The sequence below is a fragment of the Gasterosteus aculeatus genome, chromosome 2 (assembly GCF_964276395.1).
Source record: "Gasterosteus aculeatus chromosome 2, fGasAcu3.hap1.1, whole genome shotgun sequence".
NCBI lineage: Eukaryota > Metazoa > Chordata > Actinopteri > Perciformes > Gasterosteidae > Gasterosteus > Gasterosteus aculeatus.
The window spans coordinates 8945755-9233418 of NC_135689.1; the positions used below are offsets into that span (position 1 = coordinate 8945755).

The window sequence follows — 287664 nt, forward strand, 5'->3', positions numbered from 1 at the left end:
AGGGGAATTTGCTCAAAATATACATTTGCGCAACCCCCCCAAAAAAAGGTCAACGCTTACCTTCCTTGTCCCGTGACTAGACCAAAACTAACTTGCACCAATGATTCCAAATCATTCCACGGCTTGGTCATTTCCCTTACGTAGGTTTCCACACAAAAAAACACATCACTTAACCTCTGCTAATAGTACAATTTCCAAGTTTGACGAGCCCCCAATTTGTTATGATCCGGCTCCAAGGCCACAACAAATACGAGAAACCACGCTACAGGGATTTGTCAGCCAACAATTTTATTTCTCCAATTTAACCGATTCGACCACCGAAACCACCATTGCGCTGGGGAACCGGAGAAAACCAGAAGTCGCCCAAACACTCCGAAAGGGGCAGGTTTTAATGCACTCAGGACAGTGGCCAGCTGCGTCTGATCTGCCTGATGGCCTCCACTCCACCAGGAAGTTCACCCTGTAACACACACACCCACACAGACAGAGACACACCCACATATACCCTGGCAGTGGCCCTGGGGCCGTCACAGCAGGCACACAACAAAGATAATAGATAAGAAAAACAGACACATTTCTCAACAAGTTCAAATATTTTATTCTTTGCACCACTGGCGTTTGATGCACTCAGCCTAAAAAAATCCACTCAATCTTGTGATTTGATGATTATACCTAAAGTTTCCTGAACTCGGCTTTGTTGGCTATATTTGGTCATGCATAAGAAACAAAAGTTGCATTGTTGTAAAATTGCATTGCAGCAATGTTTGTGGTGGACGAACCCCTCATGCCCCAAAGAGGGCCTTTTTGTTCCTGGCTGACTGTGCATGTCTTTTTGCCTTGTTCCCTTGTTCTACAGTCTGTGGCGTAAACAGAGTCACTCTAGTTGTAACCTCTAGACAAGTTTGAATAACTTAAATACTATACATGGCTCAATGACACGCTGGCTTTTCAAGCAATGAAAGCTGTGAAGGTGAAGACGAGCTCCATACGGTTTTGTATTCTGATTCAGACTTCCTTGTTAATGAAAATACTGACAGTGAATAGCCTTGCTAGAGGCCTGACGAGGCCGTAAAAAACTGGTGGATATGAAAAGTTGAGGAAAAAAAAAAAAGACTTTTGTTGTATGGTGCTTGAAGCAATAACTTTGTCCTTATCCATTTTATCACATAAATCGAATGCGCATTCCTGACATGCTTAACGTGCCATTGAATGGCCATGCTTTTGTGTAGTATGTTACGCGTTACTAAATCTACATTTATGTTAATTGTCGAGCTAACATGCGAACATGAGTTACTATGCATCTTTGAGTTACTATGCATCTTTGCTTTCTCAGACTGCTGGAGGAAGGAAACATTTGATTTTAGGGTGAGCTGGAAGTTATAATCTGGGTAAATTTGTTCCATCAAAAAAAGGTCAATGGCATAATTGCATTAGATTTTTAATTAATGAAGAAATTTAGCTCTATGGCTAACAGTTTTAATACTCATTTTATCAGCAAGTTAACCTCCACAAATTGATACCACTTTTATGATTTTTGAAGCAAAGATGCAATCCCCAGAATTGAAATTTACCACGGGGGAGGGGGGGGGGGGGGGGGGGTTGTAGTCACCTTAACTTAAGACAGGAAGTGAAAAATTCAGGAGAGGCGCATATGAACGAAACATTAAAATTTTGATCACAAACCTTATTTCATGCTTCGAACCAAAACCCATAAAAAAAACGATGCTAGAAACACAGAAACAAAGTGCAAAAATGTTAACTCATTTTCAAGTTTCAACTCCTTCCTACAGGACTAAATATATCAAACCTTTGGAGTCCTTTAGGACTCAGATAAAAAGATCAAGACCACTGTATTTGGATTTTTACCCTCATGTCATATGCACAACGAGTCATTCGTTGCTGTAAATCATCCTTTAATCCCAGCTGGCGTTGGGTGAGAGACGGGGGACAGGGTCCACCCTGGACTGGTCACCTGTCAATCACAGACTCCCACTCACTCTCCCAGTGGGTTTGAACCCTGGACCTTCTGGCTGTGAGGAGACACTGCGGATTGGAGTTTAATAATTTGTTTAGAATAAGATAAAATGTTGAAATTGTGACTTGACTGGCGCTTAATCAAAAAGTGTAACGTGATCAACGACATTGTTCATTGTTTGGGACAAGTTTGAATCAAGTATCATTGCAAGAAGTGAGTTAGTCCAACACTTTTGTCTAAAATTACCTAACACAGCGACCCCCAGCATTCACGCCCGTTGCATAGCTAAAACCAAGCCAGCTGTTATTATTATTGCACATAACGCCCCATTTTTAGCACTGGTTTGCCGTTAAAATACCCTGATTTCATAGCATTTTAAAGTGTGTTTACACAGACATGGCACAGAGGTCATAAAATAGTATTTATAAAACACAAAAGGGTATAAATTTAAAAACAGTTAGTTCCATGAATGTGCTGAATTTCAGCGTTGGTTTTTATTTTTAAGTAGGTGTGTATTTACACATTTCCGAGGCTATTTTAAATATTTAGTTTGTGCACCTTGATTTTTTTTTTTAGCCTAAAAAGTGTTCGGAATTTGTCTTTTGTGATCTGGCGAGCATCTTCTCTAACTGGAGGAGTTGTTTGCCCGCTTTGGATGTTCTTCCCCGTGTCTGAGCGTGTTCTTAAAGTATATATGTCCTGTTGTGGGCTGCATGGGGGAGGAGAACACCCTCCACTCCTCTCTTCCTACATTCGATGTACATCCTGCTGTCGATGATCAGTCGCAGATCCTTTGTTCTCACCGTCGTCTTCTCCGCCCAGGACTTGCTCCTTCTACACCTCTACAGTCTTGAAATATATCCTGGTATATATGGAATCCAGCTGGCTGTGCAGGGCGTGGAAGGACGGTCTCTTGGAGGGCTCAGCGGCCCAGCAGTCCATCATGATGCGATAAATATTCTGTGGACAGCGAGTTGGACAGGGCAGCCGAAACCCGGATGACAGCAAATCCAACACTTCCTTGTTGTTTTTTCCTAACAGGGAGTGACGTCAAAGCATTAGATTTGAAAGGTATTTACTCATTCCTCAATGTTTTCTTTAGCGGGCAAAGATATTCTACAGTGCTGACATCAGGTAAAGCTCAACTTTAAAATGTAAAGTGACCACAGCTCGACATACTGAAACATCAGTTATCTTGTAAGTTGTGATCAAATGGTTTTAGTATTTAAATAATAAGTGTTCCTCAAAACAAAAAAGAGAAAATACTTTCTGGCCGTAAATCCACCCGGTTACTGGGAGAGCAAACATGAAACACTGATAACTAATAGTTATCAGTTATCACTGATAGTTAAAATACTGAAATCAATTTGCTAAAAATCCCTGTGATTAATAAACGCTCTAATTCTCAATTAAAAAAGTAGAAAGAGGTCATCACGATACCTTCATAAGGCATCTTGCCACGTGACATCATCTCATACAGTAGGACCCCGAATGACCAGACATCTGATTTCACAGAGAACTTTTGGTGAATCGCTGCTTCTGGAGCCGTCCATCTCACTGGAATCTTTGTGTTTCGACTGGCTGTATACACACTGTCCTGCGGGGCATAATGGCAAAGAGTTAACAAAATATTAATACACACACTTTTAGTTGGAACAGTATTCTCTCCCTCAGAGTTTTTTCTTTAAATTCACAAGTGTCTTATTTTTAAATGATCATCTCTACATCGAGACCGTAAGAAAAGCACCCGGTTGTCTGTCAATCAAGGCTGCTGCCTGATGCAGAATATTATTTATTTATTTGCAGTAAATGTAATCTCTCAAGTAATGTGGTAATGATGTATTACAGTTTAAATATCACACTCTTGAAGCGATAACTTTCTGAGCTGATATAAAATCTTTCCATGTCCTGGAAGCTCTGTATGAATAAAACATCCTTATTACAAGACACAAAGTAAATTATTACACTCCAGTGCAGACAGATGGTTGGACGGAGGAGGTCCACATTAAGTCAACATGAGTTTACGATGGAACAAAGCACACTATACATACTCAAGAGAGAAAGAAGAAAATGGTTCTTGACTGACGCTCAGGAGACAACAAACCCTCGCAGCGCCGCTCTCTCTCGAACAGGCGACATGCAGCTCACCTTGATGATGCGAGCCAGTCCAAAGTCGGCCACTTTGCAGACCAGGTCGTCTCCCACCAGGATGTTTCTGGCAGCCAGGTCCCTGTGGACGATGTTTCTGTCCTCCAGGTAGGCCATGCCCTCTGCGATCTGACTGCCCATGTAGATCAGATGGGCTGATGTCAGCATCAGGCCTTCAGCAGCTGACCACACACACACACACACACACACACACACACACACACACACACGGTCAGCTAAACATGAATGTGTTTCCAATGACATAAAAAATCCCTGAGTTCTGACAGAGGCACTAAAGTAGTATTTAAAGAAAGCTTTAATACAAAAGCAAATTCAACAAGTAAAGTAAATTCTATGTGTTTTATTTATTTTTATATCGGCAATAGTTGTCTTTTTTGCAGAAGATATATTTGCGTTGTTAATCCAAGGCAACGTCCCCAAACAAAACTAAAAAAAAATGTCATCCATGGGGGGGGTGTTGTTTATTAGATTAAATCCAAAGTAATAATAAAATAGTAATTCTGCCACGAATGATTTAGATTCTATTGACCAAGTGGTCAGAGGTCAAATGATGACCCCTATTTTTTCGGAGTGTGGGGCCAGTTCTGACACAATGCACCTTTTAAGGTGCGACCCGCCTGGTGAGCAAAAATATCAAAAGAATCGAGTGCGGCAAGAAAGATGCATTTGCATCATTTCATGATGTTACTAACTTGGAAGTACAGGAGCTAGGTGGAACAATCTTACATTAAATTATAAACCCTTCATTCAGCTCGCTAATACTCGCTGTGATTAAAGCCTTTTGTAAAACGTCTTTTTGCTGCTGAGTAGAGCGCTGCCTGGATTTAAGGGGAAGAGATTTAGCCGTGACTTGGCCTAAACTGCTCCAGAAGAGAAAATGTAAGTTCCTGTTTTGAAACTCTTGGCATATTAAAGCAGTAGTGGAGTCTCCCGTCTGGGGAAGCAGCCGTGTTGCGTTTAGAAACAATAAGAATAAACCACTTTGTTGGGGAATCGATTACCTGACTCCCCATTATTTTATTTACGTGTGTGTGTGTGTGTGTGTGTGTGTCAGCACTCACAGGCCAGGTAGGACTTGAGGCTTCCTTTCCTCATGAGTTCGGTCACGATGTAGACCGGCTCTCCTCTGGAGCACATCGCCAGCAGCTGGATCAGCTTAGGATGATGGAGGCTCTTCAAGGCCTGAACCTCCTTCACAAACTCGTCCTGCTTGGTGTCCGCTGGAGGAGTAGAGACAGAATCATTGAGAAATGTTGACTTGTTTTGATTATCTTAGTGTTTGTTTCTCTCTTTCTCTGTGCTTTATGGATCACTTAATCCAGCCTTCATTTGACCTGTCACGGTTTTCATCCTTCATATTTTATCTTTCATATTTTATCCTATTTAAACCAAAACCTTCTTTACCTTCCTCCACCAGGGTTGTTGGTACCTTTGCTGCGATGGCAAACCAAAAACAAGCAGGCAAATATTAAAGATTGAATACTTTCTATCCTGTCTGTTTTATATTGGGTTACATCTTCCACTGCAAGTGTCATGACAGATAAGTTCAATATTGCTGCCATGAAACCCTCACCATGTGCTGTGAAAACCTACTTCCTTAAAATAGAAACTTCAGTGAAGTGGTTTAAAAGGTTTAAATTGAACATACTGGTCCTTGCCCGAACTTTGTGTTTAAAAAAATAAAAAAAATAAAAAATGTATATAGCCCTGGTATCAGTCTGCACACTTCAGGCTGTCACTGCCCTCTCTGGTACATAAGGGCACTTTATTTTGAAGAAATTACAGAATGGAAAGAAAAGTTCATCTCTTTCAGTATTGGATCTCTGTGGAAAGGTAGGTCTGATAAGAAGTACTTATAATTGGAGCCCAGCAGGAAAACATTTTGTTAAAGCTTAGATTTTACTGAACGACGTTTGTTGTTTTACTGTTTCTTTTGCACGTTGATGACATAAAACACATTCCTGCCAATGGTTTCATACCTTTACTACAATCTAGCAATTTAATTTAAAAGGATGAATGAAGTTGTTTTTTTATCCCAGAGAATTACTCTCATTTTGTACCTTGTTTCAACGTCTTAATGGCCACTTTCTTGTTCTCTGTGGTCCACAGAGCCTCCCACACCTCTCCAAAGTGTCCCTCTCCCAGTTTCTTGTGCAGTCTGAACTCCTCTCGAGGCCTCTCCCACGGCTCCATGTCAAACAGCTCCCGCTGCACAGACACAACAGGGCGAGTGGAGACGACTTTCAAATCAAAACGGTTTCAAATGTGTGTGCAGATGAAGAAGCGGCAGGGGAACAATTAATGGCAAACAAAATGTGCAACTCTGTGGTTACACATTTTTCAAAACAGACAGATTATGCATTTTAAATGCCTATTCTGCACAATGCAAGGTGCTGACGCGCAGGACCATGCAGGACGTGCCTGTAAGATTGATCACACATTACTTGATTTATTCATCATCTTGTCATTACAATATTATTTGTATTATCCCAGATAAGTGTTATCTTTGAGTTTTAATGGAGTTGGAGACAGATTTCCCTTTTGATGATGTATTGACCGATCTACAACATAGTGTAAGGGAAGTAAAATTAATCTAAGAATAAAAATGGATGAACAACAGGCAAGTGATGAAGATTATATTGTTGGAATGATCCAGTGCTTTGTTGAACATAAAATATAAAAATAAAAAAAATCAATGAAATAATCGGTTGAAAAATATGACATAAAAAAAGAGTCATTGTTCACATAAAAAAACACTACAAGCCAACTTAATTTTATATTCAAATAAATTCAAGTTAAGATCAGGTGATACAGCTCGTCGCTTCAGCATTCTGGCTTTTATTTGCCTATGTTGACACATTTAATTTAGTTGCCTTGTGCAAAAGAAAAAAAATGCCTGGTCTAGAGGGAAGCAAATGGAAATGAAGAACAATTCACTTGAAATCATCATTTGGGTTCAGCCAGCTGTTACTTGTACTTTCCACAAGAATGGAAATTTTAGCTTATTAAATCGGTAATTTGTTTGAATGTCATAAATGATTATGCTAAAAAAAAAAAAAAATAGGTTAGACAGATTGTTTTGTTAATCTTTTGAAAATGTCTCCCTTTTATTTCTAATTATGCATGACATTATCTCACTAATGGTTTTAAAATTGAATAATGTAACCGTGTAAACTATGCTTGAACAGTTTTTACTGATGTTCCTTAGCTACATAATTAAAAAAAATAAGATCTTGATCAAGTGAATACAGTGATTAAAAGCACTGCGTGAGTTTTCTTACTGGTAAAACATTTAACTGATGGAGCATTCCATTTAAATCTGTTTTTTTTAAGCAGATTAATTTTAGTTTGATTGAGTTTACTGATTGTAATCATTGTTGACTGAGTTTAAATCCAGTGATGATGCCCGAGAGCAGCTGATTTCAAAAGGTCGATCATAAACACAATATTGTGAATGTTTCATTGCAAATAGCTGCCTTAATCTTCGCATTTCAGGGTGATGCAAAGAAATTCATCAAGTAGAACATTAAAAGGTTTAAACATCTTTCTTAAATCACATCGCCGGGTTTGAGAGTCAGGAAATGATGACAGCTCACCACTCAATAATTATGTCTCCTGCTATTACAATCTATGAAAGATAATCAAATACTGGAGTGAAAATGATCAATGAACATAATAAAGTGGTGTGTAAATCTTGTCTTATCTTTACCATCACTTCCTGTTTGTTTGATATGTACGGTAAAATATCAACATGCAGTCATGTTTTATGTAGCTTTTGTATGCTGTTGATGTAGAACACAAAAGCATTTGTGTTGATTATGTGTATTCGCATGTGTTCATTCATGCATATATGAGGTGTGTGTCCGTGGCCTCAGACTCACAGCCTCCTCTGGAAAGGAGGAGTCACTGAGCGGGTTCTCATCCTGTGGGCAAATTTATGTTCTAAAACACAATTTTTTGTCCATTTAGGAAAACTACACCATTTGTGTCTTTGATAAATATTATACAATATTGCTTTATTGCCCCACAAAAACAACATTTTTTATCTTTTCCTCTTTCTAAAATGTAAAGAGTGATGGTTTTAAATCGGTGGTTTCAAGCTGGACTCAAACGGATGAGTCATGAATAAAGAACGCGACTCGCTGGGATTTCATGTAAGCTGCAGTGCAGAGATAGCTTGAGTAATTACACCAATGCCCCACCATCTTATTGTCTGGTTAATTACACTCCAAAATGTTTGCCTCTTATTAAGTTATGCATATCACGCCCAAGACAGCATTGGTTAAATTCCACCGGCAGAGCGACAGACAGTCAGGGTCTTTGTTATAGATTCTTGCTGCAGAGACAAAAGATACAAAAAAACTGTACCTACTTGTATTGGTGAGTTACAGAAATGAAAGGGTAGTAGTACTATGCTTTTGGTAATTCATTTCCATGTTATCCTATAAATAGATATTTAAAGCAGAAAAGCGGAAACAATTGTCTGATTACATCCGAGGCGCTAAGAATGGGGCAAGAATGGTGCCATTCATGAGAAGTTAATGTTGTGTTTTGTCATATTCAATTAATGACAAGTCTAAACTTCGACCCAAATATTGATGCTTCAGCTCAAATGACTTAGAGTTGAGTAAAGATTGTCAGTCCATGGAGTCAATGGTGGATGATACGGTTTAGGGAGCGCTGCACGAACATTGACGTATCGCCAACTTTAAAGTCAGTGATGGTTGACATGCTTGTTCAAACATGAAGCACAAAACAGGTTCAGTTATTAGCCATAAAACAACAAGACATGGAGTCTTGGGATAATAGCCTAAGTAGTCGAATAGTCACGAGAATATGACTAATAAGTGTGTTTCTTTGTGTCCTACCTGCTGTGCGCAGGGCTCCTCCAGCAGCACGCCCAGGCTACGATGGTTTTTCTGGTAGTAGGAGATTAGTTCTCCCAGCGTAGAAAAGGAGATCTTATCGGAGACGAAGTAGGCCCCGATAGTTGACCTTTGAACCCTGAAGTGGTAAACCTTTCCCTCACTTCGGGCTGTAAGAAGGAAAAAGGAAATACTGTGGTCACATGTTGCATAACACAAATAGTCTGATCCCAACTAAAGAGACTCAAGTTATCAAGTTCTTTAAAGTCAAAATCGGAATATTCCATAATTCCAGTGCTTAGTCATAAGTTATGTTTGCTTGAAAGATACAACTTAGTAAGTCGGAGGGGCTTTTAGAGTGTTTTCAGTTTGAGGCAATGATCATTACTCATCATCATCATTATTCAAATTCTCATAGGTAAACAAAATAAAAGGATTACATTGTGATTTAGTACCAAACCAATATGCTCTCATATGTACAATATGACATAAGGAATAAATCTCCTACAAAACAATATTACATTTTTAAAATATATATATTTTTTTTAAACCCATTTCAGTCCACAAATGCGACAAATCTTGCAATAAAAAAAACACAGCAGTAGTGCGCTAAATGCACTGAAACCAACACATCAATAGCTCCAATGAAAAAAAAAAAATCAAAACAACTTGACAGAAGCTGTAATCACAACAATTGTGCACATACCTCCTTTCAATATCAAAGGAATTTGACTAAATCTAAAAATGATAATGACTGACACTGCCAGATACGCCAACGTGTAGAAGCACTATTTTCAGAGATGGATACCATACGTTTACTCACAGAAAAACACAAACTATATTATTATACGCTTGACGTGATCGAGTTTACATGGAACCACCGTCGATCTGACATGAATGTGTGCAGTTGTGCAATAAAACCAGTAATTTAATGTGCCCTCTGTTCTGCTTTCGCTCTCCGGCACACAGAGTACTGATTAGAGTACTTCTTCATATTTCAAGAAGCGCAGTTGAAAATCCAACATCAACATTTTCCCCCTGGGAAATAAAGGACATTGAGGAGGGAAGGCGATCGAGAGAGGGAGTCTGTGCGGAGGGTGTGGAAACAGAATCTGGTGAAGCCGGTGGGCGAAAAGAAAAAATTGGAGCAGAGCGAGAAAATGAGCTGGAGGTGATGGAGGAAGAACTGACGGAGGCTTTAATTAAAGTCACACACTTGAGGGGGGCGTTAGAGAATTGGCTGTGGGATCATTCATGAAAGTCTAGCATGATGACACCATAGAGAAGTGGGTTACTGTGACAAAAGGCAAGGCATTAAACCCGCTCGCCTCCACGAGCACTTTGGTCGGATTTATGGAGTCCTTCGGTTTTGGGCTTTACTACAATTTGAATATCAAGAAACTTTTATAACAAGACACTGTCACGTTTTGGTAGTGACTTGGTCAATGTGACGTCCCTACAAAAACACCCCAAAACCTCAACCACAAAGTTAAATAAGTGAGAGTTAAATGTTGCTGCTCCATCTTAATGAACAAAATCAATACAAAACATCACATTATATTTTTTCAATCAAGATGATATGAAGGAATAAAGTGCAACGCCAAAAGTCTAAAGCAGTGAACTCACAAGATACTGTTAATAACATAACTGGTCAGTCTGTCTCTCCAAATCGCAAATTTAAGAGCGAGATTAGTTATTCAACACCAAGCAAAGTTGTGCCGGTTTAAAAAGTGGAATCAGACGGCAGCCCGAGGTCACGTTGTGTCACCTCCTGCCCTCTACAGCGGGAGGCAGAGAAAATCGAAGGCTGGGAGATTAAGGCTGACAGTGGATGGAGGGGGAGATGGATGGAGGACAGGATGGATGGAGATAAACAAAACTAGAGGGGAAATGCAATAACGTCACGCCAACATTATGTTGAAGAAGGATGTGTTTTTAATATAAAGAAGACAGGAATAGAGAAGACAAGAAAGAGGTAAACTGTTGTGAATCAGTGGGTAGATGAACGAATGTGTGGATGGATGGATGTGTGGATGGATGGATGTGTGGATGGATGAATGTGTGGATGGATGGATGGATGGTGCCACCTACCAGAGACTGTGTACTCATCACTGTGACTCTCACTGATGCGAACCAGAAAGGAGCCATCTTTATTTTGGGAAGCCAGCAGCAGCTTCTCAGCTTTCACACGGTTTATATTCCCATAGTACCATCTGCAGAGGGGTAATACACATGGAAAGAACAAAACAATCATGACAAAAGAGAAAGACGGAAGTAAATTAATTCATTATTTTAAAAAGGTGGTTAAAGTACAAAAGTATGGGGAAACTTCTTCCAATGCTGATACGCATCAACACATTCTCGAGCGAATACTGGTACTCAAAAGCTTTCAGAGCAGAAGTGTTGTTGAGGCCTGCCTGCTTGTTCAGATACAGAAAAGGGCCTTTGTTTACTTTAAGTTATCAGGGAGGGCGTGTCGGCCTTCCGGTTTCACTACAGTAGCATCAGGCTGACACAGAAACAACTGAGATCTCTAATAACATAACCAAGAAATATTGTGCTGTAGTGACACATTAGAGATTCAATTAAAAAACACCAAATGATTTATTGACCAACTATATCAGTAAACAGGTTTATTATGAAAATAAATAGTTATGTGCAGCACTAAAAACCCTACTAAGTTACTCTGTATTCATTAAAGTAGGTCCTAATATATTGTGTATCACAGTAATATCAAAGGTTCAGCTGTCAGGTCTTTAAACAGGTACCTGACCCCCTCACTCACACACACACCTCTGAAACCATTAACTAATTGTGAGGCGCAACTTGACTCATACTGTAAACCCCGCCGATAAAAAATGATTACATCAAACCACTGCCTGGTTTGCGTGTACACACATGTATATGTACATATATACATCTGGGGGGTGATGCTTAAAGCACGGTCAGCTCAGCGGTGCTTTGATCGCTTTGGTTTCTTATTCCGAGGCTTAAAATAGTTTTGTGGATTGATGTTCAGAATTGGAACGAAGGATAAAGCTTTGACTTTATCAAAAAGGAATCTGTGATATTAGTATGTTTTAAATGTCCTTATCTTCAGTTTCAGCGGAGCGTTTGAGGACAGTGGGACATGAGGAATTGTCTTCCACAGAAGTCTACTGAAGAGGCAGAGCTCAGTGCTGAAACATGAGGACTCCTGCATGCTGAATGAATAATGGAAGACCTGCAGCTTCTGGGATACTTTTAGCTTCAGTCTGGCTCAACAGAAGCAGAGGCTGTCGTTTCTGCCCCAAACATTTGTGTTTAACTTTGCTTTGGATGCCAGGACGATGCCATTAGACTTCGTTTTCAGTTTTTAAAAATGACTAAACAACAGACTTAATCACAGACAACATGGTAAATATTCCGCTTGTTCAACGTTCTGCAATGTGAATATTCTTTGTTCTTACTCTCCTGTGATAGCAAATTGAATATCTGGGTTTTGGGGAAAAACACTTCCCATTGCATCTTTTATTCCGTCAATTTGGGATTTGGAAATGTTTGATTGATTTATATTTTTTCCATAATGAAAAAACTCAAAAAGCTTAATCGGATGTCTGTTTCAATGAGAATTAATTTGAGGTGACTGGCCTATGTTTATATACTACATACATACTGGAATTAATCTCTCTCTCCTGACTTTACAATGTTGCAAATAAATACATAGATATAATAATTATCAAAATTGTTAAAGACCATTTTGTTTACTCAATTTACTGTTTCAAACATACATACATTACATACATACATATATATAGGGATTACGGTATGTTTTGACATATTCTTACTGACTCACAGCAAGTGAAACAGCAGAATGAAAACTATTCTACCAGTAGTATAGTATCAAGGAATAGAGAAGAAGAATACCAGTAGTATAGTATGAAGGAATAGAGAAGAAGAATACCAGTAGTATAGTATGAAGGAATAGAGAAGAAGAATACCAGTAGTATAGTATGAAGGAATAGAGAAGAAGACCACCAGTAGTATAGTATGAAGGAATAGAGAAGAAGACCACCAGTAATATAGTATGAAGGAACAGAGAAGAAGACCACCAGTAGTATAGTATGAAGGAATAGAGAAGAAGACCACCAGTAATATAGTATGAAGGAACAGAGAAGAAGACCACCAGTAGTATAGTGTGAAGGAACAGAGAAGAAGAAGAATGCCAGTAGTATAGTATGAAGGAACAGAGAAGAAGAAGAATGCCAGTAGTATAGTATGAAGGAACAGAGAAGAAGAAGAATACCAGTAATATAGTATGAGGGAACAGAAGAAGAAGAAGAATACCAGTAATATAGTATGAAGGAACAGAGAAGAAGAATACCACCAGTAATATAGTATGAAGGAACAGAGAAGAAGAAGAAGAATACCAGTAGTATAGTTTGAAGGAACAGAGAAGAAGAAGAAGAAGAAGACCAGTAGTTTGAAGGAACAGTGGAGAAGAAGAAGGTTTGCATCTTTGCACACTGACTTGTGTTTGGCGAACTCGTCCTGCAGCAGAGCCACGTAGTTCGCCGGGATGAGTCCGGACTGCAGGGACCCGGTCAGCTTCTTGGCCAGCACATACTCCCCCCGCTTCTCGATCACCGACAGTTTGTCCCCCTCCCTCACCGTCAGCTCGTCGTCGCTGCGGGCCTCGAAGTCGAAGAGCGCGGCGTAGAGCTGCACCGGCCGCTTCTTGGGCGAAGGGACGCGGATGTCGCCGGACACGGTGCGGATCTCCGACGCCTGCGCGCCCGGGTTGGCTATGACATGGTGGTGGTGGTGGTTGTTGTTGTTGACGACGTTCGGGTAGCTGAGGTCCGGCCATATGCAGTCCCAGAGCCGGCTCAGACACGGCATACAGGAGCGACAGCAACTCTCCATCGTGGGACATGAAGGAGCGCGGCCGCGCGGTTGTTCCAGGTTCGATCCGATCGATGCGACGCGGGTTCTCGGACTTGACTCAGTCCGCTGAAAACGGCCTGTTACAGCCCGCAGCCACCAGCCGTTCAGTTCTCCGGTTCCCTTCTATTCCCCTGGCTGGAAACATACTGCAACGACAGCAACTGCTGGGGTAGATTAGCCGGAGGAACCGGTTTCTTTTTGTTCCCTTCTGTTGAGATCACGGATCTGAGACGCGCGTCTGCAGCGTCCACCGCGGCGGCGGGAATGCGGAAACGGCAGCGGAGGGCGTCCGAGACCGATCGGTTCCCCGCGAGGACTCGGCGGTGCAACGCAAGACTAATCGGGAATGAGAGCGTGGCACCCGGGGACGTTTAGATCCATAGTGGTGCAAACGGGAATCCGCAGCAGGGGGGAGGGGGATGCTGAGGGGGGAGAAAGGAGGTTGAAGGTGAAGCGGCCGCACGGTGCGTAAAAAGTTTGGGTTTGGCGCTTTGCGCCGCTCCTGCTGACACACCTGCCTATTGACAAGGAGGAGTGCGCGCGCGCAGGTGTGTGCGTGTGTGTGCGCGCGCGTGTGTGTGCTCGGCTCGTACGGTTCTCCCTGAAGGTCGTCGTGTTTGAATCAACGACGAAGTGTTTGCTAAACAGTAGTTTCCACCATCGAAGCACGTCACGTTCTCCTGTTGAATTGTGTATCTTTATTACGTCGTGGCAACAAGCCACTCTGTATCTAAAGCTTCATAATGACCTGTAATGAAGTTATGCTTAAAAAGGTTTTTTTATCAAGAATTTGACCTTATCACGGTTGAAAAATAGCTCTGGCTAAATGTTCTCCAGCTGTCTTCATAAAAAAAAAAGCAAAAAAGCTTCGTAGCAAAAAAGAGCAAAAAAGATCGTAGCCGACCCCTGTCACCCCGAAAAAACCTGTTTGTGCCCCTTCCATCTGGCGGGAGGCTGAGGTCCATCAGGACTACGACCTCCCGCCACACGAACAGTTTCTTCCCGTCGGCAGTCGGGCTCATCAACAGAGCCGGTCCCCCACCGCCTGACTATAACACTCCACCGGTCACTCCCCTTCACACTGCACATGTCACTTTAACTGCAATTTTTCACTTTGTCGTCACTCGTCACTTTGTCACTTGTTCGCTAGTGCACTTTATGTTTAATTTTTTTTAATTTTTTTAATTTTTTTTAACTTTAACTTTATTCTCTTGTTTTATACTAACCACTAGCCTTATTCTAACCCATTGCATTAGCATTTCATTTTATTTTATTAAATTACTTACTTGTCTAACACTGTCTACTGTCACGCACCAACCGCCAAGACAAATTCCTTGTATGTTTGACACATTTTGGCAATAAATGTTTCCTGATTCCTAATTTAAAACGGCACAATGCTGCTGCCTTAAATGAGCCTAAGTAATCTAAGTATGTTTTTCACAATGTAGTGTAGTTTAGTTAACAGCATTACCACCCACCTTAAAAAACTATTCTGTTTCAAACTTCTTGAAAGAGCAGTTTAGTTGCGTTTCTCTAAATCTTAAACATTGTTCAAATGTATTGTGTGTGTATTAAAGTCTAGATTATATTGTTCCTTTGGGTCAAGGAGCTCCATTAAAACATATCAGTGATGACTTGTTCCTTCATTGCCATGAACGAACACCGTCAAATGACAAAACAACAATTCCTACCATTTCATTGTTTGATACAAAAACTACTGTGCGGTTTCAATTCTTTAAGGGACGTTATAAAGTAAAAATACTTCCTTTTACCATCTTCAGGTAGCTGAAAAGTTTAAAGACTAAAACTGGTTCTAATCCAACATGAAAGCTTTTCAGTTTGAGCTCTAATCTTAATCTTTCACTTGGAGCAGCTGCTTTGCATTCGTTTAAAGGTTCAGTTTCTCAGCGAACACAAGGATTCTAGAAGTTACATCAGAGGAGTTCACGAAGTCAGAAGCTCAAAGAATCAGGATTCCGGACAAATCTGTGGAATAATGTAGTTTAAAAGTAAAAAGGGCAGGAGGAAGGAGAAAAAAAACCTTTGAACTCTTGTGTGAGCCTTCGGATGGTGACGTAAGCTGTGTAAGATTGTTTACCTTCATAAAAGTACTGATAGAACAGTGTTCCAATCCTCCATAACAAGTCCTGCATTCCAAACCGTGAAAGTAAAACAATTCTATCACCAAACTGTACTTTACATCAAAGGCAAACGTATTTGCTGATACGGCTCCATCAATATTAGAGCAGCATGTTACTGTGGTTGCTGGTTTTAAACACTTTATACAACGTAAGATATAGTTGTATGTCAACACAAAATGTTGGATTTGTATGTATTTTCTTTTATCTCCTTTTTTCTGGAAATTCGAGATAGATTCACTTCTTTGGTCTACATTTTTATTTTAGCATGTATGTTTGTCTCATTGACTAATGATGCAATATATTTATTCTGGAATAAAGTAGAAAGTACAAATATTAAAGTAAATAAACATGTACGTGTTCTGCCTTTCTATTCATCAAGGACAAAGTGATCCATGCACCTCGAGTCTGTAACGCAAAAGAAAAGGCGTGAGATAGATAGCACACCGTTTTATTAGTATATTTAGCTTTGTGACATACAGCTCGGGAGGAAAAACAAAAACAAAAAATAAACGGTCACAATTTTTTTGAAGTCCAGAAACATTTCAGCCTTAGCAGGGACATCACACAAAAGAAAGCTCAGTTCTTGGATCATTGATTTCTTTGTCATGGACCAGAGTGATATGTTCTCGTTGTTGTGCTAAACAAAAATGCCTGTACCGCTCCAACAGTCAACAAATAAAAATAAAAACCCTACATTTCTTTTTATCTATTTATTCTGCCATCGTTTAAGTTGCTTCACATATATTATCAACACTTTTCTAAAAAATCAAAATATTTAGCCACAGGTACTGGAAAAAAAGTATCCACTGTTATATATAATAATAAACACAATAAATATAAAAAGAACTTTTGATATAATTTATATGGTATCAAAGAGAGAGAGGGAAATGGGCCTTCAGTCGGACGAGTTTTTACAAAAGCAATGTCCTTTTTTAAAATTCTTCCTGAGGTTGAGTCTTGTCTTCTGCAGTTTAAAGTTTTGCTAAATACACTAATAGACTAAGAGACCCGACACACCGGGTCTGTAATGGCTTATCATTCACTGAGGAATCATCCCCTGCGGATCCTGGTCACACCAGTGGAGGCTCGACTTGCCCCCCTCGGCCCCCCGCCGCCCCAAACAATCAGTTTCTCGCTGAAGCTTATGTTCCAATTTCAGTGGTGTGACATTTCTTCACCATAACACAGAAAATATTCTCCACTGTTGTCACTCAGTGAACTGATCACACAAAAACTAGCGTTGCATTTGTAAATGAAACATATGTGCAACTTTAGCACAAATGCTAAGAGAATGCTGACAAGGCATTTCTAAAAGGACGCCAAAAAACAAAAGATGAAAGCAGGGGACTGGTGAAGAAAGGTGATGACTGAAATCCAAAATGTCTACGTTTCCTCACATGAGATTGGCTTGTGTGTTAAATGGTGATAATTGAGTTTAGACGCAGTCCCATTTCCCTTCAGCGTGTAAGGAAGGAGTCAGATTAACTGAAAACAGGGATGAGGGGGGGGGGGGGGGGCGGGGGGATTAATAGTAGAGACATGAGAGGAAACAAAACTAGAAAGATTCACAAAAATCTGTACATGTAAACATCACACTTCCACTGAGTCAAATCATGAGGAAAATACAGGTTTCACATTGGTATTATTGGAGGTACAAAGCCCCGGCAGAGGAAATCAAGACAATCAAGAGTCCAGTACAAAGTCAGGTAGAAGACAGAAAGACAAAAGAAAAGAATCAAATATCATTTCAAAATTAGAAAATTAAGAAGTCTAAAGCACCACTGAAAAGAAACTGAGAAAAAACAGTGAAACACAACATGTTTTTTTTAATTTGACAGGTGCTGTACTACCTGCCCTGATAGAAAAATAAAAAATTAGGTCCATTAGTTTTCCTCCTTTCATCTGGAGGACTGTCTTTTAAACATGTGTGTGTTGAGCTATTCGTGTGACCCGACCGGCTCAAGACCTGCGTGACCTTTAGGGACCTGACCGGCATCACAGCTCTTAGGATCCACGTTTGAATCGTGAACCTTGGCTGCAGCACTTTCAGTCTCGTAATGGCTTTAAAAAGTCTGCTGCATCAGAATTTGTCTGAAATTATGATCCACAAATAGTTAATCGGAAACTTGATAAAATATGTTGCTACCCTAGAGAATACTGAGGGTATATTTGTTTTAAGAGAAAAGCTTGACGTTCTCATTAAATGAGCTCATTTGCTTTCTTCGAAAAAGGAAATTAAGACTCCAAAATTCAGTTACTGCTCACTCAATATTGATAGGGAGCCTTTAAATTACCTACAACAAAAAAAACTTTGAGTTCAATTGTGTCAGTTGTGGAGGTCATTTGGATTTGAGGTCAAGGGAATGGGGGGGGGGGTTGGGGGCTTACACATCGGCGTGCACTGTTCTCCTGAAGCGTAACAGATCACAGCAACCTGGGCCTTAAATTCAGTGCCGTTGTAAGAGAGGCGACGCGCCTCCTCAGCTCACGTGAGCGCCTCCTGCTCCTGCTTGAGCCTACTAACATCCGACCGGTGTGTAAACATAATCCTCCAGGGACAGTAAAGGTCAAAGGGTTGCTGATATGATTGTGGTGATGGCGATCAGGTCCTGCGTGGGTTGACATCCATGTTTGGAATGTGCAGTATAGGCAGAGGGGAAGTTGTTGGAATAGTGTACACCATCTCTTAGTAGAAGACCACGTTACTTGCACTACAAATTATATGTTTAAAATAATATTGAGAAGAATCAGAACATTGATAATAATAATAATATGAATAATTGTGTAATACTGTAAAATAGACAGCGAGAGGAGGTCTGGAGGATGAATGCTCTGATTACGGTTAGCGGTGAATCCACCGGTCTGACCCGCTGGACTCAGCAGACTGACGGAGGGAATGGAAGTCACGCAGTGAGCAAATTACACCTTTCTAAAGATTGTCATTTGCCTTTTTTGAACATTTTGTACAGTTTGTTTGTGGCGCCGTTCTGCAGCGGTCTGGCTTTGAAGTAAACTGGTAGAAAACCCTAAGAATGTAGTTTCTGAGGCTGATGGAGAACTTTGACACTCAAGAGCCAACTAGGTAAACGTCCCAAGTGCACGATTATCACTCCAAATACGCAGTCAGTGAAGCAGCGCTCGCTGCAACCTGACCCAGATTTCAACTCGGACAATTTGCCTTTTTTTATTTTTTTGGGACAATCTCAGAGGTCCAGTTGTGTTTGGTAGAAAAGTCCGGGTTGCTTTTGACTTCTTCGTTGATACACAGCATTCAGTACTCGTATTATTCACGAAAGAGAGACGACACCGAATCAAATGACCTTTCCTCCAACAATGAAGACCATCTAGTTGTTTGCAAGCAGAATCAATTGGCACATTTGTTTGCGATATTGACGGGTAAGTCAAACCGTTCACCCGCAGTCAAACAGCCTGCTTGGCTTTCGTCTCTCAAACAGATGCCTCCGTGCACGCGAGTTAACGTAAGCACGGTCAGCGTTATATGCAACTAGTACAAATTTATTTTGGGGTGCACATTTTGCCGTTTGTCGCCCTTTTTTGAATACACGTGAAAAAGTAGTCATCACTGAAGGCAACTTTAGGAATCTGTGGCCTGTTCATACATTTGCAACCTATTGGTTATGGTAACTTATGGCTGTTGTTCTGACGGAAGGATTTGCTTTTTCTTCCAAAGAACACATTTTTTGAGCATCAAGGTTTTCAGAATCAAGAGGCTGTTGGCATTAAAACTTGCTGACAGAGCTTTGACAAAACAACTGATGATTATTCAACGCTTCCAAACCAAGAAGATTTATTCACTGGTTGAGAAGCTCCAGGACACTTCACTTCAGATGAGAGCAAATTAAAACAGACCAAAAGATAAATAAGTATTGAATAAAATATATTTTGTGTAAGGGTTTAAGAATTGTTTTTGTGCAGCTGCTATCAGCCTCCATCTTAAAAGATGAACGATACTGGGCAATAACATGTGACGCAATCAGAATGATGCAATGACAGTTTACTGTATGCGATGTGGATCAACTTCTCTTTGCAAAGTTATTTCTGAGTCCAACTGCGCACGTCTGGAGAATCCAACTACCCCAAAGAATCACCACGATGAGAAACGAGACCCAAAACACTTTGGGTATCGGAGAGAACCAAAAGGATGAATCAGGATGAATCAGGAAGGACGGGACGCTGGCGTCAACAACACGGTGTCGTGTTGGGGGTTGACTCAAACTACATGCTCAACCTACTGCTTAACCTACCCTCCACTAATCATGTAAATAAAGAAACAAAGAAATTGATCTGAGGAAAAAAATTGATCCAAATTGTACCACAGTGAATCCTCTATTTTGAAAGGCAAACACATTTTGGATCTCTTGTTAAATGTGACTTCGGGGACATGATTTCCTTCTCTCCTCCTTTAGTTGAGTCTTATTTTTGCATATCTCTCTCATGTCATTTGGCGATCAGTAGTACACTTTAAACAAAAAATACTGGTTTTGTGGCCAAAAAAACACTGCTTTAAATTCAAATCCAATCATTAATATTTTCAAACTAATGTGAAATTTACAGCGTGGTTCCGACATTGTAAGCAAGCAAACGTTAATCATTTAATGTTTGGGTGGAGGTCTCGCGTGAGTGAAAGGCTTTCAGGGGTTTTACTCTCTGTAGCCAACGGCGCCCGTCATCCAGCGCACAGGATTCAGATTTGATCATCTGACCGTCACCGTGGGCAGAGCCAGTGAACGCTACGATTATCAACTGCATTGCAACATAACAGACACCACATCGCTGTCACGGCTCTCGTCTGACTCGGGGGGTAGGAGGCGAACATGCACAGAGCACCGCCACCCGCTTCACATCAAGACGACTTTACTCAGTGTGCAAAACACACGAGCAAATCTCGGGGACACGACAGTTGAAGCGAGAAGAAACCGCAGTAGAAGCACAATTCACAAGGTGATTCTTTCCAAGTCACGTTTGTCTCTTTGTTAATTTTCTCATCTGGTTCTGTCCAATAAGGGAAACATATGAGAGGCGTTTTGTTAGCAACTGTACCAAGACAAAGCAAAACAAAAAGAAACTGCTTTTTTTTGCAGAGAGAAGACTGTTTTCTTTGTTTGTGTGGCTGGAGCCAGGAGACGATTAGCATAGCTTAGCATACAGACAGGAAACATGGAGAAACCGCTTGGCTGGCCGTGTACCAATGCAACAAAATCATTAAACATGAACTTTAAAGTGAAAAATTACGGGAGGTCATGAGCTTTAACAACCTCCAAGTCAGAGCTAAAGAATTGTCCTGCAAAAAACTGTAAATTGTGTTCTTTGTTTGAATTATAGAGCTATGGAAATAAGGTGTTCATCATTAAGCTTAAGGGCGCAAGTAGTTGGAATTTCAAAATACTTGTGCAGAGACAGGGCAGCCGTTTCTCTCCCATTTCCACTTGTTATAATAAGCTAAATGAATCCACTCCTGCCTCAAGCTTAACAGGTTGCATTCACGTTGGACGGGTGGTATCATTGTCTCGTCTAACTCTCGGACAAGTCGGCTAATAAGAGGGTTTTTCCAAAAATGTAAACTATTTCTTTAACACAGGTCAACAGATTTACTGGAATATCATAGAATATAATGTTCAGCAATGTTCAACAAAAACAACCGTAATAAGGCTCTTCAACAGAGCTGAAAGCCATTAGATGAAGGATTTCATTTGTCTTTTAAAAGGTATATGAAGAAATTCAGTGTCATCTCTCTTTCCATCAGAATCAAATAATGATTCATCATAAAACAAGCCGGTTTTACCAACTGGACCAGTTTGTCCGTTGAGTGGTGTGTAATTGTGGGCCGAGTATAGAGTACCAGAGTGGAGGTGCAAGGCTCCACTAATAAATCCCTCCCTGTTTCCTCCACAGGGAAAAAATATGGGGAGGAAAAAAAGTAACTAAACTAAACTAAAAACTTTTCACAGTTAGAAAGTCACAAAACAAGACAAATCAAGCCCTAGGAAGCAAAAGCAAAGAAACCAACCAGTCTGAGAGACACAGGACGATGAGCGGATGCCGGTGGGAGGGTTTTCACAAAGTCCACCTAAAGTCTTTGTATGGTTTTTGCTTTGTTGTGATGGAGTTGCAGTCAAGGTCGCCGGAGGTCGGTCGGGTTCCCGTGGGGCACTGCGGCTAGCTAACGCCCGGCTTTGTTGAGGTTTCAGGTCTATGGCAGAAGGTCCGGTTTTTGTATAGCAGCAGCAACATGAAAGTTCATCTTTATAATCATAATAACAATAATAATAATAATAACAATGGCCATTTCCAAGTTTAACAAACAAACACAGTAAGACAGAGCAATTCTCCTCTCCCTCTGAAGCCTGGAGCAGACCAGGGAGGGGAGTGATAGGTCCACGAAGGAGAGGTGAAGAGTAGGTCCAATGGAGAGAAGAAGAAGAGGGGGAGATGAGGGTTTTTAACAGAATGATGCTGAGGTTTCATCGGCGTTCTACATTTGTAAGAAAAAAAAAAGAAAAAAAAAGTAGAAGCAGGAGGTCAAACTGCCACCAGTGGTCAACGTTTAACCCACTTTACATTTAAGAAAACCCCTCCCCTTTAAGGACAAAGTCACCTCCTGGAGTAACACACTCCTGTCCACTCTGACTCTTCTCAAGTCTTCAAGATGAACTGATTATTTACAGCAGCACACGAATGAACCTGCACGGATGAAAATAATAAGATTTCAGTGTTTCTTTACATCAGTTCTCGAGTCCCATCGTTTTTTGATATCGCGGGTCTTTGAGCAATATAGTTTGATTCTCGCCCCAAAAGATAGAATCCTTGAAGACATCAAGTGGTAAAGTAGAAGTATACTGGCTTCTGGTGGGAATGTTATTTCATTTGGAGAGTGTGTGTGTGTGAGGAAGTGAAAATGGAATTGGCAGGTCTGATCTGAGGTATTTCCTGGTCCACGTGGCGTCTTGGATGCATAAGTAGCAAGTTGCTCCCTGGGTGAAAGGGGTGAGGAGGATGGGGGATTTAGGGTGAGGTTTCAGGTGAGGAAAAAGTGCTATAGGACAAAGGGAGCTTATATACAAGCGAACACAAAAGGTTTCTCTCCTTTTTTTTTTTTAAACAGAGAATCAACTTTTTTTTTTTTTTCCATCCTGTCGCCCCGCTGCTCTTATGCTCTGTATTTAGTGCTATCTGTTAAGATAAGTCAAACCACTTTGCTTTCTTTCAGCCACTTGGGAAGAGTAAAAAAACAACAAACTTAAAAATGCTCACTGGACTCCAAAAAAAAGATAAAGAAAACTTCAATAAAATCAAAAACACTTGTGATATAACAATAAGCGTCAGTAGTACTAATTCAGGGAGTCAATATTTATTATCCTTTAAATTGTTATGATCGACGCGACAAAATGACATCGCTCCTTCCACGAGACAAACTTCTCAAACCACAGCAGCAGAATCAACAACCTCGCAGCTTTGTTCAAGCTACACTCGTCTTTTCTCCTCCTCCTCTCTTGTTCTTCTCCACACTCTTTTGCTCACAGTGCTGATTGTGACGCGCTTTCAGAGAGGAGGGGGAAGAGATTCCTTCACAGACCATATGCTCCTTTTTATCCAAATAGTTTTCCTTCCTCAGGCAGAATGAATGGAACCAGCGGACTGAGGTTGTGGGAGATTGACCTCCCTCCTTCTATTCCAGTTTCCCACTTTATTCCTCTAGAAAATAAAAAATTGTGGCCACAGTTTCCGAAGGAGGGAACAGCAAAAACTAGAGGTCTGGTGTTACGCTTCCTTAAGAAGAGACGAGGACGCAACACAAAACAAACCAAATGGGAAATGTGTGTGTGTGTGTGTGTGTTCCCCCACGTTTCCCCTGAATCAGTTCTGCTGCAGGATGAGGTTCTCCAACTCGTCTGCAGAGCGTAATAGGAAGGCGGCCGACTCCCTGTAGCCAGCAATCAGCTGACGCACGGCCGTGATCTCCGGTTGGCTCAGCTGGGTTGACGCCCCGCCCCCTCCACCGCCCCCGCTGCCCCGCCCGCCCAGGCTGTTGTTGGTGGAGGCTGAGGAGGTGGAGTTACTGATGTTGGCAGAGGGCACAGATTTCATGCTGAGGTCTGTTGGGCCTAAAGGTTGAGGCAGAGAGGAAGGGGGAAACGGTGAGGGAGGAGGATTGATGAATCGAGAAAAAGGACAGCGGAGAGGAAGGATATTTAAGTAAAACGTGAAATGAAGAGAAGGAGACGGGGAGAGGAGGTGGAAGAACGAAAGATCAGTCAGTTCAAAATGATAAAAGGCCACTGGCATATTAAGCCTTTTATCACTTGTGGTATCATTAAACCTTTAAGCTCAGAGGTGTTGAGAGGAAATGGAAACACTCTATTTAGCTCTAATCAGTTAACACACATGGAGCAAAGCTACGCCACCGCTAACCTGATCAGCGCTCTCTCCCACGTTGATAGAAGGGCAGCAACGCAGCAAGTGCGTAGCAGTAACCTCAGCATCACTGCTGGGTGTTGTACAGGTGTAATAAAACACCCAGCAGTGATACTGGGTGTAGTCTTTAAACTAAAAAATGTATTTCACCAAGACCTACAACTCATTAAGTAGCAGGAACAAACCGATATTTAATGAGACACCAGTTGTTTTTTTGTTATATTAACGCATATTGGCTGCTTTTGTTATTGATCTTGATCTCGTTGGCCAAAGAAGTGTTGTCCCACGTGATTAAATTACAATTTGCTCAAAGGTTATTATGTAATTGTTGCCCAATTTGTCAAAAATAAATACCCTACCTCAGCGCTTGCAAGGCTGTCATACATTATTATCGCTCATGTGAGTTAGCTGCTGCACTGCTATCTGACTGCTCCTTTCCTCCTAATTCATCCCCTAATTACCTGTTCATGATGTTTCTTTCATCACTTTCTGATCTCTTTTTCCTCATCACTGCCTTTTCCTGTTTTGATGCTTCTATCTATGACGTCTTGTCCATCTCCTCTCTCCCATCTCCTCATAAAGATGCTTTTCTTCTGAAACCTACTCCCATCCTCACCGTTGCTCTGACCAGCGGCGCCGGTCGTCAGGGAAACGGGATGTTGCATGGTAGCGCCCAGGCCTGGGAATCCACGGTAACCGTAGCTAAGGCCAGCTCCGTTGATGTAGAGCTGGGAGTCCTGGGAGGCGAAGGCAGATGCAGCCAAGGAGTATGCAGAGTGAGCCAAGGATGCCGGCTCCCTCAGGCCCCCTCCGCCACTAGACGGCTTGTCCAGAGAGATCTGCTCATCCTGAAAGACGCAATTAGAGGGTTTTCTTTTCAAAACGCTGTACAGGAAGCTGTGTGGATTCAAACACAACAGGTATCTAGAACGTAGGACAAATATAATATGCACACATTTGCATATTTTAAGTTTTCAACCAGATTTTAACTACTTCTAACACATACTGTCAATAGAAACATTGTAATTTAGCTGCGTTGTCTCTTGTAAAACAAACCCTCTTTTCCCTTTGGTGCACAAATATAGTGTTTCTTCTGTGAATGATAACTTACTGGATCAGAAAATGTGTCGCTGTGGCTTGATTGTGTTTTGCATTTTTTTGCAATAATTTACTATGCTCAGTGCACCAGATTAACTGTAATTGTTTGGCTGTGTCCATTGCTCATTAACTCTTTGTTTGTTTAACTACAACGCAGGCCTGCAGGTAAGTAACAATTCAGCTATTTCTATCAGTATTTCAGTGATTCTCAATCAACAGGTAATTTGGGACCCCGGACCGACAGAGGGCAGCCTGCTAGCTTCTTAGTTAGTCAACCACTAAACATCAAGTCATTGTATTTCCTTTCACGTATGAATTAGGCTATAAGCACGCATGCACGCACGCACGCATGCATGCACGCACGCACGCACACTCTTACATGATAGACATCAAGGCGCATCCTCTTTGCGGCGTTGCGTGATTCGCTCTCACAGGCGGCGGCCAGGATGTTCTCAGCCATGGCTGAGGTTAAGTGAGGTGGAGTAGGACGGGTCTGTAGAGAACACAATGACATTGAGAAACTAAAGGATTGATTGAATTAGTGTGACAGCGTTATGCCGCCGCACCTAGAAAGGGAATTTACATACAGTAAGAGACTGACTGTGCTATTTACGTTGTAGTTAAATAATGATTTCACTAGACTGAAAGACATGGGATTTACTGAACTGTATTGGGAATGGCAGGATAACTACATAAAGAACATAACTGTTGAAAGACTTTTACTTCTCAACTCTACTTTCATCCATGCAATGAATTCTGGCTTCTGAAATGATAATGGAGGTATGAGAGACTGTTTTGTGCTCTTATGCATGAAAACTGTGATTATAGCAGATAATGCAAAATCGTATCTAAAGGCACATTTTGTCTTTACAGTTTACAGTGAAGGACCCTCACTGATGGCTGTGTATAAATACATGTGTGGTATGACGCTTCACCACTGGGGGGCAGCAGAGACATTTCGATAACTGGCTAATCTTTACAGTTGGTGGGAAGCAGCCTGTCGGCCTGTCACACAATTTCAGTAAAGGTGGGAGGATGGAGGTTCGTTGACAAGATAGCTGCATCCGCTCCAGAAATGTCCCCCACAGGCCGTCTCCGCCATACGGTAATGACTCACTGCCAAAAGTTCCACACACCAGCTTTACAAAGTGTATTGTTCCGAGCTGAAGAAGAAGCAGTGATGACCTTTGACCTCTACATGAGCTATATTGGATGATTCAGATATTCAGCATTTAACGGAAGGGTCAAGCTTTTCTACAGACAGTCAAACAACTTAGTTTTCTTCACCAAGCGAATTTGAACGGCCTTTCATTTATTTTTATAATTCAAAACTGAAATTTATTCTGACATTTCATGGAAAACGGTTGTGAAAATATTCTGACGCTACCCAGCTATTGGTTATTAACAGAAAATATTTCTGTTAAAACACTCTGCTAACAGACTAACAGGCATATTACCTCCATGCCGCTCTTTTTCATGCGTCGGCAGGATTTGAGGTAGGTGCGGATGCGCTTGCGGGCGCGTTCCTGGAATTCTGGGAACTGTCTGCTGCAGGACTCGATGATGGCCTGGATCTTTTCCTTGGGCTGTTTAGATATGGGAACCATCCGATCCAAGTTCTCATCCACAAACAGACGCACAAACATCTGCAGGGAGACAGTGCGGATGTTAAAGAAAACGCAGCTACGGATTTATGCAATGGTAGATTTACTCAAGTACAACTTTGAAGTACCTCTATTCTATCTGAATATTTCAATTTCATATTAGTGTCTAGAACACTTATTTTGACATGATGGTGTAGTATTATTATGCCTTATTAAGGGAAAAAAAAGTTAAAGGGGGAATTTACATTGCAGCAGTATATAAAATAATCAAAATTAGCTCAGACTGTGTCAGCTGCAAGATTAGAGTGATACATGTATTAAATAAATACAGTTATATCCATCCATCCATTGTCTAACCGCTTATCCTGCACACAGGGTCGCGGGGGGGCTGGAGTCCATCCCAGCCAACTTCGGGCGATAGACAGGGTACACCCTGGATTGGTCGCCAGCCAATCGCAGGGCTACACAGAGACGCACAACCATTCACACTCACATTCACACAACTACGGACAATTTAGATTCACCAATTAACCTGATCCCCAGAGCATGTCTTTGGACTGTGGGAGGAAGCCGGAGAACCCGGAGAGAACCCACGCAGACACGGGGAGAACATGCAGACTCCACACAGAAAGGCCACTGGGTGGAATCGAACCCAGGACCTTCTTGCTGTGAGGCAACGGTGCTAACCACCACGCCACCGTGCCGCCCCAAATACAGTTATATAATATATATTATTCAGATTAAATCCTTGTAAAGTTTGTATATGGTTATTAGCGTGATATCTGACAGCAGATGTGTGGATGCCATCATGCCTGCTGCTGGAAACCAACTTCATGAGCGTAGAGAGACTGAACCAAAGAGTGGAAAACAATTAGCTGAAATGCACTAAAGGGCTTTTTAACTGGAGAGTTGGTAGGAAATGGGGAGCTACCCTGCCCCATCACATCAAGTCATTCGATTAATGATAATAAAAAAGCCTTTTTGAGCCCTTTGAGAGTCTTTTGTCTCTATGTGCTTGATGACACTGTTATTAGAAATAGACAGGTCAGGTCTCGAATTGTTGCTCGTTCTGCATATAATGAGACAACTAATGGATCCCAGTGGGACATCATGCACCAACACATTGTATCTGACTCACGTTAAAGGCCTTTAGTCTCTCCGGGTCGACTCCCTCTGTGTCGTTGATCTTGTCGTTGTCGTCGTGGTCATCGTGGTCATCGTCATCATCATCAGGGGCCCCTTGGCGCCCTGTGGTCAGGTCCTCGGCACCCAAGTCCATCTTTACGCTGTCATAACTGCCGCCCGAACTATATTGGGGGGACTAAACACACACATCAGCCAGATTGGTCAGGTAAGTCTTTGCAACCCTTTATATATTTTGAGGTTTATGAAACAGCTTCAGTGCAAACTGCTTTTTACCACAGTACAAGTTTTTCAGAACGCCGACTGATTGACGCAGAATGTTTTTGTTTTGTTATAATTATGGGAAATGATAACATCTGTAATGCCGTTTTTCCATTACAGTCTATTTAAAAAATATGCCTTCATATATATATATATATATATATATACATATATATATATATATATATTCCTTCATATTGTCCATTGTGTGGTCTCACCTTGCCCCCGTAGTCCCTGGCCTCTCTGTCCAATCGCAGCTCGACAGCGTGCGTGTGGGACTGGGAGTGTGTGATGGGAGTGTGTGCGTTGTGTGTGTGCGGCAGGGGCAGAGGCAGGGCAGGGTGCGGAGCCAGGGGAGGTTTGGCGGCCAGCGGGTACTTCCTGCGGAGCTCCTCGGGCGCGCTGGGATGCAGAGCTCCGAGCAGCGCCGCGGCCGCGGCCGACACAGTGACAGGCAGATGTGATGTGGACAGGGGTAGGCGCTGAGGGGGAGGGTCGCTAAGGTTCATTGGCTGCTGGTCCTCGGAAGAGGAGGAGGAGGAAGTGGGCGTGCTGAAGTCCAGCGGGGCTGGGCCGCCGTTCCCGTTGATGACCTCTGCTTCCCCTGCCATGGGGCCATCCGTTACAGCGGAAGAGGGAGGAGTCAGGGTGGGCAGGCCATTTCCACTGCCGCTCTCTGACGAGGAATCCTCTGGAAGGAAAAGGACAGGTTCAATTTCGCAGGTTAAAAAACACTGTGCTGCTGCTGAGCTGTTGGTGCTTATTTCCGGCAGCTGATGAGCACACAGCTGGAGCGATGTGCTTAGAGGGATGTGAGAATGATGGAGGTGTTCTCACATTGACAACAAGCGGGGACAAATATGCATCGCATATTTATAACATCGGTGTGCTATAGGTCATAGAGAAATCTACACATGGAAGTCATTCTGTCAACATGGAAATTCAGGGCCTGAGGTTCAGTCTGCCAAAATCACATATTTCCCCCAATAACCCCAGGTGGTGTTTAGCCAAGCAGACGGGTGAGATGCTACTCTGCCCATGTTTACACATATCCTGCGCCATCATGTGTGACATCAAACACCTCAAATGTCTTTGTTTGTGGTGCACTTTGTATTAGCAAGAATTTAATTCGAATAACTGTTTACTCGGACTGGACCAAGTATTCCACATCTTCACAGCTTTACTTACAACAATTCTAAATCAACATGGGAATACTGTGAAGCTTTTGTTGCAGATAAAGACATGGCCACTCTAATGTAGTTTGTATTATATAGATCGCAGTGGTCTCCAACGTCTGTGAACTGCAAAGATCACAAATCAATCTGTAACCGTTTCCAAAGTTCACAACATGTTTTATCTATTGAAATGATCTGCTTCAATCCATAAGTGTTCAATGCAATCAATTTCTCTGCGATCAAAAACCAATGAGCACATGAGGCCAAATCAATCTGCATGGCTTCAAATGGGTACTATTTTTAGGGGTAATTAAAATGCATCCTTATGTTCTCTATGATTTTGTTGCGTCTTCCATTTTTTTGCTAATTTTTATTTTGCCATATGAACAAAGCCAATAATAAGCAAATCCATATCTTCATCTTTTCCATTGGCCTATAGACCTCAAATGATTCGACATTGTAGATGTAAGATGATGCTTGTGCCTTCAATAGACACATTCCTTTTATAATTGCATGGCTAAAACGGAGTACCCAGCAGATGGCAGGCTTCCTTCATGAGAAAAGCCACATTGGCTTATGGCATTCTTAAAAAAAATGCCTCTGTGTGATGTTTATGAGAGAATTATTTTACCATGCTTTACTGTTAGATTCCATTATGCTGCATTTGTATGGAGCAGAGACACAAAACATAATTAACTAGGAGTCCAATGCAATGCAAGTTGACAGCATCACAAAAGAGAGGCTCAGAAATCCTCATGCACTGACTACACAGTGATATTACCTGTACAAAACCCTCTATTCAACATTGCTTAAGTGGTCGTGTCATTGTGAACATCTCTGTAAGGGAATAATGCAAAGAATAATTCATCAGTACGACAGGAAATGTTTTCATAATAGACAACTCTCACAGCTGGAATGAAATTGGGTGACCGTTATTGTCTTCCTGTAACCAGCAGGACTGTGACAGCGACGACACTGATATGAAATTATTAATAATAATTTCCAAACTGTCTGCTGGTAGGTGAAAAATAATGTGTCCTCAAGTATTCTGAAACCAAGGACTGCTTTCGCCTTCATGGCTACCAGAAACTGTAATGAGAGTGTCCAAGGTAACAATATTGGAGCCTCCAACGCACCGGAGATATATGATTTGTATTATGAGGGAAACGCAGTGAGAGAGAGACGGCATTCGTCAACTATGGAGGCAATAGCTACGGGTTGCGAGGGGCAGTGTCTGTTTATTTGATTTAACTCATCCAGTCTGCAGCCCGACCAGACAATAACACAGTCGACACCCTGCAATATGACAGACGCCCATCCCCCATCACAATATACCATATATATATATATATATATATATATATATATATATATCGCCTCATCATCATCAGTACCAAGCCAGTCTTCCTCCCACTTTATCTGAAAGACAGCAACATTCTAATCATTTGTTTAACCAGGGACGATGGGAGAGCATGAATTTTGTTTATAAGCCACAACCAGCAGAACCAAAACTTTTGCCATTCTCCTACATATTTTGTTCGTAGAGTTACTCCTCCAATATGTTTATTCTAGACCAGTTGTTCCCTATCTGGCGAGTTGGCAAGAAAGTGCCAGTTGAGGGGAAAGAAGTATTCAGGTCAATTACTCAATTACTCAAAAGTATGAATATAAACACTTTTAATCATGTTCTTTACTATTAGAAGTATAAGTACTTATATAGAACATTGGTCATTGACTATATCATGAATTATCACATCAATAAATTGTTGATACTGCTTACACAAAAGTCAGTAGTAAGGTTGTATATTTGCAAGAATATGGGAAACTGCATTTACAACATGTAACATCCAATACCACATGCAATGTGATCCACTGTCTGCCAAAAACCTTTGCATGTAAACTATTGAAACCAAGAATTGCTTGAGTATCTTTGAGAATCGATGATCCATCGAACACATGAAGCCAGGGGTTCACTAGCAAAATGTGTCCGTATTTATTGCTGGAGCAGGTTCATTATCCCTTTGCTCTCTGTCTCTCTCTCTGTATCTCTATTAAGACAGACAGGCTACTAAATGAGTAATCATGGAATAATGGTCTGTGCCAAGCTAGCTGGAAGGCAGGATTGATGCCTGTCCAAATGAATGTTAGGCTTTGTGATCTGAATAGACTTCAGGACTTCAGGAATCCTAGAAAGCTTGACATTTTCCTTTCTTCACAAAGCCACAGAGAGGAAGGATGGGGCCTGCGTGTGACTTCCAATTTTACTCGATTTGTGGTCCACAACATTTGTATGCACTACAATATTTCCTGCATCACAAACACACCAACACATGGGACAGGGTGAGTGGGGAGCTTTTGACGGATGAAGATAGAGAGAAGCTAAATGACACAGAAACATTAAACACGAAAGAGTGAAGGAGAAAGAAGAGAGCACCTCCAGTTGAGGATGATTGGAGGATAGAGAAGGGAAATAAAAGGCCACAGAGGAAGACGAGGTCATTTGAATGAGTCAACAGCACAAGAAACATGCAGAAGAGATGGAGAAAGGGAGTGGGGGCTGTGGATGGTATCGACTGTATCATTCGTTCGGCGGGGGAGGGAGGGGGTGGAGGGAGGGTGGAGCCCAAATTGCTGCATGGAGAGAGAGGGAGAGATGGGTAGAGAGGCACCAGGGTGGGGAAAGGAAGAGAGGGTGATACACTATTGAGGGAGGCACAGCCAGCCAGAAGGAAAGAGGTCAGGAGGGGGGTGGTAGGAGGATGTGGAGGAGAGGCGAGGGAGAGGGTCATGGTTAGGGGGTGGGGGCGGAGGAGAGAGGGGAAAGGATGAGGGAGGATTGAGATGGGGGATGGGACGGTGAAGGGTGAAGAGAGATTAAGTCAAAGGGATGGGCACATGGGAGAGATTTTTAGATGTGCATTATATTTTTTCTCTTTTCGGCTCTCAGTGATATTGTTAGAATATATCCGAATGTATCATACATCTATTTGTATTAGTATATGGTACTATGTTATTAAAGACTACTTCCATGTTGTACTGTGCAGACCATTTGCGGTCATATATTCTTTATTATTACACTTTTGGCCTAGTCATGGTTGTGCCAATAAAGCATGATTTTGAAATAGAGCGATACGGAGTGGAGCATGAGTAAAAAGGGCAATAAGAGGAAGTGAGCCATAGGACCTGGGGCTAAAAAAGCATGGCTTGTATTTATGGGTGTGTAAGAGCTATTCATGCGTAGTGGTGAAGGCCAATCTAATTCCTGCGCCTTGACACAAATCCCCCCCTCAGCAGAGAGACTGCAGCCCCAGCTTCTGCACCCCTGCATGACAGAACCGTGAGGGAACCCGCCTCCCCTCCTCAGATCGCCGTCTCGTCACTCTACCACTAAATCTTTGTTTGTCGACGTATCTTCGGTTTATGTCCACTGAAGCCCTGAAAGACAACTGAAAGAAAACATTATGGAAATAAAATCTCAAAGCTGGCCTAATTTTGGTTCCTCTCTCAAGTGACTCTTTGCCAGGGATATTCTTTCTAAGTTGTTATACTAATATAATTGACTAGTCACACACGTTATGAAGTCAAGAAAGAAGATTTCTTCGGGGGGTTTCGTAATTTATGAAAGCAAGATTGAACTATTGATTTAACATGTTTATCTTAGTTGAGGTTTTTGATTGAATAAAACACCAACATTGCTGCCATGTTGATGACGAATGGGACAGAGGACCTGGATTAGTATTTCGGTTATTGCACGATCTTGACCTATGAACGAAATATCTGTCCAATCAGCATTTTCGCTGAGCATTAGTGAATTTCTAAAAGGAGGTCGGTTAATTGGTTGGTTGCAGGTCCATGGTAGTTTTTGTTAAAATGGAAAATGATACTGCGTAAAAAGAGGTCAAGAAGGAGCATGTAAATGAAAAGAACTGGCCCCAGCACCGGTCCTTGGGGGACCTCACAGTGAACACCTGTTGGAGCAAACCTGGCATCAGCAATACGGACGCAGAAGCGACTGTCTTTCTGGGAGGAGCTTAAACGTCGCATAGCAGTGCCCCTGGTACTAAGCAAGACACCTAATTGCTTCCCGGGCAAAAATGTAAACGCCATGGGTTAAAAATGCAATGTAAGTCGCTTTGGATAAAAGCGTCAGCTAAATGACATGTAATGTAATGTAAAGACTATATTTTGATACTTCAACTTGTTTCTCCGCAAGACACCAGAGATTAAGAGACAAGAAATAAACAACGACAAGCGCTGCACAATGCACCAATTCAAGCATATGACTACAGTGTCTACTGTGTTACACATAACTACATACTCACATTTAGAGTTTGACTGAAGTGATTACATGCTAATTAGTACTGGGAGCAATTAGCTTTGGGATATACTTTAAACAGGTCTCCATAAACACATCCTGCATTTGAATGAAACAATGTTTTGTCAGAGTGATATTGACCAATCCCGTTGGGTGGGCTTTGGTTGCATGCAAGTAAACAGTCAGTGCAGAGAGCCGAAGCCCCAGAACACATTGACTAACTGCCAAAACATCTGACAGCCCATCGGCTTCTTCAGAACACAATTAGCTCCTTATAAGTTAAAAAATAAACTGGACTACTTGTGAAAAATGCAGTCTCGAAATCTATATCCTTTCTTGCATCTCAAGTAGAAGTCAAACTAAAAACAACAAGCATTGTAGGGAAGAGGAATTCTTGGCACTGATATTCTGCACTGTTAAAGGTAAATTGTTGCCTATCATCTGTTGTAATTTTCCTTTAATTGACTCCTCGCTACTGTCCTCTTTAAAAGGAACAAACTACAGCAGCCGACTAAGCCTTCAGAGTGTTTGATGAAACTTGGTGAAGTGTTCCCTTCAGGCTTTCATGACTCAGCACTCGATGACAAGGGTCATTTCTCAAGGCCACAGCAGAGCAAAAGCTAAAATGGGACCTTTCCCTCTCGCTCTACATGACCATCTTCACCCTCGTCCTCTTCCCTTCTCCATCCCTCCCTCCGCTAATTTTTCCAGCACATCTACACCCTTCTCCCCTTCCTCGTCCCACCCCTCTTTCCTTCACCCACTCTTCTCTCACCAATCCCTCTTGTTCAGTCTCTGGGTAGGAATGTTGTGACTGTGATGCATGGCGGTCTTTAGTGTTTTCCCTGCAGCCTGGACAGGTACCAGGTGTGTTAAAGGGGTCAAATGTCTCCCCGCGTCAAGGACAACCACAGCGCATGTTTGTAGGGCTAAAAGAAAGTGTGTCCCCCAAGAGACGCAGAACAAGTGCATCACGACTTTGACAGTCAGTAATTGCTCAATCCGTAATTGACGTGTCATCGAGGGTGCTGCATCAGCTAAAATGGCAGGACACATCTCTATCAATGTGTGTGTGTAAGGCATTGAACGTGGAATGGGAGTGTGTCCAAGAGCAGGTGTCACGTTGCATGTTGTGTGTTTCCGTGTTCATGGTGTGCAAACTGTTGTAATAACCGCCGAGCTGTGAGCTCAGCGCCGGGTGTGTAAATGTGCGCGACCCTTCACTTCACTCTTGCCAATATTGTCACTGAAATGAATGTGAGGATGAGAAACAACACATCGGGGTGAAAAGGCACAAAGGTCATCAGCCTGCTGGCACCAAGTTAATTATGTGAACATGAGGACGAAGACTAGGCTGTGACCTAAGTACCCAGCTGCACCGTGTCTGGTCAGTGCGCTTAATTGTAATCCCATTATTTCACAATTCTGGGATTTTGAAGGTTTATCTATGGTCCCAGTCATATTTGTTATTTAATTGTTTAACTGGCTATGCTTCATTTGAGTCAAAAAGTGGAAGACTGCTTGAGTTCATAACCTAAACCAAGTCCCATGAGGAAAAGGGTGGTGAAGCCCAGTTAGAAACTGGATCAAACGTGTCAAAACTGCCCAAATATGAGATTGAAACACATTTGGAAAAACATTTGCAGTCAATAACCATGTTTGTATTGAGGAATCCAATAAGATGATTTATTATGTAGGCGCACACTTATTTAGAGGCTTCTACACAATCTAATGCTACAGTTCAGTTAGTCCGTCCCATGATGTTATACAGCATGAGTAATTGTTTCACAATTTTTATTTTGTAGGGGAGGTATGGTTTGATGCCCAAAACCAAATGGGTTGTAAATAAATCAAGATAATCATTAGTATGAAAGTATTTCTTTTAGATTTTTGAAACAAATGTTGAGTATAAGAAATTAAAAAAAAATAGTTTAGAGCAGGAAAAAGCCAATATACGATTAATCTACTGATGGACCTTGTTATTTGTGTGGAGCATTTATGTAGAATGTCGATGTACATTCCTGTGTGACTGATGGTGGTTACGCATCCAACGGACACTATTGGATTCCGGTTCCACCGCTAACAAACGTCCCATCTACAGCCTAAATATCAAACACGCACTGACAATACTGTGAGGCTCTGTGGAGCAAAGCAGCCACCGAACGGTACACATTAAGTCCAACCACCGTCATATCTAATCAGACAGAAGATCCACGTCCCTGTGAGCTTGAGAGCCGGGGCCCTTTAATTAAAGAAGGAGACATATATCACCTGAGTGTAGCTCTGAATGGGAGCAAAGCAGCCCATTTCAATCGATGTGATTTAATAATAGTCACAAGATATTTTACAATTCAGCCATACACAGGAGCGAAAGCAACAAATCAATGTCCCTATTGTAGTGATGGGGGCATTTGTGCATTGATTTACATAGGGCATATCAAAAACTGTGGCATTAATTAAGCAGATTGTTTTTTTAATGCGCAGCTGATCTAAACAGAAGGGGGAGGTTGGGGGAGGGTGTGTGTGTGTGTGTGTGTGTGTGTGTGTGGGGGGGGGTCATCTCCATTTATTTCTACTCGTCTGTTTCTCGTCTGCTTTTTCATTTTTTCCCCCCGCTCCGACTTTTCTTTTTCACCCGGAAGCTTTCTTTATCGACTCTGTAATTCAACCCAAGAAATCATATGAGAGCAAAAATGTTTTAAATGTCGTAAGTAATAACTTACAGATCCTCCTTGACTCAATAGACAGCAGGTTGCCTGATGCCAAGATTGAACAAACTAGCTTTGTGTGCACTCCATTTACTATAACAAATGTAAAAAAAAAGAGAGGGTTGCCCTCAACATGCAGCATGACTGTGTGTGTGTGTGTGTGTGTGTGTGTGTGTGTGTTTGCTCCCATTGTGCATGTGAATAGAAAGGTTTGTCCGATTCTGGGTCCGTCCCACTGCCCACATTTTATGACCTTTTTCTGCCTTTTGCTGTGCGCGTATGTGTGGGTGTCTGTATGCAGTTTGTGCGTCACTCAGTCACATGAACAAATGGTAGAGGATGAAGCAACAACCTCGGGGAGAGCAGAGCACCCCGACCTTTGTCTGTTTCAAACAAATTGCTCTTTTTTTTTTACCATTACCGGAGAACAACCGGTTTCAAGTTTTATGATGTTTGATGATAAGTGTAACAATAACTATTCACCTCCTATCGAGGCTGAAAGTTATTCATTTTGCTGCGTATTGGTGAGGTCACACAGGGCCTCTACAGCTCTCAGCTCAAATTCAAGAGTTTACGATATCTGTTACAGCATCTTCAATTGAACCTGTGACGAGGGAAAAGCATCAACGCTTTGAAGAGATTCAGTGGGGAGAGTCTGTTTGATTGCGGTTGTGGACAGGTGTCTTTTATAAAGGTGCAGTTAATACAGGTAATGAGTGGAGAACAGGAGGGCTTCCTAAAGACAAACTAACAGGTCTGTGAGAGCTGGAATTCTTACTGGTTGGTAAGCGATCAAATACTTACGGTCACGCAATAAACTGCAACATAATCTTTTAAAAGTCATACAACAAGGTTTTCTGGAATTTTGTTTTAGATTCTGTCACTCTGAGTTACCTATGATAAAAATGAATCTAAATGCTTGTGGGCAAGTGGGAAAACCTGAAAAATCGGCAGTGTATCAAATACTTGTTCCCCCCACTGTAGTGGTGCTTGAGTTGTTGTTCTTTTTTTCCCACATTCGTGGTGTTGAGTTCTATGATGTGAAAATTCAGACACCAAACTCTTGCAGAAAAGACGATCATGTTAAGGAGGACTATGTTGAGCATTGATATTTGGCGTATAGGCCTCATCAATAACGCATAAAGGTGGATGGATTCTATGGCATTTAAAACGCTCTATGAGCAAATGGCCGCACAGGTCTCAGATGAGCAGACCGCACACTATAATTCAATCATTTTCATATCTTTACATATAAATATCCAAAATAAATATTTAGCAGTTTGGAGTTCTTTTAGTTGGGCTTCTAGGACCAGGTTGGCTACTTTTGATTTATTTTCCAAAGTTAAGTGCCACTACTTGGGTCTGTAGCAACTAACTGATATTGAAAACAACAACAGACATTTGGTGCTTTTCACATTTCTAAAATTAACTGTCAGCTATTAAGAGCACTGAATCGATTTCAGTGTCATTAGCAGGCTCGGCAATGCTGAGTAGACTACAGAGGAAGAAGGAGGAGGGGGGGAGGGGGAGGAGAGACAGAGGGTAGGTGTGGGGGTGAGATCCATTAATGAGAGAAAGAGGAGAAAGGCAAGAAAAACTGAGAGGGTGAGTAGAGGAAGGCTGCGGGAAAGAAGCGCATGAATATGGGACTAAAGATACAGTTAACCTAAGGGTGGACAAAAAAAGAGAGAAGACGAGGAATCCAAATAAATGAGATGAGATGCTAAGGTGGAGGGGACAGAAGGGAAAAATAAAAGTATCAACAGAGATAAAGAAGCGAGAGGAACATTGATCGAGAGAGAAAAATGAGTCTGGGTCAGAGGGATGAACAAAGGAGCAGGCGGGAGGGGACAAGCGGGACGGGTGGAAGACTGGATGGAGGGTTATAAGGGTGTTTGTGGGTCTAATGGGGCATTCCCTGTCGGCTTTTTTATTTGTGGCTTCACTGCGCAGTGACAGCAAGAGTCCCCCCCCCCCCCCCCCCCCCACCCCTTTTCTCCTCAAAGGAGCTAACCTGAGTAAGAGCGGTAACAGATGCTAATTCCTTCACTCCCCCTCCTTCTCCGACCTCCCCCCTTACCTCCTATCCCAAGGGATGGAGAGCCAAGGGGAGGTTGTGGCAGAGGAGGAGGGAAGAAGGAAGGGACGGGGTGGCGGTGATGGTGGAGGGGAGCAGAAACAAGCCGGCGACTCCCCCATGTGGGATTAGAATGGATTATCCCGGTAAGACGCAGCACGAGCTGCTTGGTAGCGCTCAGTGCCTGCATGTCACACCGCACCGTATGGCCCTGCCCGCCATGGCAACAACCCACCTCTGACACACACCCACACCCCCACACACACTCACACACACACACACACACACACACACACACAAAGATGCTGGTGTTATCCTGAGCTTGCTGCTGAGGATCTCTATAGACGAAACCAGCTATTCAAGGACATCCCTTTGGCTCTGGGAGAGTGTGACGGTTGTATGTTGTTCTGTATTCAAATGGTGAGATTTCTGGATGATATATGCAATATTATTGTGAAAAAAAGATGGGACATGAAGAGCAGGAGGAAGAGGTGTTATGTTGGACTGTAAACAGTACATGCACATTCCTACAGGAGCCTTATATGGTACAGTATGCAGACACATTCTTTGCACAGAAGGGGGTGGGGGGGGCCGATGAGAGAGAAGACTAGCGGGAGGTAAAGCTGCCTCCTGCAGTGTGCGTGTCCTCTACTGTCTTTTAGGTGTCCTCCCATCACCAGCGAGTCTCTGTGTTGATTGTTCACCAGCATGGAGCCTACAGAGGGCCATCTGGACGCCGCACACATACACACACGCTCATTATGCATGTATGCAAAAGCACGTGCATCTATTTATTGTGAAACCTACACACACCCTAACCACCCAGATTTCCCTGGACACACGCTTCAAGCGACAGATAATCGCTCCTTGGTATAAAGTCAAGTTGTGAAGAACGGACACAACCAAGCCCTGTGCAGTAGAAACTGTGACTCTGTGGCAGATCGATGATATCTCTGCAGAGAGGGCAAGTTTGTAAAGTGATAGCTAAAAGTCTGATCAATTTGAGAGAGCAAGATGGATAGTGAGAGATAAAGTCAGAGGCCTGCTCTGATCGCTGCTTTCAAAGCAGCTGTAAACTGCAGCTGCAGAAGAGAACCAGTGGTGACCACATTTCCTAAAGTGAGGGCAGTAAGTCAGCCAGTGATGCGCCTCATGTAGCTCATGTGATGAATAACAGGAGGTGACACTGTCCCCTTTGCCCCTGGGGCATAGATTTATGCATTCGAAAAGTCGCAGCGGGGGAGACAGCAGTGGAAAATGCAAAAAACACTCACAAGTTTACAAATTGTAATATATAACCAAACTTAACATAGAGAAATACATTCCGTCTGATAACAATCATAATAAAAAAACAACTTGTATAGTTGCTTAACAAAAGTGGCAACACATTCCAACAAGGTCAATTAAATGTGAGAGAAACAGAGAAAAGATCCACAAAAATGACTTTTGTCCAGGAAGGAGGCAAACACTGCCAATGTACATCCATTGCAGGGGCCTGGTAGAGCCTGGTACTGTGTGTGTGTGTGTGTGTGTGTGTGTGTGTGTGTGTGTGTGTGTGTGTGTGTGTGTGTGTTACAGCTGGCTAGACGCTGGAGCGAACACTGGTCAGGAGGAGGGACAGAGAGGTTCCCACCTGGTTGTTACTGGCAGAAACAAAAAGCTGTGCCTCTCCATCGTTTTGTGGGCCAACAGCTCTATTTTCCTGAGGTCATTCTGCTTGTCATTTGCACTAAAACATGGCAGTGTTATTGTAGCTAAACGATGCTGTGGCCGTATTAGTTTTATTTAACCAGGCTCCCCAAAGTTTTGCTCTGCCATAAAAGTTTATACAGCATCAAACACCAATCCGTCCAAAAGCAATATTATAGGAGAATACATATACCAATTTCATTGTGGGTATTTCTGCATAAAGAGTCAACACTTTCCAATAGTTTTTAGTGATGTAAACATTGGCTTGTGTGTGTGTGTAAGACGGCTCCTCAGTATAAAGGTCAGGAGGGCAGAATACGAGGCTGGTACAGTCAGCAGAGAAGAAACAAAGACCCAGCTGTCACAGCCTGGCACTGCTTACACACACACACACACACACACACACACACACACACACACACCCCTAAACCTAACTCCTTCTCCTCCTTTAATTACATAGAAATCAAGTCAGTGTTTGCCCTAGGTTTACAACCTCTGTGTGTGAAGGGGGGGTGTCTGTATTGGAGTAGCTGATGTATGTCTAGTGTTAATTTCAATTAGGCAAACGTTGAGATTTCGGGGTAGAACATGTTTTTTGCTGTACACATACTGTATTTGGCCTGGCCATTGACCAGATATTAGCATTAATTGTCTTTCAGTGGGAAAATGCTTGGTGATGTTATCAATTTAAATTCTTGGCAGGTCTCCAAAGTGACACTAAAAACATGTGGATGTGCGATTACTGCAATGAGTCAATTACAAAAGCGAAATGAGCCGAATGCTGCGCGGCTTGCAAGGGAAGCCGGCATCAGTTCTTAAAGCGAGGATGGAATTCATCATCTCAGGTGAGGAGGATAATGAGGTGAGATAATAGCTGTCATGCTGTAATCCAGAATCAGCCCTCTGCAGCAGAGTAATGCAGGATCCGGGCACTCAGTCAAACAGCTATTGGGACGGGATGAGCACAGCGCCAGCTAGCCACGATGCCAGCGTGACACAATGCAGCGCACACAGGCTGCCCACAAGGCACATAAACACTCACAAACACTTCTTGTTTTCTCCTCCGTCATCCCTCTCTCTCTCTCTCTCTCCATCCCTGTGACCTTTCACCCACTTCTCTCTCTAATTCACTGCTGTCCAACATCCTTGGTGGCTCTGGGCGAGCGGGCTGATGCAACCGTCGGAGGCCTGCAGGGGAGGATGCCTCTCTGCCGGGACAGAGGGGACAGTGTCTCCCTGCAATCTGAAATGTATTTTCCCTGACACACCCCGTGGACAGCTGACGTCACCTTCAGGCTGGGAAAGTACCACAAGTCATGCGATGGGAAAGTACTGCCAGCGACTTTTCAGCTCTACTGAACCTTCTCGCCAAAACACATTCTCAGTTTCAACGGTTTCGTCAATGGCCCCCCCGCTCCAAACTATGGCGCTGTAGGTAAAATTCTAGTCAGTTTCAGATGTTTCCGGGATGGTGTGTCACTCTCAGCTGGATCTTTTCAAATTAAAGTTCCGTGTTCACTGTACAATTTCTGGTGGATACAGGCAGTCAGCTGGTAGTGTGGTCGCCTCACAGCAAGCAGGTCCTGGCATTCGGAGTTTGCATGTTCTCCCCATGTCAGTACTCCGGTGCTCCGGCTTCCTCGCACAATCCAAAGCTGTTGCTCTGGGGGGGGGTAATTGGTCACTCTAAAAATCGGCATAGAAGATGACTGACCGACGGGCTGTCAGGGTCTTCTAAAAATAAACTACCAACATAAGTTTGCCTGGATTTTAGATTCATGTATGCAAAAAAAGATTTAGTGAGGCATAAGAAAAGCTTGTGATTTGGGTCAAAATAAGTGCGTTTGTTATATGAAAAAGCTAAAATCAGGTTGTATAGGTCAACATTGACCTGATTTGACATGGGACATGAACGCAGCAGTGTTAATTTTGGCAGCTATTTTTGATTTAGTCTTAGTCTTTCAATGAAAATGCACATTAGTTTCATAACATTTTAGTCTTGTTTTAGTCGACAAAAATGAATTACATGTTAGTCCAGTTTTAGTCACATTTAATAGCCATATTGTAGCAGGTGTATCAAAAGCCTCCACCGGTCATGTGTGTTCGCGCATCTATGTTGCTTAGTAACGAGCGTACGGTGGCGGAGGCGCTTTAACACCGTCTTCTCACGATGTGGCGTGTGAACTATAGTTGAAATCCGTGTGCATGTCAAGCCCTGACTAGAAGTAAGTTTCCATTTAAGTGCTAATAAAATTGAAATTAAAAAAAGTATTGTGACTTCGTCAATCACAAACATTTCCGTCTCGTCTCGTCAGTGAAAGTTAGAATAGATTTAGTCGTAGTTTTTATTTTCAAAGATCCGCTTCAGTCTCGTCTTAGTCTCATGGGAAAAAAAAGGTCCTTAACGAACATTTTGCGGCATAGTTTTTGTCGACAAAATTAACACTGGAACGGGTGAAAGTCAGTGGTTGTTGAAGCATACGTCTACTCTGACCACTACTAATGAATTACTTTTGTGCATATTTATATTTATTAATGTATTATCATCATTTGTAATAGATCAGAAGGAAATAACGGGGGTTGGATGAGAACGAACAACAGAAAACAGTTTTACTCTTCTTAAATGAAATGATGGGCAGATACAGAATCCTATTGAATGGTCTGATGAGAGGCCTTGAACATAACTTCCTCACACACACCGCAGGTGAACGGACGACAGCAGCGGGAGAAAGAAAAGGAACGAAGAAAGGCGAGAGAGACAAAATTAACTGAACCGACTATAATTTCTTTTTCTCCAAAATCATTCCATTGAATTCAGCTTTGTCAACAAAACATGAGTGAGAAAAACTCATTTTCTATATCCACTCAGATCATGATTAGCATAAACATTCCTAGCTCCTTTTGTTACTTAAATGTTAATCCAAGGCGCTGTTTTATATTTCACTGCTAAGGAGTCACGATGGAAAACATCAGCATTCAAATAAGCACAAAACAGGAACATTTCATTGGACATAACAATGAGTTATGTGTACAAGTAAACTCCATCCCGTATGGGTGCAATTAGCTTTAATTTAGTGTTCAAGTATAAAAATGAAACTGACTTCATTATAAGACTATGACAATGCGATAATATGAGACGTGTCTCCGGTAGAGATGAACCTCCAGAGAATTATCAGCTTCATGCAGCTTGTCTTCTCAGAGATCTATGGTGAGTTTCTGCTCATTGTTTAGCGGCCACAGTCGTGGGCAGAATTATTCTAATGTTTTTTGTTCAAACAAGGTAATTTCCTTGCATTATAAAGTATTTCAGCGAAAAATTGTAACCTAACATGAATTCAGGTATTTCAAAAGGCTTTCTAGAAGGAAAAAAACATATTTGAACATCTAATTAGAACGGCAATTATCGCGTCTCCATTAGTATTAGAACCACTTAATTCATGTTAACACCTCACTAGAGGATCGAAGCCAATTCTAGAACGTGGAGGTAAGACACAGCAGACCACTGATGCCTCAGCCATCACCAGAGCGGCATGAGACACAAATCCGCCATTTTTAAATAGCCACGGCACTGTTAATAGCGGCAACAATTTTTCAAATGGCAGTACGCCAAACTAAAGCACACATTACTTCTACTGTGGCATATAATGGACGAGATGCAAACTTTCCTCTGTTTTGTTGCCAATTTAAGGGTTCAACAAGTGTCCGGTTGAAGATAGTGTTTTACGGGCCGTTGCTGTGGCATCCAGCTGAGAAACACGCCTACAACTAAGGGGGCGGGTCTCCATATATGAAACACCGTATAGAGAAAAGAACCCGTTACCAAGTATGAGCCCAGTTGAGCCGCAGGGGCGGATTCATTGTCACGCATCATATGCAGCAGATTCCTCCTGCTGATGGGCATCCCAGGCTGAGCAGATCAATCTCATTGCTTAATGATACGTCATCCTCCGTAGCAACTCCCTCCTGCCACTCAGAGAAACTGAGAGCGAGACCACACACACAAAAATCATGTAACACGCACACACACATGTGAACCAAACAAGGACAGAATCTGCATAGTTTGGACTTAATAAATAAGACAGATTTGAATAATCATAAAGGTTCAAGATATTGTTACGGCACGCAATCCTGGTGAGATGTGAAATGTTGCTCAGTCATACAGAGCTACCGACAGCAGACGGGTACTCTTTTATTTGGATTCCACAATTTACTGTTAAATTACTTTTTGTTAAATTACTTTAATTTCCACAACAAGATGGTTGAGATGTCAAAGGATTATATAAGGTAAGGTAGTTGTATTAGTGTTTATCTGGGACCTTTGTGAATAGGAACTAACCCTTTAAACTTAAAATAACATAACAAACCAATTTATACTAATATTAATGAAGAGGATCAAATTAAATAGATTACATGGATACAGATTAAAACATACAAAATAGCATCATTCTGTCTCCCAGGGCAAGCGGAAGAATAAATAAAGAATAAATTGTAAATACAAAGTCTCCGTCTTTATCACACACACACACACACACACACACAGAAACTTTACCCCCTTAATTGATATTGCATCCTGTGGGCAGGAGAGGGAGGAGATAGTGTGGGAGATAATCTCAGCCTGTCCAGCAGCCAGTGTTTCACCTGAAGACTCTCATCACTGTGTACTTAATATACTGTAAATCCCCAGCTTTGGTTCCTTCAGCTGTCACACATGTTTGTGTTAGAAATGTGACATTATGGCAGAAAAATAAAATTCAGAAGTAGCCTGAAGAGATAGGAGATGTTAAGGATATGACTACAGGAAATTGACTTCCAGCTCTCCCCATCAATTGGACCGTTTCCTGTCCCGATCTATAGAAGAAAGAAGGACACTACAAAATACTCATGGGATTTGTTGATACAAATAAAGAACTTATCACTCATCCTTCAACCGACACTACTTTGTACCTCAGATTCTGCAGGAGATATTGCCACAAGTTAAGTGGTAACGTGTTAATCTACTCCAGCACAGACAGAAATACACTTTTAGAGAGACAAGTAGTTAACAATGCTTATGATAGGAGGAGAATAATTACGTGCCACTCGCCTGGTCTGCCTCTCTGACAGAGACAGGGACACAGAGACGGCTATCATCTCGGATTCCTTCGTTGCAAAAGTGAAAGAACAGCAGACAGAGAAGAAGAAACAAGACGCGAGAGAGAGAAGCGGGAGGAAGAGCGAGAGGATGAAGGGTGAAAGACAGAGGCTGACTAAATGTAAGCGTGCAGGACAGAGAGGGGGGGGGATAGTTGGTGGGGATGAAGTGAGATGTGTGTCTCAGCGTGTCTGGAGGTGCAATATGTTTTCAGCTAAAAGCCTTGACTGGTGGTTGTGCACATGGTAACATGCTGTCTATTCGCCACACACACACACACACACACACACACACACACACACCCATTATGTCTGAGTGGGAAGGACACAAACACATTTACTGTGCACATTTTAGTGACCACAAGATCTGTACATGCACACCCACAACTGCTTGTATTATAGATGAATGCACATAATATTACACTGCAAATACAGGCGCAAACAGCGTACATGAGAAATATGACAAACTGATTAGTTGTGGACGGAGTCATTGCTGCTGCTAGTTTCTATTTTAGTTGGATCAGCGACGGCAAAAGAGAAAACGGTTGTGAAAGACAATCATTGCAGTGGATGCATATAAATAATTCTTTATTTTGTTATTAAAACCCTGCTACACTAATGTTTAACCATTAGTGTGAGGGGAAACGAAGTCAGGGTCTTCCCTGATTTATTTAGGGCAGGAGCAACATTCCAATTTGTTATGCTTTTGGTGCTGGTGTTCCCTCTGGCCGCGCTTCATTTTCTTCCTCTCTTTCACTCGCACTCTCCCTCTGCTTTGCTCTTCCTTTCTTCATCCCCAGCTTTTTTTTTTTATTCCCTCTCCCTCTTTTTGACTCCAGCTCCACACCATCTGTTCCATTGCCATTACCCTCATCTCCTCTTCCCACTCCACCTCTCTCATCATTTTTATTTGGGCCGACCTTCAGTTCTGCTCTTTTATCTCCCAATTTCCTCTCTCCTCTCCCTCCACCCTTCTTCTGCGACGGTACAACCTTGAAGAAAAATGGATTATAGATGGAGAGGGAGGGATGAATGAAGTTGAATGCCTTTGTGTTGAAAAGCTCTTGAACTCTTGAGTGAAATGCAAACACGTGCACTCCCTTCCATCCACTAACTCTCTTTCTGACCTACGCTTCTTTTCTCTTTTTGATCTAGTTGTTAAGCTGCGAGTTGTGAGACCGAAAGGATCCTCCAAGGGTGGAAGTACTTCCCTGGTGTGGTTACCAAGCGTTGAATACGTTGATATTGGGACGGTCAAATGATGATTTTCAAACGCCATTTTTATACCTCTGCCAGATTGTAAAAGCCCAACTCATAAGAAAGTAATGGTATCGAATTAGAAAATGAACTGTTATGTGTATATTGTCAACTACTATTTTGCCTTTACAGTCCGATTCTCCTTTTTTGTTTTTAGATAAACGTTTCAGTATTATTCCAACGTGCAGATCCACTCACCCAGGAATGGATCCAATTCTAGCTGACAGACGGCTTCACTGGCAGCAGTTCCCCGACGGGTTTCTAGTGACACATTACAAAACCACGAGGTCCATGTCACCCAGAAGGCGCAGTGATAGTTTTTAAAACATCTTGTAATCCAAACTAAACTACATAGTTCTGTGACACGCTTTGCTGGCTGTTCTCCCCAATTATTGTATCACCAGCTACCGGTGATGCACACATATAGTAAATATATATAACCAGCAGTAATGTTGTGTTATGCATCCATTATCATCTCCTGTCTGCTTGACACATGTATATGCATGTGTGTACGTTTGAGTCTCAGTATGTGTGTGTGTGTGTCTATTAATAGGGAGTGAGGTAAGCTGCTTGTCAGAGTCAGAGGCTGTAATGGTCAACGCTGCCCTCATGACCTACTTTGAACAAACCAGCACCCCACACACAAGGCCCCATCATGTGTGCGTGTGTGTGCCCATGTGTTAGTGTGTGTGTGTGTGTGTGTGTGTGTGTGTGTGTGTGTGTGTGTGTGAGAGAGAGAGAGTGATATTCAGATAAAGTACCATCTGCTGCACACATATCAGGTGTCCAGGCTTTGTAAACATCATGGTATAACAACACAGACCACGTGAGGACAGTCTCGTCACAGTGTGGCAGACACACGTCGTGTTGCACACCAAGGCCGCTCCTCCTCTCGCAATTTGACTTCATAGTATGAAACCTGAAGGCTTTAACTGGATGATAAACACATGGTACGCTGCTCGACTACAACAGGCATGAACGCCAGTTTATATGTTGTTGATCAGAGAAAGTAATTACAAAATTATCCTGGCTCTAAATAGTGATACTGAACACAGTTAACCCTCACACACACAGAACAATGTTCTTCCCCTGTAGGCATTTGCACACTTTAATATACTTAATGTGTCCTCATGTTGGATGCAACACATGACAGTGGTGTGTTTTTTTCCTCATCTTTCGTGCTATTATCTGATCAGCAACATGAACATGAACAAATGCAGCGCCAGTACGAACAGGAAGTAGTTTTACATTACAAGATCTCACTTGTTAAAAGGTTCAGAGAGGTCAAAAAGAAATCTCAGTAAACAAATTGGGAAAACAACACATTTAGAAATGTTGTAATTGTGTGTCATTGATGTTGTCACATTGGGTTGATAGAAGTCCTCTGTGATAACCTTTTCTAAAGCTATCAAATAAAGTGGAGTAAACAACACGATATTTCACAAAGAAATGTAGTGCAGTAGAAGTATTATGTAAAGAAAGTGCCTCAAACATGTACCTAAGTACTGTATATGAGTCAATGTAACTGGTTATAGTGCACCCATCTAAGAAAAACACTGACTGCTAAACTACACTAAATATATTTGTATCTAGTTTGTATCTTGGGAGAGAAATGCAAAAACAGAGCAGGTCTAAATTACCTTGCAAGCTTCTGTTTTGCAGAAACATTCACAGAAACATGGAACACACACCGTCTCACTTCTTTACCCAGAGAGAGTGTGTGTGTGTGGGTTAACTCACGTTAAATTAGGTTTGCTCTATATTTTAGGGGGTTAGCCTTGAAATATTGATGGGGAGGTGAAGTGTATGTGGGCCAGAGAGAAGGAGTTGCAGTTTTAATGTACTGTACTCTTTGCTGGGGGACAGAAGAGATCCAAACAGGGGCGAAAGATTGTGACAAGGCTTCAGTCTCTGTTTTCTCTCTTACTTCCTCTCTAATTGTCTTTCTTGTACGCACTGTTTTGGAGACAGAGGCACACCTCCACTCCAAAGTTTTCTCTTTGATCCTCCACACGGTCATCCGCCCTCTCCCTTGGAATTCAATACAGGAGGCAGTGAAGGGAGTTCATCTCAATGCTTTATACAACTTGTGTGATGCCAGGTAATTACGTTTTTTTCTCATAAGGACTCAACAGTGAGGCCTTTATCATCACGAGTCTCATTGTCATTGAGGGGAGTCGTAACTTTGGCACGTTGGAGATGGATTTCTTTTGCGAAGCAGCAGGAAATACATCGGACTACGGGAAATGGAAGCAAATGAGAAAATGGTTTTATTCATAATTTTTGACATTGTGATAAGACACACGAAAAGACACGTACAGCTTGCGCAACTTAAAAATGTCTTTTGACGCCATGGGGCCAAAATACCCATTTCGAATCAAGGCTTATAAACCAAAGATATTCAATTCATATCCAACTGAGGAATTCAGCAAATATTTTTGTCAACAAATCTGTTAACTGGCCGACACTGAATACCGTCCGCTGCTGTGGAAATACGCATGCTGAATCTATAAGAGAGCCAACATCTCAAACACCGGCTGGAATCACAAAACGGACCTGCTGAAATAAAGACATAGCCGTTCCAGAGGTCAGCCAAGAAGCGTCACATTACATGATGCTGCAGATACGGCATGAATCCGGCTTGTATTCATGTCACTACACGCCGACGACTTGCCATTTGATGCGGCTTTGGTGTGAAGTAACGTCTTTCTCCGCATCCTTAGTGGAAACATGCCTCGATGCACATTAAGTCATAAAAAAAAGAACTGTCAATGACAAATCACATCAGTCAATGGTTAAATCGATGATAGACCCAGGGGTGGGTGTATTCCTTTGAGAGCTCTCCCCCTTTCCTCCCCCATTCATCTTCTCTCAGCATCATTCTGTTGTTTCTATTCCTCTTCTTTCTTTCTTCTTGTTTCTATTCTTCACCCTTGCTGCTTTCAGCCTTCCACAATCACTTCAACAAGAGGTCTGTTTTTCTATAATTTACAGAAGAATACAGGCGACAGACAAGTCGTGGAGTTTATCAGCATTTCATCTGAATTTGGAACAACTAGGATTGAAGTACTGCCGTGGATTTGAACTTTCGGTCTCTTTCACCCACAATTCTCTGATCTGCATATTTCTTCAAAAAAAAACAGGAGGAGCACCGGGCATCGAAACAATTTCTTCCTGGCAGACAAGCACTTTTATGGGTCCACTACAACTCATTTTTCCACCATAGATTAACATCGGGTTAGAGATGCCGGCAAACCTTATGATAAACATATTTTAAAATTCTTCCCAGTATGAACCCATGAATCAATCTCATTTAAATCATTAAGTCCTAAAAGCTGTGAAATGTACTTATTTTTCTTTGTCCATTCATGTGGAGACAGGTTCAAAGGAGGAGCTGGCGGGGTTGCTCTATTTATCTAACTTTTTGGCTTCACGCGCTGCTGAGCAACTTTCATTATTGAAGAACAGAACCTCACCATCACTGTTTAAACATCCATGATTTCTTTATCTATAAATGATTTGTAATCCTCCTTGTTTCTTTTCTCTCATTCAACCATGCTTCTTTGTGCACCATCTAATCTTTCTCCAACTCCTCCGCATCCATGCTACTCTCTTTACTCTCTAAATCCCCGTTTTAAAATGTCCTCTTTCCTTCGGTCTCATCACTCAATCTCACAGCGACTCTCCATCCTTTATGTCTCTCACTTGTCTCTTTTCAGTCACTTGCTGCAGTCTGTGTGTGTGTGCATCCTGCAGCTCTGTCTGTGGCCTTGAGAGGTGAAAGACAATACTAGGAGCCCCTCCCTTGCTGTACTACCCCCCCCCCCACACACACACACACACATGCAGTACATGTGGAAGACCAAAACCCAGACGATAAAGCTACTCTCCTCCTGGACTTCGCTCTCTGCACCACTCGTACACTCACGGATACCGCAGAGATGCCTAACCCCCCCGCCCCCCACACCCCCCACCGGAAAGGCTCTAAATCAACTCATGTTTCCTCTAGGGTGCCGTATTCACCACTTACTATCACCCAGAGCCCAATATCGGGCACCGCCCACTCCCTTATCTTGAGATTAGCTGATGTATTTATTCCCAAAACCACATTTCTTTGTTGATTTCAATCAGGTAAAAATAGTTAGTTTTAACTTTTAAATGTATCAAGTCCCACATATTCATCCTTTGCGAGTTGAACTTTTTAATTGTGATCACTGTTTGTCTCTCTATTTTAATCTCAGTGTCAAACAGTGATCACAATTTGCTTAAATTATCCAAATAGTTACTGCAACTCTAACTTGCTTGTGTCTTATTAAGAAAATTGATACGGTATCTGTGACAGATGATGTACTGTTAATACAAATCGGCTATGGTTGAGTCAGTGGTGTCCATTAAAATGATTTTGATACGTTACCTACTTACAATTTAGCGGATCAATAATAGCAGAAATGTGAACACTTTTGATCTCGTAAAATTTGATACATGAATATTTTATTATAATTGTAATATATTAGTGTAAATGCTGCATCAAAAGTATTCACATGATGTAGAAGATATGGACAACACAAAACATCAATCTTCAGTGTGCATTATACGAATCTGAAAACCTACACATGGTCACAGCGTTCTCACCTAAAGGAGTCGCTCAGTGGACTGAGGGAGAGTTTCCTTGACAACCATGTGGAGGTTATAGAGTACATTGTATAGAGTATAAGACATTATGTGCTGTTTATTTTCTGCCTGGGGAAAATATATAGACCTGGTTTATTAAAATGTAGTGGTACAGGAACGGTTCCGTCAATGCTGAAGTAAAGGGATTCATCAGAAATCCTAGACAGACTTACCCTACCTATGTGTGCAAAATTCTACATAACTAATCCATATACAAATGCAAGGCAGATGAGAGATGCATTCAGAAGGATCTCACCAAACAAAGTTTGACTTGAGCCATAAAAACATTAAAAAACAGTTAAGAGATATGCAGTTAACACGACTGCCTGTTTCTAAAGGGGTCGCCAATGGGGAAGTGCTTTAAAAGTGCTTTCTAATATTCAGCAGAGGACGACTCCTCTGATTACAAAGATAAATCAAATATGATAAAAGTCTATGAGAAAATGCCGCTATTTAAAACTTGATTTCCAAGTTATATTATAAACATATGGTAAACATGAATTATATTTCAATTGGTAGTTTCACATCTTAAAAAAGAAGCAGTTAGACGGGAAGAGAAGGAATATTTGTGTCTGTGGGTCTCAGTCCCATGACGTTTTCTTATTCACTGGGGTGTGAATCTTTTAGTATCCCAAGATTTGTTTCACAATCGATTGTCCATTCAACACATTTCCTTATTGAAAATCAATTCTTGACTTGGAACAAACAGCGGCTGATGTCAGGATCTACTGCAGCCTGTGTTCTTATAGTGGCATTGTAGCACATTATGGCAGGAAAGGTACGCAAAATGTGTATAATGTAAAGTTTAATATTTCAAAACATTATATCAACCGATATACAAAACATTGACTGTAACTGACGAGGACCGAGGAAAGAAGAATAAACAAATGCACAAATAAGAGAAAGCCGAGTAAGTAAGAATCCCCACAGCACTGATTTAATCGGGGCGAAGACCCACCACATGAGGCCCATTAAGAGAATCATGTTTACAATATTTATTATTAATAATAAGATTTTATTTAGTTTTTTAATTTGCAGTTAGTCCTTCAAACTGGATCTCTGTGTTCTGATGCTGAACTACTGCATTATTCCCCTCTATAGAAATGCACAACTAAATACAATTTTGAATTATTTCTACTTTTATGTGATTTCTCAGGTTGCTCTTTGCTACTGGTAATCCTAATAAATCCTTGAAATGGAAACAACAAAGTTAAATCTGCTGATATGATTGATTCATTTGTTGATTATCTTCATAATCTGTTGTCTTTTATGGTTACTTTCATATGCATCACTTCTCAGAACAGGATTGCCACCTAGAGACAAAAACGCACACGCCCATGATGTCTGACACCGGGGTGATTCTGATTGCACACGCCTGCTATCCTCTAATGTCCACTGATTTTCCTCCCAGTGATTGACAGCTGACTTTCTCTGCGTCACGTAGCAAGTGTTTTATTGCCCAGCGGCCTGGCTTTCAGGCGGCTGAACATACTGTAAATTGCAACATGCAAGGGATGGTCTGGATTTCAAAGTCGAGCTTCACCAGGTACCAATTCATAGGCAAGTGTATTGCTACCTATAGGATACATGCATGGGAGCAAATCAATGCACAGCTATGACCGGGGACAACGGCAAAGGATCTGAAAAATGTTACCTCGCCGCCGGAAAGCCAGTTAACAACAACACAAACAAACCAATCAAGGAAGCGCTATACCAGCAAACTCCTAGTTAAAATGACTGCTTCTGCAAATCCAGATGCCTTATGGTGTCGACAACAACATGGATAACAGCTTCGGTTCCCTGAGAGAAGAAGAAAAGATGTAACACTTAAACTGACTAAAATAGGTTTTGCCGCTGCCGTACAGTTATGCACTATGGAGAAATAATTCATACAAAGCACAATAAAAAATGAACACATTGCATAACACAGTTTACACATGTGTAAGTCTGGATGAAGCTCATATCGTTAGACAAGGGTTTGTCTACTGATGATGTGAGAACGGAACAACAGATGATGACTGTGTAGGAGGTCTGTGTGTGTGTGTCTGTGTGTGTGAGATGCAGGGGTAGCTACAGTATCTAAAATGCAGCATGTGCATAATCCATCAATCTGCATGTGAGTGTGTGTGTGTAAATGTCTGTGTGTGTATTGTACTTGAACATGTGTAAAAATTGAGGCTCTTAAATCTGCCTTTAAATCTGTGTGTGTGTGTAGAATAGCAATGAAGAATATGATTGTATTCAGGGCTGGAGGGGTTTAGGGTTTTGTACACATGCATAGATGTGTGTGTGTGTTTAACCCTTTCGGCTAAATTGGAGGATTGGCTCTGATGGATGGATGAATCGAGGGAAAGATGTGAATGTTCAGCGGGCCACAGTAATTTGTAGCTTAAACATCTGGGTGGTTTGGATCGGAGGGTTAAAGCCCTGTTAGCCCCCTCTTCTCTGGAACATCTGTCTCATGTTGTCCACCTGGAGGCCAAGCCTCCGCTGTCAACCTCCACCCTGTCTCCTCTCTTCCTCACCAGGGCCCCTCTCATTCTCTCAGTCTTTAGGTACAATACTTTTTCTCTGTCGGCATTATCTCCGTCAGTGTCTCATCCCGTCTCTGGTGGATTCAGCGGATATGTCGTGTGACATGCTAAATGACAGCAACCATCAGTGAACGCACAAGAGTTATCCACGAACTGTTGTCTTTTCATCCAACATTATAAGTTCTTTGTATTACACTGAACTTTATGAGTGAACATGCGTGAACATTCATTATCATAAATGATGAAAAAAACAAAACATGATTTTAATCAATATGATCAATCAATATTGTTCAAAAGTAAGAACAAAAGATTCCCTTCCATCACATTAGAAAGCCTAGTTAACCTAGTTAATTGTCCAAAGCTTCTTCATCTGCTGCTAAGTTAATACACTGAACAAGTTGTGCATATGTAGAAATGTGTGCTTGTTGGAGTCCTCGAAGGCCTCGATTTGTTCTTATATTAAGTTATTCTTCATGATGACAACAAAACTATTGATCCGTCTCTGTTCCTCATGTTACCAGCTCTGGTGAGGTCCGACTATAAGCATGTCTTGAGAGTGAGGAAGTCACTCAAGTGCATTTCTCTCTCTTTATGTTACACAGGCACTGCTCCGGTGTGTGTGTGTCTCTCAGAGTGTGTGCTTGGTGCTTTATGTTCCTGGGGAAGGGGCAAGCTGATAACCACAGGTACAAGTTTCCTATTTTATTGAGCCAACCTTTGGTCATGCTTAACCCCGTACACCATAAAACAATAAGAAAACGCACACTGATACTCCCAAGGTCTTAAAAACAGCCCCAACACACACACGGACACCTTGAACTTTACGGGGTTTGTTAATCTGGGTGAGGGGGTAGTGGGAGGGGCCAATTGGGCGTGTGACCCTCGGACAGTAATCACCTGGTCTTTTACAGTCTGATTTACTTTTCATTTTTTACTTTCTATTTGCATCCAATAAACTTCAATTGAATCATGTAATATTCATGCTCTGAAATGTTTATCTGTCTACATCACATTACAGGTCATTTAGCACACAATTTTATCCAAAGCGACTTACATTACACTTTAAACCCATGGCTTTTCACATTTTGCCCGGGGAGCAATTAGGGGTTAGGTGTCTTGCTCAGGGACACTTCTACTTGAGATATGGGGCAGGCGGGACTCTAACCACCAACCTTGCGGTTCCCAGCACACCCGCTCTACCCCCTGCGCCACGACGACCCCAACTCTAGTCTACAAGTCTATTATAACAGTCCTTGAAAGGCTCCTAACTGATCCTGCGAAGAATGTCTGAATCAAGTTGTAGTTCAATGTATATTATTGCCGATACGTTTCATTCAAAAGTCCCCATCACATGAATACATTTTCTGGCTAACATGGATGTTTCATGGCTATCCATCCAATCGTTGTGGAGAAACTTCAGTTTGGAGACCACATAACATTGCTATCCTTAAATAAAAAGTAGTAAAGGTATAACTCACTAACTTTCTGCCATTTTAGTTTAATGTCAGTTGATCATATTTAACGGTTGACTAAACAATTGTCCAACCTGCTTTGCTTACATCTTTTATTCCACAAATGTCAGTCCACAAATAAGTGGCCTGAGCTGGTTGCTCTTGGCTGTGACCAGTATTCGGACATTAGGGAGTCAACGTTAAAGAAAGAGGTTCAACATTTCAGCTGCTGCTGCAAATTGGCATCAGGTCATTTCCACAAAATACAGAAAATAGATACAGTTACATGGCAGCCCATTAGCCGGTGACCAAAAGGTCTGGTGCTCCTCTTTCTATATACTTACACTGCACCGGTGAGCATCTGATATGCAGTAAAGGGCAGCTTTCGTGTTGATTTGAGAGCTTATCGAGTTTAGTCAGACGCACGTGCAAAAGGCTGTGGAGGTTTCAGTCTCTCACAGCTCCAGATCTCATTAAAGCCGGGCGGGAGGCTACTGCACTCGGCCCCGAATGGACGGGCTAATTGCACTTACCAGAGGGAAAAAACACGCTCTCACACACACATAAACACACACACACACATACACACGCACACGGGATAGATGCACTGCATATTATGGTGTTTGGACAAACAAATACACAAGAGAACCAACACGCATGCACACTGCACAAACATACGGGGATATAAGAGCAGAGGTGTGTGTGCGCTCAGACTCAGACACTATAAATATGTCAACAGGTTGTGCTCAATCTCAGCTGGTGCTCACTCCTGTAAGCAAAAATAATTGTTAGGCCGTTACCAGCCTCACTGTGTGTGTGTGTGTGTGTGTGTGTGTGTGTGTGTGTGTGTGTGTGAGGAACAGCATAGTTGGTTTGTAATATTAATTGTATAGATTCTTATTTGAGTTAGAGTCCTGGAGGGGGGTTGTAAATAATGAATTAGCTACTGTACCCCAGAGAAGAACCCTCGCCAACACACACACACACACACACACACACACACACACACACACACACACACACACACACACACACACACACACACACACACACACACACACACACACACACACACACACAGTTGCATATGTTTGATGAGATACTTAAGAGTATATATAAACAAACAATGGACATTTGTATGCAGCTGGATGACATGTTGCCTTGTGAGAGAACATAAAGCTACACATGCAAAGATACAAATAATGAATGTGCATAATACCAAACGGAGAAATAACAACCTCCAGAAGCATTTGGAACAAACAAGCTCCCAGCCAGAGCCTTGAGCTAACTGGTGATGTTGAAGCCCAAGAGGGCGGCTTGTAACTAGCAGAACAAACTACGGCCAACCCGCTGACGGAGATAATTGTGTTTAACTGAAGGGGAACTGGAGGTTCGGTGCAACACTTCCAAGACCTCGTCGGTCAGCGAGGTGTTCTCCGCTCTAACCGCCGTATGAGAGGCGGGCAGAGAGGCGGCCGCGAGTTAGCCAGCGGGGAGTGCTCACATGCACAAACACACAATAAAAGCACACTTGGGCGGTCAGGCTGTGTTAACAAGGCAAACTAACTTAGATAACACCCCACAAAAAGGGGAAGCCATTGGAGCACTCCAAAAGCAGAATCAGCTTTTCTAATTATATTTTATTTTGTCTTTGTTAACCATGAAACACAAAAATAATGTCAACCCTTACTTAGGCCTGTAAAAAAAGCTATTTTATTAGCTATCAATTTATCTCAGCACAGAATCTTTAACAGGCGTTAAGAGGTTGTGACAAGAGTTTATGATCAAAATCAAAGATTAGCATTTTTCTGTCTAAATTAAGTGTGACTTTTAATTAAACACCTCCGTATGGACTCCTCGTAAGGAGTCATTCAATTCAACGCTGCCTCTTTTCTATATTTCAGCCTGGCCTCTCTTCCTCCACCCATCCAGCAGTTCATACCCTTTCCCTCCTTTCTGCAGTTCTTCCTCCCCTCACCACACACACACACACACACACACACACACACACACACACACACACACACACTTTGCGTAGCAGAGGTGACAGGACAGGGTTTGGTGGAGGAGGAGGATCAAAGTCATCCTGTCGGTTTCCCATTGCCCTACTTCCCTCTACTGCACCGCTTCAACACATTACACCATGTGGGCCTTGTCCTGCATGTGTAGACACACAGTATATACATGCATGTGTCTATACGTAGCTGAAGAGCTATTGTGCGTGTGCTTGTGTGTGCGCGTGGCAGTTGTTCTGTCCCTAAGGGGAGCGTGCAGGGGGGTAAACAGCATGTCTGCATCAGGCTGCGGCCCCCATGACTGGAGTGGCAACTGGTGACTTTCAACTGAACGTGGCTGTGGTTTTTCACATAAATGGTACCAAGCAGTAAACATGAATGGTTATGCGTTTAAATTTAAATAAAGTTGAATTAAAGGCTTTTAGGATGACCCTGTCACTGCGAGTAATCACATCACATTCAGCTGAGGGGAACCTGTTAAACGTGCGTGGATCATCAATGTTGTCTGTGTGTTATCTGCACTGTGATGAAAATGAATAGCGGATTTGTACAAGAAGCCAAAGCTGAGCCCTGAGAAACAGCTAACATTGAATCTGCCTTCATAAAAGACCTGCTGGACTTTCTTTAGATTGAGTCCTGAAAAAAAAACACTGGAGATAAAACATAAAGCCACAGTTCATTTCTTGTGCCGACTGAATTTATTTATAAAGTGTCGATATCCAGAATCCTGGTTACAGTCTTAGATGTTCGCATGTCTCAATATTCCAGAATACACCTCTAAATCCAACATATCTTATTCATCATTTTTGCAATAGAGATGATCCGGCTTATCGTATTCTAAATGGGACACAATTTAGACATATTATAATTACATAATATGCCACTAGAACAATTCTGAATAAAACCAAGACAACGATGTGCATCTAAAAGAGGAGAGATGGCGACATGGATGAAAGGATGCAATATGTATCCAAACCATAAGACAAGTACATTTCTGAGCAAGTTTGTACAAACTGTATCTGATCTGTTCCCATATTCAGGATACAGAGAGATGTGTTGGAAGCTAGCTTGTTAAATGATGAATGCAGTGAGGGGAATATAGAAGACAAGGGGCATGCAAAGATACCAGCAAGAGTCCATTGATATGTTTGACCCACTGTGTCTTTCTCCTGGAACAATCAGTATTATCAGTAGTTGCAGAAAAGAATCAGTACGTCAGCTGATTAATGTATCGGCTTATCTATCATATACCTTCTCGTTTCCATGCACTCCTCTCCTCTGTCAACTGATGACATCATCCTTCCTCTCTCTAGTCCTCCTTCTTGTCCTTTTCTTAATTTCCCCTCTCCAGTCTAGTTTTGGCCTGCCTCTCTTCAGTTTATCCCCCATGGAGACGACCTGTAATGTCAGCTACAACTTCTGACAAGCCCTCTGCATCACTTCCCATTTTCCTCAGAACAAGGGGCACTCAGAGCTGCTGTACAGCAGGCAGGAGCCTCTCAGGCGGGTGGTTCAGGAGCACATTGAGGGTCTGTGGTGGATGTCTCCCTGGAGCCTCGGGGTCGGTGGGTGTGCTACACTCTCTCTCTCTCACACACACACACACACACACACACACACACACACACACACACACAGACACACACACACAGACACACACACACATCTCTCCGAAAGCTCAAGAACATATGTGTCATGAAATGAGTCTATTGCGAGTGCAAGCAGATCTAGAGGCCCGGCTCACCTGCCGGCCGGTGTGAGCGAGTGTCCAAGGTTGGAACCTATAGCATTTGTGAAATAAATTCAGAGTGACAGCCAGAGTCAAGGTTAGTCTCCCTGCAGTGCACTGGCTTTAAACTAGCACATCATTTTGTGGCCGTCAGATGGCAACCACATATCTTGCAGAGGCCAGGCTTTTAGTCAGAAATGGGGCACGGATCATTTTGCCGGCAACGCTTAAAAATCTGGGTGTCACAAAACTGACTCGTCAAACACAATGCAAGAAGAAGACGCTGAATCGTCTCTCCCTGGTTCTTGTTAGGGATTTAGGCAGAAGAGCACGCCAAGCAGTAGAAATGATAATATGTGTGATCATGACTAGTGTAGTTTGTGTGCTATTATATATTAGTTATTCTATTGCTTTTTGTATATATAAAAAATGTGTTAGATTCATATTGCAGATTTTAATCTAACATACATAATGTAATCATTGTACACATGACATCCAGCCACAATGTAAAGTGTAAAGTTAAAGCCTGGGGCAAGGATGCTTAAATGTTTGATGATGGATTTCTTTCATATTTTCTCCCCAATTAAGTTTTTTTTGCACGTATTTTCTCCTGTTAAGCCATTCATGAGCAGAGGATGTAAGAAAGCCTTGAGAGGCAACGGTCTTGATTTTGGTCCATTTAAACTGAGTTAAACATAATGGTTAAAATGTTATGAACTGTGATGATTTAAGATGTGTTAATTTTAAAGTGTATTCATTGGATGATTCCAATATCATACATGTTATATTATATTTACATAAAGAAGCTTTAGGTCAAAGGTGTATCATTGAATGTATTGTAATATTAAGTGAAAAGGGATTGATCAGGACAGTGACGGATTTCCGATTTGACCTTGAAGCCAAGGGAGAGAGTCGTAAAATCACGGTGACCAGCGTGGGAGGAGCTACGTTTGAATGTGCAGCCAATCACATGCCGCTGAAAAACAAGGACACAACCAGCGAGATCGGAAAAGACTCTGTACAAGAGGCAGGCAGACGCCGCCTGAGAACCGTAGTTGATGTTAATAATAGGCTGGTCCAGAGAGATTCTCAATTACGCAAAATATTATACCATTTCACTTTGTAATTGTATTGCTTCTGTTATTTATTAAATTATTTTTTTATTTTTAAACTCGAGCCAGTTGACTCTTTTTGATTTCTCGTCTCCTGGCGGGGACGGGGAAGAGAGCATTTCCTTTATTTGGAGGTTAGATCCCACATTCTGCGACATATTTTTATTTTGGTTTATTTCCTACTGAAAATCCTGTTATGCTCTGCTCTTCAGACGCTCAGGCTTTTTTTTATGCAACGAGCTCTTCAAAGTGCCAGTTCACTTGGACAACCACTGCTAAGTAGAGTGGAGCGGAGAAGAAGAAAAGCAAGGTGGCAGTTAGGAGCTCATAGATGTGATGTGCTACAGTAGCTGCTCCTGAACTGGACAGACCATGTGTATGTGGACCATCCGCTCTGTTGAAATTAGCTGCATACTCTAGTTGGATGCCTCGACAGCTTGCTGGTTGGGAAACCACCCACCTGACATTGACTCTCAGAGTCATATTCTGCCACAAGCTGTTTGGCTGAACCGAAGCAGCTCCTCGCTAATTGAGGAATAAGGCTGCAAGTTCTCTGCAATGGTTTAGTGGGCTTCCGGCAGTGGGAGAACAGTCAGAGAAGTTTTTTAAAGTTTCAAGAGCGCTTCAAACAGGTTTTCTAAAGTGCCATAGCAACAGAAAAAAGGTGTGAGTAGTTTTAACCGTGAAGGAATATCCCCCGTGGGGATAATGATTAACTCAAAAGCATGATGATATGCATTGTAATCGACTACTTTTTTCTTGTTAAATACAGAACAAATTTATTTACGATGAGATGCTTTGGATGCATCTGGCTGCAGAAGTGAAAATGTGGGCACACATTTTCCGCCTTCATCGTTGTTGTTGTTGTTGTGTTCCACACATATATGATGTGACGGTTTAGCTTTTGTCCCGAAAAAATACAAAATGTGAAGCACTCTGAGCCAAACAGAGGTCCGTTACACTCCTAAATAAAGAAGATATGTGGAAAAAAAATCTGGTTTTGTACAAGGAAAGGGATCATTTTCAAACCCAAAACGTTTCCCTCTTCCCTGATAGATCCATCTGGCCAGGCAACCCAATCATTACATACATTACTAACACCGCTTTACATTAGAGAATAAGTGTGGGCTACGCTGGCAGCCTGTTTCTTTGGATTGGAGTCTAATTGATCAGGAAGGCCCTTCACCTCTCAGCTGCTCTTAGTGTTGGCATTTGGACGCCTACAACCTTCTTTTGGGCTTCCATACGAGGTGTAGGGAACAGAGTGACCTTTTAATGCCAAGGCCTTATACACTGCCACCTGCTGTAGCCTCACACACACACACACACACACACACACACACACACACACACACACACACACACACACTGAGATCTGTTCCTCCACTTTCCCATGATGAAATCCTCAACAGCTCATATCATGCCACTTGATTTCCATTGATATATTTCAGAAGATTTGCTTTTGCCCCCAGCAATCCTCGAAGATCAACGTCAATTGTTGTGGCGTAACACCGGTATGAACGGTACGGGAGAAATTCATACCGTACGGAAAGCTTATACAAAGCATTAAAGCATCATGATTCATGATGCGCAGTTCGGTGGGTGACACAGTGATTTGTGACTAAAGGACTGCTCTCTGGATAGCCCGGCCGTTCCCAAACCCACATTCATGACACCGGCTATAGTCAGCGTGTGATGTCTCTTACTACCCGAATGCAACGAGGAAGCTAATCCAGTGTGACGGGTCCAGGGAAACTGCGTACACCGCCCAGCCCTACCCTGGATGTTCAAATAAATCCACTAGAAGGAACAAAAAGTATCAACATGTGCAGGGAGGGAGGCCGAACACACGGCCAGTCCGGCTTATAGGCCTTTACCAGCATTACAATCACAGTACAGCACCAGCCTTTGCTCTCTTTGAGACTTGAGAATCAGCACATTACAAAATCTGACAAATCAGGAATAATGCTTCATCCGAACACTGTTCTTGACACAGTAAAGTACACCGCTATTGTCCTCCAATCATTGAGTTTGTTGTGACTTATTCAGCAGCTGGCTAGTTGGCTGTCTAGCAAGCTAATTCCGTCATGCATGTCACGGACTGCAGTGTTTGCTGGTGGCGAACGCCGCCGCCATTTACGTCACCCGGAGCCAGAGTCCGCTAATGGCCGAACTCACTTGCTATCGCAATATAGACGGCAGACACGTCACAACACAGTATGCACTAAATTATTACAAACTGGACCCGAAATCCATCAACAACATGACTAGGTATGCAGGGACGTTAACTTCCACCGGGAACTTACCGTCGTCCTCCTTGCTGTGTGTGTTCTGGGGACTGTGGCGCATCCTCTCTCCTCGGCTCGGCGGGCTCAGGTCGGACGCTGCTCCCAAATCAGCTGCTAGCCATGTGGGCTCGCTCATCTCTGCCTCCTCCTCGCTGCTCAGTGAACCGTCATCCTGGCCGGGAAGGGAAGAGACAGGAACATTAGGTACACACTTCTCAATACTTATGTCCAGCATAACACTACCACAGTCATGCTTTTTCAATCCAACCATTGCAAATCATACTGACTCCGAAATGCCAAAAGTCCAATTGTCATTTTGCCCAAGGAACTTTTGAACTATTGAAAGAGGCTCATGAGAAAGGCATACAAGCACACTTGTGGATGAGTGTGTAAATGATAACGGACAAATTGTTTAAAAAAAACAAATTCACTATTCCTCACTAGTGGCCAAAATTATACAACATAGTCACCCACTACAAATAAATCTACATTGATGGAAGATACCCAAAGAAGGATTCCTAAATTACCATTTTTTTTCCTTTTCTAGGAGCTGATTTCTTCCTTAAAGCCATCTAAACTCAGATTACCCGCATTTTCCAGGAATGAAGCTGTTCTGAGCCACATTTAATCTTTCTTTTCCCTGCTTTGTCAGAGTCAGCATCCATGGGAGCTGGCATGACAGCTGCTTCGCTGGTTTAACCCCAAACATCAGAGGAAACAAGACACACGAGGCAGAGAACCAGCGGGCAGGCAAATCAAACATAACATGCAGCTCAGTGTGCAGCACCTGTGGGCCCCGCTGGTAGCAGGAACATCACAATGAGACGCTTTCCGCTCTGAGTGGTCATCCTTTACTGTCACTCACTTTTTTTATTTGAAAAAAAAAAAAAAATGAATAAATGCACCACTGTCTTTAGGAACTAGGATTTGTTTTGACAGTCTCGAGCTACCAAAAGCTGAGCAAAGCACTTAGTAAAGGTTGTGATCGGGATTGGGGGATTTTAGTAGTCATGAAATAGATTTAAAATAGAGTGTTAAGATCAGCTGGTGACTGACTGAAGGAAAGCAGAGTATATCTATATGTGAAGAAGTGGTAGAACTTCAGTACACAACTCTTATTTGGTGTTTAAACTGTACATTAAGTACAGTACATTTTTCGGGGGATTGACATGAGTTCAAGATCTGAATTAATTTCAGGTCTTCTCCAATACAGCATGTTCATTTTGTAAATTAAAGTCCCATTAAGAGCAGAACGGAGGAGAAAACAGGTTATTCTTTAGGGTGAGCCACATGTGACTGACAGGTTGCTGCCACAGCGGTTTGACTTTTGTCGGTAACTCTTTCAAAGTACTTTCTGGGTCATAAAAGTTCACCATTTTTACTAATAAAAAACAAAATGGAGAGAAAAGTTCTTTGAAAGGTATGACATTGTTGAACTGACATACAATAATTGCTTTTGGAAAATAAACAGAGGGATAAAAACACTACACTATGGTTCATTATGTTTAATTTGTATTTTAGTTATGTTTTAATCTCTCCTCTCTTATTTGTGCATTTGTGTAGAGTATGATCATAACTACCGCAAATAAGCTAGTCCCATGATTTTTTATGTTTTAACTAGACAAGAAAAAGTTCTTATCATTGTCCCTGAACACACCTCAAAACAAATAGACACTCCGTAACCTCCTTGTTCACAACATGAATCAACTACAAGAAAGCAGCGCGTTATCTTGAACTGTGACTTGAACCTGGAGCAGGAGTATATGGAAAGCACACACACACACACAGATACATAGACACACACACACACACACACACACACACACACGGAGACATACACACACCTCTAAAGCTGTTATCAGCATCTAAGGAGACTTGCACATTCAGTAATGAGGTCCTGAGTGCTTCAACCGCCTTTTATCACACACACACACACACACACACACACACACACACACACTCTTAAAGATTAACGAATGAGCAAACACCTTCATGACACTGGAGCTGCGGTAAAATGCTTTTCAGGATTGTTGCTTCTCTACAAATTCTCAAAATAAAAACACATAGTACAAGACCAGCTTACCACTTATTTGCAACATTTCTCCTGTAAAGAGACTAACGAGGTGGCACCTCCTTCAGATTTCGTTTCGCTTTCAGTGCGCGCCGAATCTCCGATGTGTACTTTTTTCTAGCAAACTGGCGCTGTATCGCAATCAGCACAGAGCATCGAGAAAGTTGCCAAAGAGAAAGAAAAGACCACTCTGTTTTTGACTGAACCCCAACACAGCGACAGCCATCAGCAATCAAAAGTCTATTGCTGACAGAGACTAACTGGGTGATGAGGTTGCACCATTGCTATTTGAGGTTTGAAGGGAAACGCAGTGTTTCCGATGGTAACGTCTCTGCCACCACTACAATAGATCACTAAAGTAAATTGTATCTTCTGCAATCTCAATGTACTTGTTGGCGTGAAAAAAGGAAATAAAGTAACCACACAGACCAGACACACACACACACACACATAAAAAAATGCAATATCTAAAAGAAAATTAGGAAATAAGTTATAATACAAAATCCATATATATATCTCGGAGAAGGCGAATGCAACAGTACTAGATCAATTCAATTTTTTAATAATCTTAAAAAAATATGCTATGTTTCATGAAAATGTATGAGAAGGGATTATTTTTTAAATAATAAAAGAATAAAAATAAAATATCTCAAAAACCAAATGAGATCTTTACCTTTTTGCCCGTGGAATTCAATAGATTAGCTTCATATTTAGTGGATGAGTTACAACAAACAGCTTAACCAGGTCATGTGATATGCTACTTCAGTACACCTTTCGAATAACATGACATTAAACATGCATGTGTGTGAATCACCCACGCAACATTTTGAGCCATAGAAAACACTTATATGTCAACACTAACCGCACCAATGAAGGCAATTAGCAATAAGAGTATCTCTGCTAATGTAGCACTGTGGATCATGGGAGCAGAGGTGTGCAGAGGCATCTGGAGGAGGGGGGGGGGGCATTAGGTTCATGGAGAGGTTAGGGGGTGGGTTGCTTATAATCTTTTCTCCTTAATAAGGCCAGCTTAAAAATAAGAACCTTTTTTTGGAGTTGCATGATTTTATCACATACTGTACATTGTTACCTTTTAAATGTTGCTGAGGTGGAAATGACGAGTAACTTTGATGATATGTCATGTACTTTCCCTTTTCACCTAATTAATAAAACAACAGAAAACCTTCATCCGTGCTTTTATTATTGTAACTGAACACAAAATAAAAAAAGGAACTACTGCCGGGGATTCCCTAACTTCTAAAGAGAAAATGACAGTTGTGTACATACAACTCTCCCTCCCTCCCTCTCTCTCCTGTAGTGAGTTCATGAGGCAGCACTGACCCATATCTTTCCATTAAAGAGGGTTGTCAGAGGAGGAGTTTCCCTGGATCCGTCACACTGGATTAGCTTCCTCGTTGCATTCGGGTAGTAAGAGACATCACACGCTGACAATAGCCGGTGTCATGAATGTGGGTTTGGGAACAGCCGAGTTATCCAGAGAGCAGTCCTTTAGTCACAAATCACTGTGTCACCCACCGAACTGCGCATCATGAATCATGATGCTTTAATGTTAACGTCAGCTGCAACTTCTAATGTGTTATTAGAATTCCTCAATTCAATTATTATATTCGCAGGAGGCAGAAAAAACTTCAACAGCTCCCAGTATGTGCACAAGAAACAAAGCTGCTGCAGGCAGTACGACTTCTAATACTCCCTCGCAGCTAAATGTAATTCCTGGACGCAAAAGTTTTGCAGAGGTCACATTGCTGGGCGTCTTACAAATATGTACGTTTGTGAGCGAGCTTGTGAAGTTACAGCTCGGCATGTTAATCAGCTTGGAGACTGTTCCGAGGCTGTTCATTCACCACACCCGAGCACATGAATCAACTCTGACAAATGATCAAATGAGACCTCATTTTAATTTAATTTTGCTTATTTTAATTATTTTTCTATTACTATCACCATCAGCTCACATTCAAGCAGGTAATTTTCAATTACCATATGATCTTGATGCCATAATCACTGGTAAGCCCTCATCTCTCATTCGTGTTACTGGAGGACCGAAGAACAGAAGATTCGTATTAGACGCGTGGGTGCTTTTTAATGGTAAATCTGTCTGACTTTCATAGACTCGTTGAAAACTAACTCTGAGAACTTATTCTCAGATAATTTGGTGTGGCCATAATCCAGCAGGATGCTTCATTTAAGCATAGTCTCTGGAAGTTGTTCTCTTTTAGGAAGGTCTTTGCAGATTTAAATTAAATTATAACACTCTGTTGGCAACATCTTGAATCTACCAGAAAATTGTGACAATAACTCAAGTGTAATATAACAATTATCAATAGCGAGAAAAATGTGCTCTATTAATCTACTTCTATAATCTATTTACCAGTGAAAGATAATATGTGTATTCCCCCCTGTGATTCAGAACCTTTCCGAAATCTAATGGGTACTTCCTCGGACCACGCTACACGGTGGGTTCACTCAGTGATTCTTCAGTTATCCTGCTGACACAAACACAAAACTGAATTTGCCAGTTGATTAAGATTGGCAGAAAATGTAATGGGATCTTCCTTCGGCTCGTGCTAAACCTTCCCATTAAGTGGTGTGTAAATCAGACCGGAGGTTAAGAATAATAGTAAAGTAAAAATCAGGAGGAAAGAACTTGCTTATTTCATCATCATTATGTTACAAGGCAGGGGGTTATGGTTAAAAATCACAAATAACCCCAAACCCTAAAAATCACAAATATAATATCTCTATAATCAATTAAACGCATAGACGCATAGGTTATGATAAATGGACTTCTGATCACTCAGAGTGCTTCAACCTCATACCCATTCTCCACTGGACAGATTAAGGTGTCTTCCCCAAAGACACATCGACATTGACTAGCCGGGGATCAAACAGTCAGTCCTTTACCTGAAGGACAACCCGCTCTAGCACTGAGGAATAGCCCCCCCCCACAGATTTAATCAACACGACCATACGGCTCATATTACTGTGAATTCCTTATTCCTTACGGTTTATGGGAACAAATTGCAATCCCCAATCCCGATCACAAGCGCTGTCTGTGATCACGGCCCACTCAGCCGAGGGTAGACACACGCTGATCCACTCGGTGTGTCATTACACTGTCCAATCAACAGTCACCATGAATATACTGTATAGTATAACAAGAAAAAAAGTTGTGGCCCGTGTAATTCTATAATTGCCATGTGACAATTGTAGAAGTGCACATATCCCTAATTGGAAATCATTGCTCTACATTATTCAGAACGAGAAGGCAGTTCAGCAGAGCAATACAAGTCTACACATCACTGTAAGGCAGCGCGTGTGTTTTGTGTCTGTAACGGAGTATAGAAGTACATTGATTGTTGTTTATGTTCCCGGAGCAGCCGGATCTGGTCCGATAGCCCTGCTAAGCTAATCCGATTAGCCACCGGACGGACGGAAGCAATCAGCTCTTTCCTTCTGTGCTCATCTTCGTTTTTTCCCCATTGACACCTGTACTTCTCCTCATTTCATCTGGAGTCACATCCTTCCTCCTTGTCTCCAAACTCCATTATTCCCTTTGTTCGACTACTACTTTTATCCTCTCCTCCCTTTTGCCAATTCATCCTCCCTCTGATGTCATCAACACATTGCCAGGAGGATTATTAGGAGAAGAGTAAAGAAGACACAAAACCTTTTGGTCAAACACACATTAAATAGAAGACTTTTCCAGACTTTCATTTTTATTTTACATGTTAGTCCGGCACCAAGGCATTATGTTTAAGTAACCGTTTTAAACACATGATACACTTTTTTTTCCTTCCTATTTACTCTCAAAAGTAATAAGCTCTCCACCTTGTTCCACCCTCTCTTTCAACTCCTGCCTCCCCACAGACGGAGCCACTGGAGAGCCATGAAGCCTCTTTGCCAATACAAATTACACACCGAGAGATGATGTTTTAATAGAGAAGCTGGGAGCAGCGGAGAATCACTGTAACGTAACAAATCAGCCAACCGTGATTATTGGGAATGCAGGGAAAATAAATTATGGAACAAAAGGTACAGAACTGATGATTCAATACAGAACAGGCTGTTTTCAGTTATCACTTAAATTAACTTAAAACTCAAGGGACTAAAAAAGTATTTTTTTAATATATTTTTTGGATTGATAATAAATGCTATAAAATGTAAGGAAAAATCACAATTCCTAAGAGCCTAGTGTGACTTTTTTTAACACACCACCAAAAATGTAATGTATTCAAATTGCAATTGAAAACAAACCGACAAACCGTTACTTTTCTCGCAATTCTTGTTGACTGAAGAAATCCATTCATTGGTTGGAGAAATAAATGGCGGATCACCTTGGACTCTTTGAGCTGCATTCATTTTTTGAAGAAAACATAGAAAATGAAAAATCATTTCATGCTAAATTTTTTCGACGCGACCGTGTAATTTCTACCAACACGCAACCTCACAAATAGGCTTTGGTGCTACTTTAGGAATCAAACTCTCATCTCAGTGCAGCAGTGCAAAACGAACATCATTAAATGAAAAAAATCAATTAAGGTGGGCGCACCCCCCCAAAATGAAGGAGATGGGGGTTGGTGTGGTTCTTACGCAGCTCAGCCTCTTTGTTCCCTTTGTTTTACAGGCAGTGGTGGTGCAGAGCCGGACCCCGAAGCCTCCCTATAGCAGTCACATTGGCATCCTCCGTCCTACCTACCTCCCCCCACCCATCACTCTCCCACACCACCCCACCTCCATATTTATCCCTTTTATTTCTGCCTCCCCCACCCCCCATGCCTTTACCCTGCCAACTACATCCCCGTCTTCTGCTGCCCTCTCCTCGCTCCATCATCAGCCTGCCACCTCTCCCCCCCACCCCCAAGTGCTCCCTCCTCTCAGCTCCTCCCCCACCAACGCCTTCTCCCCGCTCCACCCTGCCAGCTCCCTTGCTGCGGCAACTGTTAGATGTTTTTATTCTACGCCCCAAAGAAATGAGACCTGCTCCCTCCATCCGCCTTTCCTTGGCTCGCTCTCCCAGCTTTGCGATCATGTTTGTTGGTTTCCAGGGAAACGGATCTTGGTTGGATGTTCCTTATAATGATGTTGTTTGAATGAAATTCTGATTTCTTCAATAGATGGATAAAAATAAGACTGGGACCAAGGGTCACCATCATCGAGATCATCATCGCATTCTTTGTCATTACCACCATCAAACCAGGTCTACCCGCTTCCCCCTCTGAGGTGCTGGAATTGACAAAAACAAAGTTTTGACTTGTGAATGTAATTACATATTTACAACTACAGAAATGTATAGAAGGATGGCCTTGAGAGTGGACAGTAATATATATATATCTATATATATATATATATATATATATATATTTTTTTTTATATTTATCAGATTTATCTTCTATCTGAAGTGATAAATGAATCATCAGATATTTATTCAATTCAGTTATTCATGATATTTCACACTTATATCTCTCAATGTTGTAGACAATTGTGAACATTATTGCACATCAATGAGCAAAGATGCTTTAAGCAAACCGTATGAGTTACTGAAAGCATTGCATTTATTCCATCAACTCAATAAACATAAAGCGGGAAGGTGGATGTTTTCCAACACACCCACTCCATACAGACAAACAGTCACACTCACACCTATGTGATGCCCAATTAGCCAAACCCACATGTCTATGGTCTGTAGGAGGAATCTGAAACCCACACATGCACAAGTAGCACACGCAAAACCCCATCGCGTTGACAAGTCTGGTCAAATACAGCACAAAGTGAATTCCTTGCACGTGTCACTTGTCACTGTAAAAATCAGTTTACCGCGACGACACCATCGCTGTTTGGCCACAATTACCACGGGTCAGTACTGTTATCTCCGGCTCTGAGGCAGCAATGAAAATGAAATTGAGCGTGCCACAACATAAAGAGGCTAAAGTAGGCTGTACTGCACTATGACGTACAAGGCATTTTTGAAACACACATCAATCTGACCTGCCCTTGTTATCCCTGCAGGAAAATGTAAGACGCTAACTGACAGTCTGTCCACATGACGAGCCACTCGGCATTCAGTCCGACCCCAACGTCCTATATCGGATTGCATCCATCTCTCACAGAAATCAATGAGGGCTGGAAGGAAGAAACAGGAAAAGATCATTTCTGAAGGGAGAGAGTGGTGAAGATATTGATAAGAAGAAAGCGGGCCGGGCCAGGCACACTCTCACACACACACACACACTCTCACATACTGCAAGGATTAACAGGGTGCAGGCTAAGGAGCTCCACTGCAGAATATTGATCGCTGAGACAACAAGCCATGAGGAGGGTGCCTGTGTCTGTAAAAAAAAAAGGGGGGGGTATGACCATTGAAACACACGTATACTAATAATAATTGATGCTGCATCTTCGGTGGGGTAGAGAACAAAGGCTATGAATTGGAGGGTGAATCGACAGGAAGATTTAGTTGAGCGACGGATACCACGGGAGTACAGAATGGTGAACGAATACAAAGAAAGAAAAACGTTTGCAGGTGGGCGGCTGGAAAGGCCGTTCGTCAGTGTCAGCAGACCGTGGTCCTGTCTGTTGGGTTATAAAAAGCCTCGTACAGTATGCAAAGAAGAGACGGCTGGCCACAATCAATAAGCTGCCACTGACCTTCATTGATCAGAGACACGAAGGGAATAACGTCCTGGAGGAGAGCCATGACGAGTCACATGACTGGACGAGTTTTATACACAGCGACCGTCTCGCTGCTCCACTTCCTGTCTTCTGTGTTTCCATTGTGGAAAAGAGACACGTCACGACAGTCGGGCTGGCCAACTAGGTGGCTTGTCCTCCTCCGGAGCGCTGGGGACTGAAAACCGCTAGCTAACCAACTGACCAGCTGCTCGCTAGCTAGCCTGCTAATTCCACCAAACGTCGACACCACACTGGTTGCAGACAACCGGCGGAACAAATTGAGCACTCTTCTGCCCGGTTGACATTTTCAGATGAACATGTAAATCGTAAAATTTGACTGATTTAATCTTTCCCTTACTGTGATGTATCCACTGCTCATCTGAGTCGTTAAAGCAAAACTTCACTTTTGTGAGTCTGCGACGTGCCGTCAGTCAATAAATGTAGTTTATGGCCTCAGGAAGAAACAATGTGAACTAAATGAACAAAAGTTACAGTAACTACATTGTGAACTGTTCTCCACCTATTTTGTGTGAACTCTACAGAAGAAGAGGACCGGGAGGCCCAGGGTAGGATTCTAATTGTCTCGATTCACCAAAATCAAATGGAGCAAAAACTGTCCGTTTACAAGCAAAGTCACGGGGACTGAAAAAACAAATTCAGTTAAAATATAGATGTACACTCTGGAACAGATTAAACTAAAGGAAAATCAAAACATTCAGATAATCCATCATTTCGTGCATTAAATAATAAATGTCTCATTGTAAGTTAAATCTTTACTCCAAAGCCAGCGAACATCTGTGAACATCTGTCCAGACGACAAAGAAGGGCTGGCCAGAAACACAACCACAGACAGCAGGGCACCACCACAGCAACACACAAACATGCACACACAACAGGCCTCTTCTTCTTGTGGTATAGAGTAATCTGAATACGTTCAACCCACTGCGTGCGTGTGTGTGTGTGTGTGTGTGTGTGTGTTTTTGGTCAGTGCTGAGCTGCTAGAAACCAAATGACCAGGAGGGAAGAAAACTGATCAATAAATATTGTGGCACCATGTGCATAATCCTAAAAAGAGAGAGAAAGATGGCTTCTCTTTACTATGTCTGACGTCACAAATGTTATTTCATATATATTTTTTTATTTACTTTGCAAGACAGAGGAAATAAATTGTGTTTCAAGATGAGCAGAATGGCAGGCTGAAAGAAGTGATAAAGTCGGCCATCTTGAGTGGGACCACACAGACTCGTCCCAAAACCACCCATTCCACACAATGCGCTGCAAAGGAGGCACATATTTGCGTGTTCAACCTGGGGTCAAGTTTCCCTCCCTGCCGAAAGGGGCTGGAGCTGATAAGAAATCTATCACAGGAACAAAGGCTGGTTGTGACCTTCCCCACTGAGGACAAAAAACAGATTTTAGTTGTTTTTTGTCCAGTGTGAGACGGGATTTAGAGAGCGTCATATAGAGGGAAGGATCACTGTTCTATTCATCTGTACGTGGACAGATCCTGACCTTGTCTTGATATAAGATAAGCACTCTGTATTCTTGTGTGTGAGTGCATGTGTGTAGCTGTGACATCCTAACAATGTACACGTTGATACACAAACTGTGTGTATCGTGATATCTGCAATATGAATCGATATTCACTGAAGGTTGAAGGGGAGACAGTAAATGGTCTTAAATGTTTATTTTAAAACATCTAACAACTCCCTTTAATCATGCTCATCATGTTGTTCTATTCTAGAAAATATATTGATAGATGGTAATAATAATCCCAATGAATTATTGAATTAAGTTGATCTGCCGCTCTGCCTGAATAGACATTTGAAGAGAATCGCTACAACGATTCGTTGATACATGTTGATATCTTGTTGATGGCAATCTGAGTTCACTGATAATCAGAACATGAGTTTAACAAGGGTCTGTTTACATGATTTAATATATTGAGATCCATATGATCACCGGTAGAAAAGTCCGAGACCCGAAGACATGGAGTTATAAATATCTTTCTCTGCTCTTGCCTTCCTTTGTACTGCTTATTAGCGTCAAATATAATATCCACCTGAAGTAACCAAATTCTAGTTTACACGGTGAAATAGTTTTTCGGAGGTTGTGAAGGAGGAGCCCAAATTCTATTCGGCCGCGTTAATGTTACAATGCAGCCAAAGCCACGTTCTTTGCTCCCAATACGCATCAATTAATTTACTACTATATCTGAAGCTTATACACATTGCTAAAATGCACTTTTGCAGCAGTTGAAAGTTGACCTAGTATCTCGTTAAGTAACGCAAGTATGAAAAACTAAACTCCTAACTGCAAACTAAAATGAAAAATGTCACTATTTTGGCGGTAACAGCATCCCTGTGTCCCTGCCTAAGACGATGAACGTCTTCCTGCCATACAGTTGAGAGCTCGGTTATCATAGCCTGTGGGTTTTTGTGAATCCAATTGTGTATACATGCATCCTGCTCTCTGCCCGTGTGTGTGTTTGTGTTTGTTGCTGCGGGCTATGAGCATACCATCTTTCCTCAGAGCTCATTTGTTCAGATCCCGGAAGCTCTGTGAGTGAACGATAGTTTTAGATATCTGATGTTTTTCACAGGTTTAACATCCAGCAGCACAAAGACACACACACACACACACACACACACACACACACACACAGACACACTTTCTCCAAGGTTGGTTGTAGTGCGTTTGTGTCCGATACAGCATTGCAAGCCAGGTGCTTTTCTTCAGGTCAGTTTGTTTTGTAACATCAACAACAGGATAGAAGAGCTTGTAAGTAGCAGAGGGAGAGACGGCTGAACACCCGACCCAAAGATGCTGCCGTTCACTTCCACGGAGAAATCAGGTGTTGGTGAGAAGCAGGAGAACAGATCTGGCTTGTGAGACTGATCACTGTAGGAAGTGAAGCCAGGCGTGGCAGCACATGTGTGCATGCGCACGCGTTCGTGCGTATCTACCTGGATAGACAACATAGTCTGAATTATCACCATGGAAACTGAACTTTCACAGACCAGACATTGTACAGCATATTCCATAGAGTGGCGGAGGTCATACCATTGTGTTACTTTTCAATGCTGTGAAGAGAAACTGCTCTGGGAAATTGTTGATGGAAACCAACAGTTACGTGATTCAACTTAAATCAAACAAGGTCCCCTTTTCAAACCCTTGGGGTTTTCTGAACACTGGATTATTCTACATATCAGGGAAAAATCCTAAATTGTTCACTTATTCAGTATGAACAATTTAAATGAAAAAAAAAGTGTGAGTCTGTGAGTTCAGAGGAGCAGCTCGAGGTCGGCGTTATCACGCGGGGGGAGTTGGTAGCCAGTCATCAACAGCAACAAATCATTCAAATCAAAAGAGGTAACTAAAGATGTCATATCCAAAACATGATGCATTATGCTGCAGCAGGGTGACAAAGAGGCGCACCCTCAGCCACGGATACAGGCATGGACACAAGAACACACGCGTGTGATCGCATGATTCTGCCGACTAGGGGTGTGTAGTATTGTCTGTATCTGCAGTAGACCACTATAATGAATGCCATATTATAACTTGCCACTGAAGAATATTTATAAAACTAACGCCACATTACTCCAATAAAAAGGTTGCTAGTACTGCCGATACCACGGAGAACTTATCATAACTGAGCAGGTTCCGGTCGCTTTTAGCTCAAGCATTAATTAGGAATTGCAGAAAGAGAAGCGTCTGAGACCACGAGGAATTTAGATGGCAGATGACAGAAATAAGGAGTTGGAACCTTTCGCTGCACGGCCACAAAGACGGGTGAGCTCATTCCAACGCTGTTGGCTTAAAACTACCGAGCGGTCTCAGCTAATCATTGACCTACAGGGTGGGACAAGGGAGTGGGAACTGCTGCAAAGCATTAAATCAACACTAAATCAACAGTTTCTTCATAAAAGGCAAGTGTGGAGAAGAGAGTGTGACTCCATGTTTTGTCAATTGACAGAGCGGGGCACCTGCCCGGCAGCTGGAAACGCCACCACCCCATCATCATTGGATCAGTGGTTTTCTTGGGCAATCGGAAAATAAGTCAGTCAGCCGGGCAACTCATCAGTCAGCCACGGAATAAGTCAGCCAGTCACTCTGCCCTTCCCAAGAAGCCGGCAGGGGCATGGATACCAGAGATTAGTGCAGTGTCCAACACTCTGAGCCCCACTTAATCCAGTCAGTCACAAATCTGCCCCGAGCATGACGATTAACCCCTTTCTCCCCCTCCGCAGAAAGCAATCCTAGGGATACACATCCTGGATTAGCGCAGGCAAAGGTCACTGTCGGACCTGGCTAGTTTCACCCTGAGAACCGATACGCAACGCTGCTGAGCTGCTGTCTGTCACCACAGCCACAATTACTTTGAATCATGCACAAGCGAAGACAACACGTGCACCAATGAACTGGCAAGAATTCATATTCAAACCCACATCAATCGGTGTCCTCCTTTACAACGTGTTACTGCAGTTGATTTAAAAAAAAGAATATTGGCAGTTGAAAACATGAGGATACGTGGCGAGAGAGAAGGATATGACATACGTCAATAGATGCATGGATATGCACAGTGGATTTTTGTTGAAATGAATCAGTCTGAAACTAGTCCAGAAGGCAGAACTAAAACTGGCCTAACGCCAGTCCAAAACATCTTTGTGAAACCGAGCCCAGGACTCTAAGGAGAGAGGAATTGGACATTCAGACATTAGACATTGGACATTCATCAGAGGAACCCAAACCTCAAATGAATTCTGATGTTGCTACAGTGAATGTGTGAGTAAATAGGCAACTGCACCATTTGCTAACACGTTAGCTGTAACAACTTATGGAATGGATGCACACCTAAAGTTAATTACCTTGAAACTATGGGGGGGGGGGGGGGGGGTTCTGTGGCTTTTATAACTTGTCAAGGCGGCTTTCCCCAGCAGAACCATACCTGCAGTCCAAGAGCTCAAGAGGCCAAAACCTAAGGTCATTAAAATGTTGCTCCTCTATCAACATTTTACAAATCAAGTGGTTGAGCTTTTGCAGGAAAATGTTAATATCAAATATAAATATCATATATAAAATATCCAAAAATATTCATTCAGTATCCATCTCTCTCTGTTGCAGGAGCACTTATCACTAACTTCCATGGATCGTTTATTTTCCATACTGCCAGACTGCTTCCGGCCTTCCAGATTGGCAATAATCAGCACTCACCAGATTGAGTTGTCCATCTCTACTACAACAAAGGTCCCTAGTGACCAAGACGGGCTATCGCTTCATTCCATTACAGGTCGGAGGAAGAGGAAGAGAGCCGGAGGGGGAGTGAGGGCTTTAGGGGAGGAGCAGTAGTTTGGAGTTCAGATCCAGCTGTATTATATAGCTGATCTCTGCAGGGACTCTCTGGTTCCAGTGGTTGAGCAGTGAGCACGAACAGCAGCATGGCTGCCGGGCAGCACTAGTCCACCACAGACAGCCGGGGTAATCACATTAAAATGCTGCTGGTGTCACTCACTATGAAATAAAACACCGCTCTATGATCGTTGAATGTTGGGAGGATGTTACAATGTTTTTTTTACCAAAGTTAGAAGTTTTAATTAGTGCACTTGATAGGTCTTAGTGTCTAGTTTGAGATGGGTGGGGTTTAGCCAGATGATGCCACCATTCTGAAAACACAGCAGTAGAATAGGAACCGGGGTTGCGATTCTTTCCTAAAAGTGCTCTAGTCAGTCATTAAATGACTACGGTCAAAGGAGAAGGCCTACCAGCACAGAGGAACAACAACAAAAACAACAACAAAAAAGGGTGCGAACTGCAGCTCTTCCTTATCTTATTAAAAATAAACTATAAAGTTCTGAATGGAAGTACAGAATCAGAAACTGTGATCCACTGCAGTGACTCGAGCAGGAAATATTCTTTACAGGTTCTTCACACAGAGCTGCTGAATGGATTTTATCCTCAGAGTTTGCTGTGAACTCTTAAAAGAATGTAACCCTTTCAACAGTTAAACACAATGCCACGTCTTTCAAACCCAACCACACACATCTATCAGAAGGTTTAGGTTTTGTTGAGCTTATGTTAAACGAATATGATGAAACCTAGAGTGGAAGCAAGGAATGAAAACCATGCGTGATGTAAAGAAACCACAGGGCGCCTTAGAAACCTGGACTTCCTTTGATCCATAACATTTTATACACAATACATCAGTCTTTAAACAGGTTACTTTAAAAAGACTCTTGCAGAACGATGTGCAATAGATAAGATCCAAATGTCATGAGAACTTTCAGGGACAGTCAACCGTTCCCTTAACTGGAATGCTTTACAACACGGCATGTGAGTGATCGCACACTAAATACATTAAATCTGTTCATCTGCAATACAACCTGGAAGAAGGCTTCCTATTCGCAAGGGTTTGTCTTGAACTCTCATGGTTTTATGGTTCCAACCTAAGGAACAGCGAGCTACACAACGCCACGGGCCGTACTAGTCACACACTGGGTTTCCACGGGCCGAGCTCATCAAGCACTGAGGACACGGAAACCACCCGCCAGGCAAAGGCAGACAAGAATCAGAGACTTTCACAGCAGAATGGTGTCAAATGCGGTGACATTCTCACGCTGACTTATGAAACACGGACTAATAATAATTATTATAGCAGTGTCTTCATTAAAAGGGCATGATTGTAAAAAGAAAAAAAAGAAAAGATTTATGCCGACAATAAGCATTAGACTGCAAATGCAGGATGTGTTATTATTGTGGACTAACAGGACGCACACTCCCAGATGACTGGCGACAACGTCAAAGAGCGCAGGGACACGCATGAGGCTTATTGTACGGTGATGATTTGGGACTTATTACGGTTTGATCGCCATCAAAAACCATTTTATGAAATTACAAAACTGAGAAAGTAAACCGAGCTGGACATGAGCAGAGGACTTTTACTGACTTTTGAAGTATTAATTAGGGAAAATACCTGTGCAGACATGTTGGTGTGTGAATTTGCATAGATAGTTTGCATACACGGCTCAAATCAAGAATCTGCGATCATAAAAACCCACGGCTGGTGTATTTGCTTTCCAACCACAAACAAACCGCACCACTGTTTGTTGGTCTCTTTGGTCCACAGCGGGGTTCAAATGACACTTGTCACACCTAAACAAACAGGTTAAGAGTGAAAGCGCCCTGAAGAGTGATCAGTATGCCTCAAATGGGACTCCAGACACAGAAGTTAAACTTAAATCATCACTAGGGGCGTCAATACATAATCCTCGCACGGTTGACAGCACCGGTCTACAACCAAAGCAATAAACAACAGCAACATTTTATGGTGTGTTAGACCAAGATAAAGATGAACTGAGCGCTCTGCTCCTGCTTCGTGTTCTGCCATCAGCTCCTGTATAATTACCACCTAAGGACAGCTCAGGTAAAGTCTGTCCTTCCGCTGGTGACTCATCTGCAGGGGAGGAAAAATACCAACTTTTGATCTTGAGACTGTATTTGTTTCTTGCAAAGAGATTTTGTTTTATAAATATGCAAAGGATATAAAGTGGCGGGGGATTGAAATAAATCATGGCCTTTTTTTAGTGTTGCATCTATGATTTATATTGTTTATTCTTTCAGAGTCAAACACACCTGGTTAATGTGAAAGCAGATCAGATGTGGTGGTAAATGTGAATGTATGTGCAGAGTCATATGTAGAGTTGACCGTCTTGCTGTCTGACAGAAACACTTATTTATCCCCCTATAATGTGCGTCAGCAGGTACTCATGCCAGCATATTAGTCATAAATGTCCCTTGGACAAGCTCACTGAGAAGAATTCCTTTGCATTCAAAAGGTCTGGGAAAGTGTCTGAGCCTTTGATCCATTCATCGCATGGGTGTGTTGACAGCGTGACTTAAGGATGAACATCATACAAATGTCACGTAGTTCAAATGCAACGACACAGCAGCCGTTGGCTCTCTGGAAAGGCATTTTCACAAAGGCTAACATCTACATCGACACGTAGGGACATAGAGAACTATTTAATCGACAGAACAATGTTACATTCAGGTAGAACCTATAAAACAATCAACTTTTTTGTGGCCATAGTTGAGTTGCACAATTTCTATGGTTTACATTACCATGTAAATTAAATCTTTTTTGATGTCGGACCTTGGGTCTTTCAAAACAAGGAATTTGGAGACGGAGCTGGTGAAACATGTGATTAGTATTCATTATTTTTATCAATTTCACAGACTAAATGATTAATCCATTATTCATTATCCATTAGCCGAAGAAATAATGAGTTCTAGTAAACAATGAGTCTTTAGCATTTTTTATACAAAAAAAACATAATTTTCTTCAGCTTCTCGCTGTCAATGACTCCTTCCGTAATTTGATTATTATTTTTGACTGTTTTGACAAAACAACATGTTTTGTCGAACACACCTCAAACTGCTGCAGGTGTGCAGAGCTGAACATATGTGATAATTAAAAACGTGTTAATTGCAGCTATAGATTCAAGGCAGGTGTTTGACACACAAATAAAATGGCATTAACCGAATGGAAATACACAATACAGGGGAAAGAACAAAACGCTACAAAGAGCCTTCCCAACATCCGGCAGAAAGAGGCTCTAGGAATAGGAGGGACTCACCCCCCCCTCCCCAGAAGGGAGATGAAGAGGATGAGGAGAGAAAGGGGATTAGAAGGCAGACTATCCTTCCCCCTCTGCCCGGTCACGGCCAGGTCAGGGTGGGAAACTGGGGCTATTTCGGAGCACGGAGGAACAGGCCCTCCCAGCAGGATTTGTCCTGGGAGACGCTCCTCTAGTCCCACTGTCCTCGCGCAGAAGGCTAAGAGGGGAAATCTGTGAATGTGAGACAGCAGACCATAACAGCACATTCCTATCAATGCGAGGCAGTTGAAGCTTCCAATTCCTGTGGTACAAATAGAACGGCCGCTACTAACAAATAGCCATTTGTTTTCTCACAAAAAGAAAAAAAACAACACTCATAGATCTCTACGGTACCCAGCAGGAAGACGAGACGTTTCAATTGGATATTAAAATCCTTTCAATACGGACTGCACATAAAACTTATTCCATTACAAGTCAACTTTTAACACAACTATATTCTTGTTCTGACAGCGGCTGATTCCCAGGCAAGAAACTTGCCAAAGAGCCGTTGAGCAAGGCCCTGCAATCTCAGACCCTCATAGGCTGCGGTTCTGAATCCAGATTCCATTTCTGACTGCTGACCTCCCTGGGGAGGGTCTCTCACTCACATCAGCAGACTATAGTGAAGCATCAGCCAGGTGGCGCTGTGCTACAAAATCAACCTTACTCATCACACAGTGAGAGAAATCTTAACATGTCCACGAGGACGAGTCCCACGTTGTCATCGAACCCATTCTGATGCTTTCAGCAGCTGGCAGCCATGAAAATATTCAATATAAAACAAACAACAAAACAAAGCGCAACAAACGCATGTGTGTTTAGCAGCAGCGTGTCAGAATGCGTTCAATTAATACTACTAGATATATAATTTAACTAGTTTCACAATCCCCTATTGAAACACAGTTTGAGAAATGATCATGTAATCGTATTAACATGCTTATAGTCTTTAAGTAAGTAGTTGGGTTAATTAAAAAAAATATTCTCTCTTTATGGGCTATTATTAAATCCTTGCCTGGCAATAAAAAATATGCTTTATCCACATGAGCACAATGTTAGGAGAACCTGAGACAGAATGCATTCATGGAAGGATAAAAACAGAAAATTGGATTAAACTCGAAAAGATATATTTATATAAAATAAATGAAATGATGTACTACCGGTCAATAGGTATTGGCAGATATGCACGTCAAACATCTCGTGTTTTTGTGCCTGATGCTCCATACGCTCATAATGGTCCATTCAAAGAAAAGGTTTCAATGCTTGGCACGCGTTACCGATTGTTCCTCACTGCGGGCGGGTGCTTGGTCATCGCGCATCAAACACCCACCCACTAACTCCTCTGTCCACACACACACACACACACTCGGGCATTAACGGAACAATGTGCGTCTGTCAGGAGCACGCCGGCCCGCTGCACTCGTTGCGTTACACCAGAAACACGGCCATGAATGACAATGAAGACCGCATGCGCGTCGCAGCGCGTGCGTTTCGGCGCTATAACGAGCTGCATGCGGTGCGGCTCGCAGCCCGCTGCGCTCCGCTCACCGCCGGCACAGCAGAGAAGGACCACAACGCGATGCAACTTACGCAGGCGCTCCACCCGGCGAGCGGCCCAGTGCAAGCGGTGTTAACCGGGCAAAACAAAAACAAAAACAAAAAACAGATCAATGTTGTTGGTATTTCGCTCGCATCGACAGCTGACGCGCGCGCGCCTGTCAATAGAGCATCCAGCAGCGCGAGTGGGGGTTTGACCGCAGAGCTGCTGCGGGCAGCCGCTCGCCAGCATACGCGAACCAAGCAAATAAATAATAAAAACACGCGGAAAACGCCTTCTTACCTTCACTTCTGTGAGATTACAAACATGAAAGTCGACCCACGTTTTTCCCCAAGTCGTGTTTTCTGGTTTTTGCGGTCTGGTTTAATTGTTCATTCACTCGCCTCCCGTTGTTGTTTTTTTTACTCTTTAGTGTTTATGTGACAAGCACAATATAACCTGCTATTCGTAGCGAAGGGAGGGAGTGAAGCCAGAGCACACAACAGGACCCTCAAGACTCGACCGGAGGGGGGCGGGGCCACGGCTGCTTACATCACAGAGAGAGAGAGAGAGAGAGAGAGAGAGAGAGAGAGAGAGAGAGAGAGAGAGAGAGAGAGAGAGAGAGAGAGAGAGAGAGAGAGAGAGAGAGAGAGAGAGAGAGAGAGAGAGAGAGAGAGAGAGAGAGAGAATACTACACACCCAGATGCCAGATTATTTGGCATGCCTAGTAAGAACGGATGCAGTGAATACGCATTAGATGTTAGAATAGAATACTGATGGTCCATGTAAATTTGAGTCTCATTGTATTCTAGTTTTAAAAAAAAATGTATTTACCAGTTATACGTATTACTGACGATTTAAAGGGGACACGTTATGCATATTTAAAAATATACACCTGTATGTTACTTGCGTTTGGGAGGTTCATCTTGATGCTTTAACATGCAACAGGCACTTTATTTTTTCTCATACTGGCTTTCTGAATATACCTGTAGTCGCTGTCAGATATGGATGCAAGCTCCCTGACCTCACCCGGAGGTTTCTGACGAGCACTTGAGAAGCACAAAGTGGGCGAATACACCCGTCGCCGTCTCGGCAGGGATGACGCATTCGTATCCTGACTGATTCAAAAATGGGCAAAGAGGTGGAGCGGTGGCAGAAAGGTGGTGGAGCAGAGGCAGGGTGACGAAGCGGAGAAGCGGCTTGTGGCAAGCGACCTGCGGCGACTCCCATTCGGATTGACTTGCGAGAAAATGGTATTCTTAAAGGGTATTTGCATTGTACGTTGTCACTCAGCAGAGAAACACTGAACTGCAAAGCACTGGCCGTGGACATTGTGTGAGAATGAAGTAGTCAGAGTCATTTTGCATTGCACGACGTCTGGAAAGGTTCCATCACCCGTTGGTAAATCCTGGGCACTGAACTGCCACATCCATCACGTGCCGGCAGGAATGATGATCACACAAAGAGGCTCTATGGTTGTGATTTTGGCCGCATCATTCCAAGAGGCCAAGAGGTCAAATTCGCAAACATGTTTTGCCCGTGGTTGGTCAGGGCAACACAAAGAGACCACAGGAGCCCACAGGAGTCCGGCCCATAGACTGTATACCTGTAAGTGGATGTAATCACCATGAAATCAGCCATTGGTTTGTGGGTTAATGCTTTTGAGACACTAGTTCAGCATTACGGCTGTAGCCATCTCGGCTTTTGTCCGTTGGCATCTTGGTTTTCTGAAACCTGAAGTCTCATGAGAGGGTGGAGCTAAGTTACAACTGAACAAGAAGATTTTTTTGTTCACCGAAAGGTTACAACCAACTGAAAACTCTGAAATGGTTAACATTCTAAATGGAAAATTTGGACTACTCCCAGATTGCTGCCACAGCGTTGTGCAGCCTGCACAAGGTCGCCGCACCATGACATGTATCCGACTTTCTATATTCTACTCTAGATCGGGCCATAATCTCCAAAATGCTAACCATGCTGTAATGAAGATTTGAAACTACAGATCATGACTCAAGTTCACAATTTCCTAATAAATCAAGCGAGAAGCATTACCTTAAATGACTGAATTCTTATTGCAAAAAAGGATTTAATTACCCTAAGCCGACCCAAAAAGCACTAGACGCTGTGACTTCTAATTTAAGTAATACCTTCAGTGCATCTCAAATATAAATGCAATATATTGAAAAGCGCCTTCTGCTGCTGGAGATGTTTTAATATGTTTCTTAAACAAACACAACGCAGTCAGACACTTCAGGAACAGACAGGGTATTACATTTCTTTTGCACACTGACCTTTACTCTGGATTACTCATATAAAAAGTGTTTAACCACTATCCATACTCATGAAGCTGTTGCGTGTATGTGTGTGTGTGTGTGTGTGTGTGTGTGTGTGTGTGTGTGTGTGTGTGCGCGCTCGTGTGAGCAGCATGTGTCCTCTCATACATTTCCATGACAAACCTGCCCCCTGTAGGCACAGGGTGGAACTGCTGTCGATTAGTCATTCATGGCCTCGCTCAGGGCCGAGTGCTGAGGGGATTGCAGCTTTGAGTATGTGTCGATAAGGATGTGTAAGACCTGCTTAACAGAAAAACGGTGCGTGGCGCGAAAGAGAATTCAAACTCTATAAAAAGAGCTGAATTTGAAGATGTTGAAACTTTCAATGGAAAGATCAAGCTTTCAGACCGCAAGTGTGATTAGTTTGTTTGGTAATGCCATTATTTACAGATTAGATTAAAAAATTAAAACATTTGACACTATTTATACATTTTTATTCAAAGATTTGTGAAATTGGATAATAATTGAAATATATAGTAAATTCATAACCGTATCTTTATGGGGACCTTTTCATTTTATCAAGGTAACAAGTGGTATTTTTTTGCGAGAATATATTTAGTGTAGGGGAAATAATTCTTTACTTCATGGTTGAAAAATGAAATAAGAACAATTGCATAGTGGGAAGAAACAGGCATTTAAAGGGATATGAAAAAATAAAATGAAGGCCATTTGGTCAGTTGGTAAGTTATAATTAAGTGGATGATAATATATAATTTTATTACTTTTATTTTTACAAGGTCATTTTTTTTATGTCTAAGGACATCAGGGCAACTTTTTTTTAAGTGAGGGACGTTTTGGTGACGTTTCAGTTCCCACCAGAGATTCACAGCGTTGCTTTGAGATTTTGTCGCAGCAGTGTTGTTTTGAGTGTTTGTGTCATGTTGTACAACTTTCAAGGGGCGTTCCACCCCTCTGTACTGTTGGCTTTGTGTTGGTTTCCGTGCACCTTCGCTCTCATCGTACAGTTTTGGCGGGCGAGTTAAGTCTTATGTAGTCTCACCTGTCAGACTGAGCATGAAAAGGGACACATGAGACATGAAGCGATCCCCATACTTCATATTCAATGTGCTGTGCACTTGCAAACCATCAAGGGGATTTTCTTTCAGGCCGGTTTCCATGGCATTGCTACTTTATTGGACAGTATACACTGGAGAGAGTCGGGCAGCTGGTGAGAGGATAAGACCTGATAAAGGTCATGCCCCTGGTGAGAACCCAATCCGAAGGGCTGCAAGACTGACCAGCACTTTGTGTCTGAGTCTGATTGCAGCAGATGCATTTAGGGTTTTTAGAATGTGTTCATCACCACGACAAACCAACAAGACAGACAATCTAACGAGAAGAACTGTCGTCTGCAAATTGTGCTCTATAACTCTCACCTGCGTGAAATCCATGTATCTTAATGAGAAAGTTCAGAGCAGTGTCTATAATGTACTTTCAGTTAATCATTTACACCCACATCCAAACATAATGTTAATAAGCATATTGTTAGAAAGGTGCATTGTCTAACATCTGGCCAGAGATTTAGTTTAAAAGAAGAGGTAATGCTGGCGTTACATTTATTTTGTTCCACCTAAAGAAACAAAAGGGCAAACAGTGATGTTTTGGGGATTCAGGGGAGTCGGCCAGCCTCAGACCCCTGACACTGGGGTTTGTAATGGGTGCTCATTAAATAAGTAAGGGAAGGAGGGAGGAATGTTTCAAGAGAAAGCTGTACTGTACTCATGAACTTAATTGCCATGAATTTGTTTACTTGTTCTAGGAAAAAGTCTCAGATATAGAAACAAAAATAATTGGAACTAATGGATGCGTCAACGCTTAAATCATCATACTACCGGTGGCACGATGAATATTCCTTCACCTTCACCCGTAATGATCTGAAAGAGTCCTCCATTTGCTCACCTTAAATTCATACACTCTTATTTAAATGTGACTTTATACAGTCTGTCATGTATTGGACACTGTAAACACTTATGCTCTATGTATGATCACAACCAACTTTAAAAAGTGTTTTAAACTGACAATTACTGTAGTGTCCCACAAGGCTGAGTTCAAGGCCCTTTACAGTTCAACAGATATACGTTTCCACTTGGTTCCACCATACAGACACACAGCATTTCTTCTACCATTCCTGTGTTGATGATTCCCCATCATACACATCAGTTTCACATGAGGAACGTTGCCCTATAAATTACATTGTCTTCTGTAACATGACTCCAGACACTGGACCCAAACTTTCTGCAGGGCGCAACAAAGACATCACTGAGATCCTGGTGGTAGACTAGAGATCCACTCCAAAATGATCTTGGAAAAAAATTATTCTCTTCTGCGGTCTTTTTGTAATTATAATAGACCAACCCCCATCCTATCTCTCCTCTACGCGCGCGCACGCGCACACACACACACACACACACACCCCTCCTCCAAAAAATAATGAAATGTCTTTCCTCCGGAGGTAGCTGAAATAATGGGCAGGGTGAGGGAGAGCGGGAGACCATAAACGATAATGAACCACCTCATTCTCCTTTTTTTAATTCCTTCTCTGAATCATCCTCCAACCTCCTCCCCCTTGCCTCCCGCCTTCCCCTACAAATGTTCTCATTTTTTAATTTTCACCCCGTCCGAAAACATCCATCCGCTAGAATGCTGATTTTCACTCCTCCTCCTCCCCATCTTCCTCCTTCCATCAGCCAGATCGGGCCGCCGCCCAGCCACCTCGCTCTCCTCCTCCCCCTCTCTCCTGCTCTCCTCTCACTCTTTACCCATTTCTACATTGTCGGCAGTAGCCCCCCCCCTCCCCCTGCCCCTCCAATCCCACGACCCCACCACCTCCACCCACCTGCCAAGCATCCTGGGTAATTTCCTCCCCTTATTGAATTGGGACGGGGGGCGGATGGAGGCAAAGATAAAGGGATGGGCAGATGAACACAGGCTTGGGATGTGCTAATGGAGCCAGTGGAGGATTCACAAATATGCCGTACTTCCTCTTCTTCCCTTTGGCTCATGTTCTCTCTTGAGAAATTCTACAGATGTCCTTCGCTGCCTATTTCCCTTCTTTTCTCCCTCAGATTCAGACCTTCTGTTCAAAGAATGCTATACTATTGAACTATCTTGCACACACACACACACACACACACACACACACACACACACACACACACACACACACACACACACACACACACACACACACACACACACACACACACAGAACCTAAAGCTCCCCCGTGTCTGTTATTTCTATAGGTGAGTGAGTCATTGTTACTCTATTCCTGTCTTTACATTTGCGCCTCTGGGCTGAACGCTATAATAATTATGCTGCACAGTCTCATCCACACACACACACACACACACACACACATTCTCTGCTAAAGATCACCTGAAATCAGAGTGACAGGATTGAAAGACGGTCCACTCAAACAAATACATGGTACATGAGTATTTAGCTGGAGGTGTACGAGGTTGGAGGTCGAATGAACGGCAGAAACGATGCAGCTTCTCTAAAGTTTACTTTAGAAATCATCCCTTTCAGCACAGTGAGACAAATAGAAAATAAAATGTATGGTAGTGATACTAAAATAAAAATTAAGTACATTCATATCATTGCACTGCAGTTATTGGCCTCGACAACGAAGATGAAGTATAATATGAAAGATGTGTCTTTATTTGACTGAAAGAACAAAGATTTAAATAAAAGCATATCGTCTCAAAAGTTTCACCATGACTGACGTGAAATCCTCCAAACGATTTGACAAGCTGAGAGATTCTGAAGATTGTGAATATTGACAGCTGCGGCCATTGGAGGAGAAGTATTGATCAATTATCAGTCATCACTCGACTGCATACAGCACCAACATATTATATTTATCATTTGCAGGCTGCTTTTGATGCAAATCAATTCAACAACACTGACATATACTTGAACTTGTGTTACAACATTTAAATGAGTTTTACTTCCTCAAACTAAAAGCAACCATTATGGGGTAAGTTAAAGGGTCAAACTCACAGTGACTTGATGGTAAAAACCTTTTGCCTTTTACTTTTTTATAAGTGAAAGCGCATGTTGGTTTTATTCATTGCTAAAATTCTAACAAGGATGATAATGAGAACCTCGTCAATATGTCATCGCAAACGAACTGGAATGGCTTTGACGTGGTGTCTCCAAACAAACCGGCACAACTGCAGGTGTGATGCTGTGTGTGTGTGTGTGTGTGTGTGTGTGTGTGTGTGTGTGTGTGTGTCTTAGAGAAACGGACAGAAAGAAAGACTGACACGCTGATAGACAGAAAGACAGATTGGCTTTCCAGTGTAAATTGGTACTTCAGTGTCTCTCTCTCCGTAACTAATTAACTCGACGCTCAGGGGCCTGGCTTAATTGGAATGAGCTCAACCCTCTGCTCGCCCACCCGTTATCTAGACACACACATATACACACACACACACACACACACACACACACACATACAAACAGGGAATATGACTGACAGCTAGTGTGGGGCACTGATAGTCACAATGGTACAGGATAACTATCACACACACACGCACACTGAACTGCTTAAGCACCAATCCAAGTCAAGAGGAACAACCAATCGTCCTTCTTTTCTTTCTAAACCATTTTTGAATGTAATTTGTTCACATCTTCAAATCGATCACAAGCAGAATATACACAAACAACACTCTTTCATACGGTTTTACTCTACTGACCTTCAAGACTCGGAGACAGAAAACCTCACATTCTTCTCATTAGTGTTTTAATTGCGAGCTGTGTGTGTGTGGGAGTTTTCTTTCCAGAAAGGCATTAGTGGGCCTCGTGGTTTACTCCCACACGCATGTACGCCATACTGAAGTGTGAAAAAAAAAAACACCTGCTGGTTTGTCGAGATTTACTGTAGGAGCTCACAGGGAAAGTCCTGGGTTGTCAGGGTGCACAGGCTCACGCACACACACAGCCTAGATTCTGTCCGACCGCACGGACAAGAAACATGAATTCATCCTCACACCGGAGCCGGAATCAGATCCAGAAAGTCTGTTGTTTAGGTGGCAGCAGCCGCACGTACCTTGTTGTTGCCCATGCACTGCAGCTTCATGTGCTTCATGTAGGTGGTGGTGAGGGGCATGTTGTAGTCGATCACCTCCAACACCAGAGAGCTCGGCCTGTCGTTCTCTGGAGAGACAGGGAGAAATCACAGAGGGGAAACAATCATTGACCGCTGACAACAATCTCTCCCCCCTTTTTCTACCTGTGATAATATATGATACAGTAACATTACGGATATATATGATGTGATTTCATTTACTAATTTACCTTTGTGTATTCATTACATGAATAAGAAGTTATGAGACAGCGCTGCGTCGTTCACTGAATGGTATTAACAACAGGCAAATGTTTTTCTTTGAGACAATTTCTTCCCTTTTCCCATCCTGAGTCTGTCACACCAGCAGCAAAGTATCACGTTGAAGTTTTAAAAAAGGGAATTTCCGTAATTTGTTAGTTATTTTTTCATATGTTGTGATGTGTGGAAAGACCCCAAATGAACACTGTGAGTGGACTATTTGAGTACAAGTGAATGAATCAAACAGGATTTGTACAAGAATAATTCTGTCCCAAGCTTTTTATCCATAAAGCAGTTAATAATGCTAACGCTAGTGTCTATTATCATGCCCTGTCGGTAAGCCAACACTAGAGGACCCTCTAGAGCTGGAGGAGGAGCAGCACCGACTAACAGAGGCAGTCCTACTGTGTGAAAGTCACTCAATCCAAACTAAACTTCTCAGTTATTTATTCTTTGATTTTTTTCAAAGAACAAAAAAAAACTAACCGCCTGTATACCAGATGTTTGACTGTGATCTATAATTGGATCTGATTCACCATACTGGAAATTCATCATGTTGGTTATTCTCTACACATGTTGTTCTACTATGAGAGGCATCCATCCTCAGTTGCACTTCTTCCCCCACAGAAAATAAAAGCACATGAAAAATGGCAATATCTCCACCCACACGTTCCTCCTCTGCCTCCGCTCGCAGTTATTTATCTACCGACCTTGTAAATGACGGGTCTAACGTCTGGGATGCCTACAGAACAGGCGTGAATACTGGGATCAATATGGCTTACGGAATAGACAGGGCCGTCACCACTGATTGGTGATTGAAAGACTTGTTGGAGGACGGGAGAAATATAGAGTATCTGTTCTCCAGAGACGGAGATAAACCGACACAATGTACAAGCACCAGAACACTGACCAGTTCAATGGATTCAAGATTCTAAAATGTGTCAAACTAAATTTAAAAAGTGTCAACCACGACTGATTGTTGGTTAGGAGTTGCCAGCAGCCCATGAGTACTGAAAGTTGAGGAGAATACAATAAGACATACATGGCGTCAAGACAAATAAAACGTCAAGTCAAAATGATCTGCATAACACAAGACACATAGCAACTTTAGCACGTAGATGCATAAACATGAACCTGATGACTTCCTAGTGTTATTTTTGTTAAGTCGTAGATAAATTGACTGTTGGCTTCCAGCTAAAGTATTTTTATCTTTCTTCTGCATTACTCACGTTAACTGGATTTTATCTATAAAGGCCAGAAATGTGGAATTCAGCTTAGAACACTGTCCATCCTCTTTTGTTTTAACACTACGAGCGATACAGGTCGGTCTCTTGCTGTGTGATGCGCTTCAAATAAGAGTCAAGCTCATCTCAACCTGAGCTACAATGACAGCGTGCTTGATAAACGCCTCCCCCAAGCAGTCCAAATGTCAGTTACATCTGTTTATCCAAAATGTCATCGGACTATACATTTGTATGAAATGTCATTATTAGCATATTATTATATCTTGAGTTATGGTCAAAAAGGGTGTTTTGTGTGGTCGCAGTGCCCCTCGACCACAAGCTTGTAATTAGTTCACCTTTGAATGGTGTTGTGCCAAATTTGAAGACATTCCCTTCGGCACTCGCAAGAATGTAATGGACGCACAAATGGCCAGACAACCCAACCAGGGAACCTAATGACTAAGGATACGGACGCATAGAAAAAGAAGCAACCTTTCCCTAACACACACACACACACACACACACACACACACACACACACACACACACACACACACACACACACACACACACACACACACACACACACACACACACACACACACACACACACACACACACACACTGTCAGCCAGCTGCCTGTGTCAATTAAACATGGACCTGGTCTACGCTGATTAATTGCATTTAATAATTCACAGCTGAACTTTAGTGGGAGTCACTTCACGATAGCGATAAAGAGGGCCGAGGCTGTATGTCTATGCGTGTGTGTGTGTGTGTGTGTGTGTGTGTGTCGGGGGTGAGGCAGAAGCCCCGCAGGGAATGAAGGCAATTAGATGCTCTCTCTGAGTGGCATACAGTGATGTGGCACAACACACACATTGAGTATTACAGCTGTTGTAATTAGTCTGTGAGTGTGTACGTTTTTGATTGTTTACTCAGATTTATTCATCTTGTAATGTAATAATTAATATTAAGTCCTGTTAGGAAAAGATATACGATTTTACAACTAGCCTCTTGTTTAAACAAATGAGCAGCTGGTCCAAGCAAACAATTTGGATCACATGGAGGACATTTTTCGTCCTCTGTGCAGACTGACATTTCTTCTTCTAAATTCCAAAGTCTCTTCTTACTACAGACCCCCACCCACCACCCGGCACTGCATCTTTCTCTACCCCGTATCTGTGGGAAATTATCTCGTTTCCTGGGCCATTTTCTTTGCTAAAAGCCATTAATTAGGCTAATTGAGGAGAGGGACAGGACACTCCAATGACTCCTCTGTTTAATGAGGGACGAGGCAGAAAAAAGAGGGAAGATGGGGATGTGGTGGGTGGAGGGGGGGTTGGGTGTTGGAGTGCGTGAGGGAAGGACGGAGGGATGGATTGAGGGTATAGAAACGGGCAGACGGAGAAGATAAACAGGGGAAAGGGGGATGGGGGCACTGAGGGATGCAGGGACGGGACAGGAAGCTTGGAGCAGTGTAGGGGGGATAGTGGGAGGGAGAAGAAGAGCTGGAAGCAGGGATGGTGGGTGGCAAGCTTGGAGGAAAGGATAAAGGAGGAGAGAAAACAATAGACAAGCTGAAGGGGGGTGTAGCAAAGGGCAGCAGGAGGAGGAATGCGAGTGTGCAAGGCCTTCAGGGTAAAAGAAGAAAATATATAATGGGCGAGAGGAAGAGAAGAAGATGGGGAGGAATGTAAAATGGATGGCAGTTTGTTGTTTTCCAGCATATACAAATGAGGTACTGGTTGTTGAATGATTGAGGACATCATTTAACCTCAAACGGATACACGTTTCATATTCCCATCGTTGCAAAGACATTTGTAACAAAACTAGTTTGGTAGATGTCCATAAAACAATACTACACTGGTAACGCTTTTAATGTTAATGTTTTTGCTCTTTTGAAATCTACGAGCCAATAATACCTTGGTCTAAATCATTTTTTTAAATGTATAAGCAGTTATCAAACGACAAAGATTGTCAAAGTTAAAGAGTGAGTGCAGTCAGGTAAGAAGGCAGACAGTAAGCTCTTAAATTCGTTGGGAAAAATGATATGATTGGACAAAATTATGACTGCCCTGCCACAGCATCATTTTATTTCTTTCCTTACGGATTTCTACATTTACTAGTGCGATTGTGACCTTTGACTTCATGTAGGCCCATTATCCTTATTATTGATCTCCCAGTCTGACTGTCCGAAAGTGTGCACTTGATCAAGAAAAAACAAAGTGGAAGCTTTTATAAAGAGGTTTAGCTGGCAAGCATTTACAGTTTTGGCTTTGGCCTTTGTTGACATGCACAGATTAAAATGAGTGGGAGAGGACTGACTAGAACCGCAGAAGTCAGATGTTTAGTTGAACATGCTGGATAAACATTGATCCATACTCGACAAACTGATATATTTATGTTTCATTTGGTCTGCTTTAAATTCATGTACTTTGGTAAACGGTTTACAATCTCCATCTGGGAAAGTTTAATTAGAATATTTTGTACATCAGCTGCTACTAGAAGACATATCCAACCCGGACAGAACGGTCAGAGGTTGCGTTGAATTGTGGGAAATGTAGGCAACAAATTTCACAAAGCAGAAACATTTGGCAGGCACCGGGAGAAAACTAGGTATTTAATTTGAAGGATACTTGAAATCATGGCCAACAGTATATTTATTCATAGGTTTTTATAGACCTACATTTGGAAAGTTGTTTTTACAGGATTTTTTACTCTGTTTTTTGTTGATTAGTGCAAGTTCATGTCAAGTCATGACGTGATAATAGCAAAGTCAAGTATATAAGATATTAGAGGAACGTTGTACAGCTGGTGAGGTTGTTGTGCCTGCTTCCCACAGCTGTTGTAATACATAGGCGTGCCGCGGTTCAAGCCGATGCTCACAACAGGATGCTCCAGGTGTATAGACACAACAGCTGCACACGTTTTGTACTATGACACAAACTGCCATGGGAGGAAAAAACAAGCAGCTGTATATCTGACTGACATCGGTCTCTCCGACCGACGCTTGAGAGGCAACTGATGCTTTCTCTCTCTCTCTCGCTCGCTCTTCCTCTGTGCGAGTTAGAGAAACTGAGACAGTTGGTCTTCAATGAACCGGCCTGTACCTTTCAGTGCCAAATCGCCTATAGATTTTGTGCTGCATGAAGAAAAGGTTGCTCCGACTCAAACGGAGATGAGAGGAGTCACCGACTTGGACGTCTGCTGCAGTGTTGTGTTTGTACCTTTGTAGTCCTGTCCTGTGGTGCTAATGTGCATCCTCTTCTGACACTCTCCACAGCTCATCAGGAAACGAGTCACTGCCTCCCTGGGCAGGAAGGCGTACGTCTCGGCTATCTGAGAGAGACGCAGCAACAGAGGTAGAATTACAAACTGTTTCACTACTTTTTAAAGCCTTAATGACAAAAACATTATTGAACATTGGTATCTGGACAGAGGCGGAGTGCAGACATGCGGTATTGAAATCTTTTTTGTTGATTCCTAATCTTTGAAATTGAATTTCATATTAAAACATATTCCACTAGCATGCATGTTTTGATGATGTGTAAAAGAATGAAAAGAATGAATGAGCATCATATAAATGACATCTGATCTATTAAATCCCTCTAAATAAAAACATTACAACAATTCAAGGGATTGACACTAAAACAGAAGTTTTACACTTTTTTCTGTTATTTCTGTTGGTAACTATTTATCATCCAAATCATGTGGTTTTCATCTCACCAAATAATAAAAATGGCAAAACTGGGGTGTGCTCAAAAGAGCCGTAAACATCCAAGGTCTTAATGTTAGTGTGTGTTTGAATGTATGTATTCACAAAGGCATAAAACAAAATAGGAGGAGGGATGGAAAATGTTCAGCGTGGGTGGATGGGGGTTGCTGTGCAGCATATGTATCTATGTGTGCGTGTGCGTGTGCACGTGTGTGTGTGTGTGTGTGTGTCGGAAGGAGGGAGGGAGTAAAGGAAAGCAAAGGCAAATGTCACTCAATGCCTTTGGAGGTACTAAGACCGGAAAGCCACGTGGGATGGTGCACTAACTATGTGTACTTTACTAGTAGCAAAACCAATCCGTGCAAGAAAATCGATAGCTCGGAAACAAGTCAAAAAAAGAAAATATATATATACAAAATATTAAAAGGAGACTAAATAGAAAAAAGGAATGTTAATTATTTTTTAGAAAAAGAATTCGAACGAAGATGTCAGTTTCATGCCTCTGCAGACGAAAACGTCCGTGACGGGTGCACGTCCTCCATTTCACCAAAAGATGGCAGTGTCACCAGCTGAGAAATCCCAGCAGAAAGGTATCAACTACAGAAGTCTAAATTACACAATATAATTAAACATCTACTTCAACATCCTCAATTAAAAGGAAAAGTTTTCAAAAATAGAACTGTTTGAAACATAAAATAATAAATATTTTCTGTTGTGTTTCAGTGAAGTCAGCATCATTAGCTGCCGAATAAATGTACTCCCATGATAGTGAGACGAATAAAAGGAAATGACAGGACAACAAAAATAAAGTTTTAATTAATAAAAAGACCAGAGAATAAATTGTTGAATAACTGATGCCGATGAGGAGAGGAGTCAGACCGTTTGCGTCTGCGACCGATTCAGTTCAATTGTTTTGGTGAGGATGTTTTCCATTACCTCTCTGTAGTGTTCAAAATATAACTGCTGGGTTACACTTTCAGCTTTCAACCCCTTCAGCGGACGTTATGGTCTTTCAGAGGCTGTAGCAAGCAAGGTTTTTAGAGCTTGATATCATTCTCCAAACCGTCAAAGTATTTTAAGCAAAACCATTAATTGATTGAATTGTTTCCAGCCTTCTAAAACTAAACGTTCTGGAATGTATTATTGCATAAAAGCACTATTTGGCAATAGTGTTAAATGACTTAAAATGCTTGCCAGTTATTCTTCTGTTGTTCAACTAATTAACGAATTAACAAATCCAACTCTTTGGGGAAAAAAGGACATGTAAACAAAATGGCAATGAACCCATAAAGTAAAAGTAGAAATTGACTTGACGTGTCTGCCAGTTTAATTTCAGACCGAATCAAACTGAAATCCTGCTGATCAGAAACTGAAACTATGCTTCCTGTTAGTTTCCTCCTGTTTTTGCCTGAGAGTAAAAGAGGAATGAGACCCAAGAAGAGGAAGAGAGACACAGAGAGAGACAGAGAGAGAAGGGGGTGGGGGAAGAAGCAGTGAGTTAAGCAACAGAAAACAAAAGGTATGACAGAGAGAATCCACTCTGTAGGGGAGGTCGGAGTCTGGCGTGAGACAGAGGAGACGTGAAAACGAGACAAAAAAGAGACAAAAAGGTGAAAGAAAAAAAAAAACAGACTAAACTCACAATGGCCTGATATTTCATTTCATAAACGGAAACACAATAGGATCCTTACAGCTTTGTAGGTCTTCTTCTGGCCGGCGTGTTTGGGGGCTTTGCTGGGGTCGGTGCTGATCTCCACATGCATGGCATAGATGATGTCGAAGAAATCCTCCACCACCGCCACGCGCTTCAGGGACGTGTCCACCCCTGAGACTCCATCCACACACTGGAAACACAGGGCAGAAGTTTTTCATTTTTCAGATGTTTTTTTTCTTAATGTTCATTCAAAGGTTTGAGTCAGAGACGGATAGAAGACACAAAAAACGATTGGCATGCAACAAAGATTTCCAATAAGGTTGGGTGGTGACGAACAGATGCGCTCTTTTCGATTTGATATGTCTGCTGTAAAGGGGTTGTCGGAACCTTGTCAGTCTCCTTAACAGACAAAAAAACAAAAGCACTATTTAAGAGAAAAGGTGCTTTTTAAAACCGGACATGGTACATGGTACATGGTTCATGTTCTTAAGCTTAAGAAAAAACATTTCCATGCCGATGTTTATGGTGTAAAAAAAAAATTCTGATGTATAATTATACTTAAAAAACTTCTACACCTGCTTCATGTTAAGCAAACCTCCCAGAGGACAGTTCTATCTCTCTGGAATAGCCCCTCCCTCAAAGCTGTGTCAGTGTGTACCTCGAAGGAAAGATGACTCAAAAGGTGGTAGAATTTAATGTGTATTTGATTTGTAACAGAAAGACATAAAAGATAGAGCGGGATAAAGACAGAGAGATAAGAGGGAGGAAGAGGGTTTTTCTACCTGCTCAGAAGACTCAATAAGTGCCAGTGGACAACAACAGGTGGTTTGTTGCACGCGCGCGCACACGCACGCGCGCGCGCACACACCCCTCCCCAGCTGCAAACTGGTAGCACATGGTAAAGCCTGCTATTGCCATGGTAACCAATGAGAGCCGTGCCTCACGGGGCAGGTGAGTGTGTGATTGAATGTTTCTACGAGTGTGATTATGGTGAGTTGATTTGTGCGTGTGTGCCCACTAAGGTGTTGTGGACTGATGAGAGTAAAGACAGAAAAACACACACACCAGAGATCACGGCCACACAAGAAAATATTTTCTTTGTGCAATTAGGAGTTGGAAACGTCCATGGACAGTCTCTGGGGTCACACATGCACGCAGACCGCCCAGAAGAACCTACAGTGAGTATAGTAGTTGCATACCTAAACAATGATCAGTGATCAGAAGGTCTCCACACACTCCTTAGAAAAAGATTCACATGTTCTTCACTAATTTGTCCGTCTGAGCCCACCGAACAAAGATTCATTGGATTATTAATAAATCGCTCCTGCTGTCTGAAACGAGGTTGAACTGTGCAGTAAATGTTCAATCTCATACAATTAACTAAAAGTGGTTTAAAAAAAAGCTCTACAGAGCGACAGAGTTGATCATCATTATCTCACATTCGATCAAAAGTTAATCTAAAAATAATCATTAGAGGAGCCGTATTCTGCAGACACAAAAGAATCCATCCAGGCACACGTGGAGACATACAGCTGATGCTAGAAAGCGTGGAGACACCAGGAGCCCAAAAGACCACGGCTGCCAAACAGAATATTTCATTTCCACCTCAAGTGACACAACTTATTGTGTGGGCAAAGTGTTACATTTCCAGTCGACAGGAAGCGGGACACCTGTCTATCTGTGTGTGGGAGAGTGTGTGTGTGTGTGTGTGTGTGTGTGTGTCATTATTCTTAAACAGGGTTTCCTTTGAGGCCTTTGCCAGATGTAAAGCATGTAATGAAGAACCAATGAACTGAATTGTCGCACACAAACACACATTAATTCATACACACAATCAGGACACTGCCTTTTGACCCACTACCCGACTCTGGCTCGGTCTCTCTCTCTCTCTCTCTCTCTCTCGCTCTCTCCCCATCATCCCTCCCCCTCCTCCTCCCCCTTCTCTTGATCTCTGGGTGCAGGTATTGTAATAAGGGTTGCTATGGTTACCAGCTGCATCTTATCACAGAAGGGATGTTTCTAATGACACCCACCCCGCCCTCACATCCCCAATGCCATTACAATTACACGGCTGAAGAGGAGGAGGAGGGGGAAAAGGAAGAGAGTGTGAAAGAGGAAAAAGACCAGGAGGACAGTAGTAGTGTTACTGACAGCTGTGGTTTGTAGGACAGAGAGATGGCCCCCACAATTTTAACCCATATTCACTGTTTTTGCACCAATAATGTGGAGCAAATTATCCTCATTGTTGTGATGCGCATCCTTTAGTGTTCACGATTTTCTGTGGGTAGTTTGCCATTTCATCTGCTCAGCCATAACTAATATATTTTTACTTAATGATTTGCATTTTAAATTTTAATTACCGTATTGCTACTGGTCCACATAAATTACCCCGTGGGGATTTATAAAGTCTATACTGATCTATCGATCTATCTATCTATCTAATTCTGTGAAAAAAACAGCCATCCTTTTCAAAGATGTTTGAAGGAACAAAAGAGGTGAGCTGTGTGTTTGCACAGTCCAAAAACTCCACAGCTTCAACTCTGCATGAATCAGAAAAACAACCGGCATCATTTAAGTGTGGGTAATGTTAGAATATCCTTTTTTCCTTTAATTCTTTTTCGCAATGAGGGAAAAAAATATTTTCATAATTTCAACGTAAGCAACAAAACATACAAGATTGAGGTTGCAAAACCACGTTAGATTCAACGATTTACAACTGCCTTGAAATTCATACACTCTATTTAAGAGTTGATAGGAATCACACCCTGAACCCAGCTATCTGTCTCAACAGAAATTATGCATTTGCATAACAATTGTTTCTGCCATGAATCATTTCAGGTAATGTCATGGTCTGTGGGACAAAAAACAAAACCACTGGGTGTAAAAACTGTACATCTCGTTTGAATGCACTGCCTGAATGAACTACAGTACCATTTCATCACTCATTTTTACAAACTTAAAAATGTAAATATAAGCGACAGCATTATCTTAAGTACACTCCCGAGCATGGGTTTCACGTTTTTATTTCTCCCACTGTGACCCAGGACCTCCAATGTGATTCAGTTGGTTTGTGTTCCCTGACGTGTGTTTACAGCGAACCAGCAGTGGCCTTTCCCTCTCATTGGCACAGCACAAGAGGGCCGGGCCACCGTACAACAGAGATCTAGCACGTGCACGTGAGCGTGCACACACACACACACACACACACACACACACACAAAGAGAACAGAAAGGACATGTTTGTCCTCAGCTGTCTGCTCCCATGCTTGTTGTCTCTGATACCAGGACGCAATGTTACGTGAAACCACCAAACAAAGTCTTTCAAGCAATAACACTGAAGGAAGGAAAAACGTGTGAAATAATACATCGATTTATTACAAACGTGCACACAAAAACAGCATGACACACACACACACACACACACACACACACACACACACACACACACACACAGGACCGGAGGTTGTAGGGCACATCACCAACCCGGGACTGTAGCTTATGTGACAGCGTGTGCGCACACACACACACACACACTACATGTGGGCTACTGGATGTGTGTGTGTGTGTGTGTGTGTTTTGAGGGAACACCTTAAGGCACAGCACACAGGACAGCACAGCATGCAACCGACCGACCGACACAAACAGCAACCCCCCACTTTCTGCTGGCCGAGCAGAAGGGTCAAAGTCAGAGAGGAGAGGGAGGGGTGCAAGGGTAGAGATGCCTGAATGCAGCACGTACTTGACAGAACAGAAAAATAAGCATGGTAAACAAACAGGACTGCATGCGAATGCGTGTGTAATCTCTCTTTTGCAGCAGCCATGACAAAGTATTGCCGACTGAAATGCTGAAACGCAAACTATCTAATCTCCCTTTCTCCACAGGGCACAGACCCATTGACTTACTTTACTGGACTTGTGAGGTGGTTTACATACTGACCTGCGTATGGTTCTCTCTTGTTGGTCGATGTAGTATTGATTCATAAAGATCGGCGAATCATGCATCATTATTTAATTGAATCTTGTGGTATTTCAAAGGCTGAGGTCAAATGTGCTTGCTATTTCTTCATACTTACCTCACCTATTTCTTCGTACTTACCTCACCTATTTCTTCGTACTTACCTCACCTTTCTATGTGCCCCCCCCCACAGTCTCTCCCCTCTGATCTCCTGCACCTCCACAGCCTCCATCCACATTAGCATCTCTCTCTCTCTCTCTTTCTCTCATTTCCTTGGTTTTATTTTTGTGGGCACTCTCCATCCCATTTCCAAACCCGCCTGTTGCTAGGATACATGTGGGGTCCTTTGAGTGAAAGCTAACTGCCCCCTCCACATCTCCTCTCCACCATCAGCACCCTCTTCTTTTTCCTTCTCCCCTCTTCATCGAAAATACTTGGGCACACAAACACACACACACACACACTCAAAACACACATACTGAGCAGCCAACCTGCATCACAACAAACACGCACAGATACCCTGACACACTTACAGTGCAAGGCATTTTTGATCGGACCCTCTGTGACACGAGCATTCAGACCGTACATACTACACACAAATGCTGACTAACACAAACACACACACACACACACACACAGTGAAGTGTCATAATGCAATGCAGTAAAAAAAAAACTCCAGTCCCAACTTCAACAACACAATCAGCCCAGAAGGCAGTCAGTCGGTCCGATGTGCGTTCACGTTCACAGATTTCGAAGGTGTGTCATATCAGGAACAATTTAAGCAACATCACATGATGAAACAACTCCAGAATATCCAAGTATTCCCCAGTTTTACTGTTTACAGACAGAGAATAATACAGTGGAAAATTACTGTACAACGTAGACGAAAACATCAACCTTCTCGTTTACCTCAGCGCTGGCTGAGGTCAATTATTGCATGATGTAGCTACAATGAGCTAAAGCAAAATAGTTACTGTCAAAGTAGAGAAAGAATTCAAGACATTAGAAGAGAAAATATATACTGAATGTTTAAATAGCTGTTATGATCTGCTGACTAATATCTCACTAATTGGATACAGATCTGGTTGTTAATAAGGTGCAATCTGAGGTTGGTTAATAAGCATTCCCAGCTTGTTATTGCACTCCAATGTACTGCCTAAGCCAAACCACATGTGCACACTGTAGAAATGTTAAAGGGTATATTCCACTAGGAATGTGTGCTTGCATGCATTTGATTGGCTAAAGCAGCGATTGTAATTGCTAGATGCATTTTTGATGCAGGGTTGGGGGACTCCGCCGCGTCAAGACCGTGTTGAAATGACTGGTGGTCTTAATACATTGCCAGAGCTTTGTGAGCAGGGAATAACGGCTGCTGCAACAAGCTGTAGAAAATATTTTTCAAGGTAGTAACTGCGTGACTGTCTGTGATAATCCTGTTTACAGCCTTCAAATTCAGTAGCAGGCAGGAGAGGCAGCAGCTAAATGGGCCATGACACTAACCACCCCTCCTCTCACCTCTCCACTCTGCGCTCTATCCATCCATCCTGCTCACTGTGACCTGCTTCTATCCATCCCTCTACATACAGCTGCATCCCTTTGCAGTGTCTTACTCCGTCCAGCTATCCATCATCACCATCTCTCTCTGGAGGATTTGATACTACAGGCAAAACACACCTTTCCACATGTTGCACATCTTCTCTACTTTATTACCTCCTGCCTTGCTTCCATTTCTCATCCACTTATCTCACCCACTTGGTTCTGACAGATGGAATATCTGGCCAAAGAAACTGCCCTTTCCACGTGATATTGACTATGTTCGCTTGGAGCAAATTGCCAACTAAAGAGCCTTTCTGATTATCTTAATTGAGGACCTTAGGGCCACGTGTCACCATTGATATGGTATGTTTGTCTGGTATAACTGCCGAATCAATCTTTTCCCTGATTGAGCTTTGTACAAGTTAGAATCCATTGCCCAAACCATGGCTCTGCAATAGTCTATTGCTGTGTGTGAAAGGACAGGCCCGTGCTGCTGTCCGTGGTGCTGAAGTAGCAGAGGATTTGAATTAAAGAAAAATATGAATAGTGTATAAAAAAAATAAATCGATATAACATTTTAGTGACAAATTTGTCCTCAAAGCAGACATGAGGACATGCGCTGCTCAGATCAGAAATATAACCGGTACAAAGATACTATTGATTACCATTATTGTGATGAAACGAATGATAGAGATAATGATGTTTGCAAAAGGGTGATATTGACAATGGGGTTCATTTTAATGACACACATCCACCCACACACACGCATGTATAAAAAGAGCTGAACTAATTATCCAGCAGTGTTGGCAGCAGGGCCGAGAAAGGGGCGTTGTGGGAAGAGAGGAAAGGTTGGAGGGGGCTGTACAGGAGGGATGGAGGAGACAAGGAGAACAGGCGGAGAGGCCAGGGTGTCTGCATGGAGACGATGAGAATCGAAGAGGAGGGATGCTGCAGGGAGGGGAAATGTGTGTTTTAGAGCGGGGGGGGTCTTCCTCCTCCCTGGAGACACCATGTCTGGACTAGACTAGTGTGTAAACCAGTAGAGTGTATTCGTTCTTCTACAAAACTGAACAGGTGAAGATATTTTCCATTTCACACCTCGACTCCTTCTGCAGGAAAGGAAATACTTTCCATCAATGCCTTATTTGTAACCTCGCATCTGCTTAAGAGGGTTGCGGCACGCTGATCCTGGCTGACATTGGGCGAGCGTACTCCCTGGAAGGGCTGCCTGTCAATCACACAGCTCACACTGACATTCACACCTACAGGCCATTTCTAGAGTCACCGCCTAACCTGCTTGTATCTGGACTGGGGGGGGAGGAAATTGGGAGGACCGTTCATCTGCCTGGGACGGGGAGGACGTGCAAACAAGCCAGCCGCTGATAATATGTATCAGGTGCAACTCAATATTAATAAGGTTTTTTTATTAGTGTTACACTGGTGTGGAAAAAAACACTATTAGCACTCGATGTCCTCTTTTACAAGGTAAAGTGTCTGTTGTTGTCAATGGAGTTGTATGGCTTTGATTAGAGCACAGATACAGCCTACTTTCCCAATTACCAAGGTCTGTCTGAAGGTAGAAATAGTTTAAATATATAAACACATTTAAAGATGTGTTAGAATGTTTTAGCTGCTGCCCTCGTCCACAGCAGTTCAGTGCTTTTGTGGGTTTTAAAATGAAAGGTAAACACCAAAAATGTGACAAATATGATTTTGAATAAATGAAAGTAACTGGAAGTATGGTCGATTAAGTGCCTGGGCTGACGACTTTGGTTCACTAGAGCAGCATGAATGGTGGTCTAAATCAGTGGTCAGGAAACTTTGAGCATCTCACTGATCCTTCACCGGCCCTTCTGTTCACAGGGGTCGCTCCTACTTTAATTCATCACGCATGGCTTCGCCTCAGCTGCTGCTCCTATTTGTTCTCGTTCCAATCCTCCACTTGTCACTATTTGCAACTTAAACCCAAAACATCTGGGAGTCTGTCACACTGAGAGCTGACATGCAGCTAAAAGCACAGAAGAGAACAAGGATAAGTGTTTATTAGTTTAGAGAAATATTTTCCTTTTTTAAGCTACTCGGACAATTGATGTTTTGTTTGAGTTTGTATCTTAGCACTGAAAGTGGTTGAAGACTAAACAAATGTCAGACGAAAGCAACTAACTGACATTGAGAGTTTATTTTATCTAGTTTCTGAGAAAGAAAAAAATAAAGGGAGTTTATGGAGAAATACATCGTCCATGGTCAGGAGTTGGACGGATGGTGACCAACCACTTGTTGCTTTTTATCAATTTATTCTATTAATTAAAGAGGAGTTATATTTGTTAATATGCTGGATATTTAAAAAAATCATCTAAAAAGTGTAATCTAATTCTTAGAAAAATGATATTAAACTGACATTCAGACTAGGCCCAATAGAACTTTATATAATGTTTCCTAAAGCTGAAAACTGTTCATAATCTCAAAGGGGCAACTGTGACTGACTAGTCTCATTTACTATGCCTGGTGGCTGGTGTTAATATGCCAGTCTGGCTTTCAGGTGAGAGAGGGGAGTGACGAGAATGATGAGAAGGTCAGGAGGAGGAGGAGGAGGAGGGACTAAAGTGGAAATAGAAGCCTTGCAGTCTAATTAAGACTGGTGTTAATTTCTTTTTACCATGACAGCAATCAAAATGAGCTGTTCACCATGGCAACAGGAGAATATCAAGGGGGAGGGGAGCCTGGTTTAAAGAAATACCAGCACTGTTAACAACCCAACATCCATTTGTCCATTTTTAAAGCAGCACTCCAAAAGCAATGCATGGCTTTACATCGTTGACCCAAATAAAACGTACCACCAGGTCCCTTCTACTGCCACAACTCTTTGCCAGCTTTTATGACCCTGTTCACTGAAAAATCTTAATTCTCCACTTGGGCCTTTTACTACAAAAACCAAAAGATTACATTACATTTTACCAGAAGAATTATACAGAATAAAAGCCTTTTAGGTACGACTAACGTAAAAACAACCCAACAAGATATGAAGATGAAAAAGAACCTGAATGTGTAGTTGAACAAACACCAATCATAATAATGTAAATTTCATTTTCTAAAAAACCAACAGGCATCAAATTTAGCAACTTTCATTTAGATTCAAATTTGGTCGTGGCAATAATTCAATATGCTAATTTTGTGGTAGTGTTTCAATTTCCTTTTTTTATCTATTTTATCAGTTGATAATCTACCATTCAACTTGAGCATCTTCCTGCCACTTGACTTCTCCAGATAAACATGAAATAAACATGATACTCCAGATAAACATAAAAAATTGCAACACTAGAGCTTTAACCGAACAAAGTAAAAGTAATGAAAAATATGTATTTATATAGAAATGTCAAAGTGTATTACTTTTAATTAGTTATAAGGAGAGCTGTGTTTGTTACGGACAACTCTTTCATGGCGTCATGGCAACCGTCTAAATTCAGCGGAACCAATTAAGGTTTCAAGCACAACCTGCAGAAGTAATCAAGCTTTTTTTATCCTTTTCAACCAATTAAAAAGAGGAAACTTTTTTCTGTTTTTACATATTTTGTTAGCTGGAGTTCGAGAAAGAAAGAGGCGTTTGTGAGCAGGTGTCACAGGCTCAGTTCTTAACTTAAATGTCACAGAAAAAATAGAAATGTGTTTAATTAAATGGCGGGGATGGTGAAGATAGAAACAGGTAGCGCTCATTATATGTCTTATATGTCTTTCCGGGATTTAAAGTAGATATGAATAAGAACTTACTCACACAGACAGATAAAGAAAGAAGGAAGAAGATTTGAAAAAGTAACAAGAAACTATATATTTTGAAATTTGATCATGGGGAGGGGGGGTCGGCTAAATTGATCTGAATCAGATCATTTATATCATATAAAATATATAATTTATATATTTCATGACAGATTGGCTTGCGGCGTGGAGAAAATAGACCAGACGTCACCATTATTGCTAAAGCTTGCAAGCCGGGCGTGGAGCTCCAAGGTTCGCTACTTGCTGTGTGAAAAGCCTGATTAGTTACAATTACACGTGGGCATCGCGACACTTCTGCTTCCTGTGGGAAACAGGACACACAATACAAGGTCCTGTATGTACCTGGTTTTGGGGTCAGAGCTCAGTAAAATCATCACGCAGGGGTGGGAGGGAACCTAATGGACACGACACAATTATCAGCGCAGAAATAGACAAAGAGTCTTTTTGCATGTAAATGAGATTTAATATCCACTGAGGGATAAATGCGGGAATCACCTGTGACATCTGGATGTCACTTCTCACTTCGTACTCAACCACCGTTTCAAATATCATTATTTAGCGGCATGACCTTTTATTGGAGCCTCTTGCTTTACAACAATCACACACACTCTCTCTCTCTCTTTCTCTAGTCTAGTAACATAATTGAACCACCAGTACAGCATACAGCTGCTCAGAAAGAGTTTAGCTGTGCACAACACAAACACACACACACACACACACACGCACGCACACACACCACAAACCCAGACGCACACTACATCCCCCCTTCTGTCTTTGAGCAGCAACACACACTCTCAGCGGGGTTTGGCCCCATTGTGCTCCAAGACATCTGACACTTTCACTGATCCACCATACAAAGACAAAGGCCGTGGGTGTCAGTGTGTGTGTGTGTGTGTGTCACTTTTAGTTGGATACACACACTTAGAAGTGCAAATAAATCAACAGCAGTCGCTTTCCAGGAACTTACTGCTCCTGACACGAAGAGGGACCTCTATGCGACCACTGAATGTCAGGGTACGTGCATCAGTTAATTATCTCCACTTCATGTTTTGTGTGTTTATTTTTTCCTAACTGCATAGTTATTTACTCGTCTTCTTTAAAGACAGAAGTGTATTTTGAGGAGAAAAAATAAGTTGTTGTTGTTGGCTGTTGTAGGAAAAGGCCAAATAAATTAGGAGCAGCTTTTTGTAAGATTTATTAGTATGAATAACTTATTATAAGACATCATAGAGTATAATTTCGGGTCTCCATTGCTTTCCAGTGTGCCCGCTGCTTCACCCTCCACATAGCCCTCACATAACCTCTGGCACAGATGAACAGTTGCTTACTCACTTACACACGCACGCACCCGCACACACACGCACATGCATATATGTGTGTACGATAGTTTAGGGTCAAAGGGAGGGTAAAACATACAGACAGACACACATACATACAGAGCAACCAATCCATGTCAATTTGGGGGTTTTATAATGACAGAATAAGGGTCTCTTTGAGATAGCAGAGATCACGAAGGCCTGATAAAGGAGGCCACCCCAATTAGGGTGCCCCTCCTTCAACAGACGCACACAGATTGTCAGACCCCCAGATGCACAGGACACCACTCTTATAGAAACTCCCTCCGCGGTTCTACATTGGGACAAATTGTCTCTGTTGCCGCTAATAGGAGGACAGAGGGCGGGCGGACACACAAACACGTACACACACACACACACACAGAGGTTTTATTCATCCATCTGTTTACCTAAACATACCATTTCCCATCCCACCACGGTGCTGATAAGAGTGCAGGCAGGCCTGGTTTATCGGAGTCATATCCAAGTCAGGGCAGCGCTGAGTATCTGATTCACCCGGAATGAGCCAGCAGCCGTTTGGGTATTGATACGGGACAATTGATGACCCCATTCATAATAATACATTACAAACAAAACAGACCTATTTGAATCACTGCAAAACCAGATGGAATTGTGGATCAGGAGATGTGATCCAGAATAAACGGAATCCAAAGGATGTGGATTTGTCCTGTCGTCTAGCTTCAAACCAAAAGTTCCCCACAAAATTGATGAATCAACACAAAGGGCAGTACATCAAAATGTTAAGCAGTGTCTTCTCACTGGAAGAATTGTATTTAGTGTGTGCTGATTGACACAGTAAACAAAAACACGCAAATGATCCACGGAACAGCTGTTTGCACGTACAGCTCTGTTCAAACCGTCAAAGCCTCCGTCTACGACTAGATGAGGCCAGTGAAGGAAAAGGGAAGCTGCCATCACATGTACTCGACACCGCTGTCTAGATAGCAACTATTATTAGACACAACAAACCACCCGGTGCTTCCTTCTTTAGCTGGAGTTTCACACTCCATTGGCCTCTGATGCCTCTTCCCCTGGATCCTACAGAAACTTTTACATCTTCAGCCATAACAGCAGTAACCATAACAACCATTGCATAAAGTTACCGTTACGATGCCCTTTACGCCATTATGTCAGATTTAGATGAAGTTCTTCACATCACACATGAAGACCAGTTTACTGTCCTCAGAGTGGACAACGGAAACACTAAAAAGCCGCAGACCGATGAATAACAACAGGACAAATTGTAACATCCTCTTGTAAAGCACACGGGGGGCTTTAGGAACCTGAACCAAACATTAACTGGATCACTTCATGCTCATTAACAAACAGTTGCAATCTGGTCATTAATAAAATACCTATCACTCCCGCTATGCAGCACATTTATACAATTATGCTTTGACAATGACCTTACTTGGCTATGGAATTGAACCTGCTGTCAAACCAGATGGTAGAAACTTGTTCTTTGATAGCTATTTATTGCAAGGGACATTCAGAATAAAGGTTTAATATCACTGATAGTATCCAAATACCAGGGACACTACTTACAATAGATAGGTAGCACTTATGTGCACGTGGATAGTCCCAAACTTGCGCGCGCGCACACACACATACAAAGTTCTGATGTGTCTCAGCATGTTACGTTAATGAGGACTGTTCATGTACCTCATGGCCATATTCTATCCCTGTTTTAAACAAAAGACCCCTGCAAGCAAAATGGGCGGTTTCACTACTAATTAAACTAATTAAAAAGTGTCCTCTTAAATTGACTGAAGGATAGTTTTCCTCCACCAGCCGGTTGGGTGAGCATTACACACCCTCATTTGTATTAACTTACACATTGTCGTAGTGACAAAAAGGACAGAACTGCACTGGCAAAGACGATGAAATGTAGCACAAGTCCCCTGCTGGATTTGAAAAACAACAATCCTGTTCTCCGAGGTGGACTCCAAAACGCGTCTGATCTCCTGAAAAAAACCGCATCAACGCAACTGGGCAGCCCTGACTGACTGAAGCGTCCATTATAAAGAGTTCAAAACGTACAGCCTGAGAAGCACTCATGGGCACAATATGTAGATTCCATTTATTTCCCAAATTTTGGTAAAATAAAATCATTCAAGAATTTCCAAAAATTCCAAATCTTTTTGGATTTATGAAATTATACCCGTGTTATAACGCACAAAATACTTGTTGTGTTCTCCCCACTTCTAGCTATGATTGGGCCATTTAGATGAAGGCAGCAGACTTATATACTGCAGTGAAACCTAAGCCACAGGAAGTCAAATGTGACAGAAGCAAGATACGGCCTAAAACTGCTTTGGGTGCAGAAGATTCATATCTTATGTATGACTCTAAAAAGAAAATGGAGTAATGAATACAAAAACAAATAGAAAGGAACTCGTGTCAGTTCTTTGTCACTAAGTAATATTCCACATGAGTCTTCAAATAAAGCTCCTTTACTAGTTTGGATTACTTGCATTTTCTCAAGTGTCCCTGTGAGTCTTTACAACGTATGTGATGGCGCCAAAATAAACCAAAGAGCACCCAGGAGAGAAATAATCCCTACATGCAATACGACCTCAACCTTTGTATCGTAAATTCTTCCATTCAACATAGTTTCATAGCTCCGAGATCAACTGAGCAAGATTGTCTCTCACACACACACACACACACACACACACACAAACACATTACCTGTGTATAGGTGTCGTGTATAAACACAGTTTCTGTCTGATCAGCAGGAGAGGAGCAGGATGCTGTTTTGAGCAGTAAACACAGCATTTGGATGCCAGACAGAACGAACAGAGTGTTAAAGTTGTGGTGTAACTTTTGCGCTGTGCAGTGCTGCAATTTGGATCAGCTACCATTCAGTATCATCACTATGACTTCTAAAAAGTTACTGGTACGGGAATCCGAATGTTTCTGAACATTACCCGGCCTAACAAAGACTAGAGGTTTGATCAAGGGAAATAGTTACAAACTAACAGTTCTGAAAAGTTATTATTTCATGGTCTTGCTATCATTTAATCTGTTACTATCAAACTAGCCTAAACCGCTGTGTTGTGCTGCATAGTCAAATAAGTCAAAATTGGACCAAGATATTTCCTAAACATTATTTTTCAGACGGACAAATCCTGAGAAAATGTTCTTAGTTGGAGACTATGAACGATAGATTAACAATATTCAAATATAAATGCATGTATCGCATAGGTTTAAACATTCCCATTAGGGGTGTAACGATTCATTCCCTGAATCGATTAATCGATTTATATTCCTGCGATCCAACTGAATCGATCTGTGCTCTGCAAATTGACATTCCGGACGACATATATCAATTACAAATCGATTAAAATGGTACATAATCGATTGTATCGATACTTGGAAACTGCACATTGGATTTAAGTACAAAAACGGCATGGATGTGTGTTTGTTTGTTTTTTAGCACTTGATGTCTGCCTGTCTGTAACGTCATCAGTACGCAGCGGCAGCCTCGCTTGACTCGGAACAACAACAAAACACAGAGTGGAGGAGACGACTGCGAGCAAGACATTTACAAACCAACTTATCGTTTGGCTTTTGTAAACATGGAGGTGTTCTAAATAAGTCGGCCGCTGTTTGTAGAATATGTAGAAGCCAAATAAAAACCACGGAAACACAACGAATCTTTCCGGCCATCTACTAAGGCGCCGTGCGATTAAACAACGCCGACAGTCAGGCGCCTCTAGCAGCGTTACCGCTGCAGCAGCAGCAGCAGGTAACTCCAGCTCTGCAGACACCTCAGGCCTCGCCAGCACCAAACCCAACATCACAGTAACAATTGCCAAGTTTATCTGTAAAGACATGCGACCCTACAATGTGGTTGAAAATCCGGGGTTCTGTGAATTGATCCAAACATTGTGTAATTATTGTGTAATGTTTATATTGAAAATGGCACTTGATTCAAATAAAAGGTTAATACATTTGCCATTAATTGTTGTTTGCTTGTTTATAATATCCATAATTAATTGAAACCTGATTTCCAACAACAGGGATCTCAGAAACTTTGCCTGCACTGTCCAGTAAAGTTACTGAATCGATTTCAAGTCACTGAATCGAATCGTTCTAAATTAACCCAGATCGTCCATGAATCGAATCGGCAACCATGGATCGCGATTCGAATCAAACAAATCGTTGTTAAAATGAATCGTTACACCCCTAATTCCCATGCATTATTATCGTATGATGGAAACCGTAGTGTTTTTCAGCAAAAGGTTTAAATGATCTCCTCAATCGTCCCTGTATGACACGACACGCAGCTGGCCTCCACCCAAACCTCCCACGATCACATTGTTAAAAAGGAGAAATTAGGAGAAAGGAATGAATTAGAACATGACCCTGCACTTTTGAGAAAATAGTAAACAAATCTGTTGCCAACTGAGATCCAAACACACACCTCGATTACAACAGTCACGTGTGGCTTCATGACAATGTTTGCTTGTCCCTCTAAATCACACCTCCAAGTTCAAACATATTAAATAATTTAGCAGTAAATTGTATATTAAGTAAATCTTAAACCAAAAGACTGTCAATTGAAACTGGAACAGCAGAATAAAGGCGAGGGCCAAACAAAGCATTACAAATGACTTCAAACAAATGTTGCCTCAGTAAAGACAATTCCCAGACCTCCGAGACAATCACTAGACCGTGCTTTAAAAAAAAAAATAGACCGACCAGAGCGTGTTTTCCCTCCTCTCCAGCTGCCAACTGTGGGATGGATGGAAGACCGTTTTATTCCCAACGCTTATCAAAAGTGTTGTGTCTCAACAATATATAACATCATTCAAAACATCGCTTGCCCCTTTTTTGACCATCCGAAAAATACCTGGGAAGAGGAGTTCAACTACCATACGAGACCTACGAAACACACAAATCCTTAATCTGTGTAAGACCCAAGAGCACTGCGGCAGAAAGGTTTCATCGCTAGCATCTAGACACCGTGACTTCGCCGCATTGAACCCCGACGTTGCTCCGACCGTCCTTGTGTGTCACGATGGCCCCACTGCTCTCTATCAGAAGGCTTTTTTTTTTTCCTGTCGTTCAATTGGCCCATTTTGGTCCTCTCAGTTTGGAACATTTGCACAGATGTACAATAGCACCAAACCAGGCAGCAAGTCTGGATTTGAAAATTGAAGGCAATGCAGAAGTGCCTGACATGTGCATTGTTTCTAATCCGATTGTATAGAAGTCGATTACAAAATGACCCTACTTGATTGTTACCACAATAGCGATTGCAAACATGAGTTTCCAAACAGCATGATAATCATTCAGTGGATGATGGTTAAATTTATATTAAAAATAGAGGGCAATGTAAGGTATGCTTTAGGACGAGGCTGCCCTCCGTGATTGACAACTTGCTACCATGGTGTTGTGTGTCTACACAAGGTGTAGACACACACATACATGTATAAACATTTACACACAGCCATGTTTAGAAATCTCACACAGAGACGCACATGGAGCGGATCTTTGTCTCTCTCTCTGCAGTCTAAACAGCCCATTCTGCAGATACTAAACAGACTCAACAGACCTGCTGCTGCTGCTAAGAGGGAGACACGTAGAGATGGATTTACAGAAGAAGATCTCAAAGGGAGGATTCCCAGTCCTGACTGCAATCCTCCTGATGTTAATCTGAATATGAAGTGATACCGGACGGGGCTAAATCAGCAGTAACGGTAACCATGCCAACCAGCATCTCAAACCCTTCTCATCTCCACAGCACTCTTACATTATATTGACTGGTCTGCTCAGCCATTTGAATAACCTGTGATTTGAGTCTAAAAAGGAAATAATCATTCTGACGTGGTTTTCCCAAAATGACTAAGATTAATAATCTGTTCTAAACCATTATGTAGAGTTCTGCACATCCCTTGGTGTGCGCAATTGAGGAATTGCAATCTCGTTTAGTGTTGTTCGGAGAAGGCCATTCATTCAATGCTTAAATCAGCCATTGACTATAGTGACATTATATACATTCACCCAAGCTGCCAGCCCCTCACACGCAACCAAAACTAAGGCAACAGGAAAATCAAGAGTTACAAAGTGTTTCAACCCCTCACTGCAAAATCTTTTGTATCATAACCAAACAAATTGTACAACTCCTATCTGGAAAACACACACGTCTAAACGTGATGTCGATCTGCTAGCTATTACAACAAAGTATGATAAGTGAAAAAAAATTTACAGCTTCAATCTGGAAAACACAGATGATTCTGCTGAGAAACACATCAAAATATATGATGTGGAAACAGTCAGCTGACTAGGCCAAAATGAGGACATACTGAACAACTGAATGACCAGAAAACCATATCACACGTTGCTTATTTTTTTCAGCAGACAGTCAGAAAAACTCAAGATCTTCGATTTAAAAGATATATAAAAAACACGAGGAAGAGAATCCCTCATTTGCATATTTAAACAAATTTGTCTTTTTAGTAATATCCCATATCTAGCTGTATTCTTTGTTTACCTTATTCACCTGGGCTGTGCTTTTGAAATATGAAATGAAGTATTAAATAAATAAAGCATTTAAAATGCTGGAATCACGGGTAACAAAAGAAACATTTGAAACGTACTACATCCCTTGTACACAAAAAAATGTGTGACTATAGTCTCATTGACATTGTCTCTGAAAGCGCACTCGAGCTTAATGAAAAGAAAATAGTTGGAGTAAAAATAGAGTGTTTTGAATAATTCAAATTGGGGACATTTGGGAAAAAAAGAAAACACCAAAAGGTCATTGCCGTTCTGACAGCAGGGGGAAAGTTAACGTGAAGCAGATAAACTGGACATTGTCATTCAGTGATGTAGCTTAAATATTGTAAGAAGAACTGTCCCTTAGCAATTTGACAGAACAAGTAAACTCCAGCAGTGCTCAGTGCAACTATCCCACAGCTTTTGACTTGTTGCTGTCATTCACATCCAGCAGTAATAGTAAAACCTCCTTTTGAATCATTTGTTGATGGGAAATTCCAATAGTTGTTTACTTCGCTTTCATCTCATTACTAATAAAATATCTTAGTTACAGAAAATAATTTATAATATACATGCATCATTTCAGGCTTCAGTCATTACCCAACTGAAGCATGAATCTGTGATGAAAATTATGTATTTTTGTCAGCTTAACTTTTGTGAGTGCAGCCTACATCTATGTGTGCAGCTTTATCAGTATATCGACTGACAGTCAATAGGGACAAGCTGGTAAAATAAAAAAAGAAGAACGAAAAGCACCAGTTCAAACCCAGTGAGCTCATTATTGGAACAGGTGTTGGCTGTAACCATGGCACCGAGCCAGGGAAAGTTACGCCGTACAGGGTAACCCCCCCCCCACACACACACACACACACACCGTATTTCTTCAGACAAATGTGCGTAGCCCAAAAAGTGACGGACACCATGCAAACGGGACAGACGCGCACGCGCCGCACAGTCTAGCGCGAAAGAGGAACGTGCACTAACCGTCGCCTTGATGGGCACGTACAGCACCGGCCTGTCCGACGGCCCGTTCCTGCTGTCCTGCAGCGTCCCGACCTGGAAGCCCTTGGACTTGACCCAGAATTTGAATTTGGCGTTGATGTGGTTGTTGCTTTTCTCGTGCGCGAACCCCCCGTTGTTGATGCTGTTGTTGCCGCTGCCGTTCTCCTCGTCCCCCTGGATCAGGGTCTGGAGGATTTTGTGGTATTTACGCCGGGTGACGGTCTTGGTCTTGCCGGAGTCCCCGTAAGTCCGCAGGCACCAGTCCTGAAATTCCCCGAACATCTCCGCCCCTCCGCCCGCCGCCTCGGACGCATGGACGCCGCCGGTGGGACTCCCGCTCCTCGACTGGTGGGTGGAGGTGGTGGTGGTGTTGTTGGAGGTGGACGTGGTCACCGTGTCCGACGCGCTGCCGGCTTTTCTCGTTGTCATGATCAAACAAGAGAGTCCCTTTTTTCTCTTCAAAGACACTATTTGGTTGTCCCGTAAAAGGCGGCTCTCTGCCTTCTCCCCGGGGGGGCGAAATCAGCCCAACGCCGCCAAGCCGGTGGAGGAAGAAAAAAAAATGGAAAACAAACAAAATTTTCAAATCTTCTCTTCAGCTTTCAAAATAACCATTTCAACCCCGTAAACTGTCTCCATACCTACAAAAAAAACATGGACAACGCTACAAAGTCCCACACGGTTGTTTTTTGTGTTGTATTAAATTAACGTCTGAAAATCAGACGTTTGGACCCCCCTCACCTCACCGACTCCCCCCCCAGTCTCCTGCGCCTCCTCGCCCCCTCCGCCGCTTCGCACTAACGGCCAGTTGCGGAGAGACCGAGATGAGGAAAAGAAGACCAAAACAATTTAAAAAAGGGAATGTCAAAAACCAAATTTAACTCCAAACACCAGCCCCCCCTTACTTGGATGCAATTTACCCAGGAACAATGAGACACGAGAGGGGACGCGGAGAGGCGAGGAAAGGAAGGAAGGGACGAAGAGAAGGAGAGGGCGCAACGACCGACCCGGATGATTGGCGCGTGGTGCCCTCTTCAGACACACCTGTTAGATGCGTGGCTCGGTCGGCCCGTCCCGTGGGGGCAGTAGTCACCGCCTCCTCTCTCTCTCTCTCTCTCTCTCTCTCTCTCCCCGGAGGACCCGCAGGGGCACGGCCGGTTATCTCTCCCCCTCTCTCCTTTAAAAAAAAAAGCAGTATGTGTCGGGATGCGTTTCTCCTGGTTTGAGGACGTCGGGTCTCCGGGGCCGTTGAGCCGAGGACGCGTAGACTGAGGTTCAGAGAAAGAGGCGAGGGGTCCTCAAATTAGCGGATTGATTTTGCCCCCTTTTTTTTCGTCCTCCATAAATAAAAATAGTACCCCCGCGCACACACTCCGTTTCGTCACCTTTTCCCTCCCTCTTCCTCGGGCTGGTGGAAGGCAGCCTTGGGGGGACACCTGTTTGAATGCGGGGTTTTTCTTCGCTCTCTCTTCGCCCCCCGTTTTAAAGCGCAACACAACGCCTCGTTTCCTCCTTCCTCGAATAGACGAGACGGTGCAGCAGCGACGGGTGGAGGCAACAGCACGCGACTCTTGCTCCTTCTCAAAAAGGCGGCGTTAGTCCTGGACGTGTCCCGTTGCGCTTGCTGCGTGTCCACCCGGGTCCTGGGTCCACGGGACGTGCGCGTTGCAGGTCGAGATCAACAACAATTAAAAAAAAAAAATTAAAAACAGGAAGTGTCCACAAAAAAAAAAAAACGACCGAAACCCTCAGCGCGCTCAACCAGACGGTCCCGAGATGTCAAAGGGGGAGTAACAGTGAGTGAAGTGAGGACGAGAGGACAACCCCCAAAGAGAAAAAACAACTACTTCTGTTTTGAGATCTTCTTGTGAAAAATGAAAAAAAAAAAAAATCACATCAAACATAAAAGAGTTCACGTGAAACTGACTTTTATTTGTTTGATAGCATTTTTCGGAAAGTTGTGTTTGATGCCCAAGTGGACTCGACATATTCTACTTCTTTCAGGGGAGAAACAAATATGTGTTTGCATTTGAAGTGTTTTTACAATGTGTGAACATGAAAAAAAAGAAAGAACATTAATATGTTCACATATGTCCAGAACTGAAATCTGAGCATTGGATGAAGCATGGTTGGAAATGCTGGTTTTAATTGAGTTGACATGAGTCCAAGGTCTTTACCGAGAGGATGTTGGACATCTTTTTGTATCACATACATCTGCCAACAGCCATAGAAAACATACATTTTCACCACGTTTTAAGACGTAACATGTTCTATAAATCAGGCTCAAACCACTTTGTAAAAGCCAAAAGCCATTTGTTAAAAAAAAATACAGATGGATGTTTTTCTGGCTCAGGTAAACCGATCAAAATGAAGACTACGGAGAAGTTGAGGCTATACACTCAGACAACCGTTTGGCCAATTCTAATTTGGCTTTGGCAACTGAAAGGCTGACGGTGGGAAATTCAGAAGGTGAAAACTAATATCTAATCCGACCAAACAACCGGCTGGATGCCCCATAGCGACTCGGCAGGTCACTGACCTCCGAGGCTGTGACCTGTACCTGTCAGGTGTGCTGGGAAAATCCTGCTTGAAACTGAAGCATTCTCTAAATTCTTATCTGTATGTATCTTTTGTCATTTTTCTTACGCAGCTCTTTGAACAACGTGATGTTTTTGTTAAAGAGGTTTTTATTGAATTAACCTGTGGTGCTTATCATTTTTAAAACAAACACAATCGAGACAAAACCTACGCAGCCCATGATGTAAGACGAGTAACACACATTTCAGTACTTTAATGGGAGTTTGTTTCCTAAAGTGCCTCAAAGCATTTTTAGAATTAGACTTTCAATATTTGTGTCTAATTTCTGTGTGCAGCTCAACACAAATCGTTATGCGGAAAACCAAACAAAATGTGATCCCACCATTCAGACAGACATAACATGTTGCACACCTCTTGGATCAAACGGCGACCAACAACTCCAGTTTGTACGTCTTCCCCCGTTTGGTCTCGATCACTTTTCGGGTTTTTAGCCACAACAGCGCCCCTCCCCCAAAAAAAGCAACTTGGACAAACCAGCTGAGTTGTCCAACCGTCACATTGCCTCCAACAGTCAGATGCAACCTTGAAATCGCTGGAGCGAGCAGTAGAACAGGACAATCTGTAGAAACAGATACAGTGCTCACATCAAAATACGCAAGCTGGCGCTAAAGCAGGCTTCTCTAAACACTCCACCGGCACACAGCATCCTCCACCAGCCTGGGAGAGGAACACCACTCTGTTGGACTGAGTTATTAATGGGAGGGAAAAAGTTTATTCAATTCACTGTGTATATCCCAGAATGCATTGGAAGATGAATGGAAGTTTAAGTGAAGCTCGGCACATTTTATTGCTTGTCTTGCTCAGAGTGTCTTCATGGGCGCTGACAGTCATATTCTCATGGCAGATACTCATAACCGTCCAGATGTGAAATCTCTAGCTGTTATTACCAGGAGAGTATGAGATCACGTGAGGAACCACAGTATTCATCAGACATTATAATGTGAAAGGTTGGTGCTGCGTTGAATACATCTTAAGGAGCCCATAATGGGTAGACCATGGAGGAGCAACCTTTTTATACACAGCAAATTGAGCAGAGTTAAATTTCTGGTGTTGATAAAGATAGAGTCAATCGAACTCTATTTGGAATTGATCTAAATCTCTATGTTGTTAAATCTGTTTGATTTCACACTGCACCACAAAAGAGTTGGTGTCAAAATGGAGTGTTATTACTGTTATTGTGAAACCAACTCTATGGGTCGTCAGTCTCTCAGCTCGGGTGTAAGGAGTGACTACTCTCTGGCATCGCGCGAACAATAATCTCGTGAGAGCAACAATCTGGCGGGATTCAAGTAATTTACCTGCACAACTCAACTGGAGCAACGAGCAGCACAACGTTTTCGAGGACAGTTTGTTCAAAATTGAAGAAAACGTGTTGCATTGTGTCGGTAAGTAACAGTTAATTAGATAACCTAATGAGTGCTATTATTATATACAGATGGACATATATTTAGACATTAGTAATATATTTATAGCCGCTCTAATGTAGGTTAACTGTTATGCTGCCACCTTTACTGCAGCCAGGCTAATGTCAGCTAGCTAGCAACCGTAACCTACGCCCAGAGCGGACAAACTACTGTAGACTACGGTAACTGGCAAGCTAACGTTGGCAAGCTAATTTTGCCAAGCTAACGTTAGCAAGAGTTTGTTTCTTCTACTTTCACACGTTTTCTGTTTACTGGTCTATTGAGTCTGACTGTGAGCAAAATAGAATTCCTGTTGAGTGTTTCAAGTTTGTTAATGTAACGTTAAGTTACGTGACGGTACTTTAGTAATGCCAACATTCTTTCAAATAAATAAATGCTAGTTAGCTGGCTAGCTAAGAGCCAGAACCGGTTCCCACGTCTTAGCTGCATGGAAGCAAATATTCTCATACGAGGACTGGGTATATGTATATCTAAATTACATTTTGATTATCAGAAGTGTCGGTAGTTAATATGAAGTTACTATCGGAAAGTTAATCGGAAGGACTCCTTTCTCAAATACGTTTTACTGTGCTTATAGTTACTCAACGCCGCAGGGCTCAAGTTTTGAAGAATGGGGGGCTGAACGCTACGGCTGACCGGGCGTGGACACTACGTGCAGCGGTTACGGTTACAGACACCGTCTGGAAGGTTGGAGGGGAGCCAGCGCGGACTTTTTTTTCAGCGTGAGAAATACGATGTGTGGCGTAACACTTGACAATCATTGTCTTAAATACATATGATCTATCACTGGGTAGTAATTAAGGAAGAATATAATATGCTTAGTACTTTTTAAATGCTTTATTTAAGATTGAGATTGTTTTGTTACTGATAGGTACATTTAAATTGTCTTTGTTCTGTCTGCCATTTTGTAGATCTGGATGTTGAGCTGGTTGCAGATCAAGCATCCTCCTCTGTATTGACATCGCTGTCCCCAACTTCATCCCATTCATCCTTGGTAGTGGCACAGACTGCACTATCCCCAGCTTTATCCCATTCATCTGATTCCACCGTTATTCTGGAGTCCACAAGAAAAAGGAAAAAAAAGAAAGAACCCAACAGGGTTAATGGACCAGAATGAAGCAAAACAGGTAGAGCTTTGAATAAATACATTTGAAATCCAAAATTAATTATTTTTTGTAAATGTATTCGCAGTATAAAGTAATGTCATTAGAAAAGTTAAATTCTTTAAAAAAAAAACTAATTTTTACCGTAAGCATGCCATAACAATGTAATATTTCTTGGCAGATGGTTGAGGGTGTTCTGAGGGCCAATCCAAAGGGTGAAGAAGTCTTCAATGAGTATGATAAGACTAAAACACTAATAAACACTAGTAAACAAATGGTGAACATCCTGGTTGCAGATATGATAGAGCTACATGGGTAAGAATTGCAGGTCACTTGGTTATGTCATGTGTTGTAGCTAAATAATGCTGTTCTGTATAAGTGGTAAGGGTGTATTTATTCTTACAAAACATACATGCTTAAAAGTAAACTATGACTTATTTTTAAAGGAGGGTTCCACCGTCAAGTGTAAGGACCAATTATGCACTGGGAATTGTGACTCTTTTTCCATACCTCCGTGATCCATTCTCCAAACTTGGATATGTAAGTTCTATCTGAAAACCAAATCAGTGTGATTTCAATATCTTCTTCACTTTTCTAGTTTGTACTCATCTTGTTTCAGATGAGTTTTTGTAGGTTGCTCACCCTTGCATTTTCAACCTGTTTTTTAAAATGTTTTGCAGTCTATTCACTGTCTACAATTTTTGTGTTGAGTAACTTATTCTTAAATTGAAGCATGAGATGCCTCTGTTTGGGTCTTTCTTTAAAAAGGAACACTACTATGATCCTGAGGGTAATACTGGCTTCATTTCACGGAGGATCAAGACGGTTCAACGCAACACCTTTGCTGGCTTGCGGGGTCGTTCCAAGACCGTTCTTCAGGATGGTCCAAAAACCAGGCGAGAATCTCTATCAACCTGCCAACAGCTATTTGGTGAGGAGTGCAAGGAGGCGATATCTACAATAAGACATTCCAGCGATGAATCTGTGGTCAAAGAGAAGATGAGAGCGACTTTCCAGTATCGACAGAAGATGGTTGGGGATGATGCATCATCTTCATTCCTGGATGTGTTCCCTCGTTTTCTTGATGTACCTGGATTGGTAAGAAAACTCTTTTGCTTTGGTTGTAGTTGTCCAGTGTAGAACAGTAATATAGTCCAGTGCAGAACAATATAATATTTTTCGGCACTATACTATAATCTCTTTAATCTTCTTTTCAATCTTCCATTTCAGTATTTGACCTTTCATTCATTTTGTGATGTATGCTTGAACCTGTATATTAAAATATTGTTTTCCTTGTTTATAGATCGACCAGGATTTCTCAATGATGTTTGGTGACGAAGTGTCTCAGAAGTTCCTGTCCAAGTGGTCAACTTTCTTCAAGCCAAACATCACAGACTGCAAGACTGCAAAGAATATGGATGAGTTGCTGTCAGCAACTGAATCTGAGTCTGAAGATAACAATGGTCAGTATAAAACGTTTTCTTGAAATATATATTTCAGTGTTGTACTAAATAAATACATTTTTTATGCCTTTAGGATGGGACAGTGATCTGTCTTCAATCCTTTTGCTGCTGCATCTACTCCCTCCAACTTCAAGGGGCCAGAAAAAAACTACCAAGATCAGTTCAGCTCAAGCAACCAGCCGTCTTGTTAGATATCTTACGGTATGCAAAAGTTCCTACACCAAGAATCCCTTAATAGATGTTGGGATTCTGAGACAGTTTTGCTCTGTATATCTGCAGAAATGTGATCAAGATGTTATAGTAATTTATGTCTCTTAACTGACCTACAGGAAGGAGCCAGTATTCCTACCTTCCTTGAGAGTGTCGACGCAAACAACCGTTCCTCCTTTGCATCGGTGAGCAAAAGAAGAATATCCAAAGGTTCTACCTTATTATCGACCGAAAACCACTCCCGTGCAAGGCACACACATCAGTGGCAGCTTTAGACATTACATTTGGACGCCTGTTCAAATGTTACAAGTACAAGGTGGGTCAGATATTACGGTACTGAGTACCAGGTTGGGTTGTACTTATGCACTGGATGTACCGATGATCTTCCTGTGTTCAAAAAGATCTGTGATATTATAATACATGAACAGCACGCTTTCATAATATCCTGTAATGTACAAACAATGTACTATGATGACCACTTTAGTGCATACTGTATAGAAGACCAAATGAATGTGTTTTCTGTCATATCTGTGAAGGCACTGACTTATTTTAGACCATTTGACAAGCAATGCTCTAATGACAATAGTCAAAGATACATAGTGCCTTATTGTTACATTTAGATAAATGTACAGCAATGAAAAAAGATTTGGTAATGTTGATGCATTTGAAGAAATAAAAATGTTAAAGTAGTGAACTTGTCATTCGTATTTCTAATTATTGACATTTCATTTAAAGATTTTTTTTTTGTGTGGGGGGGCGGGGCAGCAATAACACTTTATAGTGTTAATGGGGCAACTCCTTTTATAGTATGCACATCACACTATAAGAGTTAATTAATGACTCCGATGAGTATTAATTTCTAACACTACCCACTGGTGTTGAGAAACTAACGCTTGAGTATTGTTAAATTTCAACTATATAAGTGTTAAAATTAACTCTATAACAGTGTTAAAATGGCAACACTTTAAAAAGTGTTACATTGACACTGCGTAGTGTGGACCCCATGGGACACTTTAAAAGTGTTGAAATTAACTCCAATAGTGTTAATTTGAGTCTGTCCATTTTGCTGTGTAGGCATTACCATTTTCTTGAAAATTAAGTTGCCATGTTGACATTGAGGTTGACAAAGCTTAATTCTGACACCATATCAGAAATGTAAATTTCCAATGAATCCATAATTGTATTAGAACCACATCTACTGGTTTAAAACCTCAATACATTTATGATCTGCTTCTAAGTTATGAACACCCAGACCACATCTGGAATCGACTCCGGCGAGAAGCGGACGTCCGCTCCAACTCACTTCTTCTTTTAAATTAGGACCTAAGTGTTTGCAACTGCATCCAAATTAGCTCCACTAATCATTAATGCATTAAGTAGTGAGTAGTAGTGAGAATAGCCATGAGCACAAATGAGATTCTATTATTGATTGTGCTTCTTTTCTTCATGCCTTTCATCTCTCTCATAAAGCACCTTAAATTGTCGTGGTGAAAGGTACGACACAAACCGAATGGGAAATGACAACCCTCACAACAAATTCATAGCACTCTGGCCTGCGGCGTTACCTTCTGCACTTCTCTTCCAAAATGACTCACATTTCATAGAACACAATACATTTGGGAGCAAACCAGTGTCATGCTCTGAAACACTTATCCAATATGTAGATAGAAGGACCCACTAACCCTCTGATTACTGGCTCTTGGAGTTGCAGTTATACTGTGTTTGTGCTCATGAATACATCAGCGTACATCTCTGTGTCAGTGTGTGAGTGTAAACATTTTCACTAACCTGGAGTACAGCAGCTTCTAGCAATCTTCTTCCAGAGCAGACCGGAAATCCTGGAGGGTATGAAATAATACCAATGGTTATTATAGCCAAGTGCTGTAGCTTTACTCAACAGTGTTCAGTCAGAACTATGGAAGGAGGAGGATGAATGGCAATAATGCCTTTAAGAAAAAGGCTCTGAATGAATTTGGATTCCCTCTGGAAAACAGTTAAGCAGTGTATATGTCAGGAGCTTTTATTATGAAAGGTAGCCTAAAACTAAAATTAGTATCATTCTATGTGTCAACATGATCAGGAATTTAAATATATAAACATTACTTACTTCCAAGTGATGATATTGATGATATTCACACTCCATAGGGGAGAAACTGAAATCATTGTTACATTGAAGAACAAATCTGTTTGCACGACTTGTTCTCGCATGACGTCACTGTCCTAAACACAGTGGGATTAAACAAAAAAAACAAAAAAGTTACGTATTTAGTACTTCGATACATGGAGACCAACCACAGACCAGCCAGCTTCAAACCGACAAACTTGGGTCTCAGCACCATGACAACGCACAGGGAAAAGCACCTGAAGCAGCCTACCGTTCCGTTTGTCTCCTCTGATCAGCGTGAGCCTTCAGCTGTGGAACAATGGCCGTCTTTGCTCATCCAGCAGCCTTGAACGTCAGTTACAGTTTAAGAAGGAGACACGTGTAAGGATATTGGTAGCTCAACATAAACCAGCCTGTTTTATCTTCATCCTTTGGTTCATTAGAATCATGCAGCAGGAAGATCAACTTATTCTGATGCTAAAATTTAGTGAAAAGGTGACGTTTTTGGGTATACATTGCTTTTCAAGTGTATCCTTTCTTAATTAAAGCACTGAGGTGTTTTATGCACCATTATTGGCATGCTATCGAATTTGAAAAATGGAGGTTTCAACAATAAAAAAGTAAAGAACTATAAACGAGCTGAGATCAAGAGATATGCAGATTTTCAAACATGCATTATTATGGGACTCATAACCTCCATTTTACCTGAAATACCAGCAGTTCTGACCTAAGCTCCATAATACATGTGTGGCAATTTGCAAAGCATTCGTCTCTCACCTGCTGACCAGCCTTGGAAATTTATTGTCATCACAACATTCTCTAACACGCCACAAAAGAGAAATAGCCAATAAATATCTTCCTAGATATTGTCATCAAAATTTGGAGAATAAAATACAGAATTTATAAAAATGGAAATGTGTGTGTGTGTGTGTGTGTGTGTGTGTGTGTGCTTTAAAGGTGGTTTCAGATGCTTTGTTCTTACATTGTCCCGTCTTTTATGGGTTCTTCTGTGTTCACAGTGTTGGTGCCTTCATTAGGACTGTTTTAGCGCCTCCTTTGAGGAAATGTGGTGCCACGCACACGTACACACACACACACACACACACACAAAATATCTGCTGTGAAAAAGGCCAATGGCAGGATACTTCAGGACCTTTACATTACTTGTTTTAATTTTAAACTATCGGTTTTTAAAAATAGATTATTGAAATTATTGATCACAATGTTCTATCTTTTAGCTTAGATTTTATTCTGAAATACACACAGGTCTGGATATAAGTTAGCAGATACTTCCTAAGCTCATCTAGGGCGGAAACATCAGTTTTTTAAATGAGACTGGAGTTCATTGGAGTCCAAAATGGGCCGTTATGTTTGTGTCTGTGTGTCTTATCTGAACGCCCCGGCTTTTCCCCGTAGGAATTAAGAAAAAAAAGTGAGACTCAACCAAGAGGATGAAAATAACCTTCCACCATGGGAAGTGAAAGTGTTTCAAAACACAGTTTCTCCTCCCGTTGTGCCATCGCCCGGGAAACCAACGTTTGGTGCTGGTGGAAAACCAACTGTTGACTGGGAGCTATCAGATCAAATACAACTATCCAAGAAGTAAAGACGTTTGTACAAAACAGGAGTAACTAACTTTAAAGTCTTGGGAAATAAATAGGAGACCGCCACAGCTAAACAGAAAAATGTCAAAAATGTTCCCATGCAACAGCATCCATAAATCAAGTGTCCTTCACTCTGGGTTTGATACAATATAGTGAACCCGTTGGTTAGTAGTTCAACAGCTAATCTCTACAGTATGTTAGGTAATATAAAAATATCAATGTAATAGAAAATCGTTTTTACTGTTACACAATGTTTATGTATTTATATAATGCATTGTTTATGTATTTGAGTTTCCGTGGAATGAGGGGAAAGGAAGTCCTAATGAATCCTCACAAAAAAGTTTAGTCTTCAGGTGGAAGAATGTAGACCAGGGGTCACAAACTCTTTCAGGTGCCGAACGTGGGCCAGACAATTACGGTCAAGGGAGGGGAGGGTCGAGTCTGTTTGTTATATGTCGCAAATGTTACTGTGTCCCCGTTGGTTCTGTCCATCCAGTAGTTTTTATTCCCTCTTTTTTTGCCATGTCTGAGGCCATCCTGGGTTGGGCCGTTTGGATTTCCTTCTCTGTGAAACTGCCCTTTTCTCCTTTTACTTCCTCTTTCTCCTTTACTGTTTGACACACACACACACACACACACACACACACACACACACACGCGCGCACACAACCTATAAGTGTTGAAATCTCCACTGTCAGTTTGCTGAGGCGTGCCGTCCCAAACCAGGATGACACTGACCAGTGGTGGGAAACCTGCAGTCTTCTTCTTTCATCCATCGAGTGGTTTCACAGCAGCTGGGGTGCAAAGATTTGGGCCTGCGCATCATATTCAAAACTTTTTAGTTATTTTTTAATACCAGATGAAATTCAAGGCATTCAACGTACTGGACATCTAGTTGGGTCAATAGACTGAATATCTCAGACGGCGAGGATACTCGCTAATCACTTATATAGAGTGATATACAGATATACACACATTTTCATGTGGTGGAAGGAGGAAGGGATGAGAGCTATGAGATGGGGGGGATGTAGGGACAGGTGGACTTTTGGTGAGTAAACTTTTTTGGGGTTCGTTGAAGATGGTAGAATGCAACAATCTTTTTGGACAATTCTTGCCCTGAAATAATGACCGATACGACTACGTGCCACATTTCACAGATTGTGGAAGAAGGAGTGACCGATGAGTATTCGAACCTGGTGGTTGCGATTTTGGAAAGGAGGCGACATCTGCGAAGAGGTTTGACAACATGGAACGACCTTAGAGGATGACACAGGTGACGAGTTTTACGCCAAGCGATCTGAAGAGTTGCTGTTTGGTGCATTTAAGGGCACGCAGGAAATTTGAGAGGAGTGACGAGATACAAATGATTTTCTTGGAATGCTTGGAATGAGACGGAGTGAAGGATGATGCCAAGGACCCTTTTCTTTTTTTTATGAAAGGGGTATGCCGAGTTCCTGGAATGCTTCAGATAAGCAATCAACATGTTTGGGGCAGTTCTTGCACCTGTAAGTCGGACACTTAGCGAAGAGTCTGACAGTTAGAGGCCCAAAAATACTGAAAACAGAGTTTCTGCAAATCCTCAATCAAGCAACAGTTTTAGAAAAGCTATTTTGGTTGCCTAGAATGTTGTTTGGGTTGGAGTTCTGTTTCTTTTTTACCTCGATTGGTAACATAGTTGCTTTTTAGTACAGTCAGAGGTACTTGTGTTGCACCTCTACCATTAAAGAGTTGACAAAATTCAAGGGTGAGGAGAGTCCCTCGCAGCCCTGATCCCTTTCCAGCTGCATCCATGGAAAATGAAACTCGTAATTCTGAGTGCGGCCAAACAACACTACCCTTCCACACACACATGCCTCCAGACAAACACACACACAGCGCTATGCAGCAATATGCCTGCATGCCTAAATGAACATTCAGCATGCATACAAATGCGTATGTGCTCACTCTCATTTAAATCAATGCATGTATGTATGCATGAGCTAACATATGTACAAGATGGCTGGGAATGAACGCACACATACGTAAATGCCCCCTGTGCACACACAAAATACACAAACGAGAACTGAAGAGACAAATAAGTAAGACACACAGAGAAATGGTCAGAAGAGCGCACACACACACACACACCAAGGCCCTGGCCCGCTCGGCTGGCTGGATCACTCGGTTGCCATGGTGCCAGTCAGCTGGAGGGGGTGTGAGTGGGCGTTGAGGACGAGGTCTGTTGCTGACTCCTGACGCGGACACATACACACGCCCGCACACACACACACACACACACACACGCGCACACACACACACAGGATGGCACAGTAATGTATGCAGATATAGGAACAAACATTAATGTGCAAGCATTCATACACATAGGAGCTGCCACATACGAACACACACAAATATAGCGCACACACATATATACACAAAAGGAAACAGAAGCTTTTGCAACTAAGCTGCACAAATACACATTTATGTGCACACATGCTCAATTTCACCCAAACCATACACACGAGGTGACAAAAGCAGGCATTTACCAATACACACACAAACACACGCACACATACATATTTCCAAGAAATAAGAAAAAACAGAAATAATGGAAACAAAATTTGGCAACCAAAGCTGCCGCCCTGCTGCGCGTCACAGCTAATGTACCAGTGAGAACTTTTACTGTAAACTGAACCAATAGTCCCTTGTTCTATCACTGGTTTCGGCAGTGGGATGGATTTAGAGATAAACATATGATCTATCTGTGATATCAATCTATATCTATCTGATATATCAGTAATATAATAATCTGATATTGGTGTAAAGACTCTCTTACACCTGCAGATACCCAACCCAGTATTTAAGGCTGCCTCAGAGGCATATTAGATACTGATACAAGTATCAGAACAACCTTACTCCAGATTCAATTTTTAAAAATGCACTACAGGCATGCACTGCTGTTTTGATTTATCATAGTTTTAATGTGTCGCATAAATACTGTAGCATTTCTCTGTCTGAATTACAATAAATTGTCCTTAATCCCTCCCCTAACTGAGTTATTGTGGCACTCCCCAACACACATAGAGAAGAGGGTCGCATTGAATGGTGATATATACAAGAGTCTAACAATGCAATAGTATTAACGCAGCACACTTCAACATGCAAGCAGGAGCAATGCTAAATATTCAATTAAATATCACTTAACTGCTCAACTCAAAAAGATGATGCATATATAAAACCGATTACTGTATTATTAACTAAACATTGTTTAATCCATAAAATGTGACGAAATCTGATTACAATTTTTTAGAAGTCAAGAAGATTTACAAAGAAAAGAGAAATGTGGACAACCGGAGAGTTTTAAAAGATGTTTCTGCCAATCAGCAGCTTAGATTTCATCTTAATCAATTTAAGAACTACAATCAATTTCTCTTCAACGTGCTGTTGCACAACTTGCTCATCAAGTGCTGAAAAAGTGCTCAATATTCAGTCACTGTAACATTCACTTTGTTCCTAATCAGCCATTTATGTCACTTCCTCCTCACTTCCACTTCCGTATGTCTCCTTCCTCCTCTACGTAGCAACGTCAGACAAACCACAAGCGCCTGGTTATGTTCAGATAAGAGTTGTGATCCCCAGCTTGAAGTACAAATTCAGTACACTTGCACAGCCTATATATCATCTTTTCAGAGAAGACATTGGCCTCTGATGAGTTAGGAGGAGACGTGTTTTGTTTTTCATGTCATACTTTATTTTTATTTTTCCCAATGAATCATGGCGAAACATCATACAGAAAACGTGTAGTAATGTTTGCACACAAAAAACAGCCATCAAATACTTTTGGATTTCGGAAAAGGGTAAATTTTGTTTGTCACAAATGCCTAACATATATTTATAAACTAAATAATCAATCAATTACAGAAAGTGTCTGTTAAATGTACAGTGAAAGTGTTTGTTAGTTGCAGCCTTTAGACTATTACAAAATCAACGGACTCATTCTTGTGATGGGAGTAAATTGTTTTGTTGGATTTAAATTCCAATGCTGCATTACGGGGAAGTTAGTCTTTGTTTTGTTAGAAAGAAAGATAATTCTGACCTACAAAATGGACAATACAATAATAGTGAGTGTAGTTTAAAACCCTTTAACCTGACAACACTGTACCTCTATTAGATTTTAATCAGCTGGACCCGTTAATGTTTTTCTTTACATTTGTGAGTTAATGTGTCATTTCTCCTTTCTAGTTACTTTCAGTGTCCCTTCCACAATTGAATGCTTCTCACTAATCAACACCACCACCTAGTGGCAAGAGGCACTATTGCATCCTTATTTATTCATCTCAGTTTGTGAGTGACAATCATTTTATTTCTGTAAGAGCCTGTTTTGTTATTGTATGATTGTTAGCTCCACCCCCTAGGTGGTGGGACGTTGTGTTTCAATTAGGCCGCAAGGTCAATATAATCAGGTGGATTACCTGGCACAGGTGTTGGTGTTTGTGGAAAGCTAAATATTTTTTTGACCGTGGAACGTGAGCGAGGAGCGTGACAGAGTGAACGTGACAGAGTGAAAGAGGCATGTATTAAGATAATTTGATGGTATCACTAATGAACAAGATAAAGGAAAATTAAAGAGGAAATGTCTCAAGGGGTATTTAAATGCGTCAAAACGCGTCTAAACACCAACCAAGGGGACCTCACTTTGATAGGTAAAAAGGGTCTCTACAATCTGGGATGATTTAGTTAATATCCTGTAAATTGTGTATTTCCCTTGGTTCTATCTCTTCAAGAACCTTTTTTTTCTTCTTTTTTTAAGGATCAATGCTTGAATGAATTATAGCCCTCCACTGTTTGATGACGTGTCTGATCCCGCCCTGTTTACCTGCAGCAGAATGGGGAGCAGCCAGTGTTTACATTCAGATGAAAATCAACAGGTCCTTTTCTGATTATTCATTCTGAGTTTGTATAAAACAGTATGTGGTTCTGACTGAAAGAGTGTCATTGTTTATGTTAGCGGGTTGTCTGTGAATACATTATCATATTGGGAGGGGGGGCATGACACACAGACAAGACACACAGTTATTCACACACACACACACACACACACTAGTGCAAGCAGCCGTTCACACACACAAACACAAATATCCTCAATCATTACGGTATTTTTTTCAGCTACTGATTTTATTATTATTTGTCTTTTGTTTTTTACAAATGAGTTGCAGAATCTGGGCGGATGAGAAAGACGGAGAGGCGGGAGGGAAAGACAGATTGAAACAAGCGTTGCGGGTGGGTTAGAAACAGGTTTCATTATTAATGAGAGACTAATCCCTCTCACTCTCACACACAAACACACCCAGAGCAGTGTTTTCCACAGGTGAAAGAAAGCCCGGAGCGTTTAGTGTGTGTGTGTGTGTGTGTGTGTGTGTGTGTGTGTGTATGTGTGTATTGGAGAGGACACTGGAGAGGGGAGGGCGCTGTATTGAGAGAACGTTAACTATTTGCATGTGTGTTTGGGTGTGTTTATGCCTATGTGTGTGTGTTTGTATCTTTGGGACAGGCCCACTGTGACTGGGATGCAACACAATGGGATAGGTATGGTTGCCAAGGTAACCCCGTCAGCCCAAGCATCAGTCGCAACTGGTAACTTAAGCACCGCAAGACAATGGAGGAGGGTGAGACATAGGTACATTTGAAGGGGTATAATAATGTATGCATGGTGTGTGTGTTTGAGTGGGACGGGGTTATTACACTTACACTTACATTACGTTCATAACCGGGATGCCGTATTTGTTATTAGTAATAGGCGTCAGACTACAGAATTTACAGCTCATTTCAATCTGTGTTTTAGGAGCGAAACCATCCAACACTGACATCGGGGATCTGCCAAGACGGGCCTACTGAGGTAGGATCTGGTTGACAGTGAGGTGAATACATATTCCATTCGTTCTCTGTTTAACTCTTATTACTTATAATTGTTCTTTATTTTGTAGGCTTTTTAGGAAGTTAGTTGTGCTCAATTTATTATTTGGTCATAATGAAGAACAATAAGGTGAATTTATATCTATGTTCAAGTCTGCTGTGATGTTGCCTTAGACGTAAAAGTATGATCCTAGTCACTTCCACACAGTGAGACCTTATGGATGTGCTCCACTCTTTATTGATTTCTACTTGACTAAATTGTTCCTGTGTGAAGTGAAAACTGAATGAGCTCGTTTGACGAGTAGATCTTTTTTTCAAGAACTCCTCCCTAAACACCTTCCAACCCTGCACACATGTAGACAAGGTCAGTTGTGTAACGGGTAACTGTAAACACGTAAGTAAAGTAAAATCACGGCAACATTGTGTAATCGCAAACAGATCAGAAGTTAACACCCCGTAAGCAAGCAAGACCACCGCTAAAGACCAGTAAGATATAACTAGAACCCACACCCCCTGCAACAAAAAGCACAATACTGTTATCGTACCCCAAAGGTATCCTTTTAGACACATCAACATTGTTGAGGAATAATGCAAAAGGAAATTCTTGAAATGTCATTTCGTTTAATGGCAATAACAATTTCATATTTGACAAAGTTACATTTATTTCTGTTGTACTTATATACATGAATAAATAATACAATAAATAATTCATATAATGGTATTTCAAATGGGTGTCTAATTTCTACATTTCTGCATCATGGATCGGCATCTTTATCCACAAATATTCAGGGGTCAGATGGGCGGGGTCCCTTCCTTTAGGGTCAAGTTTGTGTGTGCTCGCCCAACAAATTCTGGATTCTGTCTGGCTGACAGCTTTAGGGCCCATTGCCCCCCCCCCCCTCCTCCCCCCCACGTTTTCTCATTCTTTGGAAGGGGGAAGGAAGACATGAATTACCACCAACAGAGGGAAAAAAACAACATTTTTCTCTGTAAATCCACATGACATAGAATTGTATCAGTTGAGACAAAGGGCCTCATATCAACCAATTGCACACATAGACACACACACACTTGACAATGCCATTTCCTGCTTTTGGGACTTCCAACTGATTGGTTCACACTGTTTATTCAAAGCCGGAGCCGTTTAATTAGAGTGACGTAATTTCCGCTCATTCCTATCAAGCTTTTGAATTTTTTTTACATAAATGGCGGCTCATGGAGCCTCTCTAGCAGGGTGTGTTCAGCACCCTCCATAGAGGTGCAGCAGAATGGCCCATCCGGGATGGACTAATCTACTAATATCGACAGATAAGAGATGCAGCTAAAGAACCATACTGGATAAAGTTTGAATATAATGGATACCACGGCAAAAACAGCCATTGAATTCAAAATAGATTTTCCTGAAAGGTATTTTATAAGTTGTTTTGTAGTTAGAGGGATAAGGTTTTTTTTGGGGGGGGGGTCGTCGAGTTTAACAGCATAGCATATCATGTTTGGAGTATGCTCAATATAAAGTCAATGCTAAACATGTAGGTTGAAGACTTTTAAAGAAAACATTATTTTTCCTCCACTTAACTTCAGTTACCAGCTACAGGGTTCTTCTTTGTGATGCCCACAACGATTAGAGTCTTCTTCCTGTGGTTTCTAGCTGTGGGAAAGAGCTGGTCAGATACATAGATAAAACAAGCGTTATGTCTACCTGGATGTGGGTCAACCACTGGTGCATGTCAATACAAGACAGGTATAACCAGTCCAAGTATATACACAGGCCGCTTAAAACAGTCCAACCGCCTCAAAGGACTCCATCAGATACTCCCACCGTACTGAGGAAGACTGTCATTCTCAGAACTCACTTTTTTTCACAGAGAGTCTGACATACAGGAATGTTTCCTTTCATGCACACTCTGCCACAGAGTTAAATGTTCACGGGTGATAAAGAACATTTAGAGGGTTTTAACGCCAATTTAAGGGATGCTCTTACTACTTCAATAGTAAATCCTTCCACTTCTATACATGATCTTGTAAAACAAGCCCGGGCACAGTCCTCTATTTACTTTACGGCTGAAATGTAGACCTTTGACCTTAAAGCCTCTGATGAGCTCCATCTCTCTGTTGTTCTCTTCCCTCTCCGGGTTTTCTCATTCTGCACCTGGACTGAGTGTACACACACACACACACACACACACACACACACACACACACACACGCACACGCACACGCACACAATTACACTTCCATTAGACAGCTGTGCGCTATTGAAGTGAGATCACGTGAACTTCCTCTTCCCACTGGTCTAACGGTAACTTCAAGTTCTCTTTTTCCAAACTCTTTCTATGGAAAAGCCTTTTGGTTATTCCCCACCTGAGAAATACTAGCAAACCACTTATTTCAGCTGAAAACGAACGTATTTTGGTGTTCAGTTGTTGGTCCATTCAAATCCAAATCCTGACATTTAAGTGCATAAAATTGGAATTCTGCACGGCGACAACTGTTCCAACGTTCAAAACCTGTATACGGTTTTATTGGTGGTTAGTTGATGCAGTAACGAAGCTTTGCATGCGTTTGTGATGTGTTTCCTATTTAGAATGTAATGGTTATGAAATAATTTGTGCAGATTATTACTGAATTAGGCAGACTTCAAATTGCGATGAGGCTATTAGCAATCGGTCAATTGGTCAATTTATAGACACAGTTTAAAGGGTAACAACTATTACTAATACATTAAAAATAGTTCATTTCCAGCTATTTGTTATGTAACAGACCAGCACATGCAGTTGATGTGGTGCTTTTTATGTCTTGTAGCCGTAGCATGAAGGTACGAGGGGGTTCGCTAGCTAAATAAAACCAAAAAATGTCCACGTATGATAGCATGTTGCTGTGACCAGATAATCAGTGACCAGATTTATTCTGGCATTCATGGCTCGGGGGGATAATTCGAGGTCCACCTTCTAGCAGCACAACGTGGCACTCTGTTTGTGCGACGCAAAGCGTAAAGAAACAAACAAAAGCTTTTGAAGAACGACAGCAATCTCTCTTTACATGAACAATGGTCTGTTTATTACTCTTGAGTCATGTTTTCATGTTGTAACATGTTGGGCAACACGATGGGAGGAAGGAGAGGCACGGTGAGCGCAGGGAGAGAGAGAGGGGAGAGAGAGAAGGAGGGAGAACTTGGACTCCAGAAGAAAGTGAAAGAATGTGTGAAGGTTAGATAAGGCCGAGTCCACAAGGGTGGCAGGTGGTGGTGGGGGGGTGAGGGGGGTTGTGCGTGAGAGAGCAGAGTCAGGGAGAGTCCAGGTGTTCAGTTATTTGTAATAAGTGGTTTCAGTATATTAGGGAACAGTGGACAGGTCCTTACAAACGTCTTGTGGCATCTAATAATCTAATGATTTCCTGGAAATGTTATAAAATGTGCACGGAACCTAATCGAAAATGCAATTTGAACCACGGGAGAGACTTTAACGGCAATTTATTATGCATAAAATTGGAATGGTGCAAGCGTCTTTGGCAATTGGACTCTGTGCTGAAGTAGGATACCAGAGGGCTGTGGATGCTGTGGTCAGATGAGGCTTGATCTCCATGGAGTCCAGATGCTGGTGGAGATGAAGGGAGTTTCTGCGATCCGCTGATGAATAAGGTGTATAAATGTGGTGCCGACTGGAAGTCGAAATGACAACAGACAGAAGCAGAGAGGAGAACAATTTTACCGTTATCCTTTTTTTTAGCTCTTCAAAAAAATAACAAGTTTTTAATGGGAGCAAACGTATCAGTCCGTCTGGATACTAAAAACGTGATGGATGTGTTAAATAGGGTCTGTTGGTTATTTACGGCACAGTGATTACCACAACGTCACCTCAGGGGAGGAGCGGTCGGTGAAGTGAAGCCTGGAGACACGGCGCGTGAAAGAGCAATCTTGCTCCTCAATAATTATGATGAAATGTTTCTGCCAACAGCAGAAACGCAATGACAGGGTGGATCAGTTAGACCAAAGAGACAGTTTTTCTTTTTTTATTCATGTTCATTTGAGTAGAAATGTCTGACAGTAAATAAAATGTGTTGAGCTTCAGTCAGGGCCACACACAGGGAACACACACACACACACATACGCATGCACTCACACACGCACACACGCACTCAGCTGAAACACTCCATGCTGGCCTTGGCTCTCTCCATCTCGTGTAGGAAGTTGTAAAACTGTGGGAGCGTCAATTCTGGAAAGATGAGTAAAGAAAAACAACAAACAGTTAGTGGATAACACAGAGCGGAAAAAATGGATAGTTGTACAACTCCCTTTCACACTTTGTGTCAACAACAGGATTTCATATAATCATCTTAATCCTGCTCCAAGAGTTTTTTTTTTAATTTGCTGTTGTAGAAGCTGGCCTGGTATTTCTTCAAAAGAAAGAGAACTCTGGACGTACAAATGTTCGCATTGTTTAAAACATGAGAAATGCTTGATAATTAGTATCAGCACTCCCCATAATAGATTCAAATATATGCATTTGAATAGCACCATTCTTGGAAGAAATATAGCAAAAAAAATAAACAGCGATAGATACTGGAAGGAATGGAAAATCCGATGGAAAAGGTTTTTACAGGAGAACTCATATTGACAGACATATGTTGGCTTTATGAAACAGCTCATTGCCCAGACTACTCAATCTAAACATTAAAGACAAAAACTATGCACAAGTTATGATCACAGAGGCAGTTCTAACATGCATGAAATTCCAACTGTTCACCATCAAAATCTACCAGACACAAGGAAGCAGCTGCCGTTGATGCATCTGCTGGTTGTCTTAATTCAAATGTTCATTCATTCTGCTTCACTCTGACACTTTGATATTTGGAGATCTAGTTAGGAAGCTTTTTGCCAAAATGATGTAACAGTTTGTAACTCGCTCACCCATGTAGACGTTTTCAGTGGAATTCCCCTTTCTGACCACAAGCTTTAACTGCAAGAGGACAAAAACACTGTGTTCAACAAATCTGAACAAAATGCTGTGTGTGTGTGTGTGTGTGTGTGTGTGTGTGTGTGTGTGTGTGTGTGTGTGTGTGTGTGTGTGTGTGTGTGTGTGTGCACTGAGCTGTCAAACCTGCAGAAAAATATTGCCCACTTTCTGTATTTCACTGGTGCCCACAGTCACTGTAAGGGGCAGAAACACAAATAAGATCACCTTTTTGGGGAAAATGTAACGTTGATTTTTTTTTTAAACGCCTTCTTAAAATGTGCTTAAAAATTGCATGTTGTACAGCTTACAAAAACAAGAAATATCAATGTTTTTACATGAAATGTGACAAACTCCCAGATACTACCATCACGCTTGCTATCACATTGAGTAACAACATGGTGTGATAACATGTCAGCATGGTTTTGAGTAGATCTTCCCCATAGTGGCCAAACATTGTTTAATGAAGCCCCAAAACTCTCTCGTAATGTGTAAAGAACCTTTGAATGCCACAACTATCATCAAAAGTCAGCTCGTCTTGGTAAGCTATTTTTCTAATAAACTTTATATGCATTCTGCATTGTGCAAGATTATTGGTTTGAGTAGCAGCCGGTGTGAGAAGCAGCATACATATCAGCTATCCAGACTGTTGGCCACACGCGGAGAACACAGTCGACTGAAAGCTTTGCATGTCAATAAATAACGGCACAATTAAGCAAACTGCAGATGAGTGCAGCCCCCCCTCCCCTCCCCCCCGTTCCACTCTCTCAAACGGGAGCACTGTGTCTTTTAACATGAAGATCAGCTGATTGTAATGTTAATGCCTCTCTCCGGCTCAGCGTCTCTACTACCTTCCGAGTCTTAAGAAGTCAATACGTCGTATGCCTACAGAACCACGCCTGATTGAGAGCCATCCGTTGTACACATCTGATTGGTTTGAATAAGGGATGAGCTATGCTAACAGCTAATGCAGCCTCTGTGCTCATGAAGATCTGCTGAACAACATCGGGGCTCAGATACGGGGTCGAAGGGGAAACTAGGTTTTTGTCATGGGCTAAATATCGTGCCATGTTCAGTTTTTCTGTGTTTTACCTCCAAACTTCCAGTCCATGTCAACGAGCTGGTTGACCATCAGAGTCTGTCCCACGGCGAGCCTGGACAGCGCCGCATAGTGCTCCCCCCACTGCAAAATGCACAGGACAAACAAACTTCTGCGATCATACGATTGAAAAAAAAAAAGGATAGAAGGCAATACAACGAATGTGATTGATGTACTATCATCTTCAGATTATGAATACTGAAAAACTAAACTATCTAATTAACCCTTTTATTATGCCTTTAAACGGACAGGAAAGTTACCTGCTGTGAAAATTGAGCCGACTTTTCTTCGCTAAGCCCTGAGGAATAAACATAACAGATTTGGTTTCCCGTGTAAAATGTTCACAACATTGAGTAGAAATGCCGTGAGAGCTAATTGCCATCGGCACGACACTCCCTCAAACGGCTGTACCCGACCTCTGTTTAAAATGAACCCTCTTCGTGAGCAACTCCTGTGATAACAGTTATGGATGCATACCTAATGCCAACAGGTCTTCTTTCATCTGCTCAGCTGTCAGGTTTTTCTTCATGGCGCCTGAGGGGAGAGCAGACAGAACCACCGCCAACATGAGAAAGAAACATGCACGCAGCGGAAGCTTTTCTGTAACTTTATGACAAAACAGTATTAAAACCAGAAGCTTTGTAAAGGCTGTATTACATCGTACTACAAGTACAAGCATGTTGTTTTACAAGGGTTTATGTGCTGAAACTTACTGTACTTGCTTTTATACAGATTATAAGAGATTTAGGTGTCAAAGGTAAATTCGAGGCTCAAGTTCCACTTTCTTGTCGGTTTCAGCAAAGAGACAAGAAAGTTGTATTGGTCTACTCATCTAACTTTAAGAGATGGTTTGCACTTTCTTAAAGTTGATAATTATCCTCAGTCTATGTGTGACCCACCAGACTTAAATATGCTTCAAAAAACACTGGAGTTGCTGCTACATCGCCGCCTAATGGGTTAGTTTATGTGCGTTATTTAAGTCACACAATAACACAAACAAACCAACCGATCGAGGCACTAGTTGACCGGCAACTCGCGCGTTGTGTTTTCCGTCAGAACACACAAGTCTGGTGACTTTGAAGAGAGAATAGACGAGTTGTAAATGGTCTGTACTTGTGAAGCGCTGTTTTCCAGCTACACAAAGCACTTTAACACTTCACCATTAATCACCCATTCACATGCATTTATACACTCAACTCAAGTTGCCACCTAACCATCAGGACAAACATTCATCGATACTGACGGGGGTCTATCTACTGTCATTGATGGACGGCCCCTGCTTGGTAAACTAAGTCATCAGTGGGAGCAGCATGCAGTCAAAGTATAAGGCAGATCGAGGCAAAGTGTTCCCACCCTGCGGCACCAGGAGGACGCTTTTCATCAGGTTCTTCAGAGGGCCGGCACTCATCCCGTGTTCCCCTGCAAACTCGCCCAGCAGTTGCATGAACCTCTCCGTCTGCTCACACAAGCATGCACACAGAGATGCATGCAATCATTTGCACACACACACACACAAAAAAACAGGAGAGGCAATGATTTTTTACTTGGTTCAGTGACCGTGGCTCATCACTGAGTCCAAAGTTGACAACAACATTGGCTGAGTGTGCGTGCTCACCTCTTTAGGCTCAAGCAGGAACTGGAACAGAATCTCAATCAGACGATGAAATTGCTGCAAAATATTCAAACATGAAAGTTTTTAATGTCTAAATCTGTGTTTGGTTTGTTAGGGAAAATATACTTTGATCGGTGCTTCATTTAAAAACATCCAGAGTTGAATCAACAGGAATCTCACGTGGGGAAATTCTGTTGATAGCTGCAAAGGGAATTGTTGAGTATTTAAGTATTTATTTCAGCTAAATACTATACTCAGCTAAATACTATACTCGGCTAATACTAATACTCGGCTTCTTAGAATTAAGATGCATGCCAACTAACGAAGCTGTATGTGCGTTTAGAAAATAGTTCCAAATCGCTCTGAAAATTGAGTCTGAAGGTCCCTTTACATATTTGTACACATACACTCATTTTCTTTCCGGATTATTCCCACCGTGAGTAACGTTAAGTAAGTAAATAATCTGAAATACTTCTTCCACCAGTGATATAGCCTGTCACGTGATTCCACAACAGATGGCGTTTATTGATAGCTATGGATAACGAGACGAATCCCGAAAATTAACAACCATGGATCGCTTTTCACTCATCTTTGAAAAATCAGAAACCACGACAGCTGTTCACAGATGCGGTCTAAAGAGCATTAGAGCTCAGAAACGAGCTGAGCCCAGAGATACAGCTCAGTGAAGCTAACATTAGCGACCACTGCAATGGAGTTATTTAGTATTATTCATGTTGGTTTGGTTAAAAAATAAACACTAATTTATTCACCCGCTCGTTGAGTTTGTTGAGGTTCTGAAAGTCAGTGCTGACAGAATCCGGTAGAACGTCTTTAGTGAAATGAAGCAGCATCTTTCTGTCCTGTGTTTCTCTCCTTTTCCTGGTTCGTTTGTGCGCATGCGCGGCACAGTGCTCTTTGTTTACTACACCCAACTGGACACAAACTGAAGTAAAATATATTTAATTCCTCATAAAAGTTCCGTATAAACGATAGTGAATCATTTAAAACCCGTGAATGCAAGATGATGAGATTTGTATTTATTATTTAAAAAAATACTATCGTAGTTTTAGAAGGGAGAGAATAATAAAACGATCCAGTCAGTCAATGAAGGTATTACACATAATGTATAATTTAAGGGATTTTACACTACTTCTCTGAGGCCAATATTGTACTTTTCCCAAGTTACTTTTAGACTGATTTATTGCTACTCTTTGTAATTGATTACTTCTTCCCTCTCTGGTTGTAGCTCAGTAGAAGTATTAAGAAGTAGTATAAAATGTATGAAATGAAAATATTCAAGCAAACTACTGAGATCTGCTGATGAAGAGTGCGTTATAAATAAAATGTGCTATTATATAATAATAATAATAATGTACACAAGTACAATTCTTAGTTGCTTGTACTTGAGTGGTTTTGTGTATACGTTACACACAGATTTAGATCATTAGTACAAAGTAAAACAATACATCATATACAATTATGGATTAAACTACCCAGCAGCATAGAAAGTAATGATAGTAATGGTTTCTGACCTTACCAACTGAAATATTAAAATAATGAACTAGTTAACTCCTCTATCATTTTGATTCCAGTTATTTTATGTTTGGGTTTTATTTTTCTGGAATGGATAATTTGCATAGTGATCACTTTTTCCGTTGTTATCTTAAGGAATATTCATCTGTTCTTTACTTGACTTTATTGAAAGAATATTTTAAATGCATTCTTTCAATAGTATTTATGTAAACTATTTCAGGACTAGAAAGTGGGCGTGGACGTTGTCACCTGGAGCTCTCGGCAGCCAATCAGCTGTCATCTTGAATATAACGACAGGACTCAGCCTACATGAAGGGTCAGTCCGAAACACGAGAGAGAGAGAGAGAGAGAGAGAGAGAGGGCGCGCGTGAGAGAGAGAGAGAGAGAGAGAGAGAGAGAGAGAGAGAGCGCTTGAGAGAGAGAGAGAGAGAGAGAGCGCTTGAGAGAGAGAGAGAGAGAGAGAGAGAGGGAGCGCGCGCATGAGAGAGGGAACAGCAGCATGCTTCAACAGAGTGAGCAACACATGCAAGAGGACTGGACCGACTCCTGATCTGAGTGCTTCAAGTTCAACGTGGTTGTTTCTAAAAAACAACCTCGAGTCCGCAGACAGCGACACATCTCCCGTGTCATTTTCCCAGCCGTGGATGCGTGTAAGAAGCGTGGACGGTTATGTAAGTGTCTCACCGGGGAGGGCGTTTTATTTTTATTTTTTTTGCATGATTTCACCGAGCAAGTCATTAGAACTTATTTTTTAAAACGAAAAAACACTTCTTCTTATTTTTTTTTTACAATTGATACGTCTATATGACACCGTTCTGGCGCTGCTTCGCCTCTTCCTCCCCTCGTGCACTTGTAAAAGTTTGTCAGTTCGCTGCCCATGTGCGCGGCCGGCAGCGCTGCACACATGTCGGACCCGAGGCTGTGCGACCGCCTTCCAAACAACGACGTCGACGACGCTCGTGGTGCCTTTGCGTTGCGCTTGTAACGCCTTTATTACAACATGTACTAACGTTGCACTGCAGTGCACGTTACATTATCGCCTAGTGGCTCGTTATCGACTCTTGTCGACTGTTTTTATTTGTGCAAGTTTGAAGCGAGTTGGCGTTGTGTTGTCCCTGCAGGGTTAAACAGGGAACGTGATGAACCTGATGTGTAGTCGCATGCGTTGTATGGATCGCACTGTGGGAATGGCACTGAGTTGTGTTTCCTGTTTTTGTGCACCGCTCGAACATGTTCTGACGGTTCGGTTTCACCGGATGAACTTCCTCCGTCTTGGATTGCTGCTCTCCGGTCCCTCGGTTATTGTTATTATTATTATTATTTAGACTATTGACGGGCAGGTGTAGATATATGCTTCGAAAAGTTAAACAAAAGTATTGTCATTCATTGTCGAAGTCTAAAAGGCAGACAGAAGCCACGTGGTGGGAAGTGAATGGGAGGAGTCACTCAGTTCATCATGGGAAATATATACATAGCTTAAATACATATATACTATAAATAATAATAATACATACATATATATATATATATTAGTGCATTTATTCCAGCATGCATTTACCACTTTTAAACTAACACTATTTGTTCAGTCTCCCAAGAAAAATCCCACAAGCTCAACTTGCCTCAGATTTAGCATTTAAGACATTTCTGATATTCAAAGAATATTTTAATGGCAAACTAGACACATATTTACTAGATCTGTTCTGTATCTCTTAACACTTAAATGAATGAAGTAAGCAATTGTTATAATTAACCTTGATATTCAACCGAATAAGAGCAAAAAAACAGGACATGAAATGTTTATCTTCATTGTCGATAGTGAGTTAGACACCTATTACAACTCACTAGAGTCCCACATATTTTACATGGGTCGTTGAAATAGCAATTTTTGCATTCCTGTAACATGAATAATATAATAATATTCTAAAAGGCTTCCTTCAGTTTATAATGTACCTTTAACTGATTAATTTGGACGTAATCTTTAGCAGATGAGGGCTGACACGCTCTGATGATATCGTCTAAATTTTACTGGAAAATAGGATTATTGTAATGTGATTATCTTAAATCTGTTGAAATAAAAATCCTGAAGAGTGGTTCAATCCACTTAGTTTGCTGCAGGAGTTCCGTCTGTATTACCGTCATGTTTTATAGGTGAGCGGTGTTTCATGCTAAACATCAGGAGAAACGAGGCGGACATTTACAGCTCGTATGAGAGGACAGTTGAGGAACAATATACTGCAGGGACCATAACAGGAGTGAACATGGAGGGCTGGTGAGTGGTGCATGACTTTCAGCGGGCCTGTGAATGACTGATGCAAGCTTAATAAATGCAAGATAGGGGAGCTCTTCTTTGCACACATGTTGTCTGTCAGCTATAGAAAGAAACACACTAAACTGGATTTTAGAATGGGATCTCTTCAGGACCAGTATGCCCACTGGGAGCACTTTCAGCAACCAGTAAGTCTTTAAATGTATGCAGGCAGCTCAGCATTGAAAGCAAATGTGGACATCTGTCCCACACTGGTTTATGGACAAAGGTTATTCAAGTCATTTTGAGGTGAAAATGTTGACTTAAAACATAAGCAAAAGCAAAAAATACACAGACAACTCCCAGATTGATCAACAATTGGTAACAATCAATTGAACCATGTCTCTATATCATTCTGCCAAAACGTATAGCCATTAAACTCAAAAGGGGGTATATATCCACTGCAAATACCCTTAAATACGGTCTCTTCGCTATATTCTATCCCTCTAGTTGTGGTCACTTGTCTTCGGCTGTAGTGCAGTGAAGGAGACAAGTCTGTTAACAAAAAGGAATGAATAGCATGGTAATAAAATGCATACGAATAATCTTTCACTAGTAATCTAGTCATGTTTATGGTTCTGGGGTTTCAAAATGGGTGCTTCTGATCCAGGCTGGCGAATAAATGAACGATATACTGTATGAATGAAGTCAGTTCAATAGGCAACAAAGTAGACAATGTGTAAACTGTAGGACTGGATCGGAACCTGAAGGGGCCATAAAGTACATGACAGACAAGGAATGCAGCCCCCCAGCGAGGGACCCTAAGGAGAATTCCCTTTGGGGAGTGAACAATCCCCTCTTGCAATGCGGTCCCTAATCTCTCGCCACCAGACACAACTTTGATGTGAAGCCCCCCGACAGTCCCCCCCACCACACTCCATTTTACTTTTTGTCCCCTTTTCCCGGGCCCCTCACTCCACCCTGCCTTCACTCCTTCCTCGGTTCTTGTAAGTCATTTTCACTTCTCTTACTAAAAAGCGGAAACATTTTCCAGCACAGATACAGTAATGAACGCTTGGATATAAACATTCAGAGCATTGTTACTTAATCCCTTCATCATTCATTCATACATACGGTTGGGAGGGTTTTATTGGCTTTTTGTATTTGATTTGGGTTTTAGCAATAGCTGTGTTTTCATTCAAACCCCAGCAGTCTAATGACTACAATTTACATAAATCCCCAATCCCAGTATCTTGTCATTCTTAGACTCACTCTATTATGCCAGACTTCACTAGGTTGGTTGTCCCACATGAGGTTTTCAAATGTCACCTGCAGAAAAAAAAAAATCCCGACCTGAATAATAGTTTGCAGCAGGGACCTGTTTGGTCTGTTTGCTGTGTGCCGGTGAAAGGTCGAAGGTGGGGGGAGACGGAGTGGGAGTGGATGATGAACTCCGTCACCTCTCTGCAGACCCGGTGAAGGGGAAAGTCACTGATCTCAGATCATTAAAATGTGGCCGACTGCCTTCACGTACGGTTTGTTTCGGTCAGAGGGCACCGACCCGTCCGCGCAGAACAACGAGACGTCCGCTTCTCGGCCGCAGCACACCGCGTGTTGATTTCACGCATGTCATTTTTGAGGAAGTATACTGCAAAAGATTGGATTAACTTGTGCTGACTTCACAGGAATAAGTTAAACGAGCAGGTGTTTCTACTGACTTTCCCCCCACAATCACTTTTCTCTTGTTTTATACTTTTATTTTGTACTTATGGGATTTGTTTCTGTGGATTTACAGGTAGATAGTTTGAATGAGTCTGCAAGTTTCTCTGTCTGGGCTTGTTTGACGAAGCTACCTATCACCTCCTTAAACTTAAACTAAAACATGCACACACAGTGTGTGTCTGCACACACGCACGCTTAAATCCAAATCCAGAGAGTGTGCACTCACACTCTGAAAAGGAGAATGCAGAAGTACTGCATACGTAATGCATGTACAAACGCACAAAGTGGCACTTATTACGTTCACTCCTGCACACAGACACACACACACACACACAGATGGGCCTTTGTATCTGTTTACCTCAGGATTGTATGGGCATGTCAAATATGCTCCTACCCATTTATGGAGAACAGGAGAGGACCGCGTCATGCTCTCCTTGTCTTTTTCTTTTTCTGGTTGAGCCTCGACCTCCCCACTGCTTTTACGGTCACAGAGCTGTATTTCTGATGAGTTATTAACAGATCATTTGAGGCAAATGTTCAGATCATTATGTTGTGAAACATTCAGGAGGTTTTAGGTTTTTATTGAATTGGCTTCATTGAAAAGAAAAATGAAAAGAAAATGTATATATATGAATGGATTTCTAAGAAAGCTCTCAGATTTTGAATGCAAGCAGAGAAACCGAGAGAGGATTTTTTTTTTACCAATAGAGCAACACAACAATTTCAAGACAATGCTGTGATCACTGTTAATAATCCACTGCACCAGGTCATGAGACCGGGTTTTACTTTATGACTGTTTGCTTGTTTTGTGTCTCGTCCAGGTTTGAAAAGGAGTCAACAGAGCCTCTGGACCAGTCAACTGCAACAGCCATGTCTTCCAACAAATACTCTGCTGCTATCATGGATGATAGCAACAACATGACCGCCACCGTGAGTCTGACGCACGCACACATTCACACACACACACACACACACACACACACACACACACACACACACACACACACAAGTTCACTTTGAGCTCTCAGGGCCATGAGGGCATAGCCCTGAGCGGTCACGTGTACTCGTCCCTTTGTTTCTATGAAAAATGAACATAACATTGACATCCACAAAACACACTCACACAAACACCACACCTTTCTCAGAACCGCCTGTTGTTTCAAAAGACAAGAGTGCAGGCATGTGTTACATGGCCCTAATTGAGAATGCACATGGGCTGTGATTGTGTGTGCACGTGCCACACGTAGCTCTTAGTGATCCGTAATCAGTTTGCTTATATGAATTACTGACCAATGGTGGTGCATTGGCAGGTACGGATCCCTGTCTCTGTTTGATTATTACAGGGTCTGAAAGGCCCTGGAATGTTTATTTATGGCCATCGTCACAAAAATAATTCCTAGTGTCCTGAAGTCAGTGTAAATCATCAAGAATTCCAAATGTTTGCCATGGTAAATTATAGGGTTTTTGAACAGGTCTTAGTTCATCTCTGATATATATTTTATATATATATGGAAACACCTTTTTCCATTTGACTAGTTGTTAAAATTTCAAAAGGCCTACATGTTTTATTGTATTCATCTTTTCTTTATTGTAATTTATCAAGTTTGTTTAATTTGATCTCATTTATTTTTCTTATCTTATTTTTTCTTTGGCGACCTGTTGTGAATTACTGTTCACGCTTTGTTACAACAGTCACCTGCTGCGACTTCCTTACGGCGACAGCGAGTTCCGCAGCTTCCATGTTGTCGTTGACTAGCAGCGGCGTTATCGCGGCTGAACCACTTGAACTAAAAGAACGTGTGGTACACAACTTCCCATTTTGTGAGCACGACCTCATAAGTTGTGACAGGCGGCAACGCACAAACCTTCCCAATCTGCTCACACACTTTTACTCTCTGTTTCACATGCACCCACCCACGCACGCACACTCACACATGTTCACTCTCCCACTTGCAACCACAGACACACACACACACTCATTAATGAGGCTCCTGTCGCACGTTACTGCTGGTTCCTCTTTTTCCGTCTTAAATGTCACTCCGTGCGAGAGGGACACTTCCTTCTCTCCGCCATCTGCCTTCCTTCGCTGTCCTTCTCTCCTTTCTCTCCATCTCTGTCATCACAAGAAGAAACCGTACAATCACAACTTAAATCTCTTCTCTGTATTGTGTTCACGGGCGTAGGTGCAGATCTTCCCATGAGTGATATGAGGACAGGAGGTATTCATTTCAAGTTTAGACAGCGTGGCTCATTTTTGTCTAAACCTCCAAAGATGACAAACCATACATCCATCTGTACATTTAACTGCCACGTTTATGAATTCAGGTATTAAAATATGTATAGTCGCTGCCCTCTGATGGTTGAAACCTGCCTATTGCTATTTATTTTTGTTATTTGCTGAGGCAGGTGAAAAGTATGGAGGCATCTTCCTCTGCTAACAACCCCCCTTACCTCCTCGCTCCAATAAAAACCTTTATCTCCTAGTCTCAAGGAAGGAGGCGTGCAACTCGACGCTGCCTGGCACCACGTAGCAAGCAAACGTCACAGCTCAGCCGGGCGCACGAGCCCCTCGTCTACGAGGAGATGCAAGCTGTCCGACAGAAATCAGTTCCTACATGAAACTGTCTTGGGCTGTCACGATATTCACAGAGATTGTCCATTTGGACTAGTTTATCCTGACTGTCTGTAGATGTCGCGAAAAAATAACACTCTGCCCCTTTCTCCGTCGGTGTCCGCGTGCGGAGGCGCCGCCTAAGCCCCGCCTCCAGCCATGAAAGCAGACAAGAGGGAAGCGCGATCGACTCAAATGTTGGTGGCGTGTAAAATGAATATCGCATCTCACTTTCTCACTTTCGCGATAAGTCAATATATTGCGTATCGCGACAGGCCTAAACGTGTCTGTGCATTTCCACATTGCTGTGGAATATATTTCAAGACATTTTACAGCCACACACTCAGCAACTCACAAATGAACATTGTAGATTCATAAAAAGTCCAGGTGACGAATATGGATTTTTGATTTGGGGTTTAATTTTCCCCTTTAAGGAAGCGTACCACGGAGGAAGGGATCGGCTGAAGTTCATTCCCATCTCTACCTGCTGTACATTTTGCGAGCATCACAGACAAAAACAAGTTCTTTTCTTTGCCAACAAAGGATTGCACTCTCTGAGCACTAACAGTTTACTTTATGCAGAGCGTTTTTTGGGGGGAAGTCTAGTCCAAGTGTTGGCTGTTTCTCACTTCTAATCGTTTAGGCTTAAGATCTTTTGACAGCCCGTTCGGGGGTGACTGTTGCTCGTTGTGGAATGTGTGTGTCTGACGCAGGTTGGCGAAAGCCGCACAATGCAAGACCTAACAGACTTCTTAAGCAAACACACACTGAGTCATGGAGACTGCAGGATGCATAAGACCTGTGTTCCACACACAGCGAAATAGTTGTAGTCGCAGTATTTGCACAGTGAAAGAAAGAATAATAGTGAGGCAGAGTTGGGGGGGAGGGCGGGTAATTTGTGTTACTTTAATGCTTCATTTGGTAAGTTCCTGTCTGCCAGCAGCTACGAGGAGGAGGAGGGATGGATCTACCCAGAAAGGCAGGTTAATGGAGGATGATAATTATAATAGTAACTCAGCCACTTTGCTCATTATTATTGTTAAATTACAAGATTTGGAATAAAAAATGAACAATTTCTCACAACTCTGATTTAACTAACCCTAAAGGAGAGGAACCATTCTCTTATGATAGGGGTTGTAAAGACTTGTTTGACAGACAGATGTCGTGAAACAAACTTATCTTGCCATGTTTCTGTCATTTGTTTTTTACTTTTACCCTGAGAATCTGTAGCTGCAAATTTGTTGTCTCTTCTTCTTTTCTGAAGGTTTTTCCCCCCCAACTTTAACTAAAGCAGATTTTGTCTGGTTTATTCTGGAGAGTGAGAGAGACAGAGAGAGCTTCCTTGCAGAGTTAGATGTTCCGTGATGGTGCTGAAAAAAAGTAAATCCATAGACTTGCTGCAAATTATAGTTCTTATTAAAAAAATCGGAATCACCTTTTGAATCAACGACTTACAGCCTATAAAATAATGTCTGACATCTTGATTGGCGAGCACGATGGCTCGAAGCACTTTTTCTACCTGCAGCCGACCATGCATCTTTATCATCTTTCGATGACGTCACAGCTCTTGTTGATTGTTTTCAAGATGGATGGGAAAGTTACAAATGAAGGTAGACACACGCACAAGACCCAGAGGTTTCCGTGGATGTTTTATGTCCCAATTGTCTTGCAAAGTCATGTCTCTGTCAGCACTGGAAGTCCTTACTGGGCTCCTTATCAGGTGTAAATAAATAAATGACAAACAGGAAGCCGCTGAGTTCAGGCCCAAGGCCAGTCTGTCCCTTGCTGCAATCGCGTTGTGTTTTATGCGTCAATGTGTTTTTCAATATTAGAGGAGGGTGCATGTTGCAGCCCAGGCCATTATCGTACAGCGGTGCTGCAGGGATTCAGATTTCCTCCAGCTGTGATCTTTCATCCACGGCTGTTAGATGTCAGAGAAGCCACGGGGGTCAGTTTACTTCATGAACTTCTCTGTTCTCCAAGTATAGACAGTGAACAATTATTTTGGATTTAAGATACTTACAACTTGTAAACAGTTTTTCTCGTTAGGATTTAATGCATTTCTTTCTCTGCTTCTTCTTTTCTCTGCATCTGATGGACATAGCAATCTCAATCAGTCATTTTGTTTCAAACTTTTTTTTTCTCGACCAATGCTTGTGTCTGGAACAAGGCGCTGCATTTATTTTCTGTTCAAGTCGGTAAAGAACTATTCAGAATGTTTTTGACGACGCTGCTGACCTTTTCCCTCTCTCTTTTTGTCAGTCTCTCCCTCCTCTCGTTCCTGCCAGCCGTTCGTTCTCACATCCAACCATCTGGAGCACACACTTTATGCAGGGTTCAGCGGGTTCATTCATTATTGGGGAGACTTAGCATTGCGGCCACGCTCACACACCACATGCATTCCCGGTTTTACAACATTCGACAATTACAAACGGTCTCAGATACGCATAGCTGGGATTTTCCCTAAAAAGTCACCACAATCTTCACATTTGTTGAACAGCTGCACCATAACCTCCTTGCCGTCTGCTTCGTTCCATCTTCGGCTCTTTTGCAGTAAATGAAAGACTCATTGTGTATGAAACTAAAATCTTTCATTTCTTACAGTTTACAATAGTTGTTACAGTTTACATTCAGTTCATCGCTGTCGACGTGAGAGATAAAGCGAATAAAAGGCTTTTCTGCTCACCTTCAGGCCACCCGTGCTGATCTCTCTCTAAATAAGTGACTCACCGTCACCGGTAGCGGATGCCTCTCACAGATTCATCGTGTGCCGCGTTAATCTTCTACCATCTCTGCAGTGTTGGTGTTGAGTCAGGTGCTTAAACTCTGGTTGACACGCAGACACGCCTGACAGTCTCCCGACATTTCAATTTTCAAAGCTTCTGCAGGGTCCGTGTTTGATCCTCACACCGTTTTTCTCTCCGGGTTTTGTAATAAACGAAAAAACGAAAACACCCCAAGGGAAAGGAAGGGTGTGGCTCTGTGTTGCAAAAGACATTCATGCCCAAGAGCTATAGGGTTTAAATACTTAAGCTTATAAGCAGCTGCTTTGTTTGAATATCTTTTGTTTGAACAACAATGGACAGTGAGTGCTCGTGACGTTGTCCACAAGTAGTAGCTTGAACAAAAATGTTGATGACAGATACCATTTCACGTGCTGAAAACCTTCAAATATCAGTGGATATCTCAAATGGCAGACCACATACAATACAAGCTGGTACAGTAATGCGGTATGTGGCGGGTAGGAACGCTCCTCGGGGTTGTTCTTCCTTGGAAACTAGTGACAGTTGGAAAACCATCAAAAGTGTCTGAGAATTAGGATTAAAAGATTTGCGATGTTCAGCACTCATGTCTGTAGAACTACAGGTCGGCTGAGTAATGTGACGGTTTGACAGCATGAATCACTTGTGCAGCCAGAGGCTCACGTTCTTACTTGTATGCGCTATTGTGTAATACATCCGTCTTGCGGGGAGGTTGAGCGTTCATATCAGCCTCCATCATCCTCAGCGGTGGATGTGTTGGCAGATGATCAGTTTTTCTTAATTACTTTGTTAACATCTTCTCATATAAGATAAAAGAAAGACCGTGGAAATTGCTGATAGTCATCACGTCTGTCTGGGCCAAGCTTGTGACTATTACAACCATCTTATTGACATAGCATATGAATATAAAATTATGGAACAGACAGCTTCCCTTTTGGGTCACTGCCACTTCTTTGGATGAGGCTTCTCCATTCATTGGCCGGCTCTTAGTTCCTGCAGCACGCCGCATGCAGGTCAACTGCCAGTTAGGGAATTGGCCGAGTTTCCTTATTTGATCAGGAATTTTCAACCCTCTGGGCAACGTTGGCCTCAACCACAGGTGGTTTCCCACCATGTATTTATTCATCAGAGTGAATTACTCCATTTCCCCCCTTGTGATTTCGATGTGCACGAAGCTCCAGCTTCAGCCATAAAATAGTTACCATGTGGAAAAGTATCATGGGAGTCGGAAATAAAAATTGAATGGCGAGGACAACACTTCACATCTCAAAACCTAAACCGAGCTTTGAGTGTGAAAAAATTGATATTTGGTAGAGCCGTAATTTAGAGTATGTTTTTGTTGCCAAATCAAAAGGTTTTTGGTCAGTTTAAATATTGAAATACTTATGAGCCTCGAGAAGTTTCTATTTAAATAGATGCATTTTAAACTTAGATCATGTAAGTTTTCCCAGGAGCAGATTCTTAGTCTTTGTAGCAAAAGCATGCTGACTCGATGTTTCCTTCTGAAATGTGCCGTGCGAGAAGGAGTCATTTTTCTCCTCATATCACTTTTCATCTTATACTGTTTTCGCTTCACATCTTTGCCTTTATTGAACGTCTTTCATTAATCACTTCTATCAGCCAACAGATAAATATAATGAGTAGGTTTTCAGTAAAAGTCAATAAGTCACCTTCACTCCGCCTCTGTCCTCAGGCGCCGGTCAATGGAGACGTGCCTCCAGCTAAAGGGCTCGCAGAGAGCGACAGCGGCGTGGAGCTGACTAATGACAACAGCCCTCTGACCGCAGCTGAGCCGCCCTCCCCCTTCAGCCCCAAGCAGAACGGAGACGCCGCCTCGCCTCAAGGTCACACACACACACGCAAACACACAACAGTGACACATTTTTTGCGCAGCTGCTTTATTAGGAAACTAAAATGTTGGATCTTTTCATCCATAGTTGGTCAAACTTTAATATAACAGTCCCATACTTTCCTGTAATTTTCTTGAAAGGAGCATTTGTTGACCCAAGGTTTAGATGTTGAAAATAGAAATATAACACTTCACTGCTCTCATAAAGCTAGAAACGAATTCCTGGCGAATTCTGCACATGATCTTTTTTTAAATACTGAGTTACTTTCTGAGGCATCTGTCAAACCTTCTGTTGCTCCCCTGCTGTTGCTGTTCTCAGATGGTAACCAAGGTTCAGGGGGAAGTAGGAAGAGGAGCAGGAAGAAGTCAGAGGAGGAGGAAACTACCTGGGACTCGGACAGCGAGGTATGACCACATGCATACAAACTATCATTTATTAAAGCTCTGCTTGGGAGACACAATATTTTAATTGTGTTTATGTATGTCTGTTTGCAGGACAAGACTTCAGGAGCGAGTCAGCTGGGTTTGAGACAGACGCCTCGGCCCAGAACCATCTTTCAGGCCGGTCTGGCGCCGCACACGCACAACAAACCTCGGAGACAGAACCGCAAACAGGAGCCCAGCATGTCGCTGGTAAACATACACACATCCCTAGTTCTTCTTACCCTTTGTTAAACCGCATCATATTTTCCATTTACAAATGATGTGGTGTTTTCTGCTATTTTTATTAGGTTGTTGCACTGTATGGAATGGAGTGCGTTTCTTTTAACTTAAAACCGCTGGGTTCAAACATTCTTTTTTTCTAACATTTGCTCCATCCATCAGGCAAAGACTCACTTGACCGATGTCCTGGTTAGATAACAGAGTACAGAGTCGAAAGTAGGAAACAAAAATTACCCATTGTAGACGGCGGTGAGAACGCCCACATTCTGGATAAACAGACACGAGTACAGCGCAATATTTTCAGCTTTGCCGTCATACAGCCATAACCAACCGTAATCGATTCTCTCTTCAAAGCCACCGCTGACATGTCTGATAAACTTCCATCTTTATCTCTATTTCTGATTCTCTCTCAGTGTGGTGGTGGTGCTGCTGCTGGTGGTCCTCGTGTGGCTGTGGTTACATCCGGCGGGGTCCCAGAGGCCACCAGGCCCGAGCTGATGGAACAAGACTCCAAGGACTCTGCCCAGAGCGTCAGCACCTCATCGAGCCAAGAGATCCAGCCAGAGTACAAAGTGAGACACAAAGTGTGTTAGGAGGAGGAAGGATTGCTCGTGGACCAATTTGAGTATTCACAAACTTAACTTTGTCCGATCTCGTACGCATAACCTTAAAGCGCTGCTGGAAGCGGGTCATGGATGTGCAAAGGGAAGATCAAGAGAGAGAGAGAGACGGCTGTGTTGACGCAGGAGAGGCAACGTATTTTAAAAAGGGGAAGTGAAGGGTTGGCAGTGATAGAAAGACAAGGAGGGCAACTGCCTTCCCAGACCCACAGAACCTCCCCCACATGGCCTTGTGTTAGTGCAGGTGGCCACAAAAACACACACACACACACACTCCGTAGGTCTGCTCCTTATCAATAGTTTAATTCAAGTCATGACGACCACCAGTCTGCACCACAAGGCGCGTTTGTGTGTCTGTGTGTGTGTGGTGCATACTCATAACGATCTGCACGTTTCAGGTCTGCGTGCACAGAATGCTTTTTTTTTATACTTTTATTCGGAGGGGGGGGTTATCAAGGGAAAACAATCATAAAAAGGTAAGAAGCTACTTTCTTCTTACCTTTTTTTCCTTTTTGTGCACGGAATCTTATAGTACACTTATAGTATAGTAGTGTACTTATAGTATAGTACACTATAGTACACGTATTGTTTTGTGCGTGCTGATGCGGCGTTTCAAAACTACTGGGTTTCCTCGCTTAAGGTGGATTGAAGGACGACGTAGGGTGGGCTCTAAAGGAGGAGATTATCATTTAATGGGGGATGTTTAATGTGTTCTTTTAATTGTAAAGCTAACAGCAGAAATAAAGCAGACACTTGAATGACAGGTGCCGAGTGATGGCGAGGTGGACAAACACTATTCATGTCAATGATATGGCCATTTATTAAAAGTTATTTAGAAATAAATACATTTCCGTTTTATTGATCTTTTTTGAAACGGTCAAACTTTTGGACACTTTTGAGTAGAGGATTTGTTTCTTTATTCACACGTCAGCTAAACCGTCTCCTCTACACTTATCTGTCTGTCCTCTCTACAAAACTCTACAAAAAAACATTTGGTATTGCAAGCTCGTTCAGGGAAGAGAAGGATTGTATCTCAATCTTTCATTGGGCTTTCACAACTATTTTCTCATCTGGAAAAAGGAAAAACGTTTGTTTCTCTCGTGTCCTCCTGAAACCTGAAAACCTTCCAGCTGTTTTTATAAAATCTTTTCTCTAACGCCGTCTCTTTCCATTATCCTCATTCTGCCACCCACTTACTTCAAAGTGGTACAAAGTTCAATATGGCAACCGTGTCCATCTACACTCTGCCTCCTCCATCCAGGACAGCAAGGGCTTTGGGATTGGCGAGCTGGTGTGGGGAAAGATCAAGGGCTTTTCCTGGTGGCCCGGCATGGTGGTGACGTGGCGCGCTACTGGCAAGCGGCAGGCCAGCAACGGCATGAGGTGGCTGCAGTGGTTTGGAGATGGAAAGTTCTCTGAGGTGAGGAGGACAGACCTAAGGGGAAGGGAGAGAGAGAGAGAGAAGTCATAGTCAACTTGCTGACGCTGTACTCTGTTTGATGCCACTCTTTCTTTTCCTTCCAGGTTTCAGCAGACAAACTGGACTCCATCACGGCCTTCGCCAAGTTCTTCAGCCAGGCTTCCTACACCAAACTGGCCTCATACCGCAGGGCTATCTTCCAAGCACTGGAGGTGAGCGTAGATGTGGATTAGGTGCAACTTTTTTTAAATCACCCGACTTTGTTCTTAGTTGCTGGGCAGAGTGAAGCTGCCATCTTCCGATTCTTCATTTTCAGAGCAGGTGTCTCCAATTATATTTGCTCTGTGGAGGAGTGTGTGTGTTTTTTGGGACAGTTTTTCAGACTAGAGGTCTGCTGGAAAATATCACACGCCAGTGTGGTTTACCTTGGCGGTTCACTAGAAGTGAATTGCGTGAAAGAGCAATGTTGCACTTCAACCGAACCAAAATACAATATTTAATTGAATTGCATTACAGACAGTAAACAATTGTATTTTAAATATCACTTTACCATGATTAATATAGTTAGTTCATCATTAAGGTCAGGGCTATTTAATGAACGTTCAACAAGGTCCAGTTAGAGAGAAGTTCCTCATGCAACTTTATAATATCTAAAGATAAATTATCGTCAGTTTTTGAATTGAACTAGATGAATCATACAAATATATACAGAAATGTTCTCAAAATATGAAAAGGCCTGGAGCAGAATTCTATATATGCAGTTATTATGTCTGCATTTATTTTTGTTTAGATCCCTTTACGAGAAAAGGTTGAAATCTCTTTGTCACAGATGGCGAGTATCCGGGCGGAGAAGAAGTTTCCTCCCTGCGAGTCGGACTCTCCAGACGACCAGGTGAAACCTATGCTGGACTGGGCTAACGGCGGCTTCCTGCCCAAAGGAGAGGAGGGACTCAAACCTACACACACTGCCGGTGAGCAAGGCCGCAGCTCTAGTCACCAGCCGCATACCGTTCACCACACAACAGACTGCCTGCAAAATGTGCCATTGGGTGAGGAGACGATAGTAGGGTGTGACCGTGGTTGTTTCTCCCTGCAGACAGCAACCCTCTGCACCACCAGGTCCCCGATGTTTCCCTGCCGGAGTATTTCCCCAGCGCCAAGCGGCCCAGAGTCAGCCTCCAAAAGAGCAAGGCCGCTCCAGAGGAGTCTTACAGCAGAGGTACTTTTCTGCAATGCTGCATGTAGATTATGGAACTTGAACTTTTAGTTTTCCTGCATTTTGTCTTTTTGAAATTTAAAAGGGAATGAAGATGGATACTGATAAATTGCGCAGGAAACTAAACCAAGAGTCCTGTTGTCACTGGGAGGATGGTAAATGTGTTTGAAACATCCCTTGATGAAAATATGTTACTTGATGACATTTTTCTTCTTCTCTCAGAACAAATGGTGAATGAAGTTCTGAAGAATAAAAGAAGTATAGAAGGTAAAGACTCACACCCTCACATTGTGTGTTTCGATGTGAATTCTTTTGTGATTTGTTAATCGTGTCACTCATTTTTGTAGATTTCTGTCTCTCTTGTGGAAAGATGAGAGCAGCAACCTTCCACCCGCTGTTTGAAGGAGGCCTCTGCCAAACATGCAAGGTATGCAAACGTTACCAATGCATGGCATGCAGCTCATGTTTGTGTTGCATTCGGGGTCCCTCGTCAAAATCCTTTTTCCATGGCAAACGTCTTCTACTTCTACAAAAAATCTTCAGAAAGTGCACAAACAACCAATTAAGCTCACAAAAAGATGTATATTTTTGTTTAAAAGCACCTAAACTGAAATAATTTATAAAAAATAGAGAAAACTAGGAAGGATTTGTTTGAACGTCAGAACCTTTTACTCGTTACTTGTTGCCGTCTCTTTTAATAATCACTAAAGCCAGACGTATTCCTGTGATTTCTTTTCTGCGTGTTCAGGACGTGTACTTGGAGATGTCCTACATGTACGACGACGATGGTTACCAGTCCTACTGCACCGTTTGCTGTGGAGGTCGAGAAGTTCTTCTCTGCGGCAACGCCAACTGCTGCAGGTCCGACACACACACAGACACACACACACGCACAAAGTAACAGTACACACAATACTTTAGCTAGTACCTTCTGCACCCCCAGGTGTTTCTGTGTGGACTGTCTGGACATCCTGGTGGATCCCGGAGCGTCTAACAATGCTCGCTACTTGGACCCGTGGCGATGCTACATGTGCCAGCCGACGCTGCAGTACGGCGCCCTGAAGCGGCGGCACGACTGGAGCATCAAACTGCAGATTTTCTTCACCAGCGACAATGGACAGGAGTTTGTGAGTCGCATTTTTTTTCTCTAAAGTTTGGTAGGAGCGTTGTCTTTTGACACATCCAGCTGCCTAAATAAGAATTAGCTTCCAATCTGATTTGTTTCTCTTCCAGGAGAAACCAAAGATTTTCCCGGCAGTCCCTGCAGAGCAGAGACGACCAATTAGAGTCCTTTCCCTGTTTGACGGCATCGCTACTGGTGAGGACAAGGGTTTGGATGCCGAGAGACGGCCAGTGAATGAATGTGTTAATGTCGTCGTAAGGTCGAGATGCAAACTGTCTCTGTGCTTCCAGGCTACCTGGTTTTAAGGGACCTAGGTTTCAAGGTGGACCAGTATGTGGCTTCAGAGGTGTGCGAGGACTCCATCTCAGTGGGTGTTGTCAGGCATGAAGGAAAGATCCAGTACGTCCATGATGTCAGGAACATCACCAAGAAAAATGTAGGAAAGAAGTTCAGGAACATACTTGTTGAAAATGATGATGTGCATCTACAGTTTTCTCCTCCCCACAAGATATTTTGTTTGGAAATATGGCCGAGACCCTTTATTGGAAACACACCGTTTGCCTCCGGTACTTGAAGAATGATCCGTAATTCATGTGGCGGCATCGCTTGCATTCCTCTCTTGTACCGCAGGTTTTTTTAGAAGCATTTTCAAAACTCCTTCTCCCAACGTGTTTAAACTCGGTGGTCGGCGTAACCTTAACAAAAGATATGTGTTTTAAAATGGAAATATAGTAGTCTGGATGTGGCCAAAGTTCAAACACCAATACAGAACCAAACAGAATCTGGCAGCTGCAGTGACGTAGTTCAGAACGTGGGACAAGCAGCTTCAACCTCCTGAAATCTACTTGGGGAGCCTTTCATTTGTTAATCACACTGAGATGTGTGTGTGTGATTGTGTGTTCCTCCTCATCTCTTTCTGTAGTTTATTTTTTCATTCTGCTCCTAAAAGGAGGCATTTGTGTGAGACCATAAAAGAGGACTAATTGTGTCCAGATTCGTTTGGATTAGTTTGATTGTTAAATGAATAATATTAGTTGTATTTGCGTCAGGTAATTGATTGTCAATCAGCAACAGAAAAATGAGCAACTATTACTATTTTATTTATTCATGAAATTATTGTTAAAGCGACCAATATCAGTCTGGTTTAAGATTCTTACATATGCTGTATATAGATTATTTAATGCTAATTGTTAATGTTAAAATGTTGCACTAAACATCAGGATTTTATGACCTAAATCCAGCAATACATAATTCCATCAACAACATCTTTCTTAGCCTAAAAGGGTAGACTGAGGTTTGAAGCGAGAGTATTTATTTTATTTGTAAAAATTGTGAGTATTTTACACAGTGAGTTCTTTGTTTTATTCATGCAGTAGCTGCCACTTCCTCAGTCTAACACTCGGTGGTGCTGTTGTATCTCTCAGCTTCTCGAGTGGGGTCCATTTGACCTGGTAATAGGAGGAAGTCCCTGCAACGACCTGTCAATCGTCAATCCTGCCAGGAAAGGGCTCTATGGTAGGTGCCTGCCAGAGGAACTTGGAGTGTGACCTGCTTGTATCACTAAATCTCATGAGAGAGCAGTTCAGTCTAAATCGATGCTCCTCTGTTTCAACAGAAGGCACTGGGAGGCTGTTCTTTGAGTTTTACCGTCTGCTGAGCGAGGCTAAACCCAAAGAAGGAGAGGACAGGCCGTTCTTCTGGATGTTTGAGAACGTGGTCGCCATGGGCGTCAATGACAAGAGGGACATCTCACGATTCCTGGAGGTGAGTAAATAGAAGCCAAAAAAAAAACAAGAACATGGATTAAAGACGTTCCTTGAACAAAATATGATTAAATAATAAAACAAAACAAAAGAGCTCATTTCAGGTGGGGGATATAATTAAATTAAATCGTATTCAATCTAATTTGTTTTAGGCCAAAACACAATCCACGATCTTATAACTTTTTTGCAAGTTGCCGAAAAGTTTAAGTTTAAAAAGAAATGATCTACAACAAAGTATTTATTTTAGAAGAAAATGTCACCTTTGAAACAACCAAGGTAACAAGTTTATTTCGATAGTTGGGAGAGCTGATCCTGTAGCAGCAAAACACAAAACACTGAAGCCATGGCACCCAAACACAACCACACTCTGGCATGACACTGCTGATGTAAAGGCAACTTATATTGTCACATCGCACAACCCTCTCCGGCTTAGTTGTGTGTTTGTCAGCCAGAGGGATTTCCTCTTTGATACCCTAAATTCAAAAACAAGAATGTTTCTGTGAATCCCTTGCTGTATATTTATGATTGAGTAGTACCAGTATGTTTAATTGAGTACCCATTGTGTGTCTTTGTGTTGTTTTGTTTTTCGAAGTGTAACCCTGTGATGATGGATGCCATTGAAGTTTCCGCTGCTCACCGTGCCCGATACTTCTGGGGAAACATGCCGGGCATGAACAGGTAGGAAAAAGAATGCGTTAACGTCATCTCAGAAACACATTTCCAATCTCTCAAAGAAAAAACATTGTTAACTTGATACTGGGGTACAATGTGTTGCCAGATTTGTGAATATTTTGACACCATCTATATGTGTGTGATGTCTCAGGCCTCTGTGTGCCTCTGGGATGGACAAGCTGGAGCTGCAGGACTGTCTGGATCACGGCAGAGTTGCAAAGGTTTGATATAGCTACAGAACACAGAGCAACGTCACTCTTCACAGTTTGCACTTTAAAAAACGACTTAACGAAAGCTCTATTTGATCGTGTGCTCGTTATGTTGTAGTTTGGGAAGGTGCGCACCATCACTACCCGCTCCAACTCCATCAAGCAAGGGAAGGATCAACACTTCCCTGTCCTGATGAATGGGAAAGAGGACATACTGTGGTGCACTGAGCTGGAGAGGTTAGCAGAAAATACACACACACACACAAATCGATTTTTGGATTTCTCTCGATTCTCTCTAGAACGATTCGGTCTTGATTCAGAAAAGTTAATAATCGGAATTTTTTTTTAAAAGTCCGTCTCGCGTGAGATATTTGCTCGCTCGCGGAGCGTGAACTTCCTCGCTCGCGAGGTTAGTCTCTGCTCGCGCTCGAAGGTGTTTTCTACACGCTCGCTGTTTTTCTTTCTGACAGTAAGGGGGCGGAGCCAGTCACCATGGTCTCTACACCTGATTGGTTACAAACCCTGTCTTTGGATTGGCTGGAGTGATGCATTCACACAACTATAGAAGCCCATTTCCGCACTAAAGAAAGGGGATAAAAAGTCTAAATGATGAGATAAAACGTTGTCAAAAAACAAACGCCCCCCTTCTGTAATTGTAGTGGACCGTAGGTGACAACCAGCTACAACCATCATTTACCATCATTACCGGCACATTAAGAGCAATGCGTCCAGCTCGCAGACCGGTCAGTCTGAATCTGTGAATATCCAATAACTTTACCGAACTATGAAGGAGCCTGCGCATATCTTACCTCATTATTTCGATTTTCCAAAAAGTCGATCTTGTGTTGAAAGTTGGCAAGATATTCACAGATTTGGACTTTTTTCCGGTATTTTACAAATACGGACCGGTCTGAGACTAAGAGCAGCTTTTTCTTCATTTAAAAGAAAAATTATTGTTGATAGAAAATCATATTTGTGACAAAGATTTTTTTTTCTCTTATAAAGAATTAGAGAAGGTAATTCATCTGTTGATTTTATTTAATTATCAAATAAAGTAGGAAGTGATTAGCAACCTCTGAGTAGCAAACTCAGATTTGAGAAAATTTAGAAAATCGAGATGCATCGATAATCGTTTTATCAGTTTAGAATCGATAATCGGTTTAGAATCGAATTGTTGACCTCTGAATCGGAATCGAATCGTGAGATCGTGAGTGCCAAGAGATTCCCACCCCTAATATATATATATATATATATATATATATAGAGAAGGTATATATATATATATATGTGTGTGTGTGTATACCAGTAGAACAGACACTGAACGGTTGTCCATGGCCTTGCAATAGCACCAATGATAATAGCGATTGTTGTCGGTTGCTATGGCGACGTGCGCACTGTTAGCTACGTAGCTCGTCCCTCTTAGTATAGTGGGGAGTGAGGCCACCTATGATTATGTTACGTATCAAAACATATTAGTTTATTTGAAAACTCTGTAACGTTACTACGCCAGTGCTTGTTTTAGTGTTTTTCATTTAGGCCTCTACGGAAGTTAGTCCGCTACAATGGTCGCAATGGCATTGTTATACATAAAAATAGCCGCCGCTGTGACCATCATTTTCTATAGCTACGCTGCTTAATTAAGCACCATTGTGACATTGATTGTAATGGTGGTTGCGTGTTTGTTACCCTTCAGGATCTTCGGCTTCCCCGTCCACTACACAGACGTCTCCAACATGGGCCGCGGTGCCAGGCAGAAGCTCCTGGGCCGGTCCTGGAGCGTCCCTGTCATCAGGCATCTGTTCGCACCACTGAAAGACTACTTTGCCTGCGAATAGACGCCAGCCATCACCAGCAAAGAGATGCCGCTTATATTTACACACCAGCGCTTCCATTGTGATCAGGCGTCAAGGAGCACCGACCACATTGTGCAAAGTGCTGAAGGTTTCCCTCAACTCTTAAAGGAGAAGAACCAGTTTCATTTCAAATCAGTAAACCAGGAAAATAGTGAAAGTAGCTGTTGTGGTGTGCAGCCCTTTTGGGATCCTGGTGGTTATGCACTGAAGCCTTAAACATACATAACACACAATGACACTGAGATAAACAAACAAACAAACCATATGCTGTTATCTAGCACGTAGGGTCACTGATTATAACATTCATAATCATGCTTTGCCTCTCTGAAGGTTCAGCTGAGTTAAAAGGGAAAGACAAGAAAATCCAACTCACTTGTTTTTTATCAAGATTACAGTGACCTTAAAAATATTGTGTTTCTTTTAAATAGCCTTAGATGGTATTGTTTTTAAGTTGGCAACACATAGTATGTGTAGAAAATAGAACAACATGGGACCAAAGGTACAGCTTTTTATGGAACCGTATCAAACTTTTATTTTAGGATGTTTAAAACGTTCTGAGGATGTTTCTGCCTCCATGTAGCTGATGATTCAAATGTGTGACAACAGACTTTTAATCTTTAAAAGAAAAACACTTGAACCAAAGTCGTTAGATGGACCATTTAGGGCCTACATGCTCTTCCACTAGAATCAGATCTGAATGTATTTTGTCTAAGAAATATACACAGTTGAACTAAATTATCAAAAATGTATTGATACACAAACACAAACCACATTCAGCAAAAACCCATCCGGCAAGTCCAAGCCACACAAGTACTGTGTATATTCAATACTAACAGTATACGCTTTTAGAACACATTTAGATTTAAATATGGAAAGAAAGACAGGAGGGGCTACATAGGAGCTTGTATTCAGCAATGGAAGCAAGTCCACAGATGAAGCAGGGTTTGTTTTGTTGATAATTGTTGTAAAAGAGAAACAGACAATCATTTGCCTTTTGTCTGTTGCATTGATAAGTCCCTATGAGAAAAGTAGCTTCCAAAAGTAGTCTTTTTCTGTTAAAAAAGTGTTGTATAGATAGTGTGAAACTTTGGTTATAATGTCTCATATACATCTCCCTGATAGTTATATACAAATACTTGAAACAAGCCAAAGCAAAAACGCTGCGTGTAGAGGCCTATTGCAGACAGAATGACGAGTGATGGCATTCATACTGCTGTTGAAGTTTGGATTGTAACCCCCAAAACAAAGCAAAAGGTGGTAAACACTGATAAAACATGCACTATTTTTTGAAAACTATTCCTGACTTCTCTTGGTTCAAAGACGCCATAAAGTTTCCAAAACATTAAACAAGAGGAATTCCATTTAGATCATCTCCGCTGCTGGCCGATAAGCTATTTCGTTCTGTTTGATGCACATGCTTTGGGATACAGTATGTATTGGTAATTACTAGTAGCCTAACAGTCTGATCGGACAAATATTTGTTGCCGGGATTTTAAGTAACTCCCGGAAGGTATTGCAAAACAGTAGTTTTTTAACACTCCTTAATAGTTATACAATTCTATGTCACTCTGTACGCCTACGCTTTAGCATGTTCACCACACAGAGGGATCTACTGGACAGTTTATTCTGCTACCAATTTCTTGATGTGAACAAGCAAAGAAATTGGTATTTCTTTTGTTTGTTCACATCAACAATTGGTATATTCCTCTGAAAAATCTTGTTTTGTTTCTATAACTGGAGGAATATTTCATCGCATTAGATTGTCACCACATCCTACTAAATGGACATTACCTCAGAAAAAGGGGCAACTGAACATCACTGCTCCTGTAGTAGCTCTATTCTGTGAATACATGTACTGTAGCTTTATTCCCATATGTCCTCTGTATGTATGTATATATCTATATATACATATAGATATATACATATATATATGTAACTTGGATATAATCACTGGAACTTTTTTACTCAATGTTTTGCGTACTGTATTGATAGAAAGGTTTGGTTGTTTGACCAAGAACTACATTATTTTTTGTAACACAAAATGCACAAGCCTTATTTTTTTCTTACATGTTTAGATAACCAGTTAAATGTATAACATCTCGATGGTGCTAAAATTACGCTTAAAGAGCCACCAGGAGCCTATATAGTCTGTTGTTAATTGTTGTTAAAAGTAATTGTTTACATTCTTTATTAATACTGCTGAGCTTGTTGAATGTTTTGCTTGAGACAGTAAGCCAAAAAAAATCGATAGATTTGTTGTTGTTGTTGAAATTGTCACATACACGACACATACAGTATATGTTAACATTACAAGCTTTCTTTAAATGTGTAATGTCATAGCACAGATAGAGCATTTTAATCCATAGCTGTTAGATATCTTGTGTTATGATGTGAAAAACATAGTTATATCAGAAGTTCTTACTTTTTATACTACAGCATTTTAGTGTGATATGTTGTATCCAGATCCATTCGAAGATTTCTTTTTTTATTTTGCTAAAAGCATTTCAAAAGAAAGGATTCTGTGCTATTTTTATACTTCTTTTGTTTGTGGAAAAGCGTTCATATCTTTTGTTTATGTACTTTCCATAGCAACCCATATATAACTTCTATTCAATAAAAGCAAAAAACACTTCCATGGGCCCTGTGTGAAAATGTCTTAAGCCGTTTATCTTTTTTCCTAATATTAACTTTCAGGGCAGATAAGTCTTTAAATGTCATTAGCTCATGAAGGTTATTTTAGTTATTGTTTAATCCACTAGGATTTTTCTGTGACTCCATTAATTATTCAGGGTATAAAATCCACAACAAATGCATTCAACATTTTTGAATAGCAAAGAATATGATGAAAAAATAAACAGAACATACAGCCCGTTTTACAGTGAACATAGAGAAGTTTTACTCCGTAAAATCCCCAAATCTGCATGTTTAATCTTTAAGATTGACAGGTTTTGCCAGATAGAAAGGTACTTACACATAACTAACTTTCATGTAAGCAACAATTTTACTGTCTGTCCTGAGTCAAACAGGGAACCTTATGGTTGGAACAGAATCTGTGTCATGTGCTCAAATGTTTGAGTTCAGTTTTTTAAATTCTGGAGATTGTTTCAAAAACAGAAATGTCCTAGTTGTCCAAAAAAGATCTGATACAGAATCCTGTTGTACCCCACAGGAACAGAAAGTGACAATCAGAGACCTGTGCATTGACAAACATTTATGAGTAGAATGTTTGAAACCAACACATTGCCCAACAGTGTTGTTGTGGTCAGTAGTATCAATAAAGATTATCAAGCGGTACAAGAACGGAGCGTAACGAAACTGAACTTAACCTTCTAAACAAAGGATGAACAAAGTGTACAAATTAATGATAAATTACCAAAAAAGTCTTGGAAAAAAAGCCAGTTTAAAGTTAGCGCCTAATGCTAATGCTGAGTTTGTGGTAAACACACTGACGTTACATATGCTAGCTGTCACCAGTGGTTGTTATTGTAGGACCCTTGTGTAATAACAAACGTTTACTCGCAATCGTTTTTATTATATCGTGTTGATACCAAAAATTATTAAAATGCTTTGATTAACATGCTTAGTCACCCATTTCGAGAGCGTTCAACCGGCAGCACGTGACTGCGAGGGGCGGGGTTACGGGCGGAGTTAGGGGCGGGGTACCTACGGCTAAACTGGTAGTTTAAACTCCTACCAAGGACGACGCAGAGAGGGTGAGTGAACAACGTTTAATAGCACGTAACGTTGCATATTAAAGTCGTAGTTATTTCTAGAAAACAAATTTAGGTAAATGCGGCCGTGCGTCAAAACAAGTCACGCGCTACATAACGTTACGTGTCCGCTTCACGGCTGTAAAGGCAGTTTAGCTAACGTTAGCTTTTGTTGTCAACGCAACGCCTGTGCTTGTCTCACTACAAGCACGCTTAACGGTAGCTAACGTTATATTCGTTCACAAAACAAACTCCAAGTTAAATAATGTGGATATAAAGTAAATTATAATCTCCGTTTGATTCGTTTTAGACTGACTAAGCTAATAATGGTTAACACGATCGAAGTTGGAACACGGATTTAGGTATTTGCTAGGTAGCTAACGTTAGCTAGCGTTAACGGTCTTCTCAATAAATTGTCATATGGCCAACGTTTAGTTTAGAACATTAAAAACAAAAATGATTTGCATGAATGATATGACTGGTACCGTAACAGACTAAAATCACATATTTAAGGAATTTACCTCCCTTAAACTTCGTACTTCCTACCTATAGACTAGTAAACTCTTCCGCCGGCCAGTGCACTGGCGCTTGTAGAACTTGTAAATAGCTGACAAGAACTCCGATGTATTATTCTACACATTACTGTAAAAACAGTTTAGAATCCAAACCTGTGTCAGTTGTTGGTTTCATTGATTCTATTGGTCATAATTGAAACCCCCTCTCATCCGATTGGCGTGGAGACTTCAACGTCATGCTAAATGGGTACTCTTACGTATTGATTGGGTCACACACACGGTTGCATTCATGTTCACACAGTAAACCAGTTAATTTAACAACATGCGTTGTGGTTATTATCAAAGGGCTGGGGGCGGAAATTAATTGGCTGTTTTATATCGAATTCTCAGCCATAAAACACGAAGGTGTAAAATGAGTGAAATACATGTCACCGCTACTTGGCATTCAGGCAGGGGAACACATTGTGTACTTTCCCGGATTACTTTCCCAATCTAGTACCTAAAGGCAACAGGAATATGAGATAATTTAGTTCTTAAATTAATAAATATCGTATGATTTCAAGTGTGTTTACCACCTTTAATCCTCGACGTTTAGATGTATTTATTATGTATGTATTTTACTATGACAGTCCGAACACACGTGTGCCGTCCTCTTTGTTTACCTTTCTACGCCTCTATGCGTTCACTGGTTACCCCGTTTTTAAAGTCACATTGCAATGACTTGTGGGTAATTCTTTGGGCATCATACGGAGAGGGTTCATACAGGACTCAAAATGTCTGCCAGACCCATATGTCTATGGCCAGAACGCCCTCAAATTCGGACAGCCCGAAACCCTTCGCGCAGGTAGCTAGCGGGAGCGCGCCTTGGAATCCGTAAAATCGGGATTGGGCCTTAAAGTGAGCGAGGTTCACCGGTGTTCCTTGCGTGCGTGGGATCAATATTTCGTAGGAATGTCCTTCCGGGACACGTTTCGATTTACTAGAGAACACAAGGTTTAGCAGTTAACGTGCGCGAGGCCGTGGTTGTGACGTCGGGGATGCGGGGAAGAAGGGTAAGTGATGAAGTAGGTGGTAGTTGTATGCGCCTGTTTACAAACATCCGTGTTTTTAAATCCTTTACCAAATGTTCTTGTATTTATTAAATCGATTTGAGTCCTAGCTTTACTTTTATACAGCCTGTAAAGGGGAAAAAGTGACTTTAGATCCTGAATAATTACCATTGCTGTCTTGTTGATAAGTCAAGTTACTATGTAACACAGAACTTGAATATCATAACTTGAATATGAGTGTGTTTGTTCCAATCCAAGTCATTAGAAGATGGACATGGAGGTGGCAGTGAATGTGTTTCTGCCGAAGCCCACACAATGGATCCCCGACGACGGGCTGCTGGCTTGGCTCAATGACACTTTACAGACGAGCTTCACCAACGCGGAGCAGCTATGCGGGGGTAAGTCACAGCCATGAGCTGAGCTGTATATTTAGTAAATATCTTATTGTTGTCTCGTACCCTGACTGCATGTTATTGATCACTTTTGTGTGCTTGTATGAACACCCAGGTGGAGCCTTTTGCCAGCTGATGAACTGGTTGTTTCCCAAGTCCATAGACCTCTCAAGCGTCCAGTTCCTATGCAACAACATGGTGGACGCCATTCCCAACTACAGATTACTGAATGCTGCATTTAAAAAAGTTGGAGTTTTGCGAGTGAGTATTGTGACAAAAGTGGTGAATGGATGACTTGTAATTAATACAATATTAAAAATGAGCTTAAAATCAGCCAGAGTTGGCTCATTGCCAATATAATGCCAGAAGTGTTTATGTTGATGTTATGATGTTTTAGTATGACATTGAGCTACGGGGGCCTTCAAAATGTCTTTTTATTATGTATTCATTTTTTAAAAAGCAATACAAATAAGTAAAAACCAAAAAGATCTGTATTCTCCCTAATTCAACACATCTTTACTGGATCATGACGTTATCCATCAAGGTTAAAGAAAAAAACATTATGCAAACACAATTAAAACATAGTTACGAATATTATATCTTATTTCTGCTAATCAACCTCTGTGATGCTACAGGCAGTATCTTTAAAAAAACAACAACATTTATTTAGATTCGATCACAAGTAAATTGACCTCTTTCCTCTGAAGTGCATCCCCATTGAGGAGCTGATAAAGAAGGACACGGCATGGTTTCTGGCCTTCCTATACTGGTTTAAGGCATTCTTTGAAAGGAACCTGCACCAGGACAGGAAGTACAATCCCCTGGAGGCTAGAGGTGGACAGAGCATGGTTCCTGCTTACTCGGGTAAGTCAGTGAGCATATCACACAGTTGTTATACAGGTAGTCTACATAGCAAACAAAGCATTGTAGAGCTTTCCGTGGCAATAGTATGTGACCATTATGAACATTTATATAGTGGACACCTATTTATCAATGATGGAAGAGAAATGTCTTTACTTAAACAAAAGTATGAAGTCAGTCAATATTGCATGCTCCTTGTATTGAGAGTACTCATAACTATCCTTTCACTCCCATTATAAATGATCATTCCGACGACGACCTTATTGTGACGACGGATGGAAACACAGCAGAACCCAAACCCCAAAAAGACAAACTCATTGAAAATAGTCCAGATGTAATAGTAGTGATATCTGATGAAGATGACGATGTGATGGACTTGACAGCGGAGGAGGAAACTGAGACACAGAAGACGACAGTGGAAGAAGATTCGAAGGACAAAAGGGTGACGCAAGCAGTAGCAGCAATGCAGAAAGGAAGTGGCCGCAGCGATGATACTTTGTTGCGCTTCGTCAAAAGATACAGACATACAAGCGGAGACTCTCAGGTTTCTGGCCCCATCTTGAGTCCAAACCACCCCACCGACATTGTAATGGCGTGCTCCCGCGTGCCGTACTCCCTCTACCTGTATGTTGGCGTGGAGCTGGGTGGAGGCCAGAACACAAGCGTCGTCCTGGTCGGCTACTTCGACCAGAGCTCAGGGGTCAGCATGGTAAAGCCGCTGCTCACGTTGCAGTTGAGCGTCGATGCCGTAGACAAACCGCAAACCACAGCGGACGCCGTCCCCAACGCAGCCGCTGCCGACGCCCGCCTTCTGATCGAGAAGCTGAAGAAATGTGGTCTCCTCCTGTCCAAAGTTGTCACGTTCTACTGTAACGCTCCACACCCCGGGATGAGCCGGGTGTTTGTATCCATGCTCCAGGCGTACAACCCAAAGTTGATGTCACTCTGCGGCCTCCCCGACGTGGCAGAGAGAGCCTGCCAGGCGGGACTCCTGGCTTCCTTCAGTTGCGTGGTTGACCTGGTTAGAGACATCCACGATCTCCTGCACACCTACCCACCCGTCAGCGACGATCTGAAAGGGCTGTTTCTGGAGCCGTACAACCCATCCCGCCCTGTGCAGGTTTTGTTCACCACCCACTCTGTGCAGAGGATCGCAAGCAGCTGGAGGCCTCTAGTAGACTATTTGAAGTCACTGAAGCAAGCGGACGAGCGCATCAGAACCCAGCTGATGGATCATAAAGTTAAACTTCGCTTCATCTTCCTCTCCCACATGTTGGAGCCCCTCCAAGCTCTCCAAAAATTGCAGGAGTGCGGCACCAGCGTGGTAGCCGAGGTTCAGCTGACGGCCATGCTGGTTCGCTTCTACGCGACCAATCTCCTCCGGCCCTCTGTCGCCGAGCACTTTTTCACAATGCGAGACGTGAGGGTCTTACAGGATGCCACAAAGCTGCTCCCAATAACTGAGGTGCAAGTCGGGGCTCGTGCCAGAGAATTCCTTTGGGCCACCGCAGTCGTCGATCTGGGAGAACAGGAGAGGAGGGACTTCCTGAAGGACGCCGCGACTTTCTATAAAGCAGCACTCGAGTGTTTAGTGGAGAGTCTTCCTCGGCACCTCGGAGAAGTTGTACTGACTAATATCTACACGGTGCTGAAACATTCTGGAAGTATACGCGTAAGAACATTTATTTTTCTTATTTATGTATTTGTTTGCTGGAGATTTGGCTGACGTTGATGTTTTAATGCTTCTTTTCAGGACATCAACATTTGTAGTTTAAGATGTAAACATCGGTGTCTCGATGCTTAACTTCATCTAATACATAATGCTTTCTGTGATATCTGTTTTTTTCCTCTTTAGGGTAACACACTGTCCAGGAATGTGCTGTACGAGTTGGGCTTTCAGCTGGGTCTGTTCAAATGTGGGCTTTCAGAGAAGCATCAGCTGGCGTACGACTACCATAAACTCATCAAGACGGTGAAAGGGGAGCATGGCTGGCAAAAGGTAAACTGACACCGTAATGGATCAGGGCTGCCTAACTGTTTTTGAATGACATTTGTATCTGGCTACAGGACTAAATACCTCTGTTTTCTGACGGTGAGGTGAACGAGAAATCCATGTTGTACGCTAGCTCATTAACCGGAAAGCACAGTTCTGCTCTGTATAATTACAATAGAAATGTACCTTACCATTCGCTGATTTTAAGCGCTAGCACATTTTCATCATTTGTTTGAGTATGCCTACTATTCCTCCCTACTAGAAGTAAAATATGAAGTGCTACTTTAGGAGTTGTGCTGTCTTTACAGATCTTGGATGCCACCAGACCACACTCGGCTCTGCGTATGCTCTTCCTGACCGTCCTGGCCCTGCCGAGCTCTCTGGGCCGGACGCAGGTGTTTGATAAAGTGAGTGTGAAAAGCTAAAACTGAAACTTTCTTTTCAGTTCACTGTTTGGATTTCAAACACAACGGGACATTTTTAGCACCTACACGTGACGTATTGAGATTTATCTTGTGTTTGCTTGCTCCTTTCTCAAGGTGTTCAAAAGGGCTCCTCCTCCCAGCAAGTTGATCCCTGCAGCCTTATCGCAGTTCCGCTGTTTGGCAGAAGAACCGCTCATCAGTAAACTAAGGAACTCTGTCCAGGTCGTTAGAAGTGACAAGAAGAACCAAGAGGCCTTGTCAGAGGATGGGGATTGTGTTGAGGTGGCCAAAGCCAGTTTCCATCTTCTTTCCCAAGCCTCCAGCCGAGTGGAGGACTCTGACTACACAGACAATTCCTCCGGTGAGACTGTCAGCCAGGTGTGCGCTGTGGGATCAGAGCACCAGCGTCGTCAACAGAAACATTTCAACGATGAAAATCAACGGAAACAGCATTTCCAAACATTGTGGACAATATTAAATAACGTGTTTTTTCTTCTATTTTTCGTCAGATGTGGTTGATACCACAGAGGTTTTCGAAACAAGTCCATCTGCAAGTCCAATGAAAACAGCAAGTAAGAGAGTGTTGATAAAAATTGAGTCAGAATATGAGCGGTTATTGAACCGCTTATCACTTGTTCCTCTTCGCTGGGAGAGCTCCTGCTCTGAAATACGAGCTAAAAAAGAGCAACATGACATTCTAAGGGACAAATAGTTATGTTCAAAGGGGGGATTTACATTTTGTACAAAATTGACTCATGGTTTTGGTAAGTTGGGAATAGTCATGCCTAGAAATGCTTCGAGATGAACAAGAGCCCTTTTTATTTTACACAAGGAATATGATCATTTGTGGTCATCAGTGGTCGTCACTGTTTTGCAGGTGAAAGAACTCCACAGTCTGCATCCGTTGAGGTCCTTGTTGATCGGGATGATGGCGGGATTTCAACAAGCACACCACCTAACTCAGGACAATTGCTGGTAAATCCATATTAGCATTTGCAAATTGAATAATCAGTATTTATTTGAATGGCCTATTTTATACATACTGTATATGTAATATATATTGAATGTTATATTCTCAGTTTTACCACATAAACCATGTTTACGTCTGATAATGTTTAAAAAGAATATAGCAGTTAGCAAGTACCTCTGGTCACTTTGCATCTGTAACTTGTCCCTGTTGGTGGAAGCAAACAGATGTTTCTTTAAAAAGGTTTTAATTAAAAAGTCAGTATTTATTCTCTAGCTTCTTTATTGTGTGTTATACAGCACGTGATAGGGGAGCTGGTCTGGGGTCAAGTGGATGGTTTTTCTCCCTGGCCAGCCATCATACGCTGCAGCGGAGGGGAGCAACTCCCAGACACTGGGATGGTTGAGTGGTACGGACAAAACATGTCCTCTCAAGTGAGTGCGATGTGAGATTTGACTTCAGTAGTTAATCATGTACATACATTCTTCTTTTCATTACATTAAAGTAATGTTTTGTTATTTTACCCCTTTACCCCGCGGTACTAAATAAGCTGCATTCACTGACAATCTAATAAAAAAAAAGCCTGAGGTACAGTTGAAAACGATCGTAATAACGATCTTTCATTCTGCCAGCTTATTAAATCCCGAAGATCTGTCTGATGAAGTGATGGATGGCAATGTGACGGTGTAAATTTGAACAATATATCATAATAATGACAATCTGTAAGTCACTTATTCTCATTTTCCATTCTCTGCTGTGAATTCTTGGCTCTGATTCCAGGTCAGTTTAAAGGCCCTGAAACCATTTGCTGCCTTCGCCCAGCACTTCTGTTCTAACTCCTTCGCCATCCTCATCACCTACCGAGAAGCCCTCTTCACGTCTCTGCAGGTTTGAGGGTTTTTTTCCTGCATACTCACTGATATAAAAAGGATTCTACAGAGAGAGTGTGTGTTGTGATAGCTGCTTAGACATGATCCTCTATCTGTGGTTACACAATTACACCTGAATTAATACCTGAAAGTGTTAATATTGCGATGGATGAATTTTCCCGTTTACACATTGATATCCGTGACTTACCAGGAGGCCGCTCTACGTTGTAAGAAGGATTTCTCTGAATTTGTTGGGGACCGAGATGAGCTGCTGAAACACATGCTGGACTGGGCTTTAGGAGGATTTCAGCCAACGGGCCCAGATGGACTCAAACCAACAGATGTCCCAAACGGTACAAACACCTGCTTTAGGAAGAGTCTCAATAGATTTACTCAATAGATTTGCTTTCAGGCCGCGTCTGTGTCAAAGGTCACCTCAAGCCTACTCGGTCACGGCCTAGGCCAGGGCCCGGTGTGAGCGTTAGACCGTAACATGGTCCCAGTGGAGAGACAAGCTTGTGTGATGTGATCAGTGGGAAGTTTCCAATGGTGGCCAGGATCTTTTCCCGCTAAGATACAACATAATTTAGAATGAAGCCAGGTAATGTGTGGCAGGTTCTAGATAGTAGATAAGATAGTAGAGGATCTGAAACGTATTCGACATATCCTGTGTATTTTATTTATTTATACCCTTTAGGTCACATGTATGATTGTCTTCTGTCCAGATGTTACTCAGAGGGGCAAAAGAGCAAAACCTCTCAGCTCCTCCGGCCCAAGGAGCAGAACCAGCAACACCATCAGGACTAAGCCAACAGAAAAGTCAGTCTCTGATAGAAAACTGTCACGCAACTCCAAGGAGAAGTTGTCTCCAGGGAGTGGAGGTGAAAGTGCATCGGAGGAAGGATTTGATTCTGCAGAAAGAAGCACTAAAAGAGTCCATGGAGGAGGGGAGGGGGAGAGAGATGACTGGGGAGGACAATGGGAGAAGGAGAGAGGAAAGGGGAAGGGAGGGAAGGCTCAGAAGAAGAAAAGCAGTCCATTTGATGGATTTGATGATGACATGTCACCGGACTTTTTGCCCTACAAGAAGAAGACCATCAACAAACCTTACAATAAGGTCAACCAGACGACTAGTGCGTACACCCAGCCGGACCAGGAACTCAGAGGTACCAAAAAATCCATCAACATCATTCAGAGAGACAACACGCTGAACTCTGAACCAAGCTTGGGCAACTGGTTGGATTTTATTGCTAGCTAAGAAAAATGTTTCATCTAATTCAATTAGTAAAGAACACCTCCTCTATTAAGTGCAGCTCACAGTATATCAGAGAAGTAGTCCGTCATTTTTTTTCTTTCCTTGCAGAGAATATCATCCGTACAATCATGGAGAAGAAGCTTGACATCGAAGGTGAGTTTTTAAGTTGTATTGTGCAACAAGATTGGCTCAAGATAATTATTCCTAATGCTACAAGAAATCCGATTCTTAAATCATTCTGGTTCGCCAGAAACTCCTTCAGCTCCTCCTGCGGTCAGCAGCAGAGCTCGGTCCTGCTGTCATGCTGTTGTTTGTGAACTGTGCCAATATTTATCTGTATGGCTAATTTGCTTCTGTGCTTGTTTGTTTTTTCTCGGCAGGCTTCTGTTTGTGTTGTGGAACCAAAGACGTTGACATATTCCACCCTCTGTTTAAAGGCAGCCTCTGCTCCATGTGTAAAGTAAGTGATCTTCAGCTCCAGTAAGTGTCCCTCCGATTACTTCCAATTGTTACTCCACACCGTAGGGCTGGGACAATTCTTTACGTAGTCAGTGTTTTGTGTTGATTCTCATAACCTGCTTTGGTTGCCTGAGGCGACGCTAGGAGCAAAAAAAAAGATTTTAGTTTTTATTAGTTATTTAATTAATTGTTTTATCCAAAACATAATCGCTGGGTTAATTGGTTTCAAAATATAATCGAAGCAATAACGATGTATTTCCTCCTGTGGTCTCAGTCTGTTGAACTTTCCCTAATCCCTGTCTGTGGTGTCTTTTTTTTCTCCCTGTAGGATAACTTAAAAGAAACCCTGTATTGCTTTGATGATGATGGATATCAATCGTATTGTACCATCTGCTGCTATGGACTGGAGGTCCTACTGTGTGGCAATGATAGCTGCGGCAGGTTGTTCGTCTTTTCTTCCACGATTCACTCATCTTGAGAGCTCAGTTTTTCCTCTTTTATTTTTATTTAAAAGTTTCTTTCTACTCCCATCCTCTACATTTGCAGATGTTATTGCACAGACTGCCTGAACATCCTTGTGGGTCCCGGGACGTTCGATTCATTGAAGGCTGTGGACCCGTGGATCTGCTACTTGTGTCAGCCTCATAAACCCCACGGCGCTCTGATCCCCAGAGAGGACTGGAGCATTCGTGTTCAGGAGTTATTCGCCAACACCAGTGCCATGGAGTTTGTGAGTGATCGACACTTTCGCTCCATCTTCTCAATGGGTTGGGTCCAAACCCCCCAGGGGTTCAACCCGTGGGGTCAGGGAGGATCCCCTCTACTCTGCTCCTCTCTGTGATGGTGCACCATGACTGGAAACTGGAAAATGTACAACTTTTTTAGGGGTTGAATTTCAGATAAATATTTTAAAAAAACATTAATAAATTGTTTTAGATTCGGCTTTGTAGAAAAGTTTTTGTTTAATTTTGTATTTAAAGAGAAACCTTAGTGACCCCAAGCTCCCAAATTTAAAGCCTAGCATAGATAACTTTAAATTACTATACTATATACATTGCAAAGCGTCTTGTGTATACAAACCTAACATTTAAAATAACAAAGTAAGAAGAAGCACCAAAACTGAATAATCATGTAACCACATAACGGATTTACACAAAAGGTCAAAAAAGAAATCCTATTAAGTTGCAATTAATGTGTAAGTAAACACATTACACTAATAAACAGCAAATTTAAGTCTTATGGAATTCCCTTTTCTCTTAAAATACATGTTCCCAGGAATCATACAGACTCAGTTACCACATCGTTGATATTTATTGTTTTACTTTAAAGGAGCCTCACCGTGTTTACCCGTCCATCCCTGCAAACCTGCGCAGACCAGTCCGAGTTCTCTCACTGTTTGATGGCATAGCAACTGGTGAGTACTTATTTCACCTGGAGGGAGATCGCCGGGAGATTAACTGAAAGTTTTGTGGCTAAGTTTTGTGTTACTTCCAGTAAGTACAATACTCTTTGACATTCCCAGTGAGTACACCTAGGCCACTTAACCCAATAATGATTGATTTTTAAAGGTTAAGAGGGTTCAAAGCAACCTTTCAAGCACCGCCTGTCATTTTTTACTTTTCACAGGCAACACATATAGGAACCTTTTCGTCTCGCTCCATAACCCATTTGCCATCGCAATGCTGGAATAAATGGGCATGCTTTGTCCAGCGGGTCGTGTTACTGCAAAACCTATGAATGCCAACCGCCATGAAACTCAACAGAAGGAGATGGGCCAAGACCTTATGGACATGAACGCTGCTGCAGCCGGTTGCCGCCATGCTCTGTATAAAAGTGTCTTTCGTTAGACGGACATGACCCCTCACATTCTTGTCTCGGCGATGTGGCTTTCATTTCGAGCCGAGCATATGCTCACGTTCCCTGGAATGTTTGCAAGTGTTGTTTTGGGAAAGTGGCTTTAAAGGTTTCCCTGAATAACAATTTGTACAGGATCCAAATCTGGACATTCCAGGGACAATCCATATGTGGTTGGCCCCCGTGTTTTGCTGCCAATACGTTCCCGTTGTCCCTTACACGCTTACAGCATGTGTATATGTGTGTCTTGTGTATTATTTACAGGCTACTTTGTGCTGAAGGAACTCGGTTTCAAAGTCGAGGCATATGTTGCTTCAGAGATCTGTGAAGATTCGCTTGCCGTGGCGACCATCAACCACGATGGGAAGATCCACCATGTTGGTGACGCCCGGTTCATCACCCACGAACACGTATGTTCTGTTTTTGTATATTCACATTGTCACACACAGTTGGAAATGTTTATGTTAATCCTCCTTCCCATCATGCCCTCTGAAACCTTTTTATTTATTATTTATTTGAAAATTAAATTTTGTTTTTATAACCACTGACATAACTGAAGTGACTGGTGGCTTAATATTGAACTTCTCTCCTCTAGATCAATGAGTGGGGTCCATTTGATTTGCTGATCGGAGGCAGCCCCTGTAACGACCTCTCTATTGTCAACCCGTTGAGAAAAGGCGTTTACGGTCCGTAACTATGTTGTTTGCATGTCATCTTTAAATGCATTGATTTTCACAAAATAAGAATTGAAAGGTCAAACGGTCAGTGCAACTTCAACATGCCATACATATATCATACATATCATAATTGGGCAATTTAGGCTCTTGGAACTTAATGAATTTGTTATTATTGTGTGAAGACTATTTATTTCTTAAAGTAAAATAAGCAAAAGAGGTAATCATTAGATGCCAATAAGATTAATCACAGTGAAGAATATTTTCTGCCTTTTTATTGTTGGTTTCTATTTTATTTCCATGACTTAGACCTTTGCATTACATGATTTCTCTAATTTTCTCTTGCATTTTTGTTAAGTACGCATTCAACCTTCGTTTTTACTAAGGAAATCATTGGGAGGCAACCCTCATTTAAAATATCACTTAAATCACAGAAAAGGGGAAACAAAACAACAACAACAAAGACATATTTGAGAAAGAAGGAAACGCAACATCATTATAAAAACTAAAATACCAAATCCAATTCCCTGTATGTTAAAACCTACTTTGCAATGAAACTATTTAACTCCTGAGGATATTACTCATTTTGGAATCCCTATTTCTATGCTGTTTATTATTATGACGTTCTTCCTCTCAGCTGTAATTCCCTTCTCTCTCCAACAGAGGGCACTGGCAGGCTCTTCTTTGAATACTACAGGATCCTTCAGCTTCTGAAGCCCAAAGAGGAAGACCCACGGCCGTTCTTCTGGCTGTTTGAGAACGTGGTCTTCATGAACACGCACGACAAAGTCAACATCTGCCGCTTCCTCGAGGTTCGCCCCGTCCAGTTGTGTGATGGATCCTTTCATTTCTGAAGCCCTCTCCTCCTCTTCTTCTATCCTTCCCCGTTTTCTTCCCACCCCTTCACTCCTTCTTTCCTTAGCTATTGCCCAGCTGTTCCTCGCTATTTAACCTGTTTTTGGAGTTGTGAGAATGACTGTTACTGGTGACTTGGTTCTTTGACAGTGCAACCCCGTGCTGGTGAATGCAGTCAATGTCAGCCCTGCTCACAGAGCCCGTTGCTTCTGGGGAAACATTCCGGGGATGAGCAGGTGAGACTTCAATGCAGAAACGTGAATTCAATGGGTCCAATTAAACTAATGGTTTCCAACTATGTGTTTGAATGGACTAATATGTTGTTGTTGTTGTTGTTACGTGATGTTTTTGTTTGTTGGCTCGCTGTAATAGTGTATATCCCCACTAGGAATAATAAAGTATCTGTCTCGTAACACTAGCCGTAATGGTGCAATCTGGCTTTTTTTATACCGTATTTTCCTTTTTATATCCATATTTTATTGTTTCTTAATACTGTTAACTTCTGTTTTTGTTTACGGTAGAAAATAAGGTTTTCTGCTTATTTCCCTTCAGGCCCATTACAGCATCCCAGAACGACAAGCTGAATCTCCAGGACTGTTTAGAGATTGGTAGAAAAGCAAGGGTCAGTGTACTTGCAGATTACATTTTATTCAATTATCTTCACTTAACCGGTTTTAAGTGCTGAATGTGTTTTTATTTTTAGGACTTATGTTAATTATTATGTTCATTCAAGGTTGTCATCAGTCACTTGATGGTATTTTTGTTGCAGGTCTCTAAGGTGAGGACGATCACCACCAATCCAAACTCTCTGAAGCAGGGAAAGGGTGTCAATTCCCTGCTGCCTGTCCTCCATAATGGCAAAGAGGACAACCTCTGGATCACGGAGCTAGAAAGGTAGGCGTCATAACAGTCATGTTATGTGTCTGTGTGTAGAGTAGGCCAGTAGGATGGTCCGATTCCCTGTGACCATCCTACTGGCCAAACCTGACCAACCGTGGTTGTTGCTACTGAACTCTTGGTCAATTCCTCTTTATCTGAGTTCAGTTCTGTCCTCTTTGAACTTCTACTACCAGCTCCTAACGTGCTGTACTGGAACCAGCTAAGAGTAACCTAATTCACACTATGGAGGAGCTGTAGGATATAAACAAAAAAAAACACTATTTGTGGGTTTTGCTGAAGTTAAATCATTTGAAAGATGAGCTATAATGGCTGCCACGCTTATTTTTGAAGATTGAAGGCAGGAAGTGGAACAGCTGGCGCATCTGATCATTTCTTTCCAAATAAGGGCCTGTTGCAGAATCCTTATGCAGCCACAAATCATTGATCCATGCTGTTCATTATTGAACTACTTTTAACAGTAATCACTTCTGTAGGCTACAGCACAAAAAACTAGGAAATAACCATAAACACACACAGAAAGAAACCGATATTTAACTATGTAGCCTACTGGTAGAATCGAAAACCTCCAGGAAAAATGGCTACATTTACTAAATCCGAAAGTAGCGGAGGCAAACTGCTCCACCTCTGAAGCGCTCCAGTATGAGATTGCGATATGAGATTGCGATATGAGATAGCGCGGCTTCCCCCAGTGGAATCCCGGTGTAGGTTTAACAACCTATGGTTTCCATACTGTGTGACCACCCCCTTTCTTTTTCACCAGGATATTTGGGTTCCCCAAACATTATACCGACGTGAGAAACATGAACCGGCAGCAGAGGCAGAAGGTGCTGGGGAAGGCCTGGAGCGTGCCAGTCATCCGTCACCTGTTTGCTCCCCTGAAGGACTATTTTGCCTGCGAGGAGCTTCCTCCTTTGACCACCTCCAACTCCAGCCCCTCTCCGTCCTCCCCTGCGTCCCCAGAACTGGAGCAGCTGAGATAAAGTGGAGTTTGGCAATGTTGTGTATAATATAGTTTGTATGTTCTATAAGAAGTCAGTGGAGCACTAATGAACTATGCAGTCTCTCTACTTTGAGCTCACGGACAGGCTTTTGTGGATCCCTGACACACGGACGAAAGGCCTACACACTTGAGTCTGTGTGCACAGCCAACAAGTCACTTTGGCTTCCAAGCCTGCAGAAGATGCTGCTCCAGCTTCTACATCAACTCTGTAGCTTTTCCTACCAAATCTTTCCACCTACTGAAGACGCTGCCAATCCTCCCTGTTTTCAAAGGCTAAAAGAGTCCAGTGGATAGCAGGGACATAGTGGCATCACTGGTCATTTTTTATTTCCTTTTTACACTTGTCTCTGGTATGTCTGTGCGGGGAGAAGGTTTATCATGGTCAGTCATGTCTCTTGAGGAAAAATCGTCGTGAGCATAGATTTAATCGTTGCACATATAGCATGAACCCCTGAGCTTTTTACGTATTTTAAAAAAATGGATGAGAAATAATGTTAGAAACGTGAGATATTTTTCTGTCATAAACTTGATATTTTATTTATGAATGAATTGTCATTTGGGGCGTGAATAATGTTGAGCTGCCCAACTTTACCGTCAGATTGGAATGATTGCTGTTTACATGAGAAAACCGGAACTGTGCACACATCTGTCAGTAGATTAAAAGGATATGTTTCTTTAATTGGAATAGTATGAGGTATGTATCCATAGTCGGTGTATAATCACAGTCAAAGGCCATTGGCATGTTATGAATGCTTTCTTTGAAGACACAGGACTCCTAAACTGATTTCTTTCATTGGGTAGTGGCTGGTCTTTCACTCCTTGATCAGTTTGTTTGCTTAATTTTGGAATAGTAAAGGGTTAGTTTAGGATTTACAGAAGTCACCCAGTATAATTATGGTCAAGAGAAAGAGTATAGATGGTCATAACCGCTATAGTTTCCAGTCTGAAGAGCTGAGGTAAAGTCAGGAAAATATTCTAATTACAATGAACCCTTAAACTAATGTTGATTCTCTTGAGGTGCCTGAAATATGGTGTTCTGCTGTCCCAGTCCACAGTAACACTTTCTTTGCTCCCCTGTTGATGCTCTTGTCTGTTTCTGCTGTAGGTGATAGACTTACTAACATTCAAACTATCCACTTAACGTCTACAGTAGTTTAAAACAATTTTGGATATTTTGTTACTAAAGTAAGCATTCAGATATTTGAACAGAAACGTCACAGTTGGACTTGTCTTATTTTTTATCAGTAACTTTTTTATGTGTTAATTGTTTTTGTAGAAATGTATCGATTTTTATCCATTCTTATGTGCATTGACTTTTACTGGTCAGGGGTGTGTGTAGGTGTTTATATGTGTTTGTGTGCATGTGCACGTGCACTGGAACTTTTACACCAACAAAACTGTGATGGACATAAGAGCCAACGTTTTCATACTAAAGGTCTAGTTGACAATTTGTCAAGCAGCTTTTTTTGTTAAAGTAGTATTCGGTTTTGTGTCTACATCAGGGTAACTGAAATAAAATAAATGGTCGAATTTTTAAAGTTTTTAGTTTGTTTTTTTCAACAGAATCATAATGGTTCATTTGTATAGTTAATGTGTTTCTTTATATGCTACAATGTTTTGTTAAGTTGTGAATTTTTTTTTAATGTTCATTCTGTGAGGGCCCATCCGATCCTGTGTACTGCATCACATACTGTGTTTCAATGTCTGAGGGAAGCATTGTGTATTTTGACAAATGAATGTGTGCATTAAATAAGTGTTAAACAAATAAAAACTTATTTTACTTAAGACCATTCAAATACACTTTCAACTTTAGGTTTGCTATAAGGATAAACAGTTTTAACTTCAAATACCTTTATTTTTATTTTAATCTATTTTATAATGCATCATATCCACAGTCAATAAAAATAGACAAGGAGATTAAAGGTTTTACTTTTTGCAAAGCAAAATAAAGGAGGAAGTACCAAATTGTCTCACAGACTTTCATTTAGATTGATTCATAGTATAATGTTACATTATACAGTAGCATAATGTAACATACATCCAGAGAGAGAGAGAGAGGTCAAGGAAGAACATGTAATAAACAAGAGAAAATGTTTTATTAAAGTGTTTCCTTCTATTCACTATCTTGGCAGTTGGACATTCCACAATTCTTCCCCAGCCATTTGTGTAGATGTCCATCTTTAGGTGTGTATCCGTTCACATAATGTAGATCTACTTGTCACCTGTGCAGCTAGGTCCAACATGCAGGCTCCACCATTGGTTCAGAGCTTTTTCCTTGGTGCAGGCAATATACCCATTTAATATCTTTACGTTGAAATTGAAAGGTATGTGTGCAGTTATTTGTATAATGCATTTATAACTATACAGATCCCAGTACAACATTATTAAAGACGTATGTTTTAATTAAAAATATATTTTAAAAAGAAATGTCCGTAACAAAACGTCCCGTTTAGGCGTTACCCGTTCTGCTTACGTCATTCCGTCGTGACGTTGACAAATTGCTTCTTCCGCTGCCGGTAGAGAACGTGAGCTGCCAAGAAGAAGAAAAAAAAGCAGAAGTAGCTGCAAAGCCGAGACAATTACACTTAACGCCAGACTCCTTTATGACACAGAGTTACACCCGCTAAAAAGAATAACGTCATCGTGTCCTAGATCTGTGAACGCCAATCCACTCCAGGTAGGTTCAACTGCGCCGAAACACGATGTCATTTCGCGATATTAGCCGGCATGTGAAGCGGTGGCTGGTGTTCGGTCAGTTTAGCTCTGTTAGCAACGATGCTAGCTTGTGACTAGCCGGGACGTAACCGTTTGACCAACGATCAAACCAGCCAGGTGCGTGGCGTCCATTCTGTAGCTGTCAGGCGAAGCGATGACAAAGCCTACACATTCGAGCTCACCTACTGGAAATCCGCCGCATTATCTGCGCCCAGGGCTAGCTGAAGCTAGCGGGGCTGCTTGGTGCTTTCGGGGCGAGGGGGGGTGGAAACGTCTCCGTGTCCGGCTCACAGTAGCCAGTGGAGTTTCGCCGGTGACTAAAACCGACTTAAATTGTAGCTACATGTTATTCACTAGTATAAATAATGTTTGAATTGATGGTCTTTGCGGTCCGTTAGCAAATGACAGTCCACCGGTCTATTGGTTAGCCGCCTAGCTAAGCTAGCTAATGTTTCGAAGGGAGCTAACGTTACGTTGAGTTCTCTGGTCAGTTGGCTAACAACCGCCACCGTTAGCTCACAAGTTTCTCACCGGGGCCCTGTTGCGTTGGACTAACGGTCACTTGCTATTAGCTGGAATGCAAGGAGTGGTGGGAGCTGCGGTAACGGTTATTTTTAACATTGAAATATACGACTTTGCTGTAATTTACCTAACGTAACATTAGTACATTTAAATATGCGTCATCCTTTGTCCACGATCTTAATTCGGTGGTATTCCGAGGTGAATTAAAATTATTTTAAAACCACCACAGCGAAAATACTCTGTTACGGGGAATTGTCTTTCACCACAAACGTGCTTGCATGAAATATAACAAAAGTATTAAAGTCGTACTCTTTATGCGGAGTGTCCAAAATCACATTTGATATATTACTGGACTATAATAACCATTCAAATTGGAGCTAATTTGAATGACTTAACATATATTGCTAGAAGGATTCATTTTAGAAAATACATCATAGTTTTAGTTGATTTTATATTTTAAATCAATAATGTTGATCTGCAAATGATATTGCGCTTAATGCATGATTAGTTGATTTGATTAATCAATCGGTCGATTAAAGGAAAATCTATGCAACTATTTTGATATAATGCCAGGGAAAAAATGTTTACGAACATTCATTTTTGCTGCTTCTTATCTTGAAATATTATAATACTTCTGCACATATTTTGCTTTGAGAAATTGTGATTGGCATTTGTTATGCTATGAAATTCCGTTTGGTAGCCCCAAGTAAGCCAGTAGCAGCGAACGAAAGATTAAAAAAAACACAAGATGAATAAAAAGGGGGACAAACGGACTGAACTGGGTGGGTTGTGTCATTGCTGATGTGGCTTGCCTTCTTGTGTAGACGGCTACCGCATCCAGAGTCGGGAGCTCGGTCCCTATGATCCTACAGGTTGCTTTGACTGCCGTCTTTGATCACCAGCTTTGTGCAGTTTTATTTGGATCTGTCCACTTGTTCTGCCCTTCCATCCACTTTGACTGACAAATTAGTCGTCATGTACGTTTATCCCACTCTGGTTTCCCCTTCTCTGTCAGAAGGTGACCGACAATGGCTGTGAACGTGTACTCGACCTCAGTGACCAGCGACAACTTAAGCCGTCATGACATGCTGGTGTGGATCAATGACTCTCTACAAATGAACCTAACCAAGATAGAAATGTTGTGCTCAGGTAAGCAACGTATTTCTTAAAATCTTTCTTTTGTTATGGGAGTGACGGATCATCTTTAGCCAATCCTCATTTTGAAAATTCAGCGCATTTTACTAAATTGTGCATTCAGTTGAATTGTGAGTTGAGTAACCCTATCATTTCATTTGTCAAGGTACTGCTTATTGCCAGTTCATGGACATGCTGTTTCCCAACTCCTTGCCTCTGAAGAAAGTTAAATTTGGTGCCAAGCTGGAGCACGAATACATCCACAACTACAAGCTTCTGCAGGTTTCCTTCAAAAAGATGGGAGTGGACAAAGTAAGTAACATCACCATGTACTCATGAGGGCAAAAGGAGAATTATGTAATCTTGCAACAAGATCCTGTGTTTCCCCAAACGTTATATTGCCAGTTCTAATCCAAGGTTAACATAAAACACAGGATGGATACCTTTTTTTTAAAGTAGCTTAGGTCTGAGCATGAATGACGACTGGCCTCAAATCTTTGGATGGAATGACACGTGCCAGAAAGACCCGGTTTAAACCAAGCGTTTTCCCCAGACCGATTAATGGACGAGTTACACATAATCAAATCAATAAGGAACCTGCATACAGAAACGTCCAAATCTTGCATAGGTTGCATCTTCTGCTGATCTTGCAAAAAAAAATGCATTTATTGAAAAGCACATGAAACTCAATATGGTGTAACTGTAGGGAAGTGTTCAGACCACATGAATAATATCTTTGGAGCAGCAGGCTTATTTTCAGCTCAGATCCGTAGCCCTGGAACTGAGTGGACGTGACCTACGTTTCCCCCTTCGTCGCTGTCAAATCAGAGTATTAAAACATTTTTTCAGAGCAGTTTCATTAGTGGTCTCGTTCTGGTATGAAACCTGCTGATCTGGTCATGAGTCACATTGTTTTTCCTGAGCACTGGTCTGTCACTCTGTGTTTGTATGTGTACCCCCCTTCCCCTCTATCTAATGGTAGAGGAAACACTAAACCTCATCATGTCAAGTTAAATTACATTTTTATGGGTTAGTTGACCTGATCCAACATAATAATCGTTTCTTTCAACACATTGATCAGCGGCTGCCCGGTGTAAAGACCTGCATGTTAACCGAAATTTCAGATATCGCTTTCAATTTTTTTCTTCCCTTTTTACTCTTCCCGATCAGGATAGAAAGTGTAATGACTTAATTTCTCTGAGAACACGTCTGGATGCTTCATAATGTCTCGATATTGCCAACATAGAATGAAAAGGGCTGGGCAGATTCATCCTAGTCATCATTTGCTTTCAGACTGAACATGCAGGACTGTTGACAAAGCTGCAATAATTAATTCATGTTTAGACTTCCTTTCTCTCTGTCTCTGCTGTTTTGAAAGACTGGAGGGAGTTGACTCATGGATCGCTGTAACAGCGGCTGGAGCACTAAGAGCTCATCGTGGTATTCATATCTGTTCAGGGTTCTAATCCCCGGCGTTGTGGCTGCTTTGTCAACTTTGCCTTTGTGCATCGTCTCATGAGTAACTGGGTGTACTGCTGTTTCTATTTGTTTATTGTGCTCTCTGCTCCGCACAGGCTTTGATCCCTGCCGGATTTGTTAGTTCTTTGTTTATCATTTTATTCGAGAAGTTAGTAGTTTCCTTCCGAGTCAGTACCGCAGTGACGATGTGCCGCTGTTAAAAAAAGTTTTCTCTTCCTGTAACTGACACTCAAGCGATGAACTACTTAAGTATGTTTAGTTTCTTTTGTCAGTATGAGTCACATGAGTTGAATCCACAGTATTATGTGTTGACCTAACTTGTCCACACAACCAAAAAAGCTAGAGACATAGTCTTTGGCCAAAATAACTACTTTTACTATTGAAATATTAAGTATTGCCTGATTTGGATAGTCATTTTCCTTAATGTATTCAGCTTGTTATAATGGAAGGAGAAACACTGAACTCTGAATCCACATCGTCTGTAGAAATGAGGCATTCACTTCATTTAGCTGTTAAATCTTAATGCCATTACATCCACTCTTTAGCTTGAACCGATGCCCAAACATCCTGGTCCTGATTCTCTCTTCCTGCTTCTAGATCATTCCAGTAGACAAACTGGTGAAGGGGAAGTTCCAGGACAACTTTGAGTTTGTCCAGTGGTTCAAGAAGTTCTTTGATGCAAACTACGATGGAAAGGAGTATGACCCGGTTGAGGCGAGGCAGGGCCAGGATGCAATGCCCATACCCAACAATGCCACGTCAGCTCTCACCAAAACCCCCAAAAAGGCTCTCAGTCCAGGTCAGGCTGCTGGTTGGTCTTGTGGTTTGAAATCAAAGTTTTAGGTTTTTCTCTTGTTCATATTCTTCCTCTTGTTGCCTCTTCAGCTCCCCAGAGGCCACCTGTTGCCAAAGTTGCGCCTAAGTTGGCTCTTGTCAGTGCGAGGAAGCCAAAAATGGGAGGAGGAGGAGGCGACGAGGAGAGGGCGGAGCTCATGAATGAGGTTGGTACTACAGAGCATAGAGAAAGAAAACCCCCGATCTGCACAATTACTATTGAAAACTGACATGTTTTACTTCTACAAGAAGTGAATGAACTTCAATAAGTAAAAACCATGTTCTGCCCCCACCCCCCTCTACAGGTGGAGATCCTAAAATCTACAATTCAGGACATGGAGAAGGAGAGAGATTTTTATTTTGGTAAACTGCGGAACATTGAGCTGATCTGCCAGGAGAAGGAAGGAGAGGGCGACCCCACGCTGCAGAAAATCATCGACATTCTCTACGCGACAGACGTGAGTGGTCAACTGTATGAAATATAGTGCATTGTTGATGGACATCAGACAAAACTCTGAGTGACTACAGTCTTGTGCATGAACCAGGGGGCTTGGCACTGAAGGCCACAGGCAGGAAGTCGGACAGTTTGTTATGGACTCAGAAGTTGTTTGGTCATTTCCTGTAATGTGTTCTAAAACATCACCATTTTTATACTTCTATCCTCAGAAATACAACATCTTCATATTCAATACATGCCAGTTCAACTCCTTAAATCCCATTGGCTCCGCTGTTAACGGCTGATGCTGTTATACATTCCTGCAGAAGAATGGCATGCAGTTTATTTTCAGAGCTATTTACAGTTCTTCCCTGTAGGTCGTGTGCCACTGTGCATATTGCTTTCCTTGTCATTTTGACTGTGATTGCTCCTGTACAGTTATTTTTTCTTCTATTCTATCATGAACATTTTCCCACATACAAGGCCCTAATTGTGCTGAAAAAAACATTTTAAGAGCTGAGAAAACTATTCCCGCTGAAGTGAACAAATAGAATATTACATTACATTACAGGTCATTTAGCTTACGCTTTTGTCCAAAGCGACTTGCATTGTATTATTAACCCATGGCATTTACATTTTTGCCCGGGGGGCAATTAGGGGTTGGGTGCCTTGCTCAGGGACACTTTGACATGGGACATGGAGCAGCCGGGGCTTGAACCACCTTGTGGTTCCCAGCGCACCTTTTCCACCCCTGTGCCACGACGACCCAAATGGAAATGACATTGATAAATGCATACAAGATAAACCCACTAAGAAGGTCGTGGAACAATGTTAAAAATTGACTTGATGTGCAATTCTTAGTAGAAAAAATATGCAAAAGATTTGCAAAAACAATCTGAACCCAAATGTCCCAGAATGCCTTGAGCTAAAGTCTATGACACCCGAGTGTTATAGCGCACCATTTCTCCTGCTGTATATACATCGTCATGGGAAAATACAGAAACCCTTTGAAATGTATCCTTAAATGAATGAATAACTTCTAACGTTTCATTATATTTTTATTTGAGTAACATGGCTGCCGCATTGTTGCTTGTTTTTCCACAAATTAAGTCATTTTTAAATGCAAGTTTCTATTTGAGTGCGTGTATATATTACAATTTTTACAATGTTCCTTTATTCCTTTCTCTCCCCCCTTCTTTCTCTCTAGGAGGGTTTTGTGATACCGGATGCTGAAGAGCAGGAGGAGTTTTAATCAAAACTGCAAGCAACTTTTCACTTGCTCTGGTAGACAAACCCACCTTGAGGTTTTCTTCAAGACAGTCCGTTTGGTTTTATATCCAACACCAAACCAAACCGCCCAACTCCCCAAGCTCATTTCCCTGGAAACGTCCTTTCACCAATAATGACACACACACACACACACACAATCACACACCTGTAATCCCATCCTTCCCAGAACCAGATGGTGCAGTACATATCTGTTTTTGTAAAGGATTTGAGTGTGAAACACGATGATGTTCTCGGTCCGTCTGTGTGGGTGTTTGTATGTGTGTGTGCGCGTGTGTTGTTGTGTGTGTTTAAAAAAACTATTTGAAAGAACCTCCTCCAAAGCACCCGGCTGTGAACACAATCTTTTTTTCCCCAAACCAGCCAAGATTGTTTGTTCTGTTGGATGGCGCTGCAGCCTTTTGTGCCTCGCCTATCGACACGGAGTTTGATTCGTTTGGAGGTAGAAACATCCATCCAAACGTTACGTTTACCATCAAACCCATAGTGTACTTTTGACAGCTGGTCCCAATTTCAATCGCGCTGAGTTGTTTTGAAATCTATTTCAACTTCATCAGGCTTTCAGAAACCTAATTTGCCAGTTTGATGGAGCCACAATGTGTAAATGAAAAAAGCAGGTGGTGTGCCGCGCTGTGAAGGGCTCGGGGTTTATCGGGAGACAAGGCGACAGTCGGATCGTCGCTTAGCCTTTTCTTCCACCAAGGATGCAGCCTGATTTTCAAAAGAGCGTTTTATAAATGTATGCTACTGTTTTATCACATTTGTCCCCCTCGCTCTTTTTTTTTTTTTTTTTTTTTTCTGGTTTTCTGTCGTATGTTTTGTTTTGAACAGGTTCTTAGGATCCTGTCAGTCGTCCTCTAGACTTTATTCGTAGGTTTTCCACGCTCACCCATCACTCTGTTGGAAAGATTAGACTTTGGATCGGATGTAGAGAAGTGTTGCTGTTTTTGTAGCCGATCAGTCTTTTTTTATTGCTTCCACGTCCCACAACGGTCAGTTCCAACTCAGTTTCAAGCTTCTTAAACGTGCAGTTCTTAACTCCAGGAAAGTGGCTTTCTCCTTGTGTGGATGTGTGGTGGCAGCATTTTAAACAGCAGCCTGATATTAAGTAAAAAGTACAACAAAATCAAAAATGTTTTGAATGTTTTGCCTTTTTGGAGAGTGTTGCAAGTCCATGCACTGATGTATTTTTTTTCTTTTTCTTTTTTGAACACCAGTGGCCCTTACTCAGCCGCCAGCCAATAAGAATAATTCCTGATCCAGAGAGGCCACATTACAAATAGCACAAATGAGCTGTGACTGGCTGATCTGTGTGCGTTCACCATAGTCGTAACCGCAGTGACGAAACCTCTGCTCTCATTACTAATGTTGGATTTTGTTTGTTTCAAAGTGGTTAAAGAAATATGCGATCAATGAGTTGCCACGTTGAAAGAATATTCCTTTCTCGGGAAGCGAGACGTCTGATGCCTTTTTTGGTCCCTTTTCCACTCCCCCAAACGACCAATTTTAATACTTGTATTGTGGATCTGATTTGAGACCAGTTTCTTTTTTATATATATATTTTTTTTCCCCACTGTATATTTGTACCTAACTTGAAACACCACATGTTGATTCCACAAAAACTGTTAACAGCAAAGGTGTCCTTATTGGAATACACAACTTTATCAATGGCCTTAATTATAGCGTTTTTCTTTTCATAAGACATTTTTCATAATTTTTGTATTTTACATTAATGTAAGTCTGCTGTTTTGGGCAAATGTTTGTAATGTTAGTGATATTTTAATGTGTTCTAAAAAATAAACAACGTTGGAGGTATTTTGGGCAACAGCTGAGATGTGTCGGGGTGTAGCAGGCCCCTTGAAACAAAGAAATATATTCTTACATCGTTCGTCTTTCATCCCAGAATTTCCTGTAAAATTATTTTTTTTTCTTGAAGTTTTGTTTTCTGGTAATATATTTTAGTAAAACCACCTCAAAACGAAAATCTATACTTTCAACCGTAGAATTTTCTGACATTATTTCAGAATGTTTTGCTTTTTACATAACACTCCCACGATTTTAAGGAGTTTAGTTTCTTTTTAGTGCAGTGATTTAGATATTTTTTGGTCTCTGTACTGCAGCGCAAAGGGGTTCAAGCCAGCAATGAACTCTCGTTTGAATTTCGGCTTTAATTTGAGAGGTTTTACATTCATTTTGGGGTGAACACTGTAGGCCATGTAGAGTGTTTTAGTCCCTGCCTCCCCCCCAGCGTGTTGAGAAACAGGAGGAAAATAAGAATACAGACTGATTTTTGTTCACATTCATCATTTTATCAGCCGTACGGTTCAATTTCTGAAAACTCCAAGCGGGAGGTGAAACTGGCTGAGGTCGAGGCCTGATCACACATCAATGTCTTTTTTGATGCCCAAGGGACTCGTATCCAAATACATTATTGTACTAACAAAACCTTTTGGTCACTTAAAACCAGGGTTTAAAAAAAAAAAAACACGTCTCTTTCCTCTGCTGTTCATCTTAACGTGGAAGTCATCCCACAAGAAATTGAAGCTGAAACTGAGGTCATCTTTAATATCAGATGCAATGTGCTAAAGTACAGAGACAACACTAGAAAAAATGCTGCTGAGGACAAAGTGCGCTATGTCCTGGTAGTAAAACCCGTCTGGTAAGTTAATGCCAAGACGTATCGTAGCACACGGAGGACAAAGACACGGTGAAGGACGTTACCGTTTCCCCCTCAGTTTACTGTGATCGCTCAATGCAGGAAACCTGTCGCTGGCACAGCAGCTTTTCTTGCGTTTCTGACAATTGTGTGTTGTCGAGCCTTAGTGACTAAGTGCTTTTTGTTATGCAACGTTAACACGGTGGCCTCTGTGCTGAGCCCAGTGCCGATGTATCCGCCGCCCTCCTGACCGCCAGTTTAATGCAACAGTCATCGCTCCAGTCAGGTGTGATTTGTAACACAATGAGGTCTTTCGTCTTGTCTTTTTTTCTTTTTCCCGACGAGTTGTTGGAAGTAGTTGTGTGTTGAGTCTTGTCTGGTTTAATGGTTGTAGTACAATGGGTTATTTTGTGCGATGCCGAGTGTGGTGTATTTTTTCAGTGACGAAAGCGTTCTTATGAAAAGGGCTGAGCGAAGTGAAATACCGGCTTTGCAGGTAACTACGGTGCTTCTGTGACCTCTGACCTTTTCTCTATCAACAATCAGTGCTGATGAGCGTGTACACTGTGAGTCTCTCACCTCTGTCTCGTGTTTCTGCTGGACTTTATTGGGTTTCTTATATTTGGGTAAACTTGATTTTACTTCAAGTTTGGTACAGACAATAAAAAAACAGTATTTCCACATCAACATTTGATTGTTTTTTGTTTTTCATTTAGATGGACAGCGTCGTAAACTAAACAAGATTCCATGCAAATATATGAACGAACGAATGAATAAATAAATGAATAAGTGTTCAGACTCAGAGAGGTATTCTGATCCTTTGGTTAATGTACTAATACCACAAGAGTCCTGCATTCATAACCTTACATGACTTAAAGTATGTATCAGAAAAAATTCAAAGTGCTTAAAGTATAATTATTGATTTTGTGGTAAAATGTTTCCCGTCAGTGTTTTGCTATAATGAATAAAGTTTCTGGATCGATACACTGCTGCATTATTGTGTATGTTGCATTTTACTGCTATAGATTCCGAATAGTTAAATCTTAAGCAATGCGTCATAAGACTCCATGTGAGAAACACACGCTCAACTTTGCATGACTGGTTTATTCAGCTTGAGAATTAAGAGAACGTTCCCAACTAGGTACCACAAATTTGTAGTGAGCACGAGTACATTATTCCCATAGTCATGTGAGGCATAACTTAAGCAAACCATTAAAGTCACCCTGCTCACGATGCTGATGTTAGTGAGTTTACTGTGGTAACCATCTTAGTCCATTTATTTTGCAGGTATTTGATCATAAACTAGTGTTGGACAAGTTTTGACATGACGCTAGATGAAACCAAATCAACAGCAACTCCGAAGTTGTCAAACATGCAATGTCTCAAATATATACATCTAAAATGCCAGTACCACAAAGTGTGTAATTGTTCTACTTGATGAATACCTGCTTACTTGGTTAATGGTTATCCCCGTTAAAACAGCGTTTTCACTGGAGATTCAAAACATGCAGCAATCGAGTGGAACGTAATCACATGAAGATAACAGTTGTACACGCAGGAAACAAAGCAGCCTTTGTGAATCTCTCATGAGCCTTTAGTCCAGGCCTGGGGTTGACCTTTGACTGTCGCCGCCCCAGAAATGTGACATCAGAAAGGGCCAGAGGGGCTTTCATAGTGTCACAACTTGGATTGCAGTACTCAGATCCTTTTACTTAAGTTAAAATGCCAACATGTAATAATAATAATAACTAGTAAGAACACTGTATTTATAATATTGTGTTAATCTTGAACTAATGTAAAAGTATGGATGAAATATTAGTCAAATTACCTCAATGTATTAAAAGTACTTATTTTGCAAATCCATTTTACGCTGACTAACTACATTAGTACACAGACTTCCAAATGGTAAAAAACTGGAGTAAGTGCACTGAGCTAAATTCCACCTCTGCACACAATACTCAAGTACTCAAAAGAGTTGCTGAAGCTGTGGTCAAACACTCCTAAAACTCTGCAGTGAACAGCAGCAGCAGTGGAACAGGATCGCCATCTGCTGTCTGTTGGAAATGTGACTTTTTAAAACTTATCAGTTGTATACACATGACCTTGTCAATGGCGGCGGTGTTTGACTACGCAGTGCTGAGTGTCAGAACAACTGTCACAATTTTCTTAAGACGTAGATGAAGTTAACAAACAAATGTAATGACATTGCACTTGTTGTTGTTCTTTTGAGTTTGTATCCTTATAGTTAAAATACACTTATTGTAGGTTGCTTTGGATTAAAGCATCAGCTAAATGACATGTAATGTAAAATAAATGTGTTTCTATGTTTTTAAATGAAAAAACAGAAACGTAGATTGTCAGGTCCAGCCCTTCAAAAATAAAACAACCACAATCAATAAATAAGCGATATAAATGTGAATGAACTATTCAACAGCTGAATTTAAAACTACTTCTAATGCCAATGCCAATCAATATTCCATTATTTGTGATTATTTTCTTTATATATTGTTCTTTAAATGGGCTCCACACAACATGTCATTTACTGCATCTCACTGCAACACATAGATTAAAACAAGAAAATCCACTATTTCATTTGGATTATTTATCTATTTATTGGTACTACCCTGTACAATAACCGAGTTCACCTGAACGCAACGAACGGTAGCGTTTACCACTGTAGTTATTCATTTTCGAGGAGTACCTGAAGGCAGCGCGGGCTCTGATTGGCTTCTGGCCGACAGGGGGCAAATGGAGTTCAGCGTTCTCCTTGACAAAACGAGGAAGAAAAAGCAGAAGCAGAAAAGGCAGCAGTTGGAAGGCGACTGTCACCGCTGGGACTAAAACAGTTCACCTCGAGCCTCCCGGACACCATGAAACACACTCTGCTGACTGAAAGCAAGCTTTCAATTTATTATTATTGAATAACAATAAAAAACATTACGTTTATACAGCTAAAAACAGATGCGCTTCGTCTCGGGTCGTCCTCCTCTTCTATCGGCGTGAGCTAGCTTAGCCTGTTAGCTTAGCGGTTAGCAGGACACCCACTCTCACCCGTGCGTGCAGAACTTAGCGCTACCAGGACGGGACAAATCCATCTGGATTTGCACCCTAAAGAGCCTCGGGCTTCACAACCGTAGCGTCAGCTGCTGTAAATGCGGCTTTTTTAAAAACACGTATCCAACGTTTCGTCTTTGTTTTTACAAACGGGACAGAATCCTGCAAAACAAGGAAGTGTTAATGAACTTCACTGCCAGCTAGCGCAACGCTAGCCCTGCAGCGGCGCTGCTTCATTGCGCTGCTTTGCTTCTGCAGCTGAAAGAGGGTCCTCGCAGCCTCCTCCCCCTGTCCCGCAGTGCCCGCACGGGTCACCTGGCAAAGCGAGTGTCCACATACCCGCTGCTGGTCGTCCCGCTTCGCCTCTCAGTTAACATTAGCTATCCAAGGAGCCGCACGATAGTCTCTCGAGATGATCCCCGACAAAGTGCCGAAGGAAAACGTCTTCCACGGGTCCGAGGACTTGAAGAAGACGGCTCACATCCCCAGCTTTGAGATATATAAAGAGCTCTACTTGAAGTCCATCGAGAACCCCGATGGTAAGCCCACGTTACCGTGTTTACACCCTGTGGGTGAAAGGAACTGCAGATACTCGTAGGCTGCTTGCTTGAGTATTTCCATGTATTTGATTTCGTGTTGCTGATTTCGTGTTGCTGATTAATACTACTCCTATAAAGCAACTACAAATTATTAATTCATTAATATTACAATGTAATGCACTATTAGAATTGAGGATAAAGGGTTATTTAATACGATGTCTAAGTGACATGTACTGCTGTATTGTTATCAGATGGACGAACAATACAGGCATACCTATAAATGGATAATAAACACAACCTCGTAAAATAAAAAATCTCTCTTTAGGTCTTATTATTTCAAGCGATTAATAACATTTACCTGTAAAATGTGTTATTCTAAAACGGACCATTCTGAAGATGAAGAATGAGCACTTTTGAAACTTTACAGTATATTCTGATGCTGAATAAATGCGGGGAAACGGACTTCCACTCTTAATCAATCAAGTATAGAGGACTTCAATAAAAAGTACACCTGGAACACGCTGTCCGACTCCAAGCTTTAAAGCATTTAATTTAGAAGTGATGGTGCAGGTATGCTTTAGAGGTGCCACCTCTAACTACTTTAACTACTAAAGTAAACACGTGTTTGAGTTATTTCAATAAAAATCAGATCCGCGTCTTACATCCAACATCGTCAGAATGTTATCGAAGGACGTCTGCAAGAATCAGGCATTCTTAGGCTTTGATTTTGATTCTGGATTTTGATTATTTTGTTTTTTATGTATAAAATCATACAATTCAAGTGTCGATTTCGGTGCTCAACACCTGACGCTGCACGTTTAGTAAATGTCCTCCAGCTGGACGAAATGCAGAGTTTTTTTAGAGACAATATTTGGACCACTTGGTTGGTTAGTTGCGACCTTAAATGTATTGATTCAGTTATCTTTTATGCAACAATTTCCTCTGATTCCAGCTTCTGTGCTGTGAGAATGATCTGTTTATTTAGGTAACTCTGGTGTTAAAGAAGCAACATGGCCTTTGGAGGCGGCGTGTTTCTCCTAATCTCAGCAGGCAGGAGGGGGAGGCTCTGCATCTGTGGAGCTATTGTTAATCAAACAGCTGCTCGTGTCATTTTCTTCAAAGTTTAGAGACCGTAAAAAGTACCTCAGATGCATCAAACAAGTTTCCCTGCTTGGGGAATCCGTCTTCAGGGTGCATCACAAAAGGGGCAAAGGGATACTTTGAACTATCTTTAATAAAGCATGAAATAATTGTTAACTGGTAGTTTGACAGTTTAATAATCTACTTATATTTGCACAGCTATTAATTACACAAAAAGATAAATCTTGTCTTAAGCAAAAAGATGATGAAGCAAGAAATCCAAAACGGTTTTAAAGATGCAAATCATTGTATTGTCACAAATGTGTATGCAACTCAATGTGGTTAATTATCTTTGGCAACACTTTATGATAACCCATCAATAATAAATGGTGAATTGATAGTTAACTTTCATTTGTGGCTCTATGGCCCCCAAATAATTCATTAACAAATTAACTTAGTAAATAGTCTACAATATCTTAATATATGAATGAATATTGTTAGTTTTAGTTAGCGTGTAATCTGAGTTTATAGAAAATAAATGACGAATAATATGACTCATTTCTTTTAAATATTTAGTTTGTTTTCTTAGTTTAATTTGTTGTAATTTTAAATGTTAATCTATTCATTGATTAATTGCAATTAAAAAAGTCTTCATATACAGATTATAATTGTAATTACATTATTACAATTGTGTTTTGCATTATTTCCACTTAAATTTTAAAACATTGTATCAAAAAAAAAATAATCCACAGTCCTGCACGCCCATGAGTCCATGCAGGACTATCAACCATGTAGGACTTCACAAATGTATCTGAGATGAGCATCTTCAAAGTGGGATTCCAAACGTATTCATAATCCGGCCTCCTTGGTCCTTTTTCTTTGTGTCCTGCAGAGTTCTGGGGGGACATTGCCAAAGATTTTTTTTGGAAGACCAACCACACGGGTCCGTTCCTCGACTACAACTTCGATGTGACGAAAGGAGAAATATTCATCAAGTTTATGGAAGGAGCTTCCACCAATATCTGCTACAACATCCTCGACCGCAACGTCCATGAGAGGAAGCTCGGCGAAAAAGTGGCCTTCTACTGGTTAGTGTGTGTGTGTGTGTGTGTGTGTGTGTGTGTGTGTGTGTGTGTGTGTGTGTAACAAAAGGCCACACTGAATGCACACACACACTGTTTTTCACTGATGACTTCGTTGTATCTTAATATTGTGTGTGAATGGACCAATACAAGAGAAACTGTGTTTAAAAGTTATGCAGATCTCTGGCTAGTGTTTGTGTGTGTGTGTGTGTGTGTGTGTGTGTGTGTGTGTTGTTTTGTGAGGGGTGTTGCCTCTCCGAACACAACAACAGGGATGAATTCCAGCTGATCGAATGAATGGAGCCGCAATCAACCTCCCTCCTTTCTCACTCAATCTCGCACTCTTCTCATTAATTCTGCGGCACTAGTTCCCGTTTGTCCTGAAAAGCCACTCCGTCGCAGCGATACTTCTTTTCATGTTTTTCCCCCTCGAGCCCCTTCCCCCTCTTTCAGCGCTCCTCTTGCCTCTGGCCCACGGTGTGTCCTGATGTGGATGATGGTGAGGCCGCAGAGAGGAATGCAGCCCCACCACACCGAGAGCAGGGTTGTCCAGGGGAGCGGATGGGCCTGTTTTAAATGGAACAGTGGGGCCACAAAGCGTTTCCCATCTCTGACTTTTATCTGCAATCCAATCTCTGAGAATTAGTTGGTCTGCATCAGGGGACGTCCTCAAAATGTTGTTCCACGAATCTGAAGTGTATCGCACGATCAAAAGCGACTAAGAACACACCATTTTAACGCAAGTCCAAAAGGGACCATCATGCCCCCGCCTAGTTTGTCCGGTTCTTGATGCATGCGCATAACTGGCTCAATCACACAGGCAGGGAGATTCTTCTCTCTGCAGTCGGAACAGCAACAGAGCCTCGTTGTCTCAAAGACAACGTCAACACTGTTCAGACTGAGGCCAAGAAGATCCTACAGAAACCGACGGTAGCAGTGGTGCATTTAATTGCTGATTGCCCAAAGAGAAATTAAAGCTTTCTCTACTCCAGTTGTTTCTTTCTTGTTCTCTTTCTCGCCCCAAAAACTCCCCTCCTTCAGCCGAGGGGGGGAACGGGGGCTCCTTAAATGTTCCTTCGGTTTGATCGTCTGACGTCGTCTCTTTTTATTTTTAGTGTTGTCCTCAAAAGAATGTGTTTGACATCTACACCCACAGCGTTGAAAACGGGTTTCGGTGTTGTGTATATTTATAGGCGTGTGTTTTATGAGTCAGTGTATGTTTATACATTTGTGTTATCGCTCATTTCCCGATAGGATAGCAGGCTAAAGAAACACATCTGATGACCTTCATTGAAGTGTTTATTTCCAGCATGGTTCAAATGCACGTGTAATCAAAAAAATGATACCCAAATTCAGACATCAACTGGTTTATGGATTTACATTTTTTTTTAAAAACAGGCCAAAACACAAAGGTGCACAATGTTCTGTCGCGTGTGACGAAGCACAGCAGCACAACCTTTAGGAACTTGAAACGTAGTTGGCTGGAAAAACGTCTGAAACAATGAATGGAATAAATCATGCTGCTTTCCAATTGATTAACAGACGATTTATTGCAGCTCAACAAAGGAGCGTGAGAAAAAATTGATTTCGTACATTTTGAGTGATATATTTCAGGCCGATCATCTTCATGGCATCTTAAAATAATGTGAATTAACATTTTTTTACACAATATATGTATTAATAATGTGTTGAACAATACATTGAGCCTGTGAAAGGTGACATCATATATCATTTTTCTGAATCAAATAAATACCGCTGGTTAGGCCAAATTTCCGTGTTGACCTTTTTGATAGTTTCACAATGTAGTGGGCTGTCGTTGGCAGTTTACTAATGATTTTTCAAAACTGGTTTCAACTTTAGAGCCTGTGTTTGGTGGAGGTGAGAAATGACCTTGTTTGGTTCTATCGGTGCTGATTATCTTATTGTCAGAAGTTGTGGGTAAAAGTGTTGTGTTGAGAGCAGTGTTTCCCTTACGCCCCCAATGTATCATATATCTAATAGGACCATAGAGTTTGGCCACATGTTTTACAGTCTGTTGACTGATGCTGAGAGACGAGATTCACAAACAAAAGGCGGAGCTGTCACAACTGTGTGTGTGTGTGTGTGTGTGTGTGTGTGTGTGTGTGTGTGTGTGTGTGACCTTGACTAACGCTTTTGCAAGCATGCTGTTCTTTAACAACTTTCCCGTTGTGAAACTGGAGGAAGTTGAAATGTTTCACAACTGGGCTGAAGTTCTTAGATTAAAATATGGCTGGAGGAGGAGGTTAGATTTTTTTTATTTTTTTTTAAACTTTTGTGTAAAATGTGGTTAAATATGCAATATCATATCTATTATGACATTGGACCATATGGTGTCCTATATTTTGGATATGAAGGTATTTGCTGTGTTTAAAGGCTGCATTACAGTGATTCTGACTTATACCGTTTCTATTATTTTCCTTAACACATTATTATCCAGATTAAATTAATGAAGATTACAAAATTCCCACGTTGTAAATATTTGGTAGGAGCAACAACGTGCAGCCGGACAATGGAATGGAACAGAAAAGTAGTAATATTATGTAGACATTTACATCTATATGAAAATGCATGATTTCTTTCAGGAACAGGTCTTAACTAATGGACCCTGGAGTGGAGCTGATGCATTGGGTTGATCATGGGTTGGACTGTATGTGTGTTCTAGGGAAGGCAACGAGCCCGGTGATGCGCTGACGGTGACCTACAGAGAGCTGCTGCAGAAGGTCTGTCGCTTCGCCAACGTCCTCAAGTCTCAGGGTACGTTCACAGCAGACCTTTCAGTCGCAATATACAGAAAATTGTGTCCAAGTTACTTTCATTCCGGTGCTTTGTTGCTTTTTACATGCTCACGCGTGAGTTTTTGACCTCCTGTCCGCAGGAGTGAAGAAGGGCGACGCGGTGTCCATCTACATGCCGATGGTGGTGGAGCTGGTCGTCGCCATGTTGGCCTGCGTCCGCATCGGAGCCGTTCACTCCATCGTGGTGAGTTAAAAGTTCTGCAAGAAAAACACTACCAACACCATGAATTCTGGGCAGTTTGAGATGAAATACGAGTGTTAATTCCGCGTGTGTTGCTGCTTCCAGTTTGCAGGTTTTTCTGCAGAGTCTCTGTGTGAGAGGATCATGGACTCGCAGTGTTCGCTGCTCATCACAGCAGGTGGGTTTCAGGCTGATCAATCAATCAAATCCCATTAACTTACCAATATGTCAGTGACGTACTTTACCACAGTGAGCTAATTAATAAGATCGTGACGGCACCACAATCTGAGTCAACGTCAGCTGTGGAAATCAAAAGTAACTGAAAGTTGTGTCTTTCTCTCTGACCGGCAGTGTGGTTAAAGTTTTATTACCTCGTGAAGAAAGTAATGAAAGCGTGAATGGTGAAACAAAGCTCAGTTATCCAATAGAGGCCTTTGAGTTTTACTACTGTAGCTGATAAGGTTTAGTTTAGTTAGTAACCACCCAATGACACTGCAGGCGTCGCTTTTTTCTCTCTCCATCATCTATTTGTTCATCTCATGTTTTTATGTCTCATTCTCTCAGATGGTTTCTATCGAGGAGATAAGCTGATCAACCTGAAGCTCTTAGCTGACGAAGCGTTACAGAAATGCAGAGAGAAGTAAGCTGTGGAGAGAAACACTCACGCACTTATCGACGTATATCGTCCCATAGCCTCAAACCCAAACTCTCACAGCTTTGTTTTACTCAAACTCTTTCTGTAACATTTACATAAATCATAATGGTACAGTAACAAAATATTGTGGAATTACATACAATTAATTATTGTGTTTCTGCGTTTTAGCTACACAGGTTATTATAGGTTGACCTTGGTAAAACATAAAAACTCCCACCCATGTGTCCCATCTTTAATAGGCATAAGGAAATAAGGGTTAAATGAATGAAGGCCCGGGAAATGTCTGTCGTGATGCATTAATGTCTGCACACAAAGCATACTGAACATCGAGGTCATGCGCTGACTTGGAATCAGATGCTAATTGTTACCGTGTCATGTCTCTGTGCAGAGGGTTCTCTATTCAGAGGTGTATAATGCTGAAACATCTGTCCAAAGAAGCAGAAGAGACACTACTGGGCTCTCAGTCTCCTCCCGCCAAACGCCCCTGCTCTGATCTGCAGGTAAACCATAAACTAAAACCCTCCCCCGCCCCCCCCCAAAAAATGTGCCGTTCCAGACCGGTCCAAAGAATCGCTGCAACAACAGTTTGACCATCTTTGGCTTTACTGAATCATCATGCAGTCCCACCATGCTTTGTGTTTCTGTTATTTATGTTCGCCTTCTGTCAAAGAAAACCTCATTGCTTTGCCTCTCCCATGTGTAAGACATGTGTAAGGTCAGTACTAACGTGTAAAAAATACTTCTCACACTAATGTACTTTCTTTTTACTGATATTCTTCATTTTTCAATCCTTTGAAATGACCCAAAACAACATAGAATCGATCCAACGCGGTCGTCAAATGTTCCTGGTACCTGGATGTCAGTTAGACACATGTGCTTCTTTTCTACCAGATGTTGGCTGAACCCTTAACACTTGACTGATATTAACTAATACAAATTCTTTGGACTATGAACCATTCCAGTTAAACGACAGTTCACGTACTGTAGTAAAAGAGTCATCCAACAGGAGACGTGACAAGTTTTGGTTCTCGTTTGTTTAGCTAAATGTCAGATGTTTTGAATGTGCTCCGTATAGCACATCTGCCCAACCAGCCTCCTGCTGTAGTCTGGTAAGAATGAAGGACTGTTCCTCACTATTGCTTTGGTTGAGCTCCTAAAACCTCTCAACCTGAGGGGATGTTGTGGACCCTGTTTTTCTTTCAGTTTTGTCCTGTTTGGGTTTTTTAAAAATAACCACTTTCCTTCATTAACTTCTCCTTCGTCCTCTTCCTGCTCCTCCTCCTGCTCTTCTTCCTTTCATTCCCTCCCATCCAGCAGGAGAAACAGGCAGGGAGAGTAAAGAAATCACATCCTGTACCGCAGGTATTTTCATTCCCTCCCCTAATGCCCCCATAACACCTTTTTGGTTTGTGCTTTTTGAACCAATATTTTACCCACAAGTAGAATTTTCATACCTACACTGCAGGGTAAAAACAATAAACATGGTAAGAAGAAGTTTTTGGGTCAAGTGAATAAATAACTTTGTGCTTCTTTGGTCATTTAAAATCTCTGATTCTATCTATATTCGTCTGATAAAAAGTAAGGAACTGTTCATACTGATTTATTGTTTTTACCCACAACCAGCAGTTTGTTGTTCCTGTGATTTCAGATAATTCAGATTACATTTGTGAACGTGAGAACATATATTTTATAATTTCGAATATTAAAACAAATTACTGATATTTTTTGCGATGACTTTGCTAACAATGAAACAATAGTTAGTTTGTTTTAGACATAAAGTTTAGGGGAAATGCTGCTTCGTAAAGGATTATAAATATTCCCAAATATTCTCGTTCTCAGATGTTTTCTGGACTGTCAAAATGAATCGGAATGAAATGAAAATATCCTGTAAGCTTGGACTGTGTATTAACACATCTTTCTCTTTTTGTATCTCTCGTGAACTTTCCCTTCATGTTGCACAGTTTATCTAATTGTACACAGCTCAAAGTGACCTGCTGTGTTTTTGTTGTTGTGTTTTTCTTACTAATTTAACTTTCACTGGTAATGTTTTGTTTGATGTAAAGATTGGAGTATTATGGGGGGGGGTTGGGGAGTGATGACTTCATCTGGGTCGATTATCTGTTTGAAAGGAGCTCACTGTTTTTGTTTTAGCACATGAGATTGATCCAAAAACATTTAAAGTAATTTGAAAGATTTCTTTCTCTCTAGCTCCTATTTCCGCAACTTGATTTCTCTCCTCTTTCATTTTTGGGTTAGTCCAAAAAGATTTTGTTTTTTACAAGAATGAAAAGCTGCACTGCATTGCTTAAGCTGTTTACACATTTAACTCATTGAAACCGCAAAGAATCTGTTACAAGATGTTAAATGTTTGTAACTTTGTTTTTTTATTCACTGTCGCTCAGACCCACAGACTTTCCATGTCTTGCACTCTTCTCCGAACTAATTGCCTTTCACTTTTGTGTTTTTTAGATTGTAGCTTGTTTCAAATGTTTGCTAACCGATTGACCAAGATCTCATTGATCACTGGTGTTGACTCGTCCTATCTGTGCTTGTGTGTGCTTGACACACACCAGGTCCCGTGGAACCCCGAGGTGGACTTGTGTTGGCACGCTCTGGTCCGTGGAGCTTCAGACGAGTGTGAACCGGAGTGGTGCGCTTCTGAGGATCCTCTCTTCATCCTCTACACCAGTGGCTCCACCGGTAAACCAAAGGTAACGTTCTGTTTGTGACGGTCACGCCAGCGCAGGCAAACAAATTTACTTAATTAACAAACATAAGGTGAGTGAAACCTTTCTGAGTGAAAAGAACCCGGACCAGACCGGTAAGCGGTCACACCTTAAAGTATCATTCAGCCTACAAACATTTGCTCTATAAAACAGACCTTTGTTGGATCCGTGCACTAGACCAGTGAGTTCTCAGACCGCACAATGAATACACATCTCGGAGAAGCTTAACTCAACCCTCGCCTTTTGTCTAACTGGTATTTCCTGTAACCCCGTATTTAATCCTGTCGCAGAAAATATAACTCATTTGAAACAGCCCCGTAATGTGACCTGACTTTAAATTATTATTATTTTTTAACCTCCAACAAGAAATTTAGCAGGATTTGTACCTTTTTTGTATTTTAATCTGTGTCTAGAAAAGACGGTCTTTATTTTGTTGCTACTTAAGATATTACAAAAAACAAAAAAGTAGAATTATCAAACTAGCGAGCTTGACTTCTCTTGTGTGCAGGGAGTTCTCCACACAGTCAGCGGCTACATGCTCTACACCGCCACAACCTTCAAACTGGTATTCGATTACCAGCCTGACGACGTCTACTGGTGCACGGCGGACATCGGTTGGATCACCGGACACTCCTACATCACCTACGGCCCGCTGGCCAACGGGGCCACCAGCGTCCTGGTGAGTTCTCCCTATAGTGTCCCGCTGCGGGTTACGTCCGTCTCCACCTGCCACCAAAAGCCAGGGCTCATTTGAATACACATGTAATAAGATTTAGTACGTACACACTAATACCCTTTTGTTTTGCTACGTTTACACAAAGCGTCCGCACTACGCCGGCGTTTTTTGTTTTAAATTAAATTTGCATTTATTCTCCTCGGTATCTGCAGAGAGCTTCCAATTTGCATAAATGACCAACAGGAATTGAAACTGAATTGAATATCAGTTGCAATGGTAACTTTTTGGATTATTGATCATTTTATAAAAAATACACACCTGCTCTGATAGATTATAGTCATTTTCTATAATTATAAAATGGTATATCTTAAAAAAACATCGAGGGCCCTGTTGGATTTCTAACAGTCGCCTCGTTTCTCCATTTCCTGATATTTTTAAGCCAAATGATTATCACTTGCAGCCTTGGACTGAATTCATAAATGTAATAATACTAATTTGGGCTAAACAGAAGGTATGTTTTTAAACGATACAATCCAAACTCCCCAGTCTGAAATGTGTTGTTAAAAATCTCTCTGTTTTACCGTTTTTGTTCACGTAGGTTTTTAGATTCAACGTACTGTTTGTGTTTCAGTTTGAGGGCCTTCCTACTTACCCGGACGTAAGCCGCATGTGGGAGATTGTGGACAAATATCACGTAAGCAAGTTCTACACGGCGCCGACCGCAATCAGACTGCTGATGAAGTACGGCAGAGAGCCGGTGCAGAAGTGAGTCGCGACCCTCTCGAGCTGGCGCGCTAGCGTTGCTGCTCATTAGTTGTCTGTTTTGCGATTTCGGTCTCTGTACTAAACCACGTTCTATCTGCAGGTATAAGCGAGAGTCTCTGAAGGTTTTGGGGACGGTGGGAGAGCCCATCAACCCCGAGGCCTGGCATTGGTACTACAGCGTGGTGGGGGAGAAGAGATGCCCTATCGTTGACACCTTCTGGCAGACAGAAACTGTAAGTTAATACTTTCTGGTATACGATTTATGAAAAAAACTGAACTGCTGCTGCTGAAAAACCCAAACAAAGTGACGCCACCTTTTTATTCCAAACTGCCTCATTGAGAAGCAGTGATTGCAGACTTCTGCAGCTGCCAGCAGGAGGCAAGCCAGCCAACGGTTTGCTCTCAACATGATGGATAACAACGTTTCTCCATGTTTTCAGGGTGGCCATGTGCTGACTCCTCTACCTGCAGCAACACCCATGAAACCCGGATCTGCTGTGAGTGAATGACGTACAAAATACTCACGCTGAATACTCTGCTATACTACAACATTGAGACACCAGGGTAACATATTAAAACATCACGATACAGTGAGGAAGGCTTTAAAGAGATTTTCATTCTAACTTTGAGGGGGATTAGACTTCAAACTTGGAATAACGACATGAAAGGAACCCTTTTTTTAAATTGAATGATTTATTGATTAGCCCTCTGACATAATATCAATAATAACTATTTTGCTCATTGATGAAACCATAATATGAAGAAATTACTAACTTTGTGATATAGATCTTTGGTTCAAAACGCTATAGTTTTGGTTAACGTGCTACTTGTTTGACATGTAGACAAAGGGCTTGGCAGTAAATCCCAGATTGCCTCATCTAACCCAATTCTGACAAACATCTGTTCTTTTGCTGTTCTCCAGACGTTCCCGTTCTTCGGAGTGGTACCAGCCATCTTGAATGAGTCTGGAGAGGAGCTGGAGGGGCCGAGTGACGGATACCTGGTCAGGACGATTACCACCACCACGTTTGAAAAGGATCCTTCTCTCCTTGTCCTCCTCATGTGCGTTGATCCGATCCTGCTTCCTCCTCCTTTGAACAGGTATTCAAACAGCCGTGGCCCGGCATGATGAGAACGGTGTACGGAAACCAGCAGAGGTTTGAAACCATCTACTTCAAGAAGTTCCCTGGATACTACGTGACGGGAGACGGTGAGAGACCAGGGGGACAGAAAAATATCATCGCACGTCCTTCTTAAGCTCTATATCGGTGCAGCATTCATCCCGGGCTGTCCTTAGGATGCCGTCTTTTTTTAGATGCAGTTGAAATCTTAAACAAAGTTCGGATTGTGACTTTTTTTCCCCGGTAAATTTCTGTTGCGTTCATTATTATTAATCTTCTCTGTTTGCTACGGACTGTTTATTGTACTGCTTGAATATTTTATCAATATATTCGCATACTATCAAATATTCTAGTCTACTCAATTACCTTTATCTATTTTTTTGATTCAGTATTTTCTTTTCTTATTTTCTAACAAATTCTGCTGAAAGCTTTGGAAAACTTTACGTTATTAATGTGCAGGTTGCCGTAGAGACAAGGATGGCTACTACTGGATAACGGGGAGGATAGACGACATGCTGAATGTCTCTGGTAAGAAGCAGCCCTGAGCTTATCTCATTTTAATTTCCTAAATGAGGTGTTTGTTTCGCTGGCTTCTTTTTAATTATTGTTAATCCCCACCACAAAATGAGCCTTAAGGCTGGCGCATGCTTCTGCGTTTGCGTCTGCGTCGTTGCGTCGACGCACTCGTTTCAATTCATGGTTCTGCGTGTGTTGCAGAGCAATTCACCGCCAGAACAACAGGCGGAGTAACGTGTTTTTGTTGAAGACAACCTAGAGAGTCACGTTTATTTATTTATTATAGACTTTATTGCCCCGTGCATTGCCACTGCTGCTTTTCATCGCGGACACATTTGTCCCGTATTTTCCTCCACAACTTGTTCCTCTCGACCGGCAAACCGGCGTTTGCGCCGATCTCCCTCCGTGAATCCAACCCGCTTCTACAACCCGCCAATGACGGCTTGTGTAAGCGCTCATATTTAAGCATTTCTTCCGACAAAAGTTCTTAAATCTGATCCGTTCTCTCTTAAACATTTTTTGTTTTAATAATGGCGGTATCGGGCTATGAAAGCGGAAATGTGAGACTCCGTAAAGGACGTAGTTAGCAGACCAATCGCAGCCTGGTGCGCTGCGGGAGGCTTGCGTTGCTTGCGTCACTTTCGAGACCTTCTCAGGGAACACTGGGGATATTCTCCCTACTCTCGTGGCCCTGATACTGAAATCAATTTTGTGTGTGTTGTATTTGGGGGGTGGTTACTGTTTGTTTGAAACTTTCTTTGTCTCTCTCCCCTGCAGGTCACTTGTTGAGTACAGCGGAGGTGGAGTCGGCTCTGGTGGAGCACCAGGCCGTTGTAGAAGCTGCCGTTGTGGGCAGACCTCATCCTGTCAAAGGCGAGAGCCTCTACTGCTTCGTAACCCTCACGGACGGAGTGACGTTCAACCGGACGCTGGAGGCAGAGCTGAGAAAACAAGGTTGGTGAAGACCGCTTAGTTGGGAAGGGATCCGTCAAAGTATTCTTTAATTAAGTCTTCCAGGAGCTTCATGGGACACCAGACGTCTCCACTGAAACACAGATCAGATACCCATTGCGCAGATATGAAAAAGAAAAGTGCTTTATTTAAGTTTTTTTCCAAACTATTAATTGCAAAGATGATGATGTTATATTCTGCATAACATTTATGGAGTAGGGATAGGGAAACCTGAATTTTAGTTTCCTAACCCTTTCTTAAATTCAACTTTACAGTGCGGGAGAAGATTGGTGCAATCGCAACACCAGACTTCATCCAGAATGCTCCAGCACTCCCCAAGACCAGATCTGGTAAAGAAGGAAAACTACTTTAAAAGATACCTTTTATAAAAAGCTACCTTAAAAAAAAAAAAAAGCTCTCACCATCACCCCCTCTCTGCTGCTCGTAGGTAAGATCATGCGGCGGGTCCTCCGCAAAATCGCCTGTGATGAACGCGACCTGGGCGACATCTCCACGCTGGCCGACTCCTCCGTGGTGGAGCAGCTCTTCCAGAACCGCTGCCGCATGTCCGTGTGACGGCGTGCGGGATCCTCGCGCGGAGGCCTTGACTGCCGCCACACAACCAGCAGCCACAAAGGAAACCGTGGGAAGATGATGAAGCGGTGGAGGAGGAGGAGGAATCCCAGGAACAACCTTTTAGCTCCTTTATGGGGGTGGCCGGCGTGCAGCAGAGTCCGTATTTAAAATGACCCCACTGTCCTTTTTAATGTAAGAAAAATCCGCAGGAGGGAGAGACTGTCTGCTCACGTTTCCCCACTAATGTAGTAGTAGTCATTTTGGCAGCAGAAGGACACACGTCCATTGACCCATATGTGTTCCCAACAGAGTTGGACGTTGCTCTGTATGACCGCCAAAAGCTTGAGGTTGTTTTCTGTGAAAGACCCTTCTGCAGTCTAACTCTGTTGACACGTAGCTTGCTTTTATCCTCGCCAATAGCGCACAGCGACGTCGGCTGCCTAACAGCTGGGTAAAAGTGTAAATTCTGTTTCATTACATTGGTTTGCTCGTAGTTAAAGTGTCCCTACACTGGAGTGAGGCTAATGCGAGGTGCTACCTGTAACTGGCCTGTTTAATTCTACATGCGGTCCTCTCCCCTCCCTCGCTGCCATAGTAGCTACAGCTTTTATTTTCTATTATAATTCTAATTTCTATTATAATTTTCTATACTCTTTTAATCCGCCTGATTTTTGCTGTAGGATTCCTCTTTATCTCCGCTCGTACGTTCTTTCTCCTCTTTGTGTTGAAGCTGCTCTAGAAGCTTCTCTTTAGGTTCGGTGGAATCAGGGAAAGTTCTCCCAGCGTCACGTCACATGGTCCAATCCGCTCACGTCCGCTCCGAACCAGCTGCAGCGCTGATGTGGAAGATAGATTTTTCTTTTACTATATCCTCTCAAATTGACAGTTGATCCAGAATAAAAAAATGAGCATCTTTTAATCCGAAAAGGAGAGGCCGGCGCTCGTTACGGCAAGCGATGTGGCGTTAGGTGAGCTAGCGACGTGAGTTTGCTGTAAACACGAGAACAAGCCTCTCGTCTAGGATTTGACGGACGTCTCCCCCGTGTCTCTACACTCCATGTTGGTAAGCTAGCAAACGCAATCCCAGATTGCTGTTATCATGCAAGTATCATTTGGATTTAGTCAAATAATCGCCTCTATTTTGGATCATGATATGGTACTAATATTAATAAATAGGTAGTTGCCATATTTCTTCTTGACTGATGTCACAGCTGCGATTTGAGCAAATTCTCTGAGTGCACTGAACCAGAAGCAGGACCTCACATCAATCTCATCAGCTTTTCATGATTTTAAATTGGTTGCTGTTTGTGTTTCAATGTGCCAACATACATAACTGTTTGGCTGGGTGTATAAAGCTAATAATTGTATAATGTCCATGGGAAAAAAGGTGCAGCTGCATATTTGATTAAGAAGATTTTGATGTGTGCTTGTACAATAACTAGGGAAGGAGAGAGAATTCATCTGTTTGTATTTTTATTTTCTCTGTTCATCCTCAGTTGTGTTGTTATTTCTCTGTATTAACGTGTATGCAATGACAGTAAACGGACATGACTACTGCCTCTCATCCTCTGTCACTGGCTCCTGGCTGTTTTATAGACTCATCGTGATGACTATGTGATGTGTCTTTGGAATGGTTATACTGAAAGGTTAATGACTCACCATTTCCAAACTGTATGTGGTTGTTTAACAGCGATCGTGCCAGCGGGAACATTCTGGTGTAATAGAATTTACAGAGTGTTGTGCTTGTGTGTGTTTTAAATTCACTGCATGTTAAAAGAAACCTAATAACCTTTTATTCATCCGGTTCTGTATGTACATATCCATCCTCGCGCGTCCTTCTACCGACTCCTCACCCCGGCTGTACGTAACTATGGCAACAGGGCGACGGGGAGCTGCTCGCCGTCACGTTACACGGAGCTGAGACTCTTAGTAAGTGCACTTGTAGAGCGCTTTTCTAGTCTACATGTAACCCTGCGGGATGGCAGGAGGAACCGTGCAAAGTGCCACGGTTGGTTGATTTGAACTTTTTATGTCCAACCCGACGCTCTCTGATACCAACGTGTCTCCCTCCTACTTGCTGGCAGCAGTTTCCTGAGAAATCCAGCTGAGGGAGGCCAAGCACACTCAAGAAATATGATGTATAACTGAGGGTATTTATTACATCCTCGTTACTTCCAGGCGCCTTCATAAGATCAGAGGTCATTTCAGATGTTTTTTGTCAAAACAGCTTTAATGACAAATGTACTAATTCGTCAAATATTTAATTAGAGTTAAATTAAATATATATATATTTTTTTTTTTTACTCCATCTTCAATCCTTAAATGTTTGTGTTATAAGCGGTGGGAAACACGTGTGCCGTCATGTTTTTTCTTTTCACCTCCGTGCTCCATTTATTTTGTTCATTTTATTTTGGTTGTTTTGTAACTGTTGTGTAACAGCAGGATGACTTGTGCAGTTTTTCATTTGTGTGGCGAGAGTTTGCTCAGGTTAATAATTACTTTTATCAACAACCTTTGCCCACAATGATACTGTCACAAACTAATATCCCCTGTTAAGGCTCGATGTAACGACTCAAGTTCAGCTGTTATTATCTTTAACACTCTGGACTTTTACCACCTTTTAATCAAATCCCCACAACCTGCCAAACCTGTGGGAGCATGAGAGAGAAACGGTTCCACGCCTCGCCACTTTGGACGCCTTAATGGCTCAGTCGGGTCTGCTCTTACAAAGCAGAGCTGTTAGTTGGTGTTAGAAGCCAGTTTTCAACAAAAGAAACTTGGCGCAGTCAGAAAAGCCGAGGGCGTCAATAAATGATTTCTCTTTCACAGCTTCACTTTGGGGTCCTGGTGTCGTGCTTCACAGGATCATGGCTTACACTTGAAACAAAGGCCGCTCTTAAGAGTCACCGGTGCTTTTCCTCCTGTGAGAAGTCAAATGGGCTGCAGGGTAAAATGCCCTGTGTAACATTAAACTACCCCTCTACCACTCGAATGAATCACATGCTCTTCCTCTTCAGCTGCGAGGTTTCCGAGGATAGAGGATGTCATTTGTTGTACATATTGTAAATATGCCTGCAGGGGAACATTTTGTAATTAGTGATTTTGGGTGATATAGATAAAGTTGAGTTGAATAGAATATTACGTCGTTCAGACAGGAATATCTGGAGAGGATTCTGGATAACTCATCGCTGCTGTTCTTGCAATGCTGTCTTTGTTTGGATGAAATCAAATGTGTGGGATCTACTGCATCGATATCCTTCTCATTCCATGAACTCTGACACCATCACACAGCACTAATCGTGCACTTTAATGACTAATTATGCATTTGATCCTAAATTGAATACTAAAAATATAACCGATATGTCAACAACAGCAAACAAATCACCACATGCGTCTTCCAATTTATAATCATAATTGAAATCCTTTACGGAAAACAACATGAGAATGAACCGACTGCTGCAGAGAGTTTGAGGAGAGTCTGCAGGTCACGAAGTGGGCGAATGGTCACAGCATCCACAGTCCATCAGCCTACGTGGAAGTTACGTCACATGATCGAGATACGATGTTACGTAACTGTAACGTAAACGTTTAGACGAGGAGCCCGACCTGCCTCGCGCTACTCGCCGAGCTTCCCCCGAATCTGCCGCAGTCACACCGGGAGCCGAGCATGGGGTTCCTCCCGGAGCTCTCCATCCAGACCTGGACGCTGATCGTGTTCCTCGTCACTCTGATCACAGTGTGAGTGGGCTTCCGTGCGCGTTGACCGTGCGTGTGGACTTTTAGTTTGTGAAGAAGGAGGAGAAAAACAGGTCTACTTCCTGTTTCCATGCAGAAGTTATTTGTTTAGTTTAACTTCATTTGATTGATTACCTAATTTCATTCGTGTGCAAAGGAATCTTTAGGCCTTTATGTCTGTATTTAATTTAAGGCTAAGAATGAAAACAGAGGGTACAAAATGCTTAATTGTATTTTGACGTGAACTCGCTGAGCATATGTCGTCTTTATGTGTAAAACCATGCACACACACACACACACACACACACACACACACACACACACACACACACACACACAGTCCCACTCTGGGCAGAAGTACTATCCCTGTGTGAGTGTGACTGCTGAAGCACAGAATATCATCATGGGATCCTTCCATTAGAACTCATTGAAGAGTCATCACAGGTGTAATTAAAAAAGTGCTTTATCATTTGCTCCTGTTTACCCTGAAATGACACTACAGAAAAAAATACAGGCCAAAGAAATATTAACACGACTCAAAAACCGATGGATTTGGTCTGCGTCTTCTCATCCTCAGGTATGGATATGCACCGTACGGATTCTTCAAGAAACTGGGCATCCCTGGACCCAGACCCTTGCCCTTTATCGGGACGTTTCTGGAGTACAGAAAGGCGAGAGACATTTAAAAAAAAAAAAAATTAGAACAGTGGGCGCTAACACGTTGATAATGTCTTCACGCTGCTCTCGTTTCATTTCCCAGGGGATCCACAATTTTGACACAGAATGCTATGAGAAATACGGAAAGGTGTGGGGGTGAGTGTGCGTGCAACGATACACCCTACTACACAACCTTCGCTCCACGCTGCTGCTTACACAATATCTGCAATGGCATTCCAAGGATCTACGATGGCAGGGTCCCCATCCTGGTAACCATGGACACGGCTATGATCAAATCAATCTTGGTGAAGGAGTGTTATTCTAACTTCACTAACAGACGGGTGAGGAGGAAATACATGGTCGGGGACATTTCTAAAATGATTGTCTCAATACCTATTGAAGAACATAATGCAAAGAGGGCATCCTCTGTGTGGGATTCTGCGTGTGTTTGTGTGTGTGCGTAGGATTTTGGTCTAAATGGAGCCTTGAGAGACGCCATAACAGTGGTGGAAGATGAGGAATGGAAGAGGATTCGAAGCATACTCTCTCCGTCATTCACCAGTGGGCGCCTGAAAGAGGTTGAAAAGCACATTGCAGCTCTAACATCTTTTTAATGAAATGGTGATCATCCATAACATCATTCCGGTATGTACACATTTAATGATTTAGCGTTTTTGTTTTTTACGTTTGGGCAGATGTACTCCATAATGTTGCAGCACTCGGGTAATCTGATAAAGAGCCTTCACAAGAAAGCAGAGGCTGGTGAAGTCGTGGACGTTAAGGAGTGAGTGATGTGTTTGGGATGAGAGGACACAGAGTCTCCATCTGCAGTCTTCAGTTCTCAAGATGATTTTGTCATTCATTCATTATTCTAAATGCATAGAATTTGTGTTTCCTACATTCAATTTAAACCTGTTTTCCGCAGCATATTCGGACCCTACAGTATGGATGTCGTGGCCAGCACTGCCTTCAGTGTGGACATCGATTCTATCAACAATCCGTCTGATCCTTTTGTAGCAAACATTAGGAAACTGGTCAAGTTCACCTTCCTGACCCCCCTGTTTCTGCTTTTGGGTATGTCAAACGTTGGGTGGTTTAACCAGGATGTTCATCTCGTGCCTTTGAACCCTGAACTATACACATTTTATTCTTTTCAGTTCTCTTTCCATTCTTGGAGCCGATGCTCGATAAGATGAATGTGACTCTGTTCCCCGCCGAATTATTAGACTTCTTCTACAGCTTTCTAAAGACAATCAAATCAGACCGGAGTAAGAATGAACACAAGGTGATATTCATACAGTGTATCAGCTTTGTTCCTTAAAAACAAACTGGATGATGAGGATTGTCACTGGTTTTTGTCCTCTAGAACCGAGTGGACATCATGCAGTTGATGGTGGACTCTCAGATGTCAGAGACCACCAAAGAGGATCCAAGCGCCCACAAAGGTGAGAAAGAAACCCGATGGTGGTACTGACGTTCACAACGTTCTTTCATATGATGTATTTTTATGAAGTAAAAGAGGATCTCTGTTGGTCAAGAGCAGTTTGCTTAGTCAAAGAATCGGGTCAACAATAAATTGATCGTTACATAAGTTTCACAACTTTTACAAATAGTTTTAAACGTCGTCACGTTGTGTCCGTACACAAAAATTGTCAAAGACCAGTGACGACCCACTGAGGTCCATAACTGTCAGACACTTAAAGGCTTCATGTGGACGTTGAGAGCATTTCCAGAACGCATTTGTGTTACAGGACTGAGTGACAGTGAGATCCTGTCTCAGGCTATGATATTCATCTTCGCTGGCTACGAGACAAGTAGCGGCACATTGGGATTTTTAGCCTACAACCTGGCCACTAACCCCGATATCCAAAAGACCCTGCAAGAGGAGATAGATGAAACATTCCCAAACAAGGTTGCTTTTGCTCAAACATTTTTGTTTTAACCTAAAATAATAAAACCAAATGAAGCTAATAGCCCCTTTGCACCCCAGGCTCGGCCCACCTATGACGCCTTGATGCAAATGGAATACCTGGACATGGTGTTGAACGAGTCGATGAGGCTGTACCCTAGTGGCAATCGATTAGATCGAGTGTCAAAGTCTTCTGTGGAAATTGAGGGTGTGACCATCCCTAAGGGAACCGTTGTCATGATCCCAGTTTACACACTCCACCGTGAGCCTACTTTGTGGCCTGAGCCCGATGACTTCAAGCCTGAAAGGTAGTGGATGAATGGCAGGCTAATGACAGATTCCACCTGATCTTCATCATTTGGCTAATAAATGTCAAATACGTGTTCTTTTCTCAGGTTCAGCAAAGAGAACAAAGACAGCATTGATCCTTATTCCTACCTACCATTCGGAGCAGGTCCAAGGAACTGCATCGGAATGCGGTTTGCTCTCTTAATGATGAAGCTGAGCGTGGTGGAGATCCTCCAGAACTTCAGCTTCGTCACATGCAAGGAGACACAGGTGGCCTTCAAGTAGTGACCGGCATTGGGTGAGATGGGATTTGAGCTTTGGAAGGGCTTCATTTGTGACACGTATCTTGTTGTCCTAGATTCCATTGGAGCTGTCAACGGATGGATTTACCACGCCCAAGGACAGCATCAATCTGAAGCTGGAGCCCAGAGGAGCCCACTGCTGATCCTCTGCCAGGCTAACTCTGGTCAGGACACAAGTCAAAATGGCCAACTTGTGACACTTTCAATAAAGTTAATGTTAAAGCGTCTTTGAGACATTTAGAAAAGCGCTATATAAAACCAATTAGTATTATATTATTAATAAGGAAACATGACATAATAAAGTTGTATTATTATTATTGTACTATTATTGTAATTGCAATAAGAAAACTGTCCCAGCCAACAACTTGGCTACAAAAAAAAGTGTTTCTATGTATTGTAACAGACTATATGCATTTGTGTAATCTCTTTTGATATTATTGATAATAACAAGTTTGCTTTATGATAAATCTCCATTCCTGATCTTGCTTTTACTAATCTTGTAAAATTATTTTTTACCACGATCAAGTCCAACATAAAATTTTAAATATATGTTTAACAAGGTAGTATTAACAAATATTATACTATGTGGGTTAGACTCCGGCTTTGCTTGTTTCCATGTGATTAGTGATTGCATTTTTCTTTTTTAATCTATCCAATAAAATTGGGTCAACGTGAGGTCTCTGCTTTCTCACATTTTCGAAACAAAAACTTTTTTGCGAAGACGTTGTTAGTTTGGAAATATAATAGCAGTTGTGAAAAGTAATTAAACTAACTAATCTAATTTAGATTAGCCCTTAACCAGCAACAGCATTTGAATTCCACAAAGTAAGCCTCTACTCAAAAAGGGATGTATTTGAAATAATGAATAAAATAACTACTCACAGGAACATTTCCCTCCTCAGTACTTTTTCTTTTGACAGAAATACAAAATAACACTTTAGCTAAAGATGAATGCAGAACTTTGACGTACAGAGTATTTTTACATTATTGTATTTTTAATTGTACTTAATTGAATGATCCTAATACTTCTTCTGCCACCAGAGGGTTCAGGAGCACTGCTGTTTGTGCCGTCATGTTACACCAGCTGTAGCCTACATAGAAATAGTGCTGCACTTTGGCTGACACATGTTGTCATCAGAGCCTCGCGTGTAGATGGGATGTCACCAGCAGTCTGGTGTGTACAGACGTGTGACGGATATGCAAGCTTGTATGGTGTCTTCAGCAACACTAGAAGCAGGTCGAACAAAAACATTCCAACTATCAGGTTTCAGGCTTTCAGGCTTTTGAATAAGACAGAGTCTTAAAGAAAAGAAACAAACAGACGAAGCGGATGTAAAGAACGAGGTCAGATTGTTTGATGCCAACCTTTTATTACACTGAATAACTGTACATGACACAAGTCAACTCCATTAATTATTTGTATACATGGATCATGTCAGTAAACTTATTATTGTCCACTAAATTAAAGGGACCACATTTTGCATTACTGCCCTTTGGCCGTTAGGGGGCGATAGAACACGGTGGACGGTGATAAATGCTCTTTTGCCCACGAGGCGTTAATTCTCCGTGTTTTTTTTCTTCCAGAAACAACCTGAACAACGAGAAGTCATAGAATGAACGTAGAAATTAACGTGGAGGATCATAATTTGCAATTATTTTAACCGAATTCAAAATCTGTCTGTAAATTTGATTTATTTATTTTATTTACAAATAATCCACAGTTGAAGTGCACTCACACACTTAAAAGTAAGATCTTACTATTGTACCTCAAAGTAAACATCGAACTACGGCGTACCACCGCTTTGCCAAATATGTGATCAATTGAAACAATTCACGCTGCTTATCAGCAAATGGGTGGAAATCAACATTGCAGGTCCGAAACAAAGAGGTTTATCCCACAGACCCGGGACCGCCCCAAGCCCCGCCCCCTAGCGCAAAGCCTGCTGGCCATTGGCCAGAGTGTTACCCCCACGCCCCTTCGATTGGCTGGCGGGGTCGTCACTGAACGTCTGTTGTTCGCATTCGCTTGTGACAGTTCACCGCTTTGATTCATGCTGTTGTGGAGTCTCCTTTTTGGATTTGGAGAACAATTAATGCGGGCAGGACAGGGCGCATGAAGGTATGTTTAACGTGGAAGCTTGTGGGAATATTCATCCGTGGTTTCCAGAAATTAAGTATCCAAGTTGGTCAGGCTTTTTCGGAAGAAAATGCGTGTCCATAGACGGATTTTTGACTTGATATTTACTCGTTCCGGATGGGGCTTTACCATTTCATGTTAGCCCAAGAGAAACTTTACAGTTGCAAACCGCATCGGGCTTTGCGCACTATATTAATGCAACAATAATCCTTAGAAATAACGTTACATTATATTGAGTGCGAGTCGCTGAGGGGCGCGCGGGTCTTAAGTTGCTGATGGGTGTGTGCACTTGAGTGACATTGATGCCGGATTGATTTTTAACATTATCCCTCCCAGGGAATCTATACACGATCGCTGGTTTGGTGATCTTTTTGTGGCACTTGTGCGATTGAAGTGAATGATGCCGACGAGGGAGATAACGACACGTCCAGTGGGTCCAGACAAAAGGCCCCTCGGCAGGTGGATCCATCTGCTCCTCCTGAGCAACCGCATGTGTGGCTCGTGTACAGCAGAGATCCTCCCTGGTTACGGGGATGGGATGCGTAAAGTTTAACCCAGGCTTGGGGTTTGGCCTCTGAGACAGATGGCTGGAAAGAAACTGTGTGGACACACACACAAACACACACACACACACACACACACACACACACACACACACACACGCACACGCAGACAAGGATTATAGTGTCGTCCACTTTACATTGAGTTGAGGATCTGCATTCATATTCATGTATTCTGCATGAACGTGCCATTGATGGCTGGGTGTCCATCTTAAAGTCACAACTTTGCTGCTGTGCCTTTTCACAAGGCGCTCCACAGAGTGAGATTTAGGGATCCACTCTGGAGTGATGCTTCCTGTGGTGTGGGTATCCCTGGAATGTTGGACGCATTTTCCATGGATGGTAATTTACCGATATCGGGTGACACATAAACAGAGAGATTTGCCTACATTTACAACCAAAGCGCACGCACACACACACACACACATAACCAAGCTGACCCACAGCAGAGTGTGAGAGTGTGTGTTTGCGCGTGTCCACTAGTTAGCAGCCAGTGCCACACACGCACTGTGTTGCTTTGCTGTGCATGTGTGGGGAACCACAAAATGCACTGAGGAATTTGGGCGCCGCTGCAAGAAGCTAAATAGTAGCTTTCACTTGACATTCAACGCCTGCTGTCAGAGAAGAGGAGAGGTTTGTTTACACGCAAGATCACAACAGTCGCTTTTAGTATTCACACACACAGGTGACGAATAAAAAAAACATGCAAGGAAAAACATAAAAGATTCTTTTGAACACAAGGTGTCACATAATGGCTTGACGAATATGTTGAAAATCTTTCGCGTTTTCATCTTTATTGAACCCATTAATATATATATATATATATATATATATATATATATATATATATATATATGTATATGTATAATATATGTGTGATTCGCAGTGTGCAACATCAAGAGATGTTCAATCCTCCCTCCGGGTTAATCTGGCCCCCCAACACCTTTTAATGAGGATTTTAGAGTTCAGTTCATTTATTCCTGTTGTGTGTCAGAGACAGAGAGAGAACAACAGAAGGCGTAAGAGACATACTGATCATTACAGCTGCTGTTATCTGACCTCCCAGCTTACAGGCTTCCTCCTCAAACACACAATTAACGCTGTGAAAGCGACGTTATCCAAGATGAGGTCAACTTTGTTTTGTCTTTCTCTTAATTTTAAGGATGATGTCTGCTGTGTGAAGTGTGTTATGTCTGGACGCCGTGACTATGACGGGACCCAGCTGATGAATCACAGGACGCGGTGGACGGAGAGCGGGATGGCTAATACCTTAAAAGTGTGTGCCATACGAGACGTCTCAATGCATCACTATTGTCTATCCCTGTTGGTAGACTTTACAATGTCCTCAGTCCCTTCAGCAACTTAGGATGCAGACATGCTAATGACTTCCTGTTTGTAACCCTGAGCACAACCCCGTGAGAGGCCACAGATGGGGCCCCGAGTCCCATAAATGCCCCCTAATGATCTACTACAAAGTGGTAAAAGGCGTACCTGAAAAAAAGAAGGAACATCTTGGCTTCACTGACTATTAAAATCCTTCTGATGGCATTTTGAGGTCTGTTTTTTTTTTTCTCTCTTATTGTTTTAACACTCCACCTGCCTCCTCAGGATGAGAAGATGAATGTGGAGGCCCTAAGCAGAGCAGAGCTACTGACTCTCCTCAGTGTCCTGGAAGGAGAGCTGGAGGCCCAGGATGTGGTCATACATGCCCTCAGGGTGAGTAGTCCGACACACACACACACACACACACACACACACACACAAACACACAGATCCCGCCCCCGCTGACTATTACTCACTGTCCAGAACACCTCAAACACTAAAGATACTGCAGCAAACATGTTATTATAGCTATTATAGCGACCCATTAAATGAAACACACTCTTTTCTCTGTCGACTACATTCACGTTTAAAGGTGATTGTCCCGTTTCAGCGTGACACCCCCCCCCCCCCCCCAAAAAAAAGAATGTGCGCTCACAGGGAGGGGATGTGTAAACAGGAAACTAAGGAAACAGAGCTAGTGAAGACAATGGCGCAGGAGTCATAGTGGTTTCCCAGGGTTTCTATTCCACCCCAGCACGCATTAATGCTGGTCAGTTGGAAATCTGTATTTTCATGCCCTGTTTATTTAAATTCAGGCACAATTCAGACCTGAATATGTCCGCATTGTGTCCAGGCATTAGTTCAGACTCACTATGGTTCATACCTGGGTCATATGTGTTTTAAGTAACAATTTATTCATTATTTCTCACTCAAAATCTGGGAAATTCCCGTTGTTGCTCAATAGAAACCAAAAATTTGCCTTCAGTCCGAGTGAAGACTTTGGTGGCTGTTTGGTACATGACTTTGTGAGAGTTGTGTTGAAAATCCGCCTTCATCCAGCTGTGCTCTGAACCCTAAACGCAGATCACAGAGACGACTCGCCCGTCTTCCCAAAGCATCCGTACATCTCGGACAACTTCTCAGGACATTGCCCACAGTTTGAACGACCCAGACGCACCTCAGGCATTATACAGCCCAAATCCTCCAATCCTCATTGATTCATCATCAAGTCAAAGAGCATTACCTTCAACTGCGACGCCCTGCAATGTTTTAGTCGGCACTGATTGGCGCTCTCCGTGAAGGCCGCGGCAGTGGCTCCTGGGCGGGGCGGCTTAGGCCCTGAACAGTGACTCATTGCCTGAAATGGTGGTTGAGGTTGTGATAAGGACAAGCAGCAACCGTGACTGTCTTGTTCTGTTGAACAGGCCTTGATTGTGAGGTTTATCTTGTGAGACAGTGAGCCTGTCATGGTGGGAGAATTTCAAGGCCGCTGCCCGAGGGGGAAGCTGCTCTAACCGCACCAGTTCGGCAAGCGGCTACGATGCTATTCGGCGAGGTCTGATGAAGACACGTCATTGCCCCTCAGGACAAACGCACAGACGCCTGGCTGTCTGTACCGATTCCTCTTTCCCTATCTTTAACCCCCCCTCCCTCCTGCTCTCCTCCTTCTCTCGTCTCCATCCACGGCAACATTAGAGGGTGGGGGGCTCCTTAATGTCCGACCGTGACCCATGTCCTATCTGCCCACACACACGCGCTGATGGTCCCCGGTGGGCCTGTTAGAGGCGGCGGTGTTTGTTGTGGAGAGGATGTGCAGAGTTGTGGGCTCAAATCACAGACTTCCCCTGTATACCTCTGGGGGCCTGCACACCATTTTCCCCGACTGGTTCTCGTAAGGGCGGATTGTGCGCTGGCACGTGACTGCAGCGGGGAGTGTTAGGGGTCGACGGCAGGCTAATGCGTCCTATATTGAGCTCTCTGTTCCGGTATTGATTTTTGCACCCGAGAGGACTGTTTGTACGGCAACTTTTCTGTCGTGATTTCCTCTTGGGTGTTGATATGCCACTGCGTTGTTCTCTTAACTAAGAGCTCACCCCTCAGATCTCCACTCTTTTTAGAGTTGAAATATTTTCTCCTGTCGGCTGCGAGTACTCGGGACGCCTGTAGAGCGGTCGGGACATTCCCATCCAGGCACCTTTTGAACCCTTCCTTTGAGCGAAACTCTCTGTGTATTTTCTTACTATTAAGGTTGCGACACGCCTCTTCTTGATTTTACTGTTTTGATTTCCCGTCGTCAAGTACACATAATCATGTTTTTAAAAAAAAAATTTTTAGAGGGAACATTCCTGAGAACATTGCGACCGAAACAATATTCCAACAGGACTGGCATGTCTTTTGGGTTGATGATTGTCTACATCTACCCTGTAACCAATGCTACTATTCACTCTGTCGGGCATACGTGACATAAATCCAGCGCAGAGCAAGTTCTCAGTGGCTCGATGCCAGTTTGAAGTCATGAAAACAGGCCTGCACCTACCCTTTAAATCCCTCTAAAGTCGGTCTGGTAAAGAAGTAAAGAAGTAAATATGGGAAACAAACTTCCGATATGGAGATATCCAAATACGTCTCCAGGCTGAACCTTTTTGTTGCTGCTTGGCAATGGATTGAACTTTGTTCACCCAGAGCATCAGGTCGTTAATGTGGGTAAAATGTTGCGGTCATGCTCCTGTTTTGTTTTCCATATGATGTCATATCCTGTAATCCTAAAATGCTATGTGTATTTTTACCGGCTGACGTGTTTTCCCGATTCCCTAAAACAATAGGGCCTGGCTAGAATGTGATTTTCAGATAACATTGTATATGTGTTTCCTCTACAAGAGTCACTGCCCAATTTGGACCTGTTGTCAAAGATTGGTAAGGAAAATATATGATAAAATACTAAAAAAGCCCAAACTACACACAGGGCGCCTTAAAAGCACTTTGATATCAAAGTGCTTCACTGGGGGCCTGAGAGAAAAAAGCTCCCTGAGCGGATGATTGTGAAATGACATCAAAGTAACCAACCTCCTGGCTTTTATTGTTAGACGCACACAACTAGACACACAGACACACACGCACAGCAGGGAGCGTTTTTTCTTGCGATGGCCTTTTATGGTGGCCTCTCTTATCCCGAGACCCAGCTAGAAAATAATGCATCATATCTGCAATGGCAATAGGTTCCACCCTTTGCTGCTATTTGCACTGAACAGCAGAGTATTTGCCTGCTGCAAATAAGCGAGCGATACAGGAGATAAGGCTAAACAATGCTCTCTCCATGCAGTTTGTGCTTGTGTCAGCATCAGTGAAATAATTCTCCTTTAGTTCTGGGCTGCATTTCAAGAAATACCGGAGCGCTTCCTTGTATTCGACCTAACAATGAGTCATGCTTGTCCAAAGGCTGAGCGCGCCTGCTCCCAAAGACCCATCCCTAAGCACCGATCACAGCGGCCAGTTAAACATTACCTGCAAGTTCCCTCGTTGCACGGCCCCTAAAGCCAAGTGAGTCTTCCCAGTCGTGTTGTTGCCGTCTGTGGTAAATGTGTGTGGGTGGGGGGTGGGGAGGAGACGGATTAAGCCTTCAGAACACACCTTAGCTTACACTTCTCAAAGCCTAAGCGCACAATCTGATTTTACCACTCTTCCTCACTCTTTGTCTCCCTCTTTTTTTTTCTAATGCAGAGCACAAATGCATTTAGCCGGGGCAAGTAACATAAAACCAGATTATATATATATATATAAAATCTGGTTGCAGGATATATAGTCAAGCTGGAAACACGGCTTTAGGTGCAATATTTAGTGAGGCTTTCCCCTCTGCATCATGAGGGGAAGCAAACACCAAGCCTCACCGACTGAAGTAAATATGTTTTGGCTGAAGTTTGCGTCTTAGCTGCGGCCCGTTATGTAAAATGGACTTTTCAGTACACACTGTACTCACACTGCCCTCTTTGTCCCTCCGCACTGTTCTCTGCATTGTCTTTGTGAGACACTATGAGACTGAAAGGGCTTTTCATGTCATTTTAAAACAGTGTTAGCTTTTAGTGACATTCCTGGACGATATTTTAATTGTACATATTTGAGAAATTAACAATGCGGAACATCATTAAATGGCAAATCTCACCTTCTATTCGTTTTCCAATTTCTATAATACTGATTCTGAACAATCTCAGAGTCCTCAAATATGAGGACTTCTATATTGTCAATGCTCTCATCCTGGTCAGTCAGTGATTATTGATTATTTATCTGAAGATCTGTCAGGAAAGGTTCCACTGTGCATTATTTTTTAGTGCTGTAATGTTGCCTGTAGTGGTGGAGCCACTGAGTATTTTCATCCATCTCTACAGAGCTTGGCTGTAATCGTCCAGCCTCCTTAAGACGATTATTTTGGCTTTACAGCCAAACATTGACACAAATTTCTCTTTTAGCTTCTTGTACAGTTTCCAAAAGTGGCAAAAAAAATCCACAGATGCAGCTTTAAGTGAGAACTATCACAATTTGGGCTCTTCCAAGACAAGACGAGATAATGCTATCCTGTCAGAGAGTCACGTGAATAATAATTAAAGTTATCCCGTGCAGCTCGTTAACTGGTTATTAGTCACTAACCCAAGACTGTCGCCACAACCTCCTGTTTCTAGGGATCAACCTAACTAAGGCATGTGCTGTTGGGTTAAAATATGTTATGTTATACTTTTTTGTGGTCATTTTTTGACATTTGCAATCATTTTAAACAGATTGAATATGGTTGGTGTGTTGTAATGAACACAAATGACTAAATTGAACCTCCAGAAGACTTCATTGAGTAGCGGAGTAGTTTTGTCCACTACTGAAGTCCTACTTCCTCATACGAGAAAACATTGTAGCCACAGACATGGATCTGAAAAGGAGGCCCCAATGTTTTCTGCTGTTGATCTGGTGCTTCACATTTCAGCACGTCTCCTATTGGACGAAGATCACACTGTGCTTCTGTGGCACGGCAGGTTTATGATCAACAGCAACTACAACCTCATATACTGGTTTCTTCTGCATTGTCCTCTGTCCTCTTGTTGCAGAGACGCTTAAACGGTTCTCCTTAAGTCGCATGAAAGAAGCCTTTCATATGTGACAGGTCTGGTCCTGCCGTCCTTTTGTCTCGGTGTGCCTGAGTGTTCTTCTGACTGGCGGACTAATTCTCAACCGACGCATTCTTTTGCCATAGTCCCTGTTGCAAAGCTGCTGGATTTGAAACGTTCCCCCGTCAAAAAAAGGCGGTTACGCTTAATGCACCCTGCAAACACCTCACAGATGCACAGGCGTATATATATCGGCACAGTCTGATAGCTATTTCGTTTTTTTCTTTTATCCAAACTATTATTAAGGAGTTAGATTAAAAGGCCAAACCGTACAGTTGTAACAGGAAATGTGCACCCGATACCATTCAGAGCTGCTGGCTTCATTGTGTGACAGTCAGTGCAGAGGCTCTGCGAGGGAAACAGGACTCCCTGGCTCTTAACAGCGCACACAGGGGCCTGATTGTGCGCTGAGGCTGCAGGTAAACGCACTGACAACATATTTGCAGGTGCAAAAACTCAGTTTCTCTTTTTGACACCTTGTCACAACTGCAGGGTTGCATTACAGGGTGCAAGCGGTTGGAGAAGGAAATTCTCCAACAAGCTGTAATGCAGGTTTCAACGGCAACAACATTTCGTGCAATTGTAGAGGAATTTCGTATATATGTCATGCAAATTCAAATGAATGACTAGCTTAACTGACTTAATGAATAGCCTTTTTATATATATATATAGAGAGAGAGGAATTTGGAAACAGTTCTCATCAGTAGCGTGGCAGGAATGAGAACTTCTGCAGCAAATATAGTTTGGTTGTTATGCCCTCTTTATAGAAAAAGCCACACTCTGTCATTATGATCAGAACTGTCCCGAGAAAAACCGTATAAGATCAAACCCCGGGCTGGGACTGCCCCACACGCGCACACACACACACACAAACAGACACAGCCAATCCAAGCTCAGCCCAACCCTTAATGGTCTATTTAAACAGCTATTTAACTCAGGAAGCTGCAGTTTTGTCTACAGCTTGATAAAGGAGCTAAACAACTCTACTCCAAAGCCCAGCACAAAAACACACAGCCGCAGGTGAACACGGAAATGGCTTACACACAGAGAAAGTATACAAACACACACACACACACACACACACACACACACACACACACACACACACACACTCATACCCTTTCTCACACATTGAAACCTACTGGGTCAGACATGGAAACAATGCGTAAAACTGAAGGCATTGAGACTGCGTCTTTGTTCAGGTCCTGTAATCTCTTCACTGAGGGTCACATTCTTTGTTCGGCCTGAACTACAGCCTCCCTTACTGATGTCCTCAGGGATTGTGTGTGTGTTTGTGTGTGTGTCTCTGCTGCCATCGTCCGAGGGCGCGTGAGAAAAGGGGACGCTGGCAGAGGGGCGTAAAGAGAGAGAGAGAGGCATTTTCTGAGAAACGAGCAGGCGGAGGAATGCAGTGCAGTGCGTGTTCGGGCAGGGAGACGATGGAGGGGGGTAGCGGGGGGGGGGTGAGTGAGCCGGGGCGTCTCGTGAGGGGACTGCGTGAGGGGACTGCGTGAGTGGACAGCGTGAGGGGACAGCGGCGGGTCTCCCCGAAGGCTCGCGGGCTGAACTCTGTGGCTTACATCACTGGTACTGCCAGCTGACCATGCAGGCCTCCAGAACGCTAACCTAGTCGTTGCATGCAGTTAATGAAACCACCCTATAATATATCATTATGTCCCGTGGCGAGGTCAACAAGGCCCCATTATGTGTCACTTCATTTTTTCATTCCAGCCTGTTTCTCTCCAACAAGCCCGAGTAGGGCACGGTAGAAGGAAAGTTGTCGATTGCATGCAATATTTTGTCACTCAGGATTTCATTTTTACCCCGGGGAGCTGTCTTTTTCTTTATGAAATCATTTTTGCTTGGGTGTAATAAAACGTCCTCATTAGAAACAGCTCTGCGTTTGTGTCTGATTTCATGGCCCCGGTCCTTCACCCCTGTATCCCCAGGGAGGAGTTTCCATCTGACCCCCGAGGGGGTTGGACAGACGTGCTTCACCTCTTTGTGTTTGGGTTGAGAGGGACGACCATCTGCTTTGCTCACATTGACAATTACATCATCCCGCACGGATCTACTGTCAACAGTCAAAAAAGCACGACTACATGTGTGCTGTTTTGCTTTTATGTTTCCAGGCTCAGCATAGAGATGCTTTCGTGCAGGAGCGCTACGGCGAGTATGACCTCAGCGACCCCTTCCTGGCCCTGCAGCGGGACAGCGAGTCCTCCGAGCGCCAGAACACGCTCACCCAGTCCCACGCACACCGGCAGGGTCGGGCGGTGGGACCGAACCCTCTGGCGGTGCTTAAACTGGTCATGGCTCACTGCAAGAAGATGCAGGAGAGGATGATGGGACAGCTGGCTTCTGCTGAGAGCAGACACAGGAGGGTGAGCACCGCGGTCGTTGAGTGAGTTCTACAGGTCAACCCCGCCTGCATGTCAAGTGATTCCTTTCGTTCCATTGTTTGATTTTGATAGATGATAGCTGATCTGGAGGAGGAAAAGCGGCAGCGTGCTCGGGAGTCTGCACAGAATGACGACTTCACCTTCATGCTGCAGACAGAGAGGGAAAAACTGCTGCAACAGGTATGACTGACGCTTGAACGTAGAAGTGTAGACGTACTGTTGGGATTCATCCTCTGCTTGTCTGCACCGTGTCCTTCTTCAACGTGTCAGCAGCGACTGCATCAGTGCAGTTCTATTGTGTAACCCAGTAGGGTGGACAAGGCTCGGGCCTTTTAAAGCAGTGACAAACACAAACGGTTGTATGGACATACACACGGCTCTTCCACAGGAAACAGATGAGGCGGAAACCATTGTTTTGCTGTCCATGTGGCTTTATGGCCCCAGGAAACCTGAGATAATGAATGTCCATGTCTAATGCTGCATCCTCACTGCACACAGTCAGCCACTATACAAACTTTAGACAAGGGCCTTATGTCAGTGAGGTTCCCTGAGTGTCTCTCAGTCGTCCTCGGGCTTTCTTGCCTGCGTTGCTTTTGTAACCACAGTAATCCTACACACATACGGGTTGCATTTCATCACCTCTAATTTCCTTCTTTATCTCGTCCAGCTAATGACATAATGGCTAACTGAATCTAACTTTCAACATCACGAAAGGTCTCATCCCTTTTTCTAATCCTTGGGATTCAAGTGCAGCTGATATTAAACTGATTACAGATGGAAACTGTGCCAAAATTAGGAGAACAATGGGAATTGAGCCTCGTTTGTAAAAATGTTGTGTCTAATGAAGTAAATTGTGCATATTTTAGAAGAGCAGTTTGAAATAAAAGTATCATAAAAGGCTATTAAAAAATATGGACAAATGTGAGAGGCATGATAACCCCTTTTAATGCTAGAAATAAATTGCTTTAAAAAAATAGAATTGCAGAGGACTCAATTATATCACTCAATGGTTGCATTTTTTAAATATTTGCATAAAACACTACTGGTTCTCATCCCGTTGAACTGTAAGCAGTTCTTCTGCCTCCTTGTGGTCAAATGTGGAAAAGCTGCCTCGCCTTTACCCGTTTACTCAATCCTTGTACTTGTATCTCCTTCCCTTTCTAGCTGGAAGTGGAGCGTGCGACAGTGCAGAAGTTAGAGAAGGAACAGGAACAGGCCGTCAGCCAGGTGGTGGAGTCACTGTCCCAGCAGCAACAGCTCTCATCAAACCTGACTCTGGAGCTCCAAAAGGCCAGCAGCCAGGCGCAGGAGGAGGCTCAGAAGGTCTCCCGACTTCGCGCTTTGCTCCAGGAGGAGACCAGTGCCCTGGAGAAGCTCCAGGGGTTGCTGGAAGGTGAGAAGAGCAGGGCAGCGCAGCTAAAGGAGAGGTCTGAAAGGCAGTTGGCCGAGTTTGACGCAGAGCGAGAGGAGATGAAAGCCCGGATCGGCAAAGAGCAGGAGAGGAGCAGGGAGCTCGCGAGCCAGCTGGAGGAGCTGAGGTGGAGGTTGACTGATACAGGAGGCGGTAAAGACGGGGTAAAAGAGGCTGAGAGGGACGGGAAAGATCCACGTCCCTCGGTGGTGTCCACATCTGTTCAGACTGAGCCAGATGGAAAGATAACGGTCGCCCCTAAATCATCTTCCTCACTACCGAAGGCCAACGGCCATCACGCTCATAAAGAGTCCGAACCCACGCAGGAGGGGAGAGGACCAGAGAGCGGAGGGGTGGTAGAGAACGGGGGAGGTGCACTTTTGCATTCCCCTCTTCACCCTCACCCGCACCCTCACTCTCCTTCCAGCACGGCCTCCTCTTCCCTCTCCTCCTCGCCCATCTCCTCGCCCGTCATGGCCAAGCGGCTGGGCAGCCCAGGCTTCCACCAGTCCTCCTACCAGGCGGGCGTCAACCAGCGATTCCACGCCGCCAGGCACAAGTTCCAGAGCCAGGCTGAGCTGGAGCAGCAGCTGCATGGTGGCCCTCTTTCCCCCCGGGACCTTTCCCCCACCACCTCCTCCATCCCTCCCCCACTGGAGCACAGCTCAGCGAAGCAGCTGGCGCGCAACACCGTCACCCAGGTGCTGTCGCGCTTCACCAGCCAGCAGGCCGGCGCCAAGCTGGCGACAATCAGCAGCTCTCCGTTCGGCACGGACTACCGCAACCTGGCAGCAACTCCTCCGGGGGGGAGGTCTCCTTCCTCGGGGCCTCTTTCTCCGGGCATCCGCTCCCCGCTCACTCCGCGCTCAGAGAGGACCCACGCTCCTCCGATTCCCCCCAAGAAGCCCGGCATGAGTCCAACCCCGGGCTCCCCGAGTCACTCCGCTCGGACCAGCCTCTTCCCGGAGCTGACAGGGAACTGTGGACACGGCAGCAGCGGGCAGGAAGGAGCTAAAGAACCCGACCTGGTTTTGTCTTCCGGCAGCTAACGGCCAGATCATACGAACTAACCGCTAAAGAAGTCGCTCCCGAATCGACAGTCACCGTAACCGCGATCTTTGCCCGCCTTTAAATCCACTTTATAGCACTAGTGATCAGAAGGAGACTTCAAAGCTGGACTGGTTCAAACAAATGCATTCGAGAGTTTGTCACCTAAAACAACCACAAAATAACATAATAAATCTTATTATACTGTTGATTAAATAAAATTCCATAAATATCCCTAGCTTTACTCTTTTATATATGTTTTTTCTACGTTCTCTTTTACTTTTATTATATATTAAGAAACCATGCCTATGAATACAACAAGCTAAAGACCTGTTTGGTTTTGAAGAAAGACTTTTTAACAAGATCTTACAGTACAACACTCCTTTTTTAAATTCTAACATGATGCGTTATTTGAGCATGAAGAGAAAAGAAATGAAGACTTGAGTCAGAAGCGACACTGTATAGCATGTCAAAGGCTGAAATAAATGGATGTAGAGTGTAGCAAATGTGTACATAACACCATAAACTAGTGAGTAGTTTTAAAATGTTTCTCCAATCAATCCGTATGCAGTCCCTGCAGACATCCTGAGACAGTCTACGAAAACACTATAATACTGTAAATAGTTTAGAGAATTCACAGTTGATTCTTTGTGATTGAACACATGCACACGCTGTTTTCTTTCTTGAACACTTGTCATTAATACACTGAATATTGTCCTTAAATCGGGCACACTTTTTACAACATTACTGTAAGATATTGTACGTCAACAATTTATATTATTTTGATTCAGGGAAGTTTAACTTCTGCCTTACCCAAACCAAGGACTGTGTCACGATTATGTGACAACTCTTTGGGGACATTTCCTCAATGGACATGATGGGGACAAAAAGGTTTGAATCTTGCTACTTTAACTGTTTCTAGAGGGACTGTCGAAATAGCTGACATTGTGTTGTGTGACACATGTTTGTTTTAGGTTTACTGTTCTTTTTTAAAATCTTTAAAATCAAGAATTTATTAATCAATTTAAGTCTGTAGATTTATACACTGTTTGTAAGAGGCAATGTCCAACAGTCTCTTATAATAAATATGCATATCATGAACACCTGCAATATCTAGTCCTGTTTTATTATTTTTTTGGAAGCTGCAGTAAAAAAAGAGTCAAAAGGACGAAAGGGTTTGTTTATTTAATGTAGAGGCTATAAACATAAATTAAAAAGTTTCACAGTAAGCAAAGTCTTGTAAAACAAGTTCAAACCTAAATTGAAGGCGTTAACTGGGTTAAAAACTTTGAAAAACTGTAAGGATACTTTATTATATATTTGATGAGCTTGTTTTGTGTATAGAGATGACGCTTGGGATTGATTAGTCATGCTTACAGAGGTCAGAGGTCAGATGATGGTGATGTATACGGCAACAGGAAGTTTCCGACCATTTACAATAATGCGTCTCTTTTAAGGGGAAAAAATAAGAAAAGCTACAAATTGTCTATTTTAGAATGTGTGCTGCATTGTTCTATTAACCTGACATAGTTTTTAGCACGTTACTCTCGACTAGTAAGTGGTGGGATTGAGAGATCCAAACAATTAAAGAGCTGTGTGTATGCCCTGTTTCAGAAAGCCTATTTAGTGAAAATGTTGGAGTTATTGTTAGTGAACCGGCGATAAGGAAACGTTTGGGTTTCAGTTCAGGATGAGTTTCTTAAGCTCAGGGAAAGTTACTATGGTACTTTAAATAATAATAACTTTCCAACCGATTTTTATACGGTTTGGTTTGTTATAAACGTCAGATATGTATTTATGACACTGCATACTTATGAATAATGTTCTATTTAATACCATTTTCGTACAAAAACCCATGGTTATAATTATTCATAGGTATGCAGTGTCATAAATACATATCTGACGTTTATAACAAACCAAACTGTTTAAAACTAAATTTAGCAAAGTACATACAATGTAATGGGTGAGCGAGCTGACCCTACCAAGATGGCTGCCGTGTATATATATATATATATATATATAATCCATGGTGAGGTGCGGCAAGCTCACGTCCATTGCTGTTTAAAGTCCGACTAGGCCCGACATGAGATACGGGACTGGCGTTGGAGTGGACAAAAACTACTAGTTTATTTCAGAATAATGCAGTAAGAAATGAGCTAAGAAAGGGTGAATAGAAGGCTACATTCCCGTCAGAGAATAACCAGTATTGGACCTAGGTCCAGTAATTATATTATATATATATGTTTTGATTTATATCAGAATACATACACCAAGGCTTACTGTATGTCAGAATGTAAACTGGTGGGATTGGTTTGTTACTCAGGACTATCTAAAGTTAGTCAAACAGCATCAAGTCTGAATGTGTTTTAACATTTCAGTTTTAATTCACTGTATATACCTGGAAGAAAGTCACACAATACTGTAAAAGGAAAGATCGAAATAAATGCTCAGAATTTAAAACTTTGAGATCAAAAGCAAATATTTGTTGTGTAGTCCCTCCTTGCTCTGCTCTCTTGCTCTGGTGGCCCTTCTATCTAAATCCCTTCACCTAGACAGGTGCCCAGCTTAGTGCCCCTAGTGTCAACACAAATAATTACAATAAGAAGATAAACCAATGAAATGGCTCCGAAATGGCTCCAAAATGGCCCATTTTTATAAGTGCTTGTAATTGTTGTTGTTAATGTCCCCTTAATTTCTCATTAAAGAGTAACTGATGTCAAGTAGAGACTCCGACTCTCTTTAAGATTCATGGATAATGAAAGTCCAGCGGGTCTGAAATGTTGGTAAGATACATAATTATGATGCTCCAAAGGAGCTTTGTGAAGGATATTCTTTTCTCAAGACTTGACACGCATTAGATAGCACAAACATGTTTGTCAAAAGCAAACATGAAAAGTTACAATCTAGCAAGGATTTTTAATCCATTTATTTTACAACAGAATGGGGCAGTACAGTCTTAGACTTTATAACTGAGCGGCACACAGTTGTAGTATAGTGTGAGGGTGGAACACTGCACATTGTATAGCTAACAAGCAACCGATCCGGAGTCAGCCTTCTTCGACATAATGTAACGTGTAACAAATGGTATCATGTGGCCTTTAACAAGTCATGAGTCAAATATAGTATCTTGCCTTCCATGGCAACTGCTTTGCATTCGCTTAGCAGTGACCACTACAGTTTGTTACAGTTAAGAGCAATATTCTAAGACAACAAAAACCAGCATATTAAAATAGAAATTTGCATACATGTGAGGATGGAGTTCTTTACCATAGGAAAGACATTTTGGCAAATAAATCTTGGTTAATATGAGTTTGTTTTCCTTTCACAGAGGAAGAGCTGTACAGCAATGTAGGTGGTGTTGCCAAAGTAACAGAACAGAGAATGCATTAAAGATGCAACAGCATGGAAGTTGCTTTATCTTAATTCAGTCATCATTGCTTGCATGGGTGGAGACACATCAGTGAAACACAACAGAAAACAAGGGAACACTCTCTTGGGCCTTACAGCCACCGACAAACAGGTTTTACAGCGTAGAGACAGAGCTATGCTGAGGATGGTGCCACTCCTGAATGTTAACAGGTAGAAATACTGGCCATTTCATTAGCAACGTATAACTTCACTAACAGGTTACAGTTACGCATCACTAAGTTTGTTACGAGTTACAATGTCAAATGACTGCTATTGATTTTTCCTGTCAGTATCCCAATTCTACAGAATCCTCAGATGTACAATCCTACCATGCACAATATCCTCAATGGAACCAAAACTTGAACAAAAATTCCCATTTCCCCGTCTTAAATCAGACCCCAATGTGTGATGGTGTGCTTGATTTCTCATATCAGACGTGTTGTGCCTTTCTGCTCCTTCACTCAGAGTGCTGAGCTGTCCACAGCTGAATGATCACAGTCCTGCATGAGTCTAACTAAGGAAAACTATTGGGACTTCTGACACATGAATCTCAGAAAGTCTTAAGATTACTTATACGGCAGATTTTTTTTTTTTTAAATAAATGTAGCAGTCCTGAGCACAGCCCTGCACACTGACCCTACACAACACACACCAAGAAGTAACCACTTTCGTAACCGCAACTTCCTTACAGCGGGGATATCAGTGCCTTACAGTGTGTAGATCTTCAGTTATACTTTGTTTGTTTTTAAATTAATTCCTTGCCCCATACTGTTCTAGCTTTGCTTTGGTTATTCCTTGCCCATGTATATGCAGGTTCTAGTGGTGTGTGTGTGTGTGTGTGTGTGTGACCCCCCACTAGGCATTCTGCATCTCCTTGCCAATTTTGTAACTCAGTATCTTGTTCCAGTCGATCTTTGTGCGTGTGACGGGAAGCTGCCGACGCAGAGCCTTAAAGGTGGTGTCGGACATGGTCTGATAGTTCTCACTGATTGCAGTCTGAAGGCAAATTTAAAAAAAAGGGAATTTTTTAATGTTTTATTTTCAAAACGTTTATTCATGCACACATTGATGAAGAAATGTGTACTCAATAAATGCTTGCTTACCTGGTAATCATTTTCTGCGTTCTCAATAATGTCAACAAATTCCTTGGTTGTCTGGCTTTCATTCTGTTTCAAAAACACATAATCATCTCGTTATCGTTACAGATGAAAGACCTCTTTACAAACTTGGAAGTGAAACAGACAGTTTTTAGCTTTGTAAGCAACACAATGTTTGTTCTACTGCAGGTGAGCAGTTCCAATGACTGCAGGTGAGCTCATGTATAAACATGTTTTACTTACAGTCACTGGTATTGATTCCTCTACTTCCTTGTGGCTAACCAGCTGCACATTCCCATCTTCATAATAGTGCACCTTGAGACGAAGGAATATCTCAGTAAATGAGGGAACATTTTTTTGAAAATCTTCCACTCATTTAGAATTTCAGAGGATGAGCAAACCAAATTCACCTGGATTTTCAACACTCCCACCACCTGAGCAGTGGACTGACCGATGGTAAGCTTCCACTCTGACCTACAGCGACCATTCCTGTGTGAGAGAACAGAGGAGAAGCCCAACATTACAAACAGACAGCAGAATCAGCAAGCTTAATAGAAAAGCTAATTGGCAACATCTCCTTATACATACAGTTCCAGTCAAAGGTTTGGACACACATTCTTATTCAATTAAACGTTTTACTGGTACTGGATGTCAAAATAAGCTTATGTAAAGTGTTTTGCAGGCACCAGAAGTTCTTGGGTTGAAACTGATGTCCTTCAATACAGGCTATGATTGTTTGCTGACCATCAACGGTTTTCCCATATACCTGCAACACACAGACAGTAGAGGTCACATGTAGTCTATGGTCTAGAGGACTATTTTGTCACAATTGTTATGTGCCTTACCGTGCAGACTCCAGTTGGGTAGTGCTCTTTGACATAGGCACTAAGGGAAGTATCACAGGCCTCTCTCCAGCTTCTCAAGGCTGTCTCTCCCTCATAGGGCTGCACGTCGCTCACCTCCTTTCGCAGGTGGTCAAAGCGGAACACCAGACGGTTGCGTGGGTCCAGAAAACGTCCCTGGCCCAAGTCACCATGCTCGGTGATCAGGACCTATGAATGAGGGGAAGGAAAGGATGACCAAGTATGGCTTTGACACCAGCTCTTTTGGGATATATAGAAAAAGTTGAGGATAAAACATACCGGCTCATCGTAACCCTCTAGTTTGGCAGGAGTAAACTGATCCATGTTGTACTGGGCAAAGGAGCTGGACAAAAGAAATCTTCCATCAAATGTTTGCCCTTTGCCATGCTTCCATTCCCTTTCTGCCCAATATATAAACCAGCATTTTTTGGTGTTACTTACTGTGATGCCCCCTCCCTAAGGAGATTGTCGTTGTTGAGAAGAAGCCGCACATCTATCACAACAAAAAGAAACAATGGGTTTGATTTCTCTTTAAAAATAAATAAATATCATCGTAAGAGGCAAATTATATTATGCTGAAGACCGTATTATCGTGTGCATCTTGTCATAATCCGCTGCTTCTTACCATTGAAGACCTCATTGAACTCTCCGGGGGGGGCATGGGTCACAAAGTTGGCCGCTATGCGAACCTATGAGAACAATTTAATAATGTGATCATGATAATAATAATAATAATCAATACAAAAGTGAGATGCTACAAACTCAGATTCTTTATACATACACCTCATTAAGAAAACCAATATGTACTATAACTTCAAAAAAGTATCATTACCAGTACCAATTGTGTTAATTTTGCAAACATTCTAGATTTTGCAATGACAGCGCTGTCATTGCAAAATCTAGAATGCATACATTTATTGTGATTAAACTAGCTTAACTTTTTTAGTCTTTATCTGTTCTTAAAAACGACTATAGTACGTTATAGAGCAGAGCAGAGTAGCCGAAAGCATGTTTTATGAAATAGTTTCCTTCAAAAAGTATAATTGACACGTGACACTTCTTTATGAACACAGAATTGGACACTGCACTAAATAAGACGGATCAAGTCACAACTCTATAAAATCATGCCATCATTTGGCATTACATGTTTCAGTTGAAAGCCAATAGGTGACGTATAAACATATATATCTCGATTATTTCGGGAGACTGTTGCCACTCCCCGTTGTTTGGTATTTAAGATAACGTTACGCGAACAATATAATATCTACCCTGGAGAAGAACGACGGCAACATCTGTCATTCATTATAGTTTGTGCTTTCCCTCCAACTGATAAGGCGTCTAGCTGCCACTGGTAGGGTGTCATCGTCAGGCTCCTAACTTGTAGGAACCCTCGTTGTGACCTCAAACTCATGTGTTCGTGGTCAGTAAGTATTTGAGCCAGTTTGATCCAGAGAATCCACAGCAAAGTAACGCTAGCCGCCACAGCTAGCTAAAATTACACGAGAGGAATGCGCAGCCTGCTCTGTAAATACTGCAGACTGGCATGGAAATTGGAACCCGACTTTTGGACACGGGCGGCGATACTTTCTATCTAGGTAACGTTAGAGCCATTACGTTCAGTAAAACCCCCCACAATTCCAGCTTCAAACGTTAGCTACTAGCGCAAACTATGAGCTTTAAGTAGCATTGGCTAGTTAGCTAACGTCAGTTGTAGCTTAAAGACAGCGGTTTATCACTCTAATACGAGAAAAAAAAGCACGCACTCTCCAAAAACTTAGTCATTATGTCGTGTGATTATATAACATGCGTACGTGTCTAAAAATGAGAGGAAACGGCCTTGTGCAAAGAATAAAATAGTTTGCAAACCTTTTCGTCATCTGACAGCGGCTCCTCAAAGTCAGCCATCTTGGCTCTTTGTGACCCCACCTACCCCAGCCGACTGACAGAAGCAGTGCTCATACGAGATGGAATGCAAGCCAGAAAGTAATTTCAAACCACGTCTCGTAAAATGCTCGTATTACCGTGCTTCGACATTGAATGCTACACACTGAGTGTAATAACTTTTCTTGCGGTATAAACTCAATGTGAAACACTGTCAAGATTACAGTCGTGGAACGCAAGATTTAATTAGTATATCACTTCCTTTTCGGTGTCGTAGAAGTGACGTTCCTACCAAAATAAAGGTATTGAAAAATGTGACTACTATGAAAAACGGTTTATATATGACGCACGACGATCCTTGTCGACTGTCTTGATTTTAAAAATGCCATATATGATTTATTTATCTTTTTTTTCAGTATTTCGGTCCATCCAGGAAGTGCTTAACAGTTATTTACCTTATTTTCTAGGTTAAAATAGGAAGCTGAACCAGGTCGTACGTTTGTTTCCCTTTAATTTTATACGGGAGCACCTTAACTACTCTATTGTACCAGCAACTGCTTTGCAGACGCAGACCGTCGCTATGATGAAGTCACAGGTTTGCCTCCACTCTTCTGACTACTTATTCTTTTGCTTCTGAACAGTTAACGTGCCCTACAAAAGATACCTTGACATTGGTGTATATATCGCAATAGCTGGTATTTAAAATAAGTGCTCAGTTATCATAAAGCAGTTTTTCAAATCGCACAAAACACTGACACTGGTCCTGTTGTTTCCACCCTTCGGCTCTTACAGGAACTTCCTGTCAAATGTAATCCGCACTGCTAAAAACAAACTAGCCTGCCCACTTTTCTGCTTTTGTGTCTTCCTTGTCGGTTAGCATAACGCATCAATAGGACTAACCGCCGTCTCTGCCGCGGTGCACTGTGTTAACTTTTACCAACTTAAAAGCGATGCTTGGTTAGCTCGCTAGCTAACACATGAGCAAGGCGCTGTTTGCCGTCGGTAAGCTGGTGTCTTTGGGCCGTAGCGGCGTCGGTGCGATGAGCCATTGTGTGCCTTGTCGTCAGGTGGTGGTGACCGAGCCGGGGGACATCGCCAGGCTCTACAGAGAACTCAGTCTCTTCCCGTCCCTGAGCAGAGCCGACGTGGGACCTGTCGTCACCTCTCAGTATGGAGGCAAATACAGCAACATCTACACAGGTAGACCGGGCGCGCTAGAGCCACACTAGAGATCGTCGTTTATGCGGAAGACGTTCGGTTTCTGAACCGACTTTTATTTCGCAGAATGGAGCCAGCGCGATCTGGACAGGAACGAGAACGTCAAGTTTTGCCGACAGTACATTGTATTCCACGACGAGAAGTCGGTGGTGTACTCCGCAGCCTCGGGCAACTGCACTGAAATCAAAGGAGAGTACGTAACAGTAGTTGTTGCTCGAATATGTTCCATGTATACAGATTAAATGATGTCGTCTCATCTGATTTGCTTCCCCCGTCAGAGTGCAAAGTAAGGATTCTCCCTCAGGTGAAATGAAGGCCGTGGTCAGAGAGTGCAAAGTCAATGGAGAGGACAAACAGTTTCTGGAGGTGTGTTTGTGGCCAAACTACCAATAACTGCTTTGTTATGGTGCTCACCTGTATCCCATCTGCTCCTTTACATTTTCCACCTTGAGGTCTAAAACCTCATGTGACCTCTCATTGACCTTTCAGGTATGGAGTAAAAACGTGAAGATGAAAAGCATCAATCTAACCGCCTTAAAGAAGCATGGCAAAGTCTATGAAGATGGTGAGTTAACTACACTGAAATCTGCATTTAAAAAAACAAAACATTGAAACTGTGTGTTACCTGAGCTGCTCACGGTGTTCATCTCACTGTGTTTTGTATTTTCTTTAGAGCAGTTTGGCTGCTTGGTTTGGTCCCACTCTGAGACCCACCTCTTGTATGTAGCAGAAAGGAAGAGACCTAAGGCGGAATCCTTCTTCCAGGTCTGTCAGCAAATCTATATTTGACGAAATACCCGAACAGAATCACGTGGGGCTGCTCAGCTGTCTTTAGGTTGCAAATCAAGCATTTAGATCGTACCCAAGATCATGGATACGGTTGTGTTCAACACTGCAAACTGGCAAGTCTATTTAATCAATGTTTTCAGCCAGTATCACACGTTCCCCCAAGTTGGTTTACAATCTGCAAAGCATGCAACACCATCTATTGGTAAACCCTCAATGGTTCGAGTTGCTAGCTACTCTGTGGTTCTCTGTATAGAATTTGCTAAGATACATTTTATACATTTATAAATGCTAGATGATACTAAATGACTTTGCTGCTGGATGAATGGCCCCAGCAGATGGCACACTCGCCAAACCGGCTCAAATGTATTTCACTGGTTGTTGCATAGCACTTTTTAAAAGTGTATTGCTCAACAGCATAGCATAACCGGCATTGGGTGAATGGAGTTTTTGAAGAATTTTGACCTTTTGCCTTTCAAAATCGAAATATCTTTACAACACTGAATGGGTTATGGCCGTCAGAGTAGTGAAGCGAGTTTTCTGTCCATTTGTGATTTTCTGGTTTACATTGAGCGTTTTCCTCAGTGGATAGATGGGACTTGTGTATTGGATTCCTCAGACTAATAGGCAATAACTCCTTATTTAATGTTTCATTATCTGTTTTCTAGAGTGAGTCACCAGAGTTGTCTTCTATTGGGGACGAGGAGGAAACCATGAGCGTTGAGAAAAAAGAGGCTGTAAAGGTGAATGAAAATGATTATTTTATAAACGTTTATTAAGGTTTATTCAACATTCTTAGGTTACATTCCCCTCTTTGTCAACCTGTTTGTGTTTTTGCTTTTTACCCCTGCAGGGGGAGCAGTTTGTCTTCTATGAGGACTGGGGAGAGGCACTCGTTGGTAAGAGCTGTCCGGTGCTTTGTGTTTTGGACATTGAGGGGGACAACGTCTCTGTGTTGGAGGGGGTCCCTGACGACATCTCACCCGGACAGGTTGCTACAGCAATTTTGGCAATGATGCAATTTCTTTTTTCTTTGTGCACGAAGATTCTGCTCAAACCCTCATGCCTTTTCCGTTGCTTTCTCTTTCGGTCTATTTGTCTCTGCAGGCATTTTGGGCTCCAGGGGACACAGGCGTGGTGTTTGTGGGCTGGTGGCATGAGCCTTTCAGAATTGGCCTCAAGTACTGTCCCAACAGGAGGTGATCACTGTCAACACCGATCAATACGAAAAATGAATGCTTGTCTATCAAGACTTACTTGTAGTTATTCACCTCTTTCTTTTCTGCGTTAGGTCATCTTTGTTCTATGTGGATCTTACTGGTGGGAAATGTGGTAAGTGAATGTTGGTCTCATTATATGTTCAGTTGTTATTACTGCAAATGTTTAAGTTTATTGTATTTGCTGCGTCCCTCAGAGCAGCTAACATCAGGCACAAGTGCGGTGTGCTCCCCCAGGCTGAGCCCAGACCAGTGTCGGATTGTCTACCTGGAATGTTCTGTCTATGGACCACACATGCAGTGCAGCAGGCTCTGTATGGTAAGACACAATAACTTTCAATTCTAGCACTTACTCGATGGAAAAAATAAAATAAAAAAATGTTTCTTCACACAATTCACCATCTGCTGTTTTCTGTCGATTTCATGCGATGCTTGCCTCTGTGATTGCACCTTTTGTTTTTAGTATGACTGGTATACCAAGAAGACTTCAGTGGTGGTGGACGTGGTGAAAAGACCTGGAGAGGGTAAGGAATGCTTGATGGCAGTGTGAGGGCACCGCTTTCACGCCTTACACATGATAAACTGATTAGAAGTTGTTTGGCAAAGGTCACTTTGACACCATAAAACAGGTTTAGGACCATAACTCAATAATGAATATGCTAATTATGCTAATTTCAACATCTATAGCAGGGGTGTCCAAACTCTTTTTCGTGAGGGGCCCAGTTCTTCGAAAAATATATGAAGAACTGGCTCTCTCACTGCACATGAGGTATACTGCCTCACTTCTAATGCACTAATATTGGCAAAATCAAACAAATGCAGGTAAATTCCATTTGATAATTGAACATGTTTGAAGAAAAAAAGCTTCCGTCTTAGCTCTCCATTAGTAGATTTTCATTTTGCAGTTGTGACTCGAAGAGACGGAGCTTTTCACGCAATGCTTTCATGTGCGCATGCAGCTGCGGCACCAGCTGCTCTTTGTAGTCTCTTCTTCAGGGTGTCGAGATGATCAGTGAGATCAACTAAAAAAGCCAGGTCTGCCAACCATAAAGGGTCAGGGATCTCATGGAGAGGTCTACCCTTTTCTTTCAAAAACATGTAGATTATTTGATCTCAGGGAATAAAGCCGCTGCGCACCTCAGAATGGCAGCGTAGGTCCCGTATTCAGCACCTGAGAGGAACGCATGAAATTCTCTGTGGTAAAGCCCTCGTGCCCGAATTATGTTGACAATTTCACAACCGTGTTCAACTAAGAAGTGCAGCACAGTGGGCATAGTGCATTATATTTTTACACTTCGATACAGGCCAATTAAAAATGGATGGCGGGCCGCAGTTTGGACACTCCTGATCTATAGGAATCAAAAACTGAAATTCTGTCATTTTAGGCAGACGTGGACGTAAACTGAAACTTTGTATAAAAATCAAAAATATTTGTGTGTGTGTGTGTGTGTGTGTGTGGTACAGATGGCTTCGCTGGTATCTACAGCTCTCTGTTGTCCCCTCAGTGCTGGTCAGCTGATAGTCAGCGTGTTATTGTATCTTGTCCCCAGCGCAGCCGCAAGGTACAGTAAACTCCTGGGAAGTTTCTGGTTATTACTTATAGTATTACAAATTGTATTGTTATTGTACAGTAAAATGCTGTTGTTTTCTTTTGTAGGATCTGTTGATGGTGAATACAAGCACAGGGAGCGTCACCTCTCTGACTTCAGGTGAGTGGTTCGGCACGTTTATCAGCCCTTAGTAAAATCATGAGCGTGTTTCAACATGTTTTATTGGTGTTTACGTTCTCCAATAGGGGATTTTCCTACAGGGTCAGTGTGCGGAGAAACTTGAACATGTTTATTTCAAACCTTTTGTTGTTCAGAAAATTATGTTCTGATGATGTTCTTTGTTTGTCTGCAGGGACTGACGTTGGCAGCTGGTGTCTGCTGAACATACAGAGAGATTTAATGGTGGTCAGCTGTTCCTCTCCAAACTGCCCTCCTAGTCTGGTAGGATACGTGGGCTTTATTTATTGTTCTCATTTTTATACAGTAAACACCTTATGTGCTATTCGTTAATCACATTTTTGGGATGATGTTGGGGTCCCTTATTAGTAAAAAAACCGAATCTCTAAATGTCGTCTGTGTCCCAGAGGGTGGGCTTCCTTCCGCCCAGGGATTCTCAGGAGGAAGTGGTATGGGTTACTTTGGAAGACACTCAGACAATGTCTGAAATCGATTGGCAGATCTTGACTTTCACCCCTCCACCAGAGCAAGACAACAGTCAATACCGTAAGAATATTTCATTGGTATTTTGAGAGGATTCCTCGCAGAAGGACCTGAAGTACATTAGGGGGCTTGGGCTGAGATGTTTTATTTGAATTCAGACAGAATAATTGTGTTTTTATGGAGGTTTAAAAACATTATTCTTCTACGGTAGACTGCGATCTGACAGGACTAACTGTTTTCTTTCCATCTTCCAGCCGGTCTTGATTTTGAAGCTCTGCTGATCAAACCAAAGAAGGTTCCAGATGCAGTGAAGCTGCCTCTTGTTGTCATTCCTCATGGTTGGTTGCTCCCGTTATGGATCTGTAGTCCATATTCTTTTTGTATTCCAGTAGTGGTACCTTATTGTTAATTGTTGTACAGTTTCACCCAATGTAGTACTTACAAACAGCTAAAATAATATCAAGTGGATATTAGATTTGTGTTGGTATTTGTTTGTAGTCCTTCACATGTTCGTGCCACAGTTCAACCACAAAACAGTGTTTGTTATGACAATATCACCCGTAGTAACACACTGCTTATTCATGCTCTCAAAATCAAGGTTATTCCTGACATATTAAATATACATCTGATTAACGTGTTTCTGTTACTTAGGGGGTCCTCACTCGGTGTTCGTAGCTGATTGGCTTCTGTCCTCATCCGTGCTGTGCAGGATGGGCTTTGCTACACTACTCGGTATGTTTATATTTTACTTTTACTATTTTTTTTAATAAACAATCATAACTTGCCTGATATATTTACTAGAGAAAAATAATGTTTTATTTATATCCGCGCAGAAACCATAGGCAGTGGCATCATATTTTTGGGGTTGTCCGTCCATTCCTTCCTCTGTCCATCCATACTTATGGCATATGTGTGTAGATAACGTCTCAGGGACGACTACTAAATTTCATTACGTACGGCACAAGCGTAAAACCTCATCAAGGATGAGATGATTGAAATTTGTCTGCCGAAGGTTAACTTGACCTCACATAACCGGTTCTTGGTCGTTACTCGAGAACGAATATGCTGATTCTGCCAAGTTTCATATGATTATAAAAAGATAAGTAATGAGATTTAACTCTAGTGTTGTTTGTTCTTTGTGCTTAGTGAACTATCGTGGCTCTCTTGGGTATGGCCAGGACAGTATCCTCTCACTACCGGGCAATGTTGGCACCCAGGACGTCAAAGATGTCCAAGTAAGAACAATACACGCCTCCAATGCTGCTTTTGAAACGATTACTACCTTATTAAAATCTTCAAATAGATCATTCATTACACTATCTTACGCCTTCTGATAAAATGACCTCCAGCGCTGCTCTGTTTAAACAGCTTTTATAATATTTAATGTAGGTTAGTTGCCACAGTGTGTCTTTCTTTCTTCTCTACTACAAACGATCTCTCACGGTTCCCTGTGTTTTTTCTTACCAGTTTGCTGTGGAAAGTGTTCTGAAAGGTGACCTGTTCGATATGCAGAAGGTGGCAGTTTCTGGGGGCTCCCATGGTGGTTTTCTGGCCTGTCACCTGATCGGCCAGTACCCAGGGTTCTACAAGGCCTGTGTGGCTCGCAACCCCGTCACCAATCTAGCCTCCATGATTGGCAGCACAGACATCCCGGACTGGTACATCCTGGCGTGCACGTTCCCCCGTCCTCGCACACCCTTTGTTTGCCTGTTTTGTGACCGTGCCGGTAGATGTTTTTTGCATCATTTGAACCCTTGCCCTTGCGCTCTGACAGCTGCGAGTCAGATGACGGACGTGTGTCTGCCTCGCTGTCGGTGAGGAAGTATTGAATAATGCAGGAACAAAACACCTCAACGCCATTCTGTGTTGTGCTTTCTTCCTCTTGTTGGCCGGTATTTTAAAGGTGCATGGTGGAGGCCGGCTACGACTACAGTACAGACTGTCTACCTGACCCAGCTGTTTGGAAAGAGATGCTGAACAAGTCTCCCATTAAACACGTCGCGCAGGTATAAATATTTCTGTGCCGGTGCACGTGACTTCATTGGGGTTGTTGCACAGTGTGGTAACCTCAAAAAATCTCTCCTCCAGGTACAGACAGCTGTATTGCTGACCTTAGGGGAAGACGACAAGCGCGTACCAAACAAGCAAGGAATTGAATATTACCGAGCTCTGAAAGCAAAGCAGGTCCCAGTCCGGTAAGCAGCTGGTCTTGAGTAACACGTTCAGATATGTACTGCACATGGGGGGTTTTATTGTTTATTGACGTGTGTGTGTGTGTGTGTGTGTGTGTGTGTGTGTGTGTGTTTTAGGATACTATGGTACCCTGGGAACAATCACTCTCTCTCCAAGGTTGATGCAGAGTCTGATGGCTTCATGAACATCGCTGTGTGGATAATTCAGCACTTATATCAGTGATGTGAATACCAGATAAAGACACAGTGGTGTGCTGAGGCTGTTGTTGTTGCTGCTTCAGGGAAAATACACTACTCTGTATGAAGAAAGTTCTGCTCCTGTTTCCAGGACCGTGTGAGGTCAAAGCCAAAGCATTGAACTTTCTCTCCAGCCAGAACACGCTTTGTATTCCTACTCTTTACTTGTTATCTATCTTTTGGCTGCGGTGATTGACACATTTACTTCCAATAAGGGGATGGGAAGATATATTTTAACACAGCAATAAAAGATGTTTTTATGCAGCTTTGATTAACCAGGTGATGCAGGTTTTTTTCTTCTCTTTTTAGCCGTCTTTACACACACAGAAATGACTTCAGTGTCTCAGTTGAGTTTGAAGATAAATAATAAATGCTCTTTTGTTTTAATGAATTTCATGATACAGTGCACTTAATAAATTGATTGTAAAAAATATGCTTAGTGTGGAATGAATCAATAAGTATGCATTTATTTACATTAAAAAACATTTTTGAAGCAGGTGATCAAGTGGTTCCTCATTCCTTTTTTCTTTAGAATTTCCCTACAATGAGGAAGCACCCATCCTCGTCCACCCTGAAACCCTCGTCCTGTCCAGAAATACGCTTTCTCTTGCCATTTTGTTTGTTTGTCCAATGTCATAAAAGCATTGTTTAATAGTTGTCATACTCTATGCAAATCTCCTAATTTCATAATTTCTGAATGCCCTACGGGAATTGGACAGAGCCCACATGATTTGTGTCACGCTGTTGTGTGTTTACCACAGGCTTTCACTTCTGCATAAGTGTATCTAGTCTAGTCACTGCAGTGAGTTATAGGGACCGTTTTCACATATTTCCTCTCCTAACCTGGACGAGTGCTTCGTCTTGCCCTTGATGTGAATGGTAGAATACCTGCTATGGTAAGTAAGATAACATGTTTGTTCTGCCGCCGCAAGTTGTAAGAAAATGATTTACCTGAATTGTAACGTTTTATGGACAAACGGGCCTGAGGGATGGCGCTCCAAAAAGCTAAGAAGATTTATTTACAGCTGTTTGTAGCTGCTATAACAATGGGATGTATATGGTGGTATTACAATTTTACCAATATGGTTGGTATTTTTTTCAAATTAAATAGCTTTCAGACTGCGTCTTCCGAAACATTGACAAAGTTTTTTCTTTTTCTTTTTTTCTTTCAGGCTATGTTGAACATTTTCCTCATCCTTTGTCAGCTTCTTCCAATAGTGAGGATGATAAATACCGTCTTCTTTCCATGTGACACTGATGGGAATACCACTGCAGTAGACTGCTACGGCAGACCTCTCACGAGTTTCTCCTTCATCCGGTCACCTACAGTCGTGTCGCTCAATTTAAGTGAGACGAAGATTCTTCAATTGAGGCAGCATGCTTTGTCGGGTGTCCCAAACCTTGAAACTCTGGAAATTAAGGGTAATTGCCAGCCAGGTGACCTGAGAGCTCTGGAGGACCGCTCGTGCAAAATGGAGATCCACGACGATGCATTCAAGAGACTATTGAAGCTCAAATATCTGTATCTGTCAGGAAACAGCCTCACCACTATTCCCTGGTTACCCGAAAGCCTGATGGTTCTCGACCTACAGTTTAATAACATTTTCAACATTTTACAGCCTTTAAATACTCCAAATCTCCAAATTCTCCACCTCAACTCCAACTGCTTTTATGTAAATCCTTGCAACCAGTCCTTTAACATCAGTGAAAGGGTCTTCAGAGAGCTCCCAAAACTTAAAATCCTTACCTTGGGGTACAATAATTTCAGCGCTATTCCTAAAGGGTTGCCACCCTCATTGGAGAGACTGGATTTAAGAGAGAATAGAATTACAGAAGTCTTAGAATATGCATTTGCCAACCTGACTCTCCTCAACGATTTGAATTTGGAGTGGAATTGCCAGCGCTGTGACCATGCAGCCAGACCCTGCTTTCCTTGCCCAGGTAATCTCCCCCTAGGCCTAAATCCACACTCGTTCTATGCTAAGAAATCCAACATCGCCTTCCTCAGCTTGAGAGGAAACTCTTTGAAAACCTTGCCGGAGGGTCTTTTCCGGCCTCTGGAGAATTTAAAGGGATTAGATCTATCTGACAACCTCCTGGCATATACTATACGTAACGGAACTATCTTTGCAGAACTGAAGGGCCTCACTTGGATTAGCCTCATCTATAACTACGAGCCGCTATGGACATTTCGGGAAATGATCCTGTCCCCCTATTTTGGGAATATGTCTAATCTGCAACGTCTTCTTCTGACTGGAAACTTTTTCCACACGCTCTCTCTCGAGAGTCTTGATATTGTTTCCAAGCTGCAAAATCTAAAAGTCCTAGAACTGAGAATGAACTTCATCAATACTTGTAACATGACATCTCTGAAGCGGTCAACGTCCCTCATCAATATTGACCTCTCCCAAAACATGCTTAATTTCCATCCCTGCTGCTCCAGTCCCTCCTTTCAGATTGGGCAACAAGAAAGCTGTCAGAACCAGAAATCGTACTCGCATAATTTTCCTGACCAGACCCTTATGCTAATAGATCGAAAAGCCACATCGGGAAGTGACACCTGGGAATATAACCATTCAGAACGGCTGGCATTGTTTGAAAACAATGTGTCACAAATTCCATCTTTGTTAGACTTTAAAAAAAAATTCTGCAATGGTAAACTGCTATTGGACCTCTCTCAAAATGACATTCTGTCTATTAACAATAATATGTTTGTTGGGATGGAAAATGCTGTTTGTTTAAACCTTTCCTACAATTACATGAATCAAGCATTGAAAAGCGGCCTTTTTAAGAATATGAAAAAATTAGTTGTTCTTATTTTGTCATACAATAGACTTGACTTTTACTATAAAGATGCTTTGAGTGAGCTTAAAGAGACACTGAAGGTATTAGATGTTAGTGGCAATGAATTTCACTTCCAAATGAGGGGCATGGGCCACCGTTTTGAGTTCCTTAAAAATTTGACAAACCTAGAATTTCTAAGTTTGGCAAACAACGGGATTGGGATGCGAATAGATCATCGGCTGATCAGCCGCTCTTTGAAGTACCTTTACTTCTCTGGAAACCACCTGGACATTATGTGGGATTCTGATAACAAGTACACTCATTTCTTTCAAAACCTTACGAACCTCACCTTCCTTGACATCTCTGACAATCATCTGGCGTCAATCACCCCAGAAGTGCTGGTTAACCTTCCCGGAAGCATAGAGACCCTCAGCATCAGCAACAATTTGCTGAAGTATTTCCCATGGCAAAATATCTCAGCACTCGCCAATTTATGTCACTTGAATCTGAGTCAAAACTTCCTCTACTACTTGCCGCATACAGTCATTGAATTTGGAGTCGATTTTTCCCTCTTAGACCTCAGTCACAATCACCTTACTAACATTCCTGAGGGTTTCTTCAGAATGGCGACATCCTTGCACTACCTGTATCTCAGCCACAACCAGATCAAAGCGTTGAACCATCAGTTTCTCCCTGCACCCTTTAAAAACGGCAGCGCCCTTCAGAAACTCACACTGCATGCCAACCCCTTCAAATGTGACTGTGACACGTCTTGGTTTGCGGACTTCTTGCGCACTACTCCTGTACAGATTCCATATCTCACCACAGATGTACACTGTGATTACCCAGAGTCCCAGCAGGGTGTGAGTGTACTGTCTATGGACCAGCGTTCCTGCCAGGACATTTATGGTGGCTTAGCCTTCGTCGTCTGTTCCTTCTTTGCTGTGGCGTTCACCGTTCTGCCCCTTCTGAAGCACCTCTACGGCTGGGATCTGTGGTACTGCATGCAGGTACTCTGGGCCGGTCACAAAGGCTACTCCCAGCTTGCTGGAAGAGACTCGCAATATCGCCACGATGCTTTTGTGGTGTTTGACACCCAGAACCGGGCTGTGAGGGATTGGGTCTACAATGAGTTAATGGTCATTCTGGAGAACACGGGTCACAGGAGGTTTTCTCTCTGTTTGGAGGAGAGGGACTGGATTCCTGGGCTTTCGTGTATTGAAAATCTACATAATGCTGTCTACAACAGCGCGAAGACAGTGTTTGTGCTATCCAGTGGCGCCACTGGCGGTGAAAGGGTCACCGGTGTGATCCGCCAGGCTTTCTTCATGGTTCAGCAGCGGCTTCTGGACGAGAAGGTTGGTGAAATTTACTTTGGATTTGCCCAAGGGTTTTGTGGGTTACCCCGTTGTTGCCATATTTTCACAACAATAAATCGTCTCTCATTTTATCTAGGTGGACGCAGCTATACTGGTTCTGTTGGATGAGATGTTTCCCAAACTGAAGTACCTCGAGTTGAGGAAACGGTTGTGCAGGAAGTCCGTGTTGTCCTGGCCGAGAAACCCAAGGGCTCAACCCCTTTTCTGGAACCAAATGAGAATGGCATTGTCTTCAGATAACCTCCGATCCTATGACAACAATATGAGTGAGAGTTTCATATGACTTCCTTCCAATTGCCGATAAAGAGCATATATTATTATTGTTGAGAATCTTTCCATTGCATTATTATGACAATGTAAATATGTTATATATCATACTAGGTGAATATTTTCATTATGTAACTGTATGTTTTTTATATTAAAGACCCTATGTTATTTTAATGTAAAGCTATGGTGGAATTATGTTTGGAACTTTGTTTTGAGTAGCTTTAAAATGTGACCAGTGCTGTAAATTTTGTGCTGTGATAGTTTATCTGGCAAAATGTGATGTTGATTCTTTAATGCTTGTCTTAAAAGAGCTTAGCCCAGGTATAGGGACATGTTGCTATTGCGGGCTGCAAATAAAACACCCTGTACATGGTGTTTTGGCATATGTACAAATAAACTTCAATTGATTTGTCAAATGTTACTTTTATGCCCAACCCCCACAATCTCCAAATGTCACTTCTCTTTTATCAAATATAGGAAATGAAACTGTTGATTATTGCGTCTTCTGCTACAACCATTCACAGGAAAAAAGTCACCTGTCATTTCTCGCGAAAATTGAAAGTCGGAGGATTGTACGACACATCTGGCGGCACTTATTTTTGGGGCAAGGAAGAGTTATATAAGTAATTCTGCAAGCAGAACATACAATTCGGTAATGAATGGCAGATGTGCATGCAAACATATTAAAAGCGAAACCCTGCTGTTGCACGGCACTCCCACTTGGATCTTGCTATAGGAGCTTGATGTCATTTTTAGTCTTGTGGCCTGGGAATTCCAACTGACAAAAAACCATCACTTCTCTGAGAGTGAAACCTTCAGCAGGTTATTCTTGATTATTTTCCGGGCTGAACCTGAACAGCTGCAGGCTCCAAACCACAAAAAGCAATCCAGGGCCCCCCGCCATAATATTATTACAACATGTGGCCAAATCCAATTATGGTTTGATTTTATGTTATTTCTCATGCATCAGCCTCTAGTCATTCTAAAACTTGCCTTTATGGCTTTTGAATACATTTAATCAAATTAACTTTGCACACTATAATCTTTCCATATTACATTTTTTGTGCACATGGGACCTTTCAAGTGCCCTTTGCCCAAACGATGCTCATCTAGGTGCAGTCTATGAAAAAACCCCAAACCCCCCCCTCCCATTTCTGCTGGTCTTGCTGTCCCACCACGCCGGTCGCGCACACGCCAGCTCGGGAGAGCGCGCCCACGCGCAACCGATGGCAGGACAGGTCATGAGGCAGCTGAGCCGATGAAATCATGGAGCCTGCGCCGAGGTCGGACACGGTGCGCTCGCGACTTCAAGGTGATGGAGAGGTGGCTGCCCGGTAAGATTGAGCACGCGTCGCGTGCACGCACACCTGGACTCTGTGGCATGCATTTGACAACATTTAAAACCCCCCCCCCCAAATGTAACTGTTTTAATTCGCGCGGCAGATTAATTATTATGTAAGGTACTAGCCTGGAAGTCGTGTTAGCCGCGTGCATATGAGCAAGAAACTAATCCTTCTGCGCCGTGGTCGTAGTGGAGTTATCCGGGCATCTGCGTGCGGGCCGCGTGCTCGCTCGTTAGAATGAAGCCTTAGTTTATTAGTTTTGTCCCCTCGGGGTTGTCTGGTCGCCTTTTATTTGAGCTGAATCGGAATGATTTAAGGAGTTACACATTGCAGTTGCAGATGGATGGAAGGGGAGTGTGGGGGGGGGGGGGGGGGGGGGGGTGGACTCCCTCAGTTCGCTCTCCGCGGCAACAGCTGCCTGCCAACTCACGAGTGAGCGCGGGCGTTTTTCTACTCCCCCCTACGCCAATGTGTCGTGTGTATTTGGATCGGTCGGTCTTCTGGCGGTTGTGTGGTTTGACGGAGGAGTCGCACAGCTGCGTAAACATCGCGCGTCCCCTTCGAAAACCGACGGAGACCTCCGTCTTAATACAAATGAGATATAAAATAAACGAAGCAAAAGATGCAGTAGCAGAAATATGTGTGATTTTCCATCATTTAGGTAGTGAAATTACACACAGGCATGTCGGTCCTTTGCTGGACATAAGGCTACATTTATTGTGTCAAACAATGATGGAGAAGGGATTGACAGCTATGTTATGACTGACAAGCAGATTTAACCAATCTCTCAGTTGCATCCTGCATTCAAAGCACCCAATCCTTTTGGATTAGAGGAGGGATTATGATTTGGATTTGCCTCTACTTTGCAGACAGCCCCCAATATCTAGTCCACATTGGGCTGCATATAGCTTATTCTGATTTCCTGGTGATATGTTTTTACCTACTTGTAATATTCTATGGCTTTTTAAAAATATATAACTGTATGTGCTGATAGCATCATATGGGCTAGACGTGGCATAAATTACAAGCATCTCCTTTTGTCCACTTTTGGTCAAATCCGAAAATATTCTGTGGTAACGTCAAACAATGGATTTGGCAGGAGAGTGCAGACAGTGCAGAAGATGCTGGCCGTTCAACTCCCTCGTCAGTCTGCATTGACCACATATCAGGTTCCCTCAGACCTGAGCGGACATCGTAAACCATGTGCTTCGTGGTGGTTGGTACGGTGCTGTCCTTGGTGCTGAAATGGATAATCTGGAACCCTCTCTGTTTTATTGATTGTGTTAGGTGTTTTGTACATAATTGTTGAGAAACCACAAGTCTGCCACTACACATGAAAACCTATAGTCTGGTGATTAAACAGACACTGTTCCACTGTCCTCCCATCACTCCCATCAAAGAGGTACTGTAGTACTAGTTCATTGTTCACTAGATGATGGTCCCAAACACTGCTGCTGATAGCTGATTATTTCCTGTAGCTCTATGGGTTTGAGGACTGTGCACTACATCAAAAATACAACTGTAATGTTGTCTGTAAAGTGTTAATTATTTGGCTCTTAGAACCATGCAGAGATGTGTAGCCAACACGAAATTGGAAATGTTAATTAGATTTCTTGGCTTGGTTCCTTACACCTAATTGATATACTTTATATTGGCAATAGCATAATAAAATGATACCAGCCCTTGTAGTAATGCTGCTTGTGATATAATTATGTTATTGGTGAAAGCTTTCACTTAGAATTTGTCATTCTTTAACGTATTTAGAATCCATGATGTCCTGCACTGGAGCTGAAACCACCACACTTCTGGCCTTTTCATCAAGGAGCCCTCTACCCACCGGTCACTGCCATCTACTTCTGATAGGACCAAATGAGACGGCCTCAAGCCCTATTGATCAACAATGGACAGGTGAAAACTCAAAGGCCGAGATGTGGCCTTTATTCTAAACCTTGTCATCCATTCTGGTTCCATGAATGGATATGAAAATATTCCCAACTTCAACGGTCTCATCTCACAGGTCCACTTTTGCCATATGAAAAATGCCTTTAAACATTAGAGCAAAGCCTGCGCAAAGCAAGCTGTCAGCTGGCCCAAAGAGTAGCGGGCAAACTGATGCCGCCACAACTCACTCACGTTTTTCCAGAGCCCCCAAGCCGGCGAAAGGCAAACAGGCTGTAAATTCAGCGCCAGGCTCCCGCTCGGGGCTAGAACCGGGCTCTGTGTCAGGGAGCGTGTCTGCACCAGCGCCGAAATCGCCTGGGGGTCAAGGGTCGGTGTCGAGGCCAGGTTCGAAGGTCAAACGTGGCACAGCAGCAGACAAAGGAGCAGGTCGTGGTTCGGCGAAGGCTCCAGGGGGTAAAACCCTGTCCATGGAGAACATCCAGTCTTTGAGTGCTGCCTATGCAACTTCCGGCACCATGTACCCGTGTGAGCGGGACTCCTTGGAACCCTCAGGCGGGTACCCTAAAGGCACCATGACGCTGGGCAGGAGCACCAGCCGCTCCTCCAACAGCAACCGAACAACAGCCATGGGCAGCACCCCAAACATCACCTCGTCTGGCCTACACCCCCCTTCGGACGCCCATGGAGACCAGACTTCGCACCCTCCGAGCACTTCGAGTCTGCGGCGCCAGTCCGGGAGGCATCCTCAGGCCCCTGACGTGGCCGGACGGGGAGAAATTTCCTCGTTTGATCTCCAATGTCAGCTGAGGGAGCTGCAGAGGGAGAACGATAACCTGAGGAGAGAGCTGGATACGGGGAGGGATGCAAGGACGGGTCCCAGCATGAACAATGTCAACTTCTGGAGCCCAGACGTGAAAAGAGACAGGGGGGTTAGGCGGGAGGAGGCGGGGAGGACCTCGGTTTTGAGGGACCAGTACAGGACCAACCAAGACGATTTGCAGGTGAGAAAAAGGACACATTTGTTTAAAATAAATGTCTTCTCTTAAAGAGAAAATGTGGTTGTGAGCAAAACACAAGCAATTTCCTAAACTTTTTAGTGCTTTTTAGACAAATGCTCAATTTCGATATGTCACTTTATTAGGAAAGATTATATTTAGCATATTTATCTCATTTTGAAACAAAAATATTGTCTGCTCACGCATCACATTCAGACATTTTTGTAGACCCGCCCCTCCCCGCTGTACATCATACCTTTTGTTCCCATCTCCAAGGTTGCTCAGAGAGGCTTTTATGCAATCCGTTTGTCGAGGTGCCAGGCTCCGTGCTGTCTGTGTTTCCAAGGGAACGTGCCCTAGTGGCAGCTATTCAGCGGGCTTAGTCGAATTAAAAAAACGCTCACAGCTTCTCCTGAAGGGATGGTGACCAGTCTGTCTTGTGCAACCTGTCCGTGCAGTCTGTCTCACGACCTTCTTTGTCTCCATTTGTTTTCCTGGAATGTCACTTCCCCGTGGGTCCGTGTTTGTCTGGTGTAAAGATAACACTTGTTTGTCTTGATACATATTTCAACCCCTTTTGCACTTGTGTAATAGTTTTTTGTTTTATTATACATACTGTATCTTTGATCAGACTCCTTTACCACACACTACCACTGCATTCGTATTTAAAGACTTTTCCATCTTACATTGTCGTACAGTGAGAGGACACTGTGACACCAACACATTTCCAGTCATTTTAACATGAAGCAAGAACATTTGAAAATGAATATCGAACCACAGAACTGTTTTTTCGGGAACTAAATAATGTAGTTGTATTAAGTTCCAATTGATACATGTTTCTCAAAACGCTTCCTTAACAAGAAGAAATGTGTACTAAAATGGCATGATCTGCCTTTACTACCAATACTGTCATGTAAGGTAACACACAGGTGCAAACAAAACTATACACAGCGCTTTTACCGCCCACAAAATGCCAGAGAGATTTAATTTAGCCCTACAGACATTAAATATATTCTGGTGTGAAACTCCCCGCGTCTTTACCATTAAAGAACCAGACAAAATGTGTAATGTTTGATCCCATAAACAAGAATGAACGCATAGGTGTACCGAATATGTTGTGGGTTACTGGGAGCAGAATTTATTCAGTGTATTAATAGTGTCAAAACTGGCATCAAATAACTTTAAACGTTTAGCTGTTCTCCTCCTCAAATCCAGTCAGTCATTTTGCTTTTCCATAGCTTTCATATCCATAAAACGGCATTCATAATAAAACATTTCTTACGCCCCCTTTCCTCACATACATCAAGGGATAGTTCAGCTGCGGTGATAATGATCAGGACTTTGATAGAAATAATAATCACTCATTAAATTGTTACAAACCCTTCTGGTCTCCCAATCTCAAAGTTTTCTTCCGTTTCAATCGGATTTTATAAAGCCCAGTTTCTTTTAGTCACCTACTCACTTTGAGAAGGCTAAAGCTATACCTCATGCGGGATATGCATCCGCTCCCTTATCACCTCTATCTTCCATTTTCTCTTTAAGATGTTTACTCATTTTCCATTTGCCCCCTGTGTTTTGCCCCCTGAAAGTCACTGGGAAGATGCCCGTTTGACAAGATAACTTTGTAATTAGCATAAGGAATGTCACCTTTTCTCTCAGCTCTCCCGACCAGAGTCATCTCTAACCATCTGTTTGTTTTCTGTGTGTGTGTTTGAGCGCTTGTACATATGTATTTGTGTATGCAGTCTAGGCCGTGTGTGTTTGTGTGGAGGGTTGTCCACCCACTCTGAGTTGATATTCAGTGCTAGCGTGTTGCATTGATTACCCATGTTCACCCTCGCCTTCCTCCTACGTCTCAGCTCTGTGTCCTTGGCGCGTCCCACCTTCTGGACTTGAGCAAATGAGTAAGACGATTTGAGGAGAAAATTGTGGTATCTTCACACAGATGATAAGATTCCTAATTTAACTTCCATTTACTGTTGTGTTTCTGGATCATGTTGCATGACAGGGAATGATTTATTTATTAAGACTAATCTTTTGATCATTCTTTTTCTGGCGTTTTGATTCGTAAGTGTCATAATTGTAGACTTTGAGAGACTTGTCACCTTTCTTTTTATCAGTTTATGATTGCTTTATTGGGACCCCATAAGCCAGTAGCTGCTATGATTCTTGTTGTTTATTCTTTGTCAACGTGGAAAACATCCCACTTCATCTTGTCTTCTCAAGCTTTGATATCCACCTCCAAACATTTCACCTACAATTACTGTTTCTCCCTGTGTTTTGAAAAGAAATACCCCCTCCTAGTGGCCAAAGCATGTAGCAAACACCAGCCAGTTTGAAGTAATCTACCTAATGGTTTTTATATTGAGGGTTTATCTTTTAAATATTCTTTTTTTTTTGCCTTAATGCACGTGCATGTCTTTCTTATGTCACATCTCCCTGCTGCAGCCTGGCGATATAAGAAGAAACAAGGTCTGTTTTATGTACCCCACTGTCTTCTTCTTTACAATGTGTCCCCCTGTGTTTATGAATTCTTAATCATTTTTTGTTTACTTTGTTTTAAATCTCACTCTCTCTCTTTGTAGCAGCTGCCGCTGACGGTTCAGGAGCTTCAGGAAGAGCTGAAGGCTCAAAGGGACATGAACAGTCGCTTGCAGCAACAGCGGCAGCAGGGGAACTCTGGCTCCTATCGAGAACTCCATACAGACCGGGACCACAGGGGGGGGCTCAGCCCCGGCCCCAGCCCCAGACAAAGCTCCAGTAACCTACACAGTCCCGGGCCGAAGAATAGCGCAAGAGCCAGTCCATCCAGCACATACAATCCCAGGCAACAGGAAGCTGATGTCATCATTCACAGCCCTGGTTATGGCTGTAACACCGCAGTAGCAGCTCAGAGAATCAGCCCCGCCAACACCCTTCAGCCTGGGCCGAGGAACAACTCCGATCAGCCCTTCTACAGTCCTGGCCACGGCCCGGTGGTAGCGCCCGGCTCTGGTTTGTTCCGCGCCGGCAGCCCTTGCCAGGTGCCCGGCTGTGACGGCTTCTCCTCGCCACCTCCCGTGGATCAATCGGAGGAGAATTTCTACCGGCTGCAGTCGGAGCGCGAGCGGCAGATCAAGGAGCTGTTCCTGCTGAGGAAGACCGTGGAAGAGATGGAGATGAGAATGGACTCTCAGAAACAGACCCTGGGCGCCCGGGACGAGAGCATCCAGAGGCTACTTGAGATGCTTCAGGGCCAAGGGCACGGCCCGGGTCAGGGACAGGGACACTGGGGTCGGGGACAACGGCCAGGCATCATAACGATGGCGGCGCAGGAGGCCGAAGCACAGCTGGAGAACATGCACGTGAGAGAGGTGAGTTTTTCTTCCTTGTGTCTTTCAGGGCTGCAGACGGTGAATGGTCACGCATCGGAACCATTCGTTTGTATTAGTAAACGGATGTGAATGGCAGAGCCGTATGTCAATAGATTTGACTTACTATCATACTGATGTTAGAATGAATATACATGAAAAAAAGTGCTATTTCTTTCTATGTCATACCTAAAGTTGTTTACACACGTTCACATTTTTGTTTGATTTGTATATTGCTTGAAAAGATAATAATTGGCATTTTGCAGTTTAAATAGTGTGCATTTTTCCATGTATGTGTGTGTGAGTGCTGAGTAGAAAGCTGAGCAGGTCTTATCAATGGGATTCATTAACATACGGAGAGCTCTAAGCCTGTGTTCAGCCATGCAGTTTTACAATACAACTCTGTTTGTGTGTGTGTGCGCGCGCGTGTGTACGTGTTCCTGGATATACACACGCTCACATGGCACTTATGGTCATATGGTCATATGGTCTGTGTGTTGAGAATAGCCTTTGGCAGTTTTTCGACAGCATGTGGCATGCATTACGCTTGTTGTGCTTTGGAAATTAAAAGATAATTAAATAAGGTTAAAAAATGGTTGTAACACATGTGGTTACACTCATACCAAACACTTTGTTGTTTTCTTTCTTCCTTGAAGACTGAATTTGAATTCGAAAACGCTCTATTGTGCTTCAGTGTGACACAGGAGTGTCTGCGTCCTCTGGCTCGCACTGACTCTGTGCTTCTTGTTCCTCCCTTGTTTATTTTTAACTCCTAAATCTTCTTAGCCTTTAATTTCGCTCTCTCTCTCTGTGCGTGTGTGTGTGTGTGTGTGTGTGTGAGAGTGTGTTGCATGTCTGTGCATGGCTCTGCTATTGTTTATTATGATGTTCTTGTTCTACTCGTCTATATTGTTTGTCTGCTATGCACAGTTACATGTGATAGTGATTGTGTGTGTGTGTGTGTGTGTGTGTTGTTGTGTGTGTGTGTGTGGTTGTGAGCATGCGTCCACATCTGGGTCCTGTCGGCTTAGTGTTTTTTAGCCTAGCCGCCGTTGGCTGATGGGATATCCACCTGAGCCGGTCACTCTTATGATTTTTTCGGACGGCAGCATGGCTGTTTCCGTCCATGCTAATGCCGCCACTGCTGTGCATGTGCGTGCTCGTGTGTGTGCGTGAGGGACCTGACCATGCTGTGTGTATAATAGGTGAGTACCTGTTCACACTGAGCTATTTTTAACTACTTGACAAGCTTAACACATACCGTGGGTGCAATGTATTTGGGGGGGAGATGGGAGAAAGGAGTGTTTTTCTAAGCTAAAAAAAACAAGCTGTATTTGTCTGAATATTAATGTATGATTAATGAGTGAAAACACTCTGAAAGCTCTGATTGAGAAGAGAAGCGATTGTTGTTCTTTCGTGCTTTCCCCCCGTCTCCTTCTGACCTCCTCTCCCCTGAGGTTGAGATGGTGTGATGTCTGTTTATGTACATATGCATATATACATATATTATACATTATATATATATGTGTGTGTGTGTGTGTGAGAGAGAGAGAGAGTATTACAGGTTCATAACAATTAAATGCCCCAAATCAATAGTTCAAAATAGTTCCTCATAACTGAGATAATACACATTGGGTTGTAGTGAAGAGACACTGTCAGACACTTTGGGCGTGAACCAAAAGTTGACGAATTAAAAAATGTAGTTTGCTAACATTGTGATGAAGTGTAGCCAAATTGTCAGACAGCTTTGATGTGGTTGTGGTTGGTGTTGAATCGAAGGTTGGTCTGAATTAATACTAATTTGAAGGGATTTCTATGCACTCATTGAACTGTGCCTAATTCCTGTGAAGGCCCCTTGCCTTTGTTTGAACATAATTAAGCTCTACACTTGCACTTGTCATGGTTCGTGAAGGAGAGCCTATGATAGTATGTGCCTCTATTAGGGTGCACTACTCTGGGCTCTTTTGATTAACTCCAAAGGAAACCAGCCCAACTGCCTTTCATTACCGTGCCCATTACTCTCCTTCAAATGACCCAGCTTGTTTAGCTTGAGCTGGGATAATAAATGCCTCCATTTTCAGTTCACCTCTGCTTTTATTTATCCTTCAAACATGGCTGAGGGTTGAGACAGAGTTCTTGGTATTCTTTACTGCTCGGAAGAAAACCGATCACTTTGAGAGTGTGTTTAAAGTATTATGTTTCCGTGACAACCTGTAGGTTTGTATGATGCAAACTGTGCTCTCTCGCTTGTGTTTCATTAAACACATAAAATATTTACTGAGACATTCTTGCAGTGCTAGCAATGTCCACAATGTGGCAGTGTTCTATCAGAATTTAACTTGTGTGATGTGTGAACTCTGAGCCTTGGCTGTGTGTGATGGTGACACACACACACACACACACACACACACACACACACACACACACACACACACACACACACACACCGAGAGGCATAAATCTGGGCCTAATCGGCTTTCCCCAGCCGCCTGGTCCCCGTGGACCCAATAATAACAGCCTCACCACTGGTCTGTTCCTGCACAGCCCTGACCTGCTGCCAAGGGCGTGCACACTCACATGCACGCTCCTACTGTAGAGTTTTTTACTCAGAGATGGCATATGGAATTTTCACACATTTCATACAGTAGATTTCACATGGTCACTGTGCACGGAGACATCTCCGTCACGGTAGAGGTCCTGCCTCTATCCAGAGCGGCAGCAGGACCACTGAGTATGTGGCGCTGTTCTAGTGTTGTGAACTTATGGGTACAGCATTTATGGCTCCCCTGTTTTATCTCTAGTATGACTGACTCCAGAAGTCCTGTGGCTCTTTTTAGCGAGCGCCCCTTGTCTGCCCTGCATCCTCTCTCAAACATTAAAGAAACTACAGACACGTAACTTTTTTAGGGGCCGGTTTGCTTTCATGTCTTTCCTGCTTTTTCTTTTTAGCTCTTTCCCATTCCAACGGCTTATCAGCTCACTTATTTCTCATTTGTCTTTTTACTTTTGTATGTTTGTCTGCCCATCAATATTTCCCCCAGGTTGATATGCCATCTGCCATCGAAGTTCATCGGTAAAAAAAACATTCTCCCGGGTGGGACTTTTTAAAGCTCCATTGTTGTTTGACTCATTGCAGCCTCGCTTAATGAAGCAGCTCACCCCTAAAATGATAACAACACCACTGTAAATAAATAAGCAAAAACACATGCCCACCACAACACATCTTCTCCAGGCTCTGTTGGTCTTCCAGAATGTTTGAGCGGAAAGGTTCAAACTTTCTCCTCATGCCTTCCCCTATTTCTCAGAAACACTTTCCCTCCCATTCTCTCTTTTTTTGCAGACTTCGAGCGTATAGGCGGGCATATTTTCCCATTTGTGTCAAGAAAATGTGTTTCCTTTTTCTCTCACTGATGGAAAAGGGATGGGAATGTGATTGATGAATGTGTGTGATCGTATGTGTGTGTGTGTGTGTGCATGTGTGTCTATGTAGAGTCGGTTCATGTTGTAGTTTGTGCATGGCATATTTGACACCATTGCCTTTGGGCTAAAATTGAACCTTTTGACCGTATCCTTCATTCAGGATGCGGGCACTTATTGCTAAAGTGTTATGTTCGATCCTATTCATTCCATATGCTTGGTCCTCTTAACACATGTGGAGCAGAGGAGACATTCTTTGATGACATGCTCTCTTGCATGACTTAATTTACCCTTTTGTACTGCAGCTATACTCTAAACACTGATGATAAGAAGTTAATACACACACACTCTCCATGGGAGAGATAAATACATGCGCACGATTGGATGCACACTTACTGTGACACATTAATACACATATGGTGAGTAGGAGATTAGGATCGTGGCAGCAGTGGGCATACCAGTATGTGGGAGGCATACTCTGACAGCAGTAATCCCTCCTTATCCACAACTGACATGGACAGGAGGATAAGGGCCTTGTCTACTCTCATTTCAACTTACTGGGAGGAATTGGAGCAACCAGTTGCCTCTGCCTGTATGTATACTCATACTTTAAACAATATACAGCTGCTCTTCCTTTTCCCCACTACCGTGGAGACATATTTGTATCCTGTGAAGCTCCTAGGCTGTCACTTGCAACTGACCTCTTTCTATAAGGGTTTATTTTGTTTTAAAGTCACACAGCACACACTATCCGGTGCACAAGTAATTGAAATGATTTCGCTATGAATCCTCTGTGATGGTGGAACCTTAAAGCTTTGAAGGGCCTACGACTCACAAACCAGTTAATAAATAAAATAAAGGTAAATCTGCGCATGGATTGAAAGAGCAGCGTTTGAGCAAAGGCAACGGAGACTGCGACTGCTCCAGCGGTGGCCAGTAGATCAGGTAGTGGTTGTGCTGGGAGGCTTCTGGGTGTGAATATGTGTGGCTAAACAGGAGGTTCTTAAAAAAGACAACACTGGTCTCAGCTATACCTCCCTGGTCGTATACGTCTTTCAAAAAAAGTACAGTAATTCGCAGGAGTTGGATAAGATGAAAATGACAGCTGGATAGTTCATTTCTTGATATCTTTGCTCTGACCTCACACATACCTGCTCAGACAGGTGGCAGCTGCTTCTCTAGCAGATATCGACGAGCGTCATATTCCAAATACACAATCATGAGATGGTCATTCCAGGTTTGAAAAACTATGGTCATTGAAAATACTTTTCATTTGTTGCCGGACAGTTGAATCTCGAATGGACTTTTTCCTAATGTGCAACAAGTATGTTCGACCCGCCATGTGCTCCTTTGCTTGATAGTGTGTGTGCTCGCGTGCTGGCATAGTTGTAGGTCAGAGCGGCCATTAAATATTGATGGAAGAAGTGTAGCGCATGTGCTGGTAGAAAGTGTTGCTAAGCAAGAGCTTTAGCCTGCCAGAGACATCTGCGAGGGAGCGAGAGAGGGAGCGAGAGAGAGTTAACAAGTGAGAGATAATAAATAGAGAGATGAAGACTGAAAGATTCTCATGACCTATAGCTGAGTGCTTCTCCTTTCTGCTGACAAACCGAGACAGAAATACGAAAAGGAAAAGAGCAGAGAACATACCAGAACCCGCTGTTGAAGATGGAAAGAAATCCTCAGGAGAGTATCAAACACAGTCCAGCTTAAAGATCGTTGGATGGTTCCTTGTTTTTTTTTGCAAAACTAGAATTTCTAAGGATGTACAATAGATAGCATTTTGAATAGGGAGACTGGAACTGGTCGGACCGATCCTCTTTTTTTTAACGGCTCTGAAGCTGTAGGTGTTCAAAGGTGCAAAAGATGATGAGCCGCCAGGCTTATTTTTACCGGGTGCCTCCCCAGGAGCTCCATCGCAGGAACCAGCTCCAGGCCGATCCGGCCAACACCAGGGCTCTGCAGACTGTCATTGATATGAAGGTAGGACGCACAGTGGATCTGGACTCAACAAGAGCAATTAAAACGTAATGTTAGGTACCAATGTCCTACACAAGTTTAAACCGCGTTTGAGCAGTGTAGTTTGCAGCCTGCTGTCTTGTTAAGTGTGATATCAGCCTCAAACCAACAAACCTTCACTAGTGCACTGCTGGATGTGAGCAGCAGCAGAGCTTGGACTTTGAAATGTGGACACAAACATACATGCAGAAACGATCTGCCAAACATTGTCTTATTGTGGCGGCCGTGTCTATGTAAAGGCCATTATTGGCCCATGCACAGTTGAGTACTTATTCAATTTGTTTCAAATGTCACATATGGAAGCTTTCACTCTCATTTCAACCCTTTGAAGTCATTAAAGCTGTAAAAAAATGCAGTTGACTCCACATGTGTCTGCGTGCACAATCCCCCCCAAACCCCTCCCTGCACACCCACATCGCATCGATTTAACACTTGTTCTAAAAGTGGTTCCTTTACTTGAAAACCACAGTTATTTTTCACACGTACTTTGTGATTTGTCTACCTATTAACAGACCGCACATGTGCTAGGATCCTCACGCTGCTGCAAGTGCATGAGAGGAGCGGAGTGTATTAATTACAAAGGCGAAGCAAACCTTGCCAGAAGGATTAGTCATATGAAGGAGGAGAGAAAGAAACGCAGCCACAGTTCTCCTTTGGTGAATTTGATAATGAGAATGACATGTTTTCCCACATTGTGGATTTTTTAAACAGTCCTCGTTTTTTTTGTAGTGTGCGTGTGTGTGTGTGTGCTGTTGCTTATTTATCATTAAATGGTGAATGTTTCCATTTTTTTGATTACAGAAAACCAACCCCCCTTTCTGTTTTGATCCTGACATTATTTGGCAGGTACAGTAATAAGTGCTCACCTCTTAATCCTTCCTGTTGTGGCTGCGGATATACAGTATTTGTGCTCTTCCTTGGTTGGAGTGGAGCACCTTCATGTTTCAGAGGTTTTAAGGCACACACCTTTGTATTCCTATAGTACTGAATGCTGTTTTTGATATTGTCCTCTGTGTTTTATTTGGGTTAGCCTTGTTTCTCTTCCTCCGGGAGATATTTCTTCTCGCTCTGTACTCTGGAGCAGGTCCAGATAGCAATCAGAATTAAACACAGAGCAAAATTAATTAATCAGATATCAACATAAATCAATGTAAATGATTGGCCTCGGTGCTCATTGGAAAATATGTCTTTATACAGACTGTTTGTGTGTGTTGTGTGTATCTATATGCATTCCTGTATAACACGGTCTACTTCTATTTGTTTAGGATGGTACGCAGCACTGGTGGGTAGGGTTGATGTCAGAGGATGTAATAGACGTCAGATGCTTATATGTTGTCTGTGGTTTGTGCTGATGGCATCATACAATCTGCTTCCGTTTATTCAATTAAACGTCTCTTATCGTCCAAGGTTTAGCATTTAACGTGTGTCTGAACCCATGCAGCTAAACAACCCTAGGAACTGTCCATGACAGACCCTCCCATTCCCTCACAGATACCTTCACACTTCACCCTGTTATACCAGACAATCTAGTCAGAAATAGGAATATGTATTAAATAGTTCTTTGAGCTACCATATTATATTCTCTGCACAGATATTTGTCGTCATGTCATCAAACAAGGGCAGCTCTATGAGAGACGGTCGGTAAATGGTCTCGCGTCCATCTAGTTTTGTAGTTATTCTGCTCTCTTTCTGTATTTGTACTTTTTTGCAAAACATGTTAGAGTAAAGATGGTGGAAAGCTCAATGATATCTGAGGAAACTCAGCCCCTGTTAAACCTGTTAATATCATATCTTGGTCGGACACAGACAGTCTACACGCCTTTTTTAGCTGGCGTCAATCTCTCCTTCCGCTTCCTGTCTTTTCTGCAGGGGGGTCAACGCTACGTCCTTCTGCTTAAAACTGCCCAAGACGACTGTGGTGTGATTAAAGAAATACAAACAAACCAATTTGTTTTTTGTGCCTATTCCAGGATTATAACGTGTGAAGCCTGACCTTTCTGTAGAATTGACAATGCGCTGTGGAGATCTGGTCTGCTACATCTTTGCTGACTCTTTGCCCGCCTACTGTTGCTGGTGCAGGACACCAAGATATCTTCCCTGGAGAGGAACATCAGAGACTTGGAAGATGAAGTCCAGATGTTAAAGACCAGCGGCCTGCTGCACCCTTATGACAGGCAGGATGAGCTGAAGCAGGTGGAGGTCTACAAGAGCCATTCTAAGTTCATGAAATCTAAGGTAGAATGCCTCAGAACGCCATGTGAGACAACTTTTCACTGCATGAACCAAGTGATGCATGTCTGCCCCGAAACATCAGTTATGACCGCATTGGCAAGTTGCCTGTCCACGTTGCATGTGCATGGAGAAGCATGCATGAGTGTGGTGGAATCTTGATGGAGTGCAAGTTACGGGACATTGTGACTTTTGGCTGCTTTTTCCCTGCATGACCCGCCTACACTTGATGAATATATCTTCATATTCAGAGTAAGGTTTCTTGTTTCTTCCTTACTTCCCATGAAATATTGGTTAGCCTTACCGACCATGCCTGTGTGATGACCAGGCATTGTACTCCTCTCCCATCTGACGGCTGACTGTTCTGAGGGAGCTATTGCCGTATCGGCTTGCAGTGCACCGTGTCTGTTTACTACCCTCAGCTGGCAGGAAGACCTTTAAAAGGCCCTACTAATATGTCTCTATTTCAGGCTGTATGGTTTATTCATTGGGACCCAGCAGTGTTTCGGACTGACGTGCACATTTTTTGAATAGGCTCATGAATATATCTACAGGAAAGAGAAACGTAGTATCAAGTTTCATGTGAAAATGCATGTCTTTTGTTTATTAATGGTGCTCTTTGTAGGGGCCATGTGTCAATGCATCGGGGAAGGTTCTTGATGCAATCATAAAAGAGATGTTTTCATGAATGGGGCCCTGATGGATGAATGTGAGCTTACAGCGACAGAGGAAAGAGCTCTCTCCTCACCCGTCCTGACCCGCGATGACATACATCGCAGTGATGGCACTGGCTTGCTCTCCCTTGTCTCGTCTTTCTGCGTAACAGAGAGACACCATGCGCGGTCACACAGATTCATCCTATATCCTTGAACTGTTTAGGGTCCTACAGTCTTACAGCTGCTGTGGCGGCTGGTGTTGAGTTGAGACTGTGATAAGGGAAACCGGAGAGGACAGCGTCCCTGTCCTCTCCAGTTTCCTCCGTGGGCTTTGATTTACTTGAACCCCAGAAAGTGGCTTCTGAGAACACGAACATTTGTTTAAGCGTGACCGAGTACGACAGTGAATTTCTTCTGCATATCATCTTCTCCAACAGAGCTTTATCAAAGTGCATCATTCTGAATCCTCAGCGGTGTGGTTGAGAAGTTCAGAGTGCGGCGCAGCCTGTGTGCTGTAGTTTAGTGGCTTGCTGTCTTCTTGTCTGTGTCTCTCTGTAGGAGCAGGCCTTGTCACCATGCCTGTCTTCCACCAGAACAGCTCAGACCTTCCTCCTCCCCCCACAACGTCCCTGGATCACAGAACAAGCAGAAGTACCCTCTCATTAGCCGCTCGCTTATATTCTTGTCGCTGGTTTTATCTATTGATCTATCATATTTTTGGTGTCAATTTTCATACCCTGTCACCTGTCCCACCACACCGAGTCACCTTATTGCTGCAGTTTTTTTTCGTCTGTTCCTTGTCTCCCTTTATCTTCTTTATAGAAGATCTATAGGGATCTTTATTTCTCTGAGGGTTGATAAGGCCCATCTCTTGTTTGGTCATATTTTTTCCGGTAAGATGTTAAACCTACTCACAAAATGAGAGAAATCTCTACTTTGAATCAACTTCCAGAATTTGTGGCACTAAAGGACCGATGACAATCTTCCTCACAGCTTGGACAGAAAACTATTAATGGATTTGATTCATCTTGTGGGTGTCTGCCATGTTCTGTACGGTCTTCTTTTAAACAAATCTGTAATAAGTCAGCTAAGTGGGTTGAATTCTGCTCCACATAACTGCCTGCATGTACTTTCACTCTTTTGGCCTCTTTGACTTGGTGCATCCACGGGCCGGACAACGAACTGACAATATAGGGGCTGCGTTATGATTCAATATTATAGTATATAATTCATGCAAGTAAATGTATCCAGCCACATGTTAATATTCTAGATTTTTTAGTTAACAATTTTAAAGTTAAATGAAGAAGTACCTCCCTAACCTTACTTAAATGTGTCAGCATTATACATATTTCATCATTTTAATTTGAACACTTTTCATTGTGACATTAAATAATGAGATAGGGATCGGTTTAGTGCATATTTTACATATCTTTAATAAACACCATGCCTAATGTCTTTCAAAGTGTGGGGAAAATTGTCCCATTTAGTGATACACAACCGCAACACATACATGTGTGTGTATGTGGCTGTGGGGCTGCACGCGCCTTTGCTTGGTGGATTCTTTTTCACTTTGAAAGTTTTTGTTATCTCTGTACAATGACGACTAAACAATTAAATGTTTGTTAAATCACAAATGCGTGATTGTGTTTCTCCGCTTGCTAGATTGAGCAGCTGAAGCAGGAGCTCAACAGGAAGGAGTCAGAGATGCAGGCCCTTCAGACCAAACTAGAGACCCTGACCAATCAGAACTCTGACTGCAAGCAGCACATCGAGGTGCTAAAGGAGTCGCTCAGCGCCAAGGAGCAACGGGCCAACACGCTGCAGACAGAGGTCAGTACATTCACACAGAAAAGTAGCTGTTGGTCCATCGCTGGCAACCTCCATGCGCTGGGCAACTGGTCCTCATAACCGACTCGCATACCCAGATGCTAACACAGGTTGCACAACTTGTAAACTGCCGGATTTTCCCCCGGTTTCGTTCTTTCTGTTTTTGTGATGGACGATGAGGGGGGGTGGATATGCTTTCTTTGTGGTTGGCTCCTGTAGTCAACCAGTGAGCTTGATGCATGAGGGAGGCTCAGTCAGTCAAACGGCTGGATGGAGAAAGCTGGCAGACTTTTCCTCTTTGTCTTTGGAAATGTCTACACTCAATGGCACTAATGATTTTATCACTGCTATTAGTGATGGCGGCGGGTTGTACATTGAGAGATGGAGGCGTGTGTGTGGGGAGGGTAGCATTTAGCATTTTTTTTTCCATCATTCTCTTGACTTGGAAATGATAATTTAGAACTTTAGATCTCTTTGTTTTAGGCAGTTGAGAACGGCCTGCTAACCATGTCCACTTACAGGAAGCAATTTGGGCCAAAATTAGGCCTAATTGTCCATACATGTGCAAGGAATTTTGGCCCTCGCAACCAACAGAATACATCATACTTCAAGGAATTTGTTATGTAGTGGGTGTTTTTTTCCCTTGTGTATATGTTTTAGTGAGAGTGTCCATTTTTTTTTTCACAGTTCTTGCACATAATTTATTTACATTTGTAATTTGTTCAGGCATTTAGTCTTCAACCCGTCACTTATCTAGTTTGTAACTTTAAAAGGACAATTGTATTGTCCTTCACAAATGATCTTGCTTCTATTTTTCTTAACGAGGAGAACCTAGAAATGAAATGTTTCCTCATGCTGCACTGCATCTTTAAAAGTTTTGCACAATAAGTTGAAAGAGTAGTAGACAACCCACGGAGCGCACAACAACATGCTCGCTGTCAGGTCTTAAATACTTTGCCCCGGCTATTGAAATGGCATTTTCCCTCGCTTCGGAAAAGCCAGCTTCCTGGATTTAATTGGCAAACCAGAGGATGAGAAAAGAGATTTTGAAGGCACGGCGATTCTTTTAGGGTCTCCCTTCATTCCTTCCGTCTTCTCCTATTATTACTTCACGTCCCTTAAACAATTTGTTCCAGCTTTCCTCCATCACATTTAAAATTCCTAAAGATCCCCAGATTTCCTTCCGGGGTATCATACCCCTCCACATATACGTTAGTGGGTTTTCTTCTGTGTGCCAGGCAGGTCTTATTATGAATGACAGTGATTGGTACAGTATTCCACTCCCACTGAGACAGACTGGTGTCTCCTGTCCCCCAGACCTCGCTTCACCTCAGACACTAGTCTCTAAAAGCTATTCCCATCAGGATGGGACCAAGAAGGGACCTCAGCGAACAGAGCCGGCACTGTGAGCAAGGGGAATGAGAAAATGAAAGTGTATTTATTTGTCAGTCAAAGTTAAGGATGGCTTCCAAATGGACGGGATTGAATACGGCTCCAGATACCTGGAAAATGTGGGAAAATAGTGTGTAAGCTTTGTGAGTTGCCCACATCTGTGGAAACCTGAGCCTTTAATACATTATGTGTATGTGTCACTCTTCCCCCCCGATCACAACAATGCAGAACTGTAATTGTACTCCAGCAGATCAGGTGACTCATAAGAGACCTTCCTTCATATTTAACTAGCCAGCGACAAAGCAACAGGCCTCCGTGGTAAAGCGGCTTGCAGGTACTATGTTGAGTTTTCTTTGAGAAGAACTTAAAATGGACCTGTCCATTCAGAGGCACTCGCAGCACCATTTAGATGTAACTGTTTTGAGATTACAAGTCAAAACCCTTTATGGGGCACAAGCTAAATATACAAAATAATAATGACAAAGTTTGACATAAATGACTCAAACCGAGCTTGGATGCCTTATTTTTTCAAGAAGGTGTAATTTTAGGCATAATGACTTTTTGTTACTTTCAAGTCTTATTCAATACATCATGATGTTAATTTAGAAAATTATAGTCCCATTTGACCCGCGGCTACTTTCTTATTGACAGGTTGTTACCCCAGTGTTTTCAATGTTTTTGTCTTTTAACTTTTACAAGGTTTCTTCAATTCCTTAAAGTTAATACAACACTTTGGTTGTCTAAAATAGTTTGCTTGTACTCAGCATCCTTTCCTCATGATGAAAAATGCCAAATTTCCAAACCAGAAGCTTCAAAACCACTGTTCACAAACCAATGGGTGACATCACAAGGACTTCTTGTATATATGGTCCATGGTTATGACAGGATAATGATTTAAGCCAGGAGTCTGAGCCCTGAGGCCTCCCCTCAAACGAGGCTTGGAAAATGCCTGAATACATACAAACGCTCTGTCCTACAGCATTTATCGGTTAATGAATATTGATTATAAGCTATATTTTCTCAAATCTACTATATCTCTTCGACCAAATCACACATTAAGGGATCTTCCTCATTCAAGACCAATCATTTTTATTTTTCCATTCCAATTACTGAGTCTGCTCTGAAACAGTTTAAAGCATGCTTTGCAAATCTTTGATTAAAGCCATATTGAATAGCCCAAATCTCTGCAATATATCAAAGAATCTAATATGAAAAACACAACTTGAGGTTTTTGGGGGTGTGCTGTAGGGGTTAATGGCCTACAATGTTAGTTTTCAAGGCATTGCTCAACAGTAACCGGAGGATGGACCAAGACACTGCATGTATGACTTATTTGACACAACGTTTTCTATTTTTCCATTGGTAAAACTGTCCATAGTAATAAACAACATGCCCACTAGCATAATTAATGCATGAATTGATTATTGTGAAAATTTGTCACTTAGGACTTTTTAAGATTCCACAATACTTTAAAGCTGCTGTGTTCACAGCAGTGATCACAGCGACGTCACTCTCAATAACGTGAGAGTAACGTTGGCCTTTGAGTTTCTCCCCAGTGTGTCCCCACTTTGTCCTCCACTTTGTCATAACAAATTATTTCTACGTCTCGACAGGATAAGCTGCTCGTAAGATGATGGTTTTGATTCGGTTGTCTGTGTTGAAGTCTGCTCCCAACTTCCTGTAAAATAAGTCGGGCCTGTGTGTCACGGCTCACTGGTTAAAAGGTATTGTGGACATTCTTGTGAGAAGACATACAGGCTGTCTTAGCAAAACATGTTTTATGGCACGGCTCCGTTTGCTGTCTTCTTAAGTGGTAACTCTAAAGCCTTGAGAGACATAATTTGGGTTTAATGCAAAACATCACATTTGATTTATTTAATATAATTACATTTCCATTTTCTGAAGGTTTGATTCATATGTTCACCCTCACAGCCTACCATTTTGTTGGTGGCCACTTACCAACAAAGGAAAAATCTAGACCAAATCTGAATCAAGCACATAAATAACACATTAACATAATGTCTGACATTTTGTTCCTCGCTGAATGCCAGCAGAGGAGTTAGTAGCAGCATGCCTCTTTAAGTACTTTCTGCGACTTGGCAACGTGTCTTTTTTGCAGAAAGCAGTCTGTGGTATTTCAGTTCAACTTCGTCAGATGTGACCCCACATAGCCTGTGTTTTCTCTAATCACCAGTTCCAGCAGTGTGTCCTGCCAGAAGACTTCCACTGAGTTTTGATTTTGAGGTGTAATGACCTGAAGAAGATATGCATGACTCAAAAATGACTTTCTAACATCAACCATAACAACAATGATGAATGGGGAGAAAAGAAAATCTGGAGAGGGAAAAAAAATCATTGATAGATGAGGCGAAAGGAGAAAGTTAGAAGTGAGAGAATTGAGTTGCTTGATGGATGTGGAAGTTGTGGACTTTTGTCAGTGAGTGATGCGATGGTACAGTGTGCTGTGGTCCCCGCTGGATGGCTTTTGTTGATCCTTCCTGGTTCTCTTTCCTGATTAATGGTGCACACAGGTAGTGAGGCGGAGGACAGATGTGGTCTCAACCTGGTTGCAATCTGCCCTGTGCTTTTCCTCCCGCTGTGTTCTCGCTCTCCGTCGTTCTTCCTACGTCATTCACTTTTCCTCCTTCTGTCCATATTTTCTCTTCCTTCGTGCCACCGTTTGTCATCCCTCCCCTCATTTTCTCACCTACTTCTCCTTCGCTATCCATTCGTGTTCCCCATCTGTTGGTACCACCGCAAGAAGGAGTGTGTGTACAACTTGGGTGAGAACTTGATGAACACATAAAGACTGTGGGCTACTCGGCTTAAGCAAATGGAAAACGGTCACTTTTTTCGGCTGGCCACTAATTATTAACTTCAAATGTAAACCCTGGGCCTCTCGCGATGAGCCCTTTGCAAACCTGTTATAATATTACCCTCATCTGATCCTGACTGACCATGGTCACCGCTCTCAGACCCAAGAACATGCTCCTATGTTCCTCGGGTGTTGCGGTTGGGGATGCAGAGTGAGCAGTAAAGCGTCGGGGCCCCCAATAAAAACATGTGGCCGTCCAAAATAAAGCCCCGGCAAGTTTGTCTTAGCCCATGTGGAAAAGCCATAAAACGGAGTTATGGGGGTCAGAATGGAGATGGGATATTTAATGGTTTACCAGGTAAACATGTGCACAACAAAAGGAGCTGACGGACACAAGCGTGTTAAATCTGCTACGTATGCATATGCTCTCGATGACATGCAGATTTGTGTGGTTGTGCATACTGCAGGTGACAATGTGTAGAACATCTAAGCTAAATTTCATATGATGTCATTGCTAATTTGAATGAAAGTCTAGAATGAAAGTTCATTTTCTTTCTCTGTATTGTTACATGTTTTCTATATTTTGCACATAAACACATAGAGAAAATATGTCGTTGCTTAGTCTGCCGTCAGTCAGCGGATGGTTAACCAGTAGGCAGTGAGGTGCTGATAGAGATAGCAATAGACAATACTCCCCATTCTTTTATTCTGACCTCCTCTCTCCTCAGGGTCACCCTGCTTAGCTCAGACCACTTAACCTCTAATTTCAAACACACACACACACTCACTCCCGCACACACCCGCTTACAAAATTACAGTCACACCAAGATGCAGTGCCACAAGAATAAACACTCCCACTCATGGTTTGGTTTTTGTTGATGGAAGGTCTCTAAATAGAATGATTTAATCAGAAGAAGCAGACCTAAGATCTCTTTTCTCTTCCTTTTTGGGGACACTTATGTGTTTCTTTTGTCTCTAATGTAGTGCATTTTATTTTGAAATGAGTGTCAAGTAAAAGTCCCGCTTTTCAGCTGGAGTTAATTCAAATTAAAATGGGTGGTTTTCATAAGAAAATGTTTCGTGTACAAGATCCCGAGGGCTTGTTAGACTGACCAGCAGAATGACAAAAAAACAGTTCTACCCGTTGAAAGTAGGCTGATTTCAGGCACCTATTGAACACTGCAGACACACAATTGTTATGCACTTGTTTGCCAGAGTTTTCTGTGACAGAAAATAGAATCACTGGAGACAGGATGTAGCAACCAGCACTGAAAATGATCAGCAAAAATAATCAAAGAAGGAGCAAGTGTTAATGAGGGGGAACGCCTGCAGCGTCTCTTCCTCTATATGTGCATGTGTACGTTGTGTCCATCTCCGCTGGAGGAGGTAATGATGATGGATGGAGGGACGGAATGAGGCAGATGTGTGCAGTGAGGGTTGGTGGGATAGCACTTGGAGAAAGTCCCCTTCATTTTCTGTCAAATATCCAACCTCTGCTACAATACCAAAGGCATGAGATGATTGTCTTTTATGCTTTGGTAGAAAACACTCATTCATCCTGTTGACAAAGACCCCTTTGTTATAGTATTTTTACATCCGCGCTTTCCCAGCTTCCCTCTGTAGCCTGTGGGCAGACAGCTGTGTTGCCATGGTTTTGATCCACAGATGTCGGCGTGTACAATGAGACTTCGCCCCAAACTCCACCCACGCTCTGAGGCATTTACATCCACTTATTATCCCTTGCCGACCCGGAGGTGATCAGACAGGTGATCACACGATTCTTGATCTGAACGTTCCTTCAACCCTGGCTTTGATGACACACCTCAAATGACATCAGGCCCGAGACCCAGGACAGGGAACGTCCTTCATTTCCGCACAGATCACCGCGGTGGCGTCATGTCTGGCGTTGCCAGCTGAGGTGGATAGAATGTCTTCTGTGTTTGCGTGTGGTTTTAAATGCAGTTTGTGTCTTGGTGTATGTGTATACTGTTTGTGTGTAAATCACTAAGAATCCCTGCAGGGGATTGCAGATGCTCGGCCGTTGTCCAGCGTCCCTCTGTGAAGTGCCCTGTTCTTCTGTTTTGACATTGCAACATCAGTTCTTGGGTTTCCAATCCAACCAATTGTGCCTTCTCAGACGCCCAGACTATTGAGAAACACCAAATCCTGAACACAAACTCATTAGTGGGTACATGCCAATTTTTATATGAAAAAAAATCCCAGTTTGGTCCTCAAGCTGTCTAACCCCACAACTAACGGGGACCTCTTGACATAGCATTGGAAGTTTCTATTGCCTCATCTGGAAACTACGGATCATTTAATACTACGTCTTCGCACATCAATGCCAACAGTAAAAGCTCCTTTTACACCATCTGTTAAAACTGTAACATATGTATTTCATAAACTAGATATTTTCTGTGTCACCTTTTGCCAATCTTTGACAAAAACAAATATTCAAGCCAAACTAACAGCAACTGGGTCTTTGAACACAGCAGTCCGCATTCACTTTCTTCTTTTTTCATCATATGAGGGTGTGTTGGTTTCTCTTTGATGCATACTGTATATTTTTGAATGATTACAGTTCAGGTGGTCCAGCATCCTCTTCAAATGAGATAGCTCTCTTTCTTTAGGTTGTACAATTCAGACTTCGCCATATTCATGGCTTAACTAGCATGAACCAGTAAAAAAAAATGTTTTGGTGATTAATTTCACAGCAAGGGCCTTCAAATAAATTATATCTAATGGCTGACTGGTGCTGTATTTATGCAGGTTGGAACGGAATAGCCGACACAGCTGTGTCTAGTGCGGCACTGCAGCCCGAGCAGACCTGAGCTCAGACATCTATCGACTCCACCAGTCACACGCTTGGGATTTAACAACCTTTATGGTGGTGTTGTTAGCTGATGTGACACTTACACTTGAACCGTTGAACTTGTAAAATCCATGGTGTGTGTGTGTGTGTGTTAATGCGTCATGCGTGAAGGAAGGAAAGATGTGTGACAATCCAGAGCGAGAGATACGCGGTCACGTTAGAAATGACGTTCTGTTCAGACTATGACTCCTCTCGCCCCCAAGTGGGTGAGTGAGAGCGCAACTGTCAGTGTGTGAGTATCCAAGTATCGGTGCATCCCCAGGCCCTCGCTGTGGTTGTTTTTAGTCCTGCCGCTTTAACCGGGGTCTACTCGCATAGTCCCTGCGTTGTCTGTTGCGGCGCAGAGCCGACGCGGGGCCTGATACCTTTGCAGATTCGACTGCCAGAAAAACTTTTATGATGAAATGTGAGGCAGGAAAAGGGGAGGTGAGGATAAACAGAGAAGCTGTTTTCTTTAAGCCTCTGTTTTACTTTGCTAACCAGTGTCCAGAATCCACATTTGGCTGTCATTGCAGGCATGACGGACAGGAAGTCAAGGAGAATGAGCGTGTTTATGCATGTGTGTGCATTGCTGCATGTGTGATTGCTGCTGCATGCCTGTGTACATATAGAGCACTTTTTAATGTAGGCATGTGTACATGCACACGTTAGAGTGGTTATTCCTTTGTGACTATTTGTTTAAGCACATTCCACATATTAGAAATAAATAGTTATGCAACCACAGAATCTTGAAAACGTATCCAGGTCATTTTTTTAGACGATAAGGTGCTGACTGAGGGGCTGGAAAGCTTAAGTGGGGTTTTGGGCGACGACGGGGTGATATAGATGTGTTCATCTTTTCAATGACATCTCTAAAGGTCCTTTTGGATTCGGACTTGGCCAGACTGGGCAACAGTTGCCGCCTCTCCTTCTATTCCTCACCTCTCAATTTCTTTATCTTACCCTCATACACAAAGAAGCTGTGATAACAAAACAGAACGCGGTCCCAAATGTCCAATTGCATAAGAAACGATCGGTTTCTTCCCAGTTCTCTCCGTCAGCGTAGGAGTTCTGCTTTGCGCGTTATGCCTTTCGCCTGGAAACACACAGAAATGCGCACAAGCTTCACAGTCGTAGCTGGGGAAATGTGGGCCTGTCCCAAAGACAACCTGACTCCAGGACCTGAGGGATTTGTCACACCGACACATCGCTTTGTCTCACCACAGGCCCTGCCCCTTTAAACGGCAATAGAAAAACTCCCGGAGAGCGTAGAGCACGGCTGAGAGGACGCAGCGTTGAAGGAGAGGTAGAAGTGACGGTTGGAAAGCGAGAGGTTTGGTATGAAGGCGACATTGAGAAGAACAGCAGTAGAAAATTGGAGAGGAAATTGAAGGAGATGTGAGAGGTTAATTACCTTGACTTGTTAGCTGTCTATCATCTCAGCATGTGCGCCAGCTGATAAAGCCAAACAGTATTTCCTGTTACGGACCTGCTGATGGAGTCGTAGTTTGAGCCGGTGAAAGAGCAGCATGTCAGTGGTGCTGATGTTTTCTAAAGAATTCTCATCATCTCACTCCAACGTCTTTCACTCAATTCAATTTAATATGCGACATTGGCAAAGGGTCAAGTTGTAATGAGATTAAAAACCCCCAAAAAGGTGCAATTCATAGAATAAAGAAAATAACAGAATGATTGCTCTCTCTTTTTTGTGTGTTTTACGAAAAGGCTTGGCAAAGCGTGCCGATTGTATGCGTTCACTGTGTGTTTTATTTATCCGTCGCCTTGCTCTCCCCCAAACGTCTTTCATCCCCTCCCTCCTTGTTTTTGATGTACTGTGCCTGGCAGCAGTCCGTGCTTTAAGAGGGTATTAGCAGGGTGTCTGTACAGTACTATCACAGCTTAGTGGGCCAGTGCAGGTGAGACAGCAGGGATTTCCTGTTAGGCCTCTCTGCTACATTCTTTCTAAATTGCTCTTTGCCAGGTGGGGTTGAAGGGGAGGGTGGTCTCTCCCGCTCCCTTGTATTCTGTCTCATACACTCAATGGCAAACACTGATGCACGCGCACGCATGTGGCAACACATGGGTGCAGGACAGGATGATGTGCATGTGCCAACATACTGTACGCACAAAGGATTAGTGCTGTGTGTGTGTGTGTGTGTGTGTGTGTGCCAGTGTGGAGTGGGGAGGACAGAGCAGGCCTCAGTATTGGTGTCTGGTTGTCTGCCAGAGGAGCAATATGAGATAAATACTTCACCATCTTACACCTGGGGGTCCCGACCTGCTTCTAATGCCACTGCTTGAGAGGGGCCCTCTGTGTGCCTGCAGCCTGCAAGGTGCACTCTCATTTTACTCAAACTCATACGGGCAGGTAGGAACTCATGCTGGCCCAACACCATATCTCGCAATTGCCCGCTCAGTAGATGTGTTATTTTCCATTTCTTTAGTTTTTTACTGCCACACTCCAAGTCTGGCTTGTTAAAACGACAGTTTAGAAGACCTCCCTCTTTTCTTTTAATTATCTACAGAATGCATGTTTGTGTGTCTCGTGAATTCCTAAAACAAAGTAATGCACACATTGAAACTCAGTTGAAATGGGTTTCCTTATTGCGCATGGCGAAAAGTGAAGAAGAGCAACAGAGCAGCACAGTGTTATGTGTGAGTGGGAACTTTTGTGTGTGGGTCACTGTAGGCGGTGCCGCACAGCACTGATGGATGTCCAATAACACCTTCTGGATTGAGCTCAGATACAACTCATCTCAGTGCACGTGGTCAGATACTGAGGATTTTAATGTGTGAGTGTGAAGTGTGGGAGCAGTCTGATCTATGGCAGCGCTGGTCCAGTCACACAGCAGGCTGAATAACAAACGATTGAACAGGCTCCCCTCTCTCTCTCTCTCTCTCTCTCTCTCTCTCTCACTGCCTCTCGGTACATAACAACTACTTCCATGTGTCAACAAGCACAAATGTGTTGAGAAATATCAGTTTTAGGTCTGAATAGTCGCATACTGAAAATAAATGTATTATTATTATTATTATTAAGTATTTCTTTGCTAAACTGTATTGAATATTGAATATTGTTTTATATTACCTACTCTGACTCGTATCCCCTTTCTCACCCCAAGAATCCTTGTTTGTCTGATTATATATATATTTTGTTTTATGTCTTTTCCTGGTCTTTTCTAGGTAGATGCTCTGCGAGTGCGTCTGGAGGAGAAGGAGCAGTTACTGACCAAGAAGACCAAGCAGCTGCAGGACCTGACCGACGAAAAGAGCACTTTAACTGGAGAGATCAGAGACATGAAGGACATGCTGGATGTCAAGGAGAGGAAGGTTAATGTACTGCAGAAGAAGGTAAGTGGGTCCAACTTTTTGAATGGATTTTATTGATTCTTTTTTCCACTTCCACATTTGGCAGGAAAAACGAGCTCATGGAATTTAATCACTTTTATACCATAACAAAGAAGTGCAGATATTCTGTCACCACATCTGTCACCACACAAGCTAGCTTGTTAACCGGCCATATTGGAAGCTCATTTTCTGTTCTGGCTACGTGATCATGTCTTTGGGACTGTGAATCGACAGGGAGCATGTTTGGTAAATCAATCAACGCATGTGTGCAAAGTAAGATATTATTCTCCCACTATTTCTTTTGGTTAACAGAGATACATTCCATAGATACAGAGGATCGCTGTTTCAGCAGCTCAAGTGCAGAGCCAGATTAACACAATAGATAAAACATATTATACAATGAATAAGAATAATATGTATATATATATATATATATATATATATATATATATTGGTACCTGTGTGTGTGCATTAGTCCCAATGAGTTCAGTGCAGGAGAAACATCTCTCCATATACGCACACATATATGCACACCTGCATGCAGACACACACACACACACACACATATAAAGGCTTGCTCGCACGGCATGTCACAGAGGCCTTAATGAATTTTATAAGGTTAGCTATTTAGACAGGGCCTGTGGCCACCTGTGGTGCGCATCTTGGCAATTCCTCTTTAGACCAATTACACACACGTAAAGGTCCTCTCTCAACTTCCTTGTTTCCTGTTATGTCCTCAAATTAGATCTGCCTTACTCTCCTTCCGGCCTCCCTCTTGCTGAGTTTAAAGAAAGAGGTCTCCGAAGGTCACATGCCGTGTCACAAATCAGTGTGGATGCATGTGGATGTGTGTGCATGAATATGTTCAAATGCATTTTGATGTCTGTGTGACCTCGGGGTGTTTCTGTGTGAGAAGCTTAAAGATGACCTTCATGTGCTCCCTGCGCGTTTCTCCTTTGGGTTCCACCTACAGCACTTTATGTCAGCTTGTTTTTAGCAACATAGGCCCCTTTTTTTGACAGATCATTCACAGGCGATTTCAACTATGACTTTATTTCGCAGCCGAAGAAATATTGCCGCCAGCTTTTTTCGGAGGAATTTTAAAAATGTACTTACTATTTGTTATATTTTACTACATGGCTTTGTGCAGTATTTTACTCTTGTATTTTACGCCTTTGTTGCCAGTTTCTTCCCCACAGAAAATATATCCTTAGCCGTTTTTATTTCTAACTGACAAAATGACGTTATTGTTTGTATGTGTATATATTACGGAGGGTTCCCTCTACCTGGACCTAGAGATAAAGGAGATATACAGCTGCAGAATGACTCAAAACTTTGAGGTGACGACTATAAAACGGAATGTCGGGGGTTCTCAGTAGCCAAATGGTGAAGGATTTCTGCAATGTCCAAGGCTTGATTTTAGCTGAGGACCTTTGTACCCTTGTCTCCCGAAAAGGCAAAATACCAGGACTGTCTTGTAAAAGTCTTGTACAACAACAAGCCACATTTCCTTTCGTCAGCCTACTGGCGGCGGTTTAGGGATTCTTTCGTTGCTAGATGGTACTTCCAATAAATACTATTTAGGTCTGTGGATTGGAGTAGGTCATGTTTTGACTTTTGTCATGTCATTATTGTACATATTATCATTGTGTTTCGTATGCGTTGGGCTCTAGTTTTCAGGGACACGATAAGGCAAAAGAAGGGTATGTAAAGACAATAATTGGATCACACTTGTAAAAAAGAATATCGTCATGACTGATTTCTTCCCAGGATCCAGCTGTCCCTTACACTTCCGGTGCCTACATCTCAAGGGTACATTTTCCTCAATTTAGGGGGAAGCCTTTTATGTTATGGAACGAGGTTCAGCCTGGATTAGGTCATTTAGAAGTCCAACGAGTGGCTCTCCTTCAACTCGTAAAATTGTCAGCTCCGAATGAGTCCTGCCCCCCCTCCCCGGATGTAACGATTCGGTATCTAAACCAGACACACGCGCACACAAACAAACGTGTCATCCTCCCGGGCAGCTTTGAGGATTAAGATGGTGCACCTGGTTTTTTTTTACAACAAGCCATCTTCACTTCAAATGGCTCCGAACCGCCCTGCACACGGGGTGTCGGTGTTGATGACGCAGGCTGATGACAGATTTCAATTTAATGTGTGTGTGTGTGTGTGTGCAGGAAAACCTGCTCTCCTTCCGGTCTTTCTAAGAGCAAAACCACTTTGATTTTTACTGGGTGTGATATTATATGGAGTTATTCCGTTTTTGGGAGTATTTTCTTTTCGCTATATTGACTTTTTATATATTTCGCTTTGACATTAAAAGAGCCTGCTCTCGTCATCTCCAACAACTGAAAAGGTTTCTACCGACCATTTGAATCGTCAGCTTTATGACTTTATGTACATAGAAATTACTCCTCTAACCATCACCCTATCCAACGGGGTCCCTGCAGACCCCAGAAGTAAATAAATGTGTTCTAATATATTTAAGGTATTAGTGGACAGTTTTTTCAACTCATTTTGAAGGTCAGATTCCTTCATGTGCTCTGGCTCTCTTTGTTTCACACTATGCAAATGAACTACAACCTTCGTTCGTAAGATTAGCATCATTAACTATGATGTTTTGAGAGGAGATCATTTCATATTTTGCCATGATATTGTTGATTCTCCTTCCTTTCAGTCAGTAGTCCTTGTATGTTAAATTGGCCGGTGGACTAAGGGTTAAATGTCGGCTGTGTTTGCAGTGTGGAACTACTGAATGGTAAAGGGCCCTTCTACATCCACCCGACAATCAATTATTTATCCCAGCCAGTGACACTTTATACACTAGAGTAATGGGTGGCAGATGAGTCACAGCTTGACCGGACTTTGGAAATGATTGCAGTGTATCAGTGAGATACTCTCTTAATTTGCAACACATATCACTCACTGGTGCCCTGTTATCCGTCTCAGGAGAGTATGAGGATTTTATTCTCTTCCAAAAGGCCTCTCTATGGACGGTCACAATGACTTATATCACGGTACCATGATGTCATTGCTGTGGTTTGAGCTCTAAATTGATCCTAATACTTTGAGGCTGAATTTAACAAAAAATAATGAGGTCTTTAAATTAAAAACGAAAAAAAAAATGCATATGCTGGGTTCGTGCCGTCATTTTCCGTCTCAAGTATCACAATCAGAACAGTGGGAGCTCTGTTCGAGACCGTGACCGGTGCATAATGATGCATTTATTTATTTATTTTCTTCATTTTCGGTCGGCTTTTTTTTTTTTTGCTGTGGGGGCAGAGGGTGTGGGAGGAACACACGGAGAGCCGGTCGTGGTGCGGTTTTGGCATACATGTGTTATTCATGTTCAAACATTGTGGTTGTCTCAATCCATATTCATGCTTTTAAAAAAGACTGGCTGTGTGCATGGAAGTATACTATCCCCTATCATGTTCCCTCCCTATAGCAACCGCAGACGGGGAGATTTGATTACGGCCGCTTAAGCCGCATCGGCCATACGTGTGCATGTTTGCCTCTGTGTGTGTGTGTCCATACAGAAGGATGCCGTGTACACAAGGGTCTCTGTTCGTTATAATAGTGTCTAGCTAGGTATCCCCTAGACCTCCTCTGGGGAACCCGGCTCTGTTTCAGCGCACCTTCTGCCAGACTCTGTCAGCACTTGCTCCAGCCTGGTGTCATCAGCACGGCGAGGCCTTTGATTATGAGGAAGAAAAGTAAAGAGGGAGAGGGAGAGAGTGATATATAGATAAATAGAGATGTTCCCTGCCACATTTTGATTGGGTTTGTGTTTACGATGTAGGTGTATGATCCTTAAACTGAGGTATTGAAGAAAGTATGAGGACTGAACCTCAAGTTTCATCGTATTTGCAGGACTCGTGATCTTTAATTTTTATTGCCTGAAGCTGTCACCTGACAGAATTGAAACATTGAATATAATAACTAACCTAAATACACTGTGGAGCCGAGTGCAGAGTGATTGTGTGTGTGTGTAACAGCTCTATTTCTAAAATATCTTATAACCCTTTTTCTGTGTGTGCATGTGATCTTGATAGATCTTGTGAGGGGGGCCAACCATGCCTTTCATCCTAATGGATTCCATCTGACCAATCACAGCGCAGAGACATGGTAACAGATAAGCCCGTTGGAGCTGGGGAGGTTCCGGTAAACAGCCTGAGAGAGCCCCCCCACCCCCCTCCCTCCCACTTCTGCAAATCCCCCTTCTGCTCCTATCAGCAATCAGCTGGGGTTAATGGCGAGAGCCCAAGGCGAGCTGATTGGAGCCAGGCTACACATCCGTCAAGACAAACACAGTGTCAGGCCGCATGTCAGGCCGCATGTCAGGCCGCATGTCAGGCGCCGGTCATTCCGGTCCGTCTTCTTCCTCACCGCAACACGTGCACCCCGCAGAGGACGAAATCACGCCGACTCCTCCACGTGACGAAGAAGCCGCTCCCGACTGTATCGCGATGAGGACACAAGCCGTAACTCAGGCGGACTTGTTTCCACCGAACCGGTTGGCAGTCAAGTGTTAGAATTTTATATCCTTAAGATCTGAGGCAGGCGCTTCAGTTTCTGTCAGAAGCGTGTCACAGTTTCACCCTCTGTGTCTCACGTGAACTGTATGCCTGCATGGTGTATTTGACCTGTCTGACCAGATCACTGTAAAGTGTTCCTGGGTCAGAAGCCCCAGGTTGACCCCCCCCCTACACACACACACGCACACACACACACACACACACAGCTGCTGTGGTCCCCGCCGGGTGGCCACATGTAACTTCTCTTTCTTCCTTTCTCTGATTTGTTCCTTCTTTCTCTCTCCCTCTCTTTTAGATCAAAAGCCTCTCATTCCCTCTCTCCAAAAAGGAGAAAAAGAAAAAGAGTTAATGCTAATGGTGCTGGGAGCAAAGGAATGAAGCGTCAGGGTAATTACCCAGCAATCACTGCAGCATTCCACAGCTGAGGGGGGCAAAGATAGGGTCTCGAGCCTAAAGAGCACGGGCGTGGATCAACTTGGCCGGCGAACACACAGACACGCTCGCACTCACGTACAGCTCAGCTTGCACGGGTGTAATCTGTCTTCATTGAACAACTCCGGGGTCCGCAGGAGTCTCTTTTTGCTCTGCGGTTGACCAGGAAAAACGACAATTTCCTCGTCGTTCTCGCCGTTTCCCCCGATCGTTCTTTCTGTGTGTGGATCTGCATCCGTGTGTGCGTTGAGCGCTGCTTAATCTGTGTGCGCTTCTATTTGATATGTATGAATGCAGTGGAGGGTCTCTGTGTGAATTACTTTCTGGAGGAATGTGTGGGTATAGAGGGGGAGGATGTCTGCCTGTCATATGTGTGAGTGCTGTACTGTATGCAGACCCCATCGGCTGAGCCTGGCCTGACATCCATGATAACAATCATGGCCTGATTGTGTGTGTGTGTGTGTGTGTGTGTGTGTGCGCGCGTGTGCGTTCTTCGGCGATCAGTACTGTATGTTCAGAATAAGCCACATGTTACAGCGGATGTATGGAATTATACAAGGCGAGACGCTGTGTGTATACGCAAATGTGTTCAAACACATACACAAACACTTGGCTTATTTATTGAGCTACTTAAATATTTGTGTTTCACTAACTACAAATAATGAAAGTTGATGAGAGTTTCTATGGTCTTTTGTTTGAGTTTGGACCAGACGTTGGACCAACGTTTTTTTGATGGAAGGGGTTAATTAATTGTTCTTTGTACTCTTTTGACTTATTTGTGTTTTTGATGAGGCAATTGTGTTAGTACATAATTATCACTCTTGCATCTTTGCCACATTCCTGATGGTAGCAGCTGTACTCATCTGTTCAGGATATATTATCTGCAACTTCATGCCCCCATCCTGAAGTTGTGACAGTTGATTATGAGTCAATTTCACGCAATTGCTGTTTCAAATCTTTCAATAGAATTATATGAACGCAATCTGTAATTTGTTATTCATGTATAACCTTGTTTAGTATAAAACTCAGCCCTTCATTTACTACATAATGTGTGTTTATTCAATACTATGTAAAACACACATTTTATTTGGGTGGAATCATCCAGCATTCATAGCTACTTTCAGGTTTCTGGGGTTAATATTATAACTAGGATTCATCCTCCTACGCATACTGGAAAACTTCTAGTTTGTTAGTATATAGGTCAATTATTACACATTCATGAATATTGATAGATGAGGCTTATTGTGCGTATTCATCTCTATACACGCTCTGTATTCGTAAGGCGTGGCTATGTTTACACGCCTGTATGTCTGCATTCAAATGAGAGAATGTGTGTATGTGTGTGTTCTAGATGGACACAGAGCACCTTTGTATTTCTAAACAGACGCCGGTGGTTAGGAGCAGAATGAATGCTGGGGCAACTGAGAGGAAGCTGCTGTGAGAGTCACAGGCGTCAGTCGTAATCGTGGTGATACCCATTGATAATTGGGTCTCTTTTTCGTTTGGTTCTAGTTCCACCTCAACAAACTTCCCCCCCCCCCCCCCCCCCTGTAGGTGAGGACCGACACGTTTGGCTTGTTGACGCTATGTGCTTTTTGGTTTGGATGCAGAGGAGACGTGGTGGAGACGCTAGCACACAGGCTCATAACAATACATACTTTTATACATCTTTTAAATGTGCCCAGGCCTCCTCTGCAGACAATAGCTAGGAAACAAAACAGAAAACGCACACGATAATAAAAACGTCCGTCATTCTTGCATTGAATTGCATTCTTGAGACTCTCGTTTATTCTCTGGTTTACAAAAAAACAGGCTTCCTGACAGAAATAAATCATCAGCTCTGGTTTACTTTTTGCAGAAATGTGGATGATTTCAGAACCCGACCATCGGGCTTCTTGACCCTCCCTTCTCTTTCTCCTTCTCTCGGGCACCCCACCTCTTAGGAACATTTTACTCCATTGTTTTAGTCAATAACAGATGAGTAATGACTCCTCCAGCCAAGCGGCATGACTTCCGGAAGGTCATTCGAGGGGATCAGGGTGGAGGTGTTATTTTCTGCTTCATGGGGTCTTTGTGTCACCTTGTTCCCTTTGTGAAATCCCACTCCGTCCACTCAACACACTATACAGCCCTTTGAATAAATGCTGGCAGTTCTCTTCCTGTAGCTGAGTCCATTTATGCTTCTGAACAAGCTGCTAGTCTCATTCGAGAACATTAATAAAGGGTCAGTGTGTAGAGGGTGATTGTCTTCATCTTTCCTGGGAATAGAGAGGACAGTGTCTTCTCTGTTTTACCTTGCTCTGTAAAGACAACATGTTTCTTCTTAAATGAACTTTGGAGTCGTCACAAGTAGATAAATGCAAAACTTGGCCACAAGGGGGCGCCCACTTGCATAATACCAGTGTTTCCTCTGTCTCCCAGTGTTCCTGTGTTGCTCTTCTTCACAGGCAGAGAAGCGCTGGCAGTGGGACAGGGGTTAACTTGAGTGCACACCCTCCTCACACTGCAAAGGTCACTATCTTCCCTGAACCTCAAGACCGATCGGTGGTATACTTTGAAGAACCACATGTGCTCAGGAGCTGTAGGAAGTCCTTTATTGATCTGGGCATCAACAGATCTGAAGGAAGGACATGTGAACAGTACAGGTGTACATGTTTGACTGCTTTACTTGGATTGAGGGCAAGTTGAAGTAGCACAATGACCTTTCCAGACCATTCATAGAGTTTCTGTCTGAATGTGACCTAGATTTCTCTGGGGAAGAACATACCGTGTTACTACATATTGTGGAGTTTGTGGTTATCGTCCCTCTGTATATGCGTATGTACATATGCACATGCGTACCATAGTACTGCCGGGATATTTGGGTTTTACAACTGTCCCTGTCATATTTTCAGAGGCGATGACAAGCGCAGAGAAATGAGCTGCCTTTCAGAAAGGGCGACCAATTATCGTTGGGTGTTTTTATTGGTCCAAAAGAGTTTTAAAAATACGAACGATTGTATTTTTATGGTGGTCACGCTCCACGCTGGTCTTCTTTGTGTTCTGCAGAAGTGATTCATCTGGAGGCCACCGAGTTCTAGTTCTCAGTTTGGATGGAAGAAAGAAGGGTCGACCGGGTTTGTGGTTCTACTGCGGAAGAAGCTGCTTTTAGATCGCGATTTTTGCCAGAAGCACAAGGCCTTACACTGTTTCACTAACTTCTCTTCCCATTACATTAGAACTCAGCTTGTCTTAATCATGATCGTACTCCACAGCAACAGCAATACTAAACCAAGGTTCCCAAGGGATATCAAAGCCCACAAAACAGAACCCAAATGGTTTTGATGACATTTTTAGTGTTGGGCTATTGTTTGATCAAATTTCTACTCTGTCCGTATGAACCTTTCCCTTGAAGATATTGCGATAGCTGACGAACGCCTGCAGGGATTTTTCTTTCATTTTGCACAAGTGTCCACTTGGACTCATTGAGGGTCACTTTTGACAAAGATGGATGTAACCTCTGACCTGAATGGTTGACAGAGGCGTACGACTAAGAGATGTTAATGCTGTTTTCTCTTTAACAATCACCCCACGGATTATTCGAATCATCAACTGCTTTTTTTTTTTTTTTTTCAACAGGGTCAGTAAAAAGTAACCGCACATTTAAGGAGAACCTGGTCCCGTCCTATCTGCGTGTTGATAAAGTTATCAGAATCAAAACAATATTCCTGTAAACATCGGGGAGCCATGTGTGCAGGACATAAATGAGACAGGCATTATGGTTCCTCCAGAGGATACACACTCACTGAGACAGACAGTCCACACCGCAGCGCCTGGCCCATAGCATCCTGGTAGCGGCCGATCGTAGGTGGTCTGCTTCAGCGGGAGGTGTGTGTGGTTGGAGAGCGGGATGACATCTGCACACAGTGCTATAATGATAAAAGCGTGTGTGTGTGTGTGTTTGAGTGAGAGTATAGTTCGAGGTAGCCTCATATACTGAGAGATAAAAAGAATGACGGCTGCACTCATCATAACAATCGAGCAACTGCCCCCCCCCACCTCCGTCTGTCCGAGAGAGGCATGCGGCTGCCCAGCATTTCTCTTTGGGGGAGTATGTTTTGACTTTGCAAATTATGACAGAATTCCTCGCCCTCTTTCCCATATCAATGACTCATGTGACTCCTCAGCAGAACATTTAAGTTCTGTTAAAAGTTTTTCTGCACAATTTCACAGGAGGCACAGCGACGTGGCTGAATATTTCGTCGAGTGGTTGTTATTTTATGTGACCAGGCCAAAGCAAACTGAAGCTTGGTGAAGAATGTAATCATTTATCTAAGACCGGAGGGCAATATGCTCAATTTGACCTAAAATAGGGCTCTGTGGTGTCTGTAGGAAATGGGGAGCTGTGGTGTGCACGATTGCAAATGTACAGTATGCGTTTCGTTGGCTATTTACTTTTTTACTGTTTATTTTAACAAGGTATGTCAAAGCTACAGAGCGGATACAACTAGAGGCAAAAACCATGTTTGGTTTGTTTGTGCTTTGTCTCATGGTTAATGCGCGTGGAGCGTCTGTCTTGTTTAATCTGATCGGCGCTTCGTGATGTAGACAGAGAATGTTGTAATGTGTCTAGTTTCGCAACTTAAGTGGCTGCGTTCCTTGGAAACTAAGTGAAAAGTACCTCTTCAGCTGTTTCACTTAAAATCAGAGAAACACAAGAGAATAATCAACTTTCCTCTTTCCCTCTCCCACAACATCAAACCCTAAGATCTGATCCAACACACCCATTGGCAATCATGAATTGCTGGGAATAGTATCTGACTTTAGTAGTGTGAAGCTTTCCCATCATTCCCTGAAGGGTTTGATGTCCCTATCGCTTGTGGACTGACCAACCAGAACTTTTAGCCCGGCTGGATAATGACTGTCATTAACCTATCAAGATCTGCCCAATGGTCCTGACTGCATTTTCCCTTCCCCTCTTGTCACTTTCCCTCTATTGCCCAAACCAAGATGGCTCCTTGAAATCTTTGCGCTTGCCCTCCAGTGAGCAGAGAACACCAAAGTCTGAAGCCTAATTGGATTCATTTGTAAAATAGCTGTGGAGATTTGGGCATTATCTATCTATGTACCCATGACTGGAATGCAGCTTGTCCCCCCCACTAGGCATTTTCTGGCCTCCCACCAGCTCAGTTAAATTGTAGTCTCTTGATGGCCTCAAGTGCTTTCCCTATATTTCTTTTATTGGATGCTCATGTTCATTAAATAATGAATTCCTTTCATTGCATGTGCCTTTACTTTGTCAAATTCAAGCCCCGAGGTGAGAAAGGACCACTTGGGTTAAATGTGGAATTAATGCTTTACAGCAGTGAGTGAATGGTGCTTTGTCTATCTGTAGAAAAAAACACCAAAGAAGACTTCTAAAGGTTCTAAAAAGTTCGAGACAAGAAGAAGTATGCTCCTTACCACTGAACGGGTCTCAGGGGATCAAACGGAGTGCAACTTTTAAAATGACCTAAACTCAAATTCAATGGAATGTAGAATGGTGTGCTTGTGGAAATCATAAGTCACCATGTCACCATATCCTGTCATCACATGTGCTTTCCCTTTGTTACTTATTTGTAGACCTCTGTAGTCTCATTGCATCGCGCCGTGCCCACCTCCAGCTGCATCTGCTAGTGTTTTAGTTGGTACAGCTCGGAGCGTTTTTTGTTTGTGTGTGTGGCTGTGTGTGTGTGTGTGGGGGGGGGGGGGGGGTGTATGTGTCTTTTTATTTCCTGTTTGGTAGATGTTCATCAGATAAAGACTTTTGGAAACAATAAATAACTGGCTTTTGCACCAACACTTTAGTGAGAAGAGGTCGGCCGCAGAAAGGCCAAAGCAGAGGCACAGTCCCATGGGCCAAAGGGCTGAATCAACTGTTAGTGTGACGCTACTAAACAGAGCCCAGCGTCTTCTCTCTTCATGGATCCACTCATCATTTTTTTTTAACCCCAAGCCTTAGCGAAGACTTACTAATCACTAATTTTTTCAGGGTTGGTCTAAGCCTTTCTTTGCCATAAGGCTTGTTTCACATCAGCATGCTAGTAATCTGCGCTCTTCTCTTTCTCTGTGTCTATCCTCTCTCCAGATTGAGAACCTGTTGGAGCAGTTAAAGGATAAGGACAAACAGCTGGCCGGGTTGAGGGAAAGGGTCCAGGGCCTTCAGACTGACTCCAGCAACACAGACACAGCGCTGACCACTCTCGAGGAAGCTCTGTCAGAAAAGGTACCGGGATGGGAGGTATGAGGGGAGGAGGAGGAGGAGGAGGAGAAGGAGGAGGAGGAGGATGGCCTTATTGAAAAGGTTGGAGGTCAAGATAATCTGACAGAACCTGCTGAGAAAAGACACCCAAGGTGAGGTTCAAGGTTGCTCCTTTGGAACAGTTGCTGGAGACATGGTGAGAGGAATTATGCACTCTATTGATGGAGGAAATGAATAGACAAAACATCAGACTATACTATACATAGTGAATAAAAACACAATTGGACCAAGAACTGGTCTGGGAATTTTTACCAAGTGAGGCACACTTGTCTTTCAGGAAGCCAACATATGGCTTAATTAAGCTGTGTTCTTTGCTATGACTCAATGCCGTGATTTACTATCATAGGCACTTGATTTATAGGCCTTGGACCACACTAGATGAGGTCCTTTATAAAAACGGTAAAGGAAAGAAGGAGAAGGGAGGTCTAAGGTGAACCTAGACAGAGGATTAGTCCCTGTCTGTAACTGTGCTGAACGCAGGGAGGGAATAAAAGGATAGAAGTTTTGAAAAGGGGAGGAATGGAAAAGTGCAATGGCAGGCAGAAGAGGCACAGCCCTGATGGAAGAGGTGGCCTCAAAATTAAGGGAGGAAGAGGTCAAGGAATGTAAGGATAGAGGCAGAGTAAATAATGAGTAACTTCTGCAGGGCATTTGAAAAAAAGAAGAAGACAAAGAAAAGTGCTGGCAAGAGGAACAATGTTACAAAGGATCAGACAGGAATGAAAATCCATCTCCAGATAACACAGTCTTCAACATATAGAAGAAAAAATAGTAACTGACCGTGAAGGAACTTGATGAAAGAGACTGTTATTGTACTTTTAAGTCTCAATGGACTACCATTCCAAAAATATCAATATCATTGATTTTAAACTATATTTGCCTACATAGCCTTAGTACATAGTATAATATGCACCCATGTATATAATATATATATATATATATATATATATATATATATATATATATATATATATATATATATATATATATATATATATATATATATATATATATATATATATATATATATATATAGGGAGACTATTATTACATTCATGCTGAAAATATATTGCAGCATAAATTGGAGGGTTTGCATTTGTTGTTTTCCAACAACAACAAGCAGCTAGTCTCCATAAAACCCTAGCTAGCATGCCCCACCAACATTAAAAGAGGAGATGTCTAATCCTAGTCCTAATGTAAATAAAGTCCACCTGGAACTAACTGCCTTTATTTCAAAGGGATTTACAATTGTTTGTGCTTGTTGCATGTTTGAAGTTGTTGGTACTTCAGTATTAAAAAGGATTTATTTGGAGCTGCAGACTAAAAGGTTCCCATTTATGTGTTTGTTTGTACTGCAGGCAAAAAGATGGCAAAAAGATTTATATTTTGTTGGCACCGGCTGCTACTTAAGGGTCAGTACAGTTCCTAGTGAGAACAGATGTGGATGTCCAGCTGTAACTTCTTGTTTTCTCGGGGGCTGCCACAGTTTTTATGTTAATGTGGACATATTGCTGTCTGCTACGTTAGTGTGAGTTACTCGTCTAAAGGGTGAAGGTAAAATGCTAGAAAACACTCTACAGGCCATTATAACAACTAACACCGGCCATTATAACATTTGAGTCATGCATCTCTCCTAACCAGAGAATATGATTGGATGTCATCAGCCACAACAACAACGTCATTGTGAAGCATATTGCAAACAGCTGACGCTTTGATCTGACATTTAAAAAAAGGGTTTAATTAAACCAGAACATTTTTGTCTGAGTCGTCTAACAAAGCCTAATAAGAAATGTCTGTAACGTTAAAAATTTTGACACTTTAG

The 287664-nt window shown here is 42.3% G+C and overlaps 14 protein-coding genes and 1 long non-coding RNA gene across 36 annotated transcripts in view; 10 read left to right on the plus strand and 5 right to left on the minus strand.

Annotated features, from left to right (window-relative positions):
* Positions 1-584: 584 nt before the first annotated feature.
* On the minus strand, positions 585-16421 carry srms (src-related kinase lacking C-terminal regulatory tyrosine and N-terminal myristylation sites). The gene is made up of 8 exons (XM_040194145.2): positions 13520-16421; positions 11101-11222; positions 9013-9179; positions 6205-6352; positions 5206-5364; positions 4124-4305; positions 3416-3572; positions 585-3009 (listed from the first exon to the last, which is right to left on the minus strand). Exons 1-8 carry the CDS (start codon positions 13912-13914, stop codon positions 2810-2812), a joined length of 1530 nt encoding a protein of 509 aa, XP_040050079.2. The 5' UTR covers positions 13915-16421; the 3' UTR covers positions 585-2809.
* A 3446-nt stretch (positions 16422-19867) lies between these two features.
* nol4lb (nucleolar protein 4-like b) lies at positions 19868-115908 on the minus strand. Of its 6 annotated transcripts, XM_078090553.1 has the most exons (13): positions 115485-115640; positions 115144-115276; positions 114082-114600; positions 96011-96163; positions 93832-93943; positions 89106-89212; positions 62785-62938; positions 28834-29306; positions 28350-28532; positions 27065-27253; positions 25987-26100; positions 25126-25357; positions 19868-24199 (listed from the first exon to the last, which is right to left on the minus strand). In XM_078090553.1, the coding sequence occupies exons 3-13, from the start codon at positions 114526-114528 to the stop codon at positions 23952-23954; spliced, it is 2412 nt and encodes an 803-aa protein (XP_077946679.1). In that variant the 5' UTR covers positions 114529-114600; positions 115144-115276; positions 115485-115640; the 3' UTR covers positions 19868-23951. The 6 variants fall into 6 exon arrangements, with proteins under 6 accessions (XP_077946679.1, XP_077946677.1, XP_040049171.2 ...); XM_078090551.1 differs by having other exon boundaries at positions 114082-115276; positions 115485-115908; XM_040193237.2 differs by having other exon boundaries at positions 115144-115872.
* Positions 115909-118944: 3036 nt separating this feature from the next.
* Positions 118945-120132, minus strand: LOC120824397 (uncharacterized). Its single transcript, XR_013453626.1, has 2 exons — positions 120064-120132; positions 118945-119175 (listed from the first exon to the last, which is right to left on the minus strand). It is a non-coding gene; the product is annotated as an uncharacterized LOC120824397 (long non-coding RNA).
* Positions 119109-121587, plus strand: LOC144389513 (uncharacterized). The gene is made up of 7 exons (XM_078094642.1): positions 119109-119248; positions 119406-119539; positions 119671-119764; positions 119993-120322; positions 120528-120687; positions 120761-120888; positions 121017-121587. The coding sequence occupies exons 1-7, from the start codon at positions 119225-119227 to the stop codon at positions 121170-121172; spliced, it is 1026 nt and encodes a 341-aa protein (XP_077950768.1). The 5' UTR covers positions 119109-119224; the 3' UTR covers positions 121173-121587.
* Positions 121588-134494: 12907 nt separating this feature from the next.
* Positions 134495-139085, minus strand: commd7 (COMM domain containing 7). Its single transcript, XM_040194204.2, has 9 exons — positions 138928-139085; positions 138161-138214; positions 137899-138001; positions 137023-137079; positions 136806-136843; positions 136539-136629; positions 135594-135643; positions 135404-135452; positions 134495-134708 (listed from the first exon to the last, which is right to left on the minus strand). Exons 1-9 carry the CDS (start codon positions 139006-139008, stop codon positions 134632-134634), a joined length of 600 nt encoding a protein of 199 aa, XP_040050138.1. The 5' UTR covers positions 139009-139085; the 3' UTR covers positions 134495-134631.
* A 911-nt stretch (positions 139086-139996) lies between these two features.
* On the plus strand, positions 139997-163051 carry dnmt3bb.1 (DNA (cytosine-5-)-methyltransferase 3 beta, duplicate b.1). Of its 2 annotated transcripts, none has more exons than XM_040193618.2 (22): positions 139997-140361; positions 144479-144587; positions 150724-150874; positions 151199-151284; positions 151375-151512; positions 151956-152114; positions 153424-153582; positions 153687-153794; positions 154412-154553; positions 154679-154801; positions 155021-155065; positions 155146-155225; positions 155547-155659; positions 155742-155925; positions 156032-156116; positions 156212-156357; positions 157346-157436; positions 157537-157685; positions 158277-158362; positions 158508-158577; positions 158684-158802; positions 160259-163051. In XM_040193618.2, coding segments are annotated over exons 1-22 (2487 nt in total). In that variant the 5' UTR covers positions 139997-140359; the 3' UTR covers positions 160401-163051. The 2 variants fall into 2 exon arrangements, with proteins under 2 accessions (XP_040049552.2, XP_077946732.1); XM_078090606.1 differs by lacking the exon at positions 139997-140361 and adding an exon at positions 141742-141959.
* Positions 163052-164058: 1007 nt separating this feature from the next.
* On the plus strand, positions 164059-179967 carry LOC120829486 (uncharacterized). 4 transcript variants are annotated; one of them, XM_040193616.2, is made up of 26 exons: positions 164059-164131; positions 165951-166090; positions 166200-166345; positions 166792-166948; positions 167233-168617; positions 168801-168944; positions 169247-169345; positions 169478-169724; positions 169873-169935; positions 170241-170338; positions 170630-170764; positions 171111-171218; positions 171411-171552; positions 171925-172365; positions 172563-172607; positions 172835-172914; positions 173242-173354; positions 173460-173643; positions 174243-174327; positions 175032-175177; positions 175363-175453; positions 176105-176253; positions 176447-176532; positions 176849-176918; positions 177066-177190; positions 177957-179967. In XM_040193616.2, exons 2-26 carry the CDS (start codon positions 165961-165963, stop codon positions 178174-178176), a joined length of 4689 nt encoding a protein of 1562 aa, XP_040049550.2. In that variant the 5' UTR covers positions 164059-164131; positions 165951-165960; the 3' UTR covers positions 178177-179967. The 4 variants fall into 4 exon arrangements, with proteins under 4 accessions (XP_040049550.2, XP_077946716.1, XP_040049551.2 ...); XM_078090590.1 differs by having other exon boundaries at positions 164063-164131; positions 167236-168617; XM_040193617.2 differs by lacking the exon at positions 164059-164131 and adding an exon at positions 164299-165695 and having other exon boundaries at positions 167236-168617.
* A 625-nt stretch (positions 179968-180592) lies between these two features.
* LOC120828826 (microtubule-associated protein RP/EB family member 1) lies at positions 180593-188418 on the plus strand. Of its 2 annotated transcripts, none has more exons than XM_040192448.2 (7): positions 180593-180873; positions 182449-182582; positions 182734-182879; positions 184644-184845; positions 184932-185047; positions 185186-185338; positions 186524-188418. In XM_040192448.2, the coding sequence occupies exons 2-7, from the start codon at positions 182462-182464 to the stop codon at positions 186566-186568; spliced, it is 783 nt and encodes a 260-aa protein (XP_040048382.2). In that variant the 5' UTR covers positions 180593-180873; positions 182449-182461; the 3' UTR covers positions 186569-188418. The 2 variants fall into 2 exon arrangements, with proteins under 2 accessions (XP_040048382.2, XP_040048383.2); XM_040192449.2 differs by having other exon boundaries at positions 182452-182582.
* A 3560-nt stretch (positions 188419-191978) lies between these two features.
* acss2 (acyl-CoA synthetase short chain family member 2) lies at positions 191979-207561 on the plus strand. Of its 2 annotated transcripts, XM_040192445.2 has the most exons (19): positions 191979-192852; positions 194825-195020; positions 197698-197789; positions 197911-198014; positions 198117-198189; positions 198576-198651; positions 199055-199166; positions 199981-200028; positions 201240-201377; positions 201901-202071; positions 202700-202833; positions 202934-203066; positions 203274-203330; positions 203756-203836; positions 203935-204043; positions 204414-204482; positions 205248-205424; positions 205697-205771; positions 205870-207561. In XM_040192445.2, the coding sequence occupies exons 1-19, from the start codon at positions 192726-192728 to the stop codon at positions 205995-205997; spliced, it is 2100 nt and encodes a 699-aa protein (XP_040048379.2). In that variant the 5' UTR covers positions 191979-192725; the 3' UTR covers positions 205998-207561. The 2 variants fall into 2 exon arrangements, with proteins under 2 accessions (XP_040048379.2, XP_040048380.2); XM_040192446.2 differs by lacking the exon at positions 199981-200028.
* Positions 207562-209288: 1727 nt separating this feature from the next.
* On the plus strand, positions 209289-213563 carry LOC120828825 (cytochrome P450 3A27). Its single transcript, XM_040192447.2, has 13 exons — positions 209289-209735; positions 210310-210403; positions 210493-210545; positions 210631-210730; positions 210854-210967; positions 211085-211173; positions 211315-211463; positions 211547-211674; positions 211756-211834; positions 212141-212301; positions 212380-212606; positions 212694-212856; positions 212945-213563. Exons 1-13 carry the CDS (start codon positions 209665-209667, stop codon positions 213029-213031), a joined length of 1515 nt encoding a protein of 504 aa, XP_040048381.1. The 5' UTR covers positions 209289-209664; the 3' UTR covers positions 213032-213563.
* A 1319-nt stretch (positions 213564-214882) lies between these two features.
* On the plus strand, positions 214883-228022 carry LOC120829834 (CTTNBP2 N-terminal-like protein). Of its 2 annotated transcripts, XM_040194339.2 has the most exons (6): positions 214883-215007; positions 216748-216861; positions 217194-217301; positions 224185-224436; positions 224527-224634; positions 225619-228022. In XM_040194339.2, exons 1-6 carry the CDS (start codon positions 215002-215004, stop codon positions 226912-226914), a joined length of 1884 nt encoding a protein of 627 aa, XP_040050273.2. In that variant the 5' UTR covers positions 214883-215001; the 3' UTR covers positions 226915-228022. The 2 variants fall into 2 exon arrangements, with proteins under 2 accessions (XP_040050273.2, XP_040050274.2); XM_040194340.2 differs by lacking the exon at positions 216748-216861 and having other exon boundaries at positions 214885-215007.
* Positions 228023-229823: 1801 nt separating this feature from the next.
* Positions 229824-234286, minus strand: LOC120829839 (F-actin-capping protein subunit alpha-2). Its single transcript, XM_040194356.2, has 10 exons — positions 234147-234286; positions 232906-232969; positions 232722-232773; positions 232560-232623; positions 232263-232469; positions 232104-232183; positions 231828-231906; positions 231661-231732; positions 231424-231486; positions 229824-231316 (listed from the first exon to the last, which is right to left on the minus strand). The coding sequence occupies exons 1-10, from the start codon at positions 234183-234185 to the stop codon at positions 231176-231178; spliced, it is 861 nt and encodes a 286-aa protein (XP_040050290.2). The 5' UTR covers positions 234186-234286; the 3' UTR covers positions 229824-231175.
* A 348-nt stretch (positions 234287-234634) lies between these two features.
* On the plus strand, positions 234635-242522 carry LOC120829838 (acylamino-acid-releasing enzyme). 2 transcript variants are annotated; one of them, XM_040194355.2, is made up of 23 exons: positions 234635-234756; positions 235229-235361; positions 235446-235572; positions 235658-235745; positions 235869-235944; positions 236053-236144; positions 236834-236908; positions 237019-237156; positions 237273-237364; positions 237457-237497; positions 237580-237701; positions 237846-237906; positions 238847-238944; positions 239040-239091; positions 239285-239373; positions 239517-239655; positions 239847-239930; positions 240244-240324; positions 240739-240827; positions 241060-241250; positions 241496-241598; positions 241681-241787; positions 241902-242522. In XM_040194355.2, exons 1-23 carry the CDS (start codon positions 234742-234744, stop codon positions 242005-242007), a joined length of 2199 nt encoding a protein of 732 aa, XP_040050289.2. In that variant the 5' UTR covers positions 234635-234741; the 3' UTR covers positions 242008-242522. The 2 variants fall into 2 exon arrangements, with proteins under 2 accessions (XP_040050289.2, XP_040050288.2); XM_040194354.2 differs by lacking the exon at positions 234635-234756 and having other exon boundaries at positions 235139-235361.
* Positions 242523-242788: 266 nt separating this feature from the next.
* Positions 242789-246872, plus strand: tlr9 (toll-like receptor 9). The gene is made up of 3 exons (XM_040194353.2): positions 242789-242917; positions 243194-246163; positions 246261-246872. The coding sequence occupies exons 1-3, from the start codon at positions 242915-242917 to the stop codon at positions 246465-246467; spliced, it is 3180 nt and encodes a 1059-aa protein (XP_040050287.2). The 5' UTR covers positions 242789-242914; the 3' UTR covers positions 246468-246872.
* Positions 246873-247430: 558 nt separating this feature from the next.
* LOC120829835 (ERC protein 2) overlaps positions 247431-287664 on the plus strand; it is a 117650-nt gene continuing 77416 nt past the window's right edge. For 3 of the 9 annotated variants that reach the window (XR_013453033.1, XM_040194343.2, XM_040194350.2), the window contains exons 1-9: positions 247431-247785; positions 249559-250697; positions 253140-253163; positions 253277-254044; positions 261554-261709; positions 262918-263010; positions 264022-264189; positions 274428-274595; positions 285669-285806. Coding sequence is in view for 7 of the 9 variants with exons in the window: in XM_040194343.2 (XP_040050277.2) it covers positions 249834-250697; positions 253140-253163; positions 253277-254044; positions 261554-261709; positions 262918-263010; positions 264022-264189; positions 274428-274595; positions 285669-285806 (2379 nt within the window). In the remaining 2 variants the exon portion in view is untranslated. The remainder of the gene's footprint in view (positions 247786-249558; positions 250698-253139; positions 253164-253276; positions 254045-261553; positions 261710-262917; positions 263011-264021; positions 264190-274427; positions 274596-285668; positions 285807-287664) is intronic. The other 6 variants (XM_078090680.1, XM_078090693.1, XR_013453034.1 and 3 more) reach the window with 4 other exon arrangements.

Excerpts from the sequence above, each read along its gene's own strand:
- srms (XM_040194145.2), bottom strand. The coding sequence starts at position 13,914 with ATGGAGAGTTGCTGTCGCTCCTGTATGCCGTGTCTGAGCCGGCTCTGG. Across the intron at positions 6,353-9,012 it reads AGGAGCCCTGCGCACAGCAG|CGGGAGCTGTTTGACATGGA; the intron begins GTAGGACACAAA and ends GTGTCTGTGCAG. Across the intron at positions 3,010-3,415 it reads TGGCAAGATGCCTTATGAAG|GAAAAAACAACAAGGAAGTG; the intron begins GTATCGTGATGA and ends ACTCCCTGTTAG.
- nol4lb (XM_078090551.1), bottom strand. The coding sequence starts at position 114,528 with ATGACAACGAGAAAAGCCGGCAGCGCGTCGGACACGGTGACCACGTCC. Across the intron at positions 93,944-96,010 it reads AGAAGAAGACCTACAAAGCT|ATAGCCGAGACGTACGCCTT; the intron begins GTAAGGATCCTA and ends CGTCTCTCTCAG. Across the intron at positions 27,254-28,349 it reads AGAGACTAAAGGCCTTTAAC|ATGTTTGTGCGTCTGTTTGT; the intron begins GTGAGTCAGATA and ends GTCTCCCTGCAG.
- LOC144389513 (XM_078094642.1), top strand. The coding sequence starts at position 119,225 with ATGGACCAGAATGAAGCAAAACAG. Across the intron at positions 119,540-119,670 it reads GATATGATAGAGCTACATGG|GAGGGTTCCACCGTCAAGTG; the intron begins GTAAGAATTGCA and ends TTATTTTTAAAG. Across the intron at positions 120,688-120,760 it reads TGAGTCTGAAGATAACAATG|GATGGGACAGTGATCTGTCT; the intron begins GTCAGTATAAAA and ends TTATGCCTTTAG.
- commd7 (XM_040194204.2), bottom strand. The coding sequence starts at position 139,008 with ATGCTGCTTCATTTCACTAAAGACGTTCTACCGGATTCTGTCAGCACT. Across the intron at positions 138,002-138,160 it reads TCCTGCTTGAGCCTAAAGAG|ACGGAGAGGTTCATGCAACT; the intron begins GTGAGCACGCAC and ends TTGTGTGAGCAG. Across the intron at positions 136,844-137,022 it reads AGAAGACCTGTTGGCATTAG|GGCTTAGCGAAGAAAAGTCG; the intron begins GTATGCATCCAT and ends TTTATTCCTCAG.
- dnmt3bb.1 (XM_078090606.1), top strand. The coding sequence starts at position 141,853 with ATGCTAAACATCAGGAGAAACGAGGCGGACATTTACAGCTCGTATGAG. Across the intron at positions 155,660-155,741 it reads GGCAACGCCAACTGCTGCAG|GTGTTTCTGTGTGGACTGTC; the intron begins GTCCGACACACA and ends CTGCACCCCCAG. Across the intron at positions 157,686-158,276 it reads ACATCTCACGATTCCTGGAG|TGTAACCCTGTGATGATGGA; the intron begins GTGAGTAAATAG and ends TGTTTTTCGAAG.
- LOC120829486 (XM_040193616.2), top strand. The coding sequence starts at position 165,961 with ATGGACATGGAGGTGGCAGTGAATGTGTTTCTGCCGAAGCCCACACAA. Across the intron at positions 173,355-173,459 it reads GGCAATGATAGCTGCGGCAG|ATGTTATTGCACAGACTGCC; the intron begins GTTGTTCGTCTT and ends CTACATTTGCAG. Across the intron at positions 176,533-176,848 it reads AACATTCCGGGGATGAGCAG|GCCCATTACAGCATCCCAGA; the intron begins GTGAGACTTCAA and ends ATTTCCCTTCAG.
- LOC120828826 (XM_040192448.2), top strand. The coding sequence starts at position 182,462 with ATGGCTGTGAACGTGTACTCGACCTCAGTGACCAGCGACAACTTAAGC. Across the intron at positions 182,880-184,643 it reads AAAAGATGGGAGTGGACAAA|ATCATTCCAGTAGACAAACT; the intron begins GTAAGTAACATC and ends TCCTGCTTCTAG. Across the intron at positions 185,339-186,523 it reads ACATTCTCTACGCGACAGAC|GAGGGTTTTGTGATACCGGA; the intron begins GTGAGTGGTCAA and ends CTTTCTCTCTAG.
- acss2 (XM_040192445.2), top strand. The coding sequence starts at position 192,726 with ATGATCCCCGACAAAGTGCCGAAGGAAAACGTCTTCCACGGGTCCGAG. Across the intron at positions 198,652-199,054 it reads TTACAGAAATGCAGAGAGAA|AGGGTTCTCTATTCAGAGGT; the intron begins GTAAGCTGTGGA and ends GTCTCTGTGCAG. Across the intron at positions 202,834-202,933 it reads GGCAGAGAGCCGGTGCAGAA|GTATAAGCGAGAGTCTCTGA; the intron begins GTGAGTCGCGAC and ends TTCTATCTGCAG.
- LOC120828825 (XM_040192447.2), top strand. The coding sequence starts at position 209,665 with ATGGGGTTCCTCCCGGAGCTCTCCATCCAGACCTGGACGCTGATCGTG. Across the intron at positions 210,404-210,492 it reads CGTTTCTGGAGTACAGAAAG|GGGATCCACAATTTTGACAC; the intron begins GCGAGAGACATT and ends TTCATTTCCCAG. Across the intron at positions 210,968-211,084 it reads CCAGTGGGCGCCTGAAAGAG|ATGTACTCCATAATGTTGCA; the intron begins GTTGAAAAGCAC and ends ACGTTTGGGCAG.
- LOC120829834 (XM_040194339.2), top strand. Across the intron at positions 216,862-217,193 it reads GGATGGCTAATACCTTAAAA|GATGAGAAGATGAATGTGGA; the intron begins GTGTGTGCCATA and ends CTGCCTCCTCAG. Across the intron at positions 224,437-224,526 it reads CTGAGAGCAGACACAGGAGG|ATGATAGCTGATCTGGAGGA; the intron begins GTGAGCACCGCG and ends TGATTTTGATAG.
- LOC120829839 (XM_040194356.2), bottom strand. The coding sequence starts at position 234,185 with ATGGCTGACTTTGAGGAGCCGCTGTCAGATGACGAAAAG. Across the intron at positions 232,970-234,146 it reads CGCTGTCAGATGACGAAAAG|GTTCGCATAGCGGCCAACTT; the intron begins GTTTGCAAACTA and ends TTGTTCTCATAG. Across the intron at positions 232,774-232,905 it reads GTTCAATGAGGTCTTCAATG|ATGTGCGGCTTCTTCTCAAC; the intron begins GTAAGAAGCAGC and ends TTGTTGTGATAG.
- LOC120829838 (XM_040194354.2), top strand. The coding sequence starts at position 235,139 with ATGAGCAAGGCGCTGTTTGCCGTCGGTAAGCTGGTGTCTTTGGGCCGT. Across the intron at positions 241,251-241,495 it reads AGCACAGACATCCCGGACTG|GTGCATGGTGGAGGCCGGCT; the intron begins GTACATCCTGGC and ends GGTATTTTAAAG. Across the intron at positions 241,599-241,680 it reads CCATTAAACACGTCGCGCAG|GTACAGACAGCTGTATTGCT; the intron begins GTATAAATATTT and ends TCTCTCCTCCAG.
- tlr9 (XM_040194353.2), top strand. Across the intron at positions 246,164-246,260 it reads AGCGGCTTCTGGACGAGAAG|GTGGACGCAGCTATACTGGT; the intron begins GTTGGTGAAATT and ends CATTTTATCTAG.